This window comes from Pelophylax lessonae, assembly GCF_965119305.1.
Source record: "Pelophylax lessonae genome assembly, chromosome: 4".
Taxonomy (NCBI): domain Eukaryota; kingdom Metazoa; phylum Chordata; class Amphibia; order Anura; family Ranidae; genus Pelophylax; species Pelophylax lessonae.
In genome coordinates this window covers 73,500,022-73,788,379 of record NC_138771.1, presented here as the reverse complement: position 1 = coordinate 73,788,379, position 288,358 = coordinate 73,500,022, and the positions used below count along the sequence as shown (strand labels likewise).

Here is a 288,358-nt window from a genome sequence, read left to right as displayed (position 1 = left end):
TTCTTCTTTTCTATTGCAGATGAAGGCAGAATTTTATTGCAGACGGATCCCACGCAGCAGGCCTTCCCCAGTGAGCAACAACGTGACATCCACATTGAGGGCCAACCAAAATGTGATGTACACATTAAGACTCCAGAAGAATGTGACGTTCCTGTTGAGACTTCAGCAGAATGTGGCATTCCCACTGAGACTCAGGCAGAATGTGACATTCCTGTTGTGACATCACCAGAATGTGACGTTCCCCATGAGACTGCAGAAGAAAGAGACGTTCATGTTGAAACTTCATCACAATATGAAGTTCACATTGAGACTGCTCTAGAATGTGACATTCACAATGGTACTCCTCCAGAATGTGATGTTCACAATGAGACTAATCAAGAATGTGACTTTCACATTAAGACCTCTCCAGAAATTCATCATCACAATGAGTCTCCTCCAGAATGTGATGTTCCTGCTGAGACTCAGGAAGAATGTGATAGTCCTACTGAGACTCAGGCTGAATGTGACATTCCTGTTGTGACATCACCAGAATGTTACGTTCACGTTGAGACTACAGTAGAAAGAGACGTTTATGTTGAAACTTCATCACAATATGACGTTGACATTGAGAGTGCTCCAGAATGTGAAGTTCACAATGGTACTCCTCCAGAATGTGATGTTCACAATGAGACGTCTCCCGAATTTCATCATCACAATGAGTCTCCTCCAGAATGTGATGCTCCCGCTGAGACTCCAACAGAATGTGATGTTCCCTCATATACTTCGGAAGAATGTGATGTTCTCGCTGACACTCCGGAAGAATGTGATGTTCACTTTGAAACTCCAAAACAATGTGACATTTACACTGAGACACCTCCAGAATGTGAGGTTCATACTGAGACTTCTCCTGAATATGAGGTTCACGAAAAGAATCCACCAGAATGTCACATTCACATTGAGATTTTACCAGAATGTGACATTCCCTTTGAAACACCACCAGAATGTGATGTTCATGTTAAGACTGTAGCACAATGTGATGTTCATGTTGAGACTACAGCACAATGTGACGTTCATGTTGAGAATGCACCAAAATACCAGGGGAGCCATGGGATCACCTCCTCCAGTGAAGATGGGAGCAAGCTTACAAAAATAGAGAGGCAGATACTGGTGGTAGGGGATTCAGTTATTAAAGGGACAGAGAGAGCAATCTGTCAGAAAGACTGTGATCAACGAACAGTATGTTTTTTCCCGAATGCACGGGTTCGGGACATTGCAGAACAGATGGACAAATTGTTGGATGAGGCTGGGGAGGACCCAGCTGTCATGGTACATATTGGCACCAACGACAACATCAGAAGAAGATGGAGCATTCTACAAAATGATTTCAGGGCCTTAGGGGCTATATTGAAGAAAAGGACCTCCAAGGTAGTATTTTCAGAAATACTGCCTGTACCTCGAGCCACAACAAGGAGACAGCAGGAGGTTATGGGGCTTAACAGGTGGCTGAAGAACTGGTGCAAGAAGGAGGGTTTTGGCTTCATGGAGAACTGGACTGACTTTTCAATTAATTACCTGCTCTACAGCAGGGACGGATTTCACTTAAACGAGCAGGGTGCAACTCTGTTAGGAAAGAAAATGGCCAAAAAGTTGGAAAAAATGTTGAATTCGCCAAAATGTGTTGTTCACGTTGAGAATTCTCCACAATGTAACATTCCCGCCGAGACACTGGCAGAATGTGACGTTCCGGCTAAGACTACAGCAGATTGTGACGTTTCCGCTGACACTCCAGCAGATTGTGACGTTCCCACTAGGTCTTCGACAGTATGTGAGGATCCCGTTGAGACCCTAGCAGAATGCGATATTCCCAATGAGACTCCAGCTGAATGCAACATTCCCAATGAGACTCCAGCAAAATGCGACATTCCCAATGAGACTCCAGCAAAATGCGACATTCCCAATGAGACTCCGGCAGAATGCGACATTCCCAATGAGACTCCGGCAGAATGTGACATTCCCATCGAAACTCTACCACAATGTGATGTTCACATTGCGACTTCACCTGCATGCGACATTCACATTGCGACTCCACCAGAATGTGATGTTCATGTTGAGACTCCACTAAAATGCCAGGGGAACATCTTCTTCAGTGAAATCGGAGCCACGGTTACAAGAAAGGATCGGCAGATGCGGGACGAAATCATTAGAAGGATAGAGAGGGCAAACCGTCACAAAGATCGTTATCACCGTGTCACAAAGATCGTTTTCGCCGAACAGTATGATTTTTAACAGGCGCTCATGTTCAGGACATTGTGGATTGCATGGACAGATTGTTGGATGGGGCTGGGGAGGACCCAGCTGTCATGGTACATATTGGTACTAACGACAAAGTTAGAGGAAGATGAACCGCCCTACAAAATGATTTCAGAGACTTAGGGACTATACTGAAGAAAAGGACCTCCAAGGCAGTATTTTCAGAAATTCTGCCCATACCTGGAGCCACACCAGAGAGACAGCAAGAGCTTGGTGCACTTAACAAGTGGCTGAGGAACTGGTGCAGGGAGGAAGGATTTGGGTTTCTGGAAAACTGGGCTGACTTTTCATACCGTTACTGGCTCTATACCAGAGATGGGCTGCACTTAAATGAGCAGGGTGCTGCTCTATTGGGAGAGAAGATGACCAAAAAGCTGGAAGAAATTCAAGTTGAGGCTCCACCAAAATACCAGAGGAACCTTGGGAACAACTCCTCCAGTGAAGATGGGGGCAAGGATACAGTAAAGAATAGGCAGATACTTGTGGTAGGGGATTCTATTATTAGAGGAACAGAGAGGGCAATCTGTCACAAAGATCGTTCTCGCCGAACAGTATGTTGTTTACCGGGCTCTCGAGTTCGGGACATTGTAGACTGCATGGACAGATTGTTGGATGGCGCTGGGGAGGACCCAGCTGTCATGGTACATATTGGTACTAAGACAAAGTTAGAGAAAAGTGGAACGCCGTAAAAAGTGATTTCAGGGACTATCTATCTATCTATCTATCTATCTATCTATCTATCTATCTATCTATCTATCTATCTATCTATCTATCTATCTATCTATCTATCTATCTATCTATCTATCTATCTATCTATCTATCTATCTATCTACACAGTGACAGTATATGGTAATAGATAGGTACTTTCAGAGATTTGCTTGTAGTAGGAAAGTGGCTCTGTGTCTGTCTGCCTGAGCCCAGGAGAAAGCATGCGGCTGCAGTATAGAGCAAAGTAACTGTGATAGGTTGTTTCCAGCATGTCAGTGTGCTGGGAGCCATCTGATTGGTTACAGGGAGGAGCTAAGCTCTCTCACTCTAGGATCATATTACCAGACCTGTCTCTATTGAATGAGTGAAGGAGTCATCCAGTTCACTGAAAAGAATCAATTCTAAAGGCAGACTTGGAGAGCAGAAATTTTATTTTATTTTAAAAATAACCACAATAACAATACCGTGTGTATGCGATACCGCGAAATATCGCATTACCGAAAACCGGCATATCTCTACACCCACCACAGTGCTCCAGCAAGCCAGCCACCCACAACAGGGCGACACCAAGCCAGCCACCCACAACAGGGTTCCAGCAAGCCACCCACAACAGGATGACACCAAGCCAGCCACCCACCCACCACAGTGTCCCAGCAAGCAAGCCACCCACAACAGGGTGACAACAAATCAGCCACCCACCACAGTGTTCCAGCAAGCAAGCCACCCACCCCCAACAGGGTGATACCACGCCAGTCACCCACCACAGTGTTCCAGCAAGCAAGCCAGCCACCCCCAACAGGGTGACACCAAGCCAGCCACCTACCACAGTGTTCCAGCAAGCAAGCCACCGACAACAGGGTGAGAACAAGCCAGCCACCCACCACAGTGTTCCAGCAAGCCAGCCACCCACAACAGGGTGACACCAAGCCAGCCACCTACCACAGTGTTCCAGCAAGCAAACCACCCACAACAGGGTGACAAGCCAGCCACCCACCACAGTGTTCCAGCAAGCCAGCCATCCACAACAGGGTGACACCAAGCCAGCCACCCACCACAGTGTTCCAGCAAGCCAGCCACCTACCACAGTGTTCCAGCAAGCAAGCCACCCACAACAGGGTGACACCAGGCCAGCCACCCACCACAGTGTTCCAGCAAGCAAGCCACCCACAACAGGGTGACACCAAGCCAGCCACCCACCACAGTGTTCCAGCAAGCAAGCCACCCACAACAGGGTGACACCAAGCCAGCCACCCACCACAATGTTCCAGTAAGCAAGCCACCCACCACGGTGTTCCAGCAAGCCAGCAACCCACCACAGTGTTCCAGAAAGCCAGCCAGCCACCCACCACAGTGTTCCAGCAAGCCAGCCAGCCACCCACCACAGTGGTCCAGCAAGCCAGCCACCCATAACAGGGTGACACCAAGCCAGCCAACCACCACAGTGTTCCAGCAAGCCAGCCAGCCACCCACCACAGTGTTCCAGCAAGCCAGCCACCCGCAACAGGGTGACTCTAAGCCAGCCAACCAAAGACCCACCCACCAGTGTTCAAGCAAGCAAGCCACCCACAACAGGGTGACACCAAGCCAGCCACCCACCACAGTGTTCCAGCAAGCAAGCCACCCACAACAGGGTGACCCCAAGCCAGCCAACCACCACAGTGTTCCAGCAAGCAAGCCACCCACAACAGGGTGACACCAAGCCAGCCACCCACCACAGTGTTCCAATAAGCAAGCCACCCACAACAGGGTGACCCCAAGCCAGCCACCCACCACAGTGCTCCAGCAAGCAAGCCACTCACAACAGGGTGACACCAAGCCAGCCACCCACCACAGTGTTCCAGCAAGTCAGAAACCCACAAAAGGGTGACACCAAGCCAGTCACCCACCACATTGTTCCAGCAAGCCAGCCAGCCACCCACCACAGTGTTGCAGCAAGCCAGCCACCCACGACAGAGTTCCAGCAAGCCAACAACCCACAACAGGGTGACACCAGGCAAGCCACCCACCAAAGTGTTCCAGCAAGCCAGCCAGCCACAACAGGGTGCCAGCAAGTCACCCACACTGCCAGGCATCAGCCACCCACCCACAACAGTGTGACAGCAGCCAGCCACCCACAACAGGGTGACACCAGGCAAGCCACCCACCAAAGTGTTCCAGCAAGCCAGCCAGCCACAACTGGGTGCCAGCAAGTCACCCACACTGCCAGGCATCAGCCACCGACCCACAACAGTGTGACAGCAGCCAGCCACCCCAAAACAGGGTGCAAGCAAGCCACCCACACTGCCAGGTGTCAGCCACCGACCCACAACAGTGTGCCAACAAACCACCCACACTGCTAGGCGTCAGCCACCGACTGACAACAAGTTGCCAGCAAGCCACCCCCACTGCTAGGCATCAGCCACCGACCCACAACAGGCTACCAGCAAGCCACCCAAACTGCCAGGCATCAGCCCCTGACCCACAACAGGGTGACAGCAGCCAGCCACCCCACAACAGGGTGCCAGCAAGCCACCCACACTGCCAGGCGTCAATAACAGATATGTTTATGAAAAAAAACAGGTGTCACTGTCTAGATTTAGATGGAAGATCCCAACTGCTGGACAGAGTAATCACAGAGATAATTGTCACTGATAACCAGCCATTTACAATGGTGTCTGACTCAGGATTTAAGTGGCTGATGTCCATACTTGAGCCAAGCTACACACTGAAGAGTGAGAAGTATTATCGAACAAAATGCTGCGAAAGATTCACCAAAAGGTCCTCGAGAAAGTAAAAGGCTATGCTGCAACCAGAGAATGCTGGCAACTCACTCTCATTCACGACTGACTGCTGGTCAGGACAAAAAGTCAGGAGAGTCATTAACGATTCTTTCATGCCACTTCATTGACAGTGGATGGACATAAAGCCAATTGGTGTTGGATACAAAAGTGATGCACGGATCCCACACTGAGGACAGTAGAGAAATGTTTCTAGGCATGCTTGAAGACTGGGGAATCAACAAAGACTGAGTGATGCTTGTGTTTCTTCAAGACAATGGAGCAAACATGCAGAAAGGAATGAGGCTTGCTGATATGTCAGACTTCAGTGTCATGGCACACAACACCCTCCAACTTTTACATGATGGTCTGTCAAGCCAAACAGCTTTGGTTGATATATGTTTTGAGAAGCATGAAGAGATTAAAAATGTTGTGCTTGCAAGTCTTTTGAATCCTTGATACAAAAACCATGCTTTCTCTTCTGATGTATTGGCTAAGGCAAAACAATGGCTGACAGAAGATATTCAACAGGAGGTGCAGGAGGTTACTGCCGAGAAGACAAGTCCAGAACAGCATTTTTATAATGTGAAAGAGCAGCATGCTGCAAAAACAGAAAAATGTCCAAAAAGGCCGGTATTTTTCAGTCATGTGTTGGACCAGCTATGAGGGGAGGGGAGGTTGGAGGCCGGTACTTTTTCTTTTTATGTGTGTGTTGGACTGGCTATAAAGGGAGATTGGAGGCCGGTACTTTTTTACAGGTGTGTGTTGGACCGGCTATGAGGGGAGGTTGGAGGCCGGTATTTTTTTAGGCGTGTGTTGGACTGGCTATAGGGGAGGTTGGAGGCCAGTACTTTTTTTCCCCAGGTGTGTTTGTTGGATCGGCTATGAGGGGAGGTTGGAGGCCGTTATATTTTCAGGTGTGTTTGACCGGCTATAAGGGAAGGTTGGAGGCTAGTATATTTTCAGGGATGTGTTGGACCGGCTATGAGGAGAGGTTGGAGGCCGGTATTTTTCAGGCGTGTGTTGGACCGGCTATGAGGGGAGGTTGGAGGTCGGTGGTTTTTTTTAGGCGTTTGTTGGACTGGCTATGAGGGGAGGTTGGAGGACGGTATTTTTCCAGGTGTGTGTTGGACCAGCTATAAGGGGAGGTTGGAGGCTGGTATTTTTCTCAGACAGGTTTTGAACAGCCTGTAATGGAAGGTAGTTTCACATATGATTGCAAATATATGTAACCAAAACCTCTGTTTTGAATGAAATTATTGAACTAGTTTAGACTCTGAATTTTTTTTTTACTTTATATATCACAATTTGGAAATGACAGTAGAGTAGAGTTAGGGACTGCACTTTGCAGAGGGGCCTTGACGTGGCAGTGCAGCTTCAGATATATTTGCAAATGTATCCAACATAAATCCAATACAAATTGCTGAAACATTGTAGATTTTTTCTTATTTTGCTGATTGGCTGCCCATGCGCACCTTACTTTAACCAGTTCCTGACCACCCGCCGCCTTTTTACTGCGGCAGGGTGGCTCGGGCAGGAAAAGCGAGGGTCTACGGGGCCTATGGGGCTTCCTCCCGCATGCCCTCAGTCCCCGCGATGGTCTGATTCGGTATAGAACTGATAAGTCATCAGGTCCAGGCCAATGATGATTTTTGGCCTGGACCTGGTGATCGGTTCTGACCAATGACAAACTGACCTGTGTAATGTAAACACAGGCACAGGAAAAGGTCCTCCCTTCCCTCCTGGAGTCTTTTTTGGATTCCAACGTGAGAGAAGAGAGGATTAAACTGAGTACACCAACAGCACATATACACACACCTAGCTAGGCACATTTAACGCCCTGATCACCCCCCAGTTAACCCCTACACCCCCTGTCACATTGAACACTATATACAGTATATAGTGGTTTTGCTGATTTCTGTAATAGTGTGCCTTGTGACTTCATTTAGCGTTAGCAACAGTTAGTTTCTGTCCCAAATAGGTTTAGGGAACCCACCATCCCCCCAATAAAGATTTAACCCCCTGATCACCCCCAGTTAACCCCTTCATTGCCCTGTCACAGTGTCACTTTTATAGTGTACAGTTTTTTTTCTGATCACTATTATTAGTGTCACAGGTAACATTAGTTAGCATTAACACTAGTTAGCGTCAGTCTAGGACAGCACAGATCCCCGCCGCATAGTTAGAAATATAATTTAACCCTTTGATTACCAGTAACACACACACTAAACACCTCCATTACTAGTATAGTATATGAATGGATCAATATCTTTTATCTGATTAGAACTATACTAGCATCCCCAATAGTTTTAGGGTTCCCAAAATGCAGCATTAGCAGGATCGGCCACGACACCTGCCAGCATCTGCGCTTAGCCCCTCCGCCCAGCCCACTCCACCCAGGCAAGAGCAGTAATCAATAGATTACTGTCACTTCCAAAAACACACAAAATCGCAGCATTAGCAGAGTCAGGCCTGATCTCTGCTAGCACTAGCAGTTCTTTTTTTGTAGCGTTTCAAATAGTCCTGGACAACCAGGTGCTTTTTTACCTGTGAGTCACACTAAATACCTATAAATGTTGTGGCTAAAATGTCCAAACGGAGGTACACTAGTGAAGAGGCCTACAGGATACTGTCCATGTCAGATGAGGGGAAGCCTCACATGCAGAATCAGGGTCAGTATACGAACCTGTAGAGAGCAGTGGCTCCCTGACAGATAGCTCCGACGACGGAGGGGTCCCTGCTAAGGTCAGGCATACCTGACCCCGTTCTGGAGTTGCTGAGGTGCAGAGATCGCAGGGTGCTAGTATGCAGCAGAGTGTTGGTACTAGTGCCGCTCAAACGTCAGGTGAACTGGCAAGCACTAGCGGCCTAGTACACCCTGGTCGTAGACAAACCAGCACTGCAGTAACACTTGCTGACGTGATGAGTCCCATAAGTGCAGTTAGAGCTGGTGCGGTGGCTAGCACAAGTTGTGGACCGCAGCCACCAAGAATTTGAACACAGGCCCGTAGAGCCCATAGTGTCCTCCCTGATGCGCTGGCATATCTTAATTGGCAGCCCACAGATTCTACAGCGCCCGTACTTTCCCCATTCACTGCCCAACCCGGAATTCAGGTGGTTTATATGCTGGTCAATTCATCACCGCCAATCCAAATTCGTCCCTTGCCAGACCATTCGGCTGGAAACCTATAACGGTTTCCGAGTTTAAAACTTTTCTGGGCCTATCCCTCAACATGGGCATAACTAAAAGGAGTGAACTGTGGTCATATTGGTCCACTAACCCAGTCCTCCATATCCGCGTGTTCTCTGCTGCCATGGCCAGAGGGAAATACGAGCAAATTCTGCGGTTCATGCACTTCAGTGACAATGAACTCTGTCATCCTCGGGGAGACCCTGGATATGACCGGCTCCACAAAATTCGACCCCTCGTAAACCACTTCAATCAGCGGTTTGCAGCCTTGTTTACCCCCCAACAAGTTGTCTGCGTTGATGAGTCCCCTGATTAGGTTTTCTGGCCGCCTTGCTTTCAAGCAGTTTCTCCCCAGCAAGTGTGTCAGATACGGGTTCAAGCTGTATAAGCTTTGTGACAGGCCCTGTCACCCTGTCACGACAGCCCTTTACCATGGGATCTGTTATGTCCAATGACAGCTGATTACACATAAACAGACTTACCAGTTATCATCTCTCCTTTCCTCACATGCCGTGACTGTGTTAGAAAAGGAGACCCGATAAACAGCAATTGTTTACACTGAGAATCAAGGTCAGTGCCCTGATTATCAGTGCAGCCCCATCAGTGCTGCCCATCAGTGCAGTCTCATCAGCGTCCATCAGTGCAGCCTCTTCAGTGCCCATCAGTGCAGCCTCTTCAGCGCCCATCAGTGCAGCCTCATCAGCACACGTCAGAGAAGAAGAAAAATGACTTATGACATGGTATATGGATACAGGATGATATCTAAGAGCAGGGGAGGGCTGGCAGCCTTAGGCCTGGGGTACAAGTCCAGTCAAGTGGCCCATTGAACCACCGAATCAACTTACCATCCATGCCCACCTGGTTTTAAAACGGATATTCATCTTATATAGCAAGACAAATTTGATACAATGTGGTATCATAATTAAATTATAAAAAATAAAACTTTTGATCAATTTAGATCAGTATGTATTCTGCTACATATTTTTGGTAAAAAAACAAAAAATAATAAGTGTATATTGATTGGTTTGTGCAAATTTTATTGTGTCTACAAACTATGGGATACATTTATGGATTATTTTTTTTTTTTTTATTGTTTTTACTAGTAATGGCGGCGATCAGTGCTTTTTAATGGGACTGCGCCATTTTGACGGACAAAGCTGACACTTTGTGACACTTTTTGGGGACCAGTAACACTAATACAGTGATCAGTGCTAAAAAATGCACTGCTACTGTATAAATGACAATGGCAGGAAAGGAGTTAACACTAGGGGTGATCAAGTGGTTAAGTTTTGCTCCTAGGGAATGCTTTCTTACTGTGTGGGGGATGGATGTACTAGAGAAAAAAAAAGATCTGTGTTTCCGCTTACCTGAAACACAGATCGCTATCTTCCTGTGACAGAACAGCTGTCTGCCATGTTTACAAAGGCAGACCGCCATTCTGTCATTCTCCTGCATGATCGCAGGTGACCTGCTGATTGGCTCCCGCTGTGTCGCACCCCCTAGAACCCATGCACAAAATCACACACCAGTATGTGATTTTGCTCAGCCAGGCCGCCCTGCAACACTATATATGCGGTGGGCAGTCTGGAAGTGGTTAAGCTGGAAGAGTGGGTCCTGTAGTCCTTCACTAGTTGGGGGGGTTACATCCCCAAAAGCAAAGGACTACAAGTCTAAGCATGAACCCTGGCTGAGATCTAATCATGTGACCTCCTCCTTTGCGGCCAGCTTACGCTCCCATGACACAAGGGGGAGCCCTATGGGACCTCAGGGACCCAATACCTTTAACTGGACTGTATACAGCCTGTATATTGATGTCTAGCTGCTCTTGGCTCTATATACCTGTCTCATACCTGTATAATACAGGTATGAGACAGGTATATAGTGCCAGGAACAGCTAGACATCAATATACATGTATACAGTGCCAGGGGGTAGCAGAGTACAGGGAAATATGCTCCACATGTCCATACATGACACTTTTTTTTTTTTGGCACTCACTGCTCTTCTCCGACTCCTGACCACCTCACCGCAGCAGGTTCACTCTGGTGCTACGGATGGTGGATCTGCTGCTGGCTGCTGCACCTGCGGAGTGCGGAGTGTCTTCAATTCTAGATTGCAGCTTTAGTTTACCAGCCAGGCCCTCTCTTCTGCATCGGCCGGCCCCACGTTGGAAGATGGATGGAGGGAGGGAGGGAGGAGCTGGAGGTGGGTGGGGGCCAGTAATCGGCGCAGAGGACAAGGAAGGAAGATCCTCCGCTGACCGCTTTGCATTGGTGGGTCCTCTCTGCTCTCTCCACTCTGCCTCGCTTTCGTCCTCTGCTCTGGAGACCGTGACGTCACTGGTTGCTAGACGCTAAGCGGCTGGAGATCTAGCAACCAGGAGGTCTCCGGGGCAGTCGCCGGCCGCGGCCAATCAGTGAGTGACTCCATTTCAATTTCAAAGCAATGCATACTGAGAGTGAGTGAGTGACCCCTTAATGAAGAGAAACTGAGCGGCCTTTTCTGGGGGGGATCAGATCGGCCCGGGGGAAAATTGCCACCCTGCCCCCCGGCCCAGAGAGGTATATATGGATGAATAGAATAGTACATAAGAGAGGTATATGGATGAATAGGATGGTATATAAGAGAGATATATGGATGTGCAGGATGATATAGAGAGTGTGTGTATATATATATATATATATATATATACTGTATATACATATACACACACACAGTATCTCTCAAAAGTGAGTACACCCCTCACATTTTTGTAAATATTTTATTCTATCTTTTCATGTGACAACACTGAAGAAATGACACTTTGCTACAATGTATAGTGAGTGTACAGCTTGTATAAATTGTGTAGATTTGCTGTCCCCTCAAAATAACCCAACAAAAGTGAGTACACCCCTAAGGCCCCTTTCACACATACGGTCCGATCAGATCCACCTGTCAGTTTTTCAGGCGAACCTGATCGGATACCCCATGCATCCCTATGGGGCAGCGGATGTCAGCGGAGACATGCCTGCTGACATCCAATCCGATCCTGTCCGTCAAATCCGGACAGATCGAAACCCTATTTTCCATCCATCTGGTGGATCGGATGAGAATGGAAAGGCGGTCCGTTCTCCTCCGATTCCCCCATAGAGGACAGCGGGGATCTGACACCTCTGTCACGCACACAGAGTGGAGACGGAGCTGTCATCCGCCTGCTCAGCGGGGATCGGCGGATAGATCCCCGCTGAGAGAAAACTGAATTTTCTCTTACGTCCTCTGACAGTCGCCGCCCCTCATATAGTCTTCACCAATGGGTATTGACCTTTTATCCACAGAAGCAAGCTAGGCATAAGACTTGTTAAAAACACAAACAATTTGCATAGACACACCTGTAGGGTGCTGTCCCACTGGTCCAATACCCCCCTGCTATCAGCATTCCCAACTCAGTTTGGTAGCAAGCAGAAGATAGTCCAAAAAACCCCACAAAAGAGGGGCGGGGGCGGCGACTGTCAGAGGACTCAGAGAAAGGAATTTTGCAGTAAGATTTTACAAAAACTGAATTTTTGTAAAATCTTACCTGTAAAATTTCTTTCTCTGAGTCCTCCGACAGTCGCCGCCTCCTCTAAGTCCTCACTGATGGGTATTGTCATCTGCTCCGCAGGAGTAGCTAGGCATATAGACTTAGTTAAAAACAAAAGGCATTTTCATGTATACACCCCTGGGGGCTGTCCCATCTGGTCAATACCCCCCTGCAGTGACCACTCCCAACTCAGTTTGGTAGCATAGCAGTAAGTAACAAGAACCGCAGGGGCGGCGACTGTCGGAGGACTCAGAGAAAGGAATTTTACAAGTAAGATTTTACAAAAATTCCGTTTTCTCTTACATCCTCCGACAGTCGCCGCCTCCTCTAAGTCCTCACTGATGGGATGTCCCAAAGCAGTATAGACATGAGGGGTGGGAGACACAACCGTAGAACAAAGCAACGCAGTACCCACATCAGAGAAAGGAATCTTACATGCACTGTAAGAGAACCTTCTGGGCAACAAAATAATGCTCAACAGGAGCAACAGCCCAGGAAAGCAAATACCAACAGCCAGGGACCCATAAAAAAACAAGGGTCCTTCATGGCACTGCCGCACTGAGAACTTTGCGGCCAAAGGAAGCAGCAGCCGATGCCAGAACATCTACCTTGTAGAATTTTGAGAAAGTGTGCACCGACGACCAAGTCGCAGCCTTGCACACCTGAGCCACCGAGGCCCTATGCCAACAAGCCCAGGACGTACTCACAGATCTAGAAGAGTGCGCCTTAACAGGGAAGGGTGGAACCCGTTCCTTCAAAGCATAAGCCTGCTCAATGGTCTGTCTGATCCATTTGGCAATAGTTGCTGCGGACGCAGCCATGCCCTTCCGAGATCCCTCAGGAAGAACAAATAGGGAATCCGTCTCACGAAAGGATTCTGTAGATGACAGGTAACCCTGATCGCCTGGACAACATCCAAAGAATGCAACGCAATCTCCTTTGGATGCTTAGGCTTTCTGCAAAGCGAAGGCAGGACAATTTCCTCATTAAGGTGGAATACAGTGACCACCTTGGGAAGAAAGGACGGGAGTGTTCTCAACACCACCTTATCCTTGTGGATTATCAAGTAAGGGGAGCGGCAAGACAACGCCGCCAGCTCCGACACTCGGCGAGCCGAAGTGATCGCCACCAAAAAGGCGACCTTCTTTGACAACAGAGGCAAAGAGATTTCCCTGATATTTTCAAAGGGAGCATGCTGTAACACGGACAGAACCAAGTTCAAGTCCCATGGAGGTAAAGGCTCCTTCCTGGGAGGAGCCAAATGTCGCACACCTTGAATGAAGGTGCGAATCAAGGAATTAGACGCCACAGGGCGTTGGAAAAGGATAGCCAGAGCAGACACCTGACCCTTTATCGTGGCCAGCGCCAAGCGCTGATCCACTCCAGACTGGAGGAAAGCCAACACTCTTGACACTCAGTACGAGCGAGGGGAAAACCCCCTGGACTCACACCAGGCGAAATAAGCTTTCCAGGTACGGTAATAGATTTTACCAGAGGAGGATTTCCTAGCCTTGATTAGAGTAGGGATAATCTCAGGGGAGAGACCCTTGTCCCTCAGGACCTGGGTCTCAGCAGCCAGGCCAGGCCGTTAAAGCCAGCGACTGTAAAGCAGGATGGAAGATCGGTCCTTGAGACAGAAGATCTTCCCGCATTGGCAGCCGCCACGGAGGCGCCACTGCCAGGTGAACAACGCCAGCATACCAGGACAGGCGAGGCCAGTCCGGCGCTACCAGAATCACCAGGTGCGGTTCCGAGGCTAGCCTGCGGAGGAACCTGGACAGCAACTGAATCGGAGGAAAGGCATACATCAGACGATACTGATGCCAAGGGGCCACTAACGCATCCGAGGCGTCCGCCAACGGATCGCGCGTTCTTGCCACGAACCTTTCCACCTTTTGATTTAGCCGAGATGCGAACAGATCCACGTCCGGGGATCCCCACCTCGCACACAGCATTTGGAAGATCTCCGGGTGTAAAGACCATTCCCCCTGGTCCAGGGTGTGGCGACTCAGATAGTCGGCCTGCCAATTTTCCACACCCGGAATGTGAACCGCTGAGATTGCCGGGACATGAATCTCGGCCCAAGACAGAATGTCGGTCACCTCCCGGGCCGCCCGAGCACTCCTGGTGCCCCCTTGGTGGTTGATGTAAGCCACCACGGTAGCATTGTCCGTCTGTACCTGGACAGGACGACCCTGAAGACGGTCCGACCACTGGAGGAGGCAGAGCTTCAACGCTCGCAATTCCAGGACGTTTATCGGAAGAGAGGACTCCTCCCCCGACCAAGTGCCCTGGGCAGACAGGGCGCCCAGGACCCCACCCCAGCCTGACAGGCTGGCATCCATGGTGATCACCGTCCAAACCAACGGACGGAAAGACTTGCCCTCCGTCACCGACGGGGACTGGAGCCACCACAGAAGAGCCAATCTGGCCTGACGACTCAAGGAGACACACAGATCCAGGGACTGAGCCAGTCTGTCCCACTAGGCCAGGATCTCCACTTGGAGAGCCCGCATGTGAGACTGAGCAAAGGATATCGCCTCGAAGGCCGACACCATCAACCCCAGGCCCCGCATACAGGTCCTGAGGGACGAGGACGGGCTGTCCCTGAGGGACCTGAGCTCGTCCAGCAAGGTCCGGAGCTTGTCCTCCGGCAAGAACACCTTTGCCTGAGCAGAGTCCAGAATCATTCCCATATAGGGAAGAGGACGCACTTTGCCCCCCTTCCTGGGCACCACGAACAGATTGGAACAAAATCCCCGAAACCTGTCCCGATGAGGTACCGGGACAATCACCCCCTGAGCAAGAAGGTCCTACACCGCTTGATGCAGGTCCTGCCGACGCCCAGGAGGCAAGCGAAGCTTCGAGGGAAAGAATCTGCCCGCTGGCCGGGAAAGGAATTCGATCACGTCTCCTGATCGAATGATTTCCTGAACCCACCTGCCCAACATACGGAGCAGCTAAGGTTTGAGGAAACCGCGCAAGCGTCCCCCCACCCCTGAAACGGGGGTGAAGGCTCCCCTTCAGGCAGAGTCGGACTGACCTGCCGAGCCGGCATTGCCCGACTCCTGCTTGCCCTCCCAGGGCTTCTTCTGACTGCCCTGGGCCTTGAAGGGCTTACCCCTGGATTGGTTCCGAAAGGTACGAAAGGACCCCTGATTGGATCCAGGCGCAGAACCCCGCTTGCCACGAAAGGACTTGTTCTTTGGGTTCTGGGGCAGCATAGTGCTCTTGCCCCCCGTGACGCCTTTCACCAGGGTGTCCAACGCCTCGCCAAAAAGGCGAGAGCCAGCATAGGGAAAATCAGCAACCGTCTTCCGCGAGGACTGGTCAGCCGACCAGCTCTTCAGCCATATCAGTCGTCGGTTAAGCACCGAGACAGAGGCGTGCTACTAAAGGGGCCTCATTCAAGGCCGCATCACACAGATACATGATTCCTTGATGGATTTGATCCACCATTTCCAGCCGGGCAGGCGGAACATCATCAGACATGAGGTTGCTCCTAAGCACCTTAGTCCAATCAGCGACCGCCTGCGCCACCAACACGGACGCGAAAATGGGTTTGAGCAGAGAGCCCGCCACCGTATAGGAATGGCGGGCCAAAGACTCCAAACGCCGGTCCTTTGGATCCCGGAAAACCAGGGAATCCTCCATAGGAACCAAGGTAGCCTTGTTCAACACTGCAACCGTGTGATCCACCTGTGGAGGCACACACCAGCGCGATTCCGTAGCCGGTGCAAAGGGATAAAGCAATTTGAACCGACTAGGCACCACGAACGGACGTTTTAACGTGCGCCACAGTTCATTAACAGTGTAATGAAACTCAGCGGGACAGGAAAAACCTGCGCCGACTTGCGGGTCCTGTGCGTCCCAAAGGAGGACACAACGCCCGGAGGACTGGGCTCATCCTCCAAATGTAAAGTTTCCTTCACAGAAATAATTAATTCATCCATGGTCGCCCGCTCTTCGGGCGACCCCGGAGAGGTGGTATCAACCCCCTCCATCTCCGCCTCCCCCTCAGGCCCCTGCAGGTCCAAGGACGAGCGGGACCCTGAAAAGGGCACGCTCGCATCAGCAGCAGCCATATCACCATCTGAATCAGAGGAGAGGGACAATCTGGGTCTCTTACGAGCAGCACGTTCAGCCATCAGCATTTCCATATTGGACACCAAAGTCACCACTACAGCGGCCAAATCAGGTCTCAGAGGGGCCACAGGAGAACTGGGGGCCCCCACCAAGGCTGGTGGAAATTTGCTATCCTGAGAATCCATGTTCAAGTGAGAAAAAAAGGACAGTGCAAGAATTAGGTGCTGTCCCCTTAAGAGCGCTGCGAGTGCGCAGCCCACCGCTCCAGCTATACAGACCAAATGACCCCTAAACAGGAAAGGAGACAAAACTGAGCCAGAAGCGACAGTACAGAGATATATTGAGAGCAATAACCTGCAGAGCCCCGCAGAGTGTTGCCACCGCTGTCCTGCTTCAGAGGAAAGAGGAAGTGCTGCAAAAGTAGGCTGAACTAATCTGCTGCATGACCCAGGGAAAATGGCTGCCCCATAGAAACGTATGGGAGACTCCACCAAAATGGCCGCCGACATGCGGCCGAACTGAGCGCTCGGTCACCGCAAAAATGGCGACGAATGGCGCCAAATCAGCATGTTGTATAGCCCACAGAGAAGCTCACATGCCTGCCCAGTGTAATAAAAAATGGCGGACCGCGCGGTTTCACCCCGCCGCGGTCCATACACAGTCTGCACCTCCAAACACCGAATTGACCCAGGGAAGGGGACCCCCAAACACACACAGCGCCGCAGCGCATGTACAAGCGATCCCCGCAGAGATCGCAGCAGGGAGTCACACAAGGTACAGACATGGGGAACACAGAGCAACCAGGAGTGCCACCCCACACAGAGGCCCCACACAGAAGTACTTACCTGTACCCGATGGCGTGGGGAGCCTCACAGAACGGAAAGCCGCTGTCCTCATCTGACAGGGAATGCCGTTTGCCAGGGACATTGCACTGCTGATACGCATATGCGTCCAGTGAGGTAGCCACCTCACAGCTGCATTCCTGCTGCGAACAGGGATGGGTCGCTCATAGTGCCAGGGCGAACCATAGCTGAACGCTCGATGGCGGGCTGGGGGGCGGCCAGTCCGAATCCCAGCACCACATGTCCATCTTCGTCCGAAGAGTCGACTAAAAACTAAAGCTGACAAAATAAACAGCTAGTTAAGAAAGAAAAACTGACATTTTTCAAGAAAATGAAATAAAAAATAAGATAGGCTGAGACCGAAGCCCCAGCACAGGGAAAGCCTAACTACTCCTGATGCTAGGCAAATTAAAACTGAGTTGGGAGTGGTCACTGCAGGGGGGTATTGACCAGATGGGACAGCCCCCAGGGGTGTATACATGCAAATGCCTTTTGTTTTTAACTAAGTCTATATGCCTAGCTACTCCTGCGGAGCAGATGACAATACCCATCAGTGAGGACTTAGAGGAGGCGGCGACTGTTGGAGGACATAAGAGAAACTTCCGTTTTCTCTTACGTCCTCTGACAGTCGCCGCCCCTCATATAGTCTTCACCAATGGGATGTCCCAAAGCAGTGTAGACATGAGGGGTGGGAAGCGCAACCGTCACAAAGGCAACACAGCACCCAGGTCGGAGAAAGGAACCTTATCTGAACCAGAAAGGTAAACTCTGGGTAACAAGAAAGCTCAATAGGAGCAACAAACCCAGGAAAGCAAATCAACAAAGGGGAAAATAACCCCAACAGACAGGGACAGGTAAACGCCATGTCCCCCTCAAGGCACGGCCGCGCACAGGACTTTGCGGCCAAAGGAGGCATCTGCCGATGCCAAAACGTCAAGTTTGTAAAATTTTGAAAAGGTGTGCATGGACGACCAAGTCGCTGCCTTGCACACCTGGGCCACTGAAGCTTGATGCCGGAAGGCCCAGGACGCACTCACCGCTCTGCTAGAGTGCGCCTTGGCAGGGAAGGGCGGTACCCGTTCCCTAATCGAGTAGGCCTGCACAATTGTCTGTCTAATCCATCTTGAAATGGTTGCCGCAGACGCAGCCGTACCCTTCCGAGGGAAGGACAAAAAGAGAATCCGACCTACGGAAGGATTCAGTAGACGACAGGTACACCCTGATCGCCCGGACTACATCCAAGGAATGCAAAGCAAACTCCTTAAGATGCTTAGGATTCGCACACAGCGAAGGCAAGACAATATCCTCGTTAAGCTGAAAATCGGATACCACCTTAGGAAGAAAAGATTGGTGAGGTCGCAAGACCACCTTATCCTTATGAACAACCAGGTAAGGAGAGCGGCAAGACAGGGCCGCCAACTCCGACACTCTGCGGGCAGATGTGATCGCCACCAGAAAGGCAACCTTTCGTGACAGCATAGGCAGAGGAATCTCCCTGATGTTCTCAAAGGGAGGATCCTTGAGGTCGATTGAAGCTAGGAAATCTCCCGGGTTCAGAGAGGCTACCACTGAATGGAGGGATTCCATACGGAACTTCTGAACCCTCACAAAGCAGTTCAGAGCCTTCAAGTCCAGAAGCGGACGTACCTTGCCCTCCTTTCTGGGCACAGTGAACAGATTTGAGTAAAACCCCCGAAATCTGTCCCGATGTGGCACCGGTACGATCACCCCCTGGGCGAGGAGATCCTGAACAGCCCGTTGAAGATCTTGCAAATGATCTGGGGTCAAACGAAGATTTGAGGGAAAGAACCTGTCCGCTGGACGCGAAAGGAATTCGAACTTATAACCTGATCCAATGATTTTCTGAACCCACCTGTCCGGAATCCGGAGCTGCCAAGGTTCGAGAAAACCGCGCATACAATTTCATAATGTGTATGAAAAATACAAGGGCTACAAGACTGTGGAATTCTCTACCACAAATGGTGGTTACTGCGGGGAGTATGGCTACTTTTAAAAGACTCTTGGACATACATCTGAAGGATAAAAACATCCAGTGGTATGGGAAATAAATACGTCCACACACACCTACACGCATTGAACCAAATGGACTATTGTCTTTATTCAACCTTAGCTACTATGTTACTATGTTATATCTTGGTATGCTGACGCCTTAAGAGTTCCCTTCACTAGAACTAAGGGACCAAGCCCAACCCCTGAGAAAAAAAAAAAACAGCATAATCCCCCCTCCACCAAATGATTTGGAGCAGTGCATACAGCAAGGTCCATAAAGACATGGATGAGTGCGTTTTGGGTGAAGGAACTTGACTGGCCTGCACAGAGTCTGGAATAAATTAGAGCGGAGAATGCGAGCCAGGCCTTCTCATCCAACATCAGTGCCTGACCTCACAAATGCCCTTCTTGAAGAATGGTCAAAAATTCCCATAGACACACTCCTAAACCTTGTGGACAGCCTTTCCAGAAGAGATGAAGCTGTTATAGCTGCAAAGGGTGGGCCAACTCAATATTGAACCCTACGGGCTAAGACTGGGATGCCATTAAAGTTCATGTGTGTGTAAAGGCAGGCGTCCCAATACTTTTGGTAATATAGAGTGTATACTGTATATTTATGGTAGGATTGGCATCTTTGCCCCCTTGTTCTGCACTGTAAATTTACTATTTATTATTACCAAAATCTTCACTATGTAAGTATGTAAGTCATCTCTATTAAACCACACCCCCTTTAAGCTACGCCCACTTTTCGCAGGCACTTTTTCTCTCCATACCTAGGGCCCACTTTTGATCCTGCACATGGGCCCACTGATTTCATGATACGCCCCTGAGCGTCCCCCGCTCCCGCCCCCTTCTGTAGCTCCTGGGCTCTCCCATCCCCCAGGGAGACACAAGCTACCAGCCGACACGTCCGCCGGCTGGCCGGAGACTCATACAAAACCGCAATCAGCTTTGATTGGGTCTCCGCTATATTAACCCGGAAGCGATGATATGACATGACTTCCGGTTTACCTGACTGGCATTGGCACCAGTGCAAAGTAGGGATTTGGGGACATATTGACCCCCGATCCCCCCATAAAGAGTACCCGTCACATGTCTATCGCTATCACAAGGATGTTTACATTCCTTCTCACAGCAATAAAGTGACAAAAAAAATGTTAAAGAACAGTTAAAAAAAAAAAAAAAAAAGAATTCATAATTCAAAAAAATTTAATGAATTAAAAAAAAAAAATGATTTATTAATTAAAAAAAAAAAAAATTCAATGTGCCCTATCCCCATGTTAGCGTGCAAACAGCAATCGTCCCACACATGAAGTATCACCGCGAACGTCATATCATGGGCACTATTTCTAGCACTAGACCTCCTCTGTAGATAGAAAGTGGTAACCTGTAAAGGATTTTAAAGGGTCATCTGTGGACAGTAACATTTACGTTGTTTGTAGCCATTGCACGGGTATGCTGACACCTTAAGGCTGCATTCACACTTGAGCGTAGCGTTTTTTACCGCGTTTTTACCGCGATTTTACTGCAATTTTTTCAGGCGTTTTTCATTGACATCTATCAAAAACGCTGGTAATCAGCCCAAAAAGAAGCTCATGTACTTTTTTCAGCTACAGGCGTTTTGCAAAACGCTCAGATGTGAACAGGGGCCATTTAAATTAATGGGGTTTTACTTGTTTGGCCTTTTTGGAACGTTTTTTTTGAGCGTTTTTGGAGCTGAAAAACACTCAAAAAAGCCCAGGTGTGAATGGAGCCTTAGAGTTCCCTTCACTACTGGAACTAAGGGGCCCAACCCCTGAAAAACACCCCCACACCATAATCCAAATGATTTGGGCCAGTGCACAAAACAAGGTCCATAAAGACATGGATGAGCGAGTTTGAGGTGGAGGAACTTGACCGGCCTGCACATCCATCCCGATAGAACATCTTTGGGATGAATTAGAGTGGAGACCGTGAGCCTGACCTTCTCTCCAACATCAGTGCCTGACCTCACAAATGCGCTTCTGGAAGAATGGTCAAACATTCCCATAGACACACTCCTAAACCTTGTGGGCAGCCTTCCCAGAAGAGTTGAAGCTGTTATAGCTGCAAAGAGCAGACGTCCCAATACTTTTGGTAAGATAGTGTATGAATGAATGAATAAACATTCCGTATTCTTATATCCGTTCTTTAGGTGCAAAAATATAAGTTTTGGTTCTGCAGTAAATATAAAGAGCTGATAACTTTCTGGTCTGATTGCCTCTGGACTGTTTTCAGTCAGCATTGTTCCCAGTTCTCTATCTGCAGAACATCACCTCAATATGGTATAGACAGGGGGGGGGAGTATTCTGTAGTCCTAACACACTTTCCGTCCTAGGGTGACAACATAGCTTCTCCATAGATTCAGTACAGTGAGTGTTGTCACCCTAGGACAGGAAGTGAGTTACTGGCAGAAACACAAGGTGAAAACAAAGGAAAAAGAAAATGAATGCAGCCACCACATCTAAGGACTGCTCAGCTGTAGTGTATTACATTTTTTATGTTTGAGTTTAGATGGTCTTTAGTGATGTTCTAATGCACATGATGGTGGGAAAGACAGGAATGAGATCAGTGGATGAGGAATGACACAATGGTAAAGTATGCGGCTCTCACCCAATCAAGGTTTATCCTGAAGTTGTGGCATATTGGTGAAGATTTGTCCCTGGATTCCATGCTGAATACATTCCCCATTATTCCCCACCGTTTGCTTTCTATGCTGTTTTCAGGGTCAACAGCTTTTTGAAGAATCAGAACTACTATGTAATACTTCAGGACTTTTCAGGTTCTAAAAATCAGACAAATCTTTATAAAAATAGAAAAGAGATCTTTCATTTGTAAAGAATAAAATCTTGATAGAAATCTCCTGGAAGAGTAATAATGGGGAGTGTTCGGATCCATTCAGGTCTCATCACTACATCTCTATAGAAGTGTGTCCGATGTTTCCATTGTATCAATACAATTTCCACATTTCCACATTCCAGAAATGGAGGCTGATCAGAACTAAAGAGTGTAACCTCCAGTCCTCCGGGTGTGCAGACCCCCCACTTGGAGGAGAAATGGACCACCCTATGAAAGGGTCAGATATTCTCATATCCTTATCACAGATTTGTCCGGTCGCCGTCTCTGCAAAGCTTGCTGGTGTCTGTGTTCAGCCAATGATGTGAAAGGGAGAAAATGGCTGACTACAGATGACAGGGCTAGGCTGGGCTGCCATTAGAAATGATGGGGCACTGGAGAGCTGACCAGACACTCCCCACCTATCCACAGGCAGCCTCTGTTGGCGCCCCCTGCTGACCATATGGGAAGTACTGCCTGTACCCAGGGATCAAGTCCTGGGAAAAAAAGTGTGGGAACTAACCCAAGAAAGTACCTAAAATGGCCATTTTTTTGTGCTAAACAGTGCAAATATCATTATTTAAACTATAAACATGTAGATAGCGCTATTAGCAATGTGTTTAAGTTAAAAAAGTAAAAAAACATATTTCTCCATTTACATGAAGGTCAGGTTAAAATAACCCAGTCAGCACAGAGTTCCTCCTTACGTCAGAGTGTGCAGAAATCCCCCTTACAGTACAAGGGAAGGGGAATGCTGCAGATTATGATCTACAGGGGAACTCTGATATAAGGGGGGCTCTGGTGACCAGAGACCCCCTTATATCAGAGTCCACTGCGTTCCCCTTTCCATCAGAGTTCCCCTTCACATCAGCGTCCACAGAGTTCCCTCTTGCACTGTAAGGGGGAATCTTGCAGACTGATGTAAAGGGGAATGCCGGGAACTCTGATGGGGGGGGGGGGACTCTGGTGACCAGAGACCACCTTCCACAGAGTGAATGCACTAAGGTGAGGGGTCCTGATATAAGGGGGAACCTTTATATTAGTGTCCCCTTACATTATTGTATTCACTCCCCTTTACATCAGTGAACCCCTCCCCCCCAGACTGGCCTGGCAGCACGGTCACTGACCTCCTCTCAGGTGCACCGTGCAGGGCTCAGTCAGTCAGCTCCAGTGGCTCTGGTTTTATCCTATAGTCTCTTCTCCACAGTCCACACATGTCTGACTTCTCCCGTGACCACCATCCTGACGGCGCTCCCACTCTTGAGTCCTCTCCAGACTCCCCCTCAGAGACTGCAGACATGATAAAAGACAAGAGATGGTCAGAGATTGCATACATGATAAAAGAGATGGTTAGAGGCTGCAGACATGGTACAGGAGAGGTGGTTAGAGGCTGTGGACATGATGCAGGAGGTGGTTAGAGGCTACGGACATGATACAGGAGGTGGTCAGAAGCTACAGACATGGTACAGGAGATGGTCAGAAGCTGCGGACATGGTACAAGAGATGGTCAGAAGCTGAAGACATGATACAAGAGATGGTCAGAAGCTGCAGATATGGTACAGGAGATGGTCAGAAGCTGCAGAAATGGTACAGGAGCTGGCTAGAAGATGCGGACATGGTACAAGAGATGGTTAGAGGCTGTGGACAGCCATATTTTTTATGGGCGCCGCTGCCGGTAACAGACATTTAAGGGCAGCCTGTAAATTACCGGGTGGTTGGCAACACTGCCCCACACAATAGTGTCCTCCTCTGCCTCCTTCCTTCACCCTCCCCTACAGTAATGTCCTCCTCTGCCCCCTCAAGTAGTGTCCTTCTCTGCCCACTTCATATCATGACCCCCCACTGCCATGTCCTGCTGTGCCCCTTTCACCTCTCCACATCAGTGTCCTCCTCTGCCCCCTTCACCCCCTCCCCGCACAGTAATGTCCTCCCCTGCACCCTCCATAGAGCGCTAGGAGGAAGTAATGTCACTTTAGAGCAGCGGTCCGCAAACCTTTTTGACATGGGGGACTGATTTTGTAGAAGACAAAAGGACTGGAGGGGGGGGGGGGGATGCAGTTTCAAGGTTGATGGGGAATTCGGTGGCTGTGATTTCTCGGGCAAATGGCTGGAATTAGCACTTAAATCATCCCGACACCATCCTTGATATGGTGTCGGGATGATTGAAGCACATTATTTCTATTATTACATTGTAATATATAATAAAATAGTTAAACTCACCATAATGCAGAATCAGTGGGAACCCTGAGCTTGTCACTTGCCACCAGATGCAGTGTGCCACTGTCACCTGCTACCAGATGCAGCTTGTCGCTTTCCACCAGATACAGCGTGCCACCATCACCATCCACCAGATACAGCCTGTCACTTGCCACCGTCGCCTGCCATCAGATGCAGCGCGTCACTTGCCCCTGTTGTCTGCCATCAGATGCAGCGTGTCACTTGCCGCTGTCGCCTTCTGCCAGATGCAGCGTGTCACTTGCCACCATTGCCTGTCCCCAGATGTAGCGTGTCACTTGCCGCTGTCGCCTTCTGCCAGATGCAGCTTGTCACTTGCCACTGTCGCCTTCTGCTAGATGCAGCGTGTCAATTGCCACTGTCGCCTTCTGCCAGATGCAGCGTGTCACTTGCCACCATTGCCTGTCCCCAGATGTAGCGTGTCACTTGCCGCTGTCGCCTTCTGCCAGATGCAGCTTGTCACTTGCCACTGTCGCCTTCTGCTAGATGCAGCGTGTCAATTGCCACTGTCGCCTTCTGCCAGATGCAGCGTGTCACTTGCCACCATTGCCTGTCCCCAGATGTAGCGTGTCACTTGCCATCGTCACCTTCTGCCAGATGCAGCGTGTCACTTGCCACTGTCGCCTTCTGCCAGATGCAGCGTGTCACTTGCCACTGTCGCCTTCTGCCAGATGCAGCGTGTCACTTGCCACGGTCGCCTTCTGCCTGATGCAGCATGTCACTTGCCACCATTGCCTGTCCCCAGATGCAGCGTGTCATTTGCCACTGGCGCCTTCTTCCAGATGCAGCGTGTCACTTGCTACCGTCGCCTGCCATCATATGCAGCGTGTCACTTGTCACTGTCGCTTTCTGCCAGATGCAGCGTGTCACTTGCCACCATTGCCTGTCCCCAGATGTAGCGTGTCACTTGCCGCTGTCGCCTTCTGCCAGATGCAGCTTGTCACTTGCCACTGTCGCCTTCTGCTAGATGCAGCGTGTCAATTGCCACTGTCGCCTTCTGCCAGATGCAGCGTGTCACTTGCCACCATTGCCTGTCCCCAGATGTAGCGTGTCACTTGCCATCGTCACCTTCTGCCAGATGCAGCGTGTCACTTGCCACTGTCGCCTTCTGCCAGATGCAGCGTGTCACTTGCCACTGTCGCCTTCTGCCAGATGCAGCGTGTCACTTGCCACGGTCGCCTTCTGCCTGATGCAGCATGTCACTTGCCACCATTGCCTGTCCCCAGATGCAGCGTGTCATTTGCCACTGGCGCCTTCTTCCAGATGCAGCGTGTCACTTGCTACCGTCGCCTGCCATCATATGCAGCGTGTCACTTGTCACTGTCGCTTTCTGCCAGATGCAGCGTGTCACTTGCCACCATTGCCTGTCCCCAGATGCAGCGTTGTCAGGTTATCTCTATATGAAATTATAAGTGATGAAATATATCTGCAACACTTACATTGACCTCGGCCTGACACATCAACCTCTGTGCAGGAAAGCTGGGCCACACACACACAATAGTGTTGACCAACCCTTAACAGTGCAAATTAAGACAGGCTTGTGTAACTAGTCAGAGACAATTGGCCATGCAAAATGTCCCCATTTTCAAGGTTTTATACAAAGAAATGTGATAAGAGCCTGGAACTCAAAGTTTGAAGAAGAACTTCATCAACAAAAGGAAACAATGCAGTAGACTGTCCTCATTGTTCTAGGGTGAAATTATCTCTTCCTGAGACAACCAGTATTGACTCAGCTAAACACATAAGCCTCGTCAAAATGGTGACTAAAATGTGTGTGTATATATATATATATATATATATATATATATATATATATATATATATATATATATATATATATATATGTAGGTATATATATGTGTATGTGTATACAGTAAACCCCCCTCCATTGCGGGGGTTACGTTCCGGACCCAGCCGCGAAAAGTGAAATTCCGCGAAATAGAAAAACCCTATTAAAATGCATTGTAGGCATGATTTTTTTACTGTCACTGTACGTGTAGAAGCATTTTAAGGTCTTTAAACACACTTTTAAAACAATAGAAACTCATTTAAACACATAAAAGATACTTAAAGACAGAGCAAGAGCTATGAAAAACACAAAAATCTTTCATTTTTAATGATTTATATAGTAAAATAACATTACAAAAAAAAAACGCGAATTACCGGGACCGCAAAAACTGAACCGCGATGTAGCGGGGGATTACTGTATATGTACATGTGCGTATATGAATATATCTATGTGTGTGTATGTGTATGTATCCAGTTATCACCATATATTGAATTTTGGTGTTGTTATATATAAAGGATAATGCATCACAAGAATAACTCATCAACAGAGATGGCTCACCAAATCATAAATAATGTCCAATGACGCTATAAACTACAAATAGCATGATATATCCCTATGAATTTCTTGTAATTAAAAAAACCTTGCAGTTGATTTTATGAATTTAAATTGTTTGTCTAGAGTTAAGGCTAATTTAGCAGATTATTGAATTTAAGTGTATTGGGTATAATAGGGTGTTGCTCTTTAAGATAAGTTTCTTTCTTTCCTACGGCCGCGGAAAGTGAGAAACTGCCTTAAGAGTGGTCAGGCATTTTGTTTTTAATATTTTAATTCACAGTTAATTTTACTTTCTATCGGGTCATATCTAATTCTTTGGTTTCAAAAATTGATTTCTAATTACATTGTATCCGTGCAACATATTTTTGATATTGTGTAAATATATAATTATACTCATATTTTAATAAATTAGATTTATTAATTTAATTGGGAGATATTTATATATTGGTAAGAAATCACCATAAGCTCCAAGAACTCAGGAAAATTGCTGTGGTATACTATTGAGTGTCTGAAAAAATTGATTGGGTTTTTCTTAGTTATTAAATTATTTGCCGTAATCGGCTGGAGGCACTGCGTCATAATTCTATTGATAATTCAGACACCGCCTTTTAGTGATAAATTAAAATAATCAGATTTTATACCACACTGCACAACAGCGTGTCACTTGCCACCATTGCCTGTCCCCAGATGCAGCATGTCACTTGCCACTGTCGCCTTCTGCCAGATGCAGTGTGTCACTTGCCACTGTCAACTTCTGCCAGATGCCGCGTGTCACTTGCCAGCCGCAGCTGGCCACCAGATGCAATGTGTCACTTGCCACCCAAAGCCTGCCACCAGATGCAGTGTACCACTGGCCACCTTCAGCCTGCCACCAGATGCAGCATGTCACTTGCTACTATTGCCTGTCCCCAGATGCAGCGTGTCACTTGCCATCATCACCTTCTGCCAGATGCAGCGTGTCACTTGCCACCCGCAGCTGGCCACCAGATGCAGTGTGCCACTTGCCACCCTCAGCCTGCCATCAGATGCAGCATGTCACTTGCCACCGGCAGTGTTCTACTTGCCACCCTCTCTGTCCTTTCTCTTCAGCTGGTCATGCTGGGGACTGCAGTTTCCCCCAGTCCTCGGGACAACATGTCCCACCATCCTCTCTGCTTCTTTTTTTTTCCTCTTTCCAATAGGAGAGGAAAGATATATAGTGAGTGGCTGTTCTAGCAAGCGCCGCTCCCAAGAACACAGCAGCAGGAGGAGGAGGAGGAGGGGTGGGGGGAGAAGAGCCTCTTCTCCTCCTCCTCCTCGTGCTGCTGTGTTCTCAGGAGCAGCACTTGCCAGAACAGTGTAAGACACAGCTGCCCCGATTCTCTGCATTCCCTTCCCCACTGCTGACAGGAGGGAGAATGGGCAGGAAACAGAGCCCTCTTCTCCTTTTTGAAAGGGCAGTCCTGCAGGACACAGCTGCTAAAGGGAACGGCATTCCTGCTATGGAAAAAGTACAGGAACGCCGTTCCCATGCATTCCTGCAGGACTCGAGCCCTGCCTGTACCCCCCTATTGATGATCCTGATCCAGAGGGTGGCCTGGAGTATTGGTAGAATGGAGGATGACCTGTGATATTGTCCAAATATACTGCAGAATGAACTGAAGTGTAAATGGATCAAACTGGGGGGTGGTCTGGGGTATCAGCAGATACTGGGGGGTGACTTGTAGCAAAGACATTTTAATAGATTAGACTTTACCTCCGACCAGTGCAGCTGATTAGTTCTGATCCTCAGAGCTTCCAGTGGTGTCTTGCCCTTGGATCTGTTCATGGTGACCGGTCTTCTCTGAGCCCCGGATTCTTCCTTTCGGGGACTCCTCTTCTCCTTTCTATGATCATTCCTATTCTTCCACCTTCACTGGCTGTGCCCTTTTATTCTGCCCTTCCACAAACAACTATCTTTACCAGAAACAAGATGGAAGACAAATAAATAACTCTTTAATAAAACATAAAAGTAGGCCAATCACATCCATATTTCAAGTGAAAGAAAACAGAACCACTTCACATCAGGTGTCTCCATTTGAGTTCCCCATAAATCAAGAACCCCAATCAGAATACCTTCATATATCAGTTGCCACCACATATCAGATGCCCCATCAGAATATTGTCTTAGATCAGTTACCCCAATCAAGATACCCCTTTATACCAGGTGTACCCTTACATCCAGTGTCACCTTAACAGTGCCCCCTTACATCAGGTGTTCCCATAACAGTGCCCCCTTACATCAGGTGCCCCCTTACATCCAGTGTCCTCATAACAGTGCCCCCTTACATCTGGTGTCCCCTTACATCAGGTGTTCCCATAACAGTGCCCCCTTACATCAGGTGTCCCCTTACATCCAGTGTCCTCAAAACAGTGCCCCCTTACATCAGGTGTCCACATAGCAGTGCCCCCTTACATCAGGTGTCCACATAGCAGTGTCCCCTTACATCAGGTGTTCCCATAACAGTGCCCTCTTACATCAGGTGTTCCCATATCAGTGCCCCCTTACATCAGGTGTTCCCATAACAGTGCCCCCTTACATCAGGTGTCCACATAACAGTGCCCCCTTATATCAGGTGTGCCCATAACAGTGCCCCCTTACATCAGGTGTTCTCATAACAGTGTCCCCTTACATCAGGTGTTCCCATAACAGTGTCCCCTTACATCAGGTGTTCCCATAACATTGCCTCCTTACATCAGGTGTTCTCATAACAGTGCCCCCTTACATCAGGTGTTCTCATAACAGTGTCCCCTTACATCAGGTGTTCCCATAACAGTGCCCCCTTACATCAGGTGTTCCCATAACAGTGCCCCCTTACATCAGGTGTCCCCTTACATCCAGTGTCCTCAAAACAGTGCCCCCTTACATCAGGTGTCCACATAGCAGTGCCCCCTTACATCAGGTGTCCACATAGCAGTGTCCCCTTACATCAGGTGTTCCCATAACAGTGCCCCCTTACATCAGGTGTTCCCATATCAGTGCCCCCTTACATCAGGTGTTCCCATATCAGTGCCCCCTTACATCAGGTGTTCCCATAACAGTGCCCCCTTACATCAGGTGTCCACATAACAGTGCCCCCTTATATCAGGTGTGCCCATAACAGTGCCCCCTTACATCAGGTGTTCTCATAACAGTGTCCCCTTACATCAGGTGTTCCCATAACAGTGTCCCCTTACATCAGGTGTTCCCATAACATTGCCTCCTTACATCAGGTGTTCTCATAACAGTGCCCCCTTAACCACTTGCCTACAGTGCACTTTCACCCCCTTCCTGCCCAGACTGATTTTCAGCTTTCAGCGCTCTCACTGAATGACAATTACTCAGTCATGCAACACTGTACCCATAAAAAAATTTGTGTCCTTTTTTTCACACAAATAGAGCTTTCTTTTGATGGTATTTAATCACTACTGGGTTTTTTATTTTTTGTGCTATAAATAAAAAAAGACTGAAAATATTGTGAAAAAACACATTTTTATTTGTTTCTGTCATAAAATTTAGCAAATGAGTAATTTTTCTTCACAAATTTTGGCCAAAATTTATACTGCTTCTTATCTTTGGTAAAATAACCCAAATAAGTGTATATTATTTGGTCTTTGTGAAAGTTATAGAGTCCACAAGTTATGGTGCTAATCATTGAAAATTGATCACACTTGACCACACCTGATGTACTGAAGGCCTATCTCATTTCTTGAGACATTAAAAAGTCAGGAAAGTACAAATACCCCCCAAATGACCCCTTTTTGGAAAGTAGACATTCCAAGATATTTAATAGGGGCATGGTGAGTTTTTTGAAGTTGTCATTTTTTCCCACAACTCTTTGCAAAATGAAGACAAATTGACGTATTAACAGGTTATTTCTCTCACACAGCATATGTATACTTGCAACTACACCCCAAAACACATTCTACTACTCCTCCTGAGTATGGCGATACCACATGTGTGAGACTTTTTCACAGCCTGGCCACATACAGAGGCCTAACATCCAAGTAGTACCGTCCGGCATTAGAGGAGCACAAATTACACATATAATTTCCTGACAACCTATCGCACTTTTGAAGGCCCTGGAGCACCAGGACAATGGAAACCCCCATAAAATGACCCCATTTTGGAAAGCAAACAGCCCAACGTATAATTTTTGAGGCATAATGAGTCTTTTGAATATGTCATTTTTTTTCCACAAGTTTTTGGAAAATGTGGAAAGAAAATGAAAACACATTTTTTTTACACAAAGCTGTCCATTTATGCAATATTTCTAACACATAGCATGTACATAGCAAAAATTGCACCCCAAAATACATTCTGCTATTCCTCCTGAGTATGGCGATACCACATGTGTAACACTTTTTCACAGCCTGGCCACATACATAGGCCTAACATTCAAGTAGCACTTTTCACAAAGTTGTCCATTTATCCACTTTAAGACTGGGCCTATTTTTGACACTTGGTTTTCCCCGCTGCCGGCGGATCCGGTAAGCTGGGAAAACGTCTGGGACGCGGCAGGAGGGGGGGGGGCACCTCTTCCCCTGCACCGTAAGGGTAATTCTGCGGCGAATCTGCCACTGGGACCACCCTTATCTGAAAGCCGACCGCCCGCCGTTTCAAAAAATACTGGGGTTATGGCAGCTGTCTGCTGCCATAACCCCAGTATTTAGCTTTTAATGGCCGACGCATATAGTCGTTAGGCGGTCAGTAAGTGATTGCATGTATATGGCAAACAGGTGACGATGACTGATGGGGTGACAGGTGACAATGACTGATGGGGTGACAGGTGACGATGACTGATGGGGTGACAGGTGACGATGATTGATGAGGTGACAGGTGACGATGATTGATGAGGTGACAAGTGACGATGATTGATGAGGTGACAAGTGACGATCACTGACGGGGTGACAAGTGACGATGATTGATGGGGTGACAAGTGACGATCACTGATGGGGTGACAAGTGACGATGATTGATAGGGTGACAGATGACGATGACTGATGGGTTGACAGGTGACGGGCGATGGTCACTGATGGGTGACAGGTGACGGGCGATGGTGCATGGCGGTACTGATGGCAGTCTCTGGTGACCGGTGAACTTTAGGCTATGTCCACATGTGAGCATAGCGATCGCGGGCAGAATCACTGCGATTCTGCCCGCGATCCAGAAATCATTGCAAATGGCAGGACGCCTGTGCGTTGCCCGTGATTTGCAATAGCACCCCAAACGCTGTGCGATGTTGCTGCGATTTCCGCCTGCCGAATCGAGGTAACATCATGCAAACAACGCATGACGCCCCAAAGAAGCTCTTGTACCTTTTTTGGGCGTCATGCGTTGTTTGCGCGATGTTACCACGATTCGGCAGGTGGAAATCGCGGCATCGCACAGCGTTTTGGGTGCTATTGCAAATCACGGGCAACGCACAGGCATCCCGCAATTTGCAATGGTTTCCGGATCGCGGGCAGAATCGCAGTGATTCTGCCCGCGATCGCTACACTCAAATGTGAACGTAGCCTTATGGGTGTCAATTTCTGGGCACTGATGAGGTGACTGTTGGGTGACCGGTGCAATTGGGGGGGGCTGAGGACTGTGTGGGGACATCTATTTTTGTGATTTTTACTTTTACAGGTACACAGAGCAGTAACTCACTGTTTCTAGCTCTGCTCCCCTCACACTGGAAACTGTATGAGGGGAGAAGAGCTAGTAACAGTGAGTTACTGCTCTTTGTTTACATTTTGTGATCGACTGTGAATGGATTCACAGCCGATCACATAGTAAACAGTCACTGTCAGTGACTGTTTACTACTGCCGGTGACAGCTGTGTTCCTACGGAACACAGTGCCACTGACATGACCGCGCTGCGCGCTCCCGATCGCGCATGACCGGTCATCTCCCGGGCGCCTCCATTGTGATCGGCTGTGTCATTGGAACACAGTCGATCACGTGGGAAACAGCCATGCCCATTGGCTGTTTCCACCCTGCCGGTGAAGGGGGGGGGTGTCCTGGGGACACCCCGACACCGGCAGTGCAGGGCAGCGCACACACGATCGCGCGCCTGCCCTGTTTTCTGGGATCACGTCATATGACGTCTTCCCAGGATAATGGTCGCACCGCTCCGCAGTCAATTGACGGCGGGCGGGCGGCAAGTGGTTAAATCAGGTGTTCCCATAACAGTGCCCCCTTACATCAGGTGTCCTCATAACAGTGTCCCCTTACATCAGGTGTTCCCATAACAGTATCCCCTTACATCAGGTGTTCCTATAACAGTGTCCCTTACATCAGGTGTTCCCATAACAATGCCCCCTTACATCAGACGTCCTCATAACAGTGTCCCCTTACATCAGGTGTCCTCATAACGGTGTCCCCATAACAGTGCCCCCTTACATCAGGTGTCCCCATAACAGTGCCCCCTTACATCAGGTGTCCCCATAACAGTGCCCCCTTACATCAGGTGTCCTCATAACAGTGTCCCCTTACATCAGGTGTTCTCATAACAGTGCCCCCTTACATCAGGTGTTCCCATAACAGTGCCCCCTTACATCAGGTGTTCCCATAACAGTGACCCTTACATCAGGTGTCCCCATAACAGTGCCCCCTTACATCAGGTGTTCCCATAACAGTGCCCCCTTACATCAGGTGTTCCCATAACAGTGTCCCCTTACATGAGGTGTTCCCATAACAGTGTCCCCTTACATCAGGTGTTCCCATAACAGTGTCCCCTTACATCAGGTGTCCCCATAACAATGCCCCCTTACATCAGGTGTTCCCATAACAGTGTCCTCATAACAGTGTCCCCTTACATCAGGTGTTCCCATAACAGTGTCCCCTTACATCAGGTGTTCCCATAACAGTGTCCCCTTACATCAGGTGTTCCCATAACAATGCCCCCTTACATCAGGTGTCCTCATAACAGTGTCCCCTTACATCAGGTGTCCTCATAACAGTGTCCCCTTACATCAGGTGCCCTCATAACAGTGTCCCCTTACATCAGGTGTTCCCATAATAGTGTCCCCTTACATCAGGTGTTCCCATAACAGTGTCCCCTTACATCAGGTGTTCCCATAACAATGCCCCCTTACATCAGGTGTCCTCATAACAGTGTCCCCTTACATCAGGTGTCCTCATAACAGTGTCCCCTTACATCAGGTGCCCTCATAACAGTGTCCCCTTACATCAGGTGTTCCCATAATAGTGTCCCCTTACATCAGGTGTTCCCATAACAATGCCCCCTTACATCAGGTGTTCCCATAACAGTGTCCCCTTACATCCGGCGTCCTCATAACAGTGTCCCCTTACATCAGGTGTTCCCATAACAGTGCCCCCTTACATCAGGTGTACCCATAACAGTGCCCCCTTACAACAGGTGTCCTTATAACAGTGCCCCCTTACATCAGGTGTCCCCATAACAGTACCCCCTTACATCAGGTGTCCTCATAACAGTGCCCCCTTACATCAGGTGTCCCCATAACAGTGCCCCCTTACATCAGGTGTCCTCATAACAGTGTCCCCTTACATCAGGTGTTCCCATAGCAGTGCCCCCTTACATCAGGTGTCCTCATAACAGTGTCCCCTTACATCAGGTGTTCCCATAACAGTGCCCCCTTACATCAGGTGTTCTCATAACAGTGCCCACTTACATCAGGTGTCCCCATAACAGTGCCCCTTTACATCAGGTGTCCCCATAACAGTGTCCCCTTACATCAGGTGTTCTCATAATAGTGTCCCCTTACATCAGGTGTTCCCATAACAGTGTCCCCTTACATCAGGTGTTCCCATAACAGTGCCCCCTTACATCAGGTGTTCCCATAACAGTGCCCCCTTACATCAGGTGTTCCCATAACAGTGTCCCCTTACGTCAGGTGTTCCCATAACAGTGCCCCCTCATATCAGGTGTTCCCATAACAGTGCCCCCTTACATCAGGTGTTCCCATAACAGTGCCCCCTTACATCAGGTGTTCCCATAACAGTGTCCCCTTACATCCGGCGTCCTCATAACCGTGTCCCCTTACATCAGGTGTTCCCATAACAGTGCCCCCTTACATCAGGTGTACCCATAACAGTGCCCCCTTACATCAGGTGTCCTTATAACAGTGCCCCCTTACATCAGGTGTCCCCATAACAGTGCCCCCTTACATCAGGTGTCCCCATAACAGTGCCCCCTTACATCAGGTGTCCTCATAACAGTGCCCCCTTACATCAGGTGTCCCCATAACAGTGTCCCCTTACATCAGGTGTTCTCATAACTGTGTCCCCTTACATCAGGTGTTCCCATAACAGTGCCCCCTTACATCAGGTGTTCCCATAACAGTGCCCCCTTACATCAGGTGTTCCCATAACAGTGCCCCCTTACATCAGGTGTTCCCATAACAGTGTCCCCTTACATCAGGTGTTCCCATAACAATGCCCCCTTACCTCAGGCGTCCTCATAACAGTGTCCCCTTACATCAGGTGTCCTCATAACAGTGTCCCCTTACATCAGGTGTCCTCATAACAGTGTCCCCTTACATCAGGTGTCCTCATAACAGTGTCCCCTTACATCCGGCGTCCTCATAACAGTGTCCCCTTACATCAGGTGTTCCCATAACAGTGCCCCCTTACATCAGGTGTACCCATAACAGTGCCCCCTTACATCAGGTGTCCTTATAACAGTGCCCCCTTACATCAGGTGTCCCAATAACAGTGCCCCCTTACATCAGGTGTCTTCATAACAGTGCCCCCTTACATCAGGTGTCCCCATAACAGTGCCCCCTTACATCAGGTGTCCTCATAACAGTGTCCCCTTACATCAGGTGTTCCCATAGCAGTGCCCCCTTACATCAGGTGTCCTCATATCAGTGCCCCCTTACATCAGGTGTTCCCATATCAGTGCCCCCTTACATCAGGTGTCCTCATATCAGTGCCCCCTTACATCAGGTGTTCCCATATCAGTGCCCCCTTACATCAGGTGTGCCCATAACAGTGCCCCCTTACATCAGGTGTTCTCATAACAGTGTCCCCTTACATCAGGTGTTCCCATAACAGTGTCCCCTTACATCAGGTGTTCCCATAACATTGCCTCCTTACATCAGGTGTTCTCATAACAGTGCCCCCTTAACCACTTGCCTACAGTGCACTTTCACCCCCTTCCTGCCCAGACTGATTTTCAGCTTTCAGCGCTCTCACTGAATGACAATTACTCAGTCATGCAACACTGTACCCATAAAAAAATTTGTGTCCTTTTTTTCACACAAATAGAGCTTTCTTTTGATGGTATTTAATCACTACTGGGTTTTTTATTTTTTGTGCTATAAATAAAAAAAGACTGAAAATATTGTGAAAAAACACATTTTTATTTGTTTCTGTCATAAAATTTAGCAAATGAGTAATTTTTCTTCACAAATTTTGGCCAAAATTTATACTGCTTCTTATCTTTGGTAAAATAACCCAAATAAGTGTATATTATTTGGTCTTTGTGAAAGTTATAGAGTCCACAAGTTATGGTGCTAATCATTGAAAATTGATCACACTTGACCACACCTGATGTACTGAAGGCCTATCTCATTTCTTGAGACATTAAAAAGTCAGGAAAGTACAAATACCCCCCAAATGACCCCTTTTTGGAAAGTAGACATTCCAAGGTATTTAATAGGGGCATGGTGAGTTTTTTGAAGTTGTCATTTTTTCCCACAACTCTTTGCAAAATGAAGACATAATAATAATAACAGTGTCCCCTTACATCCGGCGTCCTCATAACAGTGTCCCCTTACATCCGGCGTCCTCATAACAGTGTCCCCTTACATCAGGTGTTCCCATAACAGTGCCCCCTTACATCAGGTGTACCCATAACAGTGCCCCCTTACATCAGGTGTCCTTATAACAGTGCCCCCTTACATCAGGTGTCCCCATAACAGTGCCCCCTTACATCAGGTGTCCTCATAACAGTGCCCCCTTACATCAGGTGTCCCCATAACAGTGACCCTTACATCAGGTGTCCCCATAACAGTGTCCCCTTACATCAGGTGTTCCCATAGCAGTGCCCCCTTACATCAGGTGTCCTCATAACAGTGTCCCCTTACATCAGGTGTTACCATAACAGTGCCCCCTTACATCAGGTGTTCTCATAACAGTGCCCACTTACATCAGGTGTCCCCATAACAGTGCCCCTTTACATCAGGTGTCCCCATAACAGTGTCCCCTTACATCAGGTGTTCTCATAATAGTGTCCCCTTACATCAGGTGTTCCCATAACAGTGTCCCCTTACATCAGGTGTTCCCATAACAGTGCCCCCTTACATCAGGTGTTCCCATAACAGTGCCCCTTACATCAGGTGTTCCCATAACAGTGTCCCCTTACGTCAGGTGTTCCCATAACAGTGCCCCCTCATATCAGGTGTTCCCATAACAGTGCCCCCTTACATCAGGTGTTCCCATAACAGTGCCCCCTTACATCAGGTGTTCCCATAACAGTGTCCCCTTACATCCGGCGTCCTCATAACCGTGTCCCCTTACATCAGGTGTTCCCATAACAGTGCCCCCTTACATCAGGTGTACCCATAACAGTGCCCCCTTACATCAGGTGTCCTTATAACAGTGCCCCCTTACATCAGGTGTCCCCATAACAGTGCCCCCTTACATCAGGTGTCCCCATAACAGTGCCCCCTTACATCAGGTGTCCTCATAACAGTGCCCCCTTACATCAGGTGTCCCCATAACAGTGTCCCCTTACATCAGGTGTTCTCATAACTGTGTCCCCTTACATCAGGTGTTCCCATAACAGTGCCCCCTTACATCAGGTGTTCCCATAACAGTGCCCCCTTACATCAGGTGTTCCCATAACAGTGCCCCCTTACATCAGGTGTTCCCATAACAGTGTCCCCTTACATCAGGTGTTCCCATAACAATGCCCCCTTACCTCAGGCGTCCTCATAACAGTGTCCCCTTAAATCAGGTGTCCTCATAACAGTGTCCCCTTACATCAGGTGTCCTCATAACAGTGTCCCCTTACATCAGGTGTCCTCATAACAGTGTCCCCTTACATCAGGTGTTCTCATAACAGTGCCCCCTTACATCAGGTGTCCCCATAACAGTGTCCCCTTACATCAGGTGTTCCCATAACAGTGCCCCCTTACATCAGGTGTTCCCATAACAGTGCCCCCTTACATCAGGTGTTCCCATAACAGTGCCCCCTTATATCAGGTGTTCTCATAACAGTGCCCAATTACATCAGGTGTCCTCATAACAGTGTCCCCTTACATCAGGTGTCCTCATAACAGTGTCCCCTTACATCAGGTGTCCTCATAACAGTGTCCCCTTACATCAGGTGTCCTCATAACAGTGTCCCCTTACATCAGGTGTTCCCATAACAGTGTCCCCTTACATCAGGTGTTCCCATAACAGTGCCCCCTTACATCAGGTGTTCCCATAACAGTGTCCCCTTACATAAGGTGTTCCCATAACAGTGCCCCCTTACATCAGGTGTCCCCATAACAGTGTCCCCTTACATAAGGTGTTCCCATAACAGTGCCCCCTTACACCAGGTGTCCCCATAACAGTGCCCCCTTACATCAGGTGTTCCCATAACAGTGCCCCCTTACATCAGGTGTTCTCATAACAGTGCCCCCTTACATCAGGTGTCCCCATAACAGTGCCCCTTTACATCAGGTGTCCCCATAACAGTGTCCCCTTACATCAGGTGTTCTCATAATAGTGTCCCCTTACATCAGGTGTTCCCATAACAGTGTCCCCTTACATCAGGTGTTCTCATAACAGTGTCCCCTTACATCAGGTGTCCCCATCAGGTGTCCCCATAACAGTGCCCCCTTACATCAGTTGTCCCCATAACAGTGCCCCCTTACATCAGGTGTTCTCATAACAGTGCCCCCTCACATCAGGTGTCCCCTTACATCAGGTGTCCCCATAACAGTGTCCCCTTACATCAGGTGTCCCCATAACAGTGCCCCGTTACATCCAGTGTCCTCATAACAATGTCCCCTTACATCAGGTGCCCACATAACAGTGCCCACTTACATCAGGTGTTCCCATAACAGTGCCCCCTTACATCAGGTGTTCTCATAACAATGCCCCCTTACATCAGGTGTCCCCATAACAGTGCCCCGTTACATCCAGTGTCCTCATAACAATGTCCCCTTACATCAGGTGCCCACATAACAGTGCCCACTTACATCAGGTGTTCTCATAACAGTGCCCCTTACATCAGGTGTTCCCATAACAGTGCCCCCTTACATCAGGTGCCCACATAACAGTGCCCACTTACATCAGGTGTTCCCATAACAGTGCCCCCTTACATCAGGTGTTCTCATAACAATGCCCCCTTACATCAGGTGTTCCCATAACAGTGCCCCCTTACATCAGGTGTCCCCATAACAGTGCCCCCTTACATCAGGTGTTCCCATAACAGTGCCCCCTTACATCAGGTGTTCCCATAACAGTGCCCCCTTACATCAGGTGTTCTCATAACAGTGCCCCCTTACATCAGGTGTCCCCATAACAGTGCCCCTTTACATCAGGTGTCCCCATAACAGTGTCCCCTTACATCAGGTGTTCTCATAATAGTGTCCACTTATATCAGGTGTTCCCATAACAGTGTCCCCTTACATCAGGTGTTCCCATAACAGTGCCCCCTTACATCAGGTGTTCCCATGACAGTGCCCCCTTACATCAGGTGTTCCCTTAACAGTGTCCCCTTACATAAGGTGTTCCCATAACAGTGCCCCCTTACATCAGGTGTTCCCATAACAGTGTCCCCTTACATCAGGTGTTCCCATAACAGTGTCTCCTTACATCAGGTGTTCCCATAATAGTATCCCCTTACATCAGGTGTTCCCATAACAGTACCTGCCCCCTTACATCAGGTGACCTCTTACATCCAGTGTCCCCATAACAGTGCCCCCTTACATCAGGTGTTCTCATAACAGTGCCCCCTTACATCAGGTGTTCTCATAACAGTGCCCCCTTACATCAGGTGTTCTCATAACAGTGCCCCCTTACATCAGGTGTTCCCATAACAGTGCCCCCTTACATCAGGTGCCCCCATAACAGTGCCCCCTTACATCAGGTGTTCCCATAACAGTGCCCCCTTACATCAGGTGTTTTCATAACAGTGCCTCCTTACATCAGGTGTTCCCATAACAATGTCCCCTTACATCAGGTGTTCCCATAACAGTGCCCCCTTACATCAGGTGTTCCCATAACAGTGCCCCCTTACATCCAGTGTCCTCATAACAGTGCCCCCTTACATCAGGTGTTCCCATAACAGTGCCCCCTTACATCAGGTGTTCTCATAACAGTGTCCCCTTACATCAGGTGTTCCCATAACAGTGCCCCCTTACTTTAGGTGTTCCCATAACAGTGCCCCCTTACATCAGGTGTTCTCATAACAGTGCCCCCTTACATCAGGTGTCCCCATAACAGTGCCCCCTTACATCAGGTGTTCCCGTAACAGTGCTCCTAGAAATCCAAAACCCCAATCAGAATATCAGATATCGAATATTCATATATCAGTTGCCCCCTTCAATGAGCCCCCATATATCTGTAGCACTGCCCCCCTAGGGAGCTGCTCAGTGTGGATTCCCCTGGGTTACCCATAGCAACAGTCTGTAAAACTTATCACTTTAAGACTTGGCTCAGACAATGAACAGTCAAGGGAATTTGGTTTTTGTGTTTAATTTTAGAACTTGGATGGGAGAAGGGATGAGTGGGATACTCCAACTTGAACTATGCACAATTTCTGAGGAAAACTGACTGTAGTGTGTGCGGCAAGGCCGCTGCTTCACCTTGCCACTTCACCTTGTGAAGTAAAAGATATGTTCCTGAATGAATTCCTCTTCAGGGTCCTAACCTAGCACCCCCTTTCTCACTTCCCATGCATGCTAGCCCTTGTCCACTGACTCTCCACTGGAGTGGTCCCCTTACTGGGCAGACCCCTGGCAAGCTTCCCAGTACTCAAGGACACTTTTTCCCTGGGTTGCTCTGCCTTCAGCTCCACTCGTCAGTATCCTGGCCCTCCTGGCTCAGCATCACACACTTGGTCCACTAGGCCGACCGCCTGTGACCACCTTCCTTGCTGACAACCGTCACCCTCCTCCTGGGACCTGACTTCCTGCCCAAAGACACCCTGTCACATGTGCCCCCGGCTTTTATGACCTATCCCAGAATGCACCACTGTTTTGCCAACCCATTGGGACAGCCACAAAAGCCTGTGTGTCACTGGCTGGGTTTCCTCCACTGTCCAACAGGCTCTCCCATTGGATACAGCGGGGACACTCCCTCAGCCCAAATGAATCACACCCTGGACACATGCAACAGGCAGAACTAACAATCGGGCTCCCCTGATAAGCAGATAGAGCTGCTAAGCTTTTACCAACCTAGCACCTACCTAGGAGGGTACTACATCCACCCCCCACCAAAATTGAGGGACACAATAAACGCACATGCGCACTAGAGGGACACAATAACCGCACATGCGCACTAGAGGGACACAATATCCACACATGGGCACTAGAGGGACACAATAACCGTACATGAGCACTAGAGGGACACAATAACCGCATATGTGCACTAGAGGGACACCACCGCACATGGGTACTACAGGGACACAATATCCGCACATGCGCACTAGAGGGACACAATAACCGCAGATGCCCCCTAGAGGGACACAATAACCGCAGATGCGCACTAGAGGGACACAATAACCGCACATGTGCACTAGAGGGACACAATAACCGCACATGGGCACCAGAGGGACACAATATCCACACATGCGCACTAGAGGGACACAGTAACCGCACATGTGCACTAGAGGGACACAATAACCGCACATGGGCACTAGAGGGACACAATAACCGCACATGGGCACTAGAAGGACACAATAACCACACATGTGCACTAGAGGGACACAATAACCGCACATGGGCACTAGAAGGACACAATAACCGCACATGGGCACTAGAGGGACACAATAACCGCACATGGGCACTAGAGGGACACAATAACCGCACATGCGCTCCAGAGGGACACAATAACCGCACATGCGCTCCATAAGGACATATTCATGCATGCTATAGGAACACAATACCTGTGCAAGCACACTAGAATGGTGCAAAAACGGCAAATGCGCACTAGAGAGACACAACAGCCCTGCTTGCACACCAGGAGAACCCAATTAACAATAATTAATAAACACGCACGTGCGCAGGAAATAACATTATCATGAAACTTTCTCATCTAGTGGCCTCATCTCACCAGTTTATGGGATTGATTTTCAGGTTAAACCATTAAAAATTGGAGGGACAAGCAGGTGGAGTGGAACTTGTCAGGAATGCTAAAGTGCAGAAAACTAGTAAGGACCCCATGAGTACCCCTCCCCCCGTAGACCGTCTTCCTGCATTCCTAATGTCAGTCTATTGGAAAGCAAATCCGATCTTTCCGCAATCAAACTCCAATATTGCAAAAATGTAAGATTAGTGCCACCTTGTGGTAACATGGAGAGAATCACAAAGGAGACCCCTGTACTGCCTGTGTATAATGTACAGACTAGGCTTACACATACACAGTGTGACAGACTTCCAGGGGGTGCCGATGTGGACTCTGAGTGGACGGCATTTCCTTTACATTGTCCTGGACAGGATCTGAACTGAGGATACCAGTGCTGCAAGGCAGAAGTGCTAACCACTAAGCCACTCCGCTGCCATGATCTCAGCGCTGTTCCTCAGTTTGCTCTGCGCATTATAAACTATTCCATTACGTTCTGCTGATCTCCTGCAGCCTCTATGTAGCCACTTCACAATTATACACAGTCCAGTGATGGCTGCCTGGCATCAGTTTCCTGATGGTGACAACACTGGACTTTGCGCTGAAAAAGCCATACTAAGCTTGTACGACAACGCAAGAGCACAATTGGGGGACAGGGACAGAGCGTTGTCACCCCATACCAGGAAATGTCTTATATGGCAGGAACACCAGGGAATATTTTAACCACTTAAGCCCCGGAGGATTTGGCTGCTCAAAGACCAGGCTCTATTTTGCGATTCGGCACTGCGTGACTTTAACGGACAATTGCGCGGACGTGCAACGCTGTACCTAAATGAAATTGATGTCCTTTTTTGTCCCACAAACAGAGCTTTCTTTTGGTGGTATTTGATCACCTGTGCGATTTTTACTTTTTGCGCTATAAACAAAAAAAGAGCGACAATTTTGAAAAAACAACAATATTTTTTCACATTTTTTTATATGAAATCCCCCCCCCCCCAAAAAAAAAAAATTAAAAATCAAAATTTTTTAACATTTTAGGCCAATTTGTTTTCTGCTACATATTTTTGGTGAAAAAAATCGCAATAAGCGTAATTTGATTGGTTTGCGCAAAAGTTATTGCGTTTACTAACTACGGGAAAGATTTTTGTCATTTTTATTGTTTTTTTTTTTTTTAACTAGTAATGGCGGCGATCTGCGATTTTTTTTGTGGGGCTGCGACATTGCGGCAGACATTTTTGACACTTTTGGGGGTACCAGTGACATTACTGCAGTAATCAGTGCTATAAATATGCTCTGTTACTGTAAAAATGACACTGGCAGGGAAGGGGTTAACTTTATTAGAGATCAAGGGGTTAAGTGTGTCCCTAGGGGTGTGCTTCTAACTGTAAAGGGGCGTTGCTTTTGATGTAACCACAGAGACATACGATCCTACATAGGAGGATCATATGATCTCTACAGTTACATCAGGGAGAATGACAGACGGCTTTGTTTACATCAGCCGCCTGCCTTTCTCCCTCTCCAGCGGGAGATCGAGAATGGCCAGTGGACATCGGAGCCGCTGGTCAATCGCACTGGGATGGCAGTGAACGAGCGGGAGCGCGCCTCCGCGACGCGCTCTCGCCCCCTATTGGATCGCGGGCGAGTGACGTACCCATACGTCACTTTGCCCAGGGGGGGGGGGCTGACCGCCGCAGTATATGTACTTGGGGCGGTCGGCAAGTGGTTAAAGAATAACTCCACTCTTGTTGAGAAGAACCCCCCCCCCCCCCCCCCCTTGGGTGATCTCTGTACATTGCAGGGATTGTAGCAAACCTTGTTGTAGATTCCTTCCTTTTGTTATTCTGAAGAAATCATTGTTTGTTCCTCTGTGTCCATGTGCAAAGTGAATGTGAATGGGAGTGACTTTATAATTATCAATCAGCTGCTGCACCTGCAGGGCTTTAATGAAGAAAGTGGCAGGGTCTGCATCCCTGTAGACGGGATTTTCTATTCGGAGTATCTCACCAAAAATGTGATGCCCAAAAATCTGACTTGTATCTCAGTGCAGACTTCTGGGAAAATCAGCGAGCCAATCACACCAGCAGGAAATTGCGCTCTGTCTATATGTGTACACAGCGCCTCCAGGTGGCCATATTGCATTTTACAGAAAATTACAGCAACTGCAGATTAAAAACGGAAAGGTCATTTTTAACTGCTTGCCGACCGCCCGACGCAGATGTACTGCTTGCAGGCAGCCGCTTCCAGGCAAATCGCCGTACATATACGGCGCTTGCTCTGGGGAGTCTAGGGGGCGAGCGTGTGCCACTGGCGGCGCACTCCGGCCCACGCTCGTCAGCGGAGAAGCCGATGCCGCGGGCAGGCGCCTCGGATTGCCGCCTGACACCCGCGATCGCTCCCCGCTGAGAGAGAAGGACGGTCGGATGTTGTAAACACAGCTGACCATTCTTCTCCCTGGAATGATCACAGAGCTCCTGTGATCCTTCTATATAGGATCACATGTCTCTATGATCATTTCACAAGCCACGCCCCCCCCCCAGTTAGAATCACTCCCCTGGGCTCACATTTAACCCCTTGATCACCAACAAGGTTAACCCCTTCCCTGTCAAAGTCATTATTACAGTAACAGTGCATATTTTTAGCACTGATTACTGCAGTAATGTCACTGGTCCCCCCAAAAGTGTCAAAAATGTCAGTCAGGGGTCCGATCTGTCCGCCACAATGTCGCAGTCCCGCTAAAAAAAAAAAAAAATATCGCAGATCACCGTCATTACTAATAAAAAAAAAAAAAAACACCACAACAAAAATGACATAAATCTTACCCTTAGTTAGTAAACGCAATAAATTTTGCGCAAACCAATCAAAATACGCTTATTTCATTTTTTTTTTTACTAAAAATATGTAGCAGAAAAATTGGCCTAAAATGTTAAAAAAATTTACATTTTTAAAATTTTTTTGGGAATGTTATATAGCAGAATGTGAAAAAAATATTTTTTTCAAAATTGTCGCTCTTTTTGTTTTATTAGCGTAAAAAATAAAAATCGTACAGGTGGTCAAATACCACCAAAAGAAAGCTCTGTTTGTGGGGAAAAAAAGGACGTCAATTTAGTTTGGGTACAGCGTCGCACGACCGCACAATTGTCAGTTGAAGTTACGCAGTGCCGAATTGCAAAATAGGGCCTGGTCATTAAGGGGGTAAAATCTTCCGGGGCGGAAGTGGTTAAGAACATACAATTACAATATAACTACTGTCACAATTCTATATATTATTTTTCTTTACTAAATTTTTTCCCCACGAAACTGGGAGTTGACCTTTAATGATCGCTGCAAGTAAAAGGATTGGAAATGACATTGATTGATTGATTCTGCGTGTAGTCGGTGTGACATACCTGAAGATGAGCGATGGGCCCACGGTGCATCTGGGTGAGGGCGGAGTCATCTAGGCTGCAGAGGCGTTCAATTGGCTCCTTGCCCCAGGGGAAGTCGTACTGTATGAGGGTCATTTTCCTTCCGTCTTCGTCAGGGTGGTCACCGCTGCTGAATCTGGACGGCAACTGAGCAAACTGGACACAGAGGGGGGGAGGGGTGAGAAAATAGCACCGTACAGTCAGGTCCAGGCATGCTTTCTCAGCATTTCGTCATATGTAAAAATACATTTTATAATATATATATATATATATATATATATATATATATATATATATATATATATATACATACATACACTGCTCAAAAAATATTAAAGCAACACTTTGAAAACACCTCAGATCTCAATGGGGAAAAATATCATGATGGATATCTATACTGGTATGGACTGGGTAATATGTTAGGATCTATACTGGTATAGACTGGGTAATGTGTTAGGATCTATACTGGTATAGACTGGGTAATGTGTTAGGATCTATACTGGTATGGACTTGGTAATGTATGAGGATCTATACTGGTATGGACTGGGTAATGTGTTAGGATCTATACTGGTATGGACTGGGTAAAGTGTTAGGATCTCAACTGGTATGGACTGGGTAATGTGTTAGGATCTATACTGGTATGGACTCAGTAATGTGTTGATCTATACTGGTATGGACTGGCTAATGTTTTAGGATCTATACTGGTATGGACTGGGCTATTGCGTTAGGATCTATACTGGAATGGACTGGCTAATGCGTTAGGATCTATACTGGTATGAACTGGCTAATGTTTTAGGATCTATACTGGTATGGACTGGGTAATGTGTTAGGATCTATACTGGTATGGACAGGGTAATGTGTTAGGATCTATACTGGTGTGGACTGGGTAATATGTTAGGATCTATACTGGTATGGACTGGGTAATGTGTTAGGATCTATACTGGTATGGACTGGGTAATGTGTTAGGATCTATACTGGTATGGACTGGGTAATGTGTTAGGATCTATAGTGGTATGGATTGGGTAATGTGTTAGGATCTATACTGGTATGGACTGGGTAATGTGTTAGGATCTATACTGGTATGGACTGGGTAATGTGTTAGGATCTATACTGGTATGTACTGGGTAATGTGTTAGGAAGGAAAGGATGCCACATCGTCTGATGGAAATGAAAATTATCACCCTACAGAGGGCCGAATTCAAAGACACCCCGAAAATCAAAGTTAAAAAACAATGCAGCAGGGGAGTCCATTTTGCTAAAATTTCATTGCAGGACCTCAGAATGGTCCTCAGTAGTTTGTATGGCCCCCACATGCTTGTATGCATGCCTGACAACATCAGGGGATGCTCCTAATGAGACGGCGGATGGTGTCCTGGGGTATTTTCTCCCAGATCTGGACCAGGGCATCACTGAGCTCCTGAACAGACTGAGGTGCAACCTGGCGGCGTCGGATGGATCAAAACATAATGTCCCAGAGGTGTTCTATTGGATTAAGATCAGGCGAGCGTGGGGGCCATTCAATGGCATCAATTCCTTCATCCTCCAGGAACTGGCTATATACTCTCGCCACATGTCCTGCATTGGCATTGTCTTGCACCTGGAGGAACCCAGGACCCACTGCACCAGCATAGGGTCTGACAATGGGTTCAAGAATTTCATCCCGATACCTAATGGCAGTCAGGGTGCCATTGTCTAGCCTGTAGAGGTCTGTGTGTCCCTCCATGGATACGCCTCCCCCAGACCATCACTGACCCACCACCCAACCGGTCATGCTGAACGATGTTACAGGCAGCATAATGTTCTCCACATCTGTCAGGAAAGAAAGACGCCTCTAAGTGCAGTATTAAAAGGATTTATTATTTGGTGCAAGGGATTAAAAAAAAAAAAAAAAAAAACACTTACAAGATGGCAGAGATAACAGACATGTATTAATTGTCCTCTTCTGGTTTGCTGTGTCCTCTGTCTGCTGGGTGAGGGAGGATGAGAGAGTTGTCCTGCAGCTGTCTGGATTCCCTGGTGACACGGAGGAACAAGGAAGCGGAGAGGCAGATAGAGACCCAGGTTCCAGAACCAAGCTGGAACGCACACGGCTGATATGCCCAACGCCATAACGTGTTTCAGAGCATGTGCGGCTCCTTCGTCAGACCTAAGCCCATGTTTGTTCAGCAGGCACAGAGTCAGAGCCTTGTGTTCAAACTCTCCGTTGAGAGCCAACTGACGACCTCCCGGCCCTTTCGACTTCCTCTGTCCAATCAACGCCTCACAAGACCATCAGGATAGGATAGTCTTGTGAGGAGTAGACATATGCCGGTTTTCGGTAATTCGATATATCGCGGTATTGCATACCCATGGTATTGTTATTGTGGCATTTTTAAAATACAGAGTTTCTCTGCTCCTGGGTCTGACTTGTGAATTGATACATTTGGATGACTCAGTTCACTCACTCAATAGAAAACAGCTCTGGTAATATGATCCTAGAGTGAGAGACTTAGCTCCTCCCTGTAACCAATCAGACAGCTCCCACTCAGCACACACCCACATGCTTCCTTCCCGGGCTCAGCGAGACACATAGTTACATAGTTAGTGAGGTTGAAAAAAGACATCAGTCCATCCAGTTCAACCTATGATGTGTGTGTGTTTGCTTTTAACCGTACATTGTGTACCCCTGTATGTTGTGGTCTCCAAGGTGCCCATCTAATCGTTTTTTGAAACTATCAATGCTCCCAGCTGATACGACTGCTTGTGGAAGAGAATTCCACATCCTTACCGCTCTTACAGTGAAGAACCCCTTACGCATTTTAAGGTTAAATCGCCTTTCCTCTAGTTTTAGTGAATGGCCACGTGTCTTATTGTATTCCCTTTCTCTGAATAGTTTGTTCCTTATGCTAGGGTCGCCAATACAGTATTTGTACATTGATATCATATCCCCCCTCAATTGTCTTTTCTCCAGAGAGAATAAGTTCAGTGCTTGTAGTCTTTCCTCATAGCTGATGTCCTCCATTCCCCTAATTATTTTTGTTGCCCTTCTCTGGACTCTTTCCAATTCCAGCACATCCTTCCTGAGGACCGGTGCCCAGAACTGGACAGCATACTCCAAATGTGGCTGGACCAGAGTCTTGTAGAGCGGGAGAATAATCTCTTTATTTCTGGAGTGAATCCCCTTTTTTATACATCCCAGTATTCTGTTGGCTTTGCTTGCAGCGGCTTGGCATTGCATGCCACTGCCAAGCCTGTTGTCTACCAGTACCCCCAGGTCCCTTTCCATCCTAGACTCACCCAGAGGTTCCCCCCCTAGTGAGTAGCTTGCTTTGACACAGTGAGAGACACAGTGCCTGTGTAACGTGAGAATTACCTAGCCCGTGAGAAAAACCTACCCTCGTCACTTCCGGCCAGGAACAGCTGAGCAGCGCAGCAGTGCGCATGCTCACAGCCCCGGATACCTAATGGGACAACAGAGGAGCTGACTAGTGCGCATGCGCACTAGTATGGAAATATGTCGGTGTACCGTGAAGAAAATCTACCCACGCCGCGGCTACATAAAACAGCTGGGCTGCAACAGCGAGTCATCTCCGCTCCTGTCCCTACCCTGATCTGGGCTAGTAAATATAAAAGCGGCTGGCGGCTCCGTGATTTATACTTTCATACACCCGCCGCCGCTTTTATATTTAGTAGCCGAGATGAGGGAAGTGCCAGGGACAGGAGCGGAGATCACTCGTATTGCAGCACAGTTATTTTAATGAAACTGCCGCATTACATACAGTGCCGTGCACCGGAAGTGACGAGGGGTAGGTTTTTCTCACGGGTAGGTAATTCTCACGGAACACCTGCCTTCTACAAGTGTCTGCAAGTACTTTTACCATACACTGTCACTAGATAGATAGATGGAGAGATAGATATACAGATAGATGGAGAGATAGATATACAGATAGATGGAGAGATAGATATACAGATAGATGGAGAGATAGATATACAGATAGATGGAGAGATAGATATACAGATAGATGGAGAGATAGATATACAGATAGATGGAGAGATAGATATACAGATAGATGGAGATAGAGATATAGATGGAGATATAGATAGATAGAGATGGAGATATAGATAGATAGATAGAAATACATACACGGGCATAGCAGCATATATATATATATATATATAGATGCACAGGCATAGCAGCCCACATTACATTAGTATATAGCCATCAAGCAGTGTCTGGCCTATCTGTTGATGACTGGTCCTGGCGCTCCGATCCAATGGCCTGGTCATTAAGGGGGCAAATCCTTGCGGCCCAGAAGTGGTTAAACCTGCAGGAGGAGCGGTGTTTTTATCTATAAATTACTTTACTATTGCTTTAGGCCTAGTTCACATGTATGCGGGTTAGCGGTTCACATGTATGCGGGTTAGCGGCCCATATTTGCACAGGGATAGGGATAGCAGCCCATTGATTTGAATGGGGTTGGGCTGCTATGCCTGCGTTTTCAGCTGAAAAAAGCCGCATGCAGAATTTTAAAAAATGCAGTGGCCGTGAACCCCATCCTGCTTTTGCACCATGCGACTTACTTGCAGTTCCTGCACACGCAAACTGTTTTTAAATGCTGGGCCCATATATTTAAAAACGCAGAAAGCTTGCCAGAGCAGTAACTGCAGGTAAGTCGCATGGTGCAGAAGTAGGATGGATTTAAAGGCCACTGCATTTTTTTAAAATGCTGCATGCACCTTTTTTCTGCGTAAAATGAGGGCATAGCAGCCCATTCAAATCAATGGGCTGCTATGCCTGTGCAAATGTGGGCCTCCAACCCGCATACATGTGAACCGCCAACCAGCATACATGTGAACTAGGCCTAAAGCATGTGAAAAGTAATTTACAAATAAAAACACCGGTCCTCCTGCAGGTTTAACCACTTCTGGGCCGCAAGGATTTAGCCCCTAATGACCAGGCCATCGCATCAGAGAGCCAGGACCAGTCATCACCAGGCAGGCCAGACACTGCTTGATGGCTTATTTTAGGCCTGGTTCACAGAGTCTGTACTGACTGACTACATAATTATGTGCAAAAGTGAACCAAAGTCCCTAAATTCAGCAATGAAATTCAAGTGAGGTAGAAATTTATTAATTTAAGTTTAATAATTGAATACCGTGATAATACCGTATACCGTGACAAAACCCTAATCAATTAATCGCAGCATGGAAATCTGATATCGTCACATGCCTAGTGAGGAGTTGATTGGACAGAGGTAGCCAAAAGGGTCGGGAGGCCATCGATTGGCTTTCGGAGAGTTTGAACACAAGGCTCTGAGCCTGCTGAACAAACATGGGCTTAGGTCTGACGAAGGAGTCACACATGCTCTGAAACGCGTTACCGCCCAACGCTTTCCCCTGACGCCATACAGGCCACGAGCGTTGCAGCTTGGTTCTGGAACCCGGGCCACCATCTGCCTCTCCGCTTCCTCGTTCCTCCACGTCACCAGGTAATCCGGACAGCTGCAGGACGGCTCTCTCATCCTCCCTCACCCGGCAGACAGAGGACACAGCAAACCAAAAGAGGACAATTAATACATGCCTGTTATCTCTGCCATCTTGTAAATGTTTTTAATCCCTTGCATCAAATAATAAATCCTTAGAATTCTGCACTTAGAGGCGTCTTTCTTTCCTTATATGATCCTATAGAGCTGCTTCTCACACAAGTGCTGCCCTCAGTGCAACCGCTCTACCGCAACAAAGGACCAGACAGCCTTCCTCACCAGAGCGCCCACATCTCTCCCTTCCTTTCACGTCTGTCACATGTGCTCAGGGTGAACCTGCTCTCATCTGTGAAAAGCACAGGGTGCCAGTGGTGGAGCTGCCAATTCTGGTGTTCACTGAGGCAGGGCAGTGAGCACAGAGCCCACTAGAGGAAGTCGGGCCCTCAGGCCACCCTCATGAAGTCTGTTTCTGATTGTTTGGTCAGAGACATTCACACCAGTGGCCTGCTGGAGGTCATTTTGTAGGGCTCTGGCAGTGCTCATCCTGTTCCTCCTTGCACAAAGGAGCAGATACCGGTCCCGCTGATGGGTTAAGGACCTTCTATGGCCCTGTCCAGCTCTTCTAGAGCAGTGTTTCTCAACTCCGGTCCTCAAGGCACACTAACAGGCCAGGTTTGCAAGATAACTGAAATACATCACAGGTGATATAATTTGCTGCTCAGTGATTGCAGAATTCTAGTCTGCATCTCTCCAAGGTAATACTTAAAATCTGGCCTGTTAGTGTGCACTGAGGACCGGAGTTGAGAAACACTGTCCTAGAGTAACTGCCTGTCTCCTGGAATCTCCTCCATGCTCTTGGTAATGGTACGGATTAATGTGCCATCGTGGAGGAGTTGGACTGCGTGTACAACCTCTATAGGGTCCAGGTATGGCCTCATGCTACCAGTAGTGACACTGACCCCAGCCAAATGAAAAACTCGTGAAAAACAGTCAGAAAAAAAATGGGTAGGGAAAAAAATGTCAGTGGCCTCCACCTGTAAAACCATTTTTGTTTTGAAGGTTGTCTCCTTTTGCCCATCCAGTGCACCTGTTGGTAATTTCATTAACACCAAAGCAGCTGAAACTGATTAACAACGCCCTCTGCTACTTAACTGACCAGATCAATATCCCAGGAGTTTAACTGACTTGATGCTATACTCGGATTCAAAAAAGCTCCTTTAATTTATTTGAGCACTATATATACAATATATATATATATATATATATATATATATATATACACACACACACACCCACACTAGGGATAGACCAATTACCGGCGTGGCCGATATGCACTTTCCCTGATATATCAGTATTGGCCTTGGAACTGGCCGATATTTTTGTGACTTCATTCTGCCTTCTTAGGCCGCCTCCCTCGCCTTGGACAGCCTCCTCTGGAGTCGGCCTAGTCTCACGGAGACTGTATCACAGCCATACACCCACCCACAGCAGCCCGGTGCCAGCCAGCCAGCCAGCCACCCACATCCACAGGCCCTGTACCAGCCAGCCACCCACATCCACAGGCCCTGTACCAGCCAGCCACCCACCCACATCCACAGGCCCTGTACCAGCCAGCCACCCACCCACATCCACAGGCCCTGTACCAGTGAGCCAGCCAGCCACCCACAGGCCCTTTACCTGACACCCACAAGCACTGTACCAGCCAGTCAGCCACCCACCCACCACAGGATTCCAGACAGCCAGCCACCCACAGACAGTGTGCCAGCCAGCCAACCACAGGCCCTGTACCAGCCAGCCAGCCACCCACAACCCCTGTGCCAACCAGCCACCCACCCACCACAGGGTGCCAGCAAGCCCGCCAGTAGGCATTAAACAAAAATTAACATGTTCAGTACCAGATTTGTGTCAAAAATTGTCTTTATTTTTCAAAACTTTAAAATGTACAAAATATCGGCCCATATCGGCCGATACCGAAACATTGTGACCAAAATATCGGTATCGGCCCTGAAAAAAACATATCGGTCTATTGGGCCATACACACTATCAGATTATCTGAAGACTTTTGTCTGTAGACTTACCAAAACCATATAATATGAGGTCAAACCTAAACACTTTCAATTTGTATGCAATCCGGCAGGCCCTTGCACTACATAGAAAAGGTAAATCTGAAGGAAAAAGTCTTCAGATAATCTGATAGTGTGTATGGCCCTTATCTCTAATAGACACACACACATACACTGCTCAAAAATTTAAAGGAACACTTTTTCTGGAAGAATGGTGAAACATTCCCACAGACACACTCCTAAACCTTGTGGACGGCCTTCCCAGAAGATTTGAAGCTGTTATAGCTGCAAAGGGTGGGCCAACTAAATATTGAACCCTACGGACTAAGACTGGGATGCCATTAAAGTTCATGTGTGTGTAAAGGCAGGCGTCCCAATACTTTTGACATAGTGTAGTTCTCTATGATGTAAGCTACACAGGTATCAGCAATGTTCCAACTCTGTTTAATGAATTGCTATTACAGCCTACTTGTGAAGGTTACACTATACAGAATGCATGCTCAACCTGGGGCCCTCCAGCTGTTGCGAACTACAAGTCTCATCATGCCTCTGCCTTTAGGAGTCATGCTTGTAACTGTCAGCCTTGCAATGCCTCATGGGACTTGTAGTTCAAGTAGCTGCAAAGGGGGGGCCAACTCAATATTGAACCCTACGGACAAAGACTGGGATGCCATTAAAGTTCATGTGTGTAAAGGCAGGCGTCCCAATACTTTTGACAATATAGTGTATCTCATCTCTTATAAATAACCCCATAGATGTCTCAGCAATCACAGGGCGCTCACCTTCCTCCACCACAGCAGCCGTTGCCGCAGCCAGTAGTCCCGCCACTGAGCGCAAGTCTTGGCTGAGCTGAACCAGACCAGAGAGGCCGCCGTCCTCTCCCCCACCCTAGAACATGAAAGTAAAATTTATCAACTTACAGGAACTTAATAACCTCATAAAAATCAATTCTACTCCTGAACTTTATCGCTTTATCGCTGTCAGTAGGATTCTGTCTCTTGTTTTTAGGATTTTGCACCAGTTGATTAAATCGGTGGCCTGTGAACCCATGTGACCTCCAATCTCCTTCCCCGGTATTAATCAGAGCGCACACACCTGAGAGTTACTAACAAACTGCATTGTGGGTAAAAGACAAATGAGAAATACATTGTATTCTGCACACTAATTTAGACCCCCCCCATTACTAGGTACATTACAAGATGGCTGACCTGCAGGTGCAGATCCTTGTTGTCTGAGATTGGATGAAAACATCTCCCCACCTCTGCAATACCAAAAGGCAACTTTCTGTTCAGGAGCTCCAAACAAGGGGGGTAATAATACAAGGCACCTAAAATTGAAAAAATATTTTAAAAAGTCAACATTTTCAGCCCCTCCCACAATGGTGAGATTTTCCCCCAGTAATTCGTGTCTCTGCCCCTCCCTCAATGGTGAGATTTCCTGCAGTAGTTTGTGTCTCTGCCCCTCCCACAATGGTGACATTTCCTGCAGTAGTTTGTCTCTGCCCCTCCCACAATGGTGACATTTCCTGCAGTAGTTTGTGTCTCTGCCCCTCCCACAATGGTGACATTTCCTGCAGTAATTTGTGTCTCTGCCCCTCCTACAATGGTGAAATTTCCTGCAGTTTTGTGTTTCTGCCCCTCCCACAATGGTGAGATTTCCTGCAGTAGTTTGTGTCTCTGCCCCTCCCACAATGGTGACATTTCCTGCAGTAATTTGTGTCTCTGCCCCTCCCACAATGGTGACATTTCCTGCAGTAGTTTGTGTCTCTGCCCCTCCCACAATGGTGACATTTCCTGCAGTAGTTTGTGACTCTGCCCCTCCCACAATGGTGAAATTTCCTGCAGTAGTTTGTGTCTCTGCCCCTCCCACAATGGTGACATTTCCTGCAGTCGTTTGTGTCTAGTGTTGGGCGAACGGTTCAGCCTCAGCAGGAGTTTGAGCTTATTATTAGCTATTCACCCCGTTCGGCAAACACCCAAATTAGCAGGGTGTTTGCTGGGTGTTCCCTGTGCTGCACAGCGCATTCTACGCAAGCTCTGCCCAATAAGGGTGCAGTATAAGCTGGTTGTAAAGGAAAAAACCCACTGTCCTCCAATGTAGATCGATCGTCAATCACAACGCCGCCACCACCGGACCTGAAAAAAAAAATGCCTCCGCCCACCGCAAAGACAAACTGCCCAATGGCTGGCTTGCCGTTTGACAGTTCTTGTATTAGGTACGAGCGAGGCCACCTGGCTGCAACACCTGGTGGCACCGCCCCCCTTGTGACATCACCAACCAGTGCATGCTGGGTCGATGACATAACTGGGGGGCGGTGCCACCAGTTGATGTCACCAGGTGGCCCCGTCCTAACCGAAGAACTGTCATATTTGATGATGTCAGCTGATATCACCTGGTGGCACCGCCCCCCCTTGTGACCTCACCAATACTTGCTGGGTCAATGACATCACAGGGGGGCGGTGCCACCAGGTGATGTCGCCAGGTGGCCCCGCCCTTATCTATATAAGAACTGTCAAACGGCAAGCCAGACATTCGGTGGTTTGCCTTTGCGGTGGATGGAGCGATTTTGTTGTATTTTTTAGGTCAGGTGGTGGCGTCGTTAATGACGATGGATCTACATTGAAGGACAGCGTTGTTTTCTTTTTAATAAAAGAAATTGTAAAAAAAAAAACCTGTCTACTGTTTTTTATTTTGACACTTTTTTGGTGAAAGAGTAGGGGTACCCTACTCATTCCCATGGGAGGGGGGAGGGAATAGGACCTGGGGGCCCCCTTGTTAAAAGGGGGCTGCCAGATTTCGATAAGCCCCTTACCCACAGACCCCCACAAACACAGCCCAAGTTTGTGTGTAAGAGGCCCTTGTAGGAGGATGCATGCTTGGATAAGGGTCTGGTAAGTACTGGGGGGACCCCACACCGTTTCCTTCTTTCTTTTTTAAATAGCCGGGTGCCAGCACTTGCAAATCAATTTAAGTGTGATTTAAATATAATTTTTTCGTTGATAAATGTCTGTTTTGCTGCAGCAGGTTCTATACATGGTACAGATGCTCCACTTTACAGGCAGACACCCGCCCAGGCACTTTTTCATTTTTATTGTTGCACTTTAAGCATTATTAAAATCACTGCTCCTGTGAAAAAATGTTGCATTGATACTTGTCCCCCAGGGTAGTACCCAGCCCCCATACCCTTTTCATGGCCAATTACTTGCATATAAGCCTTCATAATGGGGACTTTTGATTTCTCATGTTCGGCCCCCATAGCCTTTAATGGGTTTGTGGCAGAATTCCCGAACGGGGGTGTTCAGCCCATCTCTATTTGTGTCATTGTTACCATATAGTCAAACGGCAAGCCAGACATTCGGTGGTTTGCCTTTGCGGTGGATGGAGCGATTTTGTTGTATCTTTTAGGATCAGGTGGTGGCGACGTTAATGACGATGGATCTACATTGAAGGACAGCGTTGTTTTCTTGGGGGTCTTGGCGAGGACCGGCCATCTTTTCCAGCTCCTCCTGGGTTAGACTTTGGTTTTGGAGGCGGTCCAGATGGGCTTTGGCGGTCTTCAGCGGTGGTCTTGGTGAAGGGTTGGATGTTCCTGGTAGGTGACACAAAGTCAATGGGCAGACCCTGTTCCCGGTGCAGCACCATGGCGTCCCACCATTCCTTTACCAAGTTCCTTTTCATTTGGGCTCCCAGGGGCCCCAGGCCGTGACGTCCTCCTAGAACAGAGGCCAGAGTCATCTTCTCCCCCAACAGGAAGAACCTTCGACGGCACAACTGCAGAAGATCATTGCTCTCCCGCAGTCCGGCCGCCAGCCTTCTGCACTGCAGTAATAGAGACGCTGGAAATGTCTTCCTTGTCCGCCCGACCTGGACTAGTCCCACCGCACACCAAGACATGGCGGATCGTGGTCACCTGACACAATATGGCCTCCGCCGGGGGATGGTACATAGCTCTGTGAGAATAGTACAGAAAGATAATGTGAGAATGACATTGTTCATGGCAGCAAATCAGCAGTCAGGAAAAGAAAAACTCTGCCAGGTGAGATCTAAACTTTACTGCAGATCCTTGCCTGCTCCTGTTCTGTAGATACAGAGGTAAGCCATTCTCACATGCAGAAATCATTAAAAAATAGCACTAATTGGCAGCTCGTGTCGAAATAGGAGGCGCTGTCAGTGCGCTACACCTAAGAACAACGCCGGGGATGCCACATTCCAGGAAACATCCCAATTATACAGACAGATTACAGGAGCAGGGGCTGGAGGAGATATAAGGGAGGCTGGTCTATAATCGGAGTACTATTGCCATGGCTGGCAATGAGGGATACAATGGGGACAGGTTAAAGAGGTTGCAAACCCGTGCATTTTTTTTTTTCCACCCTGCAAGAGAAAGCCATAATGAGCTAGTATTAGCTCATTATGCAATACTTACCTTAGAACGAGCCCCCGCCGTGCCGCCCACTCACCTCTATGACGGGCGACATGTCCAGTCGCCCGTCTTCCGGGATCGCGGCATCCGGCCATCTGATTGGCCGGAGCCGCGGTGAGGTCACTCCCGCGCACGCGCGCGAGAGCCGACAGTCACGGCACTGGACTCTGAAGGAACGGCACGATCGGCCGTTCCTTCAGAGCGCATGCGCCAGTGACGTCACTGGATGCATGTAAGGTAAATATCTCCTAAACGGTACATGTTTAGGAGATATTTACTGTTGATACAATGTATTATATATAGGAGGACATGGAGACGGTATAGGGGGTGATATACACACTGATACAATGTATTATATATAGGAGGACATAGAGACGGTATAGGGGGGTGACATACACACTGATACAATGTATTTATATATGGGGGTGACATACAATGAAGTTATATATATATATATATGGGGGCGACATACAATGAAGTTATATATATATATATATATATATATATATATATATATATATATATATATATATATATATATATGGGGGTGACATACAATGAAGATATATATATATATATATATATATATATATATATATATATATATATATATATATATATATATATATATATATATATATATAAATGGGGGTGACATACAATGAAGTTATATATATATGGGGGTGACATACAATGAAGTTATATATATATATATGGGGGTGACATACAATGAAGATATATATATACATATACACATATATATATATATATGGGGGTGACATACAATGAAGTTATATATATATATATATATATATATGGGGGTGACATACAATGAAGTTATATATATATATATATGGGGGCGACATACAATGAAGTTTTATATATATATATATATATATATATATGGGGGTGACATACAATGAAGATATATATATATGGGGGTGACATACAATGAAGTTATATATATATATATATGGGGGTGACATACAATGAAGATATATATATATATATATATATGGGGGTGACATACAATGAAGTTATATATATATGGGGGTGACATACAATGAAGTTATATATATATATATATATATATATATATATGGGGGTGACATACAATGAAGTTATAAATATATGGGGGTGACATACAACACACAGATCGAATTTGTCACCAACCTACAACAATGTACTTCCTCCACGTGCCACCGCCCCGCACAGCACGCTAAAGGGCGCCCGCCTCCTTCCCTGCCCACTAGGGGCGTGTCCTGCGTAAGTGACCGTGCTCGTTTTACGACTCAGCAATAGGGGGCGTGACTTTCGTCTAACACATCGCTACCCGGTGGTAGAGGCGTGCCTTGCGTTTCAAAGCCCAGTCTGGAGGCGTGCCTTGCGGGCCAAAGCTCAGTCTGGGGGCGTGCCTTGCGGGCCAAAGCTCAGTCTGGGGGCGTGCCTTTCGGGCCAAAGCTATGTCTGGAGGCGTGTCTTTTGTTCCAAAGCTTCGCCTGTCTTTCGTCTCAAGCCTCTGTATGGAGCAAATCCTGCGTATAATGTCTCGTTGTGAGTTGCAGACTTCCGGTAGTGGTGACTCCTGTGTGCTGGGGCTGTAGTTGGGGGATTGGGGTGTCTCTGATGTGCTGTATTAGCCTGGTGAAGGAGGAGAAGCTTTGTCCCATCTCTAACACTGTACACAATGTTCCTATAAAGGGCCAGACCACATCAATGTGGGATTTCAGATAAATTCATAGCTCCCCCCTGTCCCTGATTTGGAACAAGTCCCTCCTTCCTCCTTATTATGGTCTGATCTATATATAGCTGTTTATAAAAAGCACTGGTGGGTTTAACCAATCATTTTTTTGTATAATTCCCCTACAATCACTTCTGGACGGGAAGGATTTACCCCCCTTAATGACCCGGCCATTTTTTGCGATTCGACACTGTGTTAATTTAACCACTTAAGCCCCCCGGAAGATTTTACCCCCTTCCTGACCAGGGCTTATTTTGCGATTCGGCACTGCGTGACTTTAATGGACAATTGCGTGGTCGTGCGACGCTGTACCTAAATGAATTTGGCATCCTTTTTTTCCCACAAACAGAGCTTTCTTTGGTGGTATTTGATCACCTGTGCGATTTTTTGATCATGCGCTATAAACAAAAAAACAGCGACAATTTTGAAAAAATAACAATATTTTTCACATTTTTTATATGAAATTCCCCCCCAAAAAAATGTAAAAATCAAATTTTTTTAACATTTTAGGCCAATTTGTTTTCTGCTACCTATGTTTGTTAAAAAAAAACGCAAAAAGTGTACTTTGATTGGTTTGCGCAAAAGTTATTGCGTTTACTAACTAAGGGAAAGATTTTTATCATTTTTATTGTTTTTTTTTTTTTTAAACAAGTAATGGCGGCGATCTGCGATTTTTTTGTGGGACTGCGACATTGCGGCGGACAGATCAGACCCTTGACTGACATTTTTGACACTTTTGGGGGTACCAGTGACATTACTACAGTAATCAGTGCTATAAAATATGCACTGTTACTGTAAAATTACACTGGCAGGGAAGGGGGTTAACTTTATTGGAGAGGGAGGGGTCAAGTGTGTCCCTAGGGGCGTGTTTCTTACTGTGATTGGATGTGGCTGTGTGTGTAACAGCACAGATCAACGGTCCTACATAGCAGGACCGAGTGATCTGTGCTTTTACACAGGGGAAAGTGACAGGCGACTTTCTCCCTCTCTACCCGACGATCGCGAGTGACTGGCGGACATCGGGTCCACCGGTCAAACGCGCCGGCTTCTTCGGGTACGAGCGGGGACGGGAGCGTGCCTCCGGCGGCGCGCGCTCGCCCCCTATTCGCTCCCAGGCTAGTGACATACCGGTACGTCACTTTGCCTGGGAGGGGCTGACCGCCGCCGTATATAGTCGGGCAGCGGACGGCAAGTGGTTAATGGAAAATTGCGCGGTCGTGCGACGCTGTACCCAAATAAAATTGACGTCCTTTTTTTCCCCACAAATAGAGCTTTCTTTTGGTGGTATTTCATCACCTCTGCGATTTTTATTTTTTGCGCTTTAAACAAAAAAAGCGACAATTCTAGAAAAAAAATATATATCTATATATCTATATATATATATATATATATATATATATATATATATATATATATATATATATATATATATATATATATATATATATATAGATATATTTTCACTTTCTGCTACATAACATTCCCAATAATAAAAAAAAATGTAAAATCTAATTTTTTTCATAATTTTAGGCCAATTTGTATTCTGCTACATATTATTGGTAAAAAAAAAAAAAAACAGAATAAGCGTATTTTGATTGGTTTGTGCAAAAGTTAATCGCGTCTACAAACTACGGGAAAGATTCATGTCATCATTTTTTTTTTTTTACTAGTAATGGCGGCGATCTGCGATTTTTTGCGGGACTGCGACATTGCGGCGGACGGGTCGGACCCCTAACTGACATTTTTGACACTTTTGGGGGGGACCAGTGACATTACTACAGTAATCAGTGCTAAAAATATGCACTGTCACTGTAATAATGACACTGGCAGGGAAAGGGTTAACCCAGGGGCGATTAAGGGGTTAACCACTTACAGATATACTGCGGCAGGCTGGCTCGACTGCAAGAACCGACGTTTGAGTACGTCGGTTCGCAGGAGCGTGCTTTCCCCATTAGGAAGCGGGGGTGCCAAATCACAGGACCGGCACCCGCGATCGATCCCCGCTGAGAGAGAAGGACGGTCGGATGTTGTAAACACAGCTGACCGTTCTTCTCTCTGGAATGATCACAGAGCGCCTGTGATCCTTCTATATAGAATCACAGGTCTCTGTGTTGATTCCAGAAGTCCCTCCCCTGTACAGCTAGAAAACACTCCCCTAGGCTCACATAAATCCCTTTGGTCACCCCTAGGTTAGCCCTTCCCTGCCAGTGTCATTAGTACAGAGAGGAGGACCAGAGCAACGTCATGACGTGACTTCCAGTCCAGGCTGTAAGTAAATACATTTTTTTTCCTTTAAAGCGAAAAAATAATTTTTTTGTTATCATTTGCTTTTAACCCCCTCCTTTCTCTGACACTTCGCTCCTGCATGTAAAAATCTACTTTTTGTGCTAGAAAATTACTAGCAAAAATTATTAGCAGAGACCCTACAGAATAAAATGATGGGTGTTGCAATTTTTGTTGTCACACGGTATTTGCGCAGCGTTTTTTTGGAAAAAAAAAACACTTTCAAGAATAAAAAAATAAATAAAACCGCAAAGTTAGCCCAATTATTTGCATACTGTGAAAGATAATGTTACACCGAGTAAAAAGATACCTAACAATTCCCGCTTTAAAATTGCGTCTGCCTGTGAAATGGCGGCAAACCACGGACCTTAAAATTCTCCATAGGCGATGCTTTAAATACCTTTACAGGTTACCAGTTTAGAGTGGCACAGGAGGTCTGGTGATAGAATTATCGCTCTCGCTTTGACGTTCGCGACAATACCTCAGATGTGCGGTGCGATCACCATTTATATATGTGTGCGGGAGTAACGTATCCATTCCAATTTGCATAAGCAGAGTGGGACGGGGGCGCTTTAATTATTTTTTTATAATTTATTATTTATTTTATTTAAAAAAAATATATATACCATTTTTTTGTTTTATTTTTTGGTAATAACTTTATTTGTATCACAAGGGATGAACAGCATCTCTTGTGACAGCATGGGCCGTGACATGTCCTGTATTCTTTATGGAGAGACTTGGGATCTATTAGACCCCAAATCTCTCCTATGGCCCCCCCATGCAGCCAATCAGACTGAGATTGGTCCAATCGGCTGCTTCTCTGGTCACTGATGGACAGGTAAACAAAGGTAAACAACTGTTTCCAGGGTTACATAGAGATGGGGACAACGTCAGTTCCTCTCTCTCTGTACAGGGCAGCCATCGCCGCCGGCCGCATCACTCCCGGCCTCTTCTATGGGACTGGAGAGATGGGGGAGGGGGGTGGAACCTCCTTCAGCAACCCGCAGAAGTGATCGATGATCGAGTAGCTAATTGGCCCCTCAGATCACTTCTGCCTTGTAGAGAATTTGCTGGCTTCAAACAATGATACGGAGATGATGCCTGTAGGTGCCCCCACCATCCCGGTATTACCAATGACACCCGAGGACGTACGGGGCGTACATTTGGGGGAAGTGGTTAAAGGTAAAGAAGAGATTTGGGGTCTTTCAGACCCTACATCTCTCCAAAAAGAGGACCGGTCTTCCTTATCCTTATATGGCCCATGGAGCACCCGTGGGGCGGCCCCCGCGGACCACACCAGGCCGCGCACCATACCCCCCCCCCCCCCACAGGACCTTAGCAGGATAGGGGACAGGAAACAGGACAGAGGGCAGGCAGGATCTCCCCCGCTCACTCTCCCTGCCTGGATATCTGCAGCAGCAGGCAGCGGCTTCGGCTTCTTCCTCCTGTTTTCTGTGTCTCGTCCCTCCTCCCCAATGCCCAATTCCATGGCTTCTCCTTTTGGCCAATCCAGAAACGGGTCTCAAGTTCCGCTTCCCGATTGGCAAGGAGGAGGAGGATCCGTGTGACAATAGCGAATTTTCATTTGCTATTGTCACACAACTGGGTGGGCTCAGGGCGCAGTGTTCTGCGCCCTGAGCCCACCCTTTTTTTTAGCCTATTAGAGCCTCTGGCTCTAATCACATGGCTAAAGAAAAAAAAAAAAAAAAAAAGCCCCAATGAAGTCCATGCATCCGGCGCCCGCATGTAGATTAGGGGGTCGGAAGCATGGATAGGGGGGCGGCGCCCCTGCGCCCCCACGGCACCAGCCGCCACTGCTTATATTCTATTACCAGGGATGTCTACATGCCTTGTAATAGGAATAAAAGTGACAAAAATGAAAGGGACCGTGTAAAATAAAGAATAAAATAAATCAGGTGTGACTGGGCGGGGCCTTCCTCACTTCACAAACTATGGAATGCTTTGAAGGCAGAAATGAGCAATAAGCACATTGGAAAAATGAAAATACATAAATAAATTTCCAACAGTAAAAGGGTTAAAATGACTGAGTGCTCTCCCCTCCCCCTCTCTGAAAGTAGCAGTTGCTCGTGTCTGCAGACACTACACCCCCGCTGAGCCCCATGTGTAATATTCTGCACCGTTTTTCAGACTCCCCCCACATACAAGTTAAAATAGAACTAAAGACACATTTTTCCCCATTTAGAATACAGTAAGGGAGGGATAGAACCTCTGTCAGGTTTTCTTTGCCGTCTCTGTCCCAGTTGGGGAGATTTCCCTTCACTTCCTGTCCCATAGACAAAAACGGAAGTTAGAGAAATCCTCCCATGTGACATAATCCCAGGGTGTCACCAGAACTAGTGTCCCCATTGGAAGAATTCCCTCTAATTCTGCTTCTGGTGACAACCCAAATATTGGAATTTTCTTTCACTTTTGGTGGTAATGGTAAACATGAAACACAAAGAGGGTGAATATCCCTAAAGGGGGCACACACAGCGATAAAAACCTAACAGGTGTTCTAATCCCTCTCCACTCCATCCAAAACTAAAACTAAAAACATTTTCCTTTATTTATATTTTAACATATGGGCAAGAAATGGGAAAAAAAAAAAAGAAAGATTTGGCAGTGAAAGGGTTAATAAATGAAAGGGGGGAACATTGGATTTACAGTTAAAGTTTTTTAAAAAATTAAATATATAGTTTAGTAGTGAAAGGGTTAAAACCTGAAAGGGGGGATGGTTTGGCAGTTAAAGGGTTAAAAAGTGAAAAAATAATTGTTTTGTAAGAATGATGAAATAAATGGGAAGATTTGATCTCTGGGAGGATTTATAAGACTCCATTCACCGTCTTATCATAGGAATACAGATCTTTATTTCAGCCATGGGACTGTAAGGGTTAAATGTCAGTGAAAATAACGGTCACTTCCAGAAAAACATGTTATTACAGGAGCCGTATCCCTATTAGATCCGTATACTGAGCCTACAGCCTGAAATCACACAGCTCGCAAACAAGGACGAGGCTCCTTTAAGAAAAATCGTCAGTTATTTTTTTTTGCTGAGTCATCGTGAGATTTAAAAAAAAGTCACATGACCAGTGGGAGGAGCCATAGCCTATATAAGGAGCCGCAGGAGCGGGAAATCACTGAGACAAGTGTTGACGCTGACCAGTGAAGACCTGTCTTTATCTCTGCTGAGATATTTCTTGCGATTTCATTGGATTTGATTTCATTTGAATTCAATTTCATTGCGATTTCATCGCTGTACGTTTAAAGCGTGTTTCATTATTCTTAATAATGAACCAATTTAAATGTAAACAGCTTTTTTCTCTGAAAAACACCAAAGAGAAACCCCCCATAGGAAGAGCAGCTATGGAAGAAGGTATCAGTGACCATCCTGCAGATACCCCAACCAAGAAGCCCCCCAAAATGAAGAGGGCTCGGGCTTTTGTGCGCGGCTGCGCCAGAGCCGTTCTCAGATGTATTGGTCTCGGCCGTAAAGCCAATGGACCTCCCCGAAATACCGACACTGGGATTGGTAAGTGTTGTGGATATTAATAGATACAAAATAACCGACACCCTTTCATTGGATCCTTCCACCCCATTGATGACAGGTCACCCCTCCCCCCATATGTACACATGTATAGGGATTGTGAGGGATATAGGGATCGATAGATAGGATTATAGGGATCAAGAGAAACAAACTGTAAATCTTGGAGCTGTATACAGGGGGCTAAGTCTCCCCTCCCCCCAACTCTCTCTCCTCACCTGTTAGCTGCCAACCGATTTTTTTTTTTTTTTTTAACTGCCAGTGTGAAGGAGAGCGGCATGGTACCCGGGATCTGCTAATCTCAGTGCAATGCTTTACAGGATCCTAAAAGAAAAAAAAGTAAATGTACGATTTCTTACCTGCTAAAAAATTGCCATTTATTATTCTTAGCTAAAAGGTGAAATAATCCTTTATGGTCGGCTCAGATGAAGTGTTAGCTCTCCATTTATTTTCAATGTACACAAAATCAGACACAATGGAAGAGTTTTATTTTATTTTTTAAATAATTGTGCTGAGGTTTATACAGTATCTCACAAAAGTAAGTACACCCCTCACATTTGTGTAAATATTTTATTCTATCTTTTCATGTGACAACACTGAAGAAATGACACTTTGCTACAATGTAAAGTAGTGAGTGTACAGCTTGTATAACAGTGTAAATTTGCTGTCCCTTCAAAATAACTCAACGCACAGCCATTAATGTCTAAACAACTGGCAATAAAAGTCAGGACACCCCTAACTGAATATGTCCAAATTGGGCCCAATTCGCCATTTTCCCTCCCCCGGTGTCATGTGACTCGTTAGTGATACACGGTCTCAGGTGAGAATGGGGAGCAGGTGTGTTAAATTTGGTGTTATCGCTCTCACTCTCTCATACTGGTCACTGGAAGTTCAACATGGCACCTCATGGCAAAGAACTCTCTAAGGATCTGAAAAAAAGAATTGTTGCTCTACATAAAGATGGCCTAGGCCAGGGGTAATGAATTAACATTCAAGGAGGTCCGGCCGCTAAAATTTGCTTTGGGCCAAGATCCGAATCTCAAGTCTGTGCTATGACTCAGAGAGACGGGCAAAACAAAACGTGTCCATCAGCAATGCTCTTAACATAAAATATGCCCATTCGAGTGCCCTTTAACATAAATTGTGCCCATCAGCATGACCCTTAACATAACATTTTTTTGTTTGTTTAGCAAAAAAATAAAACCCCAGTAGGGATTAAATACCACCAAAAGAAAGCTCTATTTTTATGAAAAGAAATGATAAAAATATCATATGGGTACAGTGTAGCATGACCGCGCAATTGTCATTCAAAAAGTGACAGAGTTGAAAGCTGAAAATTGGCCTGGGCAGGAAGGGGGTTTAGGTGCCCAGTAAGTAGGGGGTTAATGAAAGCTGCATAACATGAAATTAACATTAAAGCTTATATGAGATCTACTTTAACCACTTGCCACCTGCAATACGTATATATCCGTTGGAATCTGCAAGTGGTTTCCCGGGATTATAGCTGAAAATATCCCCCATAACCCCAGTACCCAGCTTTCTCATGAAACCGCTCCAAGCGGCTCATGAAACACTCGTCGGTGTTTCCCGGGCTTACCGTTTCCGCCAGTTCACCTGAGAAAGGATCTGGCGTTGCGGCCAGCTGCTCCCATAAACCATCAAAGAGTTAGTACTCTTTCATCCACTCTATGACCTTGGAGGACCAGAGCGACGTCATGACGTGACTTCCAGTCCAGGCTGGAAGTAAACATTATTATTTTTTTGAAAGCATTTGCTTTTAACCCCCTCCTTCCCAAACCTATTCTGACACTTCGCTCCTACATGTAAAAATCTATTTTTTTTTTTTTTTGCTAGAAAATTACTTAGAACCCCAAAAAATTATATATATTTTTTTCAGCAGAGACCCTATAGAATAAAATGGTGTGTGTTGCGATTTTTTTATGTCACACGGTATTTGCTCAGCGTTGTTTTTAAACACAATTTTTTTAGGAAAAAAACACTTTCAAGTATAAAAAAACAATAAACCAGTAAACTTAGCCCAATCTTTTTTTATACTGTGAAAGATAATGTTACGCAGAGTAAAAAGATACCTAACATGTCAGGCTTTAAAATTGCGTCTGCCCGTGGAATGGCAGCAAACTACATTGCTTTAAACTCTCCATAGGCGACGCTTTAAATGCCTTTACTGGTTACCAGTTTAGAGTTGCACAGGAGGTCTGGTGATAGAATTATCGCATCGCTTTGACGTTCAACAATACCCCACATGTGCGGTGCGATCAACGTTTACATATGTGTGCGGGAGTAACGTATCAATTTCCATTTGCACGTAAGCACAGTGGGAAGGGGGGGCTTTATTTATTTTTTTATTATTTATTTTACAAAAAAAAACAATTTTTTACCCTTTTCTTTATTTTATATTTTGGTAATAACTTTATTGTATCCCAAGGGATGAACAGCATCTCTTGTGACAGCATGGGCTGTGACAAGTCCTCTTTATGGAGAGATTTGGGGTCTATTAGACCCCAAATCTCTCCTCTGGTCCCCCATGCAGCAGATCAGACTGAGATCGGTCCGATCGGCTGCTTTTCTGGTCACTGATGGACAGGTGAACAAAGGGGTCGAAGCCGGGAAATGATGAATACTCGTCGCTCCCGGTTTGCAGAGTTAAAGAGAGAGGAGAACGATGGCAGTTCCTCTCTCTCTGTACAGGGCAACCATCGCCCCCAGCCGCACCACTCCTGGCCTCCATGATGGGACTGGAGTGGTGGGGGCGGGGGCAGGGGAGGGACCGCCTTCCGGAACCCGCAGAAGTGATCCAGTGGCTAATTGGCCCCTCAGATGACTTCTGCTTTGTACAGAATTCGCTGGCTGCAAACAATGATACGGAGATGATGCCTGTAGGTGCCCCCACCATCCCGGTATTACCACTGACACCCAAGGACGTACGGGGCGTACATTTGGGGGAAGTGGTTAAAGGTAAAGAAGAGATTTGGGGTCTTTTTGACCCTACATCCCTCCAAAAAGAGGACCGGTCATCCTTATCCTTATATTCTTTTACAAGGGACGTCTACTTTCCTTGTAATTGGAATAAAAGTGACAGAAATGAAAGGGACTGTATAAAATAAAGAATAAAATAAATAGGAAAAAAAAAAAACGTTTAATGCCCCGATCCCTCAGTGCTCACATGCAGAAGAGAACGCATATTCAAGTCGCGCACATATATATAAACGGTATTCGAACCCCACATGTGAGGAATCGCTGCGAACAATAAAAAACGTGACCCGGAACACGGCATGCGCTACATTGCCATGTTTGTCGCACATAGGGCGGCCCAATGAAACGAATAGACTGCTCTATGCATGTTGGGTAAAAAAAAGAAAACGCTTGAAAAAATGGGCGTTTCCCATCCAGATGTATGTCAGAGGTGTGAATGGGCGGGGCCTTCAACACTTCACAAACTATGGAATGCTTTGAGGGTAGAAATGAGCAATTAGCACATTGGAAAAAAAAATGGAAAATGGAAAAATGTACATAAAAATGTCCAGCAGTGAAAGGGTTAAAATGACCCTCAAAATAACTATTTGAGCTCTCTCCCCTCCCCCTCTCTGAAAGTAGCAGTTGCTCGTGTCTGCAGACACTCCACCCCCGCTGAGCCCCATGTGTAATATGCTGCACCCTCTTTCAGACTCCCCATCACCCCCCCCCCCACATACAACTTAAATGTTGAAATAGAACTAAATACATTTTTTCCCCCATTTAGAATAGAGTAAGGGAGGTATAGAACCTCTGTCAGGATTTCTTTGCCATCTGTGTCCCCATTGGGGAGATTTCCCTTCACTTCCTGTCCCAAAGCCAAAAACAAAAGTTAGAAAAATCCCCCAAAGTGACATAATCCCAGGGTGTCACCAGAACTAGTGTCCCCATTGGAAGATTTCCCCTCTAATTCTGCTTCTGGTGACAACCCAAATATTGGAATTTTCTTTCACTTTTGGTGGTAATGGTAAACATGAAACACAAAGAGAGTGGATATCCCAAAAGGGGGCGCACACAGCGATAAAAACCTAACAGGTGTTCTAATCCCTCTCCACTCCATCCAAAACTAAAAATAAAAATGTTTTCCTTTATTTATATTTTAACAAAAAAAAAAGGTTTGGCAGTGAAAGGGTTAAAGTGTGTGTGGAGGGGGTTATTTGGTTTGGCAGTGAAAGGGTTAATAAATGAAAGGGGGGGGACATTGGTTTTAATGTTAAATTGTTAAAAACAATGAAATATATAATTTGGTAGTGAAAGGGTTAAAAGCTGAAAGGGAAAAAAATGGTTTGGCAGGTAAAGGGTTAAAAAGTGGAAAAATAATTGTTTTGTAAGAATGATGAAATAAATGGGAAGATTTGATCTCTGGGAGGATTTATAAGACTCCATTCACCGTCTTATCATAGGAATACAGATCTTTATTTCAGCCATGGGACTGTAAGGGTTAAATGTCAGTGAAAATAACGGTCACTTCCAGAAAAACATGTTATTACAGGAGCCATATCCCTATTAGATCCGTATACTGAGCCTACAGCCTGAATTCACACAGCTCACAAACAAGGACGAGGCTCCTTTAAGATAAATCGTCAGTTATTTTTTTTTGCTGAGTCATCGTGAGATTTAAAAAAAAAAAAAAGTCACATGACCAGTGGGAGGAGCCATAGCCTATATAAGGAGCCACAGGAGCGGGAAATCACTGAGACAAGTGTTGACGCTGACCAGTGAAGACCTGTCTTTATCTCTGCTGAGATATTTCTTGCGATTTCATTGGATTTGATTTCATTTGAATTCAATTTCATTTCGATTTCATTGTTGTACGTTTAAAGCGTGTTTCATTATTCTTAATAATGAACCAATTTAAATGTAAACAGCTTTTTTCTCTGAAAAACACCAAAGAGAAACCCCCCATAGGAAGAGCAGCTATGGAAGAAGGTATCAGTGACCATCCTGCAGATACCCCAACCAACAAGCCCCCCAAAATGAAGAGGGCTCGGGCTTTTGTGCGCGGCTGCGCCAGAGCCGTTCTCAGATGTATTGGTCTCGGCCGTAAAGCCAATGGACCTCCCCGAAATACCGACACTGGGATTGGTAAGTGTTGTGGATATTAATAGATATAAAATAACCGACACCCTTTCATTGGATCCTTCCACCCCATTGATGACAGGTCATCCCTCCCCCCATATGTACACATGTATAGGGATTGTGAGGGATATAGGGATCGATAGATAGGATTATAGGGATCAAGAGAAACAAACTGTAAATCTTGGAGCTGTATACAGGGGGCTAAGTCTCCCCTCCCCCCAACTCTCTCTCCTCACCTGTTAGCTGCCAACCGATTTTTTTTTTTTTTTTTTTTAACTGCCAGTGTGAAGGAGAGCGGCATGGTACCCGGGATCTGCTAATCTCAGTGCAATGCTTTACAGGATCCTAAAACAAAAAAGTAAATGTACGATTTCTTACCTGCTAAAAAATTGCCATTTATTATTCTTAGCTAAAAGGTGAAATAATCCTTTATGGTCGGCTCAGATGAAGTGTTAGCTTTCCATTTATTTTCAATGTACACAAAATCAGACACAATGGAAGAGTTTTATTTTATTTTTTAAATAATTGTGCTGAGGTTTATACAGTATCTCACAAAAGTAAGTACACCCCTCACATTTGTGTAAATATTTTATTCTATCTTTTCATGTGACAACACTGAAGAAATTACACTTTGCTACAATGTAAAGTAGTGAGTGTACAGCTTGTATAACAGTGTAAATTTGCTGTCCCTTCAAAATAACTCAACACACAGCCATTAATGTCTTAACAACTGGCAATAAAAGTCAGTACACCCCTAACTGAATATGTCCAAATTGGGCCCAATTCGCCATTTTCCCTCCCCGGTATCATGTGACTCGTTAGTGATACTCAGGTGTGAATGGGGAGCAGGTGTGTTAAATTTGGTGTTATCGCTCTCACTCACTCATACTGGTCACTGGAAGTTCAACATGGCACCTCATGTCAAAGAACTCTCTGAGGATCTGAAAAAAAGAATTGTTGCTCTACATAAAGATGGCCTAGGCCAGGGGTAATGAATTAACATTCAAGGAGGTCCGGCTTCTAAAATTTTCTTTGGGCCAAGATCCGAATCTCAAGTCTGTGCTAGGACTCAGAAAGATGGGGAAAACAAAACGTGTCCATCAGCATGACCCTTAACATAAAATGTGCCCATCACCATGACCCTTAGCATTAATTATGCCCATCAGTGTAACCGTTAGCATAAAATTTGCCCATCAGCGTGACCCTTAACATAAAATAGGGGCACGCTGATGGGCACAATTTATGTTAGGGGGCACTCTGTTGGGCAAAACAAAACGTGTCCATCAGCGTTGCTCTTAACATAAAATGTGCCCATCAGCATGTCCCTTATCATAAAATATGCCCATCAGTCTGCACTTGATAAAATAAGCAACCCCCTTAAAAATGTGACTCACATACCTTTGGGGGCAGAAAATGCGAGAGCCAAGAGCCGCAAACAGCAGGGGGGCAGGCGTGCACTTGACATCTAGCCCCAACTCACGGCCTGACTGGGAGTGAGTCGGGAGCGGTAGAAAGAAGGAGTGGGGTGGGGCGCATACACGGGACGTCACTGGTTGCTTGGACACGTGAGGTCCCAGCAAACCAAGGACTGCTTATAGTGGCGGCCTGACAGTCCAGGTGGAAGCATCGTGCAGTCCGTTCTTTGACCGCGGACTATCATTTACTGACGGCTGGCCTAGGCTATAAGAAGATTGGCCAAGACCCTGAAACTGAGCTGCAGCACAGTGGCCAAGACCATATAGTAGCTTAGCAGGTTCCACTCAGAACAGGCCTCGCTTTGGTCGGCCAAAAAAGTTGAATGCACATGCTCAGTGTCATATCCAGAGGTTGTCTTTGGGAAATAGATGTATACGTGCGGCCAGCATTCCTACAAAAGTTGAAGAGGTGGGGGGTCAGGCTGTCAGTGCTCAGACCATACACCACACACTGCATCAAATTGGTCTGCGTGGCTGTCGTCCCAGAAGGAAGCCTCTTCTAAAGATGATGCAGAAGAAAGCCCGCAAACAGTTTGCTGAGGACAATCAGACTAAGGACATGGATTACTGGAACCATGTCCTGTGGCCTGATGAGATAAGACCAAGATAAACTTATTTGGTTCAGATAGTGTCAAGAGTGTGTGGCGCCGGCGGCAACAAGGTGAGGAGTACAAAGACAAGTGTGTCTTGCCTACAGCCAAGCATGGTGGTGATGGTGGGAGTGTCATGGTCTGGGGCTGCATGAGTGCTGCCGACACTGGGGAGCTACAGTTCATTGAGGGAACCATGAATGCCAACATGTACTGTGACATACTGAAGCAGAGTATGATCCCCTCCCTTCAGAGACTGGGCCACAGGGCAATATTCCAACATAACGACCCCAAACACACCTCCAAGACGACCACTGCCTTGCTAAAGAAGCTGAGGGTAATCCGTTGATCTCTGTTTTTACACTAGTAGCCATGTCCCATCACAGTTAGAAACACACCCCTAGGACACACCTAACCCCTCCCTCTCCAATACAGTTAACCCCTTCTCTGCCAGTGTCATTTTTACAGTAACAGTGCATATATATAGCACTGATTACTGCAGTAATGTCACTGGTACCCCCAAAAGTGTAAAAAATGTCAGTCAAGGGTCCGATCTGTCTGCCGCAATGTCGCAGTCCCGCAAAAAAAAAAAAATCACAGATCGCCGCCATTACTCGTTAAAAAAAAAAACACCAAAAATGACAGAAATCTTTCCCTTAGTTAGTAAACACAATAACTTTTGCGCAAACCAATCAAAATACGCTTATTGCGATTTTTTTTACCAAACATAGGTAGCAGAAAACAAATTGACCAAAAATTTGATTTTTACATTTTTTTGGGTGGGAATTTCATATAAAAAAATTTGAAAAATATTGTTATTTTTTCAAAATGTATGCTCTTTTTTTGTTTATAGTGCAAAAAGTAAAAATCGCACAGGTGATCATATACCACCAAAAGAAAGCTCTGTTTGTAAGAAAAAAAGGACGTACATTTAGTTTGGGTACGGCGTCGCACGACCGCGCAATTGTCAGTTAAATTCGCACAGCGCCGAATCGCAAAAAGTCGATCAGACGTAAGACAGCAAAATCCTCCGGTGGTAAAGTGGTTAACATAATTTGGCCACACACACTGTTCACCACGGCCTGCTACGTGAACCGCATTATTCTTCTACTTGGTGTGCCCAAAGGTACCCCAGGTCTCTTACAATCCTAGCACCACCCCTGGCACAATGAACGCCATGCTTACTCTTCACTGTGCCACACTAAGTACACCACTTTTTTTTAATTTTTTAACAGAAAAAAAGAAAAAAAAACACTTTTTTTATTTTTAATTAAGCAGCCGAGCTCAACTTATGATTTTGCACACAGGCCAACCGATTTCATAAAACGCCCCTCATATGACAGAATCAGTCCTGTGATTGGCTGGTCCCTCCTGCCCTCCCCCTACTGGGGTAAAGATTCTGTCAAAGGGGGGTTAAGCATAACTAATATATAGCAATTGAAGGAACAGCATGAATATCTATAAAACAATGATAAGAATATAGGAAACCATACATTACTATTCCGAATACATTAGTCACTTGTTTTCTCTCCCGGCCAATGCAAACCTATCAGCTGGTGCCAGGCTGGTGTATGACCCCCATAGCGAGTAACCCCTCTCCTGTCTGATCTCAGGGCTGAGAAATCACAAGCTTTCTGGGCAAAACTGACACTTAAAGCATCTGCTTAGCTGGTCTGATGATTCACAAGCCCCTACCACAATGCAAAGCCAAGCAAGTGACACCAATACCTCCTGTTGCAACTTCTTTTGTGACGAACCCACTCATTTAAACATGAAAGCGCATCATCACACCACTAAAAATGCTTGTTACCAGCTTCCTGAGTCATTGAAATTTAGTGGATTGGCATAACTGCCAGGCAACCAGAATTTTTATACGAAGGCCAACAGTAGTGATCCCTGTGTCCCTGTCATGTTGTGTTTATTTATAGGTTCCTTGCACTGAATTTTTCTCTGTATAATCTGATGTTTTATGAAGAAAATATATATGAAATGTAGATGAAGGTGCTAAATCTAACTCTTCTTTTCTATTGCAGATGAAGGCAGAATTTTATTGCAGACGGATCCCACGCAGCAGGCCTTCCCCAGTGAGCAACAACGTGACATCCACATTGAGGGCCAACCAAAATGTGATGTACACATTAAGACTCCAGAAGAATGTGACGTTCCTGTTGAGACTTCAGCAGAATGTGGCATTCCCACTGAGACTCAGGCAGAATGTGACATTCCTGTTGTGACATCACCAGAATGTGACGTTCCCCATGAGACTGCAGAAGAAAGAGACGTTCATGTTGAAACTTCATCACAATATGAAGTTCACATTGAGACTGCTCTAGAATGTGACATTCACAATGGTACTCCTCCAGAATGTGATGTTCACAATGAGACTAATCAAGAATGTGACTTTCACATTAAGACCTCTCCAGAAATTCATCATCACAATGAGTCTCCTCCAGAATGTGATGTTCCTGCTGAGACTCAGGAAGAATGTGATAGTCCTACTGAGACTCAGGCTGAATGTGACATTCCTGTTGTGACATCACCAGAATGTTACGTTCACGTTGAGACTACAGTAGAAAGAGACGTTTATGTTGAAACTTCATCACAATATGACGTTGACATTGAGAGTGCTCCAGAATGTGAAGTTCACAATGGTACTCCTCCAGAATGTGATGTTCACAATGAGACGTCTCCCGAATTTCATCATCACAATGAGTCTCCTCCAGAATGTGATGCTCCCGCTGAGACTCCAACAGAATGTGATGTTCCCTCATATACTTCGGAAGAATGTGATGTTCTCGCTGACACTCCGGAAGAATGTGATGTTCACATTGAAGCTCCAAAACAATGTGACATTTACACTGAGACACCTCCAGAATGTGAGGTTCACACTGAGACTTCTCCTGAATATGAGGTTCACGAAAAGAATCCACCAGAATGTCACATTCACATTGAGATTTTACCAGAATGTGACATTCCCTTTGAAACACCACCAGAATGTGATGTTCATGTTAAGACTGTAGCACAATGTGATGTTCATGTTGAGACTACAGCACAATGTGACGTTCATGTTGAGAATGCACCAAAATACCAGGGGAGCCATGGGATCACCTCCTCCAGTGAAGATGGGAGCAAGCTTACAAAAATAGAGAGGCAGATACTGGTGGTAGGGGATTCAGTTATTAAAGGGACAGAGAGAGCAATCTGTCAGAAAGACTGTGATCAACGAACAGTATGTTTTTTCCCGAATGCACGGGTTCGGGACATTGCAGAACAGATGGACAAATTGTTGGATGAGGCTGGGGAGGACCCAGCTGTCATGGTACATATTGGCACCAACGACAACATCAGAAGAAGATGGAGCATTCTACAAAATGATTTCAGGGCCTTAGGGGCTATATTGAAGAAAAGGACCTCCAAGGTAGTATTTTCAGAAATACTGCCTGTACCTCGAGCCACAACAAGGAGACAGCAGGAGGTTATGGGGCTTAACAGGTGGCTGAAGAACTGGTGCAAGAAGGAGGGTTTTGGCTTCATGGAGAACTGGACTGACTTTTCAATTAATTACCTGCTCTACAGCAGGGACGGATTTCACTTAAACGAGCAGGGTGCAACTCTGTTAGGAAAGAAAATGGCCAAAAAGTTGGAAAAAATGTTGAATTCGCCAAAATGTGTTGTTCACGTTGAGAATTCTCCACAATGTAACATTCCCGCCGAGACACTGGCAGAATGTGACGTTCCGGCTAAGACTACAGCAGATTGTGACGTTTCCGCTAACACTCCAGCAGATTGTGACGTTCCCACTAGGTCTTCGACAGTATGTGAGGATCCCGTTGAGACCCTAGCAGAATGCGATATTCCCAATGAGACTCCAGCTGAATGCAACATTCCCAATGAGACTCCAGCAAAATGCGACATTCCCAATGAGACTCCAGCAAAATGCGACATTCCCAATGAGACTCCAGCAAAATGTGACATTCCCAATGAGACTCCGGCAGAATGCGACATTCCCAATGAGACTCCGGCAGAATGTGACATTCCCATCGAAACTCTACCACAATGTGATATTCACATTGCGACTTCACCTGCATGCGACATTCACATTGCGACTCCACCAGAATGTGATGTTCATGTTGAGACTCCACTAAAATGCCAGGGGAACATCTTCTTCAGTGAAATCGGAGCCACGGTTACAAGAAAGGATCGGCAGATGCGGGACGAAATCATTAGAAGGATAGAGAGGGCAAACCGTCACAAAGATCGTTATCACCGTGTCACAAAGATCGTTTTCGCCGAACAGTATGATTTTTAACAGGCGCTCATGTTCAGGACATTGTGGATTGCATGGACAGATTGTTGGATGGGGCTGGGGAGGACCCAGCTGTCATGGTACATATTGGTACTAACGACAAAGTTAGAGGAAGATGAACCGCCCTACAAAATGATTTCAGAGACTTAGGGACTATACTGAAGAAAAGGACCTCCAAGGCAGTATTTTCAGAAATTCTGCCCATACCTGGAGCCACACCAGAGAGACAGCAAGAGCTTGGTGCACTTAACAAGTGGCTGAGGAACTGGTGCAGGGAGGAAGGATTTGGGTTTCTGGAAAACTGGGCTGACTTTTCATACCGTTACTGGCTCTATACCAGAGATGGGCTGCACTTAAATGAGCAGGGTGCTGCTCTATTGGGAGAGAAGATGACCAAAAAGCTGGAAGAAATTCAAGTTGAGGCTCCACCAAAATACCAGAGGAACCTTGGGAACAACTCCTCCAGTGAAGATGGGGGCAAGGATACAGGAAAGAATAGGCAGATACTTGTGGTAGGGGATTCTATTATTAGAGGAACAGAGAGGGCAATCTGTCACAAAGATCGTTCTCGCCGAACAGTATGTTGTTTACCGGGCTCTCGAGTTTGGGACATTGTAGACAGCATGGACAGATTGTTGGATGGCGCTGGGGAGGACCCAGCTGTCATGGTACATATTGGTACTAACGACAAAGTTAGAGAAAGGTGGAACGCCGTAAAAAGTGATTTCAGGGACTATCTATCTATCTATCTATCTATCTATCTATCTATCTATCTATCTATCTATCTATCTATCTATCTATCTATCTATCTATCTCTATTTTTATCTCTATCTATCTATCTATCTATCTATCTATCTATCTATCTATCTATCTATCTATCTATCTATCTATCTATCTATCTATCTATCTATCTATCTATCTATCTATCTATCTCTATCTATCTATCTATCTACACAGTGACAGTATACAGTAATAGATAGGTACTTTCAGAGATTTGCTTGTAGTAGGAAAGTGGCTCTGTGTCTGTCTGCCTGAGCCCAGGAGAAAGCATGCGGCTGCAGTATAGAGCAAAGTAACTGTGATAGGTTGTTTCCAGCATGTCAGTGTGCTGGGAGCCATCTGATTGGTTACAGGGAGGAGCTAAGCTCTCTCACTCTAGGATCATATTACCAGACCAGTCTCTATTGAATGAGTGAACGAGTCATCCAGTTCACTGAAAAGAATCAATTCTAAAGGCAGACTTGGAGAGCAGAAATTTTATTTTATTTTAAAAATAACCACAATAACAATACCGTGTGTATGCGATACCTCGAAATATCGCATTACCGAAAACCGGCATATCTCTACACCCACCACAGTGCTCCAGCAAGCCAGCCACCCACAACAGGGCGACACCAAGCCAGCCACCCACAACAGTGTTCCAGCAAGCCACCCACAACAGGGTGACACCAAGCCAGCCACCCACCCACCACAGTGTCCCAGCAATCAAGCCACCCACAACAGGATGACAACAAATCAGCCACCCACCACAGTGTTCCAGCAAGCAAGCCACCCACCCACAACAGGGTGATACCAAGCCAGTCACCCACCACAGTGTTCCAGCAAGCAAGCCAGCCACCTACCACAGTGTTCTAGCAAGCAAGCCACCGACAACAGGGTGAGAACAAGCCAGCCACCCACCACAGTGTTCCAGCAAGCCAGCCACCCACAACAGGGTGACACCAAGCCAGCCACCCACCACAGTGTTCCAGCAAGCAAACCACCCACAACAGGGTGACAACAAGCCACCCACCCACCGCAGTGTTCCAGCAAGCCAGCCATCCACAACAGGGTGACACCAAGCCAGCCACCCACCACAGTGTTCCAGCAAGCCAGCCACCTACCACAGTGTTCCAGCAAGCAAGCCACCCACAACAGGGTGACACCAGGCCAGCCACCCACCACAGTGTTCCAGCAAGCAAGCCACCCACAACAGGGTGACACCAAGCCAGCCACCCACCACAGTGTTCCAGCAAGCCAGCCACCCACAACAGGGTGACACCAAGCCAGCCACCCATCACAGTGTTCTAGCAAGCAAGCCACCCACAACAGGGTGACACCAAGCCAGCCACCCACCACAATGTTTCAGTAAGCAAGCCACCCACCACAGTGTTCCAGCAAGCCAGCAACCCACCACAGTGTTCCAGAAAGCCAGCCAGCCACCCACCACAGTGTTCCAGCAAGCCAGCCAGCCACCCACCACAGTGGTCCAGCAAGCCAGCCACCCATAACAGGGTGACACCAAGCCAGCCAACCACCACAGTGTTCCAGCAAGCCAGCCAGCCACCCACCACAGTGTTCCAGCAAGCCAGCCACCCGCAACAGGGTGACTCTAAGCCAGCCACCCACCCACCAGTGTTCCAGCAAGCAAGCCACCCACAACAGGGTGACACCAAGCCAGCCACCCACCACAGTGTTCCAGCAAGCAAGCCACCCACAACAGGGTGACCCCAAGCCAGCCAACCACCACAGTGTTCCAGCAAGCAAGCCACCCACAACAGGGTGACACCAAGCCAGCCACCCACCACAGTGTTCCAATGAGCAAGCCACCCACAACAGGGTGACCCCAAGCCAGCCACCCACCACAGTGCTCCAGCAAGCAAGCCACCCACAACAGGGTGACAACAAGCCAGCCACCCACCACAGTGTTCCAGCAAGCCAGCCATCCACAACAGGGTGACACCAAGCCAGCCACCCACCACAGTGTTCCAGCAAGTCAGAAACCCACAAAAGGGTGACACCAAGCCAGTCACCCACCACATTGTTCCAGCAAGCCAGCCAGCCACCCACCACAGTGTTGCAGCAAGCCAGCCACCCACGACAGAGTTCCAGCAAGCCAACAACCCACAACAGGGTGACACCAGGCAAGCCACCCACCAAAGTGTTCCAGCAAGCCAGCCAGCTACAACAGGGTGCCAGCAAGTCACCCACACTGCCAGGCATCAGCCACCCACCCACAACAGTGTGACAGCAGCCAGCCACCCACAACAGGGTGACACCAGGCAAGCCACCCACCAAAGTGTTCCAGCAAGCCAGCCAGCCACAACTGGGTGCCAGCAAGTCACCCACACTGCCAGGCATCAGCCACCGACCCACAACAGTGTGACAGCAGCCAGCCACCCCAAAACAGGGTGCCAGCAAGCCACCCACACTGCCAGGTGTCAGCCACCGACCCACAACAGTGTGCCAACAAACCACCCACACTGCTAGGCGTCAGCCACCGACTGACAACAGGTTGCCAGCAAGCCACCCCCACTGCTAGGCATCAGCCACCGACCCACAACAGGCTACCAGCAAGCCACCCAAACTGCCAGGCGTCAGCCACTGACCCACAACAGGGTGACAGCAGCCAGCCACCCCACAACAGGGTGCCAGCAAGCCACCCACACTGCCAGGCGTCAATAACAGATATGTTTATGAAAAAAAAACAGGTGTCACTGTCTAGATTTAGATGGAAGATCCCAACTGCTGGACAGAGTAATCACAGAGATAATTGTCACTGATAACCAGCCATTTACAATGGTGTCTGACTCAGGATTTAAGTGGCTGATGTCCATACTTGAGCCAAGCTACACACTGAAGAGTGAGAAGTATTATCGAACCAAAATGCTGCGAAAGATTCACCAAAAGGTCGTCGAGAAAGTAAAAGGCTATGCTGCAACCAGAGAATGCTGGCAACTCACTCTCATTCACGACTGACTGCTGGTCAGGACAAAAAGTCAGGCGAGTCATTAACGATTCTTTCATGCCACTTCATTGACAGTGGATGGACATAAAGCCAATTGGTGTTGGATACAAAAGTGATGCACGGATCCCACACTGAGTACAGTAGAGAAATGTTTCTAGGCATGCTTGAAGACTGGGGAATCAACAAAGACTGAGTGATGCTTGTGTTTCTTCAAGACAATGGAGCAAACATGCAGAAAGGAATGAGGCTTGCTGATATGTCAGACTTCAGTGTCATGGCACACAACACCCTCCAACTTTTAAATGATGGTCTGTCAAGCCAAAGAGCTTTGGTTGATATATGTTTTGAGAAGCATGAAGAGATTAAAAATGTTGTGCTTGCAAGTCTTTTGAATCCTTGATACAAAAACCATGCTTTCTCTTCTGATGATGTATTGGCTAAGGCAAAACAATGGCTGACAGAAGATATTCAACAGGAGGTGCAGGAGGTTACTGCCGAGAAGACAAGTCCAGAACAGCATTTTTATAATGTGAAAGAGCAGCATGCTGCAAAAACAGAAAAATGTCCAAAAAGGCCGCTATTTTTCAGGCATGTGTTGGACCAGCTATGAGGGGAGGGGAGGTTGGAGGCCGGTACTTTTTCTTTTTATGTGTGTGTTGGACTGGCTATAAAGGGAGATTGGAGGCCGGTACTTCTTTTTTACAGGTGTGTGTTTGACCGGCTATGAGGGGAGGTTGGAGGCCGGTATTTTTTTTAGGCGTGTGTTGGACTGGCTATAGGGGAGGTTGGAGGCCAGTACTTTTTTTCCCCAGGTGTGTGTTGGATCGGCTATGAGGGGAGGTTGGAGGCCGTTATTTTTTCAGGTGTGTTTGACCGGCTAGAAGGGAAGGTTGGAGGCTAGTATATTTTCAGGGATGTGTTGGACCGGCTATGAGGAGAGGTTGAAGGCCGTTATTTTTCAGGCGTATGTTGGACCGGCTATGAGGGGAGGTTGGAGGTCGGTGTTTTTTTTTTAGGCGTTTGTTGGACTGGCTATGAGTGGAGGTTGGAGGACGGTATTTTTCCAGGTGTGTGTTGGACCAGCTATAAGGGGAGGTTGGAGGCTGGTATTTTTCTCAGACAGGTTTTGAACAGCCTGTAATGGAAGGTAGTTTCACATATGATTGCAAATATATGTAACCAAAACCTCTGTTTTGAATGAAATTATTGAACTAGTTTAGACTCTGAATGTTTTTTTACTTTATATATCACAATTTGGAAATGACAGTAGAGTAGAGTTAGGGACTGCACTTTGCAGAGGGGCCTTGACGTGGCAGTGTAGCTTCAGATATATTTGCAAATGTATCCAACATAAATCCAATACAAATTGCTGAAACATTGTAGATTTTTTCTTATTTTGCTGATTGGCTGCCCATGCGCACCTTACTTTAACCAGTTCCTGACCACCCGCCGCCTTTTTACTGCGGCAGGGTGGCTCTGGCAGGAAAAGCGAGGGTCTATGGGGCCTATGGGGCGCCCTCCCGCATGCCCTCAGTCCCCGCGATGGTCTGATTCGTTATAGAACTGATGTCATCAGGTCCAGGCCAATGATGATTTTTGGCCTGGACCTGGTGATCGGTTCTGACCAATGACAAACCGACCTGTGTAATGTAAACACAGGCACAGGAAAAGGTCCTCCCTTCCCTCCTGGAGTCTTTTTTGGATTCCAACGTGAGAGAAGAGAGGATTAAACTAGTTCACCAACAGCACATATACACACACCTAGCTAGGCACATTTAACGCCCCGATCACCCCCCAGTTAACCCCTACGCCCCCTGTCACATTGAACACTATATAAAGTATATAGTGGTTTTGCTGATTTCTGTAATAGTGTGCCTTGTGACTTCATTTAGCGTTAGCAACAGTTAGTTTCTGTCCCAAATAGGTTTAGGGTACCCACCATCCCCCCAATAAAGATTTAACCCCCTGATCACCCCCAGTTAACCCCTTCATTGCCCTGTCACAGTGTCACTTTTATAGTGTACAGTTTTTTTTCTGATCACTATTATTAGTGTCACAGGTGACATTAGTTAGCATTAACACTAGTTAGCGTCAGTCTAGGACAGCGCAAATCCCCGCCGCATAGTTAGAAATATAATTTAACCCTTTGATTACCAGTAACACACACATACACACACACTAAACACCTCCATTACTAGTATAGTATATGAACGGATCAATATCTTTTATCTGATTAGAACTATACTAGCATCCCCAATAGTTTTAGGGTTCCCAAAATGCAGCATTAGCAGGATCGGCCACGACACCCGCCAGCATCTGCGCTTAGCCCCTCCGCCCAGCCCACTCCACCCAGGCAAGAGCAGTAATCAATAGATTACTGTCACTTCCAAAAACACACAAAATCGCAGCGTTAGCAGAGTCAGGCCTGATCTCTGCTAGCACTAGCAGTTCTTTTTTTGTAGCGTTTCAAATAGTCCTGGACAACCAGGTGCTTTTTTACCTGTGAGTCACACTAAGTACCTATAAATGTTGTGGCTAAAATGTCCAAACGGAGGTACACTAGTGAAGAGGCCTACAGGATACTGTCCATGTCAGATGAGGGGAAGCCTCACAGGCAGAATCAGGGTCAGTATAAGAACCTGTAGAGAGCAGTGGCTCCCTGACAGATAGCTCCGACGACGGAGGGGTCCCTGCTAAGGTCAGGCATACCTGACCCCGTTCTGGAGTTGCTGAGGTGCAGAGATCGCAGGGTGCTAGTATGAAGCAGAGTGTTGGTACTAGTGCCGCTCAAACGTCAGGTGAACTGGCAAGCACTAGCGGCCTAGTACACCCTGGTCGTAGACAAACCAGCACTGCAGTAACACTTGCTGACGTGATGAGTCCCATAAGTGCAGTTAGAGCTGGTGCGGTGGCTAGCACAAGTTGTGGACCGCAGCCACCAAGAATTTGAACACAGGCCCGTAGAGCCCATAGTGTCCTCCCTGATGCGCTGGCATATCTTAATTGGCAGCCCACAGATTCTACAGCGCCCGTACTTTCCCCATTCACTGCCCAACCCGGAATTCAGGTGGTTTATATGCTAGTCAATTCATCACCGTCAATCCAAATTTGTCCCTTGCCAGACCATTCGGCTGGAAACCTAGAACGGTTTCCGAGTTTAAAACTTTTCTGGGCCTATCCCTCAACATGGGCATAACTAAAAGGAGTGAACTGTGGTCATATTGGTCCACTAACCCAGTCCTCCATATCCGCGTGTTCTCTGCTGCCATGGCCAGGGGGAAATACGAGCAAATTCTGCGGTTCATGCACTTCAGTGACAATGAACTCTGTCGTCCTCGGGGAGACCCTGGATATGACCGGCTCCACAAAATTCGACCCCTCGTAAACCACTTCAATCAGCGGTTTGCAGCCTTGTTTACCCCCAACAAGTTGTCTGCGTTGATGAGTCCCCTGATTAGGTTTTCTGGCCGCCTTGCTTTCAAGCAGTTTCTCCCCAGCAAGTGTGTCAGATACGGGTTCAAGCTGTATAAGCTTTGTGACAGGCCCTGTCACCCTGTCACGACAGCCCTTTACCATGGGATCTGTTATGTCCAATGACAGCTGATTACACATAAACAGACTTACCAGTTATCATCTCTCCTTTCCTCACATGCCGTGACTGTGTTAGAAAAGGAGACCCGATAAACACCAATTGTTTACACTGAGAATCAAGGTCAGTGCCCTGATTATCAGTGCAGCCCCATCAGTGCCAATCAGTGCTGCCCATCAGTGCAGTCTCATCAGCGTCCATCAGTGCAGCCTCTTCAGTGCTCATCAGTGCAGCCTCTTCAGCGCCCATCAGTGCAGCCTCATCAGCACACGTCAGAGAAGAAGAAAAATGACTTATGACATGGTATATGGATACAGGATGATATCTAAGAGCAGGGGAGGGCTGGCAGCCTTAGGCCTGGGGTACAAGTCCAGTCAAGTGGCCCATTGAACCACCGAATCAACTTACCATCCATGCCCACCTGGTTTTAAAACGGATATTCATCTTATATAGCAAGACAAATTTGATACAATGTGGTATCATAATTAAATTATAAAAAATAAAACTTTTGATCAATTTAGATCAGTATGTATTCTGCTACATATTTTTGGTAAAAAAACAAAAAATAATAAGTGTATATTGATTGGTTTGTGCAAATTTTATTGTGTCTACAAACTATGGGATACATTTATGGATTATTTTTTTTTTTTTTTTATTGTTTTTACTAGTTATAGAAACATAGAAACATAGAAACATAGAATGTGTCGGCAGATAAGAACCATTTGGCCCATCTAGTCTGCCCAATATATCTGAATCCTATGAATAGTCCCTGGCCCTATCTTGTATGAAGGATAGCCTTATGCCTATCCCATGCATGCTTAAACTCCTTCACTGTATTTGCAGCTACCACTTCTGCAGGAAGGTTATTCCATGCATCCACTACTCTCTCAGTAAAGTAATACTTCCTCATATTACTTTTAAACCTTTGCCCCTCTAATTTAAAACTGTGTCCTCTTGTGGTAGTTTTTCTTCTTTTAAATATGCTCTCCTCCTTTACCGAGTTGATTCCCTTTATGTATTTAAATGTTTCTATCATATCCCCTCTGTCTCTTCTTTCTTCCAAGCTATACATGTTAAGGTCCTTTATCCTTTCCTGGTAAGTTTTTTCCTGCAATCCATGTACTAGTTTAGTAGCTCTTCTCTGAACTCTCTCTAGAGTATCTATATCCTTCTGGAGATATGGCCTCCAGTACTGCGCACAATACTCCAAGTGAGGTCTCACCAGTGTTCTGTACAGCGGCATAAGCACTTCTCTCTTTCTACTGCTTATACCTCTCCCTATACATCCAAGCATTCTGCTGGCATTTCGTGCTGCTCTATTACATTGTCTTCCCACCTTTAAGTCTTCTGAAATAATTACTCCTAAATCCCTTTCCTCAGATACTGAGGTCAGGACTGTGTCAAATATTCTATATTCTGCCCTTGGGTTTTTACGCCCCAGGTGCATTATCTTGCACTTATCCACATTAAATTTCAGTTGCCAGAGTTCTGACCATTCTTCTAGTTTTCCTAAATCCTTTTCCATTTGGCGTTTCCCTCCAGGAACATCAACCCTGTTACATATCTTTGTGTCATCAGCAAAAAGACAAACCTTACCATCGAGGCCTTTTGCAATATCACTTATGAAGATATTAAACAAAATTGGTCCCAGTACAGATCCCTGAGGTACCCCACTGGTAACATGACCTTGTTCTGAATGTTCTCCATTGACTACAACCCTCTGTTGTCTGTCACTCAGCCACTGCCTAATCCACTCAACAATATGGGAGTCCATGCTCAATGACTGCAGTTTATTGATAAGTCTTCTATGTGGGACAGTGTCAAAAGCCTTACTAAAATCTAGATATGCAATGTCTACTGCACCTCCACCGTCTATTATTTTAGTCACCCAGTCAAAAAAATCTATAAGATTTGTTTGACATGATCTCCCTGAAGTAAACCCATGTTGTTTTTCATCTTGCAATCCATGGGATTTAAGATGTTCCACAATCCTATCCTTTAATAGGGTTTCCATTAATTTGCCTACTATTGATGTCAGACTCACTGGTCTATAGTTGCTCAATTCCTCCCTACTACCTTTCTTGTGAATGGGCACGACATTTGCCAATTTCCAATCTTCCGGGACGACTCCTGTTACTAATGATTGGTTAAATAGATCTGTTAATGGTTTTGCCAGCTCACCACTAAGCTCTTTTAATAATCTTGGGTGTATCCCATCAGGACCCTGTGACTTATTTGTCTTCACTTTAGACAGCAATCTTAGAATGTCTTCCAATGTAAAGACACATGCATCAAATGATTCATTAGTCATCCTTTCAAGTGGAGGTCCTTCTCCTTCTTTTTCTTCTGTAAAAACTGAACAGAAGTATTCATTAAGGCAGTCAGCTAGCCCTTTATTTTCTTCTACATACCTTCCGTCCTTTGTTTTTAATTTAGTTATTCCTTGTTTTAATTTCCTTTTTTCATTTATATATCTGAAGAATGTCTTATCCCCCTTTTTCATAGACTGAGCTAGTTTTTCTTCTGCCTGCGCTTTAGAAGTTCTTATAACTTGCTTGGCCTCTTTCTGCCTAATCTTGTAGATTTCCTTATCTTCATTGCTCTGGGTTTTTTTATAATTACAAAATGCTAGCTTTTTATTTTTTTTTTTTTATTTTAGTAATGGCGGCGATCAGTGCTTTTTAATGGGACTGCGCCATTGCGACGGAAAAAGCTGACACTTTGTGACACTTTTTGGGGACCAGTAACACTAATACAGTGATCAGTGCTAAAAAATGCACTGCTACTGTATAAATGACAATGGCAGGAAAGGAGTTAACACTAGGGCAGACCGCCATTCTGTCATTTTTCTGCATGATCGCAGGTGACCTGCTGATTGGCTCCCGCTGTGTCGCGCCCCCTAGAACCCATGCACAAAATCACACACCAGTATGTGATTTTGCTCAGCCAAGCCGCCCTGCAACACTATATATGCGGTGGGCGGTCTGGAAGTGGTTAAGCTGGAAGAGTGGGTCCTGTAGTCCTTCACTAGTTGGGGGGGTTACATCCCCAAAAGCAAAGGACTACAAGTCTCAGCATGAACCCTGGCTGAGATCTAATCATGTGACCTCCTCCTTTGCGGCCAGCTTACGCTCCCATGACACAAGGGGGAGCCCTATGGGACCTCAGGGACCCAATACCTTTAACTGGACTGTATACAGCCTGTATATTGATGTCTAGCTGCTCTTGGCTCTATATACCTGTCTCATACCTGTATAATACAGGTATGAGACAGGTATATAGTGCCAGGAACAGCTAGACATCAATATACATGTATACAGTGCCAGGGGGTAGCAGAGTACAGGGAAATATGCTCCACATGTCCATACATGACACTTTTTTTTTTTTGGCACTCACTGCTCTTCTCCGACTCCATAGTGAGTGTACAGCTTGTATAAATTGTGTAGATTTGCTGTCCCCTCAAAATAACCTAACAAAAGTGAGTACACCCCTAAGGCCCCTTTCACACATATGGTCCGATCAGATCCACCTGTCAGTTTTTCAGGCGAACCTGATCAGATACCCCATGCATCCCTATGGGGCAGCGGATGTCAGCGGAGACATGCCTGCTGACATCCAATCCGATCCTGTCCGTCAAATCCGGACAGATCGAAACCCTATTTTCCATCCATCTGGTGGATCGGATGAGAATGGAAAGGCGGTCCGTTCTCATCCGATTCCCCCATAGAGGACAGCGGGGATCTGACACCTCTGTCACGCACACAGAGTGGAGACGGAGCTGTCATCTGCCTGCTCAGCGGGGATCGGCGGATAGATCCCCGCTGAGAGAAAACTGAATTTTCTCTTACGTCATCTGACAGTCGCCGCCCCTCATATAGTCTTCACCAATGGGTATTGACCTTTTATCCACAGGAGCAAGCAAGGCATAAGACTTGTTAAAAACACAAACAATTTGCATAGACACACCTGTAGGGTGCTGTCCCACTGGTCCAATACCCCCCTGCTATCAGCATTCCCAACTCAGTTTGGTAGCAAGCAGAAGATAGTCCAAAAAAAACCACAAAAGAGGGGCGGGGGCGGCGACTGTCAGAGGACTCAGAGAAAGGAATTTTGCGGTAAGATTTTACAAAAACTGAATTTTTGTAAAATCTTACCTGTAAAATTCCTTTCACTGAGTCCTCCGACAGTCGCCGCCTCCTCTAAGTCCTCACTGATGGGTATTGTCATCTGCTCCGCAGGAGTAGCTAGGCATATAGACTTAGTTAAAAACAAAAGGCATTGCATGTATACACCCCTGGGGGCTGTCCCATCTGGTCAATACCCCCTGCAGTGACCACTCCCAACTCAGTTTGGTAGCATAGCAGTAAGTAACAAGAACCCCATAGAGGGGCGGGGGCGGCGACTGTCGGAGGACTCAGAGAAAGGAATTTTACAAGTAAGATTTTACAAAAATTCCGTTTTCTCTTACGTCCTCCGACAGTCGCCGCCTCCTCTAAGTCCTCACTGATGGGATGTCCCAAAGCAGTATAGACATGAGGGGTGGGAGACACAACCGTAGAACAAAGCAACGCAGTACCCACATCAGAGTAAGGAATCTTACATGCACTGTAAGAGAACCTTCTGGGCAACAAAACAATGTTCAACAGGAGCAACAGCCCAGGAAAGCAAATACCAACAGCCAGGGACCCATAAAAAAACAAGGGTCCTTCATGGCACTGCCGCACTGAGAACTTTGCGGCCAAAGGAAGCAGCAGCCGATGCCAGAACATCTACCTTGTAGAATTTTGAGAAAGTGTGCACCGACGACCAAGTCGCAGCCTTGCACACCTGGGCCACTGAGGCCCTATGCCAACAAGCCCAGGACGTACTCACAGATCTAGTAGAGTGCGCCTTAACAGGGAAGGGTGGAACCCGTTCCTTCAAAGCATAAGCCTGCTCAATGCTCTGTCTGATCCATTTGGCAATAGTTGCTGCGGACGCAGCCATGCCCTTCCGAGATCCCTCAGGAAGAACAAATAGGGAATCCGTATTACGAAAGGATTCTGTAGACGACAGGTAAACCCTAATCGCCTGGACAACATCCAAAGAATGCAACGCAATCTCCTTTGGATGCTTAGGCTTCGTGCAAAGCGAAGGCAGGACAATTTCCTCATTAAGGTGGAATACAGTGACCACCTTAGGAAGAAAGGACGGGAGTGTTCTCAACACCACCTTATCCTTGTGGATTATCAAGTAAGGGGAGCGGCAAGACAATGCCGCCAGCTCCGACACTCGGCGAGCCGAAGTGATCGCCACCAAAAAGGCGACCTTCTTTGACAACAGAGGCAAAGAGATTTCCATGATATTTTCAAAGGGAGCACGCTGTAACACGGACAGAACCAAGTTCAAGTCCCATGGAGGTAAAGGCTCCTTCCTGGGAGGAGCCAAATGTCGCACACCTTGAATGAAGGTGCGAATCAAGGAATTAGACGCCACAGGGCGTTGGAAAAGGATAGCCAGAGCAGACACCTGACCCTTTATCGTGGCCAGCGCCAAGCGCTGATCCACTACAGACTGGAGGAAAGCCAACACTCTTGACACTGAGTACGAGCGAGGGGAAAACCCCCTGGACTCACACCAGGCGAAATAAGCTTTCCAGGTACGGTAATAGATTTTACCAGAGGAGGATTTCCTAGCCTTGATTAGAGTAGGGATAATCTCAGGGGAGAGACCCTTGTCCCTCAGGACCTGGGTCTCAGCAGCCAGGCCAGGCCGTTAAAGCCAGCGACTGTAAAGCAGGATGGAAGATCGGTCCTTGAGACAGAAGATCTTCCCGCATTGGCAGCCGCCACGGAGGCACCACTGCCAGGTGAACAACGCCGGCATACCAGGACCGGCGAGGCCAGTCCGGCGCTACCAGAATCACCAGGTGTGGTTCCGAGGCTAGCCTGCGGAGGAACCTGGACAGCAACTGAATCGGAGGAAAGGCATACATCAGACGATACTGATGCCAAGGGGCCACTAACGCATCCGAGGCGTCTGCCAACGGATCGCGCGTTCTTGCCACGAACCTTTCCACCTTTTGATTTAGCCGAGATGCGAACAGATCCACGTCCGGGGATCCCCACCTCGCACACAGCATTTGGAAGACCTCCGGGTGTAAAGACCATTCCCCCTGGTCCAGGGTCTGGCGACTCAGATAGTCGGCCTGCCAATTTTCCACACCCGGAATGTGAACCGCTGAGATTGCCGGGACATGAATCTCGGCCCAAGACAGAATGTCGGTCACCTCCCGGGCCGCCCGAGCACTCCTGGTGCCCCCTTGGTGGTTGATGTAAGCCACCGCGGTAGCATTGTCCGTCTGTACCCGGACAGGACGACCCTGAAGACGGTCCGACCACTGGAGGAGGCAGGGCTTCAACGCTCGCAATTCCAGGACGTTTATCGGAAGAGAGGACTCCTCCCCCGACCAAGTGCCCTGGGCAGACAGGGCGCCCAGGACCCCACCCCAGCCTGACAGGCTGGCATCCGTGGTGATCACCGTCCAAACCAACGGACGGAAAGACTTGCCCTCTGTCACCGACGGGGACTGGAGCCACCACAGAAGAGCCAATCTGGCCTGACGACTCAAGGAGACACACAGATCCAGGGACTGAGCCAGTCTGTCCCACTAGGCCAGGATCTCCACTTGGAGAGCCCGCGTGTGAGACTGAGCAAAGGATATCGCCTCGAAGGAAGACACCATCAACCCAAGGCCCCTCATACAGGTCCTGAGGGACGAGGAGGGGCTGTCCCTGAGGGACCTGAGCTCGTCCAGCAAGGTCCGGAGCTTGTCCTCCGGCAAGAACACCTTTGCCTGAGCAGAGTCCAGAATCATTCCAATATAGTGAACAGGACGCACTTTGCCCCCCTTCCTGGGCACCGCAAACAGATTGGAACAAAATCCCCGAAACCGGGACAATCACCCCCTGAGCAAGAAGGTCCTACACCGCTTGATGCAGGTCCTGCCGACGCCCAGGAGGCAAGCGAAGCTTCGAGGGAAAGAATCTGCCCACTGGCCGGGAAAGGAATTCGATCACGTCTCCTGATCGAATGATTTCCTGAACCCACCTGCCCAACATACGGAGCAGCTAAGGTTTGAGGAAACCGCGCAAGCGTCCCCCCACCCCTGAAACGGGGGTGAAGGCTCCCCTTCAGGCAGAGTCGGACTGACCTGCCGAGCCGGCATTGCCCGACTCCTGCTTGCCCTCCCAGGGCTTCTTCTGACTGCCCTGGGCCTTGAAGGGCTTACCCCTGGATTGGTTCCGAAAGGTACGAAAGGACCCCTGATTGGATCCAGGCGCAGAACCCCGCTTGCCACGAAAGGACTTGTTCTTTGGGTTCTGGGGCAGCATAGTGCTCTTGCCCCCCGTGACGCCTTTCACCAGGGTGTCCAACGCCTCGCCAAAAAGGCGATAGCCAGCATAGGGAAAATCAGCAACCGTCTTCCGCGAGGACTGGTCAGCCGACCAGCTCTTCAGCCATATCAGTCGTCGGTTAAGCACCGAGACGCTAGAGAGACGTGCTACTAAAGGGGCCTCATTCAAGGCCGCATCACACAGATACATGATTCCTTGATGGATTTGATCCACCATTTCCAGCCGGGCAGGCGGAACATCATCAGACATGAGGTTGCTCCTAAGCACCTTAGTCCAATCAGCGACCGCCTGCGCCACCAAAATGGGAAAATGGGTTTGAGCAGAGAGCCCGCCACCGTATAGGAATGGTGGGCCAAAGACTCCAAACGCCGGTCCTTTGGATCCCGGAAAACCGGGGAATCCTCCGTAGGAACCAAGGTAGCCTTGTTCAACACTGCAACCATGTGATCCACCTGTGGAGGCACACACCAGCGCGATTCCGTAGCCGGTGCAAAGGGATAAAGCAATTTGAACCGATTAGGCACCACGAACGGACGTTTTAACGTGCGCCACAGTTCATTAACAGTATAATGAAACTCAGCGGGACAGGAAAAACCTGCGCCGACTTGCGGGTCCTGTGCGTCCCAAAGGAGGACACAACGCCCGGAGGACTGGGCTCATCCTCCAAATGTAAAGTTTCCTTCACAGAAATAATTAATTCATCCATGGTCGCCCGCTCTTCGGGCGACCCCGGAGAGGAGGTATCAACCCCCTCCATCTCCGCCTCCCCCTCAGACCCCTGCAGGTCCAAGGACGAGCGAGACCCTGAAAAGGGCACGCTCGCAGCAGCAGCAGCCATATCACCATCTGAATCAGAGGAGAGGGACAATCTGGGTCTCTTACGAGCAGCACGTTCAGCCATCAGCATTTCCATATTGGACACCAAAGTCGCCACTACAGCGGCCAAATCAGGTCTCAGAGGGGCCACAGGAGAACTGGGGGCCCCCACCAAGGCTGGTGGAAATTTGCTATCCTGAGAATCCATGCTCAAGTGAGAAAAAAAGGACAGTGCAAGAATTAGGTGCTGTCCCCTTAAGAGCGCTGCGAGTGCGCAGCCCACCGCTCCAGCTATACAGACCAAATGACCCCTAAACAGGAAAGGAGACAAAACTGAGCCAGAAGCGACAGTACAGAGATATATTGAGAGCAATAACCTGCAGAGCCCCGCAGAGTGTTGCCACCGCTGTCCTGCTTCAGAGGAAAGAGGAAGTGCTGCAAAAGTAGGCTGAACTAATCTGCTGCATGACCCAGGGAAAATGGCTGCCCCATAGAAACGTATGGGAGACTCCACCAAAATGGCCGCCGACATGCGGCCGAACCGAGCGCTCAGTCACCGCAAAAATGGCGACGAATGGCGCCAAATCAGCATGTTGTATAGCCCACAGAGAAGCTCACATGCCTGCCCAGTGTAATAAAAAATGGCGGACCGCGCAGTCCATACACAGTATGCACCCCCAAACACCGAATTGACCCAGGGAAGGGGACCCCCAAACACACACAGTGCCGCAGCGCATGTACAAGTGATCCCCGCAGAGATCGCAGCAGGGAGTCACACAAGGTACAGACATGGGGAACACACAGCAACCAGGACTGCCACCCCACACAGAGGCCCCACACAGAAGTACTTACCTGTACCCGATGGCGTGGGGAGCCTCACAGAACGGAAAGCCGCTGTCCTCATCTGACAGGGAATGCCGTTTGCTAGGGACATTGCACTGCTGATACGCATATGCGTCCAGTGAGGTAGCCACCTCACAGCTGCATTCCTGCTGCGAACAGGGATGGGTCGTTCATAGTGCCAGGGCGAACCACAGCTGAACGCTCGATGGCGGGCTGGGGGGCGGCCAGTCCGAATCCCTGCACCACATGTCCATCTTCGTCCGAAGAGTCAACTAAAAACTAAAGCTGACAAAATAAACAGCTAGTTAAGAAAGAAAAACTGACATTTTTCAAGAAAATGAAATAAAAAATAAGATAGGCTGAGACCGAAGCCCCAGCACAGGGAAAGCCTAACTACTCCTGATGCTAGGCAAATTAAAACTGAGTTGGGAGTGGTCACTGCAGGGGGGTATTGACCAGATGGGACAGCCCCCAGGGGTGTATACATGCAAATGCCTTTTGTTTTTAACTAAGTCTATATGCCTAGCTACTCCTGCGGAGCAGATGACAATACCCATCAGTGAGGACTTAGAGGAGGCGGCGACTGTTGGAGGACGTAAGAGAAACTTCCGTTTTCTCTTACGTCCTCTGACAGTCGCCGCCCCTCATATAGTCTTCACCAATGGGATGTCCCAAAGCAGTGTAGACATGAGGGGTGGGAAGCGCAACCGTCACAAAGGCAACACAGCACCCAGGTCGGAGAAAGGAACCTTATCTGAACCAGAAAGGTAAACTCTAGGTACCAAGAAAGCTCAATAGGAGCAACAAACCCAGGAAAGCAAATCAACAAAGGGGAAAACAACCCCAACAGACAGGGACAGGTAAACGCCATGTCCCCCTCAAGGCACGGCCGCGCACAGGACTTTGCGGCCAAAGGAGGCATCTGCCGATGCCAAAACGTCAAGTTTGTAAAATTTTGAAAAGGTGTGCATGGACGACTAAGTCGCTGCCTTGCACACCTGGGCCACTGAAGCTTGATGCCGGAAGGCCCAGGACGCACTCACCGCTCTGGTAGAGTGCGCCTTGGCAGGGAAGGGCGGTACCCGTTCCCTAATCGAGTAGGCCTGCACAATTGTCTGTCTAATCCATCTTGAAATGGTTGCCGCAGACGCAGCCGTACCCTTCCGAGGGAAGGACAAAAAGAGAATCCGACCTACGGAAGGATTCAGTAGACGACAGGTACACCCTGATCGCCCGGACTACATCCAAGGAATGCAAAGCAAACTCCTTAGGATGCTTAGGATTCGCACACAGCGAAGGCAAGACAATATCCTCGTTAAGCTGAAAATCGGATACCACCTTAGGAAGAAAAGATTGGTGAGGTCGCAAGACCACCTTATCCTTATGAACAACCAGGTAAGGAGAGCGGCAAGACAGGGCCGCCAACTCCGACACTCTGCGGGCAGATGTGATCGCCACCAGAAAGGCAACCTTCCGTGACAGCACAGGCAGAGGAATCTCCCTGATGTTCTCAAAGGGAGGATCCTTGAGGTCGATTGAAGCTAGGAAATCTCCCGGGTTCAGAGAGGCTACCACTGAATGGAGGGATTCCATACGGAACTTCTGAACCCTCACAAAGCGCTTCAGAGCCTTCAAGTCCAGAAGCGGACGTACCTTGCCCTCCTTTCTGGGCACAGTGAACAGATTTGAGTAAAACCCCAGAAATCTGTCCCGATGTGGCACCGGTACGATCACCCCCTGGGCGAGGAGATCCTGAACAGCCCGTTGAAGATCTTGCAAATGATCTGGGGTCAAACGAAGATTTGAGGGAAAGAACCTGTCCGCTGGACGCGAAAGGAATTCGATCTTATAACCTGATCCAATGATTTTCTGAACCCACCTGTCCGGAATCCGGAGCTGCCAAGGTTCGAGAAAACTGCGCATACAATTTCATAATGTGTATGAAAAATACAAGGGCTACAAGACTGTGGAATTCTCTACCACAAATGGTGGTTACTGCGAGGAGTATGGCTACTTTTAAAAGACTCTTGGACATACATCTGAAGGATAAAAACATCCAGTGGTATGGGAAATAAATACGTCCACACACACCTACACGCGTTGAACCAAATGGACTATTGTCTTTATTCAACCTTAGCTACTATGTTACTATGTTATATCTTGGTATGCTGACGCCTTAAGAGTTCCCTTCACTAGAACTAAGGGACCAAGCCCAACCCCTGAGAAAAAAAAAAAAAAACAGCATAATCCCCCCTCCACCAAATGATTTGGAGCAGTGCATACAGCAAGGTCCATAAAGACATGGATGAGTGCGTTTTGGGTGAAGGAACTTGACTGGCCTGACCTCTGGAATAAATTAGAGCGGAGAATGCAAGCCAGGCCTTCTCATCCAATATCAGTGCCTGACCTCACAAATGCCCTTCTTGAAGAATGGTCAAAAATTCCCATAGACACACTCCTAAACCTTGTGGACAGCCTTTCCAGAAGAGATGAAGCTGTTATAGCTGCAAAGGGTGGGCCAACTCAATATTGAACCCTACGGGCTAAGACTGGGATGCCATTAAAGTTCATGTGTGTGTGTAAAGGCAGGCGTCCCAATACTTTTGGTAATATAGAGTGTATACTGTATATTTATGGTAGGATTGGCATCTTTGCCCCCTTGTTCTGCACTGTAAATTTACTATTTATTATTACCAAAATCTTCACTATGTAAGTATGTAAGTCATCTCTATTAAACCACACCCCCTTTAAGCTACGCCCACTTTTCGCAGGCAATTTTTCTCTCCATACCTAGGGCCCACTTTTGATCCTGCACATGGGCCCACTGATTTCATGATACGCCCCTGAGCGTCCCCCGCTCCCGCCCCCTTCTGTAGCTCCTGGGCTCTCCCATCCCCCAGGGAGACACAAGCTCGTGGGCAGCCTTCCCAGAAGAGTTGAAGCTGTTATAGCTGCAAAGATAGTGTATGAATGAATGAATAAACATTCCGTATTCTTATATCCGTTCTTTAGGTGAAAAAATATAAGTTTTGGTTCTGCAGTAAATATAAAGAGTTGATAACTTTCTGGTCTGATTGCCTCTGGACTGTTTTCAGTCAGCATTGTTCCCAGTTCTCTATGTGCACTGCAGAACATCACCTCAATATGGTATAGACAGGGGGGGAGTATTCTGTAGTCCTAACACACTTCCCGTCCTAGGGTGACAACACAGCTTCTCCATAGATTCAGTACAGTGAGTGTTGTCACCCTAGGACAGGAAGTGAGTTACTGGCAGAAACACAAGGTGAAAACAAAGGAAAAAGAAAAGGAATGCAGCCACCATATCTAAGGACTGCTCAGCTGTAGTGTATTACATTTTTGTGTTTGAGTTTAGATGTTCTTTAGTGATATTCTAATGCACATGATGGTGGGAAAGACAGGAATGAGATCAGTGGATGAGGAATGACACAATGGTAAAGTATGTGGCTCTCACCCAATCAAGGTTTATCCTGAAGTTGTGGCATATTGGTGAAGATTTGTCCCTGGATTCCATGCTGAATACATTCCCCATTATTCCCCGCCGTTTGCTTTCTATGCTGTTTTCAGGGTCAACAGCTTTTTGAAGAATCAGAACTACTATGTAATACTTCAGGACTTTTCAGGTTCTAAAAATCAGACAAATCTTTATAAAAATAGAAAAGAGATCTTTCATTTGTAAAGAATAAAATCTTGATAGAAATCTCCTGGAAGAGTAATAATGGCGAGTGTTCGGATCCATTCAGGTCTCAGGTCAGGTTAAAATAACCCAGCCAGCACAGAGTTCCTCCTTACGTCAGAGTGTGCAGAAATCCCCCTTACAGTACAAGGGAAGGGGAATGCTGCAGATTATGATCTACAGGGGAACACTGATATAAGGGGGGCTCTGGTGACCAGAGACCCCCTTATATCAGAGTCCACTGCGTTCCCCTTTCCATCAGAGTTCCCACTTACATCAGGGTCTGCAGCATTGCCCTTTACATCAGAGTTCCCCTTCACATCAGCGTCCACAGAGTTCTCTCTTGCACTGTAAGGGGGAATCCTGCAGACTGATGTTAAGGGGAATGCCAGGAACTCTGATGTGGGGGGGAGGGGGGACTCTGGTGACCAGAGACCACCTTCCACAGAGTGAATGCACTAAGGTGAGGGGTCCTGATATAAGGGGGAACCTTTATATTAGTGTCCCCTTACATTATTGTATTCACTCCCCTTTACATCAGTGAACCTCCCCCAGACTGGCCTGGCAGCATGGTCACTGACCTCCTCTCAGGTGCACCGTGCAGGGCTCAGTCAGTCAGCTCCAGTGGCTCTGGTTTTATCCTATAGTCTCTTCTCCACAGTCCACACATGTCTGACTTCTCCCGTGACCACCATCCTGACGGCGCTCCCACTCTTGAGTCCTCTCCAGACTCCCCCTCAGAGACTGCAGACATGATAAAAGACAAGAGATGGTCAGAGATTGCAGAAATGATAAAAGAGATGTTAGAGGCTGCCGACATGGTACAGGAGAGGTGGTTAAAGGCTGTGGACATGATGCAGGAGGTGGTTAGAGGCTGCGGACATGGTACAGGAGATGGTCAGAAGCTGCGGACATGGTACAAGAGATGGTCAGAAGCTGCAGATATGGTACAGGAGATGGTCAGAAGCTGCAGAAATGGTACAGGAGCTGGCTAGAGGATGCGGACATGGTACAAGAGATGGTTAGAGGCTGTGGACAGCCATATTTTTTATGGGCGCCGCTACCGGTAACAGACATTTACGGGCAGCCTGTAAATTAAAGGGTGGTTGGCAACACTGCCCCACACAATAGTGTCCTCCTCTGCCTCCTTCCTTCACCCTCCCCTACAGTAATGTCCTCCTCTGCCCCCTCAAGTAGTGTCCTTCTCTGCCCATTTCATATCATGACCCCCCACTGCCGTGTCCTGCTGTGCCCCTTTCACCTCTCCACATCAGTGTCCTCCTCTGCCCTCTTCACCCCCTCCCCGCACAGTAATGTCCTCCCCTGCCCCCTCCATAGAGCGCTAGGAGGAAGTAATGTCACTTTAAAGCAGCGTTTCGCAAACCTTTTTGACATGGGGGACTGATTTTGTAGAAGACAAAAGGACTGGAGTGGGGGGTAGTTTCAAGGTTGACGGGGAATTCGGTGGCTGTGATTTGTCGGGCAAATGGCTGGTATTAGCACTTAAATCATCCCGACACCATGGTTGATATGGTGTCGGGATGATTGAAGCACATTATTTTTATTATTACATTGTAATATATAATAAAATAGTTCAACTCACCATAATGCAGAATCAGTGGGAACCCTGAGCTTGTCACTTGCCACCAGATGCAGTGTGCCACTGTCACCTGCTACCAGATGCAGCTTGTCACTTGCCACCAGATACAGCGTGCCACCATCACCATCCACCAGACACAGCTTGTCACTTGCCACCGTCGCCTGCCATCAGATGCAGCGTGTCACTTGCCCATGTTGTCTGCCATCAGAGGCAGCGTGTCACTTGCCGCTGTCGCCTTCTGCCAGATGCAGCGTGTCACTTGCCACCATTGCCTGTCCCCAGATGTAGCTTGTCACTTGTCGCTGTCGCCTTCTGCCAGATGCAGCTTGTCACTTGCCACTGTCGCCTTCTGCTAGATGCAGCGTGTCAATTGCCACTGTCGCCTTCTGCCAGATGCAGCGTGTCACTTGCCACCATTGCCTGTCCCCAGATGTAGCGTGTCACTTGCCATTGTCACCTTCTGCCAGATGCAGCGTGTCACTTGCCACTGTCGCCTTCTGCCAGATGCAGCGTGTCACTTGCCACGGTTGCCTTCTGCCAGATGCAGCGTGTCACTTGCCACCATTGCCTGTCCCCAGATGCAGCGTGTCACTTGCCACCATTGCCTGTCCCCAGATGTAGCGTGTCACTTGCCACTGTCGCCTTCTGCCAGATGCAGTGTGTCACTTGCCACTGTCACCTTCTGCCAGATGCAGCGTGTCACTTGCCACCCGCAGCTGGCCACCAAAAGCAATGTGTCACTTGCCACCCAAAGCCTGCCACCAGATGCAGTGTGCCACTGGCCACCCTCAGCCTGCCACCAGATGCAGCATGTCACTTGCCACCATTGCCTGTCCCCAGATGCAGTGTGTCACTTGCCACTGTCACCTTCTGCTAGATGCAGCATGTCACTTACCACCATTGCCTGTCCCCAGATGCAGTGTGTCACTTGCCACCGTCACCTTCTGCCATATGCAATGTGTCACTTGCCACCCGCAGCCGGCCACCAGATGCAGTGTGTCACTTGCCACCCAAAGCCTGCCACCAGATGCAGTGTGCCACTGGCCACCCTCAGCCTGCCACCAGATGCAGCATGTCACTTGCCACCATTGCCTGTCCCCAGATGCAGCGTGTCACTTGCCATCATCACCTTCTCCCAGATGCAGCGTGTCACTTGCCACCTGCAGCTGGCCACCAGATGCAGTGTGCCACTTGCCAACCTCAGCCTGCCACCAGATGCAGCATGTCACTTGCCACCGGCAGTGTTCTACTTGCCACCCTCTCTTTCCTTTCTCTTCAGCTGGTCATGCTGGGGGCTGCAGTTTCCCCCAGTCCTCGGGACAACATGTCCCACCATCCTCTCTGCTTCTTTTTTTTTTCCTCTTGCCAATAGGAGAGGAAAGATATATAGTGAGTGGCTGTGCTAGCAAGCGCCTCTCCCAAGAACACAGCAGCAGCAGGAGGAGGAGGAGGCGTGGGGGGAGAAGAGCCTCTCCTCCTCCTCGTGCTGCTGTGTTCTCGGGAGCAGCGCTTGCCAGAACAGTGTGAGACACAGCCGCCCCGATTCTCTGCATTCTCTTCCCCACTGCTGACAGGAGGGAGAATGGGCAGGAAACAGAGCCCTCTTCTGACAGTGGTGGTTTGGGGGGGGGGGGGGGCAGCACAGTTTTTCCTTTTTGAAAGGGCAGTCCTGCAGGACACAGCTGCTAAAGGGAACGGCATTCCTGCAGGACTCGAGCCCTGCCTGTACCCCCCTATTGATGATCCTGATCCAGAGGGTGGACTGGAGTATTGGTAGAATGGAGTATGACCTGTGATATTGTCCAAATATACTGGAGAATGAACTGAAGTGTAAATGGATCAAACTGGGGGGTGGTCTGGGGTATCAGCAGATACTGGGGGGTGACTTGTAGCAAAGACATTTTAATAGATTAGACTTTACCTCCGACCAGTGCAGCTGATTAGTTCTGATCCTCAGAGCTTCCAGTGGTGTCTTGCCCTTGGATCTGTTCATGGTGACCGGTCTTCTCTGAGCCCCGGATTCTGCCTTTCGGGGACTCCTCTTCTCCATTCTGTGATCATTCCTATTCTTCCACCTTCACTGGCTGTGCCCTTTTATTCTGCCCTTCCACAAACAACTATCTTTACCAGAAACAAGATGGAAGACAAATAAAGAACTATTTAATAAAACATAAAAGTAGGCCAATCACATCCATATTTCAAGTGAAAGAAAATAGAACCACTTCACATCAGGTGTCTTCATTTGAGTTCCCCATAAATCAAGAACCCCAATCAGAGTACCTTCATATATCAGTTGCCACCACATATCAGATGCCCCATCAGAATATTGTCTTAGATCAATTACCCCAATCAAGGTACCCTTTTATACCAGGTGTACCCTTGCATCCAGTGTCCCCTTAACAGTGCCCCCTTACATCAGGTGTTCCCATAACAGTGCCCCCTTACATCAGGTGTCCCCTTACATCCAGTGTCCTCATAACAGTGCCCCCTTACATCAGATGTCCCTATAACAGTGCCCCCTTACATCAGGTGTCCACATAACAGTGCCCCCTTACATCAGGTGTTCCCATAACAGTGCCCCCTTACATCAGGTGTTCCCATAACAGTGCCCCCTTACATCAGGTGTCCCCATAACAGTGCCCCCTTAAATCAGGTGTTCTCATAACAGTGTCCCCTTACATCAGGTATCCCCATAACAGTGCCCCCTTACATCAGGTGTCCCCATAACAGTGTCCCCTTACATCAGGTGTTCCCATAACAGTGCCCCCTTACATCAGGTGTTCTCATAACAGTGTCCCCTTACATCCAGTGTCCTCATAACAGTGTCCCCTTACATCAGGTGTTCCCATAACAATGTCCCCTTACATCAGGTGTTCCCATAACAGTGTCGCCTTACATCAGGTGTTCTCATAACAGTGCCCCCTTACATCAGGTGTTCTCATAACAGTGCCCCCTTACATCAGGTGTTCTCATAACAGTGCCCCCTTACATCAGGTGTTCTCATAACAGTGCCCCCTTACATCAGGTGTTCCCATAACAGTGCCCCCTTACATCAGGTGTTCTCATAACAGTGCCCCCTTACATCAGGAGTTCTCATAACAGTGCCCCCTTACATCAGGTGTTCTCATAACAGTGCCCCCTTACATCAGGTGTTCCCATAACAGTGCCCCCTTACATCAGGTGTTCTCATAACAGTGTCCCCTTACATCAGGTGTTCCCATAACAGTGTCCCCTGTCATCAGGTGTTCCCATAACAGTGCCTGCCCCCTTACATCAGGTGTCCCCTTACATCCAGTGTCCTCATAACAGTGTACCCTTACATCAGGTGTCCCCATAACAGTGCCCCCTTACATCAGGTGTTCTCATAACAGTGCCCCCTTACATCAGGTGTTCCCATAACAGTGCCTGCCCCCTTACATCAGGTGTCCCCTTACATCCAGTGTCCTCATAACAGTGTACCCTTACATCAGGTGTCCCCATAACAGTGCCCCCTTACATCAGGTGTTCCCATAACAGTGCCCCCTTACATCAGGTGTTCCCATAACAGTGCCCCCTTACATCAGGTGTCCCCAAAACAGTGCCCCCTTACATCAGGTGTTCCCATAACAGTGTCCCCTTACATCCAGAGTCCTCATAACAGTGTCCCCTTACATCAGGTGTTCCCATAACAGTGTCCCCTTACATCAGGTGTTCCCATAACAATGTCCCCTTACATTAGGTGTCCTCATAACAGTGTCCCCTTACATCAGGTGTTCTCATAATTGTGTCCCCTTACATCAGGTGTCCCCATCAGGTGTCCCCATAACAGTGCCCCCTTACATCAGTTGTCCCCATAACAGTGCCCCCTTACATGAGGTGTTCCCATAACAGTGCCCCCTTACATCAGGTGTTCTCATAACAGTGTCCCCTTACATCCAGTGTCCTCATAACAGTGTCCCCTTACATCAGGTGTTCCCATAACAATGTCCCCTTACATCAGGTGTTCCCATAACAGTGTCGCCTTACATCAGGTGTTCTCATAACAGTGCCCCCTTACATCAGGTGTTCTCATAACAGTGCCCCCTTACATCAGGTGTTCTCATAACAGTGCCCCCTTACATCAGGTGTTCTCATAACAGTGCCCCCTTACATCAGGTGTTCCCATAACAGTGCCCCCTTACATCAGGTGTTCTCATAACAGTGCCCCCTTACATCAGGAGTTCTCATAACAGTGCCCCCTTACATCAGGTGTTCTCATAACAGTGCCCCCTTACATCAGGTGTTCCCATAACAGTGCCCCCTTACATCAGGTGTTCTCATAACAGTGTCCCCTTACATCAGGTGTTCCCATAACAGTGTCCCCTGTCATCAGGTGTTCCCATAACAGTGCCTGCCCCCTTACATCAGGTGTCCCCTTACATCCAGTGTCCTCATAACAGTGTACCCTTACATCAGGTGTCCCCATAACAGTGCCCCCTTACATCAGGTGTTCTCATAACAGTGCCCCCTTACATCAGGTGTTCCCATAACAGTGCCTGCCCCCTTACATCAGGTGTCCCCTTACATCCAGTGTCCTCATAACAGTGTACCCTTACATCAGGTGTCCCCATAACAGTGCCCCCTTACATCAGGTGTTCCCATAACAGTGCCCCCTTACATCAGGTGTTCCCATAACAGTGCCCCCTTACATCAGGTGTCCCCAAAACAGTGCCCCCTTACATCAGGTGTTCCCATAACAGTGTCCCCTTACATCCAGAGTCCTCATAACAGTGTCCCCTTACATCAGGTGTTCTCATAACAGTGTCCCCTTACATCAGGTGTCCCCTTACATCAGGTGTCCTCATAACAGTGTCCCCTTACATCAGGTGTCCCCATAACAGTGCCCCGTTACATCCAGTGTCCTCATAACAATGTCCCCTTACATCAGGTGTTCTCATAACAGGGCCCCTTACATCAGGTGTTCCCATAACAGTGCCCCCTTACATCAGGTGTTCTCATAACAATGCCCCCTTACATCAGGTGTTCCCATAACAGTGCCCCCTTACATCAGGTGTTCCCATAACAGTGCCCCCTTACATCAGGTATTCCCATAACAGTGCCCCCTTACATCAGGTGTTCTCATAACAATGCCCCCTTACATCAGGTGTCCCCATAACAGTGCCCCCTTACATCAGGTGTTCCCGTAACAGTGCTCCTAGAAATCCAAAACCCCAATCAGAATATCAGATATCAAATATTCATCTATCAGTTGCCCCCTTCAATGAGCCCCCATATATCTGTAGCACTGCCCCCCTAGGGAGCTGCTCAGTGTGGATTCCCCTGGGTTACCCATAGCAACAGTCTGTAAAACTTATCACTTTAAGACTTGGCTCAGACAATGAACAGTCAAGGGAATTTGTTTTTTGTGTTTAATTTTAGAACTTGGATGGGAGAAGGGATGAGTGGGATACTCCAACTTGAACTATGCACAATTTCTGAGGAAAACTGACTGTAGTGTGTGCGGCAAGGCCGCTGCTTCACCTTGCCACTTCACCTTGTGAAGTAAAAGATATGTTCCTGAATGAATTCCTCTTCAGGGTCCTAACCTAGCACCCCCTTTCTCACTTCCCATGCATGCTAGCCCTTGTCCACTGACTCTCCACTGGAGTGGTCCCCTTACTGGGCAGACCCCTGGCAAGCTTCCCAATACTCAAGGACACTGTTTTTCCCTGGGTTGCTCTGCCTTCAGCTCCACTCGTCAGTATCCTGGCCCTCCTGGCTCAGCATCACACACTTGGTCCACTAGGCCGACCGCCTGTGACCACCTTCCTTGCTGACAACCGTCACCCTCCTCCTGGGACCTGACTTCCTGCCCAAAGACACCCTGTCACATGTGCCCCCGGCTTTTATGACCTATCCCAGAATGCACCACTGTTTTGCCAACCCATTGGGACAGCCACAAAAGCCTGTGTGTCACTGGCTGGGTTTCCTCCACTGTCCAACAGGCTCTCCCATTGGATACAGCGGGGACACTCCCTCAGCCCAAATGAATCACACCCTGGACACATGCAACAGGCAGAACTAACAATCGGGCTCCCCTGATAAGCAGATAGAGCTGCTAAGCTTTTACCAACCTAGCACCTACCTAGGAGGGTACTACATCCACCCCCCACCAAAATTGAGGGACACAATAAACGCACATGCGCACTAGAGGGACACAATAACCGCACATGAGCACTAGAGGGACACAATATCCACACATGGGCACTAGAGGGACACAATAACCGCACATGAGCACTAGAGGGACACAATAACCGCACATGTGCACTAGAGGGACACCACCGCACATGGGTACTACAGGGACACAATATCCGCACATGCGCACTAGAGGGACACAATAACCGCAGATGCGCACTAGCGGGACACAATAACCGCACATGCGCACCAGAGGGACACAATAACCGCACATGCGCACCAGAGGGACACAATAACCGCACATGCGCACTAGAGGGAAACAATAACCGCACATGCGCACCAGAGGGACACAATAACTGCACATGCGCACCAGAGGGACACAATAACCGCACATGCGCACTAGAGGGACACAATATCCACACATGGGCACTAGAGGGATACAATAACCGCACATGCGCACTAGAGGGACACAATAACCGCACATGTGCACTAGAGGGACACAACCGCACATGGGTACTAGAGGGACACAATATCCGCACATGCGCACTAGAGGGACACAATAACCGCACATGTGCACTAGAGGGACACAATATCCGCACATGCGCACTAGAGGGACACAATAACCGCACATGCGCACCAGAGGGACACAATAACCGCACATGCGCACTAGAGGGACACAATATCCACACATGCGCACTAGAGGGACACAATAACCGCACATGCGCACCAGAGGGACACAATAACCGCACATGCGCACTAGAGGGACACAATATCCACACATGGGCACTAGAGGGATACAATATCCGCACATGCGCACTAGAGGGACACAATAACCGCACATGTGCACTAGAGGGACACAATAACCGCACATGCGCACTAGAGGGACACAATAACCGCACATGGGCACTAGAGGGACACAATATCCACACATGCGCACTAGAGGGACACAGTAACCGCACATGTGCACTAGAGGGACACAATAACCGCACATGGGCACTAGAGGGACACAATAACCGCACATGGGCACTAGAGGGACACAATAACCGCACATGCGCACCAGAGGGACACAATAACTGCACATGCGCACCAGAGGGACACAATAACCGCACATGCGCACTAGAGGGACACAATATCCACACATGGGCACTAGAGGGACACAATAACCGCACATGAGCACTAGAGGGACACAATAACCACACATGTGCACTAGAGGGACACAACCGCACATGGGTACTAGAGGGACACAATATCCGCACATGCGCACTAGAGGGACACAATAACCGCACATGGGCACTAGAGGGACCGCTGTTAGGGCCAAACTATGAGGGATTGAGGAGTAGAGACTCGCCACATCACAGGTTAACCACTGATAGTCTGGCTCCCAATGAATCTCATCTGTTACACGTAATAAATGCATAGTGTCTTTGAGATAGCTGGGCAAATTCTGTACAACGGGTTGAAGTTGACCATCCAACCATTCACCCATACGTTCATTGAGAGACCCAATGCCAGAGACAATGGGTCTCCCCTGAACTGGGTGAACCCCCTTGTGCACCTTGGGAAGGTGGTGGAAAATCGGGGTAATAGGAAATTCCGGCATGAGTTTGCCCGATTCCTTGGGAGTCAGAATGCCCAAAGAGGCTCCCTTATCAACAAGTGTCTGGAGAGTACATCTAAATTTTTTCAAAGGATCACAGCTTAATCTTGTATATGTACGTGTATCCGACAACTGTCTGAGTGCCTCCACTTTATAATCACTTTTATCCAATATCACCACTGCTCCTCCTTTATCTGCATTTTTAATTATAATGGAATCATCCTCCATAAGGGAAGCCAAAGCATTTCTTTCTTGAACACTTAAATTATCATTTTTCACCTGTACCTTATTGGGAATCATTCGTTTGAGCTCAAAAATGTCCTCTTCAATCTGTTTCTGGAAGGTGTCCATCTGTGGGACTCGTGAGTGCACAGGATAAAAATAGGAGGGTACCTTGAAAGAAACTTTGTTAACACAATCTTCTCTTTCATGTGCACGATCCTCACTTTCTTCCATTAAATCCTCCAGGGCGATGACGGCACAATGTTCTCTAAAGGATCTGGGAGACTCTGGTACGGTGTCCCTAAGTTCATACATAATTTGATCCGATCCTGCATCCGTCTCCTGCGGTGTATGTGCGATCGTGCCGTCACCCAGAAAATGGGACGATTAAATTGTACATCTTGGAGGTTTTGGAGTATCTTCTAAAACACAACTATTTCATGTTTGATGGGGTTTTCTATCTCCAGAGGTGTGGGGCAGCCATGGGGGCTATTTTTTCACCCTCCCTAGCCAACCTGTATATGGGTTGGTGGGAGAGGACCCACATCTTTGGAGATGGAAATCCCTATAGGAACCATATCATTATGTTTTTTCAGTATATAGATGACCTGATTTTCATCTGCAGACAAGGTCTCCCGTTTGATTCATTTTTGAACTATCTCAACAACAATGAACACAATTTGACATTCACGGGTCAATTCAGTGCCGAAAGAATTGACTTTCTAGATGTCACTTTGGAACATCGACAGGGTCAGATAGTTACCAGCCTCTATAGGAAGCCCACAGCTGGCAACAGCCTGTTACATGCCGACTCCAGCCACCCTTTCCACACCCGCAAAGGCATTCCAGTAGGCCAATTCCTCCGCATTAGGAGGATATGCAGTGACTTGGCTGTTTTTAACAAGGAGTCGGTACAATTGTACAAACGTTTTTTGGCTAGGGGGTACCCTAGATGGACTCTGGACAGGGCATATTTCATTGCCCTCAATAGAGATAGAAAAAGTTTGCTTTCACCAAAGAAATCCCCTAAAAAATTCAAAGAATCTAAAGCGTTTAAAACCGATGGCAAGAGTGATCCTATCAATCTTATTATCCCATACAGTTTAGAATTTAATAGGATTAAACACATCATCAACAAACATATTCCTATCCTGTATGGAGATAAGGATTGTGCCAAAATTCTAGAGGGGGGAGTGAATATTGTAGCCAAAAGGGCTAAAACACTAGGTAATCATCTTTCCCCTAGTCTCTTTACTAGCACCAACAAAAAGACGTCTGAAACGTGGTTGCACTTAAAGGGCAACTTTAAATGTGGTGTTAGGGACTGCATTACTTGCCCCCATATTTTGGGTGGAGATACTTTCAAATCCTCCATTGAAAATAAAGTATATAAAATCGATAAGTTTTTCAATTGTAACAGCTCATTTTTAATCTATCTTATCACTTGTAGGGAATGTTTTGTCCAGTATGTAGGTCTCACGACACGTAAACTTAAAGATAGGTTCAGAGAACACCTAAGTGATGTCAGATTGCGGAAATCCACAAATGTGGCTCGACACTTTAATTTGGAACATAATGGTGACCTATCTTTAATATCGGTACAAATCATCGAACGTGTCATAGTCCCTACAAGAGGGGAGGATGTGTTCCACCTCCTGTGTAAGAGGGAAGTTTTCTGGATCCATAGACTCCAGACCCGCTTACCTGGGGGTTTAAATTTTGAATGGGATGTTACCCATTTTTATACACAAGAATAATCTAGATCTTGCGGTGTATACATTCCATTTTTGGCATACATGTATCTCTTCTTCTTTTCTATTATTGATCGGTCATTTTGTGTCTTCTCACTCTTTCTAGTTTCTACTTTCTTTCTATCTTTCTTTTTCTTCCCCTGTTTTCATCCCTTCTACTTTTATTCCCTTTTTCTTGTGCGTATTTTCTGCTTTATCTCTTTGGGATTCAGTCTATTTAGCCCAGCTAAGATATTCTTTATTTATAGACAACACATGTAATGGACCATTCAGTTGGTCTTCGTTTATAGTTATATGTATGTTTTATAATATCGAGAATATTCTTTTTATCATCTACAGATGTTTTACGGATGGTTTAATACATATATATGTGATGTGCTATTTGTAAAGGAATGTATTTGTCCACGTGTGTATATATATATTTTTTGCTTTCCATTTCAGTTAAAATTGATGATATAAATAGCCTGCAATTATAGGCCAATCTTACGCGCTCAAAGACTTTTTACATTTGCCATTCTTTTTAGGTTTTTTGTTTCCTTTGTTTAGATATATATAGACCTACATATGGCATGTTCTAGGCACACTTTTTTCATATATGCTTGGATATGTGTGCTGTCCGTATCAATAGTCTGCACATATACATTCATTATTCGTTTGATGATTATCAGGCGACATTATGAATTTACAAACGATGTCCCGCACATACACGCATATATATATGTATGTACATGTCTTTATTCATATACCTATACAGCTGCGTGAATAACCCCTTTTATTTTTCAATATATTATTCTTTTACACGTGGACAATATATTCCATATCTATGCATCTGTTTCATTGAGAATTCTATATATGTACACCTTTTTAGTGTCGGATCAAAGATGTAGGGCTCTTTTCAGATCAACTTTTGCCTGCACATACAGCTGTGGCCATGTCCCTCAATGTATGGGGCTATACGACATTGATATACTTCTTTACACATATGTATATATATTTTTGGTATATATGTGGATATAATTCATTACATTCGTTTAGGCTTTACCCACTGCCCACTTCTTTCATTACCCTTACTTCATTCTCACATTTTTGGTCTATTCTACTTCCCCTGTCTTGGGTCTCATCCCTACACCAGATATGTATATATGTTTTTTATATATTCATTTCAGTCAATACACATGTCCTTACTCTAATTTATTTTATTTTATTTATATATTTTCTGTTTATGCATCTGGTGCAGTTTTTCTTCTTTTTCTTTTTCTTTTTCTGTTTAAAACATACAAACAATTTCTGCTGGTCTGTGAGCCCTCAATTGGGGATTACTATCTACAGCTGTGTGTGCCTAATCAAGTGAGATCTGGGAGGTGCACATGAGATGAAATTTTCCTATTTAAAGCATTGTTTTGTATTGTTTAAGCATGGTTACGACTAAGCGGTAGATTCCGTGAAACGCGTCAACCGCCGTGCTTTTTTCCATGTCTCCGACTGCTGTGGTCACACATTGGACGTGTTTTTATTTTTGGAATTTAATAAAATTTGGACTTTTATGATTTGCATCTCCACCCAGTTGTGCGGCTCCTTGTTTCCTCCCATGGACACAATATCCACACATGGGCACTAGAGGGACACAATAACCGCACATGCGCACTAGAGGGACACAATAACCGCACATGTGCACTAGAGGGACACAATAACCGCACATGGGCACTAGAGGGACACAATATCCACACATGCGCACTAGAGGGACACAGTAACCGCACATGTGCACTAGAGGGACACAATAACCGCACATGGGCACTAGAGGGACACAATAACCGCACATGGGCACTAGAGGGACACAATAACCGCACATGTGCACTAGAGGGACACAATAACCGCACATGGGCACTAGAGGGACACAATAACCGCACATGCGCACTAGAGGGACACAATAACCGCACATGCGCACTAGAGGGACACAATAACCGCACATGGGCACTAGAGGGACACCACCGCACATGGGTACTACAGGGACACAATATCCGCACATGCGCACTAGAGGGACACAATAACCGCAGATGCGCACTAGAGGGACACAATAACCGCACATGCGCACCAGAGGGACACAATAACCGCACATGCGCACTAGAGGGACACAATAACCGCACATGCGCACCAGAGGGACACAATAACTGCACATGCGCACCAGAGGGACACAATAACCGCACATGCGCACTAGAGGGACACAATATCCACACATGGGCACTAGAGGGACACAATAACCGCACATGAGCACTAGAGGGACACAATAACCGCACATGTGCACTAGAGGGACACAACCGCACATGGGTACTAGAGGGACACAATATCCGCACATGCGCACTAGAGGGACACAATAACCGCACATGGGCACTAGAGGGACACAATATCCACACATGGGCACTAGAGGAACACAATAACCGCACATGGGCAATAGAGGGACACAATAACCGCACATGGGCACTAGAGGGACACAATAACCGCACATGCGCTCCAGAGGGACACAATAACCGCACATGCGCTCCAGAAGGACATATTCATGCATGCTATAGGAACACAATATTAAACAAAGATTGAGACAATAATAGTACCTACAAATATTATCACAATCACCACGCGCTTCAGGAAAAAATAAAATAAATATGCCAGATATATGCTACCTTGACATATAGCTGCTGCCTTAAAATACAAACATAATCAAAAAAACATGTGTTAATTCTCTCAGAAGTCAGTGAATAAGAAAGGTTCAACACATAAGCAGCGCTAAAGACCCTGTTTAAAAGTCCACATATGTGAATGAGTCAAAAAAGTCCTCAGGAGAGTGAATCCACGGATGAAGATCAAAGGATAACTTCCACCACACCACGTGACCCCCCTAGGTATTGCTCACTCACCAGAAATCATTGTAATAGAGCCTTTGAATATCCACCGATCACACCAAATGCAGACCACTCCACGATCGTTTAGGCACAGAATCTCCCCAATCTGAACACCTTATACCAAGAGATCCACATACTCCAGTGCACCGGCAGTAAATGTAAGCAAGAAAGAGGCTCATAGGGCAGTATATCAACACAGTTTTATTAAAACACCCGCCCCATCCCTCAATCAATGCACTCACAGCAAACAATATATTAAAAGGCTTTCAATATGCTAGAACCATATGCTGATCGAGACCTCACCGCTCCGCTCCCGCTCCTCTGTTATGCTGGATCAGTCACAGATGTCAGCTCACAACGGGCAAGGATATGGGGATGCGGCTCTTACAGCTCTGAATGATGTTGTCCGGGTGTCCGCGTGCTCACGCCCTGACATGTTTCACCATAACACTGGCTTCTACGGCTTCTACGGGAGAGCCAAAATTCTAGAGGGGGGAGTGAATATTGTAGCCAAAAGGGCTAAAACACTAGGTAATCATCTTTCCCCTAGTCTCTTTACTAGCACCAACAAAAAGACGTCTGAAACGTGGTTGCACTTAAAGGGCAACTTTAAATGTGGTGTTAGGGACTGCATTACTTGCCCCCATATTTTGGGTGGAGATACTTTCAAATCCTCCATTGAAAATAAAGTATATAAAGAAGCCAGTGTTATGGCGAAACATGTCAGAAGCCAGTGTTATGGCGAAACATGTCAGGGCGTGAGCACGCGGACACCCCGACAACATCATTCAGAGTTGTAAGAGCCGCATCCCCATATCCTTGCCCGTTGTGAGCTGACATCTGTGACTGATCCAGCATAACAGAGGAGCGGGAGCGGAGCGGTGAGGTCTCGATCAGCATATGGTTCTAGCATATTGAAAGCCTTTTAATATATTGTTTGCTGTGAGTGCATTGATTGAGGGATGGGGCGGGTGTTTTAACAAAACTGTGTTGATATACTGCCCTATGAGCCTCTTTCTTGCTTACATTTACTGCCGGTGCACTGGAGTATGTGGATCTCTTGGTATAAGGTGTTCAGATTGGGGAGATTCTGTGCCTAAACGATCGTGGAGTGGTCTGCATTTGGTGTGATCGGTGGATATTCAAAGGCTCTATTACAATGATTTCTGGTGAGTGAGCAATACCTAGGGGGGTTAACGTGGTGTGGTGGAAGTTATCCTTTGATCTTCATCCGTGGATTCACTCTCCTGAGGACTTTTTTGACTCATTCACATATGTGGACTTTTAAACAGGGTCTTTAGCGCTGCTTGTGTTGAACCTTTCTTATTCACTGACTTCTGAGAGAATTAACACATGTTTTTTTGATTATAGGAACACAATACCTGTGCAAGCACACTAGAATGGTGCAAAAACGGCAAATGCGCACTAGAGAGACACAACAGCCCTGCTTGCACACCAGGAGAACCCAATTAACAATAATTAATAAACACGCACGTGCGCAGGAAATAACATTATCATGAAACTTTCTCATCTAGTGGCCTCATCTCACCAGTTTATGGGATTGATTTTCAGGTTAAACCATCAAAAATTGGAGGGACAAGCAGGTGGAGTGGAACTTGTCAGGAATGCTAAAGTGCAGAAAACTAGTAAGGACCCCATGAGTACCCCTCCCCCCGTAGACCGTCTTCCTGCATTCCTAATGTCAGTCTATTGGAAAGCAAATCCGATCTTTCCGCAATCAAACTCCAATATTGCAAAAATGTAAGATTAGTGCCACCTTGTGGTAACATGGAGAGAATCACAAAGGAGACCCCTGTACTGCCTGTGTATAATGTACAGACTAGGCTTACACATACACAGTGTGACAGACTTCCAGGGGGTGCCGATGTGGACTCTGAGTGGACGGCATTTCCTTTGCATTGTCATGGACAGGATCTGAACTGAGGATACCAGTGCTGCAAGGCAGAAGTGCTAACCACTAAGCCACTCCACTGCCATGATCTCAGCGCTGTTCCTCAGTTTGCTCTGCGCATTATAAACTATTCCATTACGTCCTGCTGATCTCCTGCAGCCTCTATGTAGCCACTTCACAATTATACACAATCCAGTGATGGCTGCCTGGCATCAGTTTCCTGATGGTGACAACACTGGACTTTGCGCTGAAAAAGCCATACTAAGCTTGTACGACAACGCAAGAGCACAATTGGGGGACAGGGACAGAGCGTTGTCACCCCATACCAGGAAATGTCTTATATGGCAGGATCACCAGGGAATATTTTAACCACTTAAGCCCCGGAGGATTTGGCTGCTCAAAGACCAGGCTCTATTTTGCGATTTGGCACTGCGTGACTTTAACGGACAATTGCGCGGACGTGCGACGCTGTGCCTAAATGAAATTGACGTCCTTTTTGTCCCACAAACATAGCTTTCTTTTGGTGGTATTTGATCACCTGTGCGATTTTTACTGTTTGCGCTATAAACAAAAAAAGAGCGACAATTTTGAAAAAACAACAATATTTTTTCACATTTTTTTTATATGAAGTCCCCCCCCCCCCCCCCCAAAAAAAAAAAAATTAAAAAATCAAAATTTTTTAACATTTTAGGCCAATTTGTTTTCTGCTACATATTTTTGGTGAAAAAAATCGCAATAAGCGTAATTTGATTGGTTTGCGCAAAAGTTATTGCGTTTACTAACTACGGGAAAGATTTTTGTCATTTTTATTGTTTTTTTTTTTTTTAACTAGTAATGGCGGCGATCTGCGATTTTTTTTTGTGGGGCTGCGACATTGCGGCAGACATTTTTGACACTTTTGGGGGTACCAGTGACATTACTGCAGTAATCAGTGCTATAAATATGCTCTGTTACTGTAAAAATGACACTGGCAGGGAAGGGGTTAACTTTATTAGAGATCAAGGGGTTAAGTGTGTCCCTAGGGGTGTGCTTCTAACTGTAAAGGGGCGTGGCTTTTGATGTAACCACAGAGACATACGATCCTACATAGGAGGATCATATGATCTCTACAGTTACATCAGGGAGAATGACAGACGGCTTTGTTTACATCAGCCGCCTGCCTTTCTCCCTCTCCAGCGGGAGATCGAGAATGGCCAGTGGACATCGGAGCCGCTGGTCAATCGCACTGGGATGGCAGTGAACGAGCGGGAGCGCGCCTCCGCGACGCGCTCTCGCCCCCTATTGGATCGCGGGCGAGTGATGTACCCATACGTCACTTTGCCCGGGGGGGGGGGGCTGACCGCCGCAGTATATGTACTTGGGGTGGTCGGCAAGTGGTTAACGAATAACTCCACTCTTGTTGAGAAGAACCCCCCCCCCCCCTTGGGTGATCTCTGTACATTGCAGGGATTGTAGCAAACCTTGTTGTAGATTCCTTCCTTTTGTTATTCTGAAGAAATCATTGTTTGTTCCTCTGTGTCCATGTGCAAAGTGAATGTGAATGGGAGTGACTTTATAATTATCAATCAGCTGCTGCACCTGCAGGGCTTTAATGAAGAAAGTGGCAGGGTCTGCATCCCTGTAGACGTGATTTCCTATTCGGAGTATCTCACCAAAAATGTGATGCCCAAAAATCTGACTTGTATCTCAGTGCAGACTTCTGGGAAAATCAGCGAGCCAATCACACCAGCAGGAAATTGCGCTCTGTCTATATGTGTATACAGCGCCTCCAGGTGGCCATATTGCATTTTACAGAAAATTACAGCAACTGCAGATTAAAAACGGAAAGGTCATTTTTAACTGCTTGCCGACCGCCCGACGCAGATGTACTACGGGCAGGCAGCCGCTTCCAGGCAAATCGCCGTACATGTACGGCGCTTGCTCTGGGGAGTCTAGGGGGCGAGCGTGTGCCACTGGCGGCGCGCTCCCGCCCCCGCTCGTCAGCGGAGAAGCCGATACCGCGGGCAGGCGCCTCAGATTGCCACCTCGGATTGCCGTCTGACACCCGCGATCGCTCCCCGCTGAGAGAGAAGGACGGTTGGATGTTGTAAACACAGCTGACCGTTCTTCTCCCTGGAATGATCACAGAGCTCCTGTGATCCTTCTATATAGGATCACATGTCTCTATGATCATTTCACAAGCCACGCCCCCCCCCCACAGTTAGAATCACTCCCCTGGGCTCACATTTAACCCCTTGATCACCAACAAGGTTAACCCCTTCCCTGTCAAAGTCATTATTACAGTAACAGTGCATATTTTTAGCTGTAGTAATGTCACTGGTCCCCCCAAAAGTGTCAAAAATGTCAGTCAGGGGTCCGATCTGTCCGCCACAATGTCGCAGTCCCGCTAAAAAAAAAAAAAATATCGCAGATCACCACCATTACTAGTAAAAAAAAAAAAACACCACAACAACAAAAATGACATAAATCTTACCCTTAGTTAGTAAACGCAATAAATTTTGCGCAAACCAATCAAAATACGCTTATTTCATTTTTTTTACTAAAAATATGTAGCAGAAAAATTGGCCTAAAATGTAAAAAAAAAATGGATTTTTGTAAAATCTTACCGTAAAATCCTTTTCTCTTAGCTCATTGACAGACGTAGTCCTCGGTGATACAGCACCTTCGGGTTATGTTGCCTCCACAGGAGTATGACTAGACAGGAAATAAAATGCTCTGGCCACACCCTAGGGGCAGTCCCAGAGGGTATATCCTCTCTCTCTCTCTGCCTCAGCAAATCAGTTATGTCATAAAAGCAGTCTTTAGAGAATTTAACCTAACCCAACTCAAAAAAACAGAGGGGCGGGTACTACGTCTGTCAATGAGCTAAGAGAAAAGGATTTTACGGTAAGATTTTACAAAAATCCATTTTTCTCTATCGCTCATTGACAGACGTAGTCCTCGGTGATACAGCACCTTCGGGAAGTCCCAGAGCAGTATCACAAATGAGGGGTGGGAAAATGGAAATCAAATCCAAATCTAGAAGGCCCAACCGGTGCCAACTAGAAGTTTACAATGCTCATCCTTAATGATGAGACTCAACAAAAAAATTTTCAAACAGAAAAAAACCCTTGAGGTAGACCACTGGTCTCCTCAAATTGCGGCCTGCAAAACCTTGCGGCCAAATGAGGCATCCGCCGATGCCATCACATCAATTTTATAAAATTTTGTAAAGGTATGTACCGACGACCAGGTGGCCGCTTTACATACCTGGACCACTGACGCCTGATGGCGAAAGGCCCAGGAAGTACTGAGCGCTCGAGTGAAGTGCGCCCTAACAGGGAACGGAGGATTCCGACCCTTAATAGAATAAGCCTGTACCACCGTCTGACTGATCCATGTAGATATGGTCGCGGCAGACACAGGCAACCCCCTTCAAGGGCTATCCGTGATCACAAAAAGTGAGTCCGTCTTACGAAAACCACTTTAGGAAGGAAGGATGGATTCGGAAGAAGAACCACCTTATCCCTATGAACCACCAGATCTGGGGAACGACAGGATAATGCGGCCAGTTCTGACACCCTGCGTAGAGAAGTAATGGCCACCAAGAAGACCACCTTCTGGGAATGTAAGCAAGGGAATCTCCCTAATATCTTCAAAGAGAAGTTTCTGAAGAACCGACCACACTAAATTAAGATACCAGGCGGTAAGGGTGCGCGCACTGGCGGAGCCAGATGTCGCACCCCCTGGATGAAATTCCGCACCAAGGAATGATTAGCCAAAGGTTTCTTGAAAGAATATTGCTAACGCCGAAAACCTGACCCTTGATCGTGCTCAAGGATAGTTTCTGCTCAACCCCTTGTTGCAGACAGACCAAAATTCGGGTCACCGAATAGGTCTGTGGGGGAAATCCAATAGATTCACACCATGCAATATAAGACTTCCATGTGCTGGAAGTCGCTTTCCTTGCTTTAACTGGAGGTAGGAATAACTGAAGCTGACACTCCCTTGTCCTTCAGTACCTGGGTCTCAATGGCCAGGCCATTAAGCCAGCGACTGTAAAGCAAGATGGAAGATCGGTCCCTGAGACCGCAAATCCTCCCTGAGAGGAAGTCTCCAAGGAGCGTCCGCGACTAGCCTCGCCAAGTCGGCGTACCAGGCTTGACGAGGTCCGTCCAGAATTTCCAGAATAACTGGAATTCCCTCCACCTCTATCCTGCGAAGAAGTTCCCGCAGCAACTTGAGAGGATGGAAGGCATGCCGTAGCTGATACTGCCCCCACGGGGCGATCAGCGTTTCTGCTGCGTCCGCTAGAGGATCGTGGCGCGAGCTACAAACCTCCGCACCTTCCTGTTAGGCCAAGGTGCCAACAGATCCACATCCGGGATGTCCCAATGAAGGGACAGCTAGGGAAAAAACCTCTGGATGAAGAGGCCATATGCGATTGGATCCGAATCGGGCTGCTCTAGAGCTGCTCGATCCAGTAAATCAGACAAAATCTGATCGCTCTCAGTTCCGATACCCTTATTGGTAATCTGGATACTATCGGAAGAAATGACTTCCCCTGGTTGAGCATCGGAGACTTCCTGGTCCGCTCGCTCAACCGGATCCGATTGTCCAGGGAATCGGAATTCTGATTCCATTAAAAAAGAATCTCCTTCAGGAGAATTCGGGTATGAGACTGGGTATACGGTACTGCCTCTAAGAAGGCCACCATCAGTCCCAGCCAATTGACGGACAGCAACATCCGAATCGTTGACTGAACCTTCTGGAGTTTCCCAGCAAGGAGAAACTCTCTTGCCCAGGATGTATCCAACCTTAGGCCCAGATAGTTCAGTCTCCTGGTGGGAACCAGGGATGATCTTTGGGAAAGTGAAAAAAAAAACGCTGATGTCCTGCGATGATGGGGATATAAAGATAGGCATCCTATATGTCTATGGACGCCAGGAAATCTCTTTTATGCAGGGAGGCCACCACTGTACGGATGGACTCTATTTCTTCCAAAGTCCAGATTTGGACGCACCTTGCCCTCTTTCCTGGGCATTGTGAATAGGTTCGAATAGAACCCCTGAAACCGTTCAATGTTAGAAGGGCAGAATCGCACCGGTGGAAGTGATCGAAACTCGATCCTGTGTCCTCCAGAAACCGGTGAAGACATCCCCCCCCCCACCCCAGAGATGGGTAGGGGCGCATCAGGCTATATTCTTCAGGCTTGGCTGAGCCGGACTCTTTGTTTACCCGACCAGCGCCCTTTGAAACCCCTCTAAAGGGGCTTTGGAGGGTTTCGCCTTATCGCCCGCCCTCGCGGAACAAACAACTCTATATGAGCAGAAAAGGAAGGTCCTCGTTAGTTACGAGGTCTTTTTATCCTAACAGTCTGTGGCAAGACAGCAGGTGGTACCGTCTATCCTATAAAGAGGAATTCCTCAAACGGATAGCACCTAGCCATGCGTTTGGAAATAACAGGGGTTCGTTTCAAAACGACCCCATTTGGGTAAAGGAAAATCCTTCGCCCTTTTGGTAGGCTAACAAGTACCAAAAAGGAATCTCAGTCTCAGCTACCTCTGCCGGTGTAACCTCAAGACTAAAGGTTTCCCGGACGGACACAACTAGTGCATCCACCACTCTTGTGCTATGGCGGAGGCAGAAACGTGCTCCTCACTGCTGAGGAGATATTACCTGAGACAACAGCCCCCTAAGAGGGACCTGCAACTGCATTGACCAGTTCCGAATCCGTATCTGAAGTATCTGATAAACAATAGGGGTAGGCGGGGGTCGCTACTTGACCCCCGTCCCTGACAGGCCACCTCCACCCGGGATACCAAAGACTCCAAAATTGCCGATAATGCATTAAAAACAAGTGGGGTACTGGAGGGTCCTGCGGCCACCTTGAGGGGATCAGGTGGGGATACCTATGCGGCAGGGTCAATGATTATACAAGACACTTGCCAGCGACAAAAAATGACAAAGTAAAAAAAAAAAAAAAAAATTTTTTTTTTTTTTTTTTTTTTTTTTTCTTTTTTTCTTTGTGTCCCCCAGTCGCAACAGCGCCCCTCAGTGTTACCTGCCTTTTTGGACCCCACAGAGAGAGAGACAGACCCCAAGGCTCATCCCTGATGCACAGAAGTTTTCATCAGCTTGCTCAGTGCTTGTCTTGTTACAGACAGGAAGTCTTTGGCCCTATTTCCTGGGTAAAAGAGGCGGCTCCGCCCCTTAACACGCCTGCCGGCTCCTCCCCCTGGCTCCATGAGGTGTTTGAGTCACCTCAAACATGGCCGCCCCCATGCTGGAGACACGAGGCTACACCAAAATGGCGGCCTCGTGCGATCTACCAGACAATGGCGGCGGCCTGCACAGAATAGCGGCATGTCTGCAGAAGGATCTCGGCCTCACAACCCTTCACCCTCATGGTGGTCAGCGTGGTCGGAGGTACCGGACCCTAGCGGGCCTTATGCGGTCCGCTGCTTAGCTGGAGGAATGATCTGGAATGCAGTATACATGTATAGACATCGCCCTGTGGCTACTGACAGGTAGGATACCTTATACTATCACAGTAAAGTTCTAGTACTGCCACTGACTACAATCATTTACACATCTTTACAATTAGATTGTCAGCTCCCAAACCAAGCCTCCTGGCTTCTTGTACACAAAAATCACACTCAATTAGGGGGATCTGTGACATGTTGTAGGATAGAGGGGAACCCATCCTTACCATTACAGAGAGGGGCCCGCGTTCACCACAAGACCCGTCAGGGGGAAAGGGGGAACATACTACTCACCATACCGGAACCAGGCGGGCGCCAACTCCTGACAGTACCCCTCTCCACCGAGGTAGGAGGGCTGTCGACCAATACGGGCGCCGTGACTCATGGTCTTTGGCGTTTCAGCGAGACGTTTAACTCGCAGGGTCAGTCCCCGTCCAGTGGGACTATGTCGCGGCCGACCCAGCGCGGAGCTATGGCCTGCACGCGCTCGTAGGCTGAACTGGGGTGACCACTGGATCTCAACATCCAGCCCGTCGCCCAGTTCAGCTTTCTTGCTTGAAGATCTCACAGGAACACTGGAGAAAAAAAGCTGTCTAAAAAATCTTTTCTAAGAAAAAAATCCTGCCAGGACCGAAGATCCCAGCAAGGTATCTAGGTCCTTACTCCTGACTAGACAGAAAAAAACTGATTTGCTGAGGCAGAGAGAGAGAGAGGATATACCCTCTGGGACTGCCCCTAGGGTGTGGCCAGAGCATTTTATTTCCTGTCTAGTCATACTCCTGTGGAGGCAACATAACCCGAAGGTGCTGTATCACCGAGGACTACGTCTGTCAATGAGCGATAGAGAAATTTACATTTTTTAAATTTTTTTTGGAATGTTATATAGCAGAATGTGAAAAAAATATTTTTTTCAAAATTGTCGCTCTTTTTGTTTTATTAGTGTAAAAAATAAAAATCGTACAGGTGGTCAAATACCACCAAAAGAAAGCTTTGTTTGTGGGGAAAAAAAGGACGTCAATTTAGTTTGGGTACAGCGTCGCACGACCGCGCAATTGTCCGTTGAAGTAACGCAGTGCCGAATTGCAAAATAGGGCCTGGTCATTAAGGGGGTAAAATCTTCCGGGGCGGAAGTGGTTAAGAACATACAATTACAATATAACTACTGTTACAATTCTATATATTATTTTTTTTTACTAAATTTTTTCCCCACGAAACTGGGAGTTGCCCTTTAATGATCGCTGCAAGTAAAAGGATTGGAAATGACATTGATTGATTGATTCTGCGTGTAGTCGGTGTGACATACCTGAAGATGAGCGATGGGCCCACGGTGCATCTGGGTGAGGGCGGAGTCATCTAGGCTGCCGAGGCGTTCAATTGGCTCCTTGCCCCAGGGGAAGTCGTACTGTATGAGGGTCATTTTCCTTCCGTCTTCGTCAGGGTGGTCACCGCTGCTGAATCTGAACGGCAACTGAGCAAACTGGACACAGAGGGGGGGAGGGGTGAGAAAATAGCACCGTACAGTCAGGTCCAGGCATGCTTTCTCAGCATTTGGTCATATGTAAAAATACATTTTATAATATATATATATATATATATATATATATATATATATATATATATATATATACATACATACACTGCTCAAAAAATATTAAAGCAACACTTTGAAAACACCTCAGATCTCAATGGGGAAAAATATCATGATGGATATCTATACTGGTATGGACTGGGTAATATGTTAGGATCTATACTGGTATAGACTGGGTAATGTGTTAGGATCTATACTGGTATAGACTGGGTAATGTGTTAGGATCTATACTGGTATAGACTGGGTAATGTGTTAGGATCTATACTGGTATAGACTGGGTAATGTGTTAGGATCTATACTGGTATGGACTGGGTAATGTATGAGGATCTATACTGGTATGGACTGGGTAATGTGTTAGGATCTATACTGGTATGGACTGGGTAAAGTGTTAGGATCTCAACTGGTATGGACTGGGTAATGTGTTAGGATCTATACTGGTATGGACTCAGTAATGTGTTGATCTATACTGGTATGGACTGGCTAATGTTTTAGGATCTATACTGGTATGGACTGGGTTATTGCGTTAGGATCTATACTGGAATGGACTGGCTAATGCGTTAGGATCTATACTGGTATGGACTGGCTAATGTTTTAGGATCTATACTGGTATGGACTGGGTAATGTGTTAGGATCTATACTGGTATGGACAGGGTAATGTGTTAGGATCTATACTGGTGTGGACTGGGTAATATGTTAGGATCTATACTGGTATGGACTGGGTAATGTGTTAGGATCTATACTGGTATGGACTGGGTAATGTGTTAGGATCTATACTGGTATGGACTGGGTAATGTGTTAGGATCTATACTGGTATGGACTGGGTAATGTGTTAGGATCTATACTGGTATGGACTGGGTAATGTGTTAGGATCTATAGTGGTAACTACTGGGTAATGTGTTAGGATCTGTAACGGATCTTAGTACCCCAGCTGAGCACATCCGCCGGACCTGTGTCTCCTGTCTTCCAAACGCACCCACAGCCTGCGGAGAAGCCATATCCAGCCCTTAACCCCTCAATCACGAGACAATCCACACAGGTGTTGAGGGTTAACCATGCAGAGCTTAAACTGTTTATTACATTCCAAGACACAGTTTTACACACAGTTAGGGAAACTCCCTTTAGCCTGGCCACAGAGGGGGAAGGGGACAAGGAGCAAGCCATTGGGAACTGAACATTTTTACATTGAAACAGTCTCTTAATACACACCCCCTGCGGAGAAATGTCTCCAGCTCAGACCATTGTCCACACAATTAGACACAGAAACAGGAGGGGGGGGGGGATGGGTTGTAACATTACATTACATTAACTCAATGCCATGAGTCAGTTGTTCAGAGGATGAATAAAGGGAAAATAAAATGCAATGTCCCAAACTCATAAGAAAATGACACAAAGGGGTTTACAATCCAGGGACAGGGTGATCCGTCACCCATAGTGATGGTTAGTACCGTCACATCTCTTCCCCCCAAAGGTAGACTAATCCAGGTACTAGACCTCCAACTGGTCTGTGCCTGAGTTAGTCAGGTAACAAGTCCCAAAGAGTCAATGTCTGTTTGCCTGGATAATTTGTCGGCGTTGCCGTTTTGCTTCCCAGGGCAGTAGTGGACGGTAAAGTCAAAAGGCTGCAGTGCCAAACTCCAGTAGCTTCTGGCCCATAGTCTGTCAGTAGGAGGCTTGCGCACAGTCCCCTCCAAAACACACAGTGACAGTGGGTTCTGTCACATGTCTCCCCTTTTAAAAACAGACTAACGAGGTTCCTGACCCTCAACTGGTCTGGACCTGCGTTAGTCACAAACTTCCACCCCAGGCAACCAGGAAAAGTAAAAGTATGACTCTGGCGCTGGGGAGCAAAATTGCACATAGTGTCTCCCATGAATAAAAACAGCCGCTGCAGAGTGGGAACAGCTGTCTGCACTCCTCTGATCCGGGGCTGGGTTGCAGATATTGGGGGGAGCTGAATAATCCTCTGCCCTGATGCCAGCACTTCCGCTGGTAGGGAATGGAGGCTGGTAGGGCTATGCATTTGGGGAGAAAACGGTACTTGCTTTTCTCCTGGTGTAGTTACCAGCCGCTGAGAAGATATCTTGCAGGGACTGTCTCCCGGATTCTTCATCTCTGGTTCTGATGCTGGGCAGAGACCATCAGTGCTCTGTCCTGTAGCCAGCGCTTTTGCCGGGGGGATAAACACTGGGGTAGTGTCCAAGTGCTGGGGAAACGGCTCACTGAGGTCACCCCTCGGACTCGCTGGATTTACCTGTGAGGGTGGGCAGAGGCCAGCGGCACTCTGCCCCGTAGCCAGCGCTTCTGCTGGGGGGATGAACATTGGGGTAGTGTCCAATTTTTGGGGAGGGAGAATTGCTTCCTCTACTCCCGGTGGGGATATCTGCTGTTGGGAAAACAGCTCACGCGGATCCTCTCTCAGACTCTCCGGATCCAACTCTTTTTCTGATGCTGGGCAGATGCCAGGGGCACTCTGCCCTGTAGCCAGCGCTTTTGCCGGGGGGATAAACACTGGGGTAGTGTCCAAGTGCTGGGGAAACGGCTCACTGAGGTCACCCCTCGGACTCGCTGGATCTACCTGTGAGGGTGGGCAGAGGCCAGCGGCACTCTGCCCCGTAGCCAGCGCTTCTGCTGGGGGGGATGAACATTGGGGTAGTGTCCAATTTTTGGGGAGGGAGAATTGCTTCCTCTACTCCCGGTGGGGATATCTGCTGTTGGGAAAACAGCTCACGCGGATCCTCTCTCAGACTCTCCGGATCCAACTCTTTTTCTGATGCTGGGCAGATGCCAGGGGCACTCTGCCCTGTAGCCAGCGCTTTTGCCGGGGGGATAAACACTGGGGTAGTGTCCAAGTGCTGGGGAAACGGCTCACTGAGGTCAACCCCTCGGACTCGCTGGATCTACCTGTGAGGGTGGGCAGAGGCCAGCGGCACTCTGCCCCGTAGCCAGCGCTTCTGCTGGGGGGATAACCACTGGGGTAGTGTCCAAGTGCTGGGGAAACGGCTCACTGAGGTCACCCCTCGGACTCGCTAGATCTACCACTGAGGGGGGAGGTGTTGGGAGGGCATACTATGGGGTATCAGGAGGACACACACTGGGGGGGCTGGGAGGACATACCATGGGGTGTCAGGAGGGAACACACTGGGGGGAGGTGTTGGGGAGGGCATTCCATGGGGTATCAGGAGGACATACACTGGGGGGGGGGGTTTGGGAGGGCATACCATGGGGTATCAGGAGGGCACACACTGGGGGGGTTGAGAGGACATAGCATGGGGTGTCAAGAGGGAACACACTTTGGGGAGGTGTTTGGAGGGCATACCATGGGGTGTTAGGAGGGCCACACATTGGGGGGAGGTGTTGGGAGAGCATTCCATGGGGTATCAGGAGGGCACACACCAGGGGGTATTCACAATGCTTTATTGAGCTAAATGAAAAGGACATGCATTTCCATCTGTCAGCTAACAGCACCTCTATGCTAAGCTGCAGTAACTCAGCAGACGTAGCATAGAGGTCCTTGTAAACGAATTCACCATGTACAGCTAGCTGAGCCTACCTCCAGGAACATTCACTCGGCTCCCTCTGCTCAGCTGCTCACACTTCCCTCTTCCAGGCAGGCGCGATCTCCGTGGTCAGGTACATCCCCATCCTGCCCACTCACGCAGCAAGCAGCCTGCAAGAGATAGGCTGGAAACCTGCTGGGGGAGGTACAGGGGGCGGAGTGTCAAGTTTCTATGTGTAATGGCTGTGAGTTGTCCCGACCGCAGCTCTGATTTCCCGGGGTGCGCTCGGCCTCACAATCAGTAATATTTTCTCGGGGGGAGCAATTGCCCCTTTGTCCCCCCCGCCGAACCCCGGAGACTGACTCACCGAACCCCTGGGGTTCGATCGAACCCAGGTTAAGAACCACTGGTCTAGCCTGTAGAGGTCTGTGTGTCCCTCCATGGATACGCCTCCCCCAGACCATCACTGACCCACCACCCAACCGGTCATGCTGAACGATGTTACAGGCAGCATAATGTTCTCCACATCTGTCAGGAAAGAAAGACGCCTCTAAGTGCAGTATTAAAAGGATTTATTATTTGGTGCAAGCGATTAAAAAAAAAAAAAAAACACTTACAAGATGGCAGAGAGAACAGGCATGTATTAATTGTCCTCTTCTGGTTTGCTGTGTCCTCTGTCTGCTGGGTGAGGGAGGATGAGAGAGTTGTCCTGCAGCTGTCTGGATTCCCTGGTGACGTGGAGGAACGAGGAAGCGGAGAGGCAGATGGCGACCCAGGTTCCAGAACCAAGCTGGAACGCACACGGCTGATATGCCCAACGCCTTCTTCCGACGCCATAACGCAGGGCTTGACAAATTTTCCTGAAATCTAGGAGCCAGCTAAAAAAGTTAGGAGCCAGTTTTTTTTTTTTTAAACTAACAACCAAGCTTTATTTAATAAAACGGATACTAAATTTACACATAAATACGACTAGAACCCCACTCTCCTCTATAGCACCTTTGGATGAAAACAGACTGTCTGTCTCTTTCCATCCGATGCCATCTGATTCGATCCACGGGATGGATAGAAAATAGAACCACCATCCGTCTGCTTTTGGTGGACAGGATCAGATGGCGGCAGATTACTGCTCCATAGAGGAGAATCAAGGGTCCGATCAGGTCTGCCTGAAAAACTGACAGGCGGACCTGATCAGACAGCCCGTGGGAAAGGGGCCTTCGGCTGTGGCATGGCAATGAGGAAAAAAAAAAAAGGATATATATATATATATATATATATATATATATATTTTTTTTTTTTTTTTTTAATAATTGGAAAAAAAAGAATTTTTTTTTAATAATTAAAAAAAAAGAAAAAAATATATATTTTTTTTTTTTACATTTAAAAAATAAATTAAATAATAATAACCACACTCCCTGTCAAAGGTAACTAACTGGACAGGGAGATGGTAATGAATGAATTGAGAACAAAAAGGCAGTGGAAATAGTCATTACAACAGTCATTACTCCCGGCCTCCACAAGAGGGCGCCAGTTCCCCATTGGAAGCCTGTCACCTCATGTAGGCCAAAAAGCCGGGGCCTCAATTTTCGGACGGCCCGGAAGTCCGTGCACTCCGTGCGCGGAAGTCCGGGCAAAAATGACAGGACACCTTCTGCAGGGCACCCCCAGGCGCGAGGTCGCTAATTCTAGTCGCAAATGCGACCTGGCGCCCGGGGATTGTCGAGCCCTGCCATAACGTGTTTCAGAGCATGTGCGGCTCCTTCGTCAGACCTAAGCCCATGTTTGTTCAGCAGGCACAGAGTCAGAGCCTTGTGTTCAAACTCTCCGTTGAGAGCCAACTGACGACCTCCCGGCCCTTTCGACTTCCTCTGTCCAATCAACGCCTCACACAAGACCATCAGGATAGGATAGTCTTGTGAGGAGTTGATTGGACAGAGGTAGCCAAAAGGGTCGGGAGGCCATCGATTGGCTTTCGGAGAGTTTGAACACAAGGCTCTGAGCCTGCTGAACAAACATGGGCTTAGGTCTGACGAAGGAGTCTCACGTGCTCTGAAACGCGTTACCGCCCAACGCTTTCCCCTGACGCCATACAGGCCACGAGCGTTGCAGCTTGGTTCTGGAACCCGGGCCACCATCTGCCTCTCCGCTTCCTCGTTCCTCCACGTCACAAGGGAATCCGGACCGCTGCAGGACGGCTCTCTCATCCTCCCTCACCCGGCAGACAGAGGACACAGCAAGCCAAAAGAGGACAATTAATACATGCCTGTTATCTCTGCCATCTTGTAAATGTTTTTAATCCCTTGCATCAAATAATAAATCCTTAGAATTCTGCACTTAGAGGCGTCTTTCTTTCCTTATATGATCCTATAGAGCTGCTTCTCACACAAGTGCTGCCCTCAGTGCAACCGCTCTACCGCAACAAAGGACCAGACAGCCTTCCTCACCAGAGCGCTGTAAGGCTCCTGCGTTTTTATTATAGGCTGGATTTGCAGCTGCAAAATCTCCACTCAGTAGTCATGTAGAGATGTGTTGCATACCAGATCCAACTCTCCAGGACTCATCACCGTGGGCCTGTCAGCTTCAACATACAGATATATACACACTCAATGAGATGTTCCTGGAGTGATAGGATGTATATGATAGTATGAAGGTGATGTGCTGAAGGGACAGGTGTGAACAGTGACAAGGATGGTAATCACTTGATAGGTTTTGTATAGGAGAGTTCAAGATGGTATTTAGGAATGCAGATAGGTTAGTATCGAGTATGCTAACAGGTGGTGAGGACAGCAGATGACAAATACAGGATAGACTAACCCAGTGCAAGGATAGATAGTAGTAGACAGGAGAGCTAGCAATCTATGCAGCAGTGCAGATGATAGATGGTAGTAGGCTGAAGAGCTAGCAATCTATGTAACAGTGCAGATGATAGGATAGTATAGATGGGTAGTAACAGTCCTTAATGTACATAGGTAGATAGTGCAATAAGGTTATGGAGGGTTCCCCTGCGGGGTACTTATCACTTGTAATGTTAGTAGTTTAGAGAGGTCCAGTAGATAAGGGATGGTCCGGTAGCGAGATACAGGGATCAGTAGCGAGGTTCCGGTCTGCTCCAGGTAGAGGGAATAGCTGGAGGTTCCGATCGAGAGACAGGCTTGAAAGCATGTGGATAACAAGGCAGGTTGAACGAACAATGTGAGTGAGACCGCCGGCGGTTGAAATAGCCGCTCTGCGGCGCTCAGCAGTGACATCATCGTTCTTAAAGGTATATGCGTACCACCTGAAGAGAAAGGTGGGACGCATTACAGAGGAAAGTGGTGATTAAGGGTACCGGAGGTACCAGAATCTTACAGTACCCCCCCCTTAAGGCCGGCTCCGGAAGGCCTATAGGACAGGTTTCTCTGGGTGTTTCGAGTGAAAGTTCCGTATAAGTCTAGGCGCATGAATATCAGAGGTATCTAGCCAGGTGTTGTCTTGGGGTCCATAGTTCTTACATCTTATGAGATACTGGAGTCTTCCTCTATGGATGAGAGAATCCAAAATTTCCTTGATCTCATACTCTTCTCCGCCTTCAACTTGTATTGGAGGTGGAGGCAAGATGGTAGGCCTTATTCCTTGGTTAGGAACATGGGGCTTCAGTAGCGACACATGGAAGATGGGATGGATCTTGAGATCTGCTGGTAGGGTGAGCTGTATTGCAGCTTTTCCGATAAGTTTTTTAATTGGGAACGGTCCCGAAAATAAAGGTCCAAGCTTCTTGCTAGGGATTTTTAATCTTAAGTTCTTTGTCGATAGCCAAACAAGGTCCCCAATAGCATACTGAGGAGAAGGTCTTCTACGAAGGTCATAGTACTTTTTTTTGTTGACTGTGAGCGTGTGATATAGTGGTATTGAGTAAGCCCAAAGAGTCTTTTATTTGGGTAAGGTAATCCGAGGCTACTGGGTTACTCGATGGCAGGATGCGTGGTGGAAGAAGAGTGGGATGAAACCCATAGTTCAAGTAGAACGGACTTTGCTTCGTGGTACTGTGGGTTGCGTTGTTGTAAGCAAATTCTGCTAGAGGAAGGAGATCCACCCAATCATCCTGCAAGTATGATGTGTAGCAACATAGATATTGCTCAATGCACTGGTTGACTCTTTCAGTCTGTCCGTTGGTCTGAGGATGGTAGGGAGAAGTGAGCTTTCGCTCAATGCGTAAAATTTGACAAAGTGCTTGCCAAAATTTAGAGATGAATTGTGAACCACGGTCGGACAAAAGAGTTTTTGGAATTCCATGCAACTTAAACACATGTTTCATCAGTAGTTCTGATGTTTGTTTAGATGAAGGTAGTCTACGGATAGCAATGAAATGTGCCATCTTTGTCAAGTGGTCCACTGACACTAGGATGGTATTAAATCCTTTAGAGGGTGGTAGTTCTACTATGAAATCTAAGGATACAACTTCCCATGGAACCTGGGGTATTGGTAGACTACAAAGTAGTCCAGATTGTTTTGTGGTGTCAGTTTTGGACCTTGCACAGATGTCACATGAAGAAACAAATTTTTGTACAGACGTCTTCATATCAGGCCACCAAAACTGCCTGGTGAGCAAATTAAAGGTTTTCGTTATACCCATATGTCCTGCCATGGGCACATCATGCGATAACTCCAAAATCTTGGTGCGCATAGTAGGGGGTATGTAGAGTTTGTCATTGTAATAGAGGAAGCCTTCTGCATCAGTACTTAGTTGTGGTGGAGGTGAATCCATTCTTATACTGTGCAAAATCTCTTCCTTCAAGGAACGGACAACACCAATAATGCGTTCATAGGGTATTATGGGAATGGAAGGGATTTCGGCGCAGTTATCTTCGGTTAATCGTGATAGCGCATCCGCTTTTTTATTTTTGTCTGCAGGCGTGTAGGTCACTAGGAAATTAAATCTTAAAAAGAATAATGACCATCGCACCTGCCGGTGGGAGAGAGTCTTGTTAGTCTGGAGGTATTGAATGTTTTTATGATCTGTATATATGAGTATTGGTAACTGGGTACCTTCGAGCAGATGTCGCCAATTCTCCAGTGCCAGTTTTATGGCAAGCAACTCCTTTTCACCCACTGGGTAATTCACCTCTGGGCTGCTTATTGATTTTGAAAAGAAAGCAACTGGGTGGAGTGATGAAGTGTTTGTTGGTCGTTGAGAGAGAACTGCTCCTACTGCCATATTTGACGCATCTACCTCTAGAATATATTGGAGGGATGGGTCTGGATGGCGTAGTATGGGAGCAGAAGTAAAGCTTGATTTTAACAAGCAGAAAGCTTGATTTGCTTCTTCTGACCATTTGAATGTTTTTTTTATACTTGTCAGTTGTGTGAGAGGTCTAACAATAGCGGAAAAGTTCTTGATGAACTTCCTATAGAAGTTCGAGAATCCAAGGAATCGCTGTAGGGCCTTACGAGTTGTTGGTATAGGCCAGTCTTGAATACAGGATATCTTACTCATATCCATCTTAATTCCAGTTTTGGATATGAAGTATCCTAGAAATAATATTTCTTCTTTATGAAATAGACATTTTTTTAATTTCACATATAGTCTGTGTGAGAGCAGTCTGGACAACACAAGTCTTACATGTTTTATGTGTTCAGGCATAGATCGAGAATAAATAAGTATATCGTCTAGGTATACTACAACACAGACATCAAGTAAGTCTCTAAAGATGTCGTTTATGAATCTTTGGAAAGCTGCGGGAGCATTACATAGCCCGAATGGCATCACAAGGTATTCGAATAGTCCGTATCTGGTTCTGAATGCTGTTTTCCACTCATCCCCGTCACGGATTCGGATTAGGTTGTATGCCCCTTTCAGGTCTAATTTGGTGAAATAAGTAGCCCCACGCACCTGTTCAATAAGTTCAGGGATGAGCGGCAAAGGATAGCGATCCTTTATCGTAATCGTGTTTAATTGCCTATAATCGATAATAGGCCTGAGACTGGAATCCTTATTGCGGACAAAGAAAAGTCCTGCAGCAGTGGAAGAAGTAGAGGGTCTAATGAACCCTTTTGTCAAATTCTCATCCAAGTATTCCTTGAGATGAGAAAGTTCATCCTGTGAAAGGGGATAAACATGACCGAAAGGCAATTTGCTGTTAGGGAGTAGATCGATAGTGCAATCGTAATCCCTATGGGGAGGCAACACTTGAGCATTTTTCTCAAGGAACACTTCGGACAGATCCAGATAGCATAGTGGTGCAATTTCATCAGACACCACAGACAGAATCTTCCCATAAGATGGGAGGTTACACGTATTCTCACAATAGTGAGAAGGGAAAACCAAAGTCCGTTTTTTCCAATCTATGATTGGTTGGTGTGTGTGTAACCAGGGAAGTCCCAAAATAATAGGAAAATGGGGTGAGGATAGTATGTCAAAGGTGATGGTCTCCACATGTGATTCGTTGGTAGTGGCAAGGAGTGCCTGAGTCTGGTTGGTGATTGGACCAGAAGACAGTGGAATACCATTAATGAAACTAACAGAAACAGGCTTAGATTTTGAAATAATAGGTATTTTATTTAAGGTAACAAAGCGTGTATCAACATAGTTTCCACAAGATCCAGTGTCGACCATAGCCTTGGTGGTGATCCTAGTTTGGTCCCACTGTAATATCAAACGAACAAAAAGATAGGGGTTAGAGAAGGAAGTCGCCAATCCTCCCAGCAAGACATGTGAACACCCACCCTCTTTCCTGCGGACAAGGGGACAGGTGTTTATCAAATGATCCGAGGATGCGCAGTACATGCAGAGATTTCTGGATGTTCTTCTAGCTCGTTCAGTAGTCGTTAAAGGTGGGCGTATGGTTCCTACATCCATGGGAGTAGGGTCAATGGCCAAAATCTGAGAAGGACTAGACAATGGCATTCCCATCTTTTCAGCCCTTCTTTCTCGCAGTCGTCTGTCGATGTTGATACTAAGTTGTATCAAGGCCTCCAAGGTGCCAGGTAAATCCGCTCGGGCGAGCTCGTCTTTAACAGCTTCCGATAACCCGAGTCTGAATTGAGTTCGCAAAGATGTGTCACTTGAGTGGGTAATTCTGCTGAATCCATTTTTAAGGTTCGTTCAATCTGTAACGCTCCTGCGTTTTTATTATAGGCTGGATTTGCAGCTGCAAAATCTCCACTCAGTAGTCATGTAGAGATGTGTTGAATACCAGATCCAACTCTCCAGGACTCATCACTGTGGGCCTGTCAGCTTCAACATACAGATATATACACACTCAATGAGATGTTCCTGGAGTGATAGGATGTATATGATAGTATGAAGGTGATGTGCTGAAGGGACAGGTGTGAACAGTGACAAGGATGGTAATCACTTGATAGGTTTTGTATAGGAGAGTTCAAGATGGTATTTAGGAATGCAGATAGGTTAGTATCGAGTATGCTAACAGGTGGTGAGGACAACAGATGACAAATACAGGATAGACTAACCCAGTGCAAGGATAGATAGTAGTAGACAGGAGAGCTAGCAATCTATGCAGCAGTGCAGATGATAGATGGTAGTAGGCTGAAGAGCTAGCAATCTATGTAACAGTGCAGATGATAGGATAGTATAGATAGGTAGTAACAGTCCTTAATGTACATAGGTAGATAGTGCAATAAGGTTATGGAGGGTTCCCCTGCGGGGTACTTATCACTTGTAATGTTAGTAGTTTAGAGAGGTCCAGTAGATAAGGGATGGTCCGGTAGCGAGATACAGGGATCAGTAGCGAGGTTCCGGTCTGCTCCAGGTAGAGGGAATAGCTGGAGGTTCCGATCGAGAGACAGGCTTGAAAGCATGTGGATAACAAGGCAGGTTGAACGAACAATGTGAGTGAGACCGCCGGCGGTTGAAATAGCCGCTCTGCGGCGCTCAGCAGTGACATCATCGTTCTTAAAGGTATATGCGTACCACCTGAAGAGAAAGGTGGGACGCATTACAAAGGAAAGTGGTGATTAAGGGTACCGGAGGTACCAGAATCTTACAAGCACCCACATCTCTCCCTTCCTTTCACGTCTGTCACATGTGCTCAGGGTGAACCTGCTCTCATCTGTGAAAAGCACAGGGTGCCAGTGGTGGAGCTGCCAATTCTGGTGTTCACTGAGGCAGGGCAGTGAGCACAGAGCCCACTAGAGGAAGTCGGGCCCTCAGGCCACCCTCATGAAGTCTGTTTCTGATTGTTTGGTCAGAGACATTCACACCAGTGGCCTGCTGGAGGTCATTTTGTAGGGCTCTGGCAGTGCTCATCCTGTTCCTCCTTGCACAAAGGAGCAGATACCGGTCCCGCTGATGGGTTAAGGACATTCTATGGCCCTGTCCAGCTCTTCTAGAGCAGTGTTTCTCAACTCCGGTCCTCAAGGCACACTAACAGGCCAGGTTTGCAAGATAACTGAAATACATCACAGGTGATATAATGTGCTGCTCAGTGATTTCAGAATTCTAGTCTGCATCTCTCCAAGGTAATACTTAAAATCTGGCCTGTTAGTGTGCACTGAGGACCGGAGTTGAGAAACACTGTCCTAGAGTAACTGCCTGTCTCCTGGAATCTCCTCCATGCTCTTGGTAATGGTACGGATTAATGTGCCATCGTGGAGGAGTTGGACTGCGTGTACAACCTCTATAGGGTCCAGGTATGGCCTCATGCTACCAGTAGTGACACTGACCCCAGCCAAATGAAAAACTAGTGAAAAACAGTCAGAAAAAAATGGGTAGGGAAAAAAATGTCAGTGGCCTCCACCTGTAAAACCATTTTTGTTTTGAAGGTTGTCTCCTTTTGCCCATCCAGTGCACCTGTTGGTAATTTCATTAACACCAAAGCAGCTGAAACTGATTAACAACCCCCTCTGCTACTTAACTGACCAGATCAATATCCCAGGAGTTTAACTGACTTGATGCTATACTCTGATTCAAAAGTGCTCCTTTAATTTATTTGAGCACTATATATACAATATATATATATATATATATATATATATATATATACACACACACACTAGGGATAGACCAATTACTGGCGTGGCCGATATGCACTTTCCCTGATATATCGGTATCGGCCTTGGAACTGGCCGATATTTTTGTGACTTCATTCTGCCTTCTTAGGCCGCCTCCCTTGCCTTGGACAGCCTCCTCTGGAGTCGGGCCTAGTCTAGCCACCCACCCACCACAGGATTCCAGACAGCCAGCCACTCACAGACAGTGTGCCAGCCAGCCAACCACAGGCCCTGTACCAGCCAGCCACCCACAACCCCTGTGCCAGCCAGCCACTCACCCACCACAGGGTGCCAGCAAGCCCGCCAGTAGGCATTAAACAAAAAATTAACATGTTCAGTACCAGATTTGTGTCAAAAATTGTCTTTATTTTTCAAAACTTTAAAATGTACAAAATATCGGCCCATATCGGCCGATACCGAAACATTGTGACCAAAATATCGGTATCGGCCCTGAAAAAAACATATCGGTCTATTGGGCCATACACACTATCAGATTATCTGAAGACTTTTGTCTGTAGACTTACCAAAACCATATAATATGAGGTCAAACCTGAACACTTTCAATTTGTATGCAATCCGGCAGGCCCTTGCACTACATAGAAAAGGTAAATCTGAAGGAAAAAGTCTTCAGATAATCTGATAGTGTGTATGGCCCTTATCTCTAATAGACACACACACATACACTGACTGCTCAAAAATTTAAAGGAACACTTTTTCTGGAAGAATGGTGAAACATTCCCACAGACACACTCCTAAACCTTGTGGACGGCCTTCCCAGAAGATTTGAAGCTGTTATAGCTGCAAAGGGTGGGCCAACTAAATATTGAACCCTACGGACTAAGACTGGGATGCCATTAAAGTTCATGTGTGTGTAAAGGCAGGCGTCCCAATACTTTTGACATAGTGTAGTTCTCTATGATGTAAGCTACACAGGTATCAGCAATGTTCCAACTCTGTTTAATGAATTGCTATTACAGCCTACTTGTGAAGGTTACACTATACAGAATGCATGCTCAACCTGGGGCCCTCCAGCTGTTGCGAACTACAAGTCTCATCATGCCTCTGCCTTTAGGAGTCATGCTTGTAACTGTCAGCCTTGCAATGCCTCATGGGACTTGTAGTTCAAGTAGCTGCAAAGGGGGGGCCAACTCAATATTGAACCCTACGGACAAAGACTGGGATGCCATTAAAGTTCATGTGTGTAAAGGCAGGCGTCCCAATACTTTTGACAATATAGTGTATCTCATCTCTTATAAATAACCCCCATAGATGTCTCAGCAATCACAGGGCGCTCACCTTCCTCCACCACAGCAGCTGTTGCCGCAGCCAGTAGTCCCGCCACTGAGCACAAGTCTTGGCTGAGCTGAACCAGACCAGAGAGGCCGCCGTCCTCTCCCCCACCCTAGAATATGAAAGTAAAATTTATCAACTTACAGGAACTTAATAACCTCATAAAAATCAATTCTACTCCTGAACTTTATCGCTTTATCGCTGTCAGTAGGATTCTATCTCTTGTTTTTAGGATTTTGCACCAGTTGATTAAATCGGTGGCCTGTGAACCCATGTGACCTCCAATCTCCTTCCCCGGTATTAATCAGAGCGCACACACCTGAGAGTTACTAACAAACTGCATTGTGGGTAAAAGACAAATGAGAAATACATTGTATTCTGCACACTAATTTAGACCCCCCCCCCCCCATTACTAGGTACATTACAAGATGGCTGACCTGCAGGTGCAGATCCTTGTTGTCTGAGATTGGATGAAAACATCTCCCCACCTCTGCAATACCAAAAGGCAACTTTCTGTTCAGGAGCTCCAAACAAGGGGGGTAATAATACAAGGCACCTAAAATTGGAAAAATATTTTAAAAAGTCAACATTTTCAGCCCCTCCCACAATGGTGAGATTTTCCCCCAGTAATTCGTGTCTCTGCCCCTCCCACAATGGTGAGATTTCCTGCAGTAGTTTGTGTCTCTGCCCCTCCCACAATGGTGACATTTCCTGCAGTAGTTTGTCTCTGCCCCTCCCACAATGGTGACATTTCCTGCAGTAATTTGTGTCTCTGCCCCTCCCACAATGGTGACATTTCCTGCAGTAATTTGTGTCTCTGCCCCTCCCACAATGGTGACATTTCCTGCAGTAATTTGTGTCTCTGCCCCTCCCACAATGGTGAAATTTCCTGCAGTTTTGTGTCTCTGCCCCTCCCACAATGGTGACATTTCCTGCAGTAGTTTGTGTCTCTGCCCCTCCCACAATGGTGACATTTCCTGCAGTAGTTTGTGTCTCTGCCCCTCCCACAATGGTGACATTTCCTGCAGTAGTTTGTGTCTCTGCCCCTTCCACAATGGTGACATTTCCTGCAGTAGTTTGTGTCTCAGCGCCTCCCACAATGGTGACATTTCCTGCAGTAATTTGTGTCTCTGCCCCTCCCACAATGGTGAGATTTCCTGCAGTAGTTTGTGTCTCTGCCCCTCCCACAATGGTGAGATTTCCTGCAGTAGTTTGTGTCTCTGCCCCTCCCACAATGGTGACATATCCTGCAGTAGTTTGTGTCTAGTGTTGGGCGAACGGTTAAGCCTCAGCAGGAGTTTGAGCTTATTATTAGCTATTCACCCCGTTCGGCAAACACCCAAATTTGCAGGGTGTTTGCTGGGTGTTCCCTGTGCTGCACAGCGCATTCTACGCAAGCTCTGCCCAATAAGGGTGCAGTATAAGCTGGTTGTAAAGGAGCGACCGGGAAGCCGGCTACAGCGTCCTTAACAACCAATGAGCCATCAGCGGTCAAAAAAAAACGGTGTGGGGGCCCCCCAAACCCCCCCCCCCCCACAATACATACCAGTCCCTTATCAGAGCATGCAGGCAGGGGAGTCAGGTAAAGGGTGGGGGTGGGGTGGGAAAATGATGAGTTTGGGCCCCCACCCCCTCCTGAACCATACCAGACCACATGCCCTCAACAGGCAGGGGTGCTTTGGGGCAGGGGACATGTTGAAGGGGACAAGGATCTCTTCCCCAAAATCTTGGGGTGTGGTTGTGGGGGGTCTGCGGGCATCAGAATCGGGTCTTGCCCGCCATATGTGAATGAGTATTGGGTACATTGTACCCCGACCCATTCATCAAAAAAAAATGTCAAAATTAACTAAAACAGTAGACAGGTTATTGACAAATCCTTTATTAAAAACTAAAAAAAACCCGCTGTCCTCTAATGTAGATCGATCGACAATCACAACGCCGCCACCACGGGACCTGAAAAAAAAAATGCCTCCGCCCACCGCAAAGACAAACTGCCCAATGGCTGGCTTGCCGTTTGACAGTTCTTATATTAGCTAAGAGCGAGGCCACCTGGCTGCAACACCTGGTGGCACCACCCCCCTTGTGACATCACCAACCAGTGCATGCTGGGTCGATGACATAACTGGGGGGCGGTGCCACCTGTTGATGTCACCGGGTGGCCCCGTCCTAACCGAAGAACTGTCATATTTGATGATGTCAGTTGATGTCACCTGGTGGCACCGCCCCCCCTTGTGACCTCACCAATACTTGCTGGGTCAATGACATCACAGGGGGGCGGTGCCACCAGGTGATGTCGCCAGGTGGCCCCGCCCTTACCTATATAAGAACTGTCAAACGGCAAGCCAGACATTCGGTGGTTTGCCTTTGCGGTGGATGGAGCAATTTTGTTGTATTTTTTAGGTCAGGTGGTGGCGTCGTTAATGACGATGGATCTACATTGAAGGACAGCGTTGTTTTCTTTTTAATAAAGAAATTGTAAAAAAAAAAACATGTCTACTGTTTTTTTTTTTATTTTGACACTTTTTTGGTGAATGAGTAGGGGTACCCTACTCATTCCCATGGGAGGGGGAGGGAATAGGACCTGGGGGCCCCCTTGTTAAAAGGGGGCTGCCAGATTTCGATAAGCCCCTTGCCCACAGACCCCCACAAACACAGCCCAAGGTTGTGTGTAAGAGGCCCTTGTAGGAGGATGCATGCTTGGATAAGGGTCTGGTAAGTACTGGGGGGACCCCACACCGTTTCCTTCTTTCCTTTTTAAATAGCTGGGTGCCAGCACTTGCAAATCAATTTAAATGTGATTTAAATATTTTTTTTAGTTGATAAATGTCTGTTTTGCTGCAGCAGGTTCTATACATGGTACAGATGCTCCACTTTACAGGCACTTTTTCATTTTTATTGTTGCACTTTAAGCATCATTAAAATCACTGCTCCTGTGAAAAAATGTTGCATTGATACTTGTCCCCCAGGGTAGTACCCAGCCCCCATACCCTTTTTATGGCCAATTACTTGCATATAAGCCTTCATAATGGGGACTTTTGATTTCTTATGTTCGCACCCCATAGCCTTTAATGGGTTTGTGGCAGAATTCCCGAACGGGGGTGTTCAGCCCATCTCTATTTGTGTCATTGTTACCATATAGGAGATCTTGGCGAGGACCGGCCATCTTTTCCAGCTCCTCCTGGGTTAGACTTTGGTTTTGGAGGCGGTCCAGACGGGCTTTGGGGAGGGTCTTCAGCGGTGGTCTTGGTGAAGGGTTGGATGTTCCTGGTAGGTGACACAAAGAGTCAATGGGCAGAACCTGTTCCTGGTGCAGCACCATGGCGTCCCACCATTCCTTTACCATGTTCCTTTTCATTTGGGCTCCCAGGGGCCCCAGGCCGTGACGTCCTCCTAGAACAGAGGCCAGAGTCATCTTCTCCCCCAACAGGAAGAACGTTCGACGGCACAACTCCAGAAGACCATCGCTCTCCCGCCGTCCGGCCGCCAGCCTTCTGCACTGCAGTAATAGAGACGCTGGAAATGTCTTCCTTGTCCGCCCGACCTGGACTAGTCCCACCGCACACCAAGACATGGCGGATCGTGGTCACCTGACACAATATGGCCTCCGCCGGGGGATGGTACATAGCTCTGTGAGAATAGTACAGAAAGATAATGTGAGAATGACATTGTTCATGGCAGCCAATCAGCAGTCAGGAAAAGAAAAACGCTGCCAGGTGAGATCTAAACTTTACTGCAGATCCTTGCCTGCTCCTGTTCTGTAGATACAGAGGTAAGCCATTCACACATGCAGAAATCATTAAAAAATAGCACTAATTGGCAGCTCGTGTCTTCATAGGAGGCGCTGTCAGTGCGCTACACCTAAGAACAACGCAGGGGATGCCACATTCCAGGAAACATCCCTATTATACAGGCAGATTACAGGAGCAGGGGCTGGAGGAGATGTAAGGGAGGCCGGTCTATAATCTGAGTACTATTGCCATGGCTGGAAATGAGGGATACAATGGGGACAGGTTAAAAGATTGTACATAGAGCCGATATGGGGAGGTGACATACACACTGATACAATGTATTATATATAGGAGGACATGGAGACGGTATAGGGGGTGACATACAATGTAGGTATATACAGTATTTATATACACACACACAGTATATATAGGGGTGACATACAATGAAGTTATATATATATGGGGGTGACATACAATGAAGTTTTATATATATATATATATATATATATATATATATATATATATATATATATGGGGGTGACATACAATGTAGTTTTATATATATATATATATATATATATATATATATATATATATATATATTTGGGGGTGACATACATTAAAGTTATATATATATATATATATATATATATATATATATATATAGAGGTGACATACAATGAAGTTACATATATATGGGGGTGACATACAATGAAGTTATATATATATATATATATATATGGGGGTGACATACAATGAAGTTATATATATATATATATGGGGGTGACATACAATGAAGTTACATATATATGGGGGTGACATACAATGAAGTTATATATATATATATATATATATATATATATATATATATATATATATATATGGGGGTGACATACAATGAAGTTATATATATATATGGGGTGACATACAATGAAGTTATATATATATATGGGGGTGACATACAATGAAGTTATATATATATATATATATATATATATATATATGGGGGTGACATACAATGACGTTATATATATATATATATATATATATATATATATATATATGGGGGGTGACATACAATGAAATTATATATATATATATGGGGGTGACATACAATGAAGTTTTATATATATATATATATATATATATATATGGGGGTGACATACAATGAAGTTATAAATATATGGGGGTGATATACAACACACAGATCGAATTTGTCACCAACCTACAACAATGTACTTCCTCCACGTGCCACCGCCCCGCACAGCACGCTAGAGGGCGCCCGCCTCCTTCCCTGCCCACTAGGGGCGTGTCCTGCGTAAGTGACCGTGCTCGTTTCATGACTCAGCAATAGGGGCGTGCCTTTCGTCTAACACATCGCTACCCAGTGGTAGAGGCGTGCCTTGCGTTTCAAAGCCCAGTCTGGAGGCGTGCCTTGTGGGCCAAAGCTCAGTCGGGGGGCGTGCCTTGAGGGCCAAAGCTATGTATGGAGGCGTGTCTTGCGTTCCAAAGCTTGGCCTGGGGGCGTGCCATGCGTCCCTCCTTCCTCCTTATTATGGTCTGTTCTATATATAGCTGTTTATAAAAAGCACTGGTGGGTTTAACCAATCATTTTTTTGTATAATTCCCCTTCAACCACTTCTGGACGGGAAGGATTTACCCCCCTTAATGACCCGGCCATTTTTTGCAATTCGACACTGTGTTAATTTAACCACTTAAACCCCGGAAGATTTTACCCCCTTCCTGACCAGGGCTTATTTTGCGATTCGGCACTGCATGACTTTAATGGACAATTGCGCGGACGTGCGACGATGTACTTAAACGAATTTGGCGTCCTTTTTTTCCCACAAACAGAGCTTTCTTTTGGTGGTATTTGATCACCTGTGCGATTTTTTGATCATGCGCTATAAACAAAAAAACAGCGACAATTTTGCAAAAATAACAATATTTTTCACATTTTTTATATGAAATTCCCCCCCAAAAAATGTAAAAATCTAAATTTTTTAACATTTTAGGCCAATTTGTTTTCTGCTACATATGTTTGTTAAAAAAAAAACGCAAAAAGCGTACTTTGATTGGTTTGCGCAAAATTTATTGCGTTTACTAACTAAGGGAAAGATTTTTATCATTTTTATTGTTTTTTTTTTTTAACAAGTAATGGCGGCGATCTGCGATTTTTTTTGCGGGACTGCGACATTGCGGCGGACAGATCAGACCCTTGACTGACATTTTTGACACTTTTGGGGGTACCAGTGACATTACTACAGTAATCCGTGCTATACATATGCACTGTTACTGTAAAATGACACTGGCAGGGAAGGGGTTAACTTTATTGGAGCGGGAAGGGTCAAGTGTGTCCCTAGGGGCGTGTTTCTTACTGTGATTGGATGTGGCTGTGTGTGTAACAGCACAGATCAACGGTCCTACATAGCAGGACCGAGTGATCTGTGCTTTTACACAGGGGAGAGTGACAGGCGACTTTCTCCATCTCTACCCGATGATCGCAAGTGACCGGCGGACATCGGGTCCGCCAGTCACATGCGCCGGCTACTTCGGGTACGAGCGGGGAAGGGAGCGCGCCTCCGGCGGCGCGCGCTCGCCCCCTATTCGCTCCCAGGCTAGTGACATACCGGTACGTCACTTTGCCTGTGAGGGGCTGACCGCCGCCGTATATAGTCGGGCAGCGGACGGCAAGTTGTTAATGGAAAATTGCACGGTCGTACGACGCTGTACCCAAATATAATTGACGGCCTTTTTTTCCCACAAATAGAGCTTTCTTTTGGAGGTATTTTATCACCTCTGCGATTTTTATTTTTTGTGCTTTAAACAAAAAAAACGACAATTCTGAAAAAAAATAAAATATATATATATATATATACCGTATTTTTTTTTTTCACTTTCTGCTACATAACATTCCCAATAATAAAAAAAAAAATGTAAAATCAAATTTTTTTCATAATTTTAGGCCAATTTGTATTCTGCTACATATTATTTGTAAAAAAAATAAAAAAAAAAACAGAATAAGCGTATTTTGATTGGTTTGTGCAAAAGTTAATCGCGTCTACAAACTACGGGAAAGATTCATGCCATTATTTTTTTTTTTTTTTAACTAGTAATGGCGGCGATCTGCGATTTTTTGCGGGACTGCGACATTGCGGCGGACAGGTCGGACCCCTAACTGACATTTTTGACACTTTTGAGGATACCAATGACATTACTACAGTAATCAGTGCTAAAAATATGCACTGTAATAATGACACTGGCAGGGAAAGGGTTAACCCAGGGGCCATTAAGGGGTTAACCACTTACAGATATACTGTGGCAGGCTGGCTCGACTGCAAGAACCGACGTTTGAGTACGTCGGTTCGCAGGAACGTGCTTTCCCCATTAGGAAGCGGGGGTGCCAAATCCAAATCACAGGACCGGCACCCGCGATCGATCCCCGCTGAGAGAGAAGGACGGTCGGATGTTGTAAACACAGCTGACCGTTCTTCTCTCTGGAATGATCACAGAGCTGTGTTGATTCCAGAAGTCCCTCCCCTGTACAGTTAGAAAACACTCCCCTAGGCTCACATTTAACCCTTTGGTCACCCCTAGGGAGGAGGACCAGAGCGACGTCATGACGTGACTTCCAGTCCAGGCTGTAAGTAAATACATTTTTTTTCCTTTAAAGCGAAAAAATAATTTTTTTGTTATCATTTGCTTTTAACCCCCTCCTTTCCAATCCTATTCTGACACTTCGCTCCTGCATGTAAAAATCTACTTCTTGTACTAGAAAATTACTAGCAAAAATTATTAGCAGAGACCCTACAGAATAAAATGATGGGTGTTGCAATTTTTGTTGTCACACGGTATTTGCGCAGCGGTTTTTTGGAAAAAAAAAAACACTTTCAAGAATAAAAAAAAAAATAAAACCGCAAAGTTAGCCCAATTATTTGCATACTGTGAAAGATAATGTTACACCGAGTAAAAAGATACTTAACAATTCCCGCTTTAAAATTGTGTCTGCCTGTGAAATGGCGGCAAACCACGGACCTTAAAATTCTCCATAGGCGATGCTTTAAATACCTTTACAGGTTACCAGTTTAGAGTGGCACAGGAGGTCTGGTGATAGAATTATCGCATCGCTTTGACGTTCGCGACAATACCTCAGATGTGCGGTGCGATCACCGTTTATATATATGTGCGGGTGTAACGTATCCATTCCATTTCCATAAGCAGAGTGGGACGGGGGCGCTTTAATTATTTTTTTATAATTTATTATTTATTTTATTTAAAAAAAATATATATACCATTTTTTTATTTTATTTTTTGGTAATAACTTTATTTGTATCACAAGGGATGAACAGCATCTCTTGTGACAGCATGGGCCATGACATGTCCTGTCCTCTTTATGGAGAGACTTGGGATCCATTAGACCCCAAATCTCTCCTCTGGCCCCCCCCCCCATGCAGCCAATCAGACTGAGATCGGTCCAATCGGCTGCTTCTCTGGTCACTGATGGACAGGTAAACAAAGGGGGCGGAGCCGGGAAATGATGAATACTCGTCGCTCCCTGTTTCCAGGGTTACATAGAGAGGGGGACAACGTCAGTTCCTCTCTCTCTGTACAGGGCAGCCATCGCCGCCGGCCGCATCACTCCCGGCCTCTTCTATGGGACTGGAGAGACGGGGGAGGGGGGTGGAACCTCCTTCAGCAACCCGCAGAAGTGATCGATGATCGAGTAGCTAATTGGCCCCTCAGATCACTTCTGCTTTGTAGAGAATTTTCTGGCTGCAAACAATGATACGGAGATGATGCCTGTAGGTGCCCCCACCATCCTGGTATTACCAGTGACACCCGAGGACGTACGGGGCGTACATTTGGGGGAAGTGGTTAAAGGTAAAGAAGAGATTTGGGGTCTTTCAGACCCTACATCTCTCCAAAAAGAGGACCGGTCATCCTTATCCTTATATGGCCCATGGAGCACCCGTGGGGCGGCCCCTGTGGACCACACCAGGCCGCGCACCATAACCCCCCCTCCCCAGGACCTTAGCAGGACAGGAGACAGGAAACAGGGGACAGGACAGAGGACAGGCAGGATCTCCCCCGCTCACTCACCCTGCCTGGATATCTGCAGCAGCAGGCAGCGGCTTCGGCTTCTTCCTCCTGTTTTCTGCGTCTCATCCCTCCTCCCCAATGCCCAATTCCATGGCTTCTCATTTTGGCCAATCTGAAAACGGGTCTCAAGTTCCGCTTCCTGATTGGCAAGGAGGAGGAGGATCCGTGTGACAATAGCGAATTTTCATTTGCTATTGTCACACAACTGGGTGGGCTCAGGGCGCAGTGTTCTGCGCCCTGAGCCCACCCTTTTTTTAGCCTATTAGAGCCTCTGGCTCTAATCACATGGCTAAAAAAAAAAAAAGAGCCACATTGAAGTCCATGCATCCGGCGCCCGCATGTAGATTAGGGGGTCGGAAGCATCGCCACTGCTTATATTCTATTACCAGGGATGTCTACATGCCTTGTAATAGGAATAAAAGTGACAAAAATGAAAGGAACCGTGTAAAATAAAGAATAAAATAAATAAGAAAAAAAAACACCTTTAGTGCCCCAATCCCTCAGTGCTCGCACGCAGAGGAGAACGCATATGCACCTCGCGCCCTCATATGTAAACGGTATTCGAACCCCACATGTGAGGAATTGCTGCGAACAATAAAAAAAGTGACCCGGAACACGCCATGCACTACTTTGCCATGTTTGTCGCACATAGGGTGGCCCAATGAAATCAATAGACTGCTCTGTGCTTGTTGGGTAAAAAAAACAAAAAACACTTTAAAAAATGGGCATTTACCATCTAGGTGTATGTCAGAGGTGTGACTGGGCGGGGCCTTCCTCACTTCACAAACTATGGAATGCTTTGAAGGCAGAAATTAGCAATTAGCACATTGGAAAAATGAAAATACATAAATAAATTTCCAACAGTGAAAGGGTTAAAATGACTGAGTGCTCTCCCCTCCCCCTCTCTGAAAGTAGCAGTTGCTCGTGTCTGCAGACACTACACCCCCGCTGAGCCCCATGTGTAATATTCTGCACCCTTTTTCAGACTCCCCCCACATACAAGTTAAAAGGTAAAATAGAACTAAAGACACATTTTTCCCCAAGGGAGGGATAGAACCCCTGTCAGGTTTTCTTTGCCATCTGTGTCCCGTTGGGGAGATTTCCCTTCACTTCCTGTCCCATAGACAAAAACGGAAGTTAGAGAAATCCTCCCATGTGACATAATCCCAGGGTGTCACCAGAACTAGTGTCCCCATTGGAAGATTTCCCTCTAATTCTGCTTCTGGTGACAACCCAAATATTGGAATTTTCTTTCACTTTTGGTGGTAATGGTAAACATAAAACACAAAGAGGGTGAATATCCCTAAAGGGGGCGCACACAGCGATAAAAACCTAACAGGTGTTCTAATCCCTCTCCACTCCATCCAAAACTAAAAAAATTTTCCTTTATTTATATTTTAACATATGGCCAAGAAATGGGAAAAAAAAAAAAAAAAACAGATTTGGCAGTGAAAGGGTTAATAAATGAAAGGGGGAACATTGGATTTACAGTTAAAGTTTTTAAAAAAATTAAATATATAGTTTAGTCGTGAAAGGGTTAAAACCTGAAAAGGGGGGGGGGGGATAGTTTGGCAGTTAAAGGGTTAAAAAGTGGAAAAATAATTGTTTTTTAAGAATGCTGAAATAAATGGGAAGATTTGATCTCTGGGAGGATTTATAAGACTCCATTCACCGTCTTATCATAGGAATACAGATCTTTATTTCAGCCATGGGACTGTAAGGGTTAAATGTCAGTGAAAATAACGGTCACTTCCAGAAAAACATGTTATTACAGAAGCCGTATCCCTATTAGATCCGTATACTGAGCCTACAGCCTGAATTCACACAGCTCGCAAACAAGGACGAGGCTCCTTTAAGAAAAATCGTCAGTTATTTTTTTTTGCTGAGTCATCGTGAGATTTTAAAAAAAGTCACATGACCAGTGGGAGGAGCCATAGCCTATATAAGGAGCCGCAGGAGCGGGAAATCACTGAGACAAGTGTTGACGCTGACCAGTGAAGACCTGTCTTTATCTCTGCTGAGATATTTCTTGCGATTTCATTGGATTTGATTTCATTTGATTTCAATTTCATTGCGATTTCATCGTTGTACGTTTAAAGCGTGTTTTTATTATTCTTAATAATGAACCAATTTAAATGTAAACAGCTTTTTTCTCTGAAAAACACCAAAGAGAAAACCCCCATAGGAAGAGCAGCTATGGAAGAAGGTATCAGTGACCATCCTGCAGATACCCCAACCAAGAAGCCCCCCAAAATGAAGAGGGCTCGGGCTTTTGTGCGCGGCTGCGCCAGAGCCGTTCTCAGATGTATTGGTCTCGGCCGTAAAGCCAATGGACCTCCCCGAAATACCGACACTGGGATTGGTAAGTGTTGTGGATATTAATAGATACAAAATAACCGACACCCTTTCATTGGATCCTTCCACCCCATTGATGACAGGTCACCCCTCCCCCCATATGTACACATGTATAGGGATTGTGAGGGATATAGGGATCGATAGATAGGATTATAGGGATCAAGAGAAACAAACTGTAAATCTTGGAGCTGTATACAGGGGGCTAAGTCTCCCCTCCCCCCCAACTCTCTCTCCTCACCTGTTAGCTGCCAACCGATTTTTTCTTTCTTTTTAAACTGCCAGTGTGAAGGAGAGCGGCATGGTACCCGGGATCTGCTAATCTCAGTGCAATGCTTTACAGGATCCTAAAACAAAAAAGTAAATGTACGATTTCTTACCTGCTAAAAAATTGCCATTTATTATTCTTAGCTAAAAGGTGAAATAATCCTTTATGGTCGGCTCAGATGAAGTGTTAGCTCTCCATTTATTTTCAATGTACACAAAATCAGACACAATGGAAGAGTTTTATTTTATTTTTTAAATAATTGTGCTGAGGTTTATACAGTATCTCACAAAAGTAAGTACACCCTCACATTTGTGTAAATATTTTATTCTATCTTTTCATGTGACAACACTGAAGAAATGACACTTTGCTACAATGTAAAGTAGTGAATGTACAGCTTGTATAACAGTGTAAATTTGCTTTCCCTTCAAAATAACTCAACACACAGCCATTAATGTCTAAACAACTGGCAATAAAAGTCAGTACACCCCTAACTGAATATGTCCAAATTGGGCCCAATTCGCCATTTTCCCTCCCCCGGTGTCATGTGACTCGTTAGTGATACACGGTCTCAGGTGAGAATGGGGAGCAGGTGTGTTAAATTTGGTGTTATCGCTCTCACTCTCTCATACTGGTCACTGGAAGTTCAACATGGCACCTCATGGCAAAAAACTCTCTAAGGATCTGAAAAAAAGAATTGTTGCTCTACATAAAGATGGCCTAGGCCAGGGGTAATGAATTAACATTCAAGGAGGTCCGGCCGCTAAAATTTGCTTTGGGCCGAGGTCCGAATCTCAAGTCTGTGCTATGACTCAGAGAGACGGGCAAAACAAAACGTGTCCATCAGCAATGCTCTTAACATAAAATATGCCCATTCGAGTCCCTTTAACATAAATTGTGCCCATCAGCATGACCCTTAACATAACATTTTTTTGTTTGTTTAGCAAAAAAATAAAACCCCAGTAGGGATTAAATACCACCAAAAGAAAGCTCTATTTTTATGAAAAGAAATGATAAAAATATCATATGGGTACAGTGTAGCATGACCGCGCAATTGTCATTCAAAAAGTGACAGAGTTGAAAGCTGAAAATTGGCCTGGGCAGGAAGGGGGTTTAGGTGCCTAGTAAGTAAGTAAGTAAGGGGTTAATGAAAGCTGCATAACATGAAATTAGCATTAAAGCTTATATGAGATCTAATTTAACCACTTGCCACCTGCAATACGTATATATCCGTTGGAATCTGCAAGTGGTTTCCCGGGATTATAGCTGAAAATATCCCCCATAACCCCAGTACCCAGCTTTCTCATGAAACCGCTCCAAGCGGCTCATGAAACACTCGTCGGTGTTTCCCGGGCTTACCGTTTCCGCCAGTTCACCTGAGAAAGGATCTGGCGTTGCGGCCAGCTGCTCCCATAAACCATCAAAGAGTTAGTACTCTTTCATCCACTCTATGACCTTGGAGGACCAGAGCGACGTCATGACGTGACTTCCAGTCCAGGCTGGAAGTAAACATTATTATTTTTTTGAAAGCATTTGCTTTTAACCCCCTCCTTCCCAAACCTATTCTGACACTTCGCTCCTACATGTAAAAACTATTTTTTTTTTTTTTTGCTAGAAAATGACTTAGAACCCCAAAAAATTATATATATTTTTTTTCAGCAGAGACCCTATAGAATAAAATGGTGTGTGTTGCGATTTTTTTATGTCACACGGTATTTGCTCAGCGTTTTTTTTAAACACAATTTTTTTAGGAAAAAAACACTTTCAAGTATAAAAAAACAACAAACCAGTAAACTTAGCCCAATCTTTTTGTATACTGTGAAAGATAATGTTACGCAGAGTAAAAAGATACCTAACATGTCAGGCTTTAAAATTGCGTCTGCCCGTGGAATGGCAGCAAACTACATTGCTTTAAACTCTCCATAGGCGATGCTTTAAATGCCTTTACTGGTTACCAGTTTAGAGTTGCACAGGAGGTCTGGTGATAGAATTATCGCATCACTTTGACGTTCAACAATACCCCACATGTGCGGTGCGATCAACGTTTACATATGTGTGCGGGAGTAACGTATCCATTTCCATTTGCACGTAAGCACAGTGGGACGGGGCGCTTTATTTATTTTTTTATTATTTATTTTTTAAAAAAAAACAATTTTTTACCCTTTTCTTTATTTTATATTTTGGTAATAACTTTATTGTATCCCAAGGGATGATCAGCATCTCTTGTGACAGCATGGGCTGTGACAAGTCCTCTTTATGGAGAGATTTGGGGTCTATTAGACCCCAAATCTCTCCTCTGGTCCCCCATGCAGCAGATCAGACTGAGATCGGTCCGATCGGCTGCTTTTCTGGTCACTGATGGACAGGTGAACAAAGGGGTCAAAGCCGGGAAATGATGAATACTCGTCGCTCCCGGTTTGCAGAGTTAGAGAGGAGAACGATGGCAGTTCCTCTCTCTCTGTACAGGGCAACCATCGCCCCCGGCCGCACCACTCCCGGCCTCCACAAAGGGACTGGAGTGGTGGGGGCGGGGGCAGGGAAGGGACCGCCTTCCGGAACCCGCAGAAGTGATCCAGTGGCTAATTGGCCCCTCAGATGACTTCTGCTTTGTACAGAATTCGCTGGCTGCAAACAATGATACGGAGATGATGCCTGTAGGTGCCCCCACCATCCCGGTATTACCACTGACACCCAAGGACGTACGGGGCGTACATTTGGAGGAAGTGGTTAAAGGTAAAGAAGAGATTTGGGGTCTTTTTGACCCTACATCCCTCCAAAAAGAGGACCGGTCATCCTTATCCTTATATTCTTTTACAAGGGACGTCTACATTCCTTGTAATAGGAATAAAAGTGACAGAAATGAAAGGGACCGTGTAAAATAAAGAATAAAATAAATAGGAAAAAAAAAAACGTTTAATGCCCCGATCCCTCAGTGCTCGCATGCAGAAGAGAACGCATATTCAAGTCGCGCACATATATGTAAACGGTATTCGAACCCCACATGTGAGGAATCGCTGCGAACAATAAAAAAACGTGACCCGGAACACGCCATGCGCTACATTGCCATGTTTGTCGCACATAGGGCGGCCCAATGAAACGAATAGACTGCTCTATGCTTGTTGGGTAAAAAAAAGAAAACGCTTGAAAAAAATGGGCTTTTCCCATCCAGATGTATGTCAGAGGTGTGAATGGGCGGGGCCTTCATCACTTCACAAACTATGGAATGTTTTGAGGGTAGAAATGAGCAATTAGCACACTGGAAAAAAAAAATGGAAAATGGAAAAATGTACATAAAAATGTCCAGCAGAGAAAGGCTTAAAATGACCCTCAAAATAACTATTTGAGCTCTCTCCCCTCCCCCTCTCTGAAAGTAGCAGTTGCTCGTGTCTGCAGACACTCCACCCCCGCTGAGCCCCATGTGTAATATGCTGCACCCTCTTTCAGACTCCCCATCACCCCCCCCCCCCCACATACAACTTAAATGTTAAAATAGAACTAAATACATTTTTCCCCCATTTAGAATAGAGTAAGGGAGGTATAGAACCTCTGTCAGGATTTCTTTGCCATCTGTGTCCCCATTGGGGAGATTTCCCTTCACTTCCTGTCCCAAAGCAAAAAACAAAAGTTAGAAAAATCCCCCAAAGTGACATAATCCCAGGGTGTCACCAGAACTAGTGTCCCCATTGGAAGATTTCCCCTCTAATTCTGCTTCTGGTGACAACCCAAATATTGGAATTTTCTTTCACTTTTGGTGGTAATGGTAAACATGAAACACAAAGAGAGTGGATATCCAAAAAGGGGGCGCACACAGCGATAAAAACCTAACAGGTGTTCTAATCCCTCTCCACTCCATCCAAAACTAAAAATAAAAATGTTTTCCTTTATTTATATTTTAACATATGGGCAAGAAATGAGAAAAAAAAAAAAAGGTTTGGCAGTGAAAGGGTTAAAGTGTGTGTGTGTGGAGGGGGTTATTTGGTTTGGCAGTGAAAGGGTTAATAAATGAAAAGGGGGGGATATTGGTTTTAATGTTAAATTGTTAAAAACAATGAAATATATAATTTGGTAGTGAAAGGGTTAAAAGCTGAAAGGGAAAAAAATGGTTTGGCAGGTAAAGGGTTAAAAAGTGGAAAAATAATTGTTTTGTAAGAATGATGAAATAAATGGGAAGATTTGATCTCTGGGAGGATTTATAAGACTCCATTCACCGTCTTATCATAGGAATACAGATCTTTATTTCAGCCATGGGACTGTAAGGGTTAAATGTCAGTGAAAATAACGGTCACTTCCAGAAAAACATGTTATTACAGGAGCCGTATCCCTATTAGATCCGTATACTGAGCCTACAGCCTGAATTCACACAGCTCGCAAACAAGGACGAGGCTCCTTTAAGAAAAATCGTCAGTTATTTTTTTTTTTGCTGAGTCATCGTGAGATTAAAAAAAGTCACATACTAATGGAATATGAGGGATTATGACCCTCCTGAGGGGGTATTGGATTGACACGGATGGTAAATTGTTTGCACTGAGGGGGGCACATTGGAACTAGTATAATTTAATATATCACCTAAGTAAAATATGTCCCGAATTCCCTTCCTCCTACCCCCTTCTCCTCCTCCCCGGCCCTTCCTCGTGTTTGCCCCCTATTTTTCTCTCCTTCTCTATGACTATCCCTTAATGTCAGAGAAGGTTAAACTTCGCAACGAGCAGACTGATACTTAAAGTATCAAGTCTGAATACCATACCAAACTGGGAAATGATTTAGGTTCCCAGATAAGTTCCCCCCCCCCCTAAATTATAGGAGGGGGGCACAATTTTTTGGGGAGAGGATGGGAAACATTTATACTGACTTAGACTGGTTGCCTTATGGCAGTAGTGTATATGAGAGAAGGAATGGAGGAGAAGAGGTGATGACGATCCTCTGTAACATAAACTAGAAGATAAAAGTTGAATAAACATCTTTTGTGGGTAGAGAGAAGGTGGTCAAGGTCTCCTATGACTAAATGAATTTCTGGGTTGGATGGATCTGTGAGCAGTACAAGGATGGTTTTGGTAGAATAAATGAGATATGACATAAATTGGCATGATACCAGTTGTGGTATCTTCCCCCCCCCCTTTTTTTTTCCTTCTTTTTTTTTTTTTTTTTTCCTTTTCTTTTTTTCTATTATTCTTTTGTCCTTATTTTGTATTTAATTTTTTCTCTCTTTTTCTTGGTTGTATTCTATATACTTTTTAAATATTTTGGAAAAATGTTTAAGAGACACGGGAGAGTACCGCTGTTTTTCACGATATGGCTAATATAAGTTCTATAATTTTGATTATACCTGTTGAGATGGTGATTAATACACAATGGACTATGATTGAAATAATTATATGTCAATATTTGAGCCATGTAATTTGGACTTGGAATGTGATGTTGGAATATCTTCTTTGTCTCTTTTGTATAAATAAATAAATTTAAAAAAAAAAAAAAAAAAAAAAAAAAAAAAAGTCACATGACCAGTGGGAGGAGCCATAGCCTATATAAGGAGCCGCAGGAGCGGGAAATCACTGAGACAAGTGTTGACGCTGACCAGTGAAGACCTGTCTTTATCTCTGCTGAGATATTTCTTGCGATTTCATTGGATTTGATTTCATTTGAATTCAATTTCATTGCGATTTCATTGTTGTACGTTTAAAGCGTGTTTCATTATTCTTAATAATGAACCAATTTAAATGTAAACAGCTTTTTTCTCTGAAAAACACCAAAGAGAAACCCCCCATAGGAAGAGCAGCTATGGAAGAAGGTATCAGTGACCATCCTGCAGATACCCCAACCAAGAAGCCCCCCAAAATGAAGAGGGCTCGGGCTTTTGTGCGCGGCTGCGCCAGAGCCGTTCTCAGATGTATTGGTCTCGGCCGTAAAGCCAATGGACCTCCCCGAAATACCGACACTGGGATTGGTAAGTGTTGTGGATATTAATAGATATAAAATAACCGACACCCTTTCATTGGATCCTTCCACCCCATTGATGACAGGTCACCCCTCCCCCCATATGTACACATGTATAGGGATTGTGAGGGATATAGGGATCGATAGATAGGATTATAGGGATCAAGAGAAACAAACTGTAAATCTTGGAGCTGTATACAGGGGGCTAAGTCTCCCCTCCCCCCAACTCTCTCTCCTCACCTGTTAGCTGCCAACCGATTTTTTTTTTTTTTTAACTGCCAGTGTGAAGGAGAGCGGCATGGTACCCGGGATCTGCTAATCTCAGTGCAATGCTTTACAGGATCCTAAAACAAAAAAGTAAATGTACGATTTCTTACCTGCTAAAAAATTGCCATTTATTATTCTTAGCTAAAAGGTGAAATAATCCTTTATGGTCGGCTCAGATGAAGTGTTAGCTCTCCATTTATTTTCAATGTACACAAAATCAGACACAATGGAAGAGTTTTATTTTTATTTTTTAAATAATTGTGCTGAGGTTTATACAGTATCTCACAAAAGTAAGTACACCCCTCACATTTGTGTAAATATTTTATTCTATCTTTTCATGTGACAACACTGAAGAAATGACACTTTGCTACAATGTAAAGTAGTGAGTGTACAGCTTGTATAACAGTGTAAATTTGCTGTCCCCTCAAAATAACTCAACACACATTAATGTCTAAACCACTGGCAACAAAAGTCAGTACACCCCTAAGTGAAAATGTCCAAATTGGGCCCAATTAGCCATTTTCCCTCCCCGGTATCATGTGACTCGTTAGTTATACTCAGGTGTGAATGGGGAGCAGGTGTGTTAAATTTGGTGTTATCGCTCTCACTCACTCATACTGGTCACTGGAAGTTCAACATGGCACCTCATGGCAAAGAACTCTCTGAGGATCTGAAAAAAAGAATTGTTGCTCTACATAAAGATGGCCTAGGCCAGGGGTAATGAATTAACATTCAAGGAGGTCCGGCCGCTAAAATTTTCTTTGGGCCAAGATCCGAATCTCAAGTCTGTGCTAAAACAAAACGTGTCCATCAGCGTGACCCTTAACATAAAATGTGCCCATCACCATGACCCTTAGCATTAATTATGCCCATCAGTGTAACCGTTAGCATAAAATTTGCCCATCAGCGTGACCCTTAACATAAAATAGGCGCACGCTGATGGGCACATTTTATGTTAGGGGGCACTCTGTTGGGCAAAACAAAACATGTCCATCAGCGTTGCTCTTAACATAAAATGTGCCCATCAGCATGTCCCTTATCATAAAATATGCCCATCAGTCTGCACTTGATAAAATAAGCAACCCCCTTAAAAATGTGACTCACATACCTTTGGGGGCAGAAAATGCGAGAGCCAAGAGCCGCAAACAGCAGGGGGGCAGGCGTGCACTTGACATCTAGCCCCAACTCACGGCCTGAGTGAGTCGGGAGCGGTAGAAAGAAGGAGTGGGGTGGGGCGCATACACGGGACGTCACTGGTTGCTTGGACATGTGAGGTCCCAGCAAACCAAGGACTGCTTATAGTGGCGGCCTGACAGTCCAGGTGGAAGCATCGTGCAGTCCGTTCTTTGACCGCGGGCTACCATTTACTGACGGCTGGCCTAGGCTATAAGAAGATTGGCCAAGACCCTGAAACTGAGCTGCAGCACAGTGGCCAAGACCATACAGTAGCTTAGCAGGTTCCACTCAGAACAGGCCTCGCTTTGGTCGACCAAAAAAGTTGAATGCACATGCTCAGTGTCATATCCAGAGGTTGTCTTTGGGAAATAGATGTATACGTGCGGCCAGCATTCCTACAAAAGTTGAAGAGGTGGGGGGTCAGGCTGTCAGTGCTCAGACCATACACCACACACTGCATCAAATTGCTCTGCGTGGCTGTCGTCCCAGAAGGAAGCCTCTTCTAAAGATGATGCAGAAGAAAGCCCGCAAACAGTTTGCTGAGGACAATCAGACCAAGGACATGGATTACTGGAACCATGTCCTGTGGCCTGATGAGATGAGACCAAGATAAACTTATTTGGTTCAGATAGTGTCAAGAGTGTGTGGCGCCGGCGGCAACAAGGTGAGGAGTACAAAGACAAGTGTGTCTTGCCTACAGTCAAGCATGGTGGTGATGGTGGGAGTGTCATGGTCTGGGGCTGCATGAGTGCTGCCGACACTGGGGAGCTACAGTTCATTGAGGGAACCATGAATGCCAACATGTACTGTGACATACTGAAGCAGAGTATGATCCCCTCCCTTCAGAGACTGGGCCACAGGGCAATATTCCAACATAACGACCCCAAACACACCTCCAAGACGACCACTGCCTTGCTAAAGAAGCTGAGGGTAATCCGTTGATCTCTGTTTTTACACTAGTAGCCATGTCCCATCACAGTTAGAAACACGCCCCTAGGACACACCTAACCCCTCCCTCTCCAATACAGTTAACCCCTTACCTGCCAGTGTCATTTTTACAGTAACAGTGCATATATATAGCACTGATTACTGCAGTAATGTCACTGGTACCCCCAAAAGTGTCAAAAATGTCAGTCAAGGGTCCGATCTGTCTGCCGCAATGTCGCAGTCCCGCAAAAAAAAAAAATCACAGATCGCAGCCATTACTCGTTAAAAAAAAAAAAAACACCAAAAATGACAGAAATCTTTCCCTTAGTTAGTAAACACAATAACTTTTGCGCAAACCAATCAAAATACGCTTATTGTGATTTTTTTTTACCAAACATAGGTAGCAGAAAAAACAAATTGACCAAAAATTTTTAAAAAATTTGATTTTTACATTTTTTTGGGTGGGAATTTCATATAAAAAAATTTGAAAAATATTGTTATTTTTTCAAAATTTATGCTCTTTTTTTGTTTATAGCGCAAAAAGTAAAAATCGCACAGGTGATCATATACCACCAAAAGAAAGCTCTGTTTGTAAGAAAAAAATGACGTACATTTAGTTTGGGTACGGCGTCGCACGACCGCGCAATTGTCAGTTAAATTCGCACAGCGCCGAATCGCAAAAAGTGGCCCAGACGTAAGACAGCAAAATCCTCCGGTGGTAAAGGGGTTAACATAATTTGGCCACACCCACTGTTCACCACGGCCTGCTACGTGAACCGCATTATTCTTCTACTTGGTGTGCCCAAAGGTACCCCAGGTCTCTTACAATCCTAGCACCACCCCTGGCACAATGAACGCCATGCTTACTCTTCACTGTGCCACACTAAGTACACCACTTTTATTTTTTTAACAGAAAAAAAGAAAAAAAAACACTTTTTTTATTTTTAATTAAGCAGCCGAGCCCAACTTATGATTTTGCACACAGACCCACCGATTTCATAAAACGCCCCTCATATGACAGAATCAGTCCTGTGATTGGCTGGTCCCTCCTGCCCTCCCCCTACTGGGGTAAAGATTCTGTCAAAGGGGGGTTAAGCATACCTAATATATAGCAATTGAAGGAACAGCATGAATATCTATAAAACAATGATAAGAATATAGGAAACCATACATTACTATTCCGAATACATTAGTCACTTGTTTTCTCTCCCGGCCAATGCAAACCTATCAGCTGGTGCCAGGCTGGTGTATGACCCCCATAGCGAGTAACCCCTCTCCTGTCTGATCTCAGGGCTGAGAAATGACAAGCTTTCTGGGCAAAACTGACAGTTAAAGCATCTGCTTAGCTGGTCTGATGATTCACAAGCCCCTACCACAATGCAAAGCCAAGCAAGTGACACCAATACCTCCTGTTGCAACTTCTTTTGTGACGCACCCACTCATTTAAACATGAAAGCGCATCATCACACCACTAAAAATGCTTGTTACCAGCTTCCTCAGTCATTGAAATTTAGTGGATTGGCATAACTGCCAGGCAACCAGAATTTTTATACGAAGGCCAACAGTAGTGATCCCTGTGTCCCTGTCATGTTGTGTTTATTTATAGGTTCCTTGCACTGAATTTTTCTCTGTATAATCTGATGTTTTATGAAGAAAATATATATGAAATGTAGATGAAGGTGCTAAATCTAATTCTTCTTTTCTATTGCAGATGAAGGCAGAATTTTATTGCAGACGGATCCCACGCAGCAGGCCTTCCCCAGTGAGCAACAACGTGACATCCACATTGAGGGCCAACCAAAATGTGATGTACACATTAAGACTCCAGAAGAATGTGACGTTCCTGTTGAGACTTCAGCAGAATGTGGCATTCCCACTGAGACTCAGGCAGAATGTGACATTCCTGTTGTGACATCACCAGAATGTGACGTTCCCCATGAGACTGCAGAAGAAAGAGACGTTCATGTTGAAACTTCATCACAATATGAAGTTCACATTGAGACTGCTCTAGAATGTGACATTCACAATGGTACTCCTCCAGAATGTGATGTTCACAATGAGACTAATCAAGAATGTGACTTTCACATTAAGACCTCTCCAGAAATTCATCATCACAATGAGTCTCCTCCAGAATGTGATGTTCCTGCTGAGACTCAGGAAGAATGTGATAGTCCTACTGAGACTCAGGCTGAATGTGACATTCCTGTTGTGACATCACCAGAATGTTACGTTCACGTTGAGACTACAGTAGAAAGAGACGTTTATGTTGAAACTTCATCACAATATGACGTTGACATTGAGAGTGCTCCAGAATGTGAAGTTCACAATGGTACTCCTCCAGAATGTGATGTTCACAATGAGACGTCTCCCGAATTTCATCATCACAATGAGTCTCCTCCAGAATGTGATGCTCCCGCTGAGACTCCAACAGAATGTGATGTTCCCTCATATACTTCGGAAGAATGTGATGTTCTCGCTGACACTCCGGAAGAATGTGATGTTCACTTTGAAACTCCAAAACAATGTGACATTTACACTGAGACACCTCCAGAATGTGAGGTTCATACTGAGACTTCTCCTGAATATGAGGTTCACGAAAAGAATCCACCAGAATGTCACATTCACATTGAGATTTTACCAGAATGTGACATTCCCTTTGAAACACCACCAGAATGTGATGTTCATGTTAAGACTGTAGCACAATGTGATGTTCATGTTGAGACTACAGCACAATGTGACGTTCATGTTGAGAATGCACCAAAATACCAGGGGAGCCATGGGATCACCTCCTCCAGTGAAGATGGGAGCAAGCTTACAAAAATAGAGAGGCAGATACTGGTGGTAGGGGATTCAGTTATTAAAGGGACAGAGAGAGCAATCTGTCAGAAAGACTGTGATCAACGAACAGTATGTTTTTTCCCGAATGCACGGGTTCGGGACATTGCAGAACAGATGGACAAATTGTTGGATGAGGCTGGGGAGGACCCAGCTGTCATGGTACATATTGGCACCAACGACAACATCAGAAGAAGATGGAGCATTCTACAAAATGATTTCAGGGCCTTAGGGGCTATATTGAAGAAAAGGACCTCCAAGGTAGTATTTTCAGAAATACTGCCTGTACCTCGAGCCACAACAAGGAGACAGCAGGAGGTTATGGGGCTTAACAGGTGGCTGAAGAACTGGTGCAAGAAGGAGGGTTTTGGCTTCATGGAGAACTGGACTGACTTTTCAATTAATTACCTGCTCTACAGCAGGGACGGATTTCACTTAAACGAGCAGGGTGCAACTCTGTTAGGAAAGAAAATGGCCAAAAAGTTGGAAAAAATGTTGAATTCGCCAAAATGTGTTGTTCACGTTGAGAATTCTCCACAATGTAACATTCCCGCCGAGACACTGGCAGAATGTGACGTTCCGGCTAAGACTACAGCAGATTGTGACGTTTCCGCTGACACTCCAGCAGATTGTGACGTTCCCACTAGGTCTTCGACAGTATGTGAGGATCCCGTTGAGACCCTAGCAGAATGCGATATTCCCAATGAGACTCCAGCTGAATGCAACATTCCCAATGAGACTCCAGCAAAATGCGACATTCCCAATGAGACTCCAGCAAAATGCGACATTCCCAATGAGACTCCGGCAGAATGCGACATTCCCAATGAGACTCCGGCAGAATGTGACATTCCCATCGAAACTCTACCACAATGTGATGTTCACATTGCGACTTCACCTGCATGCGACATTCACATTGCGACTGCACCAGAATGTGATGTTCATGTTGAGACTCCACTAAAATGCCAGGGGAACATCTTCTTCAGTGAAATCGGAGCCACGGTTACAAGAAAGGATCGGCAGATGCGGGACGAAATCATTAGAAGGATAGAGAGGGCAAACCGTCACAAAGATCGTTATCACCGTGTCACAAAGATCGTTTTCGCCGAACAGTATGATTTTTAACAGGCGCTCATGTTCAGGACATTGTGGATTGCATGGACAGATTGTTGGATGGGGCTGGGGAGGACCCAGCTGTCATGGTACATATTGGTACTAACGACAAAGTTAGAGGAAGATGAACCGCCCTACAAAATGATTTCAGAGACTTAGGGACTATACTGAAGAAAAGGACCTCCAAGGCAGTATTTTCAGAAATTCTGCCCATACCTGGAGCCACACCAGAGAGACAGCAAGAGCTTGGTGCACTTAACAAGTGGCTGAGGAACTGGTGCAGGGAGGAAGGATTTGGGTTTCTGGAAAACTGGGCTGACTTTTCATACCGTTACTGGCTCTATACCAGAGATGGGCTGCACTTAAATGAGCAGGGTGCTGCTCTATTGGGAGAGAAGATGACCAAAAAGCTGGAAGAAATTCAAGTTGAGGCTCCACCAAAATACCAGAGGAACCTTGGGAACAACTCCTCCAGTGAAGATGGGGGCAAGGATACAGGAAAGAATAGGCAGATACTTGTGGTAGGGGATTCTATTATTAGAGGAACAGAGAGGGCAATCTGTCACAAAGATCGTTCTCGCCGAACAGTATGTTGTTTACCGGGCTCTCGAGTTTGGGACATTGTAGACAGCATGGACAGATTGTTGGATGGCGCTGGGGAGGACCCAGCTGTCATGGTACATATTGGTACTAACGACAAAGTTAGAGAAAGGTGGAACGCCGTAAAAAGTGATTTCAGGGACTATCTATCTATCTATCTATCTATCTATCTATCTATCTATCTATCTCTATTTTTATCTCTATCTATCTATCTATCTATCTATCTATCTATCTATCTATCTATCTATCTATCTATCTATCTATCTATCTATCTATCTATCTACACAGTGACAGTATACAGTAATAGATAGGTACTTTCAGAGATTTGCTTGTAGTAGGAAAGTGGCTCTGTGTCTGTCTGCCTGAGCCCAGGAGAAAGCATGCGGCTGCAGTATAGAGCAAAGTAACTGTGATAGGTTGTTTCCAGCATGTCAGTGTGCTGGGAGCCATCTGATTGGTTACAGGGAGGAGCTAAGCTCTCTCACTCTAGGATCATATTACCAGACCAGTCTCTATTGAATGAGTGAACGAGTCATCCAGTTCACTGAAAAGAATCAATTCTAAAGGCAGACTTGGAGAGCAGAAATTTTATTTTATTTTAAAAATAACCACAATAACAATACCGTGTGTATGCGATACCGCGAAATATCGCATTACCGAAAACCGGCATATCTCTACACCCACCACAGTGCTCCAGCAAGCCAGCCACCCACAACAGGGCGACACCAAGCCAGCCACCCACAACAGTGTTCCAGCAAGCCACCCACAACAGGGTGACACCAAGCCAGCCACCCACCCACCACAGTGTCCCAGCAATCAAGCCACCCACAACAGGATGACAACAAATCAGCCACCCACCACAGTGTTCCAGCAAGCAAGCCACCCACCCACAACAGGGTGATACCAAGCCAGTCACCCGCCACAGTGTTCCAGCAAGCAAGCCAGCCACCTACCACAGTGTTCTAGCAAGCAAGCCACCGACAACAGGGTGAGAACAAGCCAGCCACCCACCACAGTGTTCCAGCAAGCCAGCCACCCACAACAGGGTGACACCAAGCCAGCCACCCACCACAGTGTTCCAGCAAGCAAACCACCCACAACAGGGTGACAACAAGCCACCCACCCACCGCAGTGTTCCAGCAAGCCAGCCATCCACAACAGGGTGACACCAAGCCAGCCACCCACCACAGTGTTCCAGCAAGCCAGCCACCTACCACAGTGTTCCAGCAAGCAAGCCACCCACAACAGGGTGACACCAGGCCAGCCACCCACCACAGTGTTCCAGCAAGCAAGCCACCCACAACAGGGTGACACCAAGCCAGCCACCCACCACAGTGTTCCAGCAAGCCAGCCACCCACAACAGGGTGACACCAAGCCAGCCACCCATCACAGTGTTCTAGCAAGCAAGCCACCCACAACAGGGTGACACCAAGCCAGCCACCCACCACAATGTTTCAGTAAGCAAGCCACCCACCACAGTGTTCCAGCAAGCCAGCAACCCACCACAGTGTTCCAGAAAGCCAGCCAGCCACCCACCCACCACAGTGTTCCAGCAAGCCAGCCAGCCACCCACCACAGTGGTCCAGCAAGCCAGCCACCCATAACAGGGTGACACCAAGCCAGCCAACCACCACAGTGTTCCAGCAAGCCAGCCAGCCACCCACCACAGTGTTCCAGCAAGCCAGCCACCCGCAACAGGGTGACTCTAAGCCAGCCATTCAACCAACCAACCAACAGTGTTCCAGCAAGCAAGCCACCCACAACAGGGTGACACCAAGCCAGCCACCCACCACAGTGTTCCAGCAAGCAAGCCACCCACAACAGGGTGACCCCAAGCCAGCCAACCACCACAGTGTTCCAGCAAGCAAGCCACCCACAACAGGGTGACACCAAGCCAGCCACCCACCACAGTGTTCCAATGAGCAAGCCACCCACAACAGGGTGACCCCAAGCCAGCCACCCACCACAGTGCTCCAGCAAGCAAGCCACCCACAACAGGGTGACAACAAGCCAGCCACCCACCACAGTGTTCCAGCAAGCCAGCCATCCACAACAGGGTGACACCAAGCCAGCCACCCACCACAGTGTTCCAGCAAGTCAGAAACCCACAAAAGGGTGACACCAAGCCAGTCACCCACCACATTGTTCCAGCAAGCCAGCCAGCCACCCACCACAGTGTTGCAGCAAGCCAGCCACCCACGACAGAGTTCCAGCAAGCCAACAACCCACAACAGGGTGACACCAGGCAAGCCACCCACCAAAGTGTTCCAGCAAGCCAGCCAGCTACAACAGGGTGCCAGCAAGTCACCCACACTGCCAGGCATCAGCCACCCACCCACAACAGTGTGACAGCAGCCAGCCACCCACAACAGGGTGACACCAGGCAAGCCACCCACCAAAGTGTTCCAGCAAGCCAGCCAGCCACAACTGGGTGCCAGCAAGTCACCCACACTGCCAGGCATCAGCCACCGACCCACAACAGTGTGACAGCAGCCAGCCACCCCAAAACAGGGTGCCAGCAAGCCACCCACACTGCCAGGTGTCAGCCACCGACCCACAACAGTGTGCCAACAAACCACCCACACTGCTAGGCGTCAGCCACCGACTGACAACAGGTTGCCAGCAAGCCACCCCCACTGCTAGGCATCAGCCACCGACCCACAACAGGCTACCAGCAAGCCACCCAAACTGCCAGGCGTCAGCCACTGACCCACAACAGGGTGACAGCAGCCAGCCACCCCACAACAGGGTGCCAGCAAGCCACCCACACTGCCAGGCGTCAATAACAGATATGTTTATGAAAAAAAAACAGGTGTCACTGTCTAGATTTAGATGGAAGATCCCAACTGCTGGACAGAGTAATCACAGAGATAATTGTCACTGATAACCAGCCATTTACAATGGTGTCTGACTCAGGATTTAAGTGGCTGATGTCCATACTTGAGCCAAGCTACACACTGAAGAGTGAGAAGTATTATCGAACCAAAATGCTGCGAAAGATTCACCAAAAGGTCGTCGAGAAAGTAAAAGGCTATGCTGCAACCAGAGAATGCTGGCAACTCACTCTCATTCACGACTGACTGCTGGTCAGGACAAAAAGTCAGGCGAGTCATTAACGATTCTTTCATGCCACTTCATTGACAGTGGATGGACATAAAGCCAATTGGTGTTGGATACAAAAGTGATGCACGGATCCCACACTGAGTACAGTAGAGAAATGTTTCTAGGCATGCTTGAAGACTGGGGAATCAACAAAGACTGAGTGATGCTTGTGTTTCTTCAAGACAATGGAGCAAACATGCAGAAAGGAATGAGGCTTGCTGATATGTCAGACTTCAGTATCATGGCACACAACACCCTCCAACTTTTAAATGATGGTCTGTCAAGCCAAAGAGCTTTGGTTGATATATGTTTTGAGAAGCATGAAGAGATTAAAAATGTTGTGCTTGCAAGTCTTTTGAATCCTTGATACAAAAACCATGCTTTCTCTTCTGATGATGTATTGGCTAAGGCAAAACAATGGCTGACAGAAGATATTCAACAGGAGGTGCAGGAGGTTACTGCCGAGAAGACAAGTCCAGAACAGCATTTTTATAATGTGAAAGAGCAGCATGCTGCAAAAACAGAAAAATGTCCAAAAAGGCCGCTATTTTTCAGGCATGTGTTGGACCAGCTATGAGGGGAGGGGAGGTTGGAGGCCGGTACTTTTTCTTTTTATGTGTGTGTTGGACTGGCTATAAAGGGAGATTGGAGGCCGGTACTTCTTTTTTACAGGTGTGTGTTTGACCGGCTATGAGGGGAGGTTGGAGGCCGGTATTTTTTTTAGGCGTGTGTTGGACTGGCTATAGGGGAGGTTGGAGGCCAGTACTTTTTTTCCCCAGGTGTGTGTTGGATCGGCTATGAGGGGAGGTTGGAGGCCGTTATTTTTTCAGGTGTGTTTGACCGGCTAGAAGGGAAGGTTGGAGGCTAGTATATTTTCAGGGATGTGTTGGACCGGCTATGAGGAGAGGTTGAAGGCCGTTATTTTTCAGGCGTATGTTGGACCGGCTATGAGGGGAGGTTGGAGGTCGGTGTTTTTTTTTTAGGCGTTTGTTGGACTGGCTATAAGGGGAGGTTGGAGGACGGTATTTTTCCAGGTGTGTGTTGGACCAGCTATAAGGGGAGGTTGGAGGCTGGTATTTTTCTCAGACAGGTTTTGAACAGCCTGTAATGGAAGGTAGTTTCACATATGATTGCAAATATATGTAACCAAAACCTCTGTTTTGAATGAAATTATTGAACTAGTTTAGACTCTGAATGTTTTTTTACTTTATATATCACAATTTGGAAATGACAGTAGAGTAGAGTTAGGGACTGCACTTTGCAGAGGGGCCTTGACGTGGCAGTGCAGCTTCAGATATATTTGCAAATGTATCCAACATAAATCCAATACAAATTGCTGAAACATTGTAGATTTTTTCTTATTTTGCTGATTGGCTGCCCATGCGCACCTTACTTTAACCAGTTCCTGACCACCCGCCGCCTTTTTACTGCGGCAGGGTGGCTCTGGCAGGAAAAGCGAGGGTCTATGGGGCCTATGGGGCGCCCTCCCGCATGCCCTCAGTCCCCGCGATGGTCTGATTCGGTATAGAACTGATAAGTCATCAGGTCCAGGCCAATGATGATTTTTGGCCTGGACCTGGTGATCGGTTCTGACCAATGACAAACCGACCTGTGTAATGTAAACACAGGCACAGGAAAAGGTCCTCCCTTCCCTCCTGGAGTCTTTTTTGGATTCCAACGTGAGAGAAGAGAGGATTAAACTAGTACACCAACAGCACATATACACACACCTAGCTAGGCACATTTAACGCCCCGATCACCCCCCAGTTAACCCCTACGCCCCCTGTCACATTGAACACTATATACAGTATATAGTGGTTTTGCTGATTTCTGTAATAGTGTGCCTTGTGACTTCATTTAGCGTTAGCAACAGTTAGTTTCTGTCCCAAATAGGTTTAGGGTACCCACCATCCCCCCAATAAAGATTTAACCCCCTGATCACCCCCAGTTAACCCCTTCATTGCCCTGTCACAGTGTCACTTTTATAGTGTACAGTTTTTTTTCTGATCACTATTATTAGTGTCACAGGTGACATTAGTTAGCATTAACACTAATTAGCGTCAGTCTAGGACAGCGCAGATCCCCGCCGCATAGTTAGAAATATAATTTAACCCTTTGATTACCAGTAACACACACATACACACACACTAAACACCTCCATTACTAGTATAGTATATGAACGGATCAATATCTTTTATCTGATTAGAACTATACTAGCATCCCCAATAGTTTTAGGGTTCCCAAAATGCAGCATTAGCAGGATCGGCCACGACACCCGCCAGCATCTGCGCTTAGCCCCTCCGCCCAGCCCACTCCACCCAGGCAAGTGCAGTAATCAATAGATTACTGTCACTTCCAAAAACACACAAAATCGCAGCGTTAGCAGAGTCAGGCCTGATCTCTGCTAGCACTAGCAGTTCTTTTTTTGTAGCGTTTCAAATAGTCCTGGACAACCAGGTGCTTTTTTACCTGTGAGTCACACTAAGTACCTATAAATGTTGTGGCTAAAATGTCCAAACGGAGGTACACTAGTGAAGAGGCCTACAGGATACTGTCCATGTCAGATGAGGGGAAGCCTCACAGGCAGAATCAGGGTCAGTATACGAACCTGTAGAGAGCAGTGGCTCCCTGACAGATAGCTCCGACGACGGAGGGGTCCCTGCTAAGGTCAGGCATACCTGACCCCGTTCTGGAGTTGCTGAGGTGCAGAGATCGCAGGGTGCTAGTATGCAGCAGAGTGTTGGTACTAGTGCCGCTCAAACGTCAGGTGAACTGGCAAGCACTAGCGGCCTAGTACACCCTGGTCGTAGACAAACCAGCACTGCAGTAACACTTGCTGACGTGATGAGTCCCATAAGTGCAGTTAGAGCTGGTGCGGTGGCTAGCACAAGTTGTGGACCGCAGCCACCAAGAATTTGAACACAGGCCCGTAGAGCCCATAGTGTCCTCCCTGATGCGCTGGCATATCTTAATTGGCAGCCCACAGATTCTACAGCGCCCGTACTTTCCCCATTCACTGCCCAACCCGGAATTCAGGTGGTTTATATGCTAGTCAATTCATCACCGTCAATCCAAATTTGTCCCTTGCCAGACCATTCGGCTGGAAACCTATAACGGTTTCCGAGTTTAAAACTTTTCTGGGCCTATCCCTCAACATGGGCATAACTAAAAGGAGTGAACTGTGGTCATATTGGTCCACTAACCCAGTCCTCCATATCCGCGTGTTCTCTGCTGCCATGGCCAGGGGGAAATACGAGCAAATTCTGCGGTTCATGCACTTCAGTGACAATGAACTCTGTCGTCCTCGGGGAGACCCTGGATATGACCGGCTCCACAAAATTCGACCCCTCGTAAACCACTTCAATCAGCGGTTTGCAGCCTTGTTTACCCCCAACAAGTTGTCTGCGTTGATGAGTCCCCTGATTAGGTTTTCTGGCCGCCTTGCTTTCAAGCAGTTTCTCCCCAGCAAGTGTGTCAGATACGGGTTCAAGCTGTATAAGCTTTGTGACAGGCCCTGTCACCCTGTCACGACAGCCCTTTACCATGGGATCTGTTATGTCCAATGACAGCTGATTACACATAAACAGACTTACCAGTTATCATCTCTCCTTTCCTCACATGCCGTGACTGTGTTAGAAAAGGAGACCCGATAAACAGCAATTGTTTACACTGAGAATCAAGGTCAGTGCCCTGATTATCAGTGCAGCCCCATCAGTGCCAATCAGTGCTGCCCATCAGTGCAGTCTCATCAGCGTCCATCAGTGCAGCCTCTTCAGTGCTCATCAGTGCAGCCTCTTCAGCGCCCATCAGTGCAGCCTCATCAGCACACATCAGAGAAGAAGAAAAATGACTTATGACATGGTATATGGATACAGGATGATATCTAAGAGCAGGGGAGGGCTGGCAGCCTTAGGCCTGGGGTACAAGTCCAGTCAAGTGGCCCATTGAACCACCGAATCAACTTACCATCCATGCCCACCTGGTTTTAAAACGGATATTCATCTTATATAGCAAGACAAATTTGATACAATGTGGTATCATAATTAAATTATAAAAAATAAAACTTTTGATCAATTTAGATCAGTATGTATTCTGCTACATATTTTTGGTAAAAAAACAAAAAATAATAAGTGTATATTGATTGGTTTGTGCAAATTTTATTGTGTCTACAAACTATGGGATACATTTATGGATTATTTTTTTTTTTTATTGTTTTTACTAGTAATGGCGGCGATCAGTGCTTTTTAATGGGACTTAGCCATTGCGACGGAAAAAGCTGACACTTTGTGACACTTTTTGGGGACCAGTAACACTAATACAGTGATCAGTGCTAAAAAATGCACTGCTACTGTATAAATGACAATGGCAGGAAAGGAGTTAACACTAGGGCAGACCGCCATTCTGTCATTTTCCTGCATGATCGCAGGTGACCTGCTGATTGGCTCCCGCTGTGTCGCGCCCCCTAGAACCCATGCACAAAATCACACACCAGTATGTGATTTTGCTCAGCCAAGCCGCCCTGCAACACTATATATGCGGTGGGTGGTCTGGAAGTGGTTAAGCTGGAAGAGTGGGTCCTGTAGTCCTTCACTAGTTGGGGGGGTTACATCCCCAAAAGCAAAGGACTACAAGTCTAAGCATGAACCCTGGCTGAGATCTAATCATGTGACCTCCTCCTTTGCGGCCAGCTTACGCTCCCATGACACAAGGGGGAGCCCTATGGGACCTCAGGGACCCAATACCTTTAACTGGACTGTATACAGCCTGTATATTGATGTCTAGCTGCTCTTGGCTCTATATACCTGTCTCATACCTGTATAATACAGGTATGAGACAGGTATATAGTGCCAGGAACAGCTAGACATCAATATACATGTATACAGTGCCAGGGGGTAGCAGAGTACAGGGAAATATGCTCCACATGTCCATACATGACACTTTTTTTTTTTTTGGCACTCACTGCTCTTCTCCGACTCCATAGTGAGTGTACAGCTTGTATAAATTGTGTAGATTTGCTGTCCCCTCAAAATAACCTAACAAAAGTGAGTACACCCCTAAGGCCCCTTTCACACATACGGTCCGATCAGATCCACCTGTCAGTTTTTCAGGCGAACCTGATCAGATACCCCATGCATCCCTATGGGGCAGCGGATGTCAGCGGAGACATGCCTGCTGACATCCAATCCGATCCTGTCCGTCAAATCCGGACAGATCGAAACCCTATTTTCCATCCATCTGGTGGATCGGATGAGAATGGAAAGGCGGTCCGTTCTCATCCGATTCCCCCATAGAGGACAGCGGGGATCTGACACCTCTGTCACGCACACAGAGTGGAGACGGAGCTGTCATCCGCCTGCTCAGCGGGGATCGGCGGATAGATCCCCGCTGAGAGAAAACTGAATTTTCTCTTACGTCATCTGACAGTCGCCGCCCCTCATATAGTCTTCACCAATGGGTATTGACCTTTTATCCACAGGAGCAAGCAAGGCATAAGACTTGTTAAAAACACAAACAATTTGCATAGACACACCTGTAGGGTGCTGTCCCACTGGTCCAATACCCCCCTGCTATCAGCATTTCCAACTCAGTTTGGTAGCAAGCAGAAGATAGTCCAAAAAAAACCACAAAAGAGGGGCGGGGGCGGCGACTGTCAGAGGACTCAGAGAAAGGAATTTTGCGGTAAGATTTTACAAAAACTGAATTTTTGTAAAATCTTACCTGTAAAATTCCTTTCTCTGAGTCCTCCGACAGTCGCCGCCTCCTCTAAGTCCTCACTGATGGGTATTGTCATCTGCTCCGCAGGAGTAGCTAGGCATATAGACTTAGTTAAAAACAAAAGGCATTTGCATGTATACACCCCTGGGGGCTGTCCCATCTGGTCAATATCCCCCTGCAGTGACCACTCCCAACTCAGTTTGGTAGCATAGCAGTAAGTAACAAGAACCCCATAGAGGGGCGGGGGCGGCGACTGTCGGAGGACTCAGAGAAAGGAATTTTACAAGTAAGATTTTACAAAAATTCAGTTTTCTCTTACGTCCTCCGACAGTCGCCGCCTCCTCTAAGTCCTCACTGATGGGATGTCCCAAAGCAGTATAGACATGAGGGGTGGGAGACACAACCGTAGAACAAAGCAACGCAGTACCCACATCAGAGTAAGGAATCTTACATGCACTGTAAGAGAACCTTCTGGGCAACAAAACAATGTTCAACAGGAGCAACAGCCCAGGAAAGCAAATACCAACAGCCAGGGACCCATAAAAAAACAAGGGTCCTTCATGGCACTGCCGCACTGAGAACTTTGCGGCCAAAGGAAGCAGCAGCCGATGCCAGAACATCTACCTTGTAGAATTTTGAGAAAGTGTGCACCGACGACCAAGTCGCAGCCTTGCACACCTGGGCCACCGAGGCCCTATGCCAACAAGCCCAGGACGTACTCACAGATCTAGTAGAGTGCGCCTTAACAGGGAAGGGTGGAACCCGTTCCTTTAAAGCATAAGCCTGCTCAATGCTCTGTCTGATCCATTTGGCAATAGTTGCTGCGGACGCAGCCATGCCCTTCCGAGATCCCTCAGGAAGAACAAATAGGGAATCCGTATCACGAAAGGATTCTGTAGACGACAGGTAAACCCTAATCGCCTGGACAACATCCAAAGAATGCAACGCAATCTCCTTTGGATGCTTAGGCTTCGTGCAAAGCGAAGGCAGGACAATTTCCTCATTAAGGAGGAATACAGTGACCACCTTGGGAAGAAAGGACGGGAGTGTTCTCAACACCACCTTATCCTTGTGGATTATCAAGTAAGGGGAGCGGCAAGACAATGCCGCCAGCTCCGACACTCGGCGAGCCGAAGTGATCGCCACCAAAAAGGCGACCTTCTTTGACAACAGAGGCAAAGAGATTTCCATGATATTTTCAAAGGGAGCACGCTGTAACACGGACAGAACCAAGTTCAAGTCCCATGGAGGTAAAGGCTCCTTCCTGGGAGGAGCCAAATGTCGCACACCTTGAATGAAGGTGCGAATCAAGGAATTAGACGCCACAGGGCGTTGGAAAAGGATAGCCAGAGCAGACACCTGACCCTTTATCGTGGCCAGCGCCAAGCGCTGATCCACTCCAGACTGGAGGAAAGCCAACACTCTTGACACTGAGTACGAGCGAGGGGAAAACCCCCTGGACTCACACCAGGCGAAATAAGCTCTCCAGGTACGGTAATAGATTTTACCAGAGGAGGATTTCCTACCCTTGATTAGAGTAGGGATAATCTCAGGGGAGAGACCCTTGTCCCTCAGGACCTGGGTCTCAGCAGCCAGGCCAGGCCGTTAAAGCCAGCGACTGTAAAGCAGGATGGAAGATCGGTCCCTGAGACAGAAGATCTTCCTGCATTGGCAGCCGCCACGGAGGCACCACTGCCAGGTGAACAACGCCGGCATACCAGGACCGGCGAGGCCAGTCCGGCGCTACCAGAATCACCAGGTGTGGTTCCGAGGCTAGCCTGCGGAGGAACCTGGACTGCAACTGAATCGGAGGAAAGGCATACATCAGACGATACTGATGCCAAGGGGCCACTAACGCATCCGAGGCGTCTGCCAACGGATCGCGCGTTCTTGCCACGAACCTTTCCACCTTTTGATTTAGCCGAGATGCGAACAGATCCACGTCCGGGGATCCCCACCTCGCACACAGCATTTGGAAGACCTCCGGGTGTAAAGACCATTCCCCCTGGTCCAGGGTCTGGCGACTCAGATAGTCGGCCTGCCAATTTTCCACACCCGGAATGTGAACCGCTGAGATTGCCGGGACATGAATCTCGGCCCAAGACAGAATGTCGGTCACCTCCCGGGCCGCCCGAGCACTCCTGGTGCCCCCTTGGTGGTTGATGTAAGCCACCGCGGTAGCATTGTCCGTCTGTACCCGGACAGGACGACCCTGAAGACGGTCCGACCACTGGAGGAGGCAGGGCTTCAACGCTCGCAATTCCAGGACGTTTATCGGAAGAGAGGACTCCTCCCCCGACCAAGTGCCCTGGGCAGACAGGGCGCCCAGGACCCCACCCCAGCCTGACAGGCTGGCATCCGTGGTGATCACCGTCCAAACCAACGGACGGAAAGACTTGCCCTCTGTCACCGACGGGGACTGGAGCCACCACAGAAGAGCCAATCTGGCCTGACGACTCAAGGAGACACACAGATCCAGGGACTGAGCCAGTCTGTCCCACTAGGCCAGGATCTCCACTTGGAGAGCCCGCGTGTGAGACTGAGCAAAGGATATCGCTTCGAAGGAAGACACCATCAACCCAAGGCCCCTCATACAGGTCCTGAGGGACGAGGAGGGGCTGTCCCTGAGGGACCTGAGCTCGTCCAGCAAGGTCCGGAGCTTGTCCTCCGGCAAGAACACCTTTGCCTGAGCAGAGTCCAGAATCATTCCAATATAGTGAACAGGACGCACTTTGCCCCCCTTCCTGGGCACCGCAAACAGATTGGAACAAAATCCCCGAAACCGGGACAATCACCCCCTGAGCAAGAAGGTCCTACACCGCTTGATGCAGGTCCTGCCGACGCCCAGGATGCAAGCGAAGCTTCGAGGGAAAGAATCTGCCCACTGGCCGGGAAAGGAATTCGATCACGTCTCCTGATCGAATGATTTCCTGAACCCACCTGCCCAACATACGGAGCAGCTAAGGTTTGAGGAAACCACGCAAGCGTCCCCCCACCCCTGAAACGGGGGTGAAGGCTCCCCTTCAGGCAGAGTCGGACTGACCTGCCGAGCCGGCATTGCCCGACTCCTGCTTGCCCTCCCAGGGCTTCTTCTGACTGCCCTGGGCCTTGAAGGGCTTACCCCTGGATTGGTTCCGAAAGGTACCAAAGGACCCCTGATTGGATCCAGGCGCAGAACCCCGCTTGCCACGAAAGGACTTGTTCTTTGGGTTCTGGGGCAGCATAGTGCTCTTGCCCCCCGTGACGCCTTTCACCAGGGTGTCCAACGCCTCGCCAAAAAGGCGAGAGCCAGCATAGGGAAAATCAGCAACCGTCTTCCGCGAGGACTGGTCAGCCGACCAGCTCTTCAGCCATATCAGTCGTCGGTTAAGCACCGAGACGCTAGAGAGACGTGCTACTAAAGGGGCCTCATTCAAGGCCGCATCACACAGATACATGATTCCTTGATGGATTTGATCCACCATTTCCAGCCGGGCAGGCGGAACATCATCAGACATGAGGTTGCTCCTAAGCACCTTAGTCCAATCAGCGACCGCCTGCGCCACCAAAATGGGAAAATGGGTTTGAGCAGAGAGCCCGCCACCGTATAGGAATGGTGGGCCAAAGACTCCAAACGCCAGTCCTTTGGATCCCGGAAAACCGGGGAATCCTCCGTAGGAACCAAGGTAGCCTTGTTCAACACTGCAACCATGTGATCCACCTGTGGAGGCACACACCAGCGCGATTCCGTAGCCGGTGCAAAGGGATAAAGCAATTTGAACCGATTAGGCACCACGAACGGACGTTTTAACGTGCGCCACAGTTCATTAACAGTGTAATGAAACTCAGCGGGACAGGAAAAACCTGCGCCGACTTGCGGGTCCTGTGCGTCCCAAAGGAGGACACAACGCCCGGAGGACTGGGCTCATCCTCCAAATGTAAAGTTTCCTTCACAGAAATAATTAATTCATCCATGGTCGCCCGCTCTTCGGGCGACCCCGGAGAGGAGGTATCAACCCCCTCCATTTCCGCCTCCCCCTCAGACCCCTGCAGGTCCAAGGACGAGCGAGACCCTGAAAAGGGCACGCTCGCAGCAGCAGCAGCCATATCACCATCTGAATCAGAGGAGAGGGACAATCTGGGTCTCTTACGAGCAGCACGTTCAGCCATCAGCATTTCCATATTGGACACCAAAGTCGCCACTACAGCGGCCAAATCAGGTCTCAGAGGGGCCACAGGAGAACTGGGGGCCCCCACCAAGGCTGGTGGAAATTTGCTATCCTGAGAATCCATGCTCAAGTGAGAAAAAAAGGACAGTGCAAGAATTAGGTGCTGTCCCCTTAAGAGCGCTGCGAGTGCGCAGCCCACCGCTCCAGCTATACAGACCAAATGACCCCTAAACAGGAAAGGAGACAAAACTGAGCCAGAAGCGACAGTACAGAGATATATTGAGAGCAATAACCTGCAGAGCCCCGCAGAGTGTTGCCACCGCTGTCCTGCTTCAGAGGAAAGAGGAAGTGCTGCAAAAGTAGGCTGAACTAATCTGCTGCATGACCCAGGGAAAATGGCTGCCCCATAGAAACGTATGGGAGACTCCACCAAAATGGCCGCCGACATGCGGCCGAACCGAGCGCTCAGTCACCGCAAAAATGGCGACGAATGGCGCCAAATCAGCATGTTGTATAGCCCACAGAGAAGCTCACATGCCTGCCCAGTGTAATAAAAAATGGCGGACCGCGCAGTCCATACACAGTATGCACCCCCAAACACCGAATTGACCCAGGGAAGGGGACCCCCAAACACACACAGTGCCGCAGCGCATGTACAAGTGATCCCCGCAGAGATCGCAGCAGGGAGTCACACAAGGTACAGACATGGGGAACACACAGCAACCAGGACTGCCACCCCACACAGAGGCCCCACACAGAAGTACTTACCTGTACCCGATGGCGTGGGGAGCCTCACAGAACGGAAAGCCGCTGTCCTCATCTGACAGGGAATGCCGTTTGCTAGGGACATTGCACTGCTGATACGCATATGCGTCCAGTGAGGTAGCCACCTCACAGCTGCATTCCTGCTGCGAATAGGGATGGATCGTTCATAGTGCCAGGGCGAACCACAGCTGAACGCTCGATGGCGGGCTGGGGGGCGGCCAGTCCGAATCCCTGCACCACATGTCCATCTTCGTCCGAAGAGTCGACTAAAAACTAAAGCTGACAAAATAAACAGCTAGTTAAGAAAAAAAAACTGACATTTTTCAAGAAAATGAAATAAAAAATAAGATAGGCTGAGACTGAAGCCCCAGCACAGGGAAAGCCTAACTACTCCTGATGCTAGGCAAATTAAAACTGAGTTGGGAGTGGTCACTGCAGGGGGGTATTGACCAGATGGGACAGCCCCCAGGGGTGTATACATGCAAATGCCTTTTGTTTTTAACTAAGTCTATATGCCTAGCTACTCCTGCGGAGCAGATGACAATACCCATCAGTGAGGACTTAGAGGAGGCGGCGACTGTTGGAGGACGTAAGAGAAACTTCCGTTTTCTCTTACGTCCTCTGACAGTCGCCGCCCCTCATATAGTCTTCACCAATGGGATGTCCCAAAGCAGTGTAGACATGAGGGGTGGGAAGCGCAACCGTCACAAAGGCAACACAGCACCCAGGTCGGAGAAAGGAACCTTATCTGAACCAGAAAGGTAAACTCTAGGTACCAAGAAAGCTCAATAGGAGCAACAAACCCAGGAAAGCAAATCAACAAAGGGGAAAACAACCCCAACAGACAGGGACAGGTAAACGCCATGTCCCCCTCAAGGCACGGCCGCGCACAGGACTTTGCGGCCAAAGGAGGCATCTGCCGATGCCAAAACGTCAAGTTTGTAAAATTTTGAAAAGGTGTGCATGGACGACTAAGTCGCTGCCTTGCACACCTGGGCCACTGAAGCTTGATGCCGGAAGGCCCAGGACGCACTCACCGCTCTGGTAGAGTGCGCCTTGGCAGGGAAGGGCGGTACCCGTTCCCTAATCGAGTAGGCCTGCACAATTGTCTGTCTAATCCATCTTGAAATGGTTGCCGCAGACGCAGCCGTACCCTTCCGAGGGAAGGACAAAAAGAGAATCCGACCTACGGAAGGATTCAGTAGACGACAGGTACACCCTGATCGCCCGGACTACATCCAAGGAATGCAAAGCAAACTCCTTAGGATGCTTAGGATTCGCACACAGCGAAGGCAAGACAATATCCTCGTTAAGCTGAAAATCGGATACCACCTTAGGAAGAAAAGATTGGTGAGGTCGCAAGACCACCTTATCCTTATGAACAACCAGGTAAGGAGAGCGGCAAGACAGGGCCGCCAACTCCGACACTCTGCGGGCAGATGTGATCGCCACCAGAAAGGCAACCTTCCGTGACAGCACAGGCAGAGGAATCTCCCTGATGTTCTCAAAGGGAGGATCCTTGAGGTCGATTGAAGCTAGGAAATCTCCCGGGTTCAGAGAGGCTACCACTGAATGGAGGGATTCCATACGGAACTTCTGAACCCTCACAAAGCGCTTCAGAGCCTTCAAGTCCAGAAGCGGACGTACCTTGCCCTCCTTTCTGGGCACAGTGAACAGATTTGAGTAAAACCCCAGAAATCTGTCCCGATGTGGCACCGGTACGATCACCCCCTGGGCGAGGAGATCCTGAACAGCCCGTTGAAGATCTTGCAAATGATCTGGGGTCAAACGAAGATTTGAGGGAAAGAACCTGTCCGCTGGACGCGAAAGGAATTCGATCTTATAACCTGATCCAATGATTTTCTGAACCCACCTGTCCGGAATCCGGAGCTGCCAAGGTTCGAGAAAACTGCGCATACAATTTCATAATGTGTATGAAAAATACAAGGGCTACAAGACTGTGGAATTCTCTACCACAAATGGTGGTTACTGCGAGGAGTATGGCTACTTTTAAAAGACTCTTGGACATACATCTGAAGGATAAAAACATCCAGTGGTATGGGAAATAAATACGTCCACACACACCTACACGCGTTGAACCAAATGGACTATTGTCTTTATTCAACCTTAGCTACTATGTTACTATGTTATATCTTGGTATGCTGACGCCTTAAGAGTTCCCTTCACTAGAACTAAGGGACCAAGCCCAACCCCTGAGAAAAAAAAAAAAAACAGCATAATCCCCCCTCCACCAAATGATTTGGAGCAGTGCATACAGCAAGGTCCATAAAGACATGGATGAGTGCGTTTTGGGTGAAGGAACTTGACTGGCCTGCACAGAGTCCTGACCTCTGGAATAAATTAGAGCGGATAATGCAAGCCAGGCCTTCTCATCCAATATCAGTGCCTGACCTCACAAATGCTCTTCTTGAAGAATGGTCAAAAATTCCCATAGACACACTCCTAAACCTTGTGGACAGCCTTTCCAGAAGAGATGAAGCTGTTATAGCTGCAAAGGGTGGGCCAACTCAATATTGAACCCTACGGGCTAAGACTGGGATGCCATTAAAGTTCATGTGTGTGTAAAGGCAGGCGTCCCAATACTTTTGGTAATATAGAGTGTATACTGTATATTTATGGTAGGAGTGGCATCTTTGCCCCCTTGTTCTGCACTGTAAATTTACTATTTATTATTACCAAAATCTTCACTATGTAAGTATGTAAGTCATCTCTATTAAACCACACCCCCTTTAAGCTACGCCCACTTTTCGCAGGCAATTTTTCTCTCCATACCTAGGGCCCACTTTTGATCCTGCACATGGGCCCACTGATTTCATGATACGCCCCTGAGCGCCCCCCGCTCCCGCCCCCTTCTGTAGCTCCTGGGCTCTCCCATCCCCCAGGGAGACACAAGCTCGTGGGCAGCCTTCCCAGAAGAGTTGAAGCTGTTATAGCTGCAAAGATAGTGTATGAATGAATGAATAAACATTCCGTATTCTTATATCCGTTCTTTAGGTGCAAAAATATAAGTTTTGGTTCTGCAGTAAATATAAAGAGCTGATAACTTTCTGGTCTGATTGCCTCTGGACTGTTTTCAGTCAGCATTGTTCCCAGTTCTCTATGTGCACTGCAGAACATCACCTCAATATGGTATAGACAGGGGGGGAGTATTCTGTAGTCCTAACACACTTCCCGTCCTAGGGTGACAACACAGCTTCTCCATAGATTCAGTACAGTGAGTGTTGTCACCCTAGGACAGGAAGTGAGTTATTGGCAGAAACACAAGGTGAAAACAAAGGAAAAAGAAAATGAATGCAGCCACCATATCTAAGGACTGCTCAGCTGTAGTGTATTACATTTTTGTGTTTGAGTTTAGATGTTCTTTAGTGATATTCTAATGCACATGATGGTGGGAAAGACAGGAATGAGATCAGTGGATGAGGAATGACACAATGGTAAAGTATGTGGCTCTCACCCAATCAAGGTTTATCCTGAAGTTGTGGCATATTGGTGAAGATTTGTCCCTGGATTCCATGCTGAATACATTCCCCATTATTCCCCGCCGTTTGCTTTCTATGCTGTTTTCAGGGTCAACAGCTTTTTGAAGAATCAGAACTACTATGTAATACTTCAGGACTTTTCAGGTTCTAAAAATCAGACAAATCTTTATAAAAATAGAAAAGAGATCTTTCATTTGTAAAGAATAAAATCTTGATAGAAATCTCCTGGAAGAGTAATAATGGCGAGTGTTCGGATCCATTCAGGTCTCAGGTCAGGTTAAAATAACCCAGCCAGCACAGAGTTCCTCCTTACGTCAGAGTGTGCAGAAATCCCCCTTACAGTACAAGGGAAGGGGAATGCTGCAGATTATGATCTACAGGGGAACACTGATATAAGGGGGGCTCTGGTGACCAGAGACCCCCTTATATCAGAGTCCACTGCGTTCCCCTTTCCATCAGAGTTCCCACTTACATCAGGGTCTGCAGCATTGCCCTTTACATCAGAGTTCCCCTTCACATCAGCGTCCACAGAGTTCTCTCTTGCACTGTAAGGGGGAATCCTGCAGACTGATGTAAAGGGGAATGCCGGGAACTCTGATGTGGGGGGGAGGGGGGACTCTGGTGACCAGAGACCACCTTCCACAGAGTGAATGCACTAAGGTGAGGGGTCCTGATATAAGGGGGAACCTTTATATTAGTGTCCCCTTACATTATTGTATTCACTCCCCTTTACATCAGTGAACCTCCCCCAGACTGGCCTGGCAGCATGGTCACTGACCTCCTCTCAGGTGCACCGTGCAGGGCTCAGTCAGTCAGCTCCAGTGGCTCTGGTTTTATCCTATAGTCTCTTCTCCACAGTCCACACATGTCTGACTTCTCCCGTGACCACCATCCTGACGGCGCTCCCACTCTTGAGTCCTCTCCAGACTCCCCCTCAGAGACTGCAGACATGATAAAAGACAAGAGATGGTCAGAGATTGCAGAAATGATAAAAGAGATGTTAGAGGCTGCAGACATGGTACAGGAGAGGTGGTTAAAGGCTGTGGACATGATGCAGGAGGTGGTTAGAGGCTGCGGACATGGTACAGGAGATGGTCAGAAGCTGCGGACATGGTACAAGAGATGGTCAGAAGCTGCAGATATGGTACAGGAGATGGTCAGAAGCTGCAGAAATGGTACAGGAGCTGGCTAGAGGATGCGGACATGGTACAAGAGATGGTTAGAGGCTGTGGACAGCCATATTTTTTATGGGCGCCGCTACCGGTAACAGACATTTACGGGCAGCCTGTAAATTAAAGGGTGGTTGGCAACACTGCCCCACACAATAGTGTCCTCCTCTGCCTCCTTCCTTCACCCTCCCCTACAGTAATGTCCTCCTCTGCCCCCTCAAGTAGTGTCCTTCTCTGCCCATTTCATATCATGACCCCCCACTGCCGTGTCCTGCTGTGCCCCTTTCACCTCTCCACATCAGTGTCCTCCTCTGCCCTCTTCACCCCCTCCCCGCACAGTAATGTCCTCCCCTGCCCCCTCCATAGAGCGCTAGGAGGAAGTAATGTCACTTTAAAGCAGCGTTTCGCAAACCTTTTTGACATGGGGGACTGATTTTGTAGAAGACAAAAGGACTGGAGTGGGGGGTAGTTTCAAGGTTGACGGGGAATTCGGTGGCTGTGATTTGTCGGGCAAATGGCTGGTATTAGCACTTAAATCATCCCGACACCATGGTTGATATGGTGTCGGGATGATTGAAGCACATTATTTTTATTATTACATTGTAATATATAATAAAATAGTTCAACTCACCATAATGCAGAATCAGTGGGAACCCTGAGCTTGTCACTTGCCACCAGATGCAGTGTGCCACTGTCACCTGCTACCAGATGCAGCTTGTCACTTGCCACCAGATACAGCGTGCCACCATCACCATCCACCAGACACAGCTTGTCACTTGCCACCGTCACCTGCCATCAGATGCAGCATGTCACTTGCCCATGTTGTCTGCCATCAGAGGCAGCGTGTCACTTGCCGCTGTCGCCTTCTGCCAGATGCAGCGTGTCACTTGCCACCATTGCCTGTCCCCAGATGTAGCTTGTCACTTGTCGCTGTCGCCTTCTGCCAGATGCAGCTTGTCACTTGCCACTGTCGCCTTCTGCTAGATGCAGCGTGTCAATTGCCACTGTCGCCTTCTGCCAGATGCAGCGTGTCACTTGCCACCATTGCCTGTCCCCAGATGTAGCGTGTCACTTGCCATTGTCACCTTCTGCCAGATGCAGCGTGTCACTTGCCACTGTCGCCTTCTGCCAGATGCGTGTCACTTGCCACGGTTGCCTTCTGCCAGATGCAGCGTGTCACTTGCCACCATTGCCTGTCCCCAGATGCAGCGTGTCACTTGCCAACATTGCCTGTCCCCAGATGTAGCGTGTCACTTGCCACTGTCGCCTTCTGCCAGATGCAGTGTGTCACTTGCCACTGTCACCTTCTGCCAGATGCAGCGTGTCACTTGCCACCCGCAGCTGGCCACCAAAAGCAATGTGTCACTTGCCACCCAAAGCCTGCCACCAGATGCAGTGTGCCACTGGCCACCCTCAGCCTGCCACCAGATGCAGCATGTCACTTGCCACCATTGCCTGTCCCCAGATGCAGTGTGTCACTTGCCACTGTCACCTTCTGCTAGATGCAGCATGTCACTTACCACCATTGCCTGTCCCCAGATGCAGTGTGTCACTTGCCACCGTCACCTTCTGCCATATGCAATGTGTCACTTGCCACCCGCAGCTGGCCACCAGATGCAGTGTGTCACTTGCCACCCAAAGCCTGCCACCAGATGCAGTGTGCCACTGGCCACCCTCAGCCTGCCACCAGATGCAGCATGTCACTTGCCACCATTGCCTGTCCCCAGATGCAGCGTGTCACTTGCCATCATCACCTTCTCCCAGATGCAGCGTGTCACTTGCCACCTGCAGCTGGCCACCAGATGCAGTGTGCCACTTGCCAACCTCAGCCTGCCACCAGATGCAGCATGTCACTTGCCACCGGCAGTGTTCTACTTGCCACCCTCTCTTTCCTTTCTCTTCAGCTGGTCATGCTGGGGGCTGCAGTTTCCCCCAGTCCTCGGGACAACATGTCCCACCATCCTCTCTGCTTCTTTTTTTTTTCCTCTTGCCAATAGGAGAGGAAAGATATATAGTGAGTGGCTGTGCTAGCAAGCGCCTCTCCCAAGAACACAGCAGCAGCAGGAGGAGGAGGAGGCGTGGGGGGAGAAGAGCCTCTCCTCCTCCTCGTGCTGCTGTGTTCTCGGGAGCAGCGCTTGCCAGAACAGTGTGAGACACAGCCGCCCCGATTCTCTGCATTCTCTTCCCCACTGCTGACAGGAGGGAGAATGGGCAGGAAACAGAGCCCTCTTCTGACAGTGGTGGTTTGGGGGGGGGGGGGGGGGGCAGCACAGTTTTTCCTTTTTGAAAGGGCAGTCCTGCAGGACACAGCTGCTAAAGGGAACGGCATTCCTGCAGGACTCGAGCCCTGCCTGTACCCCCCTATTGATGATCCTGATCCAGAGGGTGGACTGGAGTATTGGTAGAATGGAGTATGACCTGTGATATTGTCCAAATATACTGGAGAATGAACTGAAGTGTAAATGGATCAAACTGGGGGGTGGTCTGGGGTATCAGCAGATACTGGGGGGTGACTTGTAGCAAAGACATTTTAATAGATTAGACTTTACCTCCGACCAGTGCAGCTGATTAGTTCTGATCCTCAGAGCTTCCAGTGGTGTCTTGCCCTTGGATCTGTTCATGGTGACCGGTCTTCTCTGAGCCCCGGATTCTGCCTTTCGGGGACTCCTCTTCTCCATTCTGTGATCATTCCTATTCTTCCACCTTCACTGGCTGTGCCCTTTTATTCTGCCCTTCCACAAACAACTATCTTTACCAGAAACAAGATGGAAGACAAATAAAGAACTATTTAATAAAACATAAAAGTAGGCCAATCACATCCATATTTCAAGTGAAAGAAAATAGAACCACTTCACATCAGGTGTCTTCATTTGAGTTCCCCATAAATCAAGAACCCCAATCAGAGTACCTTCATATATCAGTTGCCACCACATATCAGATGCCCCATCAGAATATTGTCTTAGATCAGTTACCCCAATCAAGGTACCCTTTTATACCAGGTGTACCCTTACATCCAGTGTCCCCTTAACAGTGCCCCCTTACATCAGGTGTTCCCATAACAGTGCCCCCTTACATCAGGTGTCCCCTTACATCCAGTGTCCTCATAACAGTGCCCCCTTACATCAGATGTCCCTATAACAGTGCCCCCTTACATCAGGTGTCCACATAACAGTGCCCCCTTACATCAGGTGTTCCCATAACAGTGCCCCCTTACATCAGGTGTTCTCATAACAGTGCCCCCTTACATCAGGTGTTCTCATAACAGTGCCCCCTTACATCAGGTGTTCTCATAACAGTGTCCCCTTACATCAGGTATCCCCATAACAGTGCCCCCTTACATCAGGTGTCCCCATAACAGTGTCCCCTTACATCAGGTGTTCCCATAACAGTGCCCCCTTACATCAGGTGTTCTCATAACAGTGTCCCCTTACATCCAGTGTCCTCATAACAGTGTCCCCTTACATCAGGTGTTCCCATAACAATGTCCCCTTACATCAGGTGTTCCCATAACAGTGTCGCCTTACATCAGGTGTTCTCATAACAGTGCCCCCTTACATCAGGTGTTCTCATAACAGTGCCCCCTTACATCAGGTGTTCTCATAACAGTGCCCCCTTACATCAGGTGTTCTCATAACAGTGCCCCCTTACATCAGGTGTTCCCATAACAGTGCCCCCTTACATCAGGTGTTCTCATAACAGTGCCCCCTTACATCAGGAGTTCTCATAACAGTGCCCCCTTACATCAGGTGTTCTCATAACAGTGCCCCCTTACATCAGGTGTTCCCATAACAGTGCCCCCTTACATCAGGTGTTCTCATAACAGTGTCCCCTTACATCAGGTGTTCCCATAACAGTGTCCCCTGTCATCAGGTGTTCCCATAACAGTGCCTGCCCCCTTACATCAGGTGTCCCCTTACATCCAGTGTCCTCATAACAGTGTACCCTTACATCAGGTGTCCCCATAACAGTGCCCCCTTACATCAGGTGTTCTCATAACAGTGCCCCCTTACATCAGGTGTTCCCATAACAGTGCCTGCCCCCTTACATCAGGTGTCCCCTTACATCCAGTGTCCTCATAACAGTGTACCCTTACATCAGGTGTCCCCATAACAGTGCCCCCTTACATCAGGTGTTCCCATAACAGTGCCCCCTTACATTAGGTGTTCCCATAACAGTGCCCCCTTACATCAGGTGTCCCCAAAACAGTGCCCCCTTACATCAGGTGTTCCCATAACAGTGTCCCCTTACATCCAGAGTCCTCATAACAGTGTCCCCTTACATCAGGTGTTCCCAAAACAGTGTCCCCTTACATCAGGTGTTCCCATAACAATGTCCCCTTACATCAGGTGTCCTCATAACAGTGTCCCCTTACATCAGGTGTTCTCATAATTGTGTCCCCTTACATCAGGTGTCCCCATCAGGTCTCCCCATAACAGTGCCCCCTTACATCAGTTGTCCCCATAACAGTGCCCCCTTACATGAGGTGTTCCCATAACAGTGCCCCCTTACATCAGGTGTTCTCATAACAGTGTCCCCTTACATCCAGTGTCCTCATAACAGTGTCCCCTTACATCAGGTGTTCCCATAACAATGTCCCCTTACATCAGGTGTTCCCATAACAGTGTCGCCTTACATCAGGTGTTCTCATAACAGTGCCCCCTTACATCAGGTGTTCTCATAACAGTGCCCCCTTACATCAGGTGTTCCCATAACAGTGCCCCCTTACATCAGGTGTTCTCATAACAGTGCCCCCTTACATCAGGAGTTCTCATAACAGTGCCCCCTTACATCAGGTGTTCTCATAACAGTGCCCCCTTACATCAGGTGTTCCCATAACAGTGCCCCCTTACATCAGGTGTTCTCATAACAGTGTCCCCTTACATCAGGTGTTCCCATAACAGTGTCCCCTGTCATCAGGTGTTCCCATAACAGTGCCTGCCCCCTTACATCAGGTGTCCCCTTACATCCAGTGTCCTCATAACAGTGTACCCTTACATCAGGTGTCCCCATAACAGTGCCCCCTTACATCAGGTGTTCTCATAACAGTGCCCCCTTACATCAGGTGTTCCCATAACAGTGCCTGCCCCCTTACATCAGGTGTCCCCTTACATCCAGTGTCCTCATAACAGTGTACCCTTACATCAGGTGTCCCCATAACAGTGCCCCCTTACATCAGGTGTTCCCATAACAGTGCCCCCTTACATCAGGTGTTCCCATAACAGTGCCCCCTTACATCAGGTGTCCCCAAAACAGTGCCCCCTTACATCAGGTGTTCCCATAACAGTGTCCCCTTACATCCAGAGTCCTCATAACAGTGTCCCCTTACATCAGGTGTTCCCATAACAGTGTCCCCTTACATCAGGTGTTCCCATAACAATGTCCCCTTACATCAGGTGTCCTCATAACAGTGTCCCCTTACATCAGGTGTTCTCATAATTGTGTCCCCTTACATCAGGTGTCCCCATCAGGTGTCCCCATCAGGTGTCCCCATAACAGTGCCCCCTTACATCAGTTTTCCCCATAACAGTGCCCCCTTACATGAGGTGTTCTCATAACAGTGTCCCCTTACATCAGGTGTCCCCTTACATCAGGTGTCCTCATAACAGTGTCCCCTTACATCAGGTGTCCCCATAACAGTGCCCCGTTACATCCAGTGTCCTCATAACAATGTCCCCTTACATCAGGTGTTCTCATAACAGGGCCCCTTACATCAGGTGTTCCCATAACAGTGCCCCCTTACATCAGGTGTTCTCATAACAGTGCCCCCTTACATCAGGTGTTCCCATAACAGTGCCCCCTTACATCAGGTGTTCCCATAACAGTGCCCCCTTACATCAGGTGTTCCCATAACAGTGCCCCCTTACATCAGGTATTCCCATAACAGTGCCCCCTTACATCAGGTGTTCTCATAACAATGCCCCCTTACATCAGGTGTCCCCATAACAGTGCCCTCTTACATCAGGTGTTCCCGTAACAGTGCTCCTAGAAATCCAAAACCCCAATCAGAATATCAGATATCAAATATTCATCTATCAGTTGCCCCCTTCAATGAGCCCCCATATATCTGTAGCACTGCCCCCCTAGGGAGCTGCTCAGTGTGGATTCCCCTGGGTTACCCATAGCAACAGTCTGTAAAACTTATCACTTTAAGACTTGGCTCAGACAATGAACAGTCAAGGGAATTTGTTTTTTGTGTTTAATTTTAGAACTTGGATGGGAGAAGGGATGAGTGGGATACTCCAACTTGAACTATGCACAATTTCTGAGGAAAACTGACTGTAGTGTGTGCGGCAAGGCCGCTGCTTCACCTTGCCACTTCACCTTGTGAAGTAAAAGATATGTTCCTGAATGAATTCCTCTTCAGGGTCCTAACCTAGCACCCCCTTTCTCACTTCCCATGCATGCTAGCCCTTGTCCACTGACTCTCCACTGGAGTGGTCCCCTTACTGGGCAGACCGCTGGCAAGCTTCCCAATACTCAAGGACACTTTTTCCCTGGGTTGCTCTGCCTTCAGCTCCACTCGTCAGTATCCTGGCCCTCCTGGCTCAGCATCACACACTTGGTCCACTAGGCCGACCGCCTGTGACCACCTTCCTTGCTGACAACCGTCACCCTCCTCCTGGGACCTGACTTCCTGCCCAAAGACACCCTGTCACATGTGCCCCCGGCTTTTATGACCTATCCCAGAATGCACCACTGTTTTGCCAACCCATTGGGACAGCCACAAAAGCCTGTGTGTCACTGGCTGGGTTTCCTCCACTGTCCAACAGGCTCTCCCATTGGATACAGCGGGGACACTCCCTCAGCCCAAATGAATCACACCCTGGACACATGCAACAGGCAGAACTAACAATCGGGCTCCCCTGATAAGCAGATAGAGCTGCTAAGCTTTTACCAACCTAGCACCTACCTAGGAGGGTACTACATCCACCCCCCACCAAAATTGAGGGACACAATAAACGCACATGCGCACTAGAGGGACACAATAACCGCAGATGCGCACTAGAGGGACACAATAACCGCACATGCGCACCAGAGGGACACAATAACCGCACATGCGCACCAGAGGGACACAATAACCGCACATGCGCACTAGAGGGAAACAATAACCGCACATGCGCACCAGAGGGACACAATAACCGCACATGCGCACCAGAGGGACACAATAACTGCACATGCGCACCAGAGGGACACAATAACCGCACATGCGCACTAGAGGGACACAATATCCACACATGGGCACTAGAGGGATACAATAACCGCACATGCGCACTAGAGGGACACAATAACCGCACATGTGCACTAGAGGGACACAACCGCACATGGGTACTAGAGGGACACAATATCCGCACATGCGCACTAGAGGGACACAATAACCGCACATGTGCACTAGAGGGACACAATATCCGCACATGCGCACTAGAGGGACACAATAACCGCACATGCGCACCAGAGGGACACAATAACCGCACATGCGCACTAGAGGGACACAATATCCACACATGCGCACTAGAGGGACACAATAACCGCACATGCGCACCAGAGGGACACAATAACCGCACATGCGCACTAGAGGGACACAATATCCACACATGGGCACTAGAGGGACACAATAACCGCACATGCGTACCAGAGGGACACAACCGCACATGCGCACTAGAGGGACACAATATCCACACATGGGCACTAGAGGGACACAATAACCGCACATGCGTACCAGAGGGACACAATAACCGCACATGCGCACTAGAGGGACACAATATCCACACATGGGCACTAGAGGGATACAATAACCGCACATGCGCACTAGAGGGACACAATAACCGCACATGTGCACTAGAGGGACACAACCGCACATGGGTACTAGAGGGACACAATATCCGCACATGCGCACTAGAGGGACACAATAACCGCACATGTGCACTAGAGGGACACAATATCCGCACATGCGCACTAGAGGGACACAATAACCGCACATGCGCACCAGAGGGACACAATAACCGCACATGCGCACTAGAGGGACACAATATCCACACATGCGCACTAGAGGGACACAATAACCGCACATGCGCACCAGAGGGACACAATAACCGCACATGCGCACTAGAGGGACACAATATCCACACATGGGCACTAGAGGGACACAATAACCGCACATGCGTACCAGAGGGACACAATAACCGCACATGTGCACTAGAGGGACACAATAACCGCACATGCGCACTAGAGGGACACAATAACCGCACATGGGCACTAGAGGGACACAATAACCGCACATGGGCACTAGAGGGACACAATATCCAGCAAACGTGTAGGGAGAGAGCGAACCGCTCCGGTGAGGGGATGATCCCAAGCACATCCAGCACAGGTGCAGGCAAGGATCCGCAATCCAGGACAGCAACAATGGGAGGAAACAAGGAGCCGCACAACTGGGTGGAGATGCAAATCATAAAAGTCCAAATTTTATTAAATTCCAAAAATAAAAACACGTCCAATGTGTGACCACAGCAGTCGGAGACATGGAAAAAAGCACGGCGGTTGAATCGTTTCACGGAATCTACCGCTTAGTCGTAACCATGCTTAAACAATACAAAACAATGCTTTAAATAGGAAAATTTCATCTCATGTGCACCTCCCAGATCTCACTTGATTAGGCACACACAGCTGTAGATAGTAATCCCCAATTGAGGGCTCACAGACCAGCAGAAATTGTTTGTATGTTTTAAACAGAAAAAGAAAAAGAAAAAGAAGAAAAACTGCACCAGATGCATAAACAGAAAATATATAAATAAAATAAAATAAATTAGAGTAAGGACATGTGTATTGACTGAAATGAATATATAAAAAACATATATACATATCTGGTGTAGGGATGAGACCCAAGACAGGGGAAGTAGAATAGACCAAAAATGTGAGAATGAAGTAAGGGTAATGAAAGAAGTGGGCAGTGGGTAAAGCCTAAACGAATGTAATGAATTATATCCACATATATACCAAAAATATATATACATATGTGTAAAGAAGTATATCAATGTCGTATAGCCCCATACATTGAGGGACATGGCCACAGCTGTATGTGCAGGCAAAAGTTGATCTGAAAAGAGCCCTACATCTTTGATCCGACACTAAAAAGGTGTACATATATAGAATTCTCAATGAAACAGATGCATAGATATGGAATATATTGTCCACGTGTAAAAGAATAATATATTGAAAAATAAAAGGGGTTATTCACGCAGCTGTATAGGTATATGAATAAAGACATGTACATACATATATATATGCGTGTATGTGCGGGACATCGTTTGTAAATTCATAATGTCGCCTGATAATCATCAAACGAATAATGAATGTATATGTGCAGACTATTGATACGGACAGCACACATATCCAAGCATATATGAAAAAAGTGTGCCTAGAACATGCCATATGTAGGTCTATATATATCTAAACAAAGGAAACAAAAAACCTAAAAAGAATGGCAAATGTAAAAAGTCTTTGAGCGCGTAAGATTGGCCTATAATTGCAGGCTATTTATATCATCAATTTTAACTGAAATGGAAAGCAAAAAATATATATATACACACGTGGACAAATACATTCCTTTACAAATAGCACATCACATATATATGTATTAAACCATCCGTAAAACATCTGTAGATGATAAAAAGAATATTCTCGATATTATAAAACATACATATAACTATAAACGAAGACCAACTGAATGGTCCATTACATGTGTTGTCTATAAATAAAGAATATCTTAGCTGGGCTAAATAGACTGAATCCCAAAGAGATAAAGCAGAAAATACGCACAAGAAAAAGGGAATAAAAGTAGAAGGGATGAAAACAGGGGAAGAAAAAGAAAGATAGAAAGAAAGTAGAAACTAGAAAGAGTGAGAAGACACAAAATGACCGATCAATAATAGAAAAGAAGAAGAGATACATGTATGCCAAAAATGGAATGTATACACCGCAAGATCTAGATTATTCTTGTGTATAAAAATGGGTAACATCCCATTCAAAATTTAAACCCCCAGGTAAGCGGGTCTGGAGTCTATGGATCCAGAAAACTTCCCTCTTACACAGGAGGCGGAACACATCCCCCCCTCTTGTAGGGACTATGACACGTTCGATGATTTGTACCGATATTAAAGATAGGTCACCATTATGTTCCAAATTAAAGTGTCGAGCCACATTTGTGGATTTCCGCAATCTGACATCACTTAGGTGTTCTCTGAACCTATCTTTAAGTTTACGTGTCGTGAGACCTACATACTGGACAAAACATTCCCTACAGGTGATAAGATAGATTAAAAATGAGCTGTTACAATTGAAAAACTTATCGATTTTATATACTTTATTTTCAATGGAGGATTTGAAAGTATCTCCACCCAAAATATGGGGGCAAGTAATGCAGTCCCTAACACCACATTTAAAGTTGCCCTTTAAGTGCAACCACGTTTCAGACGTCTTTTTGTTGGTGCTAGTAAAGAGACTAGGGGAAAGATGATTACCTAGTGTTTTAGCCCTTTTGGCTACAATATTCACTCCCCCCTCTAGAATTTTGGCACAATCCTTATCTCCATACAGGATAGGAATATGTTTGTTGATGATGTGTTTAATCCTATTAAATTCTAAACTGTATGGGATAATAAGATTGATAGGATCACTCTTGCCATCGGTTTTAAACGCTTTAGATTCTTTGAATTTTTTAGATTTTTTAGGGGATTTCTTTGGTGAAAGCAAACTTTTTCTATCTCTATTGAGGGCAATGAAATATGCCCTGTCCAGAGTCCATCTAGGGTACCCCCTAGCCAAAAAACGTTTGTACAATTGTACCGACTCCTTGTTAAAAACAGCCAAGTCACTGCATATCCTCCTAATGCGGAGGAATTGGCCTACTGGAATGCCTTTGCGGGTGTGGAAAGGGTGGCTGGAGTCGGCATGTAACAGGCTGTTGCCAGCTGTGGGCTTCCTATAGAGGCTGGTAACTATCTGACCCTGTCGATGTTCCAAAGTGACATCTAGAAAGTCAATTCTTTCGGCACTGAATTGACCCGTGAATGTCAAATTGTGTTCATTGTTGTTGAGATAGTTCAAAAATGAATCAAACGGGAGACCTTGTCTGCAGATGAAAATCAGGTCATCTATATACCGAAAAAACATAATGATATGGTTCCTATAGGGGTTTCCATCTCCAAAGATGTGGGTCCCCTCTCCCACCAACCCATATACAGGTTGGCTAGGGAGGGTGAAAAAATAGCCCCCATGGCTGCCCCACACCTCTGGAGATAGAAAACCCCATCAAACATGAAATAGTTGTGTTTTAGAAGATACTCCAAAACCTCCAAGATGTACAATTTAATCGTTCCAGTTAGATTGGTGTATTGGGTTAATGAAAAGTGAACCGCTGTTAGGGCCAAACTATGAGGGATTGAGGAGTAGAGACTCGCCACATCACAGGTTAACCACTGATAGTCTGGCTCCCAATGAATCTCATCTGTTACACGTAATAAATGCATAGTGTCTTTGAGATAGCTGGGCAAATTCTGTACAACGGGTTGAAGTTGACCATCCAACCATTCACCCATACGTTCATTGAGAGACCCAATGCCAGAGACAATGGGTCTCCCCTGAACTGGGTGAACCCCCTTGTGCACCTTGGGAAGGTGGTGGAAAATCGGGGTAATAGGAAATTCCGGCATGAGTTTGCCCGATTCCTTGGGAGTCAGAATGCCCAAAGAGGCTCCCTTATCAACAAGTGTCTGGAGAGTACATCTAAATTTTTTCAAAGGATCACAGCTTAATCTTGTATATGTACGTGTATCCGACAACTGTCTGAGTGCCTCCACTTTATAATCACTTTTATCCAATATCACCACTGCTCCTCCTTTATCTGCATTTTTAATTATAATGGAATCATCCTCCATAAGGGAAGCCAAAGCATTTCTTTCTTGAACACTTAAATTATCATTTTTCACCTGTACCTTATTGGGAATCATTTGTTTGAGCTCAAAAATGTCCTCTTCAATCTGTTTCTGGAAGGTGTCCATCTGTGGGACTCGTGAGTGCACAGGATAAAAATAGGAGGGTACCTTGAAAGAAACTTTGTTAACACAATCTTCTCTTTCATGTGCACGATCCTCACTTTCTTCCATTAAATCCTCCAGGGCGATGACGGCACAATGTTCTCTAAAGGATCTGGGAGACTCTGGTACGGTGTCCCTAAGTTCATACATAATTTGATCCGATCCTGCATCCGTCTCCTGCGGTGTATGTGCGATCGTGCCGTCACCCAGAAAATGGGACGATTAAATTGTACATCTTGGAGGTTTTGGAGTATCTTCTAAAACACAACTATTTCATGTTTGATGGGGTTTTCTATCTCCAGAGGTGTGGGGCAGCCATGGGGGCTATTTTTTCACCCTCCCTAGCCAACCTGTATATGGGTTGGTGGGAGAGGACCCACATCTTTGGAGATGGAAACCCCTATAGGAACCATATCATTATGTTTTTTCGTTATATAGATGACCTGATTTTCATCTGCAGACAAGGTCTCCCGTTTGATTCATTTTTGAACTATCTCAACAACAATGAACACAATTTGACATTCACGGGTCAATTCAGTGCCGAAAGAATTGACTTTCTAGATGTCACTTTGGAACATCGACAGGGTCAGATAGTTACCAGCCTCTATAGGAAGCCCACAGCTGGCAACAGCCTGTTACATGCCGACTCCAGCCACCCTTTCCACACCCGCAAAGGCATTCCAGTAGGCCAATTCCTCCGCATTAGGAGGATATGCAGTGACTTGGCTGTTTTTAACAAGGAGTCGGTACAATTGTACAAACGTTTTTTGGCTAGGGGGTACCCTAGATGGACTCTGGACAGGGCATATTTCATTGCCCTCAATAGAGATAGAAAAAGTTTGCTTTCACCAAAGAAATCCCCTAAAAAATTCAAAGAATCTAAAGCGTTTAAAACCGATGGCAAGAGTGATCCTATCAATCTTATTATCCCATACAGTTTAGAATTTAATAGGATTAAACACATCATCAACAAACATATTCCTATCCTGTATGGAGATAAGGATTGTGCCAAAATTCTAGAGGGGGGAGTGAATATTGTAGCCAAAAGGGCTAAAACACTAGGTAATCATCTTTCCCCTAGTCTCTTTACTAGCACCAACAAAAAGACGTCTGAAACGTGGTTGCACTTAAAGGGCAACTTTAAATGTGGTGTTAGGGACTGCATTACTTGCCCCCATATTTTGGGTGGAGATACTTTCAAATCCTCCATTGAAAATAAAGTATATAAAATCGATAAGTTTTTCAATTGTAACAGCTCATTTTTAATCTATCTTATCACCTGTAGGGAATGTTTTGTCCAGTATGTAGGTCTCACGACACGTAAACTTAAAGATAGGTTCAGAGAACACCTAAGTGATGTCAGATTGCGGAAATCCACAAATGTGGCTCGACACTTTAATTTGGAACATAATGGTGACCTATCTTTAATATCGGTACAAATCATCGAACGTGTCATAGTCCCTACAAGAGGGGGGGATGTGTTCCGCCTCCTGTGTAAGAGGGAAGTTTTCTGGATCCATAGACTCCAGACCCGCTTACCTGGGGGTTTAAATTTTGAATGGGATGTTACCCATTTTTATACACAAGAATAATCTAGATCTTGCGGTGTATACATTCCATTTTTGGCATACATGTATCTCTTCTTCTTTTCTATTATTGATCGGTCATTTTGTGTCTTCTCACTCTTTCTAGTTTCTACTTTCTTTCTATCTTTCTTTTTCTTCCCCTGTTTTCATCCCTTCTACTTTTATTCCCTTTTTCTTGTGCGTATTTTCTGCTTTATCTCTTTGGGATTCAGTCTATTTAGCCCAGCTAAGATATTCTTTATTTATAGACAACACATGTAATGGACCATTCAGTTGGTCTTCGTTTATAGTTATATGTATGTTTTATAATATCGAGAATATTCTTTTTATCATCTACAGATGTTTTACGGATGGTTTAATACATATATATGTGATGTGCTATTTGTAAAGGAATGTATTTGTCCACGTGTGTATATATATATTTTTTGCTTTCCATTTCAGTTAAAATTGATGATATAAATAGCCTGCAATTATAGGCCAATCTTACGCGCTCAAAGACTTTTTACATTTGCCATTCTTTTTAGGTTTTTTGTTTCCTTTGTTTAGATATATATAGACCTACATATGGCATGTTCTAGGCACACTTTTTTCATATATGCTTGGATATGTGTGCTGTCCGTATCAATAGTCTGCACATATACATTCATTATTCGTTTGATGATTATCAGGCGACATTATGAATTTACAAACAATGTCCCGCACATACACGCATATATATATGTATGTACATGTCTTTATTCATATACCTATACAGCTGCGTGAATAACCCCTTTTATTTTTCAATATATTATTCTTTTACACGTGGACAATATATTCCATATCTATGCATCTGTTTCATTGAGAATTCTATATATGTACACCTTTTTAGTGTCGGATCAAAGATGTAGGGCTCTTTTCAGATCAACTTTTGCCTGCACATACAGCTGTGGCCATGTCCCTCAATGTATGGGGCTATACGACATTGATATACTTCTTTACACATATGTATATATATTTTTGGTATATATGTGGATATAATTCATTACATTCGTTTAGGCTTTACCCACTGCCCACTTCTTTCATTACCCTTACTTCATTCTCACATTTTTGGTCTATTCTACTTCCCCTGTCTTGGGTCTCATCCCTACACCAGATATGTATATATGTTTTTTATATATTCATTTCAGTCAATACACATGTCCTTACTCTAATTTATTTTATTTTATTTATATATTTTCTGTTTATGCATCTGGTGCAGTTTTTCTTCTTTTTCTTTTTCTTTTTCTGTTTAAAACATACAAACAATTTCTGCTGGTCTGTGAGCCCTCAATTGGGGATTACTATCTACAGCTGTGTGTGCCTAATCAAGTGAGATCTGGGAGGTGCACATGAGATGAAATTTTCCTATTTAAAGCATTGTTTTGTATTGTTTAAGCATGGTTACGACTAAGCGGTAGATTCCGTGAAACGCGTCAACCGCCGTGCTTTTTTCCATGTCTCCGACTGCTGTGGTCACACATTGGACGTGTTTTTATTTTTGGAATTTAATAAAATTTGGACTTTTATGATTTGCATCTCCACCCAGTTGTGCGGCTCCTTGTTTCCTCCCATGGACACAATATCCACACATGGGCACTAGAGGGACACAATAACCGCACATGCGCACTAGAGGGACACAATAACCGCACATGTGCACTAGAGGGACACAATAACCGCACATGGGCACTAGAGGGACACAATATCCACACATGCGCACTAGAGGTACACAGTAACCGCACATGTGCACTAGAGGGACACAATAACCGCACATGGGCACTAGAGGGACACAATAACCGCACATGGGCACTAGAGGGACACAATAACCGCACATGTGCACTAGAGGGACACAATAACCGCACATGGGCACTAGAGGGACACAATAACCGCACATGCGCACTAGAGGGACACAATAACCGCACATGCGCACTAGAGGGACACAATAACCGCACATGGGCACTAGAGGGACACCACCGCACATGGGTACTACAGGGACACAATATCCGCACATGCGCACTAGAGGGACACAATAACCGCAGATGCGCACTAGAGGGACACAATAACCGCACATGCGCACCAGAGGGACACAATAACCGCACATGCGCACTAGAGGGACACAATAACCGCACATGCGCACCAGAGGGACACAATAACTGCACATGCACACCAGAGGGACACAATAACCGCACATGCGCACTAGAGGGACACAATATCCACACATGGGCACTAGAGGGACACAATAACCGCACATGAGCACTAGAGGGACACAATAACCGCACATGTGCACTAGAGGGACACAACCGCACATGGGTACTAGAGGGACACAATATCCGCACATGCGCACTAGAGGGACACAATAACCGCACATGGGCACTAGAGGGACACAATATCCACACATGGGCACTAGAGGAACACAATAACCGCACATGGGCAATAGAGGGACACAATAACCGCACATGGGCACTAGAGGGACACAATAACCGCACATGCGCTCCAGAGGGACACAATAACCGCACATGCGCTCCAGAAGGACATATTCATGCATGCTATAGGAACACAATATTAAACAAAGATTGAGACAATAATAGTACCTACAAATATTATCACAATCACCCCGCGCTTCAGGAAAAAATAAAATAAATATGCCAGATATATGCTACCTTGACATATAGCTGCTGCCTTAAAATACAAACATAATCAAAAAAACATGTGTTAATTCTCTCAGAAGTCAGTGAATAAGAAAGGTTCAACACATAAGCAGCGCTAAAGACCCTGTTTAAAAGTCCACATATGTGAATGAGTCAAAAAAGTCCTCAGGAGAGTGAATCCACGGATGAAGATCAAAGGATAACTTCCACCACACCACGTGACCCCCCTAGGTATTGCTCACTCACCAGAAATCATTGTAATAGAGCCTTTGAATATCCACCGATCACACCAAATGCAGACCACTCCACGATCGTTTAGGCACAGAATCTCCCCAATCTGAACACCTTATACCAAGAGATCCACATACTCCAGTGCACCGGCAGTAAATGTAAGCAAGAAAGAGGCTCATAGGGCAGTATATCAACACAGTTTTATTAAAACACCCGCCCCATCCCTCAATCAATGCACTCACAGCAAACAATATATTAAAAGGCTTTCAATATGCTAGAACCATATGCTGATCGAGACCTCACCGCTCCGCTCCCGCTCCTCTGTTATGCTGGATCAGTCACAGATGTCAGCTCACAACGGGCAAGGATATGGGGATGCGGCTCTTACAGCTCTGAATGATGTTGTCGGGGTGTCCGCGTGCTCACACCCTGACATGTTTCGCCATAACACTGGCTTCTACGGCTTCTACGGGAGAGCCAAAATTCTAGAGGGGGGAGTGAATATTGTAGCCAAAAGGGCTAAAACACTAGGTAATCATCTTTCCCCTAGTCTCTTTACTAGCACCAACAAAAAGACGTCTGAAACGTGGTTGCACTTAAAGGGCAACTTTAAATGTGGTGTTAGGGACTGCATTACTTGCCCCCATATTTTGGGTGGAGATACTTTCAAATCCTCCATTGAAAATAAAGTATATAAAGAAGCCAGTGTTATGGCGAAACATGTCAGAAGCCAGTGTTATGGCGAAACATGTCAGGGCGTGAGCACGCGGACACCCCGACAACATCATTCAGAGTTGTAAGAGCCGCATCCCCATATCCTTGCCCGTTGTGAGCTGACATCTGTGACTGATCCAGCATAACAGAGGAGTGGGAGCGGAGCGGTGAGGTCTCGATCAGCATATGGTTCTAGCATATTGAAAGCCTTTTAATATATTGTTTGCTGTGAGTGCATTGATTGAGGGATGGGGCGGGTGTTTTAACAAAACTGTGTTGATATACTGCCCTATGAGCCTCTTTCTTGCTTACATTTACTGCCGGTGCACTGGAGTATGTGGATCTCTTGGTATAAGGTGTTCAGATTGGGGAGATTCTGTGCCTAAACGATCGTGGAGTGGTCTGCATTTGGTGTGATCGGTGGATATTCAAAGGCTCTATTACAATGATTTCTGGTGAGTGAGCAATACCTAGGGGGGTCACGTGGTGTGGTGGAAGTTATCCTTTGATCTTCATCCGTGGATTCACTCTCCTGAGGACTTTTTTGACTCATTCACATATGTGGACTTTTAAACAGGGTCTTTAGCGCTGCTTATGTGTTGAACCTTTCTTATTCACTGACTTCTGAGAGAATTAACACATGTTTTTTTGATTATAGGAACACAATACCTGTGCAAGCACACTAGAATGGTGCAAAAACGGCAAATGCGCACTAGAGAGACACAACAGCCCTGCTTGCACACCAGGAGAACCCAATTAACAATAATTAATAAACACGCACGTGCGCAGGAAATAACATTATCATGAAACTTTCTCATCTAGTGGCCTCATCTCACCAGTTTATGGGATTGATTTTCAGGTTAAACCATTAAAAATTGGAGGGACAAGCAGGTGGAGTGGAACTTGTCAGGAATGCTAAAGTGCAGAAAACTAGTAAGGACCCCATGAGTACCCCTCCCCCCGTAGACCGTCTTCCTGCATTCCTAATGTCAGTCTATTGGAAAGCAAATCCGATCTTTCCGCAATCAAACTCCAATATTGCAAAAATGTAAGATTAGTGCCACCTTGTGGTAACATGGAGAGAATCACAAAGGAGACCCCTGTACTGCCTGTGTATAATGTACAGACTAGGCTTACACATACACAGTGTGACAGACTTCCAGGGGGTGCCGATGTGGACTCTGAGTGGACGGCATTTCCTTTGCATTGTCATGGACAGGATCTGAACTGAGGATACCAGTGCTGCAAGGCAGAAGTGCTAACCACTAAGCCACTCCACTGCCATGATCTCAGCGCTGTTCCTCAGTTTGCTCTGCGCATTATAAACTATTCCATTACGTCCTGCTGATCTCCTGCAGCCTCTATGTAGCCACTTCACAATTATACACAATCCAGTGATGGCTGCCTGGCATCAGTTTCCTGATGGTGACAACACTGGACTTTGCGCTGAAAAAGCCATACTAAGCTTGTACGACAACGCAAGAGCACAATTGGGGGACAGGGACAGAGCGTTGTCACCCCATACAAGGAAATGTCTTATATGGCAGGATCACCAGGGAATATTTTAACCACTTGCCGACCGCCGCACGACTATCTACGTGGGCGGTCAGCCCCTCACAGGCAAAGTGACGTAGGTCTACGTCGCTCGCCTGTGAGGGTTTAGGGAGCGAGCGCGCGCCGCCGGAGGCGCGCTCCCGCTCCCGCGTGGTCACGGACCCCCCCGCGCGCGTGACCGGCGGACCCGATCGCCGCCGGCCACTCTGCGATCGGCGGGGGAGAGGGAGAAAGTCAGGCAGCTTGTGTAAACAAGCTGCCTGTCATTCTCCTCTCTGTATGAGAGCTGATCACATGGATCTACTATGTAGATCCATTGATCACTCTGCATACAGTTGAAGCCCCAGCCAATCACAGTAGAAAGCACGCCCCTAGGGATACACACAGCCCCTCCCTCTCAAATAAAGTTAACCCCTTCACTACCAGTGTATTTTTACAGTAACAGTGCATATATATAGCACTGATTACTGTAGAAATGTCACTGGTAACCCCAAAAGTGTCAAAAATGTCAGTCAAGGGTCCGATCTGTCCGCCGCATTGTCGCAGTACCGCAAAAAAAAATCGCAGATCGCCGCCATTACGCGTTAAAAAAAAAAACAACAAAAATGACAAAAATCTTTCCCTTTGTTAGTAAACGCAATAACTTTTGCGCAAACCAATCAAAATACGCTTTTTGCGATTTTTTTTACCAAACATAGGTAGCATAAAACAAATTGGCCGAAAATATTAAAAAATTTTGATTTTTACATTTATTTTTGGGGGAATTTCATATAAAAAAAAGGGAAAAATATTGCTATTTTTGCAAAATTTACGCTCTTTTTTTGTTTATAGCGCGTGATCAAAAAATCGCACAGGTGATCAAATACCGCCAAAAGAAAGCTCTGTTTGTGGGAAAAAAAGGACGCCAAATTCGTTTAGGTACAGCGTCGCACGACCGCGCAATTGTCCGTTAAAGTCACGCAGTGCCGAATCGCAAAATACCCCCTGGTCAGGAAGGGGGTAAAATCTTCCGGGGCTTAAGTGGTTAACCACTTAAGCCCCGGAGGATTTGGCTGCTCAAAGACCAGGCTCTATTTTGCGATTTGGCACTGCGTGACTTTAACGGACAATTGCGCGGACGTGCGACGCTGTGCCTAAATGAAATTGACGTCCTTTTTGTCCCACAAACATAGCTTTCTTTTGGTGGTATTTGATCACCTGTGCGATTTTTACTGTTTGCGCTATAAACAAAAAAAGAGCGACAATTTTGAAAAAACAACAATATTTTTTCACATTTTTTTTATATGAAATCCCCCCCCCCCCCCCAAAAAAAAAAAAAATTAAAAAATCAAAATTTTTTAACATTTTAGGCCAATTTGTTTTCTGCTACATATTTTTGGTGAAAAAAATCGCAATAAGCGTAATTTGATTGGTTTGCGCAAAAGTTATTGCGTTTACTAACTACGGGAAAGATTTTTGTCATTTTTATTGTTTTTTTTTTTTTAACTACTAATGGCGGCGATCTGCGATTTTTTTTTGTGGGGCTGCGACATTGCGGCAGACATTTTTGACACTTTTGGGGGTACCAGTGACATTACTGCAGTAATCAGTGCTATAAATATGCTCTGTTACTGTAAAAATGACACTGGCAGGGAAGGGGTTAACTTTATTAGAGATCAAGGGGTTAAGTGTGTCCCTAGGGGTGTGCTTCTAACTGTAAAGGGGCGTGGCTTTTGATGTAACCACAGAGACATACGATCCTACATAGGAGGATCATATGATCTCTACAGTTACATCAGGGAGAATGACAGACGGCTTAGTTTACATCAGCCGCCTGCCTTTCTCCGTCTCCAGCGGGAGATCGAGAATGGCCAGTGGACATCGGAGCCGCTGGTCAATCGCACTGGGATGGCAGTGAACGAGCGGGAGCGCGCCTCCGCGACGCGCTCTCGCCCCCTATTGGATCGCGGGCGAGTGATGTACCCATACGTCACTTTGCCCGGGGGGGGGGCTGACCGCCGCAGTATATGTACTTGGGGCGGTCGGCAAGTGGTTAACGAATAACTCCACCCCCTTGGGTGATCTCTGTACATTGCAGGGATTGTAGCAAACCTTGTTGTAGATTCCTTCCTTTTGTTATTCTGAAGAAATCATTGTTTGTTCCTCTGTGTCCATGTGCAAAGTGAATGTGAATGGGAGTGACTTTATAATTATCAATCAGCTGCTGCACCTGCAGGGCTTTAATGAAGAAAGTGGCAGGGTCTGCATCCCTGTAGACGTGATTTCCTATTCGGAGTATCTCACCAAAAATGTGATGCCCAAAAATCTGACTTGTATCTCAGTGCAGACTTCTGGGAAAATCAGCGAGCCAATCACACCAGCAGGAAATTGCGCTCTGTCTATATGTGTACACAGCGCCTCCAGGTGGCCATATTGCATTTTACAGAAAATTACAGCAACTGCAGATTAAAAACGGAAAGGTCATTTTTAACTGCTTGCCGACCGCCCGACGCAGATGTACTACGGGCAGGCAGCCGCTTTCAGGCAAATCGCCGTACATGTACGGCGCTTGCTCTGGGGAGTCTAGGGGGCGAGCGTGTGCCACTGGCGGCGCGCTCCCGCCCCCGCTCGTCAGCGGAGAAGCCGATACCGCGGGCAGGCGCCTCAGATTGCCACCTCGGATTGCCGTCTGACACCCGCGATCGCTCCCCGCTGAGAGAGAAGGACGGTCGGATGTTGTAAACACAGCTGACCGTTCTTCTCCCTGGAATGATCACAGAGCTCCTGTGATCCTTCTATATAGGATCACATGTCTCTATGATCATTTCACAAGCCACGCCCCCCCCCCCCCCCACAGTTAGAATCACTCCCCTGGGCTCACATTTAACCCCTTGATCACCAACAAGGTTAACCCCTTCCCTGTCAAAGTCATTATTACAGTAACAGTGCATATTTTTAGCTGTAGTAATGTCACTGGTCCCCCCAAAAGTGTCAAAAATGTCAGTCAGGGGTCCGATCTGTCCGCCACAATGTCGCAGTCCCGCTAAAAAAAAAAAAATATCGCAGATCACCACCATTACTAGTAAAAAAAAAAAAACACCACAACAACAAAAATGACATAAATCTTACCCTTAGTTAGTAAACGCAATAAATTTTGCGCAAACCAATCAAAATACGCTTATTTCATTTTTTTTACTAAAAATATGTAGCAGAAAAATTGGCCTAAAATGTAAAAAAAATTTACATTTTTTAAATTTTTTTTGGAATGTTATATAGCAGAATGTGAAAAAAATATTTTTTTCAAAATTGTCGCTCTTTTTGTTTTATTAGTGTAAAAAATAAAAATCGTACAGGTGGTCAAATACCACCAAAAGAAAGCTTTGTTTGTGGGGAAAAAAAGGACGTCAATTTAGTTTGGGTACAGCGTCGCACGACCGCGCAATTGTCCGTTGAAGTAACGCAGTGCCGAATTGCAAAATAGGGCCTGGTCATTAAGGGGGTAAAATCTTCCGGGGCGGAAGTGGTTAAGAACATACAATTACAATATAACTACTGTTACAATTCTATATATTATTTTTTTTTACTAAATTTTTTCCCCACGAAACTGGGAGTTGCCCTTTAATGATCGCTGCAAGTAAAAGGATTGGAAATGACATTGATTGATTGATTCTGCGTGTAGTCGGTGTGACATACCTGAAGATGAGCGATGGGCCCACGGTGCATCTGGGTGAGGGCGGAGTCATCTAGGCTGCCGAGGCGTTCAATTGGCTCCTTGCCCCAGGGGAAGTCGTACTGTATGAGGGTCATTTTCCTTCCGTCTTCGTCAGGGTGGTCACCGCTGCTGAATCTGAACGGCAACTGAGCAAACTGGACACAGAGGGGGGGGGGAGGGGTGAGAAAATAGCACCGTACAGTCAGGTCCAGGCATGCTTTCTCAGCATTTGGTCATATGTAAAAATACATTTTATAATATATATATATATATATATATATATATATATATATATATATATACATACATACACTGCTCAAAAAATATTAAAGCAACACTTTGAAAACACCTCAGATCTCAATGGGGAAAAATATCATGATGGATATCTATACTGGTATGGACTGGGTAATATGTTAGGATCTATACTGGTATAGACTGGGTAATGTGTTAGGATCTATACTGGTATAGACTGGGTAATGTGTTAGGATCTATACTGGTATAGACTGGGTAATGTGTTAGGATCTATACTGGTATAGACTGGGTAATGTGTTAGGATCTATACTGGTATGGACTGGGTAATGTATGAGGATCTATACTGGTATGGACTGGGTAATGTGTTAGGATCTATACTGGTATGGACTGGGTAAAGTGTTAGGATCTCAACTGGTATGGACTGGGTAATGTGTTAGGATCTATACTGGTATGGACTGGGTTATTGCGTTAGGATCTATACTGGAATGGACTGGCTAATGCGTTAGGATCTATACTGGTATGGACTGGCTAATGTTTTAGGATCTATACTGGTATGGACTGGGTAATGTGTTAGGATCTATACTGGTATGGACAGGGTAATGTGTTAGGATCTATACTGGTGTGGACTGGGTAATATGTTAGGATCTATACTGGTATGGACTGGGTAATGTGTTAGGATCTATACTGGTATGGACTGGGTAATGTGTTAGGATCTATACTGGTATGGACTGGGTAATGTGTTAGGATCTATACTGGTATGGACTGGGTAATGTGTTAGGATCTATACTGGTATGGACTGGGTAATGTGTTAGGATCTATACTGGTATGGACTGGGTAATGTGTTAGGATCTATACTGGTATGGACTGGGTAATGTGTTAGGATCTATAGTGGTAACTACTGGGTAATGTGTTAGGATCTGTAACGGATCTTAGTACCCCAGCTGAGCACATCCGCCGGACCTGTGTCTCCTGTCTTCCAAACGCACCCACAGCCTGCGGAGAAGCCATATCCAGCCCTTAACCCCTCAATCACGAGACAATCCACACAGGTGTTGAGGGTTAACCATGCAGAGCTTAAACTGTTTATTACATTCCAAGACACAGTTTTACACACAGTTAGGGAAACTCCCTTTAGCCTGGCCACAGAGGGGGAAGGGGACAAGGAGCAAGCCATTGGGAACTGAACATTTTTACATTGAAACAGTCTCTTAATACACACCCCCTGCGGAGAAATGTCTCCAGCTCAGACCATTGTCCACACAATTAGACACAGAAACAGGAGGGGGGGGGGATGGGTTGTAACATTACATTACATTAACTCAATGCCATGAGTCAGTTGTTCAGAGGATGAATAAAGGGAAAATAAAATGCAATGTCCCAAACTCATAAGAAAATGACACAAAGGGGTTTACAATCCAGGGACAGGGTGATCCGTCACCCATAGTGATGGTTAGTACCGTCACATCTCTTCCCCCCAAAGGTAGACTAATCCAGGTACTAGACCTCCAACTGGTCTGTGCCTGAGTTAGTCAGGTAACAAGTCCCAAAGAGTCAATGTCTGTTTGCCTGGATAATTTGTCGGCGTTGCCGTTTTGCTTCCCAGGGCAGTAGTGGACGGTAAAGTCAAAAGGCTGCAGTGCCAAACTCCAGTAGCTTCTGGCCCATAGTCTGTCAGTAGGAGGCTTGCGCACAGTCCCCTCCAAAACACACAGTGACAGTGGGTTCTGTCACATGTCTCCCCTTTTAAAAACAGACTAACGAGGTTCCTGACCCTCAACTGGTCTGGACCTGCGTTAGTCACAAACTTCCACCCCAGGCAACCAGGAAAAGTAAAAGTATGACTCTGGCGCTGGGGAGCAAAATTGCACATAGTGTCTCCCATGAATAAAAACAGCCGCTGCAGAGTGGGAACAGCTGTCTGCACTCCTCTGATCCGGGGCTGGGTTGCAGATATTGGGGGGAGCTGAATAATCCTCTGCCCTGATGCCAGCACTTCCGCTGGTAGGGAATGGAGGCTGGTAGGGCTATGCATTTGGGGAGAAAACGGTACTTGCTTTTCTCCTGGTGTAGTTACCAGCCGCTGAGAAGATATCTTGCAGGGACTGTCTCCCGGATTCTTCATCTCTGGTTCTGATGCTGGGCAGAGACCATCAGTGCTCTGTCCTGTAGCCAGCGCTTTTGCCGGGGGGATAAACACTGGGGTAGTGTCCAAGTGCTGGGGAAACGGCTCACTGAGGTCACCCCTCGGACTCGCTGGATCTACCTGTGAGGGTGGGCAGAGGGCAGCGGCACTCTGCCCCGTAGCCAGCGCTTCTGCTGGGGGGATGAACATTGGGGTAGTGTCCAATTTTTGGGGAGGGAGAATTGCTTCCTCTACTCCCGGTGGGGATATCTGCTGTTGGGAAAACAGCTCACGCGGATCCTCTCTCAGACTCTCCGGATCCAACTCTTTTTCTGATGCTGGGCAGATGCCAGGGGCACTCTGCCCTGTAGCCAGCGCTTTTGCCGGGGGGATAAACACTGGGGTAGTGTCCAAGTGCTGGGGAAACGGCTCACTGAGGTCACCCCTCGGACTCGCTGGATCTACCTGTGAGGGTGGGCAGAGGCCAGCGGCACTCTGCCCCGTAGCCAGCGCTTCTGCTGGGGGGGATGAACATTGGGGTAGTGTCCAATTTTTGGGGAGGGAGAATTGCTTCCTCTACTCCCGGTGGGGATATCTGCTGTTGGGAAAACAGCTCACGCGGATCCTCTCTCAGACTCTCCGGATCCAACTCTTTTTCTGATGCTGGGCAGATGCCAGGGGCACTCTGCCCTGTAGCCAGCGCTTTTGCCGGGGGGATAAACACTGGGGTAGTGTCCAAGTGCTGGGGAAACGGCTCACTGAGGTCAACCCCTCGGACTCGCTGGATCTACCTGTGAGGGTGGGCAGAGGCCAGCGGCACTCTGCCCCGTAGCCAGCGCTTCTGCTGGGGGGATAACCACTGGGGTAGTGTCCAAGTGCTGGGGAAACGGCTCACTGAGGTCACCCCTCGGACTCGCTAGATCTACCTCTGAGGGTGGGCAGAGGCCAGCGGCACTCTGCCCCGTAGCCAGCGCTTCTGCTGGGGGGATAACCACTGGGGTAGTGTCCAAGTGCTGGGGAAACGGCTCACTGAGATCATCCCTCGGACTCCCTGGATCTAACTCTGAGGGTGGACAGAGGCCAGCGGCACTCTGCCCCGTAGCCAGCGCTTCTGCTGGAGGGATGAACATTGGGGTAGTGTCCAATTGTTGGGGAGGGAGAATTGCTTCCTCTACTCCCGGTGGGGATACCTGCTGTTGGGAAAACAGCTCACGCAGATCCTCTCTCAGACTCTCCGGATCCAACTCTTTTTCTGATGCTGGGCAGATGCCAGGGGCACCCTGCCCTGTAGCCAGTGCTTCTGCTGGGGCACCAGATGAGATACTCTGGACTTGCTGCTGATCACCATTTCCCAGCCTTCCAGCGCCTGTCTCAACTCCCCCTTCTGAGACCTTCATGCTATTAGCTTGTCTCGCTGCCTGGGGGACCTCCAGTGCGTTCCGGCATTCTAGCGCTTGCAGTGCCCTCTGTATCATCGCTGCTTCTTCCATTGCAGTTAGTACGGGAAAAGGCAGGGTCACCCCTGGCCCCATTTGCTTCTCATCTTCGTGACTGTCTGCTATTTCTCTCGGACAGTCCCAGGCAACGGGAGCCATGCCAGGCTGCTGATCACCGTCAAACAGCCGCTTGTAGGCAATCTCGAGCTCCCATTCCTGCTCAACCAGGAACTCCAATTCCTCCAGGTCACACGCCCCGTCGGGGAGGTCCAGCTCCTCATCTCGGAAATCCAGAATGTGTTCCAGCCGCCACTCCTCATCGCTCCCAAAGTCTGGGTCTCCGTACATTTTTTGATGGAGCAGCCCCACGCCGCCATAGCCAACGCCTTCTGTCGGGCTGCCATCTGCTGTACCTGGCCACATTTGAGCCGCGAACCACCGGAGGGCTCTGTATCTGGCGTCCAGCCTCATTTCCTCCTGGACCAATCTTCTGAGCTCCGTCTTCCCCTCATCTCGCGGTCGTTCCCTCAGGAACACCTCTCGCGCACGGTACTGCTTCCGGTACATCTCTGTGGAGGAGGGAAGGATCTTCCCCTGATGGTGCTGCTCGTGGCTTAGCGCCTCATGCCAGAGTTGCCGGCGGATCACATCCTCCCAGCCGAGCCTGGTGTGCTCTGTCACTGGTCCCCGATGGCGCTTCCGCATGCCTTGCAGCCTCCTCCCGAACTCCGCTCTCATGCTGGCTGGTCCCCGTATCACTCCTCGGCAGCTGCCCAGATCTTGAATCCTGGTGGTGGTTTGGATGTCCTGGACTGCAGGAGACATCCCACCGCTGCCAACCAATGTAACGGATCTTAGTACCCCAGCTGAGCACATCCGCCGGACCTGTGTCTCCTGTCTTCCAAACGCACCCACAGCCTGCGGAGAAGCCATATCCAGCCCTTAACCCCTCAATCACGAGACAATCCACACAGGTGTTGAGGGTTAACCATGCAGAGCTTAAACTGTTTATTACATTCCAAGACACAGTTTTACACACAGTTAGGGAAACTCCCTTTAGCCTGGCCACAGCGGGGGAAGGGGACAAGGAGCAAGCCAATGGGAACTGAACATTTTTACATTGAAACAGTCTCTTAATACACACCCCCTGCGGAGAAATGTCTCCAGCTCAGACCATTGTCCACACAATTAGACACAGAAACAGGAGGGGGGGGGGGATGGGTTGTAACATTACATTACATTAACTCAATGCCATTAGTCAGTTGTTCAGAGGATGAATAAAGGGAAAATAAAATGCAATGTCCCAAACTCATAAGAAAATGACACAAAGGGGTTTACAATCCAGGGACAGGGTGATCCGTCACCCATAGTGATGGTTAGTACCGTCACATCTCTTCCCCCCAAAGGTAGACTAATCCAGGTACTAGACCTCCAACTGGTCTGTGCCTGAGTTAGTCAGGTAACAAGTCCCAAAGAGTCAATTTCTGTTTGCCTGGATAATTTGTCGGCGTTGCCGTTTTGCTTCCCAGGGCAGTAGTGGATGGTAAAGTCAAAAGGCTGCAGTGCCAAACTCCAGTAGCTTCTGGCCCATAGTCTGTCAGTAGGAGGCTTGCGCACAGTCCCCTCCAAAACACACAGTGACAGTGGGTTCTGTCACAGGATCTATAGTGGTATGAACTGGGTAATGTGTTAGGATCTCAACTGGTATGGACTGGGTAATGTGTTAGGATCTATACTGGTATGGACTGGGTAATGTGTTAGGATCTATACTGGTATGGACTGGGTAATGTGTTAGGATCTGTACTGGTATGGACTGGGTAATATGTTAGCATCTATACTGGTATGGATTGGGTAATGTGTTAGGATCTATACTGGTATGGACTGGGTAATGTGTTAGGATCTATACTGGTATGGACTGGGTAATGTGTTAGGATCTATACTGGTATGTACTGGGTAATGTGTTAGGATCTATACTGGTATGGACTGGGTAATGTGTTAGGATCTGTACTGGTATGGACTGGGTAATATGTTAGCATCTATACTGGTATGGATTGGGTAATGTGTTCGGATCTATACTGGTATGGACTGGGTAATGTGTTAGGATCTATACTGGTATGTACTGGGTAATGTGTTAGGAAGGAAAGGATGCCACATCGTCTGATGGAAATGAAAATTATCACCCTACAGAGGGCCGAATTCAAAGACACCCCGAAAATCAAAGTGAAAAAACAATGCAGCAGGGGAGTCCATTTTGCTGAAATTTCATTGCAGGACCTCAGAATGGTCCTCAGTAGTTTGTATGGCCCCCACGTGCTTGTATGCATGCCTGACAACATCAGGGGATTCTCCTAATGAGACGGCGGATGGTGTCCTGGGGTATTTTCTCCCAGATCTGGACCAGGGCATCACTGAGCTCCTGAAAAGACTGAGGTGCAACCTGGCAGCGTCGGATGGATCAAAACATAATGTCCCAGAGGTGTTCTATTGGATTAAGATCAGGCGAGCGTGGGGGCCATTCAATGGCATCAATTCCTTCATCCTTCAGGAACTGGCTATATACTCTCGCCACATGTCCTGCATTGGCATTGTCTTGCACCTGGAGGAACCCAGGACCCACTGCACCAGCATAGGGTCTGACAATGGGTCCAAGAATGGGTCCATCCCGATACCTAATGGCAGTCAGGGTGCCATTGTCTAGCCCAGTGGTTCTTAACCTTGTTGGAGGTACTGAACCCCACCAGTTTCATATGCGCATTCACCGAACCCTTCTTAATTGAAAAAATAAAATATGATTTTTTCAAATTCAAAACATAGGTATATATTTAGGTATATATTTATACATAGGTGCACAAAATGAACAAAACCATTAAAAAATAAAACCATAAAAAAAAAAAAAAAGGCTCCATAGCTCAGGGGTTAGAGCACTGGTCTTGTAAACCAGGGGTCGCGAGTTCAAATCTCGCTGGGGCCTCCCTGCAAGTGTTGGCGACTGTATCTCAAAAAACAAAACCATTAAGAACAAAGAACAAAACCATTAAAACATGGGGTGTCAGGAGGGCACACACTGGGGTTGGGGGGGTTGGGAGGGCATACTATGGGGTGTCAGGAGAGAACACACTGAGGGGGGAGGTGTTGGGAGGGCATACTATGGGGTATCAGGAGGGCACACACTGGGGGGGCTGGGAGGACATACCATGGGGTGTCAGGAGGGAACACACTGGGGGGAGGTGTTGGGGAGGGCATTCCATGGGGTATCAGGAGGACATACACTGGGGGGGGGGGTTTGGGAGGGCATACCATGGGGTATCAGGAGGGCACACACTGGGGGGGTTGAGAGGACATAGCATGGGGTGTCAAGAGGGAACACACTTTGGGGAGGTGTTTGGAGGGCATACCATGGGGTGTTAGGAGGGCCACACATTGGGGGGAGGTGTTGGGAGAGCATTCCATGGGGTATCAGGAGGGCACACACCAGGGGGTATTCACAATGCTTTATTGAGCTAAATGAAAAGGACATGCATTTCCATCTGTCAGCTAACAGCACCTCTATGCTAAGCTGCAGTAACTCAGCAGACGTAGCATAGAGGTCCTTGTAAACGAATTCACCATGTACAGCTAGCTGAGCCTACCTCCAGGAACATTCACTCGGCTCCCTCTGCTCAGCTGCTCACACTTCCCTCTTCCAGGCAGGCGCGATCTCCGTGGTCAGGTACATCCCCATCCTGCCCACTCACGCAGCAAGCAGCCTGCAAGAGATAGGCTGGAAACCTGCTGGGGGAGGTACAGGGGGCGGAGTGTCAAGTGTCTATGTGTAATGGCTGTGAGTTGTCCCGACCGCAGCTCTGATTTCCCGGGGTGCGCTCGGCCTCACAATCAGTAATATTTTCTCGGGGGGAGCAATTGCCCCTTTGTCCCCCCCGCCGAACCCCGGAGACTGACTCACCGAACCCCTGGGGTTCGATCGAACCCAGGTTAAGAACCACTGGTCTAGCCTGTAGAGGTCTGTGTGTCCCTCCATGGATACGCCTCCCCCAGACCATCACTGACCCACCACCCAACCGGTCATGCTGAACGATGTTACAGGCAGCATAATGTTCTCCACATCTGTCAGGAAAGAAAGACGCCTCTAAGTGCAGTATTAAAAGGATTTATTATTTGGTGCAAGCGATTAAAAAAAAAAAAAAAACACTTACAAGATGGCAGAGATAACAGGCATGTATTAATTGTCCTCTTCTGGTTTGCTGTGTCCTCTGTCTGCTGGGTGAGGGAGGATGAGAGAGTTGTCCTGCAGCTGTCTGGATTCCCTGGTGACGTGGAGGAACGAGGAAGCGGAGAGGCAGATGGCGACCCAGGTTCCAGAACCAAGCTGGAACGCACACGGCTGATATGCCCAACGCCTTCTTCCGACGCCATAACGCAGGGCTTGACAAATTTTCCTGAAATCTAGGAGCCAGCTAAAAAAGTTAGGAGCCAGTTTTTTTTTTTTTAAACTAACAACCAAGCTTCATTTAATAAAACGGATACTAAATTTACACATAAATACGACTAGAACCCCACTCTCCTCTATAGCACCTTTGGATGAAAACAGACTGTCTGTCTCTTTCCATCCGATGCCATCTGATTCGATCCACGGGATGGATAGAAAATAGAACCACCATCCGTCTGCTTTTGGTGGACAGGATCAGATGGCGGCAGATTACTGCTCCATAGAGGAGAATCAAGGGTCCGATCAGGTCTGCCTGAAAAACTGACAGGCGGACCTGATCAGACAGCCCGTGTGAAAGGGGCCTTCGGCTGTGGCATGGCAATGAGGAAAAAAAAAAAAGGATATATATATATATATATATATTTTTTTTTTTTTTAATAATTGGAAAAAAAAGAATTTTTTTTTAATAATTAAAAAAAAAGAAAAAAAATATATATATTTTTTTTTTTTACATTTAAAAAATAAATTAAATAATAATAACCACACTCCCTGTCAAAGGTAACTAACTGGACAGGGAGATGGTAATGAATGAATTGAGAACAAAAAGGCAGTGGAAATAGTCATTACAACAGTCATTACTCCCGGCCTCCACAAGAGGGCGCCAGTTCCCCATTGGAAGCCTGTCACCTCATGTAGGCCAAAAAGCCGGGGCCTCAATTTTCGGACGGCCCGGAAGTCCGTGCACTCTGTGCGCGGAAGTCCGGGCAAAAATGACAGGACACCTTCTGCAGGGCACCCCCAGGCGCGAGGTCGCTAATTCTAGTCGCAAATGCGACCTGGCGCCCGGGGATTGTCGAGCCCTGCCATAACGTGTTTCAGAGCATGTGCGGCTCCTTCGTCAGACCTAAGCCCATGTTTGTTCAGCAGGCACAGAGTCAGAGCCTTGTGTTCAAACTCTCCGTTGAGAGCCAACTGACGACCTCCCGGCCCTTTCGACTTCCTCTGTCCAATCAACGCCTCACAAGACCATCAGGATAGGATAGTCTTGTGAGGAGTTGATTGGACAGAGGTAGCCAAAAGGGTCGGGAGGCCATCGATTGGCTTTCAGAGAGTTTGAACACAAGGCTCTGAGCCTGCTGAACAAACATGGGCTTAGGTCTGACGAAGGAGTCACACATGCTCTGAAACGCGTTACCGCCCAACGCTTTCCCCTGACGCCATACAGGCCACGAGCGTTGCAGCTTGGTTCTGGAACCCGGGCCACCATCTGCCTCTCCGCTTCCTCGTTCCTCCACGTCACCAGGGAATCCGGACCGCTGCAGGACGGCTCTCTCATCCTCCCTCACCCAGCAGACAGAGGACACAGCAAGCCAAAAGAGGACAATTAATACATGCCTGTTATCTCTGCCATCTTGTAAATGTTTTTAATCCCTTGCATCAAATAATAAATCCTTAGAATTCTGCACTTAGAGGCGTCTTTCTTTCCTTATATGATCCTATAGAGCTGCTTCTCACACAAGTGCTGCCCTCAGTGCAACCGCTCTACCGCAACAAAGGACCAGACAGCCTTCCTCACCAGAGCGCTGTAAGGCTCCTGCGTTTTTATTATAGGCTGGATTTGCAGCTGCAAAATCTCCACTCAGTAGTCATGTAGAGATGTGTTGCATACCAGATCCAACTCTCCAGGACTCATCACCGTGGGCCTGTCAGCTTCAACATACAGATATATACACACTCAATGAGATGTTCCTGGAGTGATAGGATGTATATGATAGTATGAAGGTGATGTGCTGAAGGGACAGGTGTGAACAGTGACAAGGATGGTAATCACTTGATAGGTTTTGTATAGGAGAGTTCAAGATGGTATTTAGGAATGCAGATAGGTTAGTATCGAGTATGCTAACAGGTGGTGAGGACAGCAGATGACAAATACAGGATAGACTAACCCAGTGCAAGGATAGATAGTAGTAGACAGGAGAGCTAGCAATCTATGCAGCAGTGCAGATGATAGATGGTAGTAGGCTGAAGAGCTAGCAATCTATGTAACAGTGCAGATGATAGGATAGTATAGATGGGTAGTAACAGTCCTTAATGTACATAGGTAGATAGTGCAATAAGGTTATGGAGGGTTGCCCTGCGGGGTACTTATCACTTGTAATGTTAGTAGTTTAGAGAGGTCCAGTAGATAAGGGATGGTCCGGTAGCGAGATACAGGGATCAGTAGCGAGGTTCCGGTCTGCTCCAGGTAGAGGGAATAGCTGGAGGTTCCGATCGAGAGACAGGCTTGAAAGCATGTGGATAACAAGGCAGGTTGAACGAACAATGTGAGTGAGACCGCCGGCGGTTGAAATAGCCGCTCTGCGGCGCTCAGCAGTGACATCATCGTTCTTAAAGGTATATGCGTACCACCTGAAGAGAAAGGTGGGACGCATTACAGAGGAAAGTGGTGATTAAGGGTACCGGAGGTACCAGAATCTTACAGTACCCCCCCCTTAAGGCCGGCTCCGGAAGGCCTATAGGACAGGTTTCTCTGGGTGTTTCGAGTAAAAGTTCCGTATAAGTCTAGGCGCATGAATATCAGAGGTATCTAGCCAGGTGTTGTCTTGGGGTCCATAGTTCTTACATCTTATGAGATACTGGAGTCTTCCTCTATGGATGAGAGAATCCAAAATTTCCTTGATCTCATACTCTTCTCCGCCTTCAACTTGTATTGGAGGTGGAGGCAAGATGGTAGGCCTTATTCCTTGGTTAGGAACATGGGGCTTCAGCAGCGACACATGGAAGATGGGATGGATCTTGAGATCTGCTGGTAGGGTGAGCTGTATTGCAGCTTTTCCGATAAGTTTTTTAATTGGGAACGGTCCCGAAAATAAAGGTCCAAGCTTCTTGCTAGGGATTTTTAATCTTAAGTTCTTTGTCGATAGCCAAACAAGGTCCCCAATAGCATACTGAGGAGAAGGTCTTCTACGAAGGTCATAGTACTTTTTTTGTTGACTGTGAGCGTGTGATATAGTGGTATTGAGTAAGCCCAAAGAGTCTTTTATTTGGGTAAGGTAATCCGAGGCTACTGGGTTACTCGATGGCAGGATGCGTGGTGGAAGAAGAGTGGGATGAAACCCATAGTTCAAGTAGAACGGACTTTGCTTCGTGGTACTGTGGGTTGCGTTGTTGTAAGCAAATTCTGCTAGAGGAAGGAGATCCACCCAATCATCCTGCAAGTATGATGTGTAGCAACATAGATATTGCTCAATGCACTGGTTGACTCTTTCAGTCTGTCCGTTGGTCTGAGGATGGTAGGGAGAAGTGAGCTTTCGCTCAATGCGTAAAATTTGACAAAGTGCTTGCCAAAATTTAGAGATGAATTGTGAACCACGGTCGGACAAAAGAGTTTTTGGAATTCCATGCAACTTAAACACATGTTTCATCAGTAGTTCTGATGTTTGTTTAGATGAAGGTAGTCTACGGATAGCAATGAAATGTGCCATCTTTGTCAAGTGGTCCACTGACACTAGGATGGTATTAAATCCTTTAGAGGGTGGTAGTTCTACTATGAAATCTAAGGATACAACTTCCCATGGAACCTGGGGTATTGGTAGACTACAAAGTAGTCCAGATTGTTTTGTGGTGTCAGTTTTGGACCTTGCACAGATGTCACATGAAGAAACAAATTTTTGTACAGACGTCTTCATATCAGGCCACCAAAACTGCCTGGTGAGCAAATTAAAGGTTTTCGTTATACCCATATGTCCTGCCATGGGCACATCATGCGATAACTCCAAAATCTCGGTGCGCATAGTAGGGGGTATGTAGAGTTTGTCATTGTAATAGAGGAAGCCTTCTGCATCAGTACTTAGTTGTGGTGGAGGTGAATCCATTCTTATACTGTGCAAAATCTCTTCCTTCAAGGAACGGACAACACCAATAATGCGTTCATAGGGTATTATGGGAATGGAAGGGATTTCGGCGCAGTTATCTTCGGTTAATCGTGATAGCGCATCCGCTTTTTTATTTTTGTCTGCAGGCGTGTAGGTCACTAGGAAATTAAATCTTAAAAAGAATAATGACCATCGCACCTGCCGGTGGGAGAGAGTCTTGTTAGTCTGGAGGTATTGAAGGTTTTTATGATCTGTATATATGAGTATTGGTAACTGGGTACCTTCGAGCAGATGTTGCCAATTCTCCAGTGCCAGTTTTATGGCAAGCAACTCCTTTTCACCCACTGGGTAATTCACCTCTGGGCTGCTTATTGATTTTGAAAAGAAAGCAACTGGGTGGAGTGATGAAGTGTTTGTTGGTCGTTGAGAGAGAACTGCTCCTACTGCCATATTTGACGCATCTACCTCTAGAATATATTGGAGGGATGGGTCTGGATGGCGTAGTATGGGAGCAGAAGTAAAGCTTGATTTTAACAAGCAGAAAGCTTGATTTGCTTCTTCTGACCATTTGAATGTTTTTTTTATACTTGTCAGTTGTGTGAGAGGTCTAACAATAGCGGAAAAGTTCTTGATGAACTTCCTATAGAAGTTCGAGAATCCATGGAATCGCTGTAGGGCCTTACGAGTTGTTGGTATAGGCCAGTCTTGAATACAGGATATCTTACTCATATCCATCTTAATTCCAGTTTTGGATATGAAGTATCCTAGAAATAATATTTCTTCTTTATGAAATAGACATTTTTTTAATTTCACATATAGTCTGTGTGAGAGCAGTCTGGACAACACAAGTCTTACATGTTTTATGTGTTCAGGCATAGATCAAGAATAAATAAGTATATCGTCTAGGTATACTACAACACAGACATCAAGTAAGTCTCTAAAGATGTCGTTTATGAATCTTTGGAAAGCTGCGGGAGCATTACATAGCCCGAATGGCATCACAAGGTATTTGAATAGTCCGTATCTGGTTCTGAATGCTGTTTTCCACTCATCCCCGTCACGGATTCGGATTAGGTTGTATGCCCCTTTCAGGTCTAATTTGGTGAAATAAGTAGCCCCACGCACCTGTTCAATAAGTTCAGGGATGAGCGGCAAAGGATAGCGATCCTTTATCGTAATCGTGTTTAATTGCCTATAATCGATAATAGGCCTGAGACTGGAATCCTTATTGCGGACAAAGAAAAGTCCTGCAGCAGTGGAAGAAGTAGAGGGTCTAATGAACCCTTTTGTCAAATTCTCATCCAAGTATTCCTTGAGATGAGAAAGTTCATCCTGTGAAAGGGGATAAACATGACCGAAAGGCAATTTGCTGTTAGGGAGTAGATCGATAGTGCAATCGTAATCCCTATGGGGAGGCAACACTTGAGCATTTTTCTCAAGGAACACTTCGGACAGATCCTGATAGCATAGTGGTGCAATTTCATCAGACACCACAGACAGAATCTTCTCATAAGATGGGAGGTTACACGTATTCTCACAATAGTGAGAAGGGAAAACCAAAGTCCGTTTTTTCCAATCTATGATTGGTTGGTGTGTGTGTAACCAGGGAAGTCCCAAAATAATAGGAAAATGGGGTGAGGATAGTATGTCAAAGGTGATGGTCTCCACATGTGATTCGTTGGTAGTGGCAAGGAGTGCCTGAGTCTGGTTGGTGATTGGACCAGAAGACAGTGGAATACCATTAATGAAACTAACAGGCTTAGATTTTGAAATAATAGGTATTTTATTTAAGGTAACAAAGCGTGTATCAACATAGTTTCCACAAGATCCAGTGTCGACCATAGCCTTGGTGGTGATCCTAGTTTGGTCCCACTGTAATATCAAACGAACAAAAAGATAGGGGTTAGAGAAGGAAGTCGCCAATCCTCCCAGCAAGACATGTGAACACCCACCCTCTTTCCTGCGGACAAGGGGACAGGTGTTTATCAAATGATCCGCGGATGCGCAGTACATGCAGAGATTTCTGGATGTTCTTCTAGCTCGTTCAGTAGTCGTTAAAGGTGGGCGTATGGTTCCTACATCCATGGGAGTAGGGTCAATGGCCAAAATCTGAGAAGGACTAGACAATGGCATTCCCATCTTTTCAGCCCTTCTTTCTCGCAGTCGTCTGTCGATGTTGATACTAAGTTGTATCAAGGCCTCCAAGGTGCCAGGTAAATCCGCTCGGGCGAGCTCGTCTTTAACAGCTTCCGATAACCCGAGTCTGAATTGAGTTCGCAAAGATGTGTCACTTGAGTGGGTAATTCTGCTGAATCCATTTTTAAGGTTCGTTCAATCTGTAACGCTCCTGCGTTTTTATTATAGGCTGGATTTGCAGCTGCAAAATCTCCACTCAGTAGTCATGTAGAGATGTGTTGAATACCAGATCCAACTCTCCAGGACTCATCACTGTGGGCCTGTCAGCTTCAACATACAGATATATACACACTCAATGAGATGTTCCTGGAGTGATAGGATGTATATGATAGTATGAAGGTGATGTGCTGAAGGGACAGGTGTGAACAGTGACAAGGATGGTAATCACTTGATAGGTTTTGTATAGGAGAGTTCAAGATGGTATTTAGGAATGCAGATAGGTTAGTATCGAGTATGCTAACAGGTGGTGAGGACAGCAGATGACAAATACAGGATAGACTAACCCAGTGCAAGGATAGATAGTAGTAGACAGGAGAGCTAGCAATCTATGCAGCAGTGCAGATGATAGATGGTAGTAGGCTGAAGAGCTAGCAATCTATGTAACAGTGCAGATGATAGGATAGTATAGATAGGTAGTAACAGTCCTTAATGTACATAGGTAGATAGTGCAATAAGGTTATGGAGGGTTCCCCTGCGGGGTACTTATCACTTGTAATGTTAGTAGTTTAGAGAGGTCCAGTAGATAAGGGATGGTCCGGTAGCGAGATACAGGGATCAGTAGCGAGGTTCCGGTCTGCTCCAGGTAGAGGGAATAGCTGGAGGTTCCGATCGAGAGACAGGCTTGAAAGCATGTGGATAACAAGGCAGGTTGAACGAACAATGTGAGTGAGACCGCCGGCGGTTGAAATAGCCGCTCTGCGGCGCTCAGCAGTGACATCATCGTTCTTAAAGGTATATGCGTACCACCTGAAGAGAAAGGTGGGACGCATTACAAAGGAAAGTGGTGATTAAGGGTACCGGAGGTACCAGAATCTTACAAGCACCCACATCTCTCCCTTCCTTTCACGTCTGTCACATGTGCTCAGGGTGAACCTGCTCTCATCTGTGAAAAGCACAGGGTGCCAGTGGTGGAGCTGCCAATTCTGGTGTTCACTGAGGCAGGGCAGTGAGCACAGAGCCCACTAGAGGAAGTCGGGCCCTCAGGCCACCCTCATGAAGTCTGTTTCTGATTGTTTGGTCAGAGACATTCACACCAGTGGCCTGCTGGAGGTCATTTTGTAGGGCTCTGGCAGTGCTCATCCTGTTCCTCCTTGCACAAAGGAGCAGATACCGGTCCCGCTGATGGGTTAAGGACATTCTATGGCCCTGTCCAGCTCTTCTAGAGCAGTGTTTCTCAACTCCGGTCCTCAAGGCACACTAACAGGCCAGGTTTGCAAGATAACTGAAATACATCACAGGTGATATAATGTGCTGCTCAGTGATTTCAGAATTCTAGTCTGCATCTCTCCAAGGTAATACTTAAAATCTGGCCTGTTAGTGTGCACTGAGGACCGGAGTTGAGAAACACTGTCCTAGAGTAACTGCCTGTCTCCTGGAATCTCCTCCATGCTCTTGGTAATGGTACGGATTAATGTGCCATTGTGGAGGAGTTGGACTGCGTGTACAACCTCTATAGGGTCCAGGTATGGCCTCATGCTACCAGTAGTGACACTGAGCCCAGCCAAATGAAAAACTAGTGAAAAACAGTCAGAAAAAAATGGGTAGGGAAAAAAATGTCAGTGGCCTCCACCTGTAAAACCATTTTTGTTTTGAAGGTTGTCTCCTTTTGCCCATCCAGTGCACCTGTTGGTAATTTCATTAACACCAAAGCAGCTGAAACTGATTAACAACCCCCTCTGCTACTTAACTGACCAGATCAATATCCCAGGAGTTTAACTGACTTGATGCTATACTCTGATTCAAAAGTGCTCCTTTAATTTATTTGAGCACTATATATACAATATATATATATATATATATATATATATATATATACACACACACACTAGGGATAGACCAATTACTGGCGTGGCCGATATGCACTTTCCCTGATATATCGGTATCGGCCTTGGAACTGGCCGATATTTTTGTGACTTCATTCTGCCTTCTTAGGCCGCCTCCCTTGCCTTGGACAGCCTCCTCTGGAGTCGGGCCTAGTCTAGCCACCCACCCACCACAGGATTCCAGACAGCCAGCCACCCACAGACAGTGTGCCAGCCAGCCAACCACAGGCCCTGTACCAGCCAGCCACCCACAACCCCTGTGCCAGCCAGCCACTCACCCACCACAGGGTGCCAGCAAGCCCGCCAGTAGGCATTAAACAAAAAATTAACATGTTCAGTACCAGATTTGTGTCAAAAATTGTCTTTATTTTTCAAAACTTTAAAATGTACAAAATATCGGCCCATATCGGCCGATACCGAAACATTGTGACCAAAATATCGGTATCGGCCCTGAAAATAACATATCGGTCTATTGGGCCATACACACTATCAGATTATCTGAAGACTTTTGTCTGTAGACTTACCAAAACCATATAATATGAGGTCAAACCTGAACACTTTCAATTTGTATGCAATCCGGCAGGCCCTTGCACTACATAGAAAAGGTAAATCTGAAGGAAAAAGTCTTCAGATAATCTGATAGTGTGTATGGCCCTTATCTCTAATAGACACACACACATACACTGACTGCTCAAAAATTTAAAGGAACACTTTTTCTGGAAGAATGGTGAAACATTCCCACAGACACACTCCTAAACCTTGTGGACGGCCTTCCCAGAAGATTTGAAGCTGTTATAGCTGCAAAGGGTGGGCCAACTAAATATTGAACCCTACGGACTAAGACTGGGATGCCATTAAAGTTCATGTGTGTGTAAAGGCAGGCGTCCCAATACTTTTGACATAGTGTAGTTCTCTATGATGTAAGCTACACAGGTATCAGCAATGTTCCAACTCTGTTTAATGAATTGCTATTACAGCCTACTTGTGAAGGTTACACTATACAGAATGCATGCTCAACCTGGGGCCCTCCAGCTGTTGCGAACTACAAGTCTCATCATGCCTCTGCCTTTAGGAGTCATGCTTGTAACTGTCAGCCTTGCAATGCCTCATGGGACTTGTAGTTCAAGTAGCTGCAAAGGGGGGGCCAACTCAATATTGAACCCTACGGACAAAGACTGGGATGCCATTAAAGTTCATGTGTGTAAAGGCAGGCGTCCCAATACTTTTGACAATATAGTGTATCTCATCTCTTATAAATAACCCCCATAGATGTCTCAGCAATCACAGGGCGCTCACCTTCCTCCACCACAGCAGCCGTTGCCGCAGCCAGTAGTCCCGCCACTGAGCGCAAGTCTTGGCTGAGCTGAACCAGACCAGAGAGGCCGCCGTCCTCTCCCCCACCCTAGAATATGAAAGTAAAATTTATCAACTTACAGGAACTTAATAACCTCATAAAAATCAATTCTACTCCTGAACTTTATCGCTTTATCGCTGTCAGTAGGATTCTATCTCTTGTTTTTAGGATTTTGCACCAGTTGATTAAATCGGTGGCCTGTGAACCCATGTGACCTCCAATCTCCTTCCCCGGTATTAATCAGAGCGCACACACCTGAGAGTTACTAACAAACTGCATTGTGGGTAAAAGACAAATGAGAAATACATTGTATTCTGCACACTAATTTAGACCCCCCCCCCATTACTAGGTACATTACAAGATGGCTGACCTGCAGGTGCAGATCCTTGTTGTCTGAGATTGGATGAAAACATCTCCCCACCTCTGCAATACCAAAAGGCAACTTTCTGTTCAGGAGCTCCAAACAAGGGGGGTAATAATACAAGGCACCTAAAATTGGAAAAATATTTTAAAAAGTCAACATTTTCAGCCCCTCCCACAATGGTGAGATTTTCCCCCAGTAATTCGTGTCTCTGCCCCTCCCACAATGGTGAGATTTCCTGCAGTAGTTTGTGTCTCTGCCCCTCCCACAATGGTGACATTTCCTGCAGTAGTTTGTCTCTGCCCCTCCCACAATGGTGACATTTCCTGCAGTAATTTGTGTCTCTGCCCCTCCCACAATGGTGACATTTCCTGCAGTAGTTTGTGTCTCTGCCCCTCCCACAATGGTGACATTTCCTGCAGTAATTTGTGTCTCTGCCCCTCCCACAATGGTGACATTTCCTGCAGTAATTTGTGTCTCTGCCCCTCCCACAATGGTGAAATTTCCTGCAGTTTTGTGTCTCTGCCCCTCCCACAATGGTGACATTTCCTGCAGTAGTTTGTGTCTCTGCCCCTCCCACAATGGTGACATTTCCTGCAGTAGTTTGTGTCTCTGCCCCTCCCACAATGGTGACATTTCCTGCAGTAGTTTGTGTCTCTGCCCCTTCCACAATGGTGACATTTCCTGCAGTAGTTTGTGTCTCAACGCCTCCCACAATGGTGACATTTCCTGCAGTAATTTGTGTCTCTGCCCCTCCCACAATGGTGAGATTTCCTGCAGTAGTTTGTGTCTCTGCCCCTCCCACAATGGTGACATTTCCTGCAGTAGTTTGTGTCACTGCCCCTCCCACAATGGTGACATTTCCTGCAGTAGTTTGTGTCTCTGCCCCTCCCACAATGGTGACATTTCCTGCAGTAGTTTGTGTCTCTGCCCATCCCACAATGGTGACATTTCCTGCAGTAGTTTGTGTCTCTGCCCCTCCCACAATGGTGACATTTCCTGCAGTAGTTTGTGACTCTGCCCCTCCCACAATGGTGAAATTTCCTGCAGTAGTTTGTGTCTCTGCCCCTCCCACAATGGTGACATATCCTGCAGTAGTTTGTGTCTAGTGTTGGGCGAACGGTTAAGCCTCAGCAGGAGTTTGAGCTTATTATTAGCTATTCACCCCGTTCGGCAAACACCCAAATTTGCAGGGTGTTTGCTGGGTGTTCCCTGTGCTGCACAGCGCATTCTACGCAAGCTCTGCCCAATAAGGGTGCAGTATAAGCTGGTTGTAAAGGAGCGACCGGGAAGCCGGCTACAGCGTCCTTAACAACCAATGAGCCATCAGCGGTCAAAAAAAAACGGTGTGGGGGCCCCCCAAACCCCCCCCCCCCCACAATACATACCAGTCCCTTATCAGAGCATGCAGGCAGGGGAGTCAGGTAAAGGGTGGGGGTGGGGTGGGAAAATGATGAGTTTGGGCCCCCACCCCCTCCTGAACCATACCAGACCACATGCCCTCAACAGGCAGGGGTGCTTTGGGGCAGGGGACATGTTGAAGGGGACAAGGATCTCTTCCCCAAAATCTTGGGGTGTGGTTGTGGGGGGTCTGCGGGCATCAGAATCGGGTCTTGCCCGCCATATGTGAATGAGTATTGGGTACATTGTACCCCGACCCATTCATCAAAAAAAAATGTCAAAATTAACTAAAACAGTAGACAGGTTATTGACAAATCCTTTATTAAAAACTAAAAAAAACCCGCTGTCCTCTAATGTAGATCGATCGACAATCACAACGCCGCCACCACGGGACCTGAAAAAAAAAATGCCTCCGCCCACCGCAAAGACAAACTGCCCAATGGCTGGCTTGCCGTTTGACAGTTCTTATATTAGCTAAGAGCGAGGCCACCTGGCTGCAACACCTGGTGGCACCACCCCCCTTGTGACATCACCAACCAGTGCATGCTGGGTCGATGACATAACTGGGGGGCGGTGTCACCGGGTGGCCCCGTCCTAACCGAAGAACTGTCATATTTGATGATGTCAGTTGATGTCACCTGGTGGCACCGCCCCCCCTTGTGACCTCACCAATACTTGCTGGGTCAATGACATCACAGGGGGGCGGTGCCACCAGGTGATGTCGCCAGGTGGCCCCGCCCTTACCTATATAAGAACTGTCAAACGGCAAGCCAGACATTCGGTGGTTTGCCTTTGCGGTGGATGGAGCAATTTTGTTGTATTTTTTAGGTCAGGTGGTGGCGTCGTTAATGACGATGGATCTACATTGAAGGACAGCGTTGTTTTCTTTTTAATAAAGAAATTGTAAAAAAAAAAACCTGTCTACTGTTTTTTTTTTTATTTTGACACTTTTTTGGTGAATGAGTAGGGGTACCCTACTCATTCCCATGGGAGGGGGGAGGGAATAGGACCTGGGGGCCCCCTTGTTAAAAGGGGGCTGCCAGATTTCGATAAGCCCCTTGCCCACAGACCCCCACAAACACAGCCCAAGGTTGTGTGTAAGAGGCCCTTGTAGGAGGATGCATGCTTGGATAAGGGTCTGGTAAGTACTGGGGGGACCCCACACCGTTTCCTTCTTTCCTTTTTCAATAGCTGGGTGCCAGCACTTGCAAATCAATTTAAATGTGATTTAAATATTTTTTTTAGTTGATAAATGTCTGTTTTGCTGCAGCAGGTTCTATACATGGTACAGATGCTCCACTTTACAGGCACTTTTTCATTTTTATTGTTGCACTTTAAGCATCATTAAAATCACTGCTCCTGTGAAAAAATGTTGCATTGATACTTGTCCCCCAGGGTAGTACCCAGCCCCCATACCCTTTTTATGGCCAATTACTTGCATATAAGCCTTCATAATGGGGACTTTTGATTTCTTATGTTCGCACCCCATAGCCTTTAATGGGTTTGTGGCAGAATTCCCGAACGGGGGTGTTCAGCCCATCTCTATTTGTGTCATTGTTACCATATAGGAGATCTTGGCGAGGACCGGCCATCTTTTCCAGCTCCTCCTGGGTTAGACTTTGGTTTTGGAGGCGGTCCAGACGGGCTTTGGGGAGGGTCTTCAGCGGTGGTCTTGGTGAAGGGTTGGATGTTCCTGGTAGGTGATACAAAGAGTCAATGGGCAGAACCTGTTCCTGGTGCAGCACCATGGCGTCCCACCATTCCTTTACCATGTTCCTTTTCATTTGGGCTCCCAGGGGCCCCAGGCCGTGACGTCCTCCTAGAACAGAGGCCAGAGTCATCTTCTCCCCCAACAGGAAGAACGTTCGACGGCACAACTCCAGAAGACCATCGCTCTCCCGCCGTCCGGCCGCCAGCCTTCTGCACTGCAGTAATAGAGACGCTGGAAATGTCTTCCTTGTCCGCCCGACCTGGACTAGTCCCACCGCACACCAAGACATGGCGGATCGTGGTCACCTGACACAATATGGCCTCCGCCGGGGGATGGTACATAGCTCTGTGAGAATAGTACAGAAAGATAATGTGAGAATGACATTGTTCATGGCAGCCAATCAGCAGTCAGGAAAAGAAAAACGCTGCCAGGTGAGATCTAAACTTTACTGCAGATCCTTGCCTGCTCCTGTTCTGTAGATACAGAGGTAAGCCATTCACACATGCAGAAATCATTAAAAAATAGCACTAATTGGCAGCTCGTGTCTTCATAGGAGGCGCTGTCAGTGCGCTACACCTAAGAACAACGCAGGGGATGCCACATTCCAGGAAACATCCCTAAAGATTGTACATAGAGCCGATATGGGGAGGTGACATACACACTGATACAATGTATTATATATAGGAGGACATGGAGACGGTATAGGGGGTGACATACAATGTAGGTATATACATTATATATATATATATATATATATATATATATATACACACACAGTATATATAGGGGTGACATACAATGAAGTTATATATATATGGGGGTGACATACAATGAAGTTTTATATATATATATATATATATATATATATATATATATATATATATATGGGGGTGACATACAATGTAGTTTTATATATATATATATATATATATATATATATATATATATATTTGGGGGTGACATACATTGAAGTTATATATATATATATATATATATATATATATATATATATATATATGGGGGTGACATACAATGAAGTTACATATATATATAATGAAGATATATATATATATATATATATATATATATATATATATATAGAGGTGACATACAATGAAGTTACATATATATGGGGGTGACATACAATGAAGTTATATATATATATATATATATATATATATATATATATGGGGGTGACATACAATGAAGTTATATATATATATATATGGGGGTGACATACAATGAAGTTACATATATATGGGGGTGACATACAATGAAGTTATATATATATATATATATATATATATATATATATGGGGGTGACATACAATGAAGTTATATATATATATATGGGGGTGACATACAATGAAGTTTATATATATATATATATATATATATATATATATATATATATATATATATATATATATATATATATATGGGGGTGACATACAATGACGTTATATATATATATATATATATATATATATATATATATATATGGGGGGTGACATACAATGAAATTATATATATATATATATATATATATATGGGGGTGACATACAATGAAGTTTTATATATATATATATATATATATATATATATGGGGGTGACATACAATGAAGTTATAAATATATGGGGGTGATATACAACACACAGATCGAATTTGTCACCAACCTACAACAATGTACTTCCTCCACGTGCCACCGCCCCGCACAGCACGCTAGAGGGCGCCCGCCTCCTTCCCTGCCCACTAGGGGCGTGTCCTGCGTAAGTGACCGTGCTCGTTTCATGACTCAGCAATAGGGGGCGTGCCTTTCGTCTAACACATCGCTACCCAGTGGTAGAGGCGTGCCTTGCGTTTCAAAGCCCAGTCTGGAGGCGTGCCTTGTGGGCCAAAGCTCAGTCGGGGGGCGTGCCTTGCGGGCCAAAGCTATGTATGGAGGCGTGTCTTGCGTTCCAAAGCTTGGCCTGGGGGCGTGCCATGCGTCCCTCCTTCCTCCTTATTATGGTCTGATCTATATATAGCTGTTTATAAAAAGCACTGGTGGGTTTAACCAATCATTTTTTTGTATAATTCCCCTTCAACCACTTCTGGACGGGAAGGATTTACCCCCCTTAATGACCCGGCCATTTTTTGCAATTCGACACTGTGTTAATTTAACCACTTAAACCCCGGAAGATTTTACCCCCTTCCTGACCAGGGCTTATTTTGCGATTCGGCACTGCATGACTTTAATGGACAATTGCGCGGTCGTGCGACGATGTACTTAAACGAATTTGGCGTCCTTTTTTTCCCACAAACAGAGCTTTCTTTTGGTGGTATTTGATCACCTGTGCGATTTTTTGATCATGCGCTATAAACAAAAAAACAGCGACAATTTTGCAAAAATAACAATATTTTTCACATTTTTTATATGAAATTCCCCCCCAAAAAATGTAAAAATCTAAATTTTTTAACATTTTAGGCCAATTTGTTTTCTGCTACATATGTTTGTTAAAAAAAAAACGCAAAAAGCGTACTTTGATTGGTTTGCGCAAAATTTATTGCGTTTACTAACTAAGGGAAAGATTTTTATCATTTTTATTGTTTTTTTTTTTTAACAAGTAATGGCGGCGATCTGCGATTTTTTTTGCGGGACTGCGACATTGCGGCGGACAGATCAGACCCTTGACTGACATTTTTGACACTTTTGGGGGTACCAGTGACATTACTACAGTAATCCGTGCTATACATATGCACTGTTACTGTAAAATGACACTGGCAGGGAAGGGGTTAACTTTATTGGAGCGGGAAGGGTCAAGTGTGTCCCTAGGGGCGTGTTTCTTACTGTGATTGGATGTGGCTGTGTGTGTAACAGCACAGATCAACGGTCCTACATAGCAGGACCGAGTGATCTGTGCTTTTACACAGGGGAGAGTGACAGGCGACTTTCTCCATCTCTACCCGATGATCGCAAGTGACCGGCGGACATCGGGTCCGCCAGTCACATGCGCCGGCTACTTCGGGTACGAGCGGGGAAGGGAGCGCGCCTCCGGCGGCGCGCGCTCGCCCCCTATTCGCTCCCAGGCTAGTGACATACCGGTACGTCACTTTGCCTGTGAGGGGCTGACCGCCGCCGTATATAGTCGGGCAGCGGACGGCAAGTTGTTAATGGAAAATTGCACGGTCGTACGACGCTGTACCCAAATATAATTGACGACCTTTTTTTCCCACAAATAGAGCTTTCTTTTGGAGGTATTTGATCACCTCTGCGATTTTTATTTTTTGTGCTTTAAACAAAAAAACGACAATTCTGAAAAAAAATAAAATATATATATATATATACCGTATTTTTTTTTTTTCACTTTCTGCTACATAACATTCCCAATAATAAAAAAAAAAATGTAAAATCAAATTTTTTTCATAATTTTAGGCCAATTTGTATTCTGCTACATATTATTTGTAAAAAAAATAAAAAAAAAAACAGAATAAGCGTATTTTGATTGGTTTGTGCAAAAGTTAATCGCGTCTACAAACTACGGGAAAGATTCATGCCATTATTTTTTTTTTTTTTAACTAGTAATGGCGGCGATCTGCGATTTTTTGCGGGACTGCGACATTGCGGCGGACAGGTCGGACCCCTAACTGACATTTTTGACACTTTTGAGGATACCAATGACATTACTACAGTAATCAGTGCTAAAAATATGCACTGTAATAATGACACTGGCAGGGAAAGGGTTAACCCAGGGGCCATTAAGGGGTTAACCACTTACAGATATACTGTGGCAGGCTGGCTCGACTGCAAGAACCGACGTTTGAGTACGTCGGTTCGCAGGAGCGTGCTTTCCCCATTAGGAAGCGGGGGTGCCAAATCCAAATCACAGGACCGGCACCCGCGATCGATCCCCGCTGAGAGAGAAGGACGGTCGGATGTTGTAAACACAGCTGACCGTTCTTCTCTCTGGAATGATCACAGAGCTCCTGTGATCCTTCTATATAGAATCACAGGTCTCTGTGTTGATTCCAGAAGTCCCTCCCCTGTACAGTTAGAAAACACTCCCCTAGGCTCACATTTAACCCTTTGGTCACCCCTAGGTTAGCCCTTCCCTGCCAGTGTCATTAGTACAGGGAGGAGAACCAGAGCGACGTCATGACGTGACTTCCAGTCCAGGCTGTAAGTAAATACATTTTTTTTCCTTTAAAGCGAAAAAATAATTTTTTTGTTATCATTTGCTTTTAACCCCCTCCTTTCCAATCCTATTCTGACACTTCGCTCCTGCATGTAAAAATCTACTTCTTGTACTAGAAAATTACTAGCAAAAATTATTAGCAGAGACCCTACAGAATAAAATGATGGGTGTTGCAATTTTTGTTGTCACACGGTATTTGCGCAGCGGTTTTTTGGAAAAAAAAAACACTTTCAAGAATAAAAAAATAAATAAAACCGCAAAGTTAGCCCAATTATTTGCATACTGTGAAAGATAATGTTACACCGAGTAAAAAGATACTTAACAATTCCCGCTTTAAAATTGTGTCTGCCTGTGAAATGGCGGCAAACCACGGACCTTAAAATTCTCCATAGGCGATGCTTTAAATACCTTTACAGGTTACCAGTTTAGAGTGGCACAGGAGGTCTGGTGATAGAATTATCGCATCGCTTTGACGTTCGCGACAATACCTCAGATGTGCGGTGCGATCACCGTTTATATATATGTGCGGGTGTAACGTATCCATTCCATTTCCATAAGCAGAGTGGGACGGGGGCGCTTTAATTATTTTTTTATAATTTATTATTTATTTTATTTAAAAAAAATATATATACCATTTTTTTATTTTATTTTTTGGTAATAACTTTATTTGTATCACAAGGGATGAACAGCATCTCTTGTGACAGCATGGGCCATGACATGTCCTGTCCTCTTTATGGAGAGACTTGGGATCCATTAGACCCCAAATCTCTCCTCTGGCCCCCCCCCCATGCAGCCAATCAGACTGAGATCGGTCTAATCGGCTGCTTCTCTGGTCACTGATGGACAGGTAAACAAAGGGGGCGGAGCCGGGAAATGATGAATACTCGTCGCTCCCTGTTTCCAGGGTTACATAGAGAGGGGGACAATGTCAGTTCCTCTCTCTCTGTACAGGGCAGCAATCGCCGCCGGCCGCATCACTCCCGGCCTCTTCTATGGGACTGGAGAGACGGGGGAGGGGGGTGGAACCTCCTTCAGCAACCCGCAGAAGTGATCGATGATCGAGTAGCTAATTGGCCCCTCAGATCACTTCTGCTTTGTAGAGAATTTTCTGGCTGCAAACAATGATACGGAGATGATGCCTGTAGGTGCCCCCACCATCCTGGTATTACCAGTGACACCCGAGGACGTACGGGGCGTACATTTGGGGGAAGTGGTTAAAGGTAAAGAAGAGATTTGGGGTCTTTCAGACCCTACATCTCTCCAAAAAGAGGACCGGTCATCCTTATCCTTATATGGCCCATGGAGCACCCGTGGGGCGGCCCCCGTGGACCACACCAGGCCGCGCACCATAACCCCCCCTCCCCAGGACCTTAGCAGGACAGGAGACAGGAAACAGGGGACAGGACAGAGGACAGGCAGGATCTCCCCCGCTCACTCACCCTGCCTGGATATCTGCAGCAGCAGGCAGCGGCTTCGGCTTCTTCCTCCTGTTTTCTGCGTCTCATCCCTCCTCCCCAATGCCCAATTCCATGGCTTCTCCTTTTGGCCAATCTGAAAACGGGTCTCAAGTTCCGCTTCCTGATTGGCAAGGAGGAGGAGGATCCGTGTGACAATAGCGAATTTTCATTTGCTATTGTCACACAACTGGGTGGGCTCAGGGCGCACCTATTAGAGCCTCTGGCTCTAATCACATGGCTAAAAAAAAAAAAAAAGAGCCACATTGAAGTCCATGCATCCGGCGCCCGCATGTAGATTAGGGGGTCGGAAGCATGGATAGGGGGGCGGCGCCCCTGCGCCCCCACGGCACCAGCCGCCACTGCTTATATTCTATTACCAGGGATGTCTACATGCCTTGTAATAGGAATAAAAGTGACAAAAATGAAAGGAACCGTGTAAAATAAAGAATAAAATAAATAAGAAAAAAAAACACCTTTAGTGCCCCAATCCCTCAGTGCTCGCACGCAGAGGAGAACGCATATGCACCTCGCGCCCTCATATGTAAACGGTATTCGAACCCCACATGTGAGGAATTGCTGCGAACAATAAAAAAAGTGACCCGGAACACGCCATGCACTACTTTGCCATGTTTGTCGCACATAGGGTGGCCCAATGAAATCAATAGACTGCTCTGTGCTTGTTGGGTAAAAAAAACAAAAAACACTTTAAAAAATGGGCATTTACCATCTAGGTGTATGTCAGAGGTGTGACTGGGCGGGGCCTTCCTCACTTCACAAACTATGGAATGCTTTGAAGGCAGAAATTAGCAATTAGCACATTGGAAAAATGAAAATACATAAATAAATTTCCAACAGTGAAAGGGTTAAAATGACTGAGTGCTCTCCCCTCCCCCTCTCTGAAAGTAGCAGTTGCTCGTGTCTGCAGACACTACACCCCCGCTGAGCCCCATGTGTAATATTCTGCACCCTTTTTCAGACTCCCCCCACATACAAGTTAAAAGGTAAAATAGAACTAAAGACACATTTTTCCCCAAGGGAGGGATAGAACCCCTGTCAGGTTTTCTTTGCCGTCTGTGTCCCCGTTGGGGAGATTTCCCTTCACTTCCTGTCCCATAGACAAAAACGGAAGTTAGAGAAATCCTCCCATGTGACATAATCCCAGGGTGTCACCAGAACTAGTGTCCCCATTGGAAGATTTCCCTCTAATTCTGCTTCTGGTGACAACCCAAATATTGGAATTTTCTTTCACTTTTGGTGGTAATGGTAAACATAAAACACAAAGAGGGTGAATATCCCTAAAGGGGGCGCACACAGCGATAAAAACCTAACAGGTGTTCTAATCCCTCTCCACTCCATCCAAAACTAAAAAAAATTTCCTTTATTTATATTTTAACATATGGCCAAGAAATGGGGAAAAAAAAAAAAAAAAAAACAGATTTGGCAGTGAAAGGGTTAATAAATGAAAGGGGGAACATTGGATTTACAGTTAAAGTTTTTAAAAAAATTAAATATATAGTTTAGTCGTGAAAGGGTTAAAACCTGAAAGGGGGGGGGGATAGTTTGGCAGTTAAAGGGTTAAAAAATGGAAAAATAATTGTTTTTTAAGAATGCTGAAATAAATGGGAAGATTTGATCTCTGGGAGGATTTATAAGACTCCATTCACCGTCTTATCATAGGAATACAGATCTTTATTTCAGCCATGGGACTGTAAGGGTTAAATGTCAGTGAAAATAACGGTCACTTCCAGAAAAACATGTTATTACAGGAGCCGTATCCCTATTAGATCCGTATACTGAGCCTACAGCCTGAATTCACACAGCTCGCAAACAAGGACGAGGCTCCTTTAAGAAAAATCGTCAGTTATTTTTTTTTGCTGAGTCATCGTGAGATTTTAAAAAAAGTCACATGACCAGTGGGAGGAGCCATAGCCTATATAAGGAGCCGCAGGAGCAGGAAATCACTGAGACAAGTGTTGACGCTGACCAGTGAAGACCTGTCTTTATCTCTGCTGAGATATTTCTTGCGATTTCATTGGATTTGATTTCATTTGATTTCAATTTCATTGCGATTTCATCGTTGTACGTTTAAAGCGTGTTTCATTATTCTTAATAATGAACCAATTTAAATGTAAACAGCTTTTTTCTCTGAAAAACACCAAAGAGAAAACCCCCATAGGAAGAGCAGCTATGGAAGAAGGTATCAGTGACCATCCTGCAGATACCCCAACCAAGAAGCCCCCCAAAATGAAGAGGGCTCGGGCTTTTGTGCGAGGCTGCGCCAGAGCCGTTCTCAGATGTATTGGTCTCGGCCGTAAAGCCAATGGACCTCCCCGAAATACCGACACTGGGATTGGTAAGTGTTGTGGATATTAATAGATACAAAATAACCGACACCCTTTCATTGGATCCTTCCACCCCATTGATGACAGGTCACCCCTCCCCCCATATGTACACATGTATAGGGATTGTGAGGGATATAGGGATCGATAGAAAGGATTATAGGGATCAAGAGAAACAAACTGTAAATCTTGGAGCTGTATACAGGGGGCTAAGTCTCCCCTCCCCCCCAACTCTCTCTCCTCACCTGTTAGCTGCCAACCGATTTTTTCTTTCTTTTTAAACTGCCAGTGTGAAGGAGAGCGGCATGGTACCCGGGATCTGCTAATCTCAGTGCAATGCTTTACAGGATCCTAAAACAAAAAAGTAAATGTACGATTTCTTACCTGCTAAAAAATTGCCATTTATTATTCTTAGCTAAAAGGTGAAATAATCCTTTATGGTCGGCTCAGATGAAGTGTTAGCTCTCCATTTATTTTCAATGTACACAAAATCAGACACAATGGAAGAGTTTTATTTTATTTTTTAAATAATTGTGCTGAGGTTTATACAGTATCTCACAAAAGTAAGTACACCCTCACATTTGTGTAAATATTTTATTCTATCTTTTCATGTGACAACACTGAAGAAATGACACTTTGCTACAATGTAAAGTAGTGAATGTACAGCTTGTATAACAGTGTAAATTTGCTTTCCCTTCAAAATAACTCAACACACAGCCATTAATGTCTAAACAACTGGCAATAAAAGTCAGTACACCCCTAACTGAATATGTCCAAATTGGGCCCAATTCGCCATTTTCCCTCCCCCGGTGTCATGTGACTCGTTAGTGATACACGGTCTCAGGTGAGAATGGGGAGCAGGTGTGTTAAATTTGGTGTTATCGCTCTCACTCTCTCATACTGGTCACTGGAAGTTCAACATGGCACCTCATGGCAAAGAACTCTCTAAGGATCTGAAAAAAAGAATTGTTGCTCTACATAAGGATGGCCTAGGCCAGGGGTAATGAATTAACATTCAAGGAGGTCCGGCCGCTAAAATTTGCTTTGGGCCGAGGTCCGAATCTCAAGTCTGTGCTATGACTCAGAGAGACGGGCAAAACAAAACGTGTCCATCAGCAATGCTCTTAACATAAAATATGCCCATTCGAGTGCCCTTTAACATAAATTGTGCCCATCAGCATGACCCTTAACATAACATTTTTTTGTTTGTTTAGCAAAAAAATAAAACCCCAGTAGGGATTAAATACCACCAAAAGAAAGCTCTATTTTTATGAAAAGAAATGATAAAAATATCATATGGGTACAGTGTAGCATGACCGCGCAATTGTCATTCAAAAAGTGACAGAGTTGAAAGCTGAAAATTGGCCTGGGCAGGAAGGGGTTTTAGGTGCCCAGTAAGTAAGGGGTTAATGAAAGCTGCATAACATGAAATTAACATTAAAGCTTATATGAGATCTACTTTAACCACTTGCCACCTGCAATACGTATATATCCGTTGGAATCTGCAAGTGGTTTCCCGGGATTATAGCTGAAAATATCCCCTTTAACCCCAGTACCCAGCTTTCTCATGAAACCGCTCCAAGCGGCTCATGAAACACTCGTCGGTGTTTCCCGGGCTTACCGTTTCCGCCAGTTCACCTGAGAAAGGATCTGGCGTTGCGGCCAGCTGCTCCCATAAACCATCAAAGAGTTAGTACTCTTTCATCCACTCTATGACCTTGGAGGACCAGAGCGACGTCATGACGTGACTTCCAGTCCAGGCTGGAAGTAAACATTATTATTTTTTTGAAAGCATTTGCTTTTAACCCCCTCCTTCCCAAACCTATTCTGACACTTCGCTCCTACATGTAAAAACTATTTTTTTTTTGCTAGAAAATGACTTAGAACCCCAAAAAATGATATATATTTTTTTTCAGCAGAGACCCTATAGAATAAAATGGTGTGTGTTGCGATTTTTTTATGTCACACGGTATTTGCTCAGCGTTTTTTTTAAACACAATTTTTTTAGGAAAAAAACACTTTCAAGTATAAAAAAACAACAAACCAGTAAACTTAGCCCAATCTTTTTGTATACTGTGAAAGATAATGTTACGCAGAGTAAAAAGATACCTAACATGTCAGGCTTTAAAATTGCGTCTGCCCGTGGAATGGCAGCAAACTACATTGCTTTAAACTCTCCATAGGCGATGCTTTAAATGCCTTTACTGGTTACCAGTTTAGAGTTGCACAGGAGGTCTGGTGATAGAATTATCGCATCGCTTTGACGTTCAACAATACCCCACATGTGCGGTGCGATCAACGTTTACATATGTGTGCGGGAGTAACGTATCCATTTCCATTTGCACGTAAGCACAGTGGGACGGGGCGCTTTATTTATTTTTTTATTATTTATTTTACAAAAAAAAACAATTTTTTACCCTTTTCTTTATTTTATATTTTGGTAATAACTTTATTGTATCCCAAGGGATGATCAGCATCTCTTGTGACAGCATGGGCTGTGACAAGTCCTCTTTATGGAGAGATTTGGGGTCTATTAGACCCCAAATCTCTCCTCTGGTCCCCCATGCAGCAGATCAGACTGAGATCGGTCCGATCGGCTGCTTTTCTGGTCACTGATGGACAGGTGAACAAAGGGGTCAAAGCCGGGAAATGATGAATACTCGTCGCTCCCGGTTTGCAGAGTTAGAGAGGAGAACGATGGCAGTTCCTCTCTCTCTGTACAGGGCAACCATCGCCCCCGGCCGCACCACTCCCGGCCTCCACAAAGGGACTGGAGTGGTGGGGGCGGGGGCAGGGGAGGGACCGCCTTCCGGAACCCGCAGAAGTGATCCAGTGGCTAATTGGCCCCTCAGATGACTTCTGCTTTGTACAGAATTCGCTGGCTGCAAACAATGATACGGAGATGATGCCTGTAGGTGCCCCCACCATCCCGGTATTACCACTGACACCCAAGGACGTACGGGGCGTACATTTGGAGGAAGTGGTTAAAGGTAAAGAAGAGATTTGGGGTCTTTTTGACCCTACATCCCTCCAAAAAGAGGACCGGTCATCCTTATCCTTATATTCTTTTACAAGGGACGTCTACATTCCTTGTAATAGGAATAAAAGTGACAGAAATGAAAGGGACCGTGTAAAATAAAGAATAAAATAAATAGGAAAAAAAAAACGTTTAATGCCCCGATCCCTCAGTGCTCGCATGCAGAAGAGAACGCATATTCAAGTCGCGCACATATATGTAAACGGTATTCGAACCCCACATGTGAGGAATCGCTGCGAACAATAAAAAAACGTGACCCGGAACACGCCATGCGCTACATTGCCATGTTTGTCGCACATAGGGCGGCCCAATGAAACGAATAGACTGCTCTATGCTTGTTGGGTAAAAAAAAGAAAACGCTTGAAAAAAATGGGCTTTTCCCATCCAGATGTATGTCAGAGGTGTGAATGGGCGGGGCCTTCATCACTTCACAAACTATGGAATGTTTTGAGGGTAGAAATGAGCAATTAGCACACTGGAAATAAAAATGGAAAATGGAAAAATGTACATAAAAATGTCCAGCAGTGAAAGGCTTAAAATGACCCTCAAAATAACTATTTGAGCTCTCTCCCCTCCCCCTCTCTGAAAGTAGCAGTTGCTCGTGTCTGCAGACACTCCACCCCCGCTGAGCCCCATGTGTAATATGCTGCACCCTCTTTCAGACTCCCCATCACCCCCCCCCCCCCACATACAACTTAAATGTTAAAATAGAACTAAATACATTTTTTCCCCCATTTAGAATAGAGTAAGGGAGGTATAGAACCTCTGTCAGGATTTCTTTGCCATCTGTGTCCCCATTGGGGAGATTTCCCTTCACTTCCTGTCCCAAAGCAAAAAACAAAAGTTAGAAAAATCCCCCAAAGTGACATAATCCCAGGGTGTCACCAGAACTAGTGTCCCCATTGGAAGATTTCCCCTCTAATTCTGCTTCTGGTGACAACCCAAATATTGGAATTTTCTTTCACTTTTGGTGGTAATGGTAAACATGAAACACAAAGAGAGTGGATATCCAAAAGGGGGCGCACACAGCGATAAAAACCTAACAGGTGTTCTAATCCCTCTCCACTCCATCCAAAACTAAAAATAAAAATGTTTTCCTTTATTTATATTTTAACATATGGGCAAGAAATGAGAAAAAAAAAAAGGTTTGGCAGTGAAAGGGTTAAAGTGTGTGTGTGGAGGGGGTTATTTGGTTTGGCAGTGAAAGGGTTAATAAATGAAAAGGGGGGGATATTGGTTTTAATGTTAAATTGTTAAAAACAATGAAATATATAATTTGGTAGTGAAAGGGTTAAAAGCTGAAAGGGAAAAAAATGGTTTGGCAGGTAAAGGGTTAAAAAGTGGAAAAATAATTGTTTTGTAAGAATGATGAAATAAATGGGAAGATTTGATCTCTGGGAGGATTTATAAGACTCCATTCACCGTCTTATCATAGGAATACAGATCTTTATTTCAGCCATGGGACTGTAAGGGTTAAATGTCAGTGAAAATAACGGTCACTTCCAGAAAAACATGTTATTACAGGAGCCGTATCCCTATTAGATCCGTATACTGAGCCTACAGCCTGAATTCACACAGCTCGCAAACAAGGACGAGGCTCCTTTAAGAAAAATCGTCAGTTATTTTTTTTTGCTGAGTCATCGTGAGATTAAAAAAAGTCACATGACCAGTGGGAGGAGCCATAGCCTATATAAGGAGCCGCAGGAGCAGGAAATCACTGAGACAAGTGTTGACGCTGACCAGTGAAGACCTGTCTTTATCTCTGCTGAGATATTTCTTGCGATTTCATTGGATTTGATTTCATTTGAATTCAATTTCATTGCGATTTCATTGTTGTACGTTTAAAGCGTGTTTCATTATTCTTAATAATGAACCAATTTAAATGTAAACAGCTTTTTTCTCTGAAAAACACCAAAGAGAAACCCCCCATAGGAAGAGCAGCTATGGAAGAAGGTATCAGTGACCATCCTGCAGATACCCCAACCAAGAAGCCCCCCAAAATGAAGAGGGCTCGGGCTTTTGTGCGCGGCTGCGCCAGAGCCGTTCTCAGATGTATTGGTCTCGGCCGTAAAGCCAATGGACCTCCCCGAAATACCGACACTGGGATTGGTAAGTGTTGTGGATATTAATAGATATAAAATAACCGACACCCTTTCATTGGATCCTTCCACCCCATTGATGACAGGTCACCCCTCCCCCCATATGTACACATGTATAGGGATTGTGAGGGATATAGGGATCGATAGATAGGATTATAGGGATCAAGAGAAACAAACTGTAAATCTTGGAGCTGTATACAGGGGGCTAAGTCTCCCCTCCCCCCAACTCTCTCTCCTCACCTGTTAGCTGCCAACCGATTTTTTTTTTTTTTTAACTGCCAGTGTGAAGGAGAGCGGCATGGTACCCGGGATCTGCTAATCTCAGTGCAATGCTTTACAGGATCCTAAAACAAAAAAGTAAATGTACGATTTCTTACCTGCTAAAAAATTGCCATTTATTATTCTTAGCTAAAAAGTGAAATAATCCTTTATGGTCGGCTCAGATGAAGTGTTAGCTCTCCATTTATTTTCAATGTACACAAAATCAGACACAATGGAAGAGTTTTATTTTTATTTTTTAAATAATTGTGCTGAGGTTTATACAGTATCTCACAAAAGTAAGTACACCCCTCACATTTGTGTAAATATTTTATTCTATCTTTTCATGTGACAACACTGAAGAAATGACACTTTGCTACAATGTAAAGTAGTGAGTGTACAGCTTGTATAACAGTGTAAATTTGCTGTCCCCTCAAAATAACTCAACACACATTAATGTCTAAACCACTGGCAACAAAAGTCAGTACACCCCTAAGTGAAAATGTCCAAATTGGGCCCAATTAGCCATTTTCCCTCCCCGGTATCATGTGACTCGTTAGTTATACTCAGGTGTGAATGGGGAGCAGGTGTGTTAAATTTGGTGTTATCGCTCTCACTCACTCATACTGGTCACTGGAAGTTCAACATGGCACCTCATGGCAAAGAACTCTCTGAGGATCTGAAAAAAAGAATTGTTGCTCTACATAAAGATGGCCTAGGCCAGGGGTAATGAATTAACATTCAAGGAGGTCCGGCCGCTAAAATTTTCTTTGGGCCAAGATCCGAATCTCAAGTCTGTGCTAAAACAAAACGTGTCCATCAGCGTGACCCTTAACATAAAATGTGCCCATCACCATGACCCTTAGCATTAATTATGCCCATCAGTGTAACCGTTAGCATAAAATTTGCCCATCAGCGTGACCCTTAACATAAAATAGGCGCACGCTGATGGGCACATTTTATGTTAGGGGGCACTCTGTTGGGCAAAACAAAACGTGTCCATCAGCGTTGCTCTTAACATAAAATGTGCCCATCAGCATGTCCCTTATCATAAAATATGCCCATCAGTCTGCACTTGATAAAATAAGCAACCCCCTTAAAAATGTGACTCACATACCTTTGGGGGCAGAAAATGCGAGAGCCAAGAGCCGCAAACAGCAGGGGGGCAGGCGTGCACTTGACATCTAGCCCAAACTCACGGCCTGAGTGAGTCGGGAGCGGTAGAAAGAAGGAGTGGGGTGGGGCGCATACACGGGACGTCACTGGTTGCTTGGACATGTGAGGTCCCAGCAAACCAAGGACTGCTTATAGTGGCGGCCTGACAGTCCAGGTGGAAGCATCGTGCAGTCCGTTCTTTGACCGCGGGCTACCATTTACTGACGGCTGGCCTAGGCTATAAGAAGATTGGCCAAGACCCTGAAACTGAGCTGCAGCACAGTGGCCAAGACCATACAGTAGCTTAGCAGGTTCCACTCAGAACAGGCCTCGCTTTGGTCGACCAAAAAAGTTGAATGCACATGCTCAGTGTCATATCCAGAGGTTGTCTTTGGGAAATAGATGTATACGTGCGGCCAGCATTCCTACAAAAGTTGAAGAGGTGGGGGGTCAGGCTGTCAGTGCTCAGACCATACACCACACACTGCATCAAATTGCTCTGCGTGGCTGTCGTCCCAGAAGGAAGCCTCTTCTAAAGATGATGCAGAAGAAAGCCCGCAGTTTGCTGAGGACAATCAGACCAAGGACATGGATTACTGGAACCATGTCCTGTGGCCTGATGAGATGAGACCAAGATAAACTTATTTGGTTCAGATAGTGTCAAGAGTGTGTGGCGCCGGCGGCAACAAGGTGAGGAGTACAAAGACAAGTGTGTCTTGCCTACAGTCAAGCATGGTGGTGATGGTGGGAGTGTCATGGTCTGGGGCTGCATGAGTGCTGCCGACACTGGGGAGCTACAGTTCATTGAGGGAACCATGAATGCCAACATGTACTGTGACATACTGAAGCAGAGTATGATCCCCTCCCTTCAGAGACTGGGCCACAGGGCAATATTCCAACATAACGACCCCAAACACACCTCCAAGACGACCACTGCCTTGCTAAAGAAGCTGAGGGTAATCCGTTGATCTCTGTTTTTACACTAGTAGCCATGTCCCATCACAGTTAGAAACACGCCCCTAGGACACACCTAACCCCTCCCTCTCCAATACAGTTAACCCCTTACCTGCCAGTGTCATTTTTACAGTAACAGTGCATATATATAGCACTGATTACTGCAGTAATGTCACTGGTACCCCCAAAAGTGTCAAAAATGTCAGTCAAGGGTCCGATCTGTCTGCCGCAATGTCGCAGTCCCGCAAAAAAAAAAAAAAAATCACAGATCGCAGCCATTACTCGTTAAAAAAAAAAAAACACCAAAAATGACAGAAATCTTTCCCTTAGTTAGTAAACACAATAACTTTTGCGCAAACCAATCAAAATACGCTTATTGTGATTTTTTTTTTACCAAACATAGGTAGCAGAAAAAACAAATTGACCAAAAATTTTTAAAAAATTTGATTTTTACATTTTTTTGGGTGGGAATTTCATATAAAAAAATTTGAAAAATATTGTTATTTTTTCAAAATTTATGCTCTTTTTTTGTTTATAGCGCAAAAAGTAAAAATCGCACAGGTGATCATATACCACCAAAAGAAAGCTCTGTTTGTAAGAAAAAAATGACGTACATTTAGTTTGGGTACGGCGTCGCACGACCGCGCAATTGTCAGTTAAATTCGCACAGCGCCGAATCGCAAAAAGTGGCCCAGACGTAAGACAGCAAAATCCTCCGGTGGTAAAGGGGTTAACATAATTTGGCCACACCCACTGTTCACCACGGCCTGCTACGTGAACCGCATTATTCTTCTACTTGGTGTGCCCAAAGGTACCCCAGGTCTCTTACAATCCTAGCACCACCCCTGGCACAATGAACGCCATGCTTACTCTTCACTGTGCCACACTAAGTACACCACTTTTATTTTTTTAACAGAAAAAAAGAAAAAAAAACACTTTTTTTATTTTTAATTAAGCAGCCGAGCCCAACTTATGATTTTGCACACAGACCCACCGATTTCATAAAACGCCCCTCATATGACAGAATCAGTCCTGTGATTGGCTGGTCCCTCCTGCCCTCCCCCTACTGGGGTAAAGATTCTGTCAAAGGGGGGTTAAGCATACCTAATATATAGCAATTGAAGGAACAGCATGAATATCTATAAAACAATGATAAGAATATAGGAAACCATACATTACTATTCCGAATACATTAGTCACTTGTTTTCTCTCCCGGCCAATGCAAACCTATCAGCTGGTGCCAGGCTGGTGTATGACCCCCATAGCGAGTAACCCCTCTCCTGTCTGATCTCAGGGCTGAGAAATGACAAGCTTTCTGGGCAAAACTGACAGTTAAAGCATCTGCTTAGCTGGTCTGATGATTCACAAGCCCCTACCACAATGCAAAGCCAAGCAAGTGACACCAATACCTCCTGTTGCAACTTCTTTTGTGACGCACCCACTCATTTAAACATGAAAGCGCATCATCACACCACTAAAAATGCTTGTTACCAGCTTCCTCAGTCATTGAAATTTAGTGGATTGGCATAACTGCCAGGCAACCAGAATTTTTATACGAAGGCCAACAGTAGTGATCCCTGTGTCCCTGTCATGTTGTGTTTATTTATAGGTTCCTTGCACTGAATTTTTCTCTGTATAATCTGATGTTTTATGAAGAAAATATATATGAAATGTAGATGAAGGTGCTAAATCTAATTCTTCTTTTCTATTGCAGATGAAGGCAGAATTTTATTGCAGACGGATCCCACGCAGCAGGCCTTCCCCAGTGAGCAACAACGTGACATCCACATTGAGGGCCAACCAAAATGTGATGTACACATTAAGACTCCAGAAGAATGTGACGTTCCTGTTGAGACTTCAGCAGAATGTGGCATTCCCACTGAGACTCAGGCAGAATGTGACATTCCTGTTGTGACATCACCAGAATGTGACGTTCCCCATGAGACTGCAGAAGAAAGAGACGTTCATGTTGAAACTTCATCACAATATGAAGTTCACATTGAGACTGCTCTAGAATGTGACATTCACAATGGTACTCCTCCAGAATGTGATGTTCACAATGAGACTAATCAAGAATGTGACTTTCACATTAAGACCTCTCCAGAAATTCATCATCACAATGAGTCTCCTCCAGAATGTGATGTTCCTGCTGAGACTCAGGAAGAATGTGATAGTCCTACTGAGACTCAGGCTGAATGTGACATTCCTGTTGTGACATCACCAGAATGTTACGTTCACGTTGAGACTACAGTAGAAAGAGACGTTTATGTTGAAACTTCATCACAATATGACGTTGACATTGAGAGTGCTCCAGAATGTGAAGTTCACAATGGTACTCCTCCAGAATGTGATGTTCACAATGAGACGTCTCCCGAATTTCATCATCACAATGAGTCTCCTCCAGAATGTGATGCTCCCGCTGAGACTCCAACAGAATGTGATGTTCCCTCATATACTTCGGAAGAATGTGATGTTCTCGCTGACACTCCGGAAGAATGTGATGTTCACTTTGAAACTCCAAAACAATGTGACATTTACACTGAGACACCTCCAGAATGTGAGGTTCATACTGAGACTTCTCCTGAATATGAGGTTCACGAAAAGAATCCACCAGAATGTCACATTCACATTGAGATTTTACCAGAATGTGACATTCCCTTTGAAACACCACCAGAATGTGATGTTCATGTTAAGACTGTAGCACAATGTGATGTTCATGTTGAGACTACAGCACAATGTGACGTTCATGTTGAGAATGCACCAAAATACCAGGGGAGCCATGGGATCACCTCCTCCAGTGAAGATGGGAGCAAGCTTACAAAAATAGAGAGGCAGATACTGGTGGTAGGGGATTCAGTTATTAAAGGGACAGAGAGAGCAATCTGTCAGAAAGACTGTGATCAACGAACAGTATGTTTTTTCCCGAATGCACGGGTTCGGGACATTGCAGAACAGATGGACAAATTGTTGGATGAGGCTGGGGAGGACCCAGCTGTCATGGTACATATTGGCACCAACGACAACATCAGAAGAAGATGGAGCATTCTACAAAATGATTTCAGGGCCTTAGGGGCTATATTGAAGAAAAGGACCTCCAAGGTAGTATTTTCAGAAATACTGCCTGTACCTCGAGCCACAACAAGGAGACAGCAGGAGGTTATGGGGCTTAACAGGTGGCTGAAGAACTGGTGCAAGAAGGAGGGTTTTGGCTTCATGGAGAACTGGACTGACTTTTCAATTAATTACCTGCTCTACAGCAGGGACGGATTTCACTTAAACGAGCAGGGTGCAACTCTGTTAGGAAAGAAAATGGCCAAAAAGTTGGAAAAAATGTTGAATTCGCCAAAATGTGTTGTTCACTTTGAGAATTTTCCACAATGTAACATTCCCGCCGAGACACTGGCAGAATGTGACGTTCCGGCTAAGACTACAGCAGATTGTGACGTTTCCGCTGACACTCCAGCAGATTGTGACGTTCCCACTAGGTCTTCGACAGTATGTGAGGATCCCGTTGAGACCCTAGCAGAATGCGATATTCCCAATGAGACTCCAGCTGAATGCAACATTCCCAATGAGACTCCAGCAAAATGCGACATTCCCAATGAGACTCCAGCAAAATGCGACATTCCCAATGAGACTCCGGCAGAATGCGACATTCCCAATGAGACTCCGGCAGAATGTGACATTCCCATCGAAACTCTACCACAATGTGATGTTCACATTGCGACTTCACCTGCATGCGACATTCACATTGCGACTCCACCAGAATGTGATGTTCATGTTGAGACTCCACTAAAATGCCAGGGGAACATCTTCTTCAGTGAAATCGGAGCCACGGTTACAAGAAAGGATCGGCAGATGCGGGACGAAATCATTAGAAGGATAGAGAGGGCAAACCGTCACAAAGATCGTTATCACCGTGTCACAAAGATCGTTTTCGCCGAACAGTATGATTTTTAACAGGCGCTCATGTTCAGGACATTGTGGATTGCATGGACAGATTGTTGGATGGGGCTGGGGAGGACCCAGCTGTCATGGTACATATTGGTACTAACGACAAAGTTAGAGGAAGATGAACCGCCCTACAAAATGATTTCAGAGACTTAGGGACTATACTGAAGAAAAGGACCTCCAAGGCAGTATTTTCAGAAATTCTGCCCATACCTGGAGCCACACCAGAGAGACAGCAAGAGCTTGGTGCACTTAACAAGTGGCTGAGGAACTGGTGCAGGGAGGAAGGATTTGGGTTTCTGGAAAACTGGGCTGACTTTTCATACCGTTACTGGCTCTATACCAGAGATGGGCTGTACTTAAATGAGCAGGGTGCTGCTCTATTGGGAGAGAAGATGACCAAAAAGCTGGAAGAAATTCAAGTTGAGGCTCCACCAAAATACCAGAGGAACCTTGGGAACAACTCCTCCAGTGAAGATGGGGGCAAGGATACAGGAAAGAATAGGCAGATACTTGTGGTAGGAGATTCTATTATTAGAGGAACAGAGAGGGCAATCTGTCACAAAGATCGTTCTCGCCGAACAGTATGTTGTTTACCGGGCTCTCGAGTTCGGGACATTGTAGACTGCATGGACAGATTGTTGGATGACACTGGGGAGGACCCAGCTGTCATGGTACATATTGGTACTAAAGACAAAGTTAGAGAAAGGTGGAACGCCGTAAAAAGTGATTTCAGGGACTATCTATCGATCTATCTATCAATCTATCTATCTATCTATCTATCTATCTATCTATCTATCTATCTATCTATCTATCTACTGTATATCTGTCTATCTATCTGTCTAATCTATTTATCTATCTCTCTATCTCTCTCTCTATCTCTATTTTTATCTCTATCTATCTATCTATCTATCTATCTATCTATCTATCTATCTATCTATCTATCTATCTATCTACACAGTGACAGTATATGGTAATAGATAGGTACTTTCAGAGATTTGCTTGTAGTAGGAAAGTGGCTCTGTGTCTGTCTGCCTGAGCCCAGGAGAAAGCATGCGGCTGCAGTATAGAGCAAAGTAACTGTGATAGGTTGTTTCCAGCATGTCAGTGTGCTGGGAGCCATCTGATTGGTTACAGGGAGGAGCTAAGCTCTCTCACTCTAGGATCATATTACCAGACCAGTCTCTATTGAATGAGTGAACGAGTCATCCAGTTCACTGAAAAGAATCAATTCTAAAGGCAGACTTGGAGAGCAGAAATTTTATTTTATTTTAAAAATAACCACAATAACAATACCGTGTGTATGCGATACCGCGAAATATCGCATTACCGAAAACCGACATATCTCTACACCCACCACAGTGCTCCAGCAAGCCAGCCACCCACAACAGGGCGACACCAAGCCAGCCACCCACAACAGTGTTCCAGCAAGCCACCCACAACAGGGTGACACCAAGCCAGCCACCCACCCACCACAGTGTCCCAGCAATCAAGCCACCCACAACAGGGTGACAACAAATCAGCCACCCACCACAGTGTTCCAGCAAGCAAGCCACCCACCCACAACAGGGTGATACCAAGCCAGTCACCCACCACAGTGTTCCAGCAAGCAAGCCAGCCACCTACCACAGTGTTCTAGCAAGCAAGCCACCGACAACAGGGTGAGAACAAGCCAGCCACCCACCACAGTGTTCCAGCAAGCCAGCCACCCACAACAGGGTGACACCAAGCCAGCCACCCACCACAGTGTTCCAGCAAGCAAACCACCCACAACAGGGTGACAACAAGCCAGCCACCCACCACAGTGTTCCAGCAAGCCAGCCATCCACAACAGGGTGACACCAAGCCAGCCACCCACCACAGTGTTCCAGCAAGCCAGCCACCTACCACAGTGTTCCAGCAAGCAAGCCACCCACAACACGGTGACACCAGGCCAGCCACCCACCCCAGTGTTCCAGCAAGCAAGCCACCCACAACAGGGTGACACCAAGCCAGCCACCCACCACAGTGTTCCAGCAAGCCAGCCACCCACAACAGGGTGACACCAAGCCAGCCACCCATCACAGTGTTCTAGCAAGCAAGCCACCCACAACAGGGTGACACCAAGCCAGCCACCCACCACAATGTTTCAGTAAGCAAGCCACCCACCACAGTGTTCCAGCAAGCCAGCAACCCACCACAGTGTTCCAGAAAGCCAGCCAGCCACCCACCACAGTGTTCCAGCAAGCCAGCCAGCCACCCACCACAGTGGTCCAGCAAGCCAGCCACCCATAACAGGGTGACACCAAGCCAGCCAACCACCACAGTGTTCCAGCAAGCCAGCCAGCCACCCACCACAGTGTTCCAGCAAGCCAGCCACCCGCAACAGGGTGACTCTAAGCCAGCCACCCACCCACCACAGTGTTCCAGCAAGCAAGCCACCCACAACAGGGTGACCCCAAGCCAGCCAACCACCACAGTGTTCCAGCAAGCAAGCCACCCACAACAGGGTGACACCAAGCCAGCCACCCACCACAGTGTTCCAATAAGCAAGCCACCCACAACAGGGTGACCCCAAGCCAGCCACCCACCACAGTGCTCCAGCAAGCAAGCCACCCACAACAGGGTGACAACAAGCCAGCCACCCACCACAGTGTTCCAGCAAGCCAGCCATCCACAACAGGGTGACACCAAGCCAGCCACCCACCACAGTGTTCCAGCAAGTCAGAAACCCACAAAAGGGTGACACCAAGCCAGTCACACACCACATTGTTCCAGCAAGCCAGCCAGCCACCCACCACAGTGTTGCAGCAAGCCAGCCACCCACGACAGAGTTCCAGCAAGCCAACAACCCACAACAGGGTGACACCAGGCAAGCCACCCACCAAAGTGTTCCAGCAAGCCAGCCAGCCACAACAGGGTGCCAACAAGTCACCCACACTGCCAGGCATCAGCCACCCACCCACAACAGTGTGACAGCAGCCAGCCACCCACAACAGGGTGACACCAGGCAAGCCACCCACCAAAGTGTTCCAGCAAGCCAGCCAGCCACAACTGGGTGCCAGCAAGTCACCCACACTGCCAGGCATCAGCCACCGACCCACAACAGTGTGACAGCAGCCAGCCACCCCAAAACAGGGTGCCAGCAAGCCACCCACACTGCCAGGTGTCAGCCACCGACCCACAACAGTGTGCCAACAAACCACCCACACTGCTAGGCGTCAGCCACCGACTGACAACAGGTTGCCAGCAAGCCACCCCCACTGCTAGGCATCAGCCACCGACCCACAACAGGCTACCAGCAAGCCACCCAAACGGCCAGGCGTCAGCCACTGACCCACAACAGGGTGACAGCAGCCAGCCACCCCACAACAGGGTGCCAGCAAGCCACCCACACTGCCAGGCATCAATAACAGATATGTTTATGAAAAAAAACAGGTGTCACTGTCTCGATTTAGATGGAAAATCCCAACTGCTGGACAGAGTAATCACAGAGATAATTGTCACTGATAACCAGCCATTTACAATGGTGTCTGACTCAGGATTTAAGTGGCTGATGTCCATACTTGAGCCAAGCTACACACTGAAGAGTGAGAAGTATTATCGAACCAAAATGCTGCGAAAGATTCACCAAAAGGTCGTCGAGAAAGTAAAAGGCTATGCTGCAACCAGAGAATGCTGGCAACTCACTCTCATTCACGACTGACTGCTGGTCAGGACAAAAAGTCAGGCGAGTCATTAACGATTCTTTCATGCCACTTCATTGACAGTGGATGGACATAAAGCCAATTGGTGTTGGATACAAAAGTGATGCACGGATCCCACACTGAGTACAGTAGAGAAATGTTTCTAGGCATGCTTGAAGACTGGGGAATCAACAAAGACTGAGTGATGCTTGTGTTTCTTCAAGACAATGGAGCAAACATGCAGAAAGGAATGAGGCTTGCTGATATGTCAGACTTCAGTGTCATGGCACACAACACCCTCCAACTTTTAAATGATGGTCTGTCAAGCCAAAGAGCTTTGGTTGATATATGTTTTGAGAAGCATGAATAGATTAAAAATGTTGTGCTTGCAAGTCTTTTGAATCCTTGATACAAAAACCATGCTTTCTCTTCTGATGATGTATTGGCTAAGGCAAAACAATGGCTGACAGAAGATATTCAACAGGAGGTGCAGGAGGTTACTGCCGAGAAGACAAGTCCAGAACAGCATTTTTATAATGTGAAAGAGCAGCATGCTGCAAAAACAGAAAAATGTCCAAAAAGGCCGGTATTTTTCAGGCATGTGTTGGACCAGCTATGAGGGGAGGGGAGGTTGGAGGCCGGTACTTTTTCTTTTTATGTGTGTGTTGGACTGGCTATAAAGGGAGATTGGAGGCCGGTACTTCTTTTTTACAGGTGTGTGTTTGACCGGCTATGAGGGGAGGTTGGAGGCCGGTATTTTTTTAGGCGTGTGTTGGACTGGCTATAGGGGAGGTTGGAGGCCAGTACTTTTTTTCCCCAGGTGTGTGTTGGATCGGCTATGAGGGGAGGTTGGAGGCCGTTATTTTTTCAGGTGTGTTTGACCGGCTAGAAGGGAAGGTTGGAGGCTAGTATATTTTCAGGGATGTTTTGGAACGGCTATGAGGAGAGGTTGGAGGCCGGTATTTTTCAGGCGTATGTTGGACCAGCTATGAGGGGAGGTTGGAGGTCGGTGTTTTTTTTTTTAGGCGTTTGTTGGACTGGCTATGAGGGGAGGTTGGAGGACGGTATTTTTCCAGGTGTGTGTTGGACCAGCTATAAGGGGAGGTTGGAGGCTGGTATTTTTCTCAGACAGGTTTTGAACAGCCTGTAGTGGAAGGTAGTTTCACATATGATTGCAAATATATGTAACCAAAACCTCTGTTTTGAATGAAATTATTGAACTAGTTTAGACTCTGAATGTTTTTTTTACTTTATATATCACAATTTGGAAATGACAGTAGAGTAGAGTTAGGGACTGCACTTTGCAGAGGGGCCTTGACGTGGCAGTGCAGCTTCAGATATATTTGCAAATGTATCCAACATAAATCCAATACAAATTGCTGAAACATTGTAGATTTTTTCTTATTTTGCTGATTGGCTGCCCATGCGCACCTTACTTTAACCAGTTCCTGACCACCCGCCGCCTTTTTACTGCGGCAGGGTGGCTCTGGCAGGAAAAGCGAGGGTCTACGGGGCCTATGGGGCGCCCTCCCGCATGCCCTCAGTCCCCGCGATGGTCTGATTCGGTATAGAACTGATAAGTCATCAGGTCCAGGCCAATGATGATTTTTGGCCTGGACCTGGTGATCAGTTCTGACCAATGACAAACCGACCTGTGTAATGTAAACACAGGCACAGGAAAAGGTCCTCCCTTCCCTCCTGGAGTCTTTTTTGGATTCCAACGTGAGAGAAGAGAGGATTAAACTGAGTACACCAACAGCACATATACACACACCTAGCTAGGCACATTTAACGCCCCGATCACCCCCCAGTTAACCCCTACGCCCCCTGTCACATTGAACACTATATACAGTATATAGTGGTTTTGCTGATTTCTGTAATAGTGTGCCTTGTGACTTCATTTAGCGTTAGCAACAGTTAGTTTCTGTCCCAAATAGGTTTAGGGTACCCACCATCCACCCAATAAAGATTTAACCCCCTGATCACCCCCAGTTAACCCCTTCATTGCCCTGTCACAGTGTCACTTTTATAGTGTACAGTTTTTTTTCTGATCACTATTATTAGTGTCACAGGTGACATTAGTTAGCATTAACACTAGTTAGCGTCAGTCTAGGACAGCGCAGATCCCCGCCGCATAGTTAGAAATATAATTTAACCCTTTGATTACCAGTAACACACACATACACACACACTAAACACCTCCATTACTAGTATAGTATATGAACGGATCAATATCTTTTATCTGATTAGAACTATACTAGCATCCCCAATAGTTTTAGGGTTCCCAAAATGCAGCATTAGCAGGATCGGCCACGACACCTGCCAGCATCTGCGCTTAGCCCCTCCGCCCAGCCCACTCCACCCAGGCAAGAGCAGTAATCAATAGATTACTGTCACTTCCAAAAACACACAAAATCGCAGCGTTAGCAGAGTCAGGCCTGATCTCTGCTAGCACTAGCAGTTCTTTTTTTGTAGCGTTTCAAATAGTCCTGGACAACCAGGTGCTTTTTTACCTGTGAGTCACACTAAGTACCTATAAATGTTGTGGCTAAAATGTCCAAACGGAGGTACACTAATGAAGAGGCCTACAGGATACTGTCCATGTCAGATGAGGGGAAGCCTCACAGGCAGAATCAGGGTCAGTATACGAACCTGTAGAGAGCAGTGGCTCCCTGACAGATAGCTCCGACGACGGAGGGGTCCCTGCTAAGGTCAGGCATACCTGACCCCGTTCTGGAGTTGCTGAGGTGCAGAGATCGCAGGGTGCTAATATGCAGCAGAGTGTTGGTACTAGTGCCGCTCAAACGTCAGGTGAACTGGCAAGCACTAGCGGCCTAGTACACCCTGGTCATAGACAAACCAGCACTGCAGTAACACTTGCTGACGTGATGAGTCCCATAAGTGCAGTTAGAGCTGGTGCGGTGGCTAGCACAAGTTGTGGACCGCAGCCACCAAGAATTTGAACACAGGCCCGTAGAGCCCATAGTGTCCTCCCTGATGCGCTGGCATATCTTAATTGGCAGACCACAGATTCTACAGCGCCCGTACTTTCCCCATTCACTGCCCAACCCGGAATTCAGGTGGTTTATATGCTGGTCAATTCATCACCGCCAATCCAAATTCGTCCCTTGCCAGACCATTCGGCTGGAAACCTATAACGGTTTCCGAGTTTAAAACTTTTCTGGGCCTATCCCTCAACATGGGCATAACTAAAAGGAGTGAAATGTGGTCATATTGGTCCACTAACCCAGTCCTCCATATCCGCGTGTTCTCTGCTGCCATGGCCAGGGGGAAATACGAGCAAATTCTGCGGTTCATGCACTTCAGTGACAATGAACTCTGTCGTCCTCGGGGAGACCCTGGATATGACCGGCTCCACAAAATTCGACCCCTCGTAAACCACTTCAATCAGCGGTTTGCAGCCTTGTTTACCCCCCAACAAGTTGTCTGCGTTGATGAGTCCCCTGATTAGGTTTTCTGGCCGCCTTGCTTTCAAGCAGTTTCTCCCCAGCAAGTGTGTCAGATACGGGTTCAAGCTGTATAAGCTTTGTGACAGGCCCTGTCACCCTGTCACGACAGCCCTTTACCATGGGATCTGTTATGTCCAATGACAGCTGATTACACATAAACAGACTTACCAGTTATCATCTCTCCTTTCCTCACATGCCGTGACTGTGTTAGAAAAGGAGACCCGATAAACAGCAATTGTTTACACTGAGAATCAAGGTCAGTGCCCTGATTATCAGTGCAGCCCCATCAGTGCCAATCAGTGCTGCCCATCAGTGCAGTCTCATCAGCGTCCATCAATGCAGCCTCTTCAGTGCCCATCAGTGCAGCCTCTTCAGCGCCCATCAGTGCAGCCTCATCAGCACACGTCAGAGAAGAAGAAAAATGACTTATGACATGGTATATGGATACAGGATGATATCTAAGAGCAGGGGAGGGCTGGCAGCCTTAGGCCTGGGGTACAAGTCCAGTCAAGTGGCCCATTGAACCACCGAATCAACTTACCATCCATGCCCACCTGGTTTTAAAACGGATATTCATCTTATATAGCAAGACAAATTTGATACAATGTGGTATCATAATTAAATTATAAAAAATAAAACTTTTGATCAATTTAGATCAGTATGTATTCTGCTACATATTTTTGGTAAAAAAACAAAAAATAATAAGTGTATATTGATTGGTTTGTGCAAATTTTATTGTGTCTACAAACTATGGGATACATTTATGGATTATTTATTTATTTTTTATTGTTTTTACTAGTAATGGCGGCGATCAGTGCTTTTTAATGGGACTGCGCCATTGCGACGGACAAAGCTGACACTTTGTGACACTTTTTGGGGACCAGTAACACTAATACAGTGATCAGTGCTAAAAAATGCACTGCTACTGTATAAATGACAATGGCAGGAAAGGAGTTAACACTAGGGCAGACCGCCATTCTGTCATTTTCCTGCATGATCGCAGGTGACCTGCTGATTGGCTCCCGCTGTGTCGCGCCCCCTAGAACCCATGCACAAAATCACACACCAGTATGTGATTTTGCTCAGCCAGGCCGCCCTGCAACACTATATATGCGGTGGGCGGTCTGGAAGTGGTTAAGCTGGAAGAGTGGGTCCTGTAGTCCTTCACTAGTTGGGGGGGTTACATCCCCAAAAGCAAAGGACTACAAGTCTAAGCATGAACCCTGGCTGAGATCTAATCATGTGACCTCCTCCTTTGCGGCCAGCTTACGCTCCCATGACACAAGGGGGAGCCCTATGGGACCTCAGGGACCCAATACCTTTAACTGGACTGTATACAGCCTGTATATTGATGTCTAGCTGCTCTTGGCTCTATATACCTGTCTCATACCTGTATAATACAGGTATGAGACAGGTATATAGTGCCAGGAACAGCTAGACATCAATATACATGTATACAGTGCCAGGGGGTAGCAGAGTACAGGGAAATATGCTCCACATGTCCATACATGACACTTTTTTTTTTTTGGCACTCACTGCTCTTCTCCGACTCCATAGTGAGTGTACAGCTTGTATAAATTGTGTAGATTTGCTGTCCCCTCAAAATAACCCAACAAAAGTGAGTACACCCCTAAGGCCCCTTTCACACATACGGTCCGATCAGATCCACCTGTCAGTTTTTCAGGCGAACCTGATCGGATACCCCATGCATCCCTATGGGGCAGCGGATGTCAGCGGAGACATGCCTGCTGACATCCAATCCGATCCTGTCCGTCAAATCCGGACAGATCGAAAACCCTATTTTCCATCCATCTGGTGGATCGGATGAGAATGGAAAGGCGGTCCGTTCTCATCCGATTCCCCCATAGAGGACAGCGGGGATCTGACACCTCTGTCACGCACACAGAGTGGAGACGGAGCTGTCATCCGCCTGCTCAGCGGGGATCGGCGGATAGATCCCCGCTGAGAGAAAACTGAATTTTCTCTTACGTCATCTGACAGTCGCCGCCCCTCATATAGTCTTCACCAATGGGTATTGACCTTTTATCCACAGGAGCAAGCTAGGCATAAGACGCATAGACACACCTGTAGGGTGCTGTCCCACTGGTCCAATACCCCCCTGCTATCAGCATTCCCAACTCAGTTTGGTAGCAAGCAGAAGATAGTCCAAAAAAAACCCACAAAAGAGGGGCGGGGGCGGGGGCGGCGACTGTCAGAGGACTCAGAGAAAGAAATTTTGCGGTAAGATTTTACAAAAACTGAATTTTTGTAAAATCTTACCTGTAAAATTCCTTTCTCTGAGTCCTCCGACAGTCGCCGCCTCCTCTAAGTCCTCACTGATGGGTATTGTCATCTGCTCCGCAGGAGTAGCTAGGCATATAGACTTAGTTAAAAACAAAAGGCATTTGCATGTATACACCCCTGGGGGCTGTCCCATCTGGTCAATACCCCCTGCAGTGACCACTCCCAACTCAGTTTGGTAGCATAGCAGTAAGTAACAAGAACCCCATAGAGGGGCGGGGGCGGCGACTGTCGGAGGACTCAGAGAAAGGAATTTTACAAGTAAGATTTTACAAAAATTCCGTTTTCTCTTACGTCCTCCGACAGTCGCCGCCTCCTCTAAGTCCTCACTGATGGGATGTCCCAAAGCAGTATAGACATGAGGGGTGGGAGACACAACCGTAGAACAAAGCAACGCAGTACCCACATCAGAGAAAGGAATCTTACATGCACTGTAAGAGAACCTTCTGGTCAACAAAACAATGCTCAACAGGAGCAACAGCCCAGGAAAGCAAATACCAACAGCCAGGGACCCATAAAAAAACAAGGGTCCTTCATGGCACTGCCGCACTGAGAACTTTGCGGCCAAAGGAAGCAGCAGCCGATGCCAGAACATCTACCTTGTAGAATTTTGAGAAAGTGTGCACCGACGACCAAGTCGCAGCCTTGCACACCTGGGCCACCGAGGCCCTATGCCAACAAGCCCAGGACGTACTCACAGATCTAGTAGAGTGCGCCTTAACAGGGAAGGGTGGAACCCGTTCCTTCAAAGCATAAGCCTGCTCAATGGTCTGTCTGATCCATTTGGCAATAGTTGCTGCGGACGCAGCCATGCCCTTCCGAGATCCCTCAGGAAGAACAAATAGGGAATCCGTCTTACGAAAGGATTCTGTAGACGACAGGTAAACCCTGATCGCCTGGACAACATCCAAAGAATGCAACGCAATCTCCTTTGGATGCTTAGGCTTCGTGCAAAGCGAAGGCAGGACAATTTCCTCATTAAGGTGGAATACAGTGACCACCTTGGGAAGAAAGGACGGGAGTGTTCTCAACACCACCTTATCCTTGTGGATTATCAAGTAAGGGGAGCGGCAAGACAATGCCGCCAGCTCCGACACTCGGCGAGCCGAAGTGATCGCCACCAAAAAGGCGACCTTCTTTGACAACAGAGGCAAAGAGATTTCCCTGATATTTTCAAAGGGAGCACGCTGTAACACGGACAGAACCAAGTTCAAGTCCCATGGAGGTAAAGGCTCCTTCCTGGGAGGAGCCAAATGTCGCACACCTTGAATGAAGGTGCGAATCAAGGAATTAGACGCCACAGGGCGTTGGAAAAGGATAGCCAGAGCAGACACCTGACCCTTTATCGTGGCCAGCGCCAAGCGCTGATCCACTCCAGACTGGAGGAAAGCCAACACTCTTGACACTGAGTACGAGCGAGGGGAAAACCCCCTGGACTCACACCAGGCGAAATAAGCTTTCCAGGTACGGTAATAGATTTTACCAGAGGAGGATTTCCTAGCCTTGATTAGAGTAGGGATAATCTCAGGGGAGAGACCCTTGTCCCTCAGGACCTGGGTCTCAGCAGCCAGGCCAGGCCGTTAAAGCCAGCGACTGTAAAGCAGGATGGAAGATCGGTCCTTGAGACAGAAGATCTTCCCGCATTGGCACCTGCCACGGAGGCACCACTGCCAGGTGAACAACGCCGGCATACCAGGACCGGCGAGGCCAGTCCGGCGCTACCAGAATCACCAGGTGCGGTTCCGAGGCTAGCCTGCGGAGGAACCTGGACAGCAACTGAATCGGAGGAAAGGCATACATCACGATACTGATGCCAAGGGGCCACTAACGCATCCGAGGCGTCCGCCAACGGATCGCGCGTTCTTGCCACAAACCTTTCCACCTTTTGATTTAGCCGAGATGCGAACAGATCCACGTCCGGGGATCCCCACCTCGCACACAGCATTTGGAAGACCTCCGGGTGTAAAGACCATTCCCCCTGGTCCAGGGTCTGGCGACTCAGATAGTCGGCCTGCCAATTTTCCACACCCGGAATGTGAACCGCTGAGATTGCCGGGACATGAATCTCGGCCCAAGACAGAATGTCGGTCACCTCCCGGGCCGCCCGAGCACTCCTGGTGCCCCCTTGGTGGTTGATGTAAGCCACCGCGGTAGCATTGTCCGTCTGTACCCGGACAGGACGACCCTGAAGACGGTCCGACCACTGGAGGAGGCAGAGCTTCAACGCTCGCAATTCCAGGACGTTTATCGGAAGAGAGGACTCCTCCCCCGACCAAGTGCCCTGGGCAGACAGGGCGCCCAGGACCCCACCCCAGCCTGACAGGCTGGCATCCGTGGTGATCACCGGCCAAACCAACGGACGGAAAGACTTGCCCTCTGTCACCGACGGGGACTGGAGCCACCACAGAAGAGCCAATCTGGCCTGACGACTCAAGGAGACACACAGATCCAGGGACTGAGCCAGTCTGTCCCACTAGGCCAGGATCTCCACTTAGAGAGCCCGCGTGTGAGACTGAGCAAAGGATATCGCCTCGAAGGACGACACCATCAACCCCAGGCCCCTCATACAGGTCCTGAGGGACGAGGACGGGCTGTCCCTGAGGGACCTGAGCTAGTCCAGCAAGGTCCGGAGCTTGTCCTCCGGCAAGAACACCTTTGCCTGAGCAGAGTCCAGAATCATTCCCATATAGGGAACAGGACGCACTTTGCCCCCCTTCCTGGGCACCGCGAACAGATTGGAACAAAATCCCCGAAACCTGTCCCGATGAGGTACCGGGACAATCACCCCCTGAGCAAGAAGGTCCTACACCGCTTGATGCAGGTCCTGCCGACGCCCAGGAGGCAAGCGAAGCTTCGAGGGAAAGAATCTGCCCACTGGCCGGGAAAGGAATTCGATCACGTCTCCTGATCGAATGATTTCCTGAACCCACCTGCCCAACATCCGGAGCAGCTAAGGTTTGAGGAAACCTCGCAAGCGTCCCCCCACCCCTGAAACGGGGGTGAAGGCTCCCCTTCAGGCAGAGTCGGACTGACCTGCCGAGCCGGCATTGCCCGACTCCTGCTTGCCCTCCCAGGGCTTCTTCTGACTGCCCTGGGCCTTGAAGGGCTTACCCCTGGATTGGTTCCGAAAGGTACCAAAGGACCCCTGATTGGATCCAGGCGCAGAACCCCGCTTGCCACGAAAGGACTTGTTCTTTGGGTTCTGGGGCAGCATAGTGCTCTTGCCCCCCGTGACGCCTTTCACCAGGGTGTCCAACGCCTCGCCAAAAAGGCGAGAGCCAGCATAGGGAAAATCAGCAACCGTCTTCCGCGAGGACTGGTCAGCCGACCAGCTCTTCAGCCATATCAATCGTCGGTTAAGCACCGAGACGCTAGAGAGGCGTGCTACTAAAGGGGCCTCATTCAAGGCCGCATCACACAGATACATGATTCCTTGATGGATTTGATCCACCATTTCCAGCCGGGCAAGCGGAACATCATCAGACATGAGGTTGCTCCTAAGCACCTTAGTCCAATCAGCGACCGCCTGGGCCACCAAAATGGGAAAATGGGTTTGAGCAGAGAGCCCGCCACCGTATAGGAATGGCGGGCCAAAGACTCCAAACGCCGGTCCTTTGGATCCCGGAAAACCGGGGAATCCTCCGTAGGAACCAAGGTAGCCTTGTTCAACACTGCAACCATGTGATCCACCTGTGGAGGCACACACCAGCGCGATTCCGTAGCCGGTGCAAAGGGATAAAGCAATTTGAACCGACTAGGCACCACGAACGGACGTTTTAACGTGCGCCACAGTTCATTAACAGTGTAATGAAACTCAGCGGGACAGGAAAAACCTGCGCCGACTTGCGGGTCCTGTGCGTCCCAAAGGAGGACACAACGCCCGGAGGACTGGGCTCATCCTCCAAATGTAAAGTTTCCTTCACAGAAATAATTAATTCATCCATGGTCGCCCGCTCTTCGGGCGACCCCGGAGAGGAGGTATCAACCCCCTCCATCTGCGCCTCCCCCTCAGACCCCTGCAGGTCCAAGGACGAGCGGGACCCTGAAAAGGGCACGCTCGCAGCAGCAGCAGCCATATCACCATCTGAATCAGAGGAGAGGGACAATCTGGGTCTCTTACGAGCAGCACGTTCAGCCATCAGCATTTCCATATTGGACACCAAAGTCGCCACTACAGCGGCCAAATCAGGTCTCAGAGGGGCCACAGGAGAACTGGGGGCCCCCACCAAGGCTGGTGGAAATTTGCTATCCTGAGAATCCATGCTCAAGTGAGAAAAAAAGGACAGTGCAAGAATTAGGTTCTGTCCCCTTAAGAGCGCTGCGAGTGCGCAGCCCACCGCTCCAGCTATACAGACCAAATGACCCCTAAACAGGAAAGGAGACAAAACTGAGCCAGGAGCGACAGTACAGAGATATATTGAGAGCAATAACCTGCAGAGCCCCGCAGAGTGTTGCCACCGCTGTCCTGCTTCAGAGGAAAGAGGAAGTGCTGCAAAAGTAGGCTGAACTATTCTGCTGCATGACCCAGGGAAAATGGCTGCCCCATAGAAACGTATGGGAGACTCCACCAAAATGGCCGCCGACATGCGGCCGAACCGAGCGCTCGGTCACCGCAAAAATGGCGACGAATGGCGCCAAATCAGCATGTTGTATAGCCCACAGAGAAGCTCACATGCCTGCCCAGTGTAATAAAAAATGGCGGACCGCGCGGTCCATACACAGTCTGCACCCCCAAACACCGAATTGACCCAGGGAAGGGGACCCCCAAACACACACAGCGCTGCAGCGCATGTACAAGCGATCCCCGCAGAGATTACAGCAGGGAGTCACACAAGGTACAGACATGGGGAACACACAGCAACCAGGACTGCCACCCCACACAGAGGCCCCACACAGAAGTACTTACCTGTACCCGATGGCGTGGGGAGCCTCACAGAACGGAAAGCCGCTGTCCTCATTTGACAGGGAATGCCGTTTGCCAGGGACATTGCACTGCTGATACGCATATGCGTCCAGTGAGGTAGCCACCTCACAGCTGCATTCCTGCTGCGAACAGGGATGGGTCGTTCATAGTGCCAGGGCGAACCACAGCTGAACGCTCGATGGCGGGCTGGGGGGCGGCCAGTCCGAATCCCAGCACCACATGTCCATCTTCGTCCGAAGAGTCGACTAAAAACTAAAGCTGACAAAATAAACAGCTAGTTAAGAAAGAAAAACTGACATTTTTCAAGAAAATGAAATAAAAAATAAGATAGGCTGAGACCGAAGCCCCAGCACAGGGAAAGCCTAACTACTCCTGATGCTAGGCAAATTAAAACTGAGTTGGGAGTGGTCACTGCAGGGGGGCATTGACCAGATGGGACAGCCCCCAGGGGTGTATACATGAAAATGCCTTTTGTTTTTAACTAAGTCTATATGCCTAGCTACTCCTGCGGAGCAGATGACAATACCCATCAGTGAGGACTTAGAGGAGGCGGCGACTGTTGGAGGACGTAAGAGAAACTTCCGTTTTCTCTTACGTCCTCTGAAAGTCGCCGCCCCTCATATAGTCTTCACCAATGGGATGTCCCAAAGCAGTGTAGACATGAGGGGTGGGAAGCGCAACCGTCACAAAGGCAACACAGCACCCAGGTCGGAGAAAGGAACCTTATCTGAACCAGAAAGGTAAACTCTGGGTACCAAGAAAGCTCAATAGGAGCAACAAACCCAGGAAAGCAAATCAACAAAGGGGAAAACAACCCCAACAGACAGGGACAGGTAAACGCCATGTCCCCCTCAAGGCACGGCCGCGCACAGGACTTTGCGGCCAAAGGAGGCATCTGCCGATGCCAAAACGTCAAGTTTGTAAAATTTTGAAAAGGTGTGCATGGACGACCAAGTCGCTGCCTTGCACACCTGGGCCACTGAAGCTTGATGCCGGAAGGCCCAGGACGCACTCACCGCTCTGGTAGAGTGCGCCTTGGCAGGGAAGGGCGGTACCCGTTCCCTAATCGAGTAGGCCTGCACAATTGTCTGTCTAATCCATCTTGAAATGGTTGCCGCAGACGCAGCCGTACCCTTCCGAGGGAAGGACAAAAAGAGAATCCGACCTACGGAAGGATTCAGTAGACGACAGGTACACCCTGATCGCCCGGACTACATCCAAGGAATGCAAAGCAAACTCCTTAGGATGCTTAGGATTCGCACACAGCGAAGGCAAGACAATATCCTCGTTAAGCTGAAAATCGGATACCACCTTAGGAAGAAAAGATTGGTGAGGTCGCAAGACCACCTTATCCTTATGAACAACCAGGTAAGGAGAGCGGCAAGACAGGGCCGCCAACTCCGACACTCTGCGGGCAGATGTGATCGCCACCAGAAAGGCAACCTTCCGTGACAGCACAGGCAGAGGAATCTCCCTGATGTTCTCAAAGGGAGGATCCTTGAGGTCGATTGAAGCTAGGAAATCTCCCGGGTTCAGAGAGGCTACCACTGAATGGAGGGATTCCATACGGAACTTCTGAACCCTCACAAAGCGCTTCAGAGCCTTCAAGTCCAGAAGCGGACGTACCTTGCCCTCCTTTCTGGGCACAGTGAACAGATTTGAGTAAAACCCCCGAAATCTGTCCCAATGTGGCACCGGTACGATCACCCCCTGGGCGAGGAGATCCTGAACAGCCCGTTGAAGATCTTGCAAATGATCTGGGGTCAAACGAAGATTTGAGGGAAAGAACCTGTCCGCTGGACGCAAAAGGAATTCGATCTTATAACCTGATCCAATGATTTTCTGAACCCACCTGTCCGGAATCCGGAGCTGCCAAGGTTCGAGAAAACCGCGCATACAATTTCATAATGTGTATGAAAAATACAAGGGCTACAAGACTGTGGAATTCTCTACCACAAATGGTGGTTACTGCGAGGAGTATGGCTACTTTTAAAAGACTCTTGGACATACATCTGACGGATAAAAACATCCAGTGGCATGGGAAATAAATACGTCCACACACACCTACACGCGTTGAACCAAATGGACTATTGTCTTTATTCAACCTTAGCTACTATGTTACTGTGTTATATCTTGGTATGCTGACGCCTTAAGAGTTCCCTTCACTAGAACTAAGGGACCAAGCCCAACCCCTGAGAAAAAAAAAAAAAACAGCATAATCCCCCCTCCACCAAATGATTTGGAGCAGTGCATACAGCAAGGTCCATAAAGACATGGATGAGTGCGTTTTGGGTGAAGGAACTTGACTGGCCTGCACAGAGTCCTGACCTCTGGAATAAATTAGAGCGGAGAATGCAAGCCAGGCCTTCTCATCCAATATCAGTGCCTGACCTCACAAATGCCCTTCTTGAAGAATGGTCAAAAATTCCCATAGACACACTCCTAAACCTTGTGGACAGCCTTTCCAGAAGAGATGAAGCTGTTATAGCTGCAAAGGGTGGGCCAACTCAATATTGAACCCTACGGGCTAAGACTGGGATGTCATTAAAGTTCATGTGTGTGTAAAGGCAGGCGTCCCAATACTTTTGGTAATATAGAGTGTATACTGTATATTTATGGTAGGATTGGCATCTTTGCCCCCTTGTTCTGCACTGTAAATTTACTATTTATTATTACCAAAATCTTCACTATGTAAGTATGTAAGTCATCTCTATTAAACCACACCCCCTTTAAGCTACGCCCACTTTTCGCAGGCACTTTTTCTCTCCATACCTAGGGCCCACTTTTGATCCTGCACATGGGCCCACTGATTTCATGATACGCCCCTGAGCGTCCCCCGCTCCCGCCCCCTTCTGTAGCTCCTGGGCTCTCCCATCCCCCAGGGAGACACAAGCTACCAGCCGACACGTCCGCCGGCTGGCCGGAGACTCATACAAAACCGCAATCAGCTTTGATTGGGTCTCCGCTATATTAACCCGGAAGCGATATGACATGACTTCCAGTTTACCTGACTGGCATCAGCACCAGTGCAAAGTAGGGATTTGGGGACATATTGACCCCCGATCCCCCCATAAATAGTACCCGTCACATGTCTATCGCTATCACAAGGATGTTTACATTCCTTCTCACAGCAATAAAGTGACAAAAAAAATGTTAAAGAACAGTTAAAAAAAAAAAAAGAATTCATAATTTAAAAAAATTTAATGAATTAAAAAAAAATGATTTATTAATTAAAAAAAAAAATTCAATGTGCCCTATCCCCATGTTAGCGTGCAAACAGCAATCGTCCCACACATGAAGTATCACCGCGAACGTCAGATCATGGGCACTATTTCTAGCACTAGACCTCCTCTGTAGATAGAAAGTGGTAACCTGTAAAGGATTTTAAAGCGTCACCTATGGACAATAACATTTACGTTGTTTGTAGCCATTGCACGGGTATGCTGACACCTTAAGGCTGCATTCACACTTGAGCGTAGCGTTTTTTTACCGCGTTTTTACCGCAATTTTTACCGCAATTTTTTCAGGCGTTTTTCATTGACATCTATCAAAAACGCTGGTAATCAGCCCAAAAAGAAGCTCATGTACTTTTTTCAGCTACAGGCGTTTTGCAAAACGCTCAGATGTGAACAGGGGCCATTTAAATGAATGGGGTTTTACTTGTTGGGCGTTTTGGAACGTTTTTTTTTGAGCGTTTTTGGAGCTGAAAAACACTCAAAAAAGCCCAGGTGTGAATGGAGCCTTAGAGTTCCCTTCACTACTGGAACTAAGGGGCCCAACCCCTGAAAAACACCCCCACACCATAATCCAAATGATTTGGGCCAGTGCACAAAACAAGGTCCATAAAGACATGGATGAGCGAGTTTGAGGTGGAGGAACTTGACCGGCCTGCACATCCATCCCGATAGAACATCTTTGGGATGAATTAGAGTGGAGACCGTGAGCCTGACCTTCTCTCCAACATCAGTGCCTGACCTCACAAATGCGCTTCTGGAAGAATGGTCAAACATTCCCATAGACACACTCCTAAACCTTGTGGGCAGCCTTCCCAGAAGAGTTGAAGCTGTTATAGCTGCAAAGATAGTGTATGAATGAATGAATAAACATTCCGTATTCTTATATCCGTTCTTTAGGTGCAAAAATATAAGTTTTGGTTCTGCAGTAAATATAAAGAGCTGATAACTTTCTGGTCTGATTGCCTCTGGACTGTTTTCAGTCAGCATTGTTCCCAGTTCTCTATGTGCACTGCAGAACATCACCTCTATATGGTATAGACAGGGGGGGGGAGTATTCTGTAGTCCTAACACACTTCCTGTCCTAGGGTGACAACACAGCTTCTCCATAGATTCAGTACAGTGAGTGTTGTCACCCTAGGACAGGAAGTGAGTTACTGGCAGAAACACAAAGTGAAAACAAAGGAAAAAGAAAACCAATGCAGCCACCATATCTAAGGACTGCTCAGCTGTAGTGTATTACATTTTTTATGTTTGAGTTTAGATGTTCTTTAGTGATGTTCTAATGCACATGATGGTGGGAAAGACAGGAATGAGATCAGTGGATGAGGAATGACACAATGGTAAAGTATGTGGCTCTCACCCAATCAAGGTTTATCCTGAAGTTGTGGCATATTGGTGAAGATTTGTCCCTGGATTCCATGCTGAATACATTCCCCATTATTCCCCGCCGTTTGCTTTCTATGCTGTTTTCAGGGTCAACAGCTTTTTGAAGAATCAGAACTACTATGTAATACTTCAGGACTTTTCAGGTTCTAAAAATCAGACAAATCTTTATAAAAATAGAAAAGAGATCTTTCATTTGTAAAGAATAAAATCTTGATAGAAATCTCCTGGAAGAGTAATAATGGCGAGTGTTCGGATCCATTCAGGTCTCATCACTACATCTCTATAGAAGTGTGTCTGATGTTTCCAGTGTATCAATACAATTTCCACATTTCCACATTCCAGAAATGGAGGCTGATCAGAACTAAAGAGTGTAACCTCCAGTCCTCCGGGTGTGCAGACCCCCCACTTGGAGGAGGAACGGACCACCCTATGAAAGGGTCAGATATTCTCATATCCTTATCACAGATTTGTCCGGTCGCCGTCTCTGCACAGCTGGCTGGTGTCTGTGATGAGCCAATGATGTGAAAGGGAGAAAATGGCTGACTACAGATGACAGGGCTAGGCTGGGCTGCCATTAGAAATGATGGGGCACTGGAGAGCTGACCAGACACCCCCCACCTATCCACAGGCAGCCTCTGTTGGCGCCCCCTGCTGACCATATGGGAAGTACTGCCTGTACCCAGGGATCAAGTCCTGGGAAAAAAAGTGTGGGAACTAACCCAAGAAAGTACCTAAAATGGCCATTTTTTGTGCTAAACAGTGCAAATATCATTATTTAAACTATAAACATGTAGATAGCGCTATTAGCAATGTGTTTAAGTTAAAAAAAAGTAAAAAAACATATTTCTCCATTTACATGAAGGTCAGGTTAAAATAACCCAGCCAGCACAGAGTTCCTCCTTACGTCAGAGTGTGCAGAAATCCCCCTTACAGTACAAGGGAAGGGGAATGCTGCAGATTATGATCTACAGGGGAACTCTGATATAAGGGGGGCTCTGGTGACCAGAGACCCCCTTATATCAGAGTCCACTGCGTTCCCCTTTCCATCAGAGTTCCCACTTACATCAGGGTCTGCAGCATTGCCCTTTACATCAGAGTTCCCCTTCACATCAGCGTCCACAGAGTTCCCTCTTGCACTGTAAGGGGGAATCCTGCAGACTGATGTAAAGGGGAATGCCGGGAACTCTGATGTGGGGGGGAGGGGGGACTCTGGTGACCAGAGACCACCTTCCACAGAGTGAATGCACTAAGGTGAGGGGTCCTGATATAAGGGGGAACCTTTATATTAGTGTCCCCTTACATTATTGTATTCACTCCCCTTTACATCAGTGAACCCCCCCCCCCAGACTGGCCTGGCAGCACGGTCACTGACCTCCTCTCAGGTGCACCGTGCAGGGCTCAGTCAGTCAGCTCCAGTGGCTCTGGTTTTATCCTATAGTCTCTTCTCCACAGTCCACACATGTCTAACTTCTCCCGTGACCACCATCCTGACGGCGCTCCCACTCTTGAGACCTCTCCAGACTCCCCCTCAGAGACTGCAGACATGATAAAAGTCAAGAGATGGTCAGAGATTGCAGACATGATAAAAGAGATGGTTAGAGGCTGCAGACATGGTACAGGAGAGGTGGTTAGAGGCTGTGGACATGATGCAGGAGGTGGTTAGAGGCTGCGGACATGATACAGGAGGTGGTAAGAAGCTACAGACATGGTACAGGAGATAGTCAGAAGCTGCGGACATGGTACAAGAGATGGTCAGAACCTGAAGACATGATACAAGAGATGGTCAGAAGCTGCAGATATGGTACAGGAGATGGTCAGAAGCTGCAGAAATGGTACAGGAGCTGGCTAGAGGATGCGGACATGGTACAAGAGATTGTTAGAGGCTGTGGATAGCCATATTTTTTATGGGCGCCGCTGCCGGTAACAGACATTTACGGGCAGCCTGTAAATTAACGGGTGGTTGGCAACACTGCCCCAGACAATAGTGTCCTCCTCTGCCTCCTTCCTTCACCCTCCCCACAGTAATGTCCTCCTCTGCCCCCTCAAGTAGTGTCCTTCTCTGCCCACTTCATATCATGACCCCCCACTGCCGTGTCCTGCTGTGCCCCTTTCACCTCTCCACATCAGTGTCCTCCTCTGCCCTCTTCACCCCCTCCCCGCACAGTAATGTCCTCCCCTGCCCCCTCCATAGAGCGCTAGGAGGAAGTAATATCACTTTAACGCAGCGTTTCGCAAACCTTTTTGACATGGGGGACTGATTTTGTAGAAGACAAAAGGACTGGAGGGGGAGGGGGGTGTAGTTTCAAGGTTGACGGGGAATTCGGTGGCTGTGATTTGTCGGGCAAATGGCTGGTATTAGCACTTAAATCATCCCGACACCATCCTTGATATGGTGTCGGGATGATTGAAGCACATTATTTCTATTATTACATTGTAATATATAATAAAATAGTTCAACTCACCATAATGCAGAATCAGTGGGAACCCTGAGCTTGTCACTTGCCACCAGATGCAGTGTGCCACTGTCACCTGCTACCAGATGCAGCTTGTCACTTGCCACCAGATACAGCGTGCCACCATCACCATCCACCAGACACAGCCTGTCACTTGCCACCGTCGCCTGCCATCAGATGCAGCGTGTCACTTGCCCCTGTTGTCTGCCATCAGATGCAGCGTGTCACTTGCCGCTGTCGCCTTCTGCCAGATGCAGCGTGTCACTTGCCACCATTGCCTGTCCCCAGATGTAGCTTGTCACTTGCCGCTGTCGCCTTCTGCCAGATGCAGCTTGTCACTTGCCACTGTCGCCTTCTGCTAGATGCAGCGTGTCAATTGCCACTGTCGCCTTCTGCCAGATGCAGCATGTCACTTGCCACCATTGCCTGTCCCCAGATGTAGCGTGTCACTTGCCATTGTCACCTTCTGCCAGATGCAGCGTGTCACTTGCCACTGTCGCCTTCTGCCAGATGCAGCGTGTCACTTGCCACTGTCGCCTTCTGCCAGATGCAGCATGTCACTTGCCACCATTGCCTGTCCCCAGATGCAGCGTGTCATTTGCCACTGTCGCCTTCTTCCAGATGCAGCGTGTCACTTGCCACCGTCGCCTGCCATCAGATGCAGCGTGTCACTTGTCACTGTCGCTTTCTGCCAGATGCAGCGTGTCACTTGCCACCATTGCCTGTCCCCAGATGCAGCGTGTCACTTGCCACCATTGCCTGTCCCCAGATGCAGCATGTCACTTGCCACTGTCGCCTTCTGCCAGATGCAGTGTGTCACTTGCCACTGTCACCTTCTGCCAGATGCAGCGTGTCACTTGCCACCCGCAGCTGGCCACCAAGAGCAATGTGTCACTTGCCACCCAAAGCCTGCCACCAGATGCAGTGTGCCACTGGCCACCCTCAGCCTGCCACCAGATGCAGCATGTCACTTGCCACCATTGCCTGTCCCCAGATGCAGTGTGTCACTTGCCACCGTCACCTTCTGCCATATGCAACGTGTCACTTGCCACCCGCAGCTGGCCACCAGATGCAGTGTGTCACTTGCCACCCGAAGCCTGCCACCAGATGCAGTGTGCCACTGGCCACCCTCAGCCTGCCACCAGATGCAGCATGTCACTTGCCACCATTGCCTGTCCCCAGATGCAGCGTGTCACTTGCCATCATCACCTTCTCCCAGATGCAGCGTGTCACTTACCACCCGCAGCTGGCCACCAGATGCAGTGTGCCACTTGCCAACCTCAGCCTGCCACCAGATGCAGCATGTCACTTGCCACCGGCAGTGTTCTACTTGCCACCCTCTCTTTCCTTTCTCTTCAGCTGGTCATGCTGGGGGCTGCAGTTTCCCCCAGTCCTCGGGACAACATGTCCCACCATCCTCTCTGCTTCTTTTTTTTTTCCTCTTGCCAATAGGAGAGGAAAGATATATAGTGAGTGGCTGTTCTAGCAAGCGCCTCTGCCAAGAACACAGCAGCAGGAGGAGGAGGAGGGGTGGGGGGAGAAGAGCCTCTCCTCCTCCTCCTCCTCGTGCTGCTGTGTTCTCGGGAGCAGCGCTTGCCAGAACAGTGTGAGACACAGCCGCCCCGATTCTCTGCATTCTCTTCCCCACTGCTGACAGGAGGGAGAATGGGCAGGAAACAGAGCCCTCTTCTGACAGTGGTGGTTTGGGGGGGGGGGGGCAGCACAGTTTTTCCTTTTTGAAAGGGCAGTCCTGCAGGACACAGCTGCTAAAGGGAACAGCATTCCTGCAGGACTCGAGCCCTGCCTGTACCCCCCTATTGATGATCCTGATCCAGAGGGTGGCCTGGAGTATTGGTAGAATGGAGGATGACCTGTGATATTGTCCAAATATACTGGAGAATGAACTGAAGTGTAAATGGATCAAACTGGGGGGTGGTCTGGGGTATCAGCAGATACTGGGGGGTGACTTGTAGCAAAGACATTTTAATAGATTAGACTTTACCTCCGACCAGTGCAGCTGATTAGTTCTGATCCTCAGAGCTTCCAGTGGTGTCTTGCCCTTGGATCTGTTCATGGTGACCGGTCTTCTCTGAGCCCCGGATTCTGCCTTTCGGGGACTCCTCTTCTCCTTTCTGTGATCATTCCTATTCTTCCACCTTCACTGGCTGTGCCCTTTTATTCTGCCCTTCCACAAACAACTATCTTTACCAGAAACAAGATGGAAGACAAATAAATAACTCTTTAATAAAACATAAAAGTAGGCCAATCACATCCATATTTCAAGTGAAAGAAAATAGAACCACTTCACATCAGGTGTCTCCATTTGAGTTCCCCATAAATCAAGAACCCCAATCAGAGTACCTTCATATATCAGTTGCCACCACATATCAAATGCCCCATCAGAATATTGTCTTAGATCAGTTACCCCAATCAAGGTACCCCTTTATACCAGGTGTACCCTTACATCCAGTGTCCCCTTACATCAGGTGTTCCCATAACAGTGCCCCCTTACATCAGGTGTTCTCATAACAGTGCCCCCTTACATCAGGTGTTCCCATAACAGTGCCCCCTTACATCAGGTGTTCCCATAACAGTGCCCCCTTACATTAGGTGTTCTCATAACAGTGTCCCCTTACATCAGGTGTTCCCATAACAGTGCCTCCTACATCAGGTGTCCCCATAACAGTGCCTCCTTACATCAGGTGTCCCCATAATAGTGCCCACTTACATCAGGTGTCCCCTTACATCCAGTGTCCCCATAACAGTGCCCCCTTACATCAGGTGTTCCCATAACAGTGCCCCCTTACATTAGGTGTTCCCATAACAGTGCCTCCTTACATCAGGTGTCCCCATAACAGTGCCCCTAGAAATCCAAAACCCCAATCAGAATATCAGATATCAAATATTCATATATCAGTTGCCCCCTTCAATGAGCCCCCATATATCTGTAGCACTGCCCCCCTAGGGAGCTGCTCAGTGTGGATTCCCCTGGGTTACCCATAGCAACAGTCTGTAAAACATCACTTTAAGACTTGGCTCAGACAATGAACAGTCCAGGGGATTTGGTTTTGTGTTTTATTTTAGAACTTGGATGGGAGAAGGGATGAATGGGATACTCCAACTTGAACTATGCACAATTTCTGAGGAAAACTGACTGTAGTGTGTGCGGCAAGGCCGCTGCTTCACCTTGCCACTTAGGTGAAGTATAAGATATGTTCCTGTAAAATATTGAATATCTCTAATATTCTAATCTCTTTAGGCGTTTCGATTTGATTAGCATTGATAGCCAGACTGACTTTAAAAACAAAGTGTGAGTTTATTCAAACACACTTGGCACCAAGCATAAATACAATGTAAAAAGTAAAACAGTTCAGTACATTGTAAATAAATAAGAAGGAATAAAAACAGTAATTCATAAAAAAATGTGTTCAGTTTGAAGTCATGGCTGTATAGACATGTGTGATCCTCAGTGTCCTTCTTCAGTGTAAAATGTCTAGTTAGAAGCAGGAAATGACGTTGCTAGGTTTCAGAGAGCAAAACACCTGCTTAGGTTGTCAAAAAGGACTATAAATAGATTTGTGTGGAGAGGATGTGATATGTGTGATCTTTCCTAGTCTGAGTGTCTGTGTGTTCTGACGAGGTCCGAATCGCGTGGCAATTTATCTTACATGTATACGTCATGAACTTGCAATACTCCAAGCCTTGTATGGCATCATCCATAATTTCTGCTAACTTCAGTTATTCTATACAAGAGGAGGTACTAAACTCGGTCATATATGGATTTTGATTGACAAGCCCACATGTAACACCCTATTCTTGTACGTCTAATGTGGCTGATGTCATGTTAAACCATATAACCATCATTTATCTTACGCAAAAGTAACACATATAACCAACTTATACGACTTGTATAACATTAAGTAAATACATACAAATACTATTAATTATGACTGGGATTACACTAATCCTAACTAACATTATTTAAACTAATATATGCCATTCCTAGTATTACACATGGATCCTATTCTTGTCTTCCATGACATACTATCCCGGCAGATACCTTATATGTCATCTTCCAACTAGCTACATACTCCAGAATTATCTGACATTTTACTGTCTCAGCTCAGATGAAGAACTCCATTGTTAATCACTGGATCAAGGTCATTCACACATAATAATACTATGATTAATCATAAAATCAAATATATTTTGCAAGCTTGCTGTGAATATAATATAATTCCAATAAGTGCCGAATTATGAATTTGGAATAAATATCTAACAGTTCCTGAATGAATTCCTCTTCAGGGTCCTAACCTGGCACCCCCTTTCTCACTTCCCATGCATGCTAGCCCTTGTCCACTGACTCTCCACTGGAGTGGTCCCCTTCCTGGGCAGACCCCTGACAAGCTTCCCAGTACTCAAGGACACTGTTTTTCCCTGGGTTGCTCTGCCTTCAGCTCCACTCGTCAGTATCCTGGCCCTCCTGGCTCAGCATCACACACTTGGTCCACTAGGCCGACCGCCTGTGACCACCTTCCTTGCTGACAGCCGTCACCCTCCTCCTGGGACCTGTCCTCCTGCCCAAAGACACCCTGTCACATGTGCCCCCGGCTTTTATGACCTATCCCAGAATGCACCACTGTTGTGCCAACCCATTGGGGCAGCCACAAAAGCCTGTGTGTCACTGGCTGGGTTTCCTCCACTGTCCAACAGGCTCTCCCATTGGATACTGCGGGGACACTCCCTCAGCCCAGATGAATCACACCCTGGACACATGCAACAGGCAGAACCAACAATCGGGCTACCCTGATAAGCAGATAGAGCTGCTAAGCTTTTACCAACCTAGCACCTACCTAGGAGGGTACTACATCCACCCCCCACCAAAATTGAGCCATGTCCCCATTGGCTCTGGGGCAGCCGCCCCCTATAAAAATCCCTACTGGAAAAAAAAATCCTAAGGAGTATCCCACAAACCTGGAAAGGGGGAAAAGGGAAAAACGTATGTACAAAATAAGTTAAGTAGAAAAATAGACATTTGCTATACAGATATGATACAGCTTTCGGGGTGCATTTGAAACAATGCACCCCCTCCCCCCCCACAAAGAAAACCTTGCTCCGGTGGCCAACACAGCATTCTAGCTAACTATCTACAACAGTTTTGCGCATCTTGAAAAGGAGAATAGAAAAAGTTAAACACTTCTGCATTTGGCAGGTACAGGTCTAGCTTATAGGGGCGGCCTTCTCATCCAACATCCCTAGCTAAAAAATTTGTTAGGCGTTAACTTATAACCTTGACACGCCGTTCCTCCTGGGCAGGTTTCTCTGTATCCTGTCACTAACTATCTAACAAGTCCATTGTGCAAAGTGGGCGTCTGCAATATCACTTTTATCCCAGTCTCCAACACCCAGTCTTTCTTCCCTGCAGGAACTTGATTGTTGGAGCCTTAACAACCATTCACCCTGTAGGGGCTTGTAGCAACCTCTTCAGGGGCCCCTGGCACCCCCCATCAAAAACTCCCAAGACACCGCCCACTTCCTCCTGGCGGTCCTGGAAAGGTTCCACTGTTTGCCCCATTGGGCCAAGGATAGTCCTTTTGGGACTTCAAATAATTTGTAATCCCAGATCCCAGCCTGATGGCCCAAAGGATCTCCAGAATAGCAGCTGGTAGTCTTTTACGTTCTCCTGAGAGGGTCGGCACTCTGTTATAAGTCCACTAGCCAGTGGTATCTGAAATTGTCCTCAACCCCTTTCTGCAAGAATAGAAAGAGGAGAGGTAATGGACATAAGGCATAAGCCCCAACAATAACTGGACTGAAATGTTCCTTAGCGGTAACATATATATATATATATATTTTTTTTTTTTTCCTCCAGACAGAAAGCTTAGGCTAGCAAGCCTTAATTGAATTTTGTATATTTTCTTCAGTAATAGAAGTCTGGATGGGGAATCAGCACAGTCTTCCCATCCTTTTCCCGAATTCGGATCGACCAGGCCTGGCCTGATCCATCTGGGCGGGACCCCCTCAGTTGGACATCCTGGATTTGCAGAGTGGGTGGATATTGGGGGACCCTTCAGTCAGACGTTGTGTATTAGAGTGATAGGCTATCAGGGGGGGCCCCCTTAGTTGGACATTCTGTATTAGCAGATGGGATGGAAAATGGGGGCCCCCCTAAGTCAGAAGTTGTGTATTGGCAGAGTGAATAGCTATCAGGGGGCCCCCTTAGTTGGACATTCTGTATATGCAGAGGGGGTGGATATTGGGGGGCCCCAACCACCCCCACTTCAATCAGTCCAATAATTCACCAATCAACCACAAAGAAAAAAAACGTGTTTTATTGGGTCAGAGTTTAGCGGCAGCAGTGATGTGCTGCACCAGGAAGGCGCTCAGCTTGAAGATGTGGACGGTCTCTTTGATGGTGGTGTCTCTGCTGCGGAGGTGAAGCAGCCCGCTCTCCACCGTGACATCACTGACCAGCGCGGTGAACAGGACGCCCATCTCGTCGTACCTGGAAGGAGAGGGTTTTCAGAAAACTATACCGCATTTTGGCCACTAGCTGGAGCTGACGATACAGACAATAATCTCTTAGCTAAAATATGGTGACGTTTTCATTCCGCCTGAACAAATGATTCTGACATTTGTGCAACGAATGTTTCATAATCAGACCCCTTGAATTACCGGTATTTAACCACTTCCCGCCCGCCCATCATTTTGCAATTGACCAGACAGGAAGTGGTTAAATATCTGTAATTTAGGGGTCTGGTTATAAAACATTCGTTTAAGAGGAATGAAAATGTCACCATATTTCAGGTAAGAGATTAATGCCTATATCATCAGCTCCACCTATTGGCCAAAATGACTAGATGTTATATGACGTCCTCCTGAGAGGCTGCCCTGGGGGTGCTACCTGTCCACCGGATACAGCCAAACACAGAACAGCACACCGGCCCCCTGCCATGTGATCGCTGTGACCAATCACAGCAGATCACACGACAGTTGTAGACAATGGATGGCTTCCTTTCATGCCATCCATTGTGTACAACTGTATTGCTAGCTGTGATTGGTCACAGTGATCACATGGTACAGACAGGGTCAATCACAGCTAATCACAACAAAACACACTGACATTAGTTTACTTTCTCCTGTTTGTTTAAAAATCGTTGTCATCAACCGGCCCCCTGGACCAGTACTGTATCCACATTCCTTGATGACTTTTCGGCCTGGCTACCCTACTTTCTCTGTTCTGATATCCCCACAATCATTCTTGGTGACTTTAACCGGTTGCCGACCGCCGCACGACTATATACTGCGGCGGTCAGCCCCGGCCAGGCAGAGTGACGTATCGGTACGTCACTCGCCTGTCACTGACTTGCGAGCCTATCGCGGGCGGGCGCGCGCCCGCCGAGGCGCGCGCCCGCCGCGGCTCGTTCACAGGCAAGTCAGTGCGTGTGACCGGCGGACTCGATGTCCGCCAGTCACACTGCGATCGCTCCTGTGAAGGGAGAAAGACAGAGCAGCTTGTGTAAACAAGCTGCCTGTCAGTTCTCCCTGTGTAAAAGTAAAGATCTGACCGTTCTACTATGTAGAACGGTTGATCTTTGCTTTTACACCAATAGGAATGTCCCTACACAGTAGAAAGCACGCCCCTAGGACACACTTAACCCCTCCCTGTCCAATAAAGTTAACCCCTTCCCTGCCAGTGTCATTTTTGCAGTAACAGTGCATATGTATAGCACTGATTACTGCAGTAATGTCACTGGTAACCCCAAAAGTGTCAAAAATGTCAGTCAAGGGTCCGATCTGTCCGCCGCAATGTCGCAGTACCGAAAAAAAAATCGCAGATCGCCGCCATTACGCGTTAAAAAAAAAAACACCAAAAATGACAAAAATCTTTCTCTTTGTTAGTAAACGCGATAACTTTTGCGCAAACCAATCAAAATACACTTTTTGCGATTTTTTTTACCAAACATATGTAGCATAAAACAAATTGGCCGAAAAATGTTAAAAAATTTTGATTTTTACTTTTTTTTTTGGGGAATTTCATATAAAAAAATGTGAAAAATATTGTTATTTTTGCAAAATTTACGCTCTTTTTTTGTTTATAGCACGTGATCAAAAAATCGCACAGGTGATCAAATACCACCAAAAGAAAGCTCTGTTTGTGGGAAAAAAAGGACGTCAAATTCGTTTAGGTACAGCGTCGCACGACCGCGCAATTGTCCGTTAAAGTCACGCAGTAAAAAATCGCAAAAAAACCCCTGGTCCTTTAGCAGCCAAATCCTCCGGGGCTTAAGTGGTTAACATCCCAGTTAATGCCAATACTACTACTGCTTCTAAACTTCTCAGCCTAACCTCATCTCCTGACCTGAAGCAATGGATACAGTCTCCTACACACTCCACTGGCAACACCCTTGACCTTGTCTTCTCCTATCTATGCACTCCATGCAACCCCTCCAACAAACCTCTCCCACTCTCTGATCACCACCTTATTAGTTTTTCACTCTCCCTGTCTTCCACCTCCTCTCCCTCCAACCGCCTAACAGTTACCCGTAGAAACCTTTGCCACCCTAACCCTTCTATGCTCTACTCTGCCACTGACCATCTATATGACAAAATATCACACTTGTCATGCCCCAACCTAGCCACTTCCATCTATAACAGCTCACTGTCATCCTCCCTAGACAAGCTCGCTCCCCTCACTACACGCAGAATTCGACCCCTACAACCCTGGCAAACAGACAACACCCCAAGTCTCAGAAAACGTAGCCGTGCTCTTGAGCGCCTATGGCGCAAGACTAAGTCCCTGGAAGACTTCAACAAATATAAATCTGCCCTCCTAAAATACTATTCCTGCCTCCTCACTGCCAAGCAAACCTACTTTACCACGCTCATCCAAACATTCTCTTCTAGTCCCCGTCATCTCTTCTCTACCTTTAACTCTCTACTCTGTCCTCCACCAACTCCACCCTCTAACTCGCTCACTGCCCAGGAGATCGCCAATCACTTCAAGAATAAGATAGATACAATTCGCGAGGAGATCTCCCCAATGTGCAGAAACCTCCCCCACTTACCAACCCATATCCACAGGTACAATCATTACTTCCCTCGTTCCACCCTACTAGTATTAACGAGGTTGCTGTACTTTTATCTAAGTATGTGTGGGGAGGGTGCGCTGATAGGGGTTAAAGCTGCTACCGATATTCAGTGCCTAGTGAATATAAATGATAAATGATGAAGGTGCGCTAAAACAAATTAATCCAACCTGAACAAATCAAAGTAACATTCAAACATAAATGTTGAGGGCGTGGCTTGGATGTAGAGCGGAGTGGACGTGTGCCTCGAGGGCTCCCGCCATCCTGAACTCAATCTGTACCATCCTGCAGAATTTATCGCCTCTATCTACCCAGGTTTCCATCCTACCTGCTGTGTAACCGTTCCCTGACGTTTATGCCATCCAAGGGGAGGAAATTTGCGGCTCCGCGCGCATCTACCCAGCGCCAGGCCCTGCCCGCCGCATGTCCGGACGCCATCTTGACCGAACGACTTCAGGCCTTGCTGAGGGACATGGAGGAAGCTCGGGTGTCCAGGAGTTGGGGCGGATACGGCAGTGATCCTGCAGGCTATAGAGCAGAGCAAGACCTCCCTTCTGGTCCGCATCGACCACCTCGCGGAGGAATGTTATCTCATCCGCAATGACCTGGATAAGATCCGTGGTCGCCTCACTGAGGTGGAGGGCAGGGTCTCCACGACGGAGGACGCGGCGGCCCGCCATTCCGGACTGCTGGATGCCCTCCAGCACAAGGTAGACTCTCTCATGGCGAAGGCTGACAACGCTGAGAACAGGATGCGGAGGAACAACGTCCGGGTGCTTGGCCTACCCGAAGGATCGGAGGGTGACTCCCCAGCTGTGTTCGCGGAAGGCTTTTTCAAACACCTCCTAGAGTTAGGTGAAGTCTAGCCCACATATGTTGTAGAACGAGCTCACCGGGTCTCCTCCGGCAAGATGATCCCTGGAGCCCCCCCGAGACCTTTCCTGGTTCGTTTTTTGAACTACAGAGACCGGGACTGGATTTTGGGCGAAGCGCACAAACACCCGAAACTGCGCTTTGAGAACACCTCTGTTCAGCTCTATGCGGATTTCTCGGCGGAGCTCCAAAGGAAAAGGAAATCCTTCATCGATGTCAGATGCCGGATGAGAGAAAAGGGGGTTCAGTATGGCATGCTTTATCCCAGTCGTCTGTGTGTCACTCATGGAAATTCTGTGCGGTTCTTCAACACCCCGGACGAGGCTGATGCCTGGCTGCAGGCCCTGCACTGAGATGTGTGAGTACCGGCCCCTGGGGACTGTTTGCGTGGGAAGACACCCCAGACCCCCTTTGCTCGGATCCCTGCTGCTGTGTCCCATTTTTCCTTTTTTTCCTTCCCTAGGGGCTGGTGGACCCCTCCTTTACCGAGATGTTTTGCCCCCCTTTGTCCTTTTTTACCTATGCCTTATTTTTCCCCCCTTTTTTGATTCTTTTTTACACCCCTATTTTCTTTTGCTTTTTGGGAACCTGGATGGGGTTGCTTTTTCCATCCTTTGTTAACTGACCGATATCCTGTTGAGTTCCTGTGTCCACTTGCTATTGGGAGCTCTCGGAGCTCTCCTGTACTGAAAAACTCAGTGGTGATTATTCTCCTGCCTGCACTGTGGACCTTGATCGCTCCATACCCTCTACATTGGATTTGACTGTGCGGGGGGGGGTCATCCCCCACCCACCTGTTGCTGGGTGGAGCCCCCCCCCGGGCCCTATGTCCGCGGTCTAGGGTGACTGTTCTTTCTTCCACCGCGGACGTTGTTCATTTTTGTTATGGGATGAAGCTGTACCAGGCTGTTTTCATTTCCCTGGTCAGCAGGGAGGGGTTTTTTTGGGGACTGGTTGGTTTTTTCTTTTTTGGATTTTTGCTGCTCCCTTTTTTCTTTTAATTTTGTCTTGGCTGCTGGTTCAATGCATAATGTCTTGTTCACAGGTTTGATAGTGCGTGCCTTATGTTGGTGCCGAGTCCTGTTGTCTATGTAGTCCGGTGCGGTCGTCCTGGGCGGGGGGGGGGGGGGGGGGAGAGTGTGGTGTGGAGGTTCCCCTGCCCTTTCGGTGTTCTCCTGTGGTGAACTCTGTCTTGGCTCAATGGCGGGGCGCATTAGGTTGCTGTCGTGGAATGTGCGAGGCCTCAATAATAAATTCAGGCGGGCCTTGCTGTTTAACCACTTACCGCATATCAACGTACCGATACGCCGGTACACTTTGCGGGTTTATACCGGGATGATGCCTCTAGTTAGAGGCATCATCCCGGTACCGTGGTTTGAAGCCGACGGTCGGCTTTCCGTCGGGAACGACCGATGCGGCTCGGGAGCCGCTCGATCGTTACCCGGGGGGGGGGGGCGGGAGGGGACGCCCCCCCCCCCTCCCGCCGCCTTCCGTGGCTTTGCCCGGGGCTCCCGTCCCACCGGGAGCCCCGAGCACCCAGCCGGCACGTCCGCCGGCTGGATGGAGTCCCGATGAATGCCGGAAACGGCATCGATCGGGGCTCCGATGACGTAACCCGGAGGCGGTGTCCATGACGTAATTTCCGGGTTACTGTGCTGCAAAAGGCAGCAAATTTAAAAAACGGCTGTATGCAAAAATGCAGTTTTCGGCGTTTTGCATACAGGGAAGTGTAATGGAGGGGTCTAGGGTCTTTTAGACCCTCGATCCCTCCATAAAGTGTACCTGTCACACATATTGCTGTCACAAGGGATGTTTACATTGCTTGTGACAGCAATAAAAGTGATCAGATTTTTTTTTTTTAAAAAACCTGTAATAAAGTTTAAAAAAAAATAAAAAAAAAATAGGAAAAAAAAAAAAAAAATTTCGCCGCCCCCGTCACCGTTAGCTCGCGCACATAAAAAAACGTATACGCAAGTCGAGCCGCGAATGAAATCGCTGTTCAAACCCCACACGTGAGGTATCGCCGCGATCGCCAGAGCATGCGCAATAATTAAAAAAAAAGAGCTACACTCTACCTCTAAACTGGTAACCGTTAAATAAATTTAAAGCGTCGCAGATTGAGATCTCTATTGACCGTAGTTTGTCGCCATCCCACGGGGGGGGGGGGGCGCAATTTTAAACTGTAACATGTTGGGTATCTATTTACTCGGCGTGACATCATCTTTCACAATATACAAAAAAAATGGGCTAACTTTACTGTTTAGTATTTTTTAAATGCAGTGAAATGTGATTTTTCAATTTTTTTCCAAAAAATGGCGTTTTAAAGACCGCTGCGCAAATACCGCTTGACAAAAAGTTTTGCAATGACCGACATTTTATTCTCCAGAGTCTTTGCTAAAAAAATATACATAATGTTTGGGGGTTCTAAGTAGTTTTCTAGGAAAAAATACTGCTTTTAACTTGTAAACAAAAAGTGTCCGAAATAGGGCTGGGGCTTAAGTGGTTACGTTTTTACAATCGCACAAGACATACATCTTATTTCTACAGGAGACGCATTTGATGGGCAGCTCTGTTCTAGCGCTGCGTCTGCGCTGGGTGGGGAACTCCTTCCATGCCACATACTCCTCGTATGCTAGGGGGGTCTCTATCCTCATTGATAAATCCCTGCCTTGCCATGTTGAACAGGTCATTACGGACCCGAAGGGTCAATATATTATCCTAGCTTTACGAATTGATGACAAGCTGTATGTATTTGTTAATGTATATGTGCCTCCTCCTTTTTCCAGCACTGTGTTGTACCAAATCTATGATCACCTGGCTGGTTTCTCTACTCCGGGGGTCTTTTTGGCTGGTGACTTCAATGGCATCCTGGATGGGGCGCTAGACACATCTAACCCGAACAGGCATGATTGCCCAGACCTTGTCGGGTGGGCTTCCGCACTGCAGCTCACTGAGCTGTGGCGGTGGAAGAACCCACAGTCTCGCCATTTCTCGCATGTGTCGGCGCCTCACCATTCGGGATCACGCATTGATCTTGCATTCTGCCCTCCTCTGGCGCTCCCATCTGTGGTGTCCGCGGTGTACCTACCTTCCGGCCTCTCGGACCACTCCCCACTGGAGTTGGTGCTGGAGCTGCACTACATTCGCATGTGTCTGCGGCAGCCTTGACAGATGTGGGCACACTTAAAGCTAAGATTTTCTGGCCCTGCCGGATTTCAACCTCTACTACCTAGCCGCCCAATTGTCCCACCTGTTTCACATAGACAAAACCGACAGGACACGTTTTCTGCAGCTCCTGTGCCCCAGGTGGTCCCAGATGACTGACGAGCCACTGACTGTTATTGTTCGGGGGGTGAGGGGATCCGAGATTGCAGGTGAGACGGACTCCTTGCTGTATCATTATGGCAGGGTCTGGGAGGTGGTTATGACTAAGATGCAGTACCCAGCCCTACACACTCATACCCCCCTCTGGCACAATGCGACTCTGGCGGAGTTCGTGTCTGTGCCGGACCCTGAGCTCTGGTGTAGTAAAGGGATTCACTCCCTCTCGCACTTGCTGCATGGGACGACCCTACGCACATTCGCTGACCTGAGCTCCACCTTTGACCTCCCAGCCTCCATGCTTTTCCGATACTGCCAGCTTAGACATGCGTTTAGGGCCCAATTCCCGACCCCACCCCACCCTCTGGAGACCCCCTCTATGTTAGAATTCCTTAAGAGTACCGACCCCCACCACTTGATTTCCATCTTATACGCAGAACTCCACACTCCTAGTTCCACGGCGCTCGCCTATGCAGCTAAAACCCCCTGGGAGGCAGATATAGGGACTATAGAAGATGATGAATGGGATGATGCTCTGGGGTCGTGCAAAACTGTGTCCCCCAGACTGTCGGATCGACTCACCCAACTTTTCATTCTCCACCGGGCATATCTAACCCCCATCGGCCTCCAGAGCTACAGGCCTGAAGTGTCACCCAGTTGCCCAATGTGCCGGTTGGCTGTGGGCACCTTTTTCCACCTCCTCTGGAGTTGTCCTCAGCTCCAGGGGTACTGGAAACAAATCGTTACTTTCCTTCACGACAAGATGGGCTCCCCGGTACAGCTGGTCCCCAAACAGTGCCTGCTGGGTATATACCCAGATGAGGATATGGACAAAAGCAAACTTATTTTTCTCCAGACCACATTGTTCATAGCTCGAAAGCTGATCGCCCGAAGGTGGATGCGAGATTCCCCGCCCACTTTCGGTGCCTGGAAGGCTGAAGTCAATGTGGTCCTACCGTACCATAAACTCATGTATAAGAACAGGGGAAATCCAGCCAAATTCACTAAGATATGGGATAGGTGGGTCCAGAGCCCGGACACGGGGAGCTGAGACGCCTCCTGCCCATGACTGTGACCCCCGCAAGTAGCAAATTCTACTCTATGTGTGCTCTGTGCAAGTAATGTTAACCACTGTGCCCAACTGAAGTGCCTTGCTTAAACTGTACCTACATGCATGGTCCTTGATGACATCTGTTGAATTTCTATGTTTATTGTTGTAAAACTTGTTTTAATTTTTTTTTCTTTTTTTTCCAATAAACTCACTGATTTGTAAAAAAAAAAGCTAAGATTTTCGAAAGTGGGGACAAGAACGGGAGACTTTTGGCTAACCTGGTGGCGGATTCTAGAATGCAGACTGTTGTCCCCCTTGTCCAGTTGGAGGCGGGTGGCACTTCCTCGGACCCGGCTGTCATTCTAGACAAGTTCAGGAAGTACTATCACAAATTGTATTTGATACCTCCCTTTCTGCGGCCTGAGGTGGATCTTGGGTACTTGGGAGACTTCTCCCTGCCGTCCCTGTCGGAGGAGGAGGCTGCCGCTCTGGAAGCGGATTTCTCCCTAGAGGAGGTGGAGACGGCTATTCGCTCTCTCCCCCCTGAAAAAACCCCGGGCCCAAATGGTTTACCGGGAGACTGGTATAAAATGTATATAGCTGACTTGGCCCCAAGGCTGCACAGTCTCTTCCAGGCCTGCCTGGAGGCTGGAGCGTTGCCGGACTCCCTGCTTCAAGCCCACATAGTCCTGATTTTGAAGCCCGGGAAGGATCCCACACTCTGCTCGGCGTATCGGCCGATCTCTCTCCTTAGCTATGATCTTAAGATCCTTACGAAAATCCTTGCCACCAGGTTGATGAAGGTGCTCCCGTCCCTGGTCGATATAGATCAAACAGGTTTCATGCCAGGTAAATCTACCGACATCAATATCCGCAGGGTGTTCACACATCTACAGGTCCCGGCGGAGGAACAGGGTCAGAGAGTCCTGGTCTCAGTGGATCTTGAGAAGGCCTTTGACTCTGTCGCCTGGCCTTATCTGGGTGAGGTGTTGCAGAGGTTTGGTTTTGGCCCTATTTTCCGTAAATGGATAGATATTCCTTATAGTCAGCCTCGGGCCCAGATCAAATTGGGGGGCAGGGTGTCGCCTGCTTTCGATATTCGGCGTGGTACACGCCAGGGTTGCCCGCTCTCGCCGGCACTGTTTCGCTGGCGGTGGAGCCCCTGGCGAGGGCTATTAGAGGGTCGAGGGAGAATGGGGGGGGATCAGAGGGGGGATCAGGGTGGGGTCCCTGGAGGAAAAGTTGGCGTTGTATGCCGATGATATCATCCTGTTCCTCCGGGTTCCTCCGGGCCCCTCCCTCCGGTCTGCCCTGGGTTTACTCTCGCGCTTCACTGAGCTATCGGGCCTCCGTGTCAATTGGGGGAAATCTCTGTTGCTCCCGGTTGATGCGGACGCTCGGGCACAGGTGGATCCCCCTCTCCCCCTGTGTTGGGCGGACAGTGTCAGATACTTGGGCGTCACTATTTCTCCAAAGGTGCAGGACTTTTGTGAACTCAACCTCTCCCCCCTCCTCCTGTCTTTTAAGGATAGACTCAGGGCTTGGACGAATCTTCCTTTGACGTTGATTGGGAGAATCAATCTAGTCAAGATGAAGTTGCTGCCCCCGCTCTTGTATATTGTAGTCCCCAGTCCCCGGAGTGGATCCCAAAGCGAATCTTTAAACAATTTCACTCCTTGATGACTGCCTTCCTTTGGGGGGGCCGCCCCCCGAGACTACGCTTATCTGTACTCCAGAGGCCCTGGACTAACGGGGGGTTGGCCTGCCCCGATTTTTTCAAGTACTTCTTGGCTGGTTTGCTGACTCACGCGCATAACTGGCTAATATCTGATGCTACTAACTCTGCTGTGGTTCTCGAGGCAGCCCTGCTCGGGTCCTATGAGGCGCTGCGTAATGCCCTCTATCGGGGACCCAGGGCTCCGTACCCCCTCACGATTTCCATGAAGGCAGTCATCAGGGCCTGGACTTCGATCTCCCCTTATTCCAAATCTGACCCTAGTCGGCGGTCTCCGAACCTCCCCCTATGGCGAAACCCGGAAATGCCTGAATTCCACTATATCCCTGATCCATCTATTTGGGCTACTAGGGGAATCCGGTGTCTTTCTCACATCTGTCCGGAGGGTGACCTTCTTAGTTTTGACCAATTAAAAGGCAGGTTTGATCTCCCCAACTCCTACTTTTTCCGGTTCCTGCAGCTCTGCCATGCCTTTCGGACTCAGTTTGGGGGTTCCCCCCTGGACTTGACTCCGGCAGACATAGAGTTGGTCCTCCGGGATGAGGACCTCCAGAAACCGCTCTCCTCTTTATACAGGTATTTGACACCTAGTGTGCATGTGGGTCTGGAGAAGTTGCGGGCATTCTGGGTTGCGGAGATGCTGGAATTGGATTCAGAGGATTGGGAGGATGTCTGGGATTATCCCTTTAAACATTTGGTGTCCTCAAGAGATCGCCTAGTTCAGTTCAAGATTCTGCATAAGTTCCACCTTACCCCCTCCAGGTTACATAGAGTGTTTCCCGACATTCCAGATGTTTGCTGGAGGTGTGGTTCAGCTGCTCCCTCATACGCCCATATGATCTGGCACTGTCCGTCCCTCCAAAGCTTTTGGTCTGAGGTCTTGGGCTTCATTGCACGTCTGACCACTATCACTATCCCGTCCGGGGTAGAGACCTGCTTCCTGGGACTTGTTAATGCCTTAGCACATTCCGTTGCCACCCGCACCTTGTTGGGGCTGCTGCTCTTCTATGCCAGGAAGTTAGTAGTAATGCGTTGGAAGGACTCGGGGGCCCCGGCCCTATCACAGTGGAAGGCTTTGGTTAATTCTATGATACCAATGTATAAACCGGTTTACAAGTTCAGAGGGTGCCCTGACAAGTTTCACAAAGTCTGGAATATATGGATGGAGGCCACTGATACCGCGGATGAGCCCTCGCCTCCGTCTCCAGGAGTATCTTTGGCTGCTGCATAGCTGGGTGTCATGTATGTAGGTTGATGTGACCTGCTTGAGCCTCCCTGACCGCACTGGACCACACTGTGTTCTTTCTTACCTGCCTGCTGGACTTTTGATACTCGGTACTATTGAGCTCAGGAATTTGGACTGGTAGCCTTGCTGGGGGGAGGGGGGGGTTCATTTATTTTTCTATGATTTTTATTTTTCTTGTTTACTTGTATGTGGGTTGTGTTAGTGGGTTCTGTGTTGTTGAGCTTGGGTATGCCCACAAGGCTCTGTTTTGTATGGTGTGTTTTGAAACTTAATAAACAGAATTAAAAAAACAAAAAAAATGTTGGATAATAGGTGCATGATTTTGGAAAAAATAGGTTTCAAAAAGTCCATAATAAATAAATAATTTAATTCTCCAGCCTTCCTCTCCGCACAAATCTGCCCACTTCTCCAGCCTTCCTCTCCACACAAATCTCCCCCACCTTCCCAGCCTTCCTCTCCGCACAAATCTCCCCCACCTTCCCAGCATTCCTCTCCACACAAATCTCCCCCACCTTCCCAGCCTTCCTCTCCGCACAAATCTCCCCCACCTTCCCAGCCTTCCTCTCTGCACAAATCTCCCCACTTCTCCAGCCTTGCTCTCCGCACAAATCTCCCCCACCTTCCCAGCCTTCCTCTCCGCACAAATCTGCCCACTTCTCCAGCCTTCCTCTCCACACAAATCTCCCCCACCTTCCCAGCCTTCCTCTCCGCACAAATCTCCCCCACCTTCCCAGCATTCCTCTCCACACAAATCTCCCCCACCTTCCCAGCCTTCCTCTCCGCACAAATCTCCCCCACCTTCCCAGCCTTCCTCTCTGCACAAATCTCCCCACTTCTCCAGCCTTGCTCTCCGCACAAATCTCCCCCACCTTCCCAGCCTTCCTCTCCGCACAAATCTCCCCCACCTTCCCAGCCTTCCTCTCTGCACAAATCTCCCCACTTCTCCAGCCTTCCTCTCCGCACAAATCTCCCCACTTCTCCAGCCTTCCTCTCCGCACAAATCTCCCCCACCTTCCCAGCCTTACTCTCTGCACAAATCTCCCCCACCTTCCCAGCCTTACTCTCTGCACAAATCTCCCCCACCTTCCCAGCCTGCCTCTCCGCACAAATCTCCCCACTTCTCCAGCCTTGCTCTCCGCACAAATCTCCCCCACCTTCCCAGCCTTCCTCTCCGCACAAATCTCCCCCACCTTCCCAGCCTTCCTCTCTGCACAAATCTCCCCACTTCTCCAGCCTTCCTCTCCGCACAAATCTCCCCACTTCTCCAGCCTTCCTCTCCGCACAAATCTCCCCCACCTTCCCAGCCTTACTCTCTGCACAAATCTCCCCCACCTTCCCAGCCTTACTCTCTGCACAAATCTCCCCCACCTTCCCAGCCTTCCTCTCCGCACAAATCTCCCCCACCTTCCCAGCCTTTCTCTCCGCACAAATCTGCCCACTTCTCCAACCTTCATCTCCACACAAATCTCCCCACTTCTCCAGCCTTCCTCTCCGCACAAATCTCCCCCACCTTCCCAGCCTTACTCTCTGCACAAATCTCCCCCACCTTCCCAGCCTTTCTCTCCGCACAAATCTGCCCACTTCTCCAACCTTCATCTCCACACAAATCTCCCCACTTCTCCAGCCTTCCTCTCCGCACAAATCTCCCCCACCTTCCCAGCCTTACTCTCTGCACAAATCTCCCCCACCTTCCCAGCCTGCCTCTCCGCACAAATCTCCCCACTTCTCCAGCCTTCCTCTCCGCACAAATCTCCCCACTTCTCCAGCCTTCCTCTCCGCACAAATCTCCCCACTTCTCCAGCCTTCTTCTCCACACAAATCTCCCCCACCTTCCCAGCCTTTCTCTCCGCACAAATCTGCCCACTTCTGCAGCCTTCCTCTCCGCACAAATCTCCTCACTTCTTCAGCCTTGCTCTCCGCACAAATCTCCCCCACCTTCCCAGCCTTCCTCTCGGCACAAATCTCCCCCACCTTCCCAGCCTTCCTCTCTGCACAAATCTCCCCACTTCTCCAGCCTTGCTCTCCGCACAAATCTCCCCACTTCTCCAGCCTTCCTCTCCGCACAAATCTCCCCCACCTTCCCAGCCTTACTCTCTGCACAAATCTCCCCCACCTTCCCAGCCTGCCTCTCCGCACAAATCTCCCCACTTCTCCAGCCTTCCTCTCCGCACAAATCTCCCCACTTCTCCAGCCTTCCTCTCCACACAAATTTCCCCCACTTTCCCAGTTCTCCTTTCTACAATCTCCCCCCCAGCACTGCTCGGTGCTCAAATCCCCACACAGACTTCACACTGCTCTCTGCACAAATACCCCTCCCCCTTCTTTTACAGTTCTCTCTCCATCAACTTAGTCTCTGGAGCCTGCCACCCCTCCCCCTCCCGTTTTTCCTTCACAGCCCCCCCCTCCCCCCTCCGTTTTTCCTTCACGGCCCCCCTCCCCCTCCCGTTTTTCCTACACAGCTCCCCCTCCGTTTTTCCTACACAGCCCACCCCTCCCGTTTTTCCTTCACAGTCCCCCTCCCCCCTCCCGTTTTTCCTTCACAGCCCCCTCACCTCTTCCCCCGGTGTTGCAGAGTCCAGTCTAGTCTGTGTGTGCCGCTGATGAAGAGATTGGAGACAGAAGCCCCGGTCAGCAGCAGGGAGACTGGGCTGAGCCCGCAGCACTTCTTCCAGGTGGCCGGCAGATCCGATGGAGGGGGTCAGGGCGGTGCCAACATCCCATGAGTGGGGTCGGGGGGGGGGGGGCAGGGATGGCACTGCTGTGCCCACTACTTCCACCCAACTCTGTGCTGACTGAGATCTGAGACTATGTCCTAGGAGAGGGGGGGGGGAGGGGGGGACTTACCTGTTCCTGGCTTTCTGGAAACGTCTCGGACCGCGCTGCTCCTCCTCGCTCTGAGTGACGGCAGGCGGGAACGGGAAGGTGAGTGAGTCAGAGTGACTGACACACCCACCACGACGTCAGACGGGAGTCCATGAATGATTGGTCCAGGCTGGAGTCTGGACCAATCACAGGACTAGAAGTGTAGAAGTGGGAGTGTCGGGGCGCACCGATGACACCCAGAGGGCCGCCAATCAGCGCCTCTGCTCCAACCATGTGAGATGCCAAACCCCGCCCCCATAGACTGTAATAAGTCCAGCGCCCCTAGTGAGCTTTATAAGGTCATTTTTTTTATTTTTTTTCTTAAAGATGCTGATTGGGAGCGCCCCCTATAGACCGGCCGACACTGTTCCAGCAAGGATACAGACATCAATAATATCTTGACAAAGGTCTCAACTTTTCCCCACTGGAAACCCAAACTAAAAAAAGAACACTTGGGGAAAAAATAATTGAATGGAATGGTCACATATGCATCCTATGTAAAAAATAGAAAGTCATTGATGTCTACGTAATGTTCATTTGTACAAAGTTCCGTACAACTAAGAGATTGTTGATATGTTTGGTAAACACCATCAAGTCTACTGGTAGCCTTTGGGCTCTTTCACACGGCCGCTCCACTTGTCCACAAATCATCCTATTTTTTTGCGGATGATTTCAGACATAATGTAAGTCTATGGCATTGCGGATGTCAGCGGAATTCCATCCGCTGACATCCGATTTTCTTTCTTTCAGTTCTGCTCCGTTTTTTAGAACAGAACAGAACCCAATTTTTCCTCCCGTGTAAAAAACGGAAAGGAAGCAAAATCGGATGTCAGCGGTGTCATCCGCTGACATCCGCAATGCCCATAGACTTACATTATGTCCGCATATCATCCGCAAACGGATGGGATGATATGCGGACACACGGAGCGGATGACACAAATGTCATCCGCTCCATGAAAAAAAAAAAAAGTCCCGCAACGGAGAAGAACAGCGGAGCGGCCGTGTGAAAGAGCCCTTAGAAAGTTTGGGTTATAGAATCGACAGCATCAAATATGTTGTTGTCCAAGGACACTATGAAATGTGCTTCACAGTATCACATAATGCATATCTGATGCTCCTAAAAAAAATACTCAGACTGCAGTCTACACTCATTTTGTTTGGACCTTTAAGGCTTTTTTCAGCTAGGTTTCCTCCAAAGATTGCCAAGGGTTCTTTGAGCATTGACCAATTTACCTCCTGCCAGAAGGTGTCTGCATAATTCTAGCACCAATGGCACTCAACTGGTCACTGAAACCAACGATCATGTTAGCTGTTTGTAAGGGGGACAGTCTTCACACGGACCACTGTAAGAAGCGTTCTTCCACTGTCCCCCGATGTATGTACTACAGTGACAACTATTTTAATGGACATTATTCAAACTGATCACCATTGTAAGGAGCATTCTTCCACTGTCTCTCAATGTATACTACAGTGACCTCTATTTTCATGGGCATTCTTCCAACTGACCACTTTTGTAAGACACATTCTTCCTTCTGTCTCCTAATGTATGGGTGCACCACAGTGAACACTATTGTAATGGGCATTGTTCCAACTAACTACTATTTTAAGGATCATTCTTTCCATTGTCCCCTACTGTATGGGTGTGCTACAGTGAACACTATTGTAATGGCCATTCTTCTAGCTGACCACTATTGTAAGGATCATTCTTTCCATTGTCCCCTACTATATGGGTACGCTACAGTGACCACTTTGCAGAGGCGTAACAAGAAGCTTCAGGGCCCCGGTGCAAGAAGCCATGAAGGGCCCCCCCCCCCCGTACCCCTGGCTGGGGCCATTGCCTTCGAAGCCTGGGACTCTTCCCATTGATCCTGTGGCCCTTTACTCTCATTACGGGGCCCTTTATTACAGCCCCCTTCCCACCAGCTTGGGGCCTCCCCACCATGGTGGAATGCCTTGGCCCGGTTGCAAGTGTGACCTTTGCGATCCTGGAAGTTTACCCACTGGTGTCAGTAGTTTTTATTTTTTGGTATTTTAATTGTATTATTTTTTACAATGTCACTGACTATGACTCTGTCCATTCAGAAAAGGAAGAAGATGGTAAATTACATATTTACCTACCCCTTACTGGTTCTCTATTGTGACACATCCCCTGCAGCAGCCAGCAGGAGAGGGGAGGGAGCACAGTGGGGAGGGGGGGAAGAACAGTAAGGGGGGGACCAGGGGAGCACACAGGGGCCCAGAGACAGCAGAACAAGAGTGAACTGGATAGGAGGAGTGGGGGGGGGGCAGCATACAGAGGAACCAATCTTCTCAATTTTCCTCCTGCAGCTACAGGAGGAAAAAGGAGGACAGTGATTTCTCTGCATGCTGCCCCCGCCCCCACCCCCTCCTATCCAGGTGTACAGGGGAGCCGCACAGGCCCCCTGGAGCATGAGGCCCAGTTGCAATTGCAACCCCTGCAACCCCTGTAGTTACGCCCCTGCCACTTTGTAATGGCCATTCTTCTAGCTGACCACTATTGTAAGGATCATTCTTTCCACTGTCCCCTACTATATGGGTACACTACAGTGACCACTATTGTAATGGCCATTCTTCCAACTGACCAGCATTGCAAGGAGCATTTCTTTCCATTGTCCCCTAATGTATGGATGCGCTACAGTGACCACTATTTTAAAGACCATTCTTCCCACTGACCACTAGTGTACAGGGCATATTTTCCAATGACCACTAATGTAAGGAGGCCCCTTTCTCACCCTCGTGACTGTTGCACCTAGAGCTATAGATATAATCATTTTTAACCACTTAAGCCCCCGAAGATTTTACCCCCTTCCTGACTAGGGCCTATTTTGTGATTCGGCACTGCGTGACTTTAACGGACAATTGCGCGGTCGTGCGACGCTGTATCTAAACAAATTTGACATCCTTTTTTTCCCACAAATAGAGCTTTCTTTTGGTGGTATTTGATCACCTGTGCGATTTTTTGATCATGCGCTATAAACAAAAAAAGAGCGTCAATTTTGCAAAAAAAAAACAATATTTTTCACATTTTTTTTATATGAAATTCCCCCAAAAAAATGTAAAAATCTAAATTTTTTTAACATTTTAGGCCAATTTGTTTTATGCTGCATATTTTTGGTAAAAAAAATCGCAAAAAGCGTATTTAGATTGGTTTGCGCAAAAGTTATTGCGTTTACTAACTAAGGGAAAGATTTTTGTCATTTTTGTTGGTTTTTTTTTTAACGCGTAATGGCGGCGATCTGCGATTTTTTTTGCGGGACTGCGACATTTCGGCGGACAGATCGGACCCTTGACTGACACTTTTGGGGTTACCAGTGATATTACTACAGTAATCAGTGCTATACATATGCACTGTTACTGTAAAAATGACACTGTCAGTGAAGGGGTTAACTTTTTTGAGAGGGAGGGGTTAAGTGTGTCCCTAGGGGCGTGCTTCTAACTGTGATTGGAGGTGGCTTGAGGTGTAGGAACAGTGATCAACGGTCCTACATAGTAGAACCGTATGATCACTATTCTTACACAGGGGAGAATGACAGGCGGCTTGTTTACATTAGCCGCCTGTAGAAATGTAAAGCCGCACTCAGATGATTGAAATCAAATGAAAATGTCTTTATTCTTCAAAAGTATCCAGGACAAACAGACAGTGTGAGGAACAGAATATGTCCAAGGTAGACGCGTTTCACGGCTCGAATGGCCGCTTACTCATTACCACGGTGGTAATGAGTAAGCGGCCATTCGAGCCGTGAAACGCGTCTACCTTGGACATATTCTGTTCCTCACACTGTCTGTTTGTCCTGGATACTTTTGAAGAATAAAGACATTTTCATTTGATTTCAATCATCTGAGTGCGGCTTTACATTTCTACTTGCATCTTCCTGGACGGCGGATCCAGCCAGCACCTGTTTGGACGCACACCTGAGCGGCATTCCCCATTCCCTTCCCCCACACATACATTAGCCGCCTGCCTTTCTCCCGCTCTAACGGACGATCGCGAGTGCCCAGCGGACATCGGGTCCGCCGGGCACACGCGCGGGGGGGTCCGTGACAGAGCGGGAGCGCGCATCCGGCGGCGCGCTCGCTCCCCAGAGCCTCACAGGCTAGTGACGTACCCATACGTCACTTTGCCTGTGAGGGGCTGACCGCCGCAGTATATGTACTTGCGGCGGTCGGCAAGTGGTTAACAAGAGTTCCCTGAGACCTTTAATTATTTCAAAGATTCCTCTGTGGCAAAAAGGTTGAGAAAGGACCTGCCTCAATGGCATCAGCTTGAGACGCTTCTTATTCAGAATTCATTAGCAGGTTTGACTTATGGTTGACTTTGGCATAAAACTAATTTAATGCACACAAAAGCCCATCAACACAGGATCAGGCCCGGTATATAAAATAGGCCTGGGCATTTTAGGCTGAGCAGCCCATGTTTTTTTTGTTTTTTTTAAAACAAAATGACCAATGATGAACAACTACCGGTTTCTCTATGTTTTTTAGTTATATTTAGCCTGCACACCCATGCGATCCGATTCTGCAAATCGCACTGTGTTTTGAAAACCGATTGCGGGGTGTCGTTAACCTAACATACACTCCGCAATCTGTTTGCATGGACGGGTTGCTATTTAGATGCAGTCCGCATTTAGTGTGAACCCAGGCTAAGAGATAATGGTAATTTTAGGGTACATTAAAAATATATTACCAAATTTTTGGGTAAAATATAAAAGATGAGTTTGTGTCAAGTAAATAAATACCCAACATGTCAAACCTTAAGACTATGCATGCCCGAAAATAGCAACACATTTAGTACCCTATATTTACCCTATATAGTACACTATAGTACCCTATAGTACCCCATATAGTACCCTATATTTTCCATAGGCAAAGCTATTAAAGATCATAGAGGTCATCAGTTCAGAGTTAACCATGAATAATGATCCTATAATTATTGCTCTCATTCCAGTGTGCAGGGTCATATATTACACGTGTAGTAAAATCAAGGTTTTTGTTCACAGGCGCCCCCAAAATGTGTATGTAGTTTCTTATGGTGTTGGTGGGATAGGGATGACATCAGTAGCAGTGGTGTTAGTGGGGATAGGGATGACATCAGTAGAAGTGGTGGTAGTGGGGATAGGGATGACATCAGTAGTGGTGGTAGTGGGGATAGGGATGACATCAGTAGCAGTGGTGTTAGTGGGGATAGGGATGACATCAGTAGTGGTGGTAGGATAGGGATGACATCAGTGGCAGTGGTGGTGGGGATAGGGATGACATCAGTAGCAGTGGAAATAGGAATGACATCAGTGGCAGTGGTAGTGGGAATTGGGATGACATCAGTGGCAGTGGTAGTGGGGATTGGGATGATATCAGTGGCAGTGGTAGTGGGGATTGGGATGACATCAGTGGTAGTGGGGATTGGGATGACATCAGTGGCAGTGGTGGTGGGGATAGGGGTGACATCAGTGGTGGTGGTGGTGGATAGGGGTGACATCAGTGGGGGTGGGGGATAGGGGTGACATCAGTGGCAGTGAGTGGTGGTGGGGATAGGGGTGACATCAGTGGTGGTGGGGATAGGGGTGACAGCAGTGGCAGTGGTGGTGGGGATAGGGGTGACATCAGTGGTGGTGGGGGATAGGGGTGACATCAGTGGCAGTGGTGGTGGGAATAGGGGTGACATCCGTGGCAGTGAGTGGTGGTGGGGATAGGGGTGACATCAGTGGTGGTGGGGATAGGGGTGACAGCAGTGGCAGTGGTGGTGGGGATAGGGGTTACATCAGTGGCAGTGGGAATAGGAATGACATCAGTGATAGTGGGGATTGGGATGACATCAGTGGCAGTGGTTGGGATAGGGATAACATCAGTGGCGGTGTTGAGGATAGGGATGACATCAGTGGCGGTGTTGAGGATAGGGATGACATCAGTGGGAATGATGAGGATAGGGGTGACATCAGTGGGAGTGGTGGTAAGGATAGGAATAACATCAGTGGCAGTGGTGGTGGGGATAAGGATGACATCAGTGGCAGTGGTGGTGGTGATAGGAATGACAATGTCCACTGCCACTGATGTCATCCCTATCCCCACCACTACCGCTACTGATGTCATCCCTATCCCCTCCATCACCACTGCCTCATGGGGGGGGGGAGAGATCAGACAGAGGGATGGCGGTGGGAGGGATGGGATATGGCAGAAGGATGGCAGTGGGAGGGATGGTGGGATCCAGGAGAGGGATGGCAGTGGGAGGGATGGTGGGATCCAGCAGAGGGATGGCGGTGGGAGGAATGGTGGGATCCAGCAGAGGGATGGCAGTGGGAGGGATGGTGGGATCCAGGAGAGGGGTGGCAGTGGGAGGGATGGTGGGATCCAGGAGAGGGGTGGCAGTGG

At 47.1% G+C, this 288,358-nt stretch overlaps 2 pseudogenes across 2 annotated transcripts; both read right to left on the bottom strand.

Moving 5' to 3' along the window:
* Nucleotides 1-111,224: 111,224 nt before the first annotated feature.
* LOC309552515 lies at nt 111,225-189,471 on the bottom strand (annotated as a pseudogene). The gene is made up of 6 exons: nt 188,740-189,471; nt 137,671-138,165; nt 134,959-135,094; nt 134,545-134,650; nt 120,482-120,655; nt 111,225-111,287 (listed from the first exon to the last, which is right to left on the bottom strand). The product of its transcript is annotated as an uncharacterized misc_RNA (transcript).
* A 3,988-nt stretch (nt 189,472-193,459) lies between these two features.
* On the bottom strand, nt 193,460-268,292 carry LOC309552514 (DNA polymerase subunit gamma-2, mitochondrial-like; annotated as a pseudogene). Its single transcript has 6 exons — nt 268,170-268,292; nt 220,787-221,281; nt 217,817-217,952; nt 217,406-217,511; nt 199,742-199,915; nt 193,460-193,468 (listed from the first exon to the last, which is right to left on the bottom strand). The product of its transcript is annotated as a DNA polymerase subunit gamma-2, mitochondrial-like (transcript).
* Between the last annotated feature and the right edge of the window lie 20,066 nt (nt 268,293-288,358).